General features: G+C 45.6%; 2 protein-coding genes across 3 annotated transcripts; both read left to right on the top strand.

Moving 5' to 3' along the window:
• The first annotated feature begins 16959 nt into the window (after positions 1–16959).
• On the top strand, positions 16960–31193 carry LOC103654672 (probable protein phosphatase 2C 14). The gene is made up of 5 exons (XM_008681516.4): positions 16960–17922; positions 18787–19164; positions 19302–19419; positions 30168–30391; positions 30502–31193. Exons 1-5 carry the CDS (start codon positions 17449–17451, stop codon positions 30808–30810), a joined length of 1503 nt encoding a protein of 500 aa, XP_008679738.1. The 5' UTR covers positions 16960–17448; the 3' UTR covers positions 30811–31193.
• A 56768-nt stretch (positions 31194–87961) lies between these two features.
• On the top strand, positions 87962–206223 carry LOC103654673 (uncharacterized). Of its 2 annotated transcripts, XM_020552861.2 has the most exons (65): positions 87962–88285; positions 89255–89336; positions 90974–91077; positions 91487–91582; positions 91699–91746; positions 93227–93280; positions 94125–94228; positions 94311–94428; positions 95044–95145; positions 95220–95408; positions 95501–95658; positions 101101–101259; positions 101345–101437; positions 102766–103117; positions 104898–105011; positions 125925–126020; positions 126139–126206; positions 126517–126637; positions 126707–126919; positions 129785–130012; positions 130118–130227; positions 130562–130658; positions 134600–134698; positions 134786–134926; positions 135040–135105; positions 141016–141480; positions 141639–141959; positions 148384–148515; positions 153829–153942; positions 154016–154200; positions 160916–161024; positions 161106–161249; positions 167095–167370; positions 176129–176746; positions 176884–177093; positions 181408–181511; positions 181593–181888; positions 181987–182071; positions 183031–183339; positions 183468–183854; positions 183938–184253; positions 184345–184503; positions 184627–184790; positions 184891–185071; positions 185141–185413; positions 185500–185700; positions 186133–186187; positions 190102–190232; positions 190342–190851; positions 191005–191820; positions 192633–192709; positions 193521–193986; positions 194072–194158; positions 201498–201653; positions 201745–201929; positions 202009–202542; positions 202623–202800; positions 203533–203675; positions 203751–203877; positions 203971–204192; positions 204333–204689; positions 204774–204932; positions 205012–205293; positions 205708–205847; positions 205961–206223. In XM_020552861.2, the coding sequence occupies exons 1-64, from the start codon at positions 88271–88273 to the stop codon at positions 205789–205791; spliced, it is 12645 nt and encodes a 4214-aa protein (XP_020408450.1). In that variant the 5' UTR covers positions 87962–88270; the 3' UTR covers positions 205792–205847; positions 205961–206223. The 2 variants fall into 2 exon arrangements, with proteins under 2 accessions (XP_020408450.1, XP_008679740.1); XM_008681518.3 differs by lacking the exons at positions 87962–88285; positions 89255–89336; positions 90974–91077; ... (10 more) ...; positions 102766–103117; positions 104898–105011 and adding an exon at positions 123914–125827 and having other exon boundaries at positions 205961–206174.
• Positions 206224–288358: the final 82135 nt, after the last annotated feature.

Genomic DNA, 288358 nt, shown 5'->3' on the forward strand with positions numbered 1-288358 from the left:
GTCAGAGTCATTAAGAAGAACATAGAAGCTGCTCAGGCCAGACAAAAGAGCTATTATGACAAGAGGAGGAAGCCTCTACAGTTTGAAGTGGGAGATCATGTTTATCTTAAGGTGTCACCCACCAAAGGTGTTCAGAGGTTTGGAATCAAGGGCAAGTTAGCTCCTCGCTACATTGGACCCTATGAGATCATAGAAACTTGTGGGCCTGTAGCATATCAATTGAAGTTGCCACACCACATGTCAGCAGTTCATGATGTGTTCCACGTATCTCAGCTACGGAAGTGTGTCCGCTTACCCACAGAAGTGCTACCTGAACAAGAATTGGAGATAGAACCAGACTTGTCCTATCAAGAGCACCACGTCAAGGTATTGGATCAAAAGGAGAGATCCACGCGGGCAAGGTCGATCAAAATGTATAAGGTTCAGTGGAGTCACCATTCAGTAGAAGAGGCTACGTCGGAGACTGAGGATTTTCTATGTTCTCGCTTCCCCAACTTTCTGCCCAAAGGAGTCGGTACGTAATCCAAAACCCCACCCCCACCTGCCCTTTGAATCTAAATATAAGAAAAACTTAGATGTTAAAGGTATTGTAAACTTTGAAAATGATTTTAAAAGGGCTTCCTTCTGAAGTTGCAAAGAGAATGACATTCGAAGAGCAGTTAACTAGAGAAACTTGGATAAAGGCAAATGCCACACCCGAGCACACCTTTTTGGTACCCCCTCTAAAGGACCCTACCCAAAATCTTGGGACGAGATTCCTTTAAGGGGGGAGGGCTATAACACCCCAGGTGTTACTTAGGGTTTCACTCAAGACTACACTATTGAACCCATCATCACATGTGGTTTAGTTTGAGCAAAAGACACCAAACTTAGGGATCAAGATCCTAAGTAGGTGTAACCCATCTTAGAAGTCATGCCTTGGCCTTATTATGCACTAAAGAGAAGAGAATGACTCAAACCCTAATTCAAATCCCTTATAGGCAAATGGAGCCCTAGAGGGGATTATGGCAAAAAGTCTATGTAAATCACATTGTCTTGACTTGGACTAATTATAAAAGTTGTAGTACACTTAATACCGTACAAAAAAATAGAAAGAGGGTGACCCCAAAAAGAATTCAGGAAAACCCCAAAAAGGTCACCAAAGAGAAGAGCATAAAAGAAAAATCAGGAATTGCTCAAGTTCAAAACCGACCCTCTTTCAAAGATCAACATGTTCACTTTGATCCCAACCTCAAAACCTTATGGCCCAATTGACAAAATGGCGCCTAAAGACCTCTAGAACACCCTGGAAAAGTTTGAACCCAACCCTAAGCCATTTGACACGACTTGGCATGACTTTTGTCTTGGTGTGGACAGCTCGGACAGAGCCGACTTCTCACCCCCCATATCTCTCTACCCTGACCATATCCTTGCTTGGAACTCACATCAAAAAGGTAGGATTTGGTGCAGGGAAGAGACCGTACACGGGGGTTTTGCCAAGATCTACATGCTAAGGCGATCAAATCGGCCGTTGAACCCTGGCAGAAGTAAACCCCCACGTGTTCGACGTGGGCTGACACTCGGGGGGGGGCGCTCAGAGCACGCCCGCACGCGAACCCCCACGCGCCCGCGGCCGCCCCGTGACCACGCCCGCGCCGCGGCTATAAAGCCCACCCCAGGGCCTGGCTATCTTCCCTGTTGCCTCCTCCGCACCACGCCTAACTCTCCAAAGCACGCCCGCAGCTCCGGTGACCTCCCCGCGTTCCGCCAGAGCCACCCGAGGGCAATCACTATGGCCAACCCCTTTCCTGCCCTCCTCCGCTCGATCCAAGCCCTCGGATAGCTTCATCAGGAGGCCGTGAAGCTTGCCCGAGCTTGAACCGAGGACCAACCTGTAACGCCTTGAATTTGGGGGTAGAATTTTTTTCTTCTTTTCTCTCACCAAATTCAGGCGTTACTCTTTCCTTTTTTTCCCTTTTCTTCTCGCTAAGCCTTGATCTTTTCCAAAAGTTATAGCGAGAATTAGCTCGACATCTTGTGTAAGCAAAACCTAGAACTATTTTTGGTTGTTGCATCATGCCGGATTATGCACTCTTTTGTTTGTGGTTGAGTGAAGTGGAGAATTCCGCATATAAGAAAATATGGAAATTAGAAAAAGAAAAGCCTTTTCTTTTTCTCTCCCCCCTTTCTCCCCTTTTGGCCCAGCCGCCCCCCTCCCCTTCCCGCGTGGGCCCCGCGGCGGCCCAGCCGCCCCTCCCCCGCCGTGGGCCGCCCAGCCGGCCCAGCCGCGCCTCCCTCCCCCTTTGGGCCCAGCCGGCCCAGCCCCCCCTCCCCTTTTTCTTTTTTTCCAAAAATCCCCTCCCCGCGGGCCCCGCCCATCATTCTCCCCCTCTCTCCCTCTCCCTAAACCCTAACCGCCGCCCTATCGCCGCCGCCGCCCCTTCCCCTCCCCCCCGCGCCGCCGCCGCCCGCCTCGTCCCCGGTGAGGCCCTCCCTCCCCCTCTCCTCCTCTCCCTCCCCTCCCTCCTCCTTCCCCCTCCCGCCGGCGCTCTCCCCGCGCCCGGTCACGCCCGGCCGCACCCGGCCCCGCCCTCGCCTCGAGCTCGCCCGCCCATGGCGCCCGCCCTCCCCGCGCCGCCCTCCGGCGAGCCTGCGCCCGGCCGCCCCGGCTCGGCCGCCCCGGCGTCCCCCGTCCCACGCCGGCCCCGCCCCCGCGCGAGCCCCGCCCGTCCCCGACCTCGGCCGGCCCCGCCTCGCCACGCCCCGGCTCGGCCGTCCCCGCGCCGCCTCGCCCCGACCCCGTCCGGTCCCGGCTCGGCCGCCCCCCGGCGAGCCCGTTCGCCCCGTGCCCCGGCTCGGCCGCCCCCCGGCGAGCCCGCCCGCCCCCGTGCTCGGCGCCCCCTCTAGCGAGCCGCCCCGCCCGCCCCGTGCCCCGGCTCGGCCGCCCGCCCCCGTGCTCGGCCGCCCCTCCGGCGAGCCGCCCCGCCCCGCCCCGTCCCGTGCCCGGCTCGGCCGCCCCCGCCGCGCCCGTCCCCGGCGAGCCCCGCGCCCGGCCCGGCCGCCCTCGCCGTCGCGCGTGTTCGCCCGCCCGCCCCGGCGTGCGGCCGGCGTGCCTTGCTCGTGTCGTGACGGCCCCGGCATGGCCTCGAGCTTGGCCCAGCGTGCCTTTGGCGCGCGGCCTTGAGCTCGGCTAGCGCACGGCCCCGACGTGCGCACGGCTAGTTCGTGGCGTGTGTGTGCGGTCTCGCGCGCGTGCTCGCGTAGTGCGCGTGCCTTGGCACGACTCGCCGTGCCCCCGTCTACCCCCAGACGCCCCCGTATACCCCCTCGTATCCTATACGCGCTAATCACGTGTTTATATTAATAAGATAGGAGTCTCAATTTGGAAATTAGTTACGTTAGTTAATTTGTATAGCTAATCATCTATCTCATTCAATGTTAATCTACTAAAAGTGGTCACGTTTACATTAGTGCATGTAGCTAATCCTTTTGTTAGAACCAATTGGAACTAGAGCACGTAACGTCTAGCTATTCATCAACCCGTAGTGCGTCTCGGGCATAAGCTTTAACTCTCGCGAGACCTTTCCCCGCCTCTTTCTAACCATGGTAAATTCATTATCGTATGTGATATTCTATGCATATTTACTTTATTTGTTCTCTTGTATGGTGTACTGTTTGCTTCCTAATTTGAATGGATGGATGTATGTATGCTTGCAATCGCATAGAGAACGATCCGGTTGAAGAGCCCGAGGAACCCGCAGGAGAAGCCCTTGAGCAGCAGTCGGTTGGTGGAGGCAAGTGTCCCTTGACCTATCTTTGTCCTATTCATTTTTTAATTCACCTCCCGCTTTATACATTTATACCTAAGGATTGACTAGCTTTTGATATCCATATCCTTGTTTACCTATTTGGGTTGGATTATTATTGTTTAGCTTTATGCTATTGCTCAAACTCTAATCAATGAACATGATGAGATTATCTATGATACGTTGTTTTCCCTTCTCTTATTATGATGTTGTACTTGTGGCCTTTAAGGGGGCTCGAGCGGTTTCTCGAGTGCCTCTCCGTAAGGACCTGTTCTATGGATGACCGCCCGGGAAAACAGTGCAACCATGAGGGTGGAATGGGGTGCCCTTAGCTGAATAATTAGAGGACCCGGGGTGTAGATCACTTAGCCGTCGTGCCGTCAATGGGGATCGGTGTATGCGGCTCGCTCTGCCAAGTTTGGGTTCGCCCCTTGGGGAGGAATGCGGTGCATTTAGGAAACCTAACGGGTGGCTACAGCCCCGGGGAATCTTTGTAAAGGCTACGTAGTGATGCCCTGCTAGGCCACCTAGGTAGTGCTCAATGGGGAGTAGCTCTCCCCGGACAGAAAGGGAATCACGGCTTGTGGGTAAAGTGCACAACCTCTGCAGAGTGTTTGAAAACTGATATATCTACCGTGCTCGCGGTTATGAGCGGCCAAGGGAGCTCCAGTGATTAGTGGTACTTGATCAGAGAGATTTTGGTTTACAGGTGGCGATGAGATTGATGGTTCTGGTTATGACTATGGTGCTGGTAAGTGGTATTCTTTCCGTTTGGAAAGGGTACATCGGGCTAATAACTTGGGTTAATGCTAAAACCTGGCTTTCTATTAGTAAATAATAATCTGACCAACTAAAAGCAACTGCTTGACTTATCCCCACATAAAGCTAGTCCACTACAGCCAAACAGGATACTTGCTGAGTATGTTGATGTGTACTCACCCTTGCTCTACACACCAACCCCCCCCCCATCCCCAGGTTGTCAGCATTGCAACCACTGCTCAGGAGAAGATGAAGTCATGGAAGGAGACTTCCAGGAGTTCCAAGACTACGACGAGTTCTAGGCGTGGGTTAGCGGCAACCCCCAGTCGGCTGCCTGTGAAGGCCGCGTTTATCTACGTTTCTTTTCCGCACTTTGATTTATTGTAAGGACTATGTGGATGTCTCAGACATATGATGTCATCGACTATTATTTCCCTTTTAATACTATTTGAGCATTGTGTGATGATGTCCATGTTATGTAACTGCTGTGTACGTGAATTGCTGATCCTGGCACGTACATGGTTCGCATTCGGTTTGCCTTCTAAAACCGGGTGTGACACAGCCCCACCGGAATAGCGTAATCGTGCTCGCCGGAGTTCGGAACCCCGCCGGAGCACGTGGACCGGGTAATCCTCTGCACCATTTCTCAATTCATTGCGCGCATGGCCTCTACATCACCCCATGGAGCTCCTCGTGCACTTTAATTGAACCCTACCGCCGTGGTTTGGCCGGAGCAGGAGCCGCCGACGACCTCCGCCGCCTGCGCTCGTGGCCAGGGCAGCTCCGACCACCTCTGACGCCGACCCGCACACCGACGTGACCGCCGTGACCTCCCCGACGTCACTGACCACCCCGCCGGAGCTCTACTGCCGCCGGTAAGCCACGCTGCCATAATCTTCGCCGTGGGTACTGTTTAAGCCAGCCAGGGAGCGCGGGTTAGATTTCGGCTAAGTCCAGGGGGTTTTGTGCAAGGTCAGTGACTCATGCAAATAGTAGACCGAGGACTGTTTTGTGAGAGAAAAGGGAGAGAAAACCCAGGGGCTTCAGCGCAAATCTGTATTTCTTTTCCATTTCGAATTTACTTTTATTTTAATATTGCAGAGAACTTAATAAATGCATAACTTGAAAAATAATCATCCAAAATTAGTCAAACTAATTTTGCCAGACTTTGTGAAATATAAACTATCAGGCAAAAATGATAAACCCCATAGTTTCTGTAATATTTTTCTAGAGTTTTAAATTAAATAAGAAAACTGCCCAAAACTTAATATTAGAGGGAAAAATAGAAATATTGTTTGACCAGGGTTAAGAAAAATAGTGGAGACACTAACCTAGTAGTTACACTGTTTAAAATTAATAAACACCCCAGTATACAAGGTTAAGGAAGGTTTATTCACTGAAACTTGTTTATGCTCAAACTTGGGAAAATTAAAAAGGGGTATTAAAAAGGGAAACCAGGGGACAACCATATTTTTCCTAGCATGCCTAAGTTATGTAGTTCACAAGAAAAATCCTTTGAACCATAGTCCAGTGAAAGGAAATTTCACTCACAATTATTCATGGAAAATAGAGAAAACTTTGAAAAACCATAAGAAAATAATCCTAAGAAGAAAACACCCCTACCTTAGGAATAACTATTCTTGTGCTAAAAAGAACCTAGGAAAAATACAAGTTCTGTTGTTTGATATTTTTTCAAATAGCAAGTTAGTTATAAGTGTCTTTTTGGCATTAAACTTTAGAAAATCATAACTGAATAATCACTAAGTAAATCTTTATGATTTTTGGCACAGAAGCATGTTATTACCCATGGATACCAGCAAAAATAACTCTTAGTACAGAACCCACACCTAGATCAGAGTTGTAGTGCAAAGTGACCTCTCTGTCCCAACTTTTGTTATTTTTGTCCAGAGAATGTTCTGTTTATTTTTTATCTCAAATTTATAGGACAGACTTCAGAGACCAATATTCACCCACTGTAATGTTTACAGAATTTTTGGAAATTTTGAAATCACTGTTGTAGTTCAAACCCCCCCCCCCCCTTAAGAGCATAAAAAGACAATAAAAAGAGAAATTAGTAGTGGAGATTAATGTTGCCCTAACCAAAACGACAAAACCCTAGAATACCTAATAGAACCTTTAAAGGGCAATCCAAATCTTAATCCACTATGTTTACCTCTAAGCAAAACCTCAGACCTAAATTGATAAGCATCAACCACTAAGAGCTTCTGATAACAAGGAAACCCTAAGTTATCAACTAACTTAGTTTTCTTCAATAAGCATAATGGTTACTAAATCCTGCATCTCATAGCATACATATTTCTTATTCATTGCATTCGATAGATTGCAACCTCGCTGACGGAGAGTACATCCTCGTGCCGGAGCAAGGAGTTGCTCAAGAGGTAGCCCAGGATCCAGCACCAGAGCCTGCCATCGAGGATCTGTCTGCCCCAGCTTTGGAAGGCAAGCCCCGGTTTATGCATAACCAGTTCTATATATTATTTTACTGCACTTATTGATTGTAGGCTTGAATTGTGCACTTAAGTGTAGGCGTTGTTTGGAACCCTAGTTGCATGACTCAGGATTCCTTTTGAGATGGATACTAGTATGCTAAGTCGAGTAGCTGCTTTACTAATTAGGGATCTTGGTAGAAGTCGAGTGATTTTTCTAGCACTCGCGCGAGGTCAGGAATTGGTTGTACCCACTTTCATATCATACTGATGTTGGTCTGTGGATAACAATCCATGGGGATTGGTTGTCTACGAGATGGAAATTGGAATAAGGATTAAGGTGTGGTACCGTGTGTCAAGCGTTTGAACGTACTAAGCACATGCCGAGAAATATGGTAAATCGGTAAGCCTAGTACCTGATTGAACCTGGCAGCAGACTTTGCCCCTCACGCGACCTGAGACGTGGTCTCCCATTCCGGTTATGGTGGGTACAAGTGCGGCCATTGCACGACGACAGTCGGGGTCAGTGAGGCATTGTACGCCAAGGCGGTGAGCCCTGATCTGCTGGCAGGGAATCGATGGGGACGGTTGATGTGTGTGGGGAAGGAGTGCCTCGCCACGTCGTGTGTTTAGGTTTACCTTGCAAGGATAAAAACTCGATTCGAATCGTCTGCTTCTCGCAGCTAATGAGACTGCTTGATCCATGCTGCTACATTGAGTAACAAGTGGAAATGTGATGATTTGGCAAAAGCTGTTGATTGCTAAATGTTTGATACCATGTATGATTAGATAGTACACATTCAGTCTTAAGAGAGTCACACTAAAACTTGAAAAAGCTAAAACTTGATTTGTAGACTCAGCTAGTGCTTTTGGCAAGCAAAACCCCTCAGCCAAGCAGCTGCATGTCTAGAGGTAGAGGAGTAGACTCCTCACACCGAGTAAGTCTAGCTGAGTATTAGTATACTCAGCCTTGCTTGTGGCATAATTTTACAGGTTCTCTGGAGGACATGGTTGCTGGAGTGACTTGGCCGTCCATCTTGCCATCGGGTTGGACAGTCGAGTGGGATCCTACCTCGGCTGAGGAGGAGCATGAGGAGTGATGGGACAGGCTTCCCCATCCCTCCATTTATCATTAGTTTATTTCCGCTGCATCCCAAATAATGATTACTACTTTTGCTAAAACTCCGATGATGATGTAATAAATTCAATACTCCTTTATGTATGGTTTTATGCTTTATTGTATTTGCTCTGTGCCTCACCATCGAGTGAGTACGTGGTACTTGATCCTGTTAGTGGCCTCGTCGGACTAGATCCGAGGGACTGACGTGTTATTCCCTTTTAAGTGTGGTCTAGCCTCTAAGGTTGGACTTAGGCACTTATGTTGGAATAATTCGGGCGGTTCCGCCACAAAACGCCGGGCGGGCCGAGCCGGGACCACCACACCACTATCCGATCTCGTCTGCTCTCTAATCAAAATCATTCCGTGAATCAAAAACCCAACTCAACGAATGCATGCCTAGGCACAACATCAGACAGACACAAATATGCTCCGGCATGATGCAACAATAATATCAATTTAGTGTTTTGTTTACACGCGACACGGACACTAGTCTCTACATTGCTTTGAAAATAGGAGGAAGGAGCGAAACAGGAAGATAAAAAGAGAGTAACGCCCGAATTTGTTGAATATTGTAGAAGAAAATTTATACCCCAAATTTAGGGTGTTACAAGCCATTTCAAAATTTAACAGAATTCATATAAATTGTTAATATTTATTATACTAAACAAGTAGTATTGTATTCATCGTAACATATATTTATTTAGAGTAACGAATGCTGATGATAATTTTTTCATAAATGTAGTTAAAAGATATTTGGCACAAACTAGAACTCGAATTGTACATAGTTTCCGGTGACAGATTTTTTATGGGGCGTTTAGATCCATTTAATTTGGAGGAATTGAAATCTCTACTACCCTATAAGGGTCCAAGTAGGGCATCCACCCTGACTCACCATGCCCCCGCTCCCGTCATCCCCGTCGAGATGCCAGCCCAAGGATGCTCGCGCCTCCATCCTCCCTGACATCCTTTGCGTCGTCATTCTCGCCCCCACGCCGCTCCATTCTCGCCTTGGCGCCCTGCCTCCCACCCCTTTCCCCGCGCACTGAAGCGCCCCAAACCTCTGGGACTCAAATGTGATACAATTACTAGTTCCAGGAGGCTAGTAACCACATTCCTTACTTCAAATAGTACAAAGTTCGAATAAAAGTTATTACAATACCAGGGTACAAGGTCAAGAGAGCTTGAAATATAAAACGCAGTGGAAGATAAACTAGCCCAAGCCACAGGCAGAACTGGGTGCAGACATAGCCCCTTCTAGTCGAGCATAGCAGAAAAAAAGTCTTCAGCTGCTGAAAAACATAAATAAATCTGGGTGAATACACTAGGTATTCCGCAAGCCCATCCCGCCCGTAAAGAGAAAGGGACCTATATAATACACACTTTATATGGTGGAGTTGAAGTCACTCTTCTTTTTCAGAAAAAGGCAATTCTTTGATGGTTTTTCCCAAAGAAGGAAGTAGCACATTTTCACACTCAACCACCACTGAGCTTCATGCTCCTGCGGCATTGTTTTTATTTCCAAAAACACACCCACTCACACATTTCCCTGATCGCGGGGGTTATAAAACACTAATTGTCATACCACACTAGACTCGTCCATACCAGTGGACATGGACTATTCAAATAGGTTTGAACTCTGCGCAGAGGTGTACACTTTACCCACTAGTCCGGTTTCTGCAATCTCACCGTCGTGAGATCCAAATGCCGAATCTCTCTCTTTCCTCGCACGTCCTTACCTTAACGGTTGTACCGGAAGGAGTCAGACCACCGCCATGTCCAAACCGGACAAAACATTCCCCCTTCTTATCCTCCCGGTGCTCTCCAGCCATCATAACCCTGGGGTTTGGACCGTACGAGTTCAGATTGAGTGACTGCCCATATAGTCTCGAGTGGTTGTACTTGTCATGAGTACAGGTAGTGAAGGATGACAAACCAGTCCTTATATGAGGGGACAATCCCTCTGCTCACACCTAACCCGGCTGAGCCATCACCTTAGGCCCTCCCCTAAACCAGGGAGTCCCTGATCATCCCACTCAAAAAGTGATAAGGGTGAATACCCTTCATCATACACTTTTTTAAAACATCGTTTAGTAAAAACACTGCCCTTTCTCATCCCACATTTTGTACTTAAAAGATGTTTGTTAATGCGGGCTTTCTCTCTGCTCACAATGCAAAAGACCCATCCCTTATTCCCAGCTTAGGTAGTGGTAGAGAGAGTAGGTAACTTATGCATCAAGGGAAGAATGGACTTGCCTTCGTGGAAGTTCTCCTGGCACAAAAGATCTATTTCGGAGGGGTCGGGTTCCTGCCCTTCTTCCGGAGTTACAAATTCCGGAGGATCGGATCCCTCTTCTCCTAGCAAAAATAGGTAATGAACAATACATCAACCATGGCGACTTGGTGGGGTGTGCCAATTCTTAGATATTATTATTTTGTGCCCTATAATTTATTTAGACTATTTTTAGTGCATAAAATATCAATATATTCATAAATATGTGAAAATAGGAAAAAGCAATGGAAAAAGGAAAAAGAAAAGGGTTTTCTCTCCTAGCTAGGCTAGGGGGAGATTTTGGCCCAGCCGAGAGCGGGCGCGGGGGGGGGGGCAGACGGCCCAGCCGGCCCACCAGCGGGGGACGGGGCGGGGACGACGTCGTGGGTGCAGGCCCACGTGCCAGCAAGGAGGGGAGGGGACGACGTTAGGGGGGTAACGGGGGGGACGAACCGGCCGGAGTTCGACCGTCGGTGAGGCTTCGCGGTGGTTTTGCGTTGCGGTCCTGGTTCTGCGTCGATGGAGTGGTGGCGAGGCACAGGCAGAGGTAGGGGATTACGGGAGTGGGGCCAATTTGGCCGGAGGGTGCTTGGGACGGCCGGTCCACGGCGAGGTGGCGGGCGCCCGCGGCGGTGGGATCGCCGGCGAGGTTGTCGGGCGCGATAGGTGAGGGGGATTGGTGTGTCGTGTTCGTGAGGGATCGGTGAAGCTCAAGAGCTACATTAATTGGACTAGAACTTAACAGAGAGAGGAGGGCGGGACTCACCGAAGCGGAGGAAGGGCGCGGCGGCGCGGAGCTCGATTCGACTTAGGGGAGGGGAGAGGGAGTGGCCGAAGCCGGTGTGAAGAATGAGGGAGCTTTGGCGGTCCTTTTTATAGGCGCCCGGGGCGGGGAAGGGAAGCGAGGTGGCGAGCACCGGTGAGCTTGCCACGACGGTGATGATGGCGCACAGTGGTGGCGACGGGATGGCTCGGGCAGGTGGGGTGAAGGGACAGCTCGGGCATAGTGCGCGGTGGCGCAAGGCGCCAAACCGAGCTAGTGAGCGTGTTAATGGCGAAGCGATGGAGCGCGCGGCGGCCGGCGGCGATCGCGTCGATAGCTTGGTCACGGGCGCGAGGAAAGTGCTGACAAGCGGGGCCCGCTTGCCAGAGAGAGGGCAACTGCGAGGGAGCGGGGGCGAGCGCGGCTGGTGGGTGGGGCCGGGCTGACAGCGGCGGAGGGAGGAGCGCGGGCGTGCGAGCGGAGATGGGCCGCGTGGGCCGTGAGGGGGGGAGAGCGCGGCGCGCGGGAGAGAGAAAAGAAGGTTGGGCCGGATTCGGCCCAACCGAGGGGGATTTTCCTTTTTCTTTTTTTCTATTTCTATTTCTTATTTTTATTTCTATTTCTTTCATCTCCTTTTCTTATGAACAAATATTTAGCTATATATTCTTAAGTGCTAAAAAAATATATTCTATGTGAGGTGTTACTAACAATCATGGTGTATGCATATGATGAAATGTCCTATGAGGTGGAGTCTAGGGAAAATCAAGGGGGGGGGGTTAGGAGATTAGGGTTTCTAACCTTGGGGTTAAATTTTGGGATGTTACATGCACGCACCCCGTCCCCAATCCCTCCGTGCCAGCCTCGCCCGTACGCCCCCACCTCCGTGAACCCCGCGTCCACCGGCCCTGCGCAGGTCTGTGAGCGTCCCCGCCTTCGTGAACCCCGCGTCCACCGGCCCTGCACAGGTCTGTGAGCGCCCCCGCCCCATCCCGATTCGTGACCGCTGCCCCTCCCCTTCTTCCCCCCATACCACGTCTTCCGATCTGCAACTTCTGCACCTGGATCATGTTCCATTCGTGACCGCTGCGAGGGTGGCCTCCATGAATCCCCTTCTTCCCACCATACGAGGATCACGCTTACGCCGGCGCGGGGCGAAGAAAGGAGTCCACCTGCCCCCGCGACGCTGCGATGCCTGTGCCCCTCTCCGTGACACCGCGATGCCCGCACAGCAAGGGCGTGCCCCCACCCCGACGCCCCCTGCCTCACCATGCCCCCGGCTCACCGCGCGATCCATGCCCCCAGCCCGGCTGCAGCGATCCCAGCTTCCCCTACTACCTCAAGGCCGGTATCCCCAATTCCCCATTCCTTCTCCTCCCTTTGCTCGATTGGAGGTGGTCCGCCCCACCACCCGTGCGCTTCCCGCTTCCCTGTCCCACCTCACGCTCCCCAGAGGAGACACTCCGGAAGATGGTGGGGCGGCGGCTTCGCGCTCCACAGATGTCGTCGGGTCCAAGAAGCAGAGCCTCCGCGCTCCACGGAGGTCGCCTTCCGCGTGGACAGCAGCGCGACGAGATGCTACAACTACACTCATGACAGCTTCAATAGCATATCTGCATTTTTTCCTCATCCTCAGAATCGTCTCTCTTGGTCTGTTCTTCCCCCTTTCGTTTATGGCTTACGAAGCGCTGAATTTTTAGATCCAGATCTCTCTCTCTCTGATGTTAATTTTTGAGTGAGAAAGATCGATACTATTTGGTTAGAATTTCTATTAAGTGGTAATCATGAAATTGAAATCAATCTCAAAAGTTTTACTATTTTAATCCCGACATGTTCGTACTGTGGTATGACCTTTCCTTTTCCTTTTGTTTTAGAATTATTTACAAGTTATCCATTGAGATTGATTTTACTGTTTTAATCCCGACATGTTCGAAGCGCTGAATTATTTCCTTTTGTTTTACTGTTTTAGAATTATTTACTCTGTTCATTCTTCTCAAGCACTGGCCTCTTTTTTGTTTGTTTTTTTTTGCAAAGGTGCTTCTATAGATGCCAAGAGAATTGTTGGAGAAGAATGAGCTAATGCTTGGTTGGAGAACATAGAAAAGGGAGCATAGCTGAGGAAGATACACAAGTGGGAGGTATTGATATACAACGCATGGGCATATACTTCGATTAGCAGCACTTGTGTTAGTTAGGCTAACATCACAGATTTTAGTAGTATGTTAATTGTGTGATACGTCTAGCTATTTGAATATGATTTGACATATATTGTAGTCACCCTTGTAAATCGTTTTCTGTATTCTTCCAAAGAATCAAGGCCAAAATTTGTGCTATGCGTTCATCTTGTTCTTTAGATTTTCTTGCCTGTAGCCATAAGTCATGCTTCATTTTTTGAATGTACCTAGGCCGCTCATTTTTGGTAGTTCAAATTGACGCCAACTAAAATTAGTGTTTAAGTAGTTCCATTCATGTTTCTTGTCCTTGTTGGTTCATGTGTTGTCAACTACAGATGGTAATGCAAGGTCTTCAACCTATTTTATCGGCTATGGTTGATTGCCATAGTGTGTTTTGGTACAAGTTTGCAATAGTTTAATTCCACAGAAGTATTTAGATGTTGAGTGAGTATAGCTTATGGCCTATCTTATGATCATACTCATGTGTACTTTAGTTTATGAGAAGCCGCAACGATTTTTTTAATGTCATAATGTTCTAGGCTCTTGTTTTTTGAGATACAATTAGTTCATTGCAACTAACATATTTTGTTTTTTAAGAAAGAAATCTCCATTTGATGGTTTAGATCCATGTAAAGGGAGGAGCATGCTTGTGGCTACACTTATGGGTATCATCACTTCATATTGTGATAATGCAGACTACTCATTGTTTTAGCCGTTACTGCCTGCAGATAATGAAGACTCCGCCGAGAAGTTGGCAGTGGTGTTGCCCGCACGCAATTGGAAGGCCCCGAGGCATCGTCCAGCCCACACCCATCCAATTTAGGGGCTTCTTGTTGTGCTCTCAGGCCCCAGTAAGAACTCCAATCCCTAGATCTCTTTTCGTGTGTTAAGTTGTGCTTAAGAACCACTGATGCAGACATTAGGTTAGGGCAATGATTTTGGTTAATTGGAATAAGGCAGCGCTTTAACTTAGTTCCTCAGTTTCAGCTTTAACATGTGTTGTCTCCATAGTATATGCTCTGGTTAACATGGTGGAGAGGATTTGTGAGGTGAATTACTTGTAAGATGTTATCTAAGTGGGGGGATAGGGAAAGGGAACTGTGGCTCCATTGATGATGATAGTGTTATGAATTTCTTCTCCTACTTTAGAGCTCTATTCTGTATTGTTCTTCGGTAAATCGGTTGTTGCATTACTTATAAGGTATGCCTGATTTACTGTTCTTGTTTAGGCACCATAGATCGTGTCATTGTTTGAGTGCAGTAAACCATGTAAATTCTCTCTTATAAGTTGTCCTTTTAATTATACTAATAATCGATTGTCTAAATTTGTTTAGACACCATATTATTTTGTCATTGTTTGAGTACAGAAAGAAGTAATCTCTCTTACTTATAAATGTACTAATAATTGTTTATCTAAATTCAGGCACTTGAAATATACCAACTTGCATATAAGATATAAATTATATTAACGATGCCACGCCAAATGTGTACTTCCCTAGGTCGAAAAGCAAGGTCCTGTCATCACAAACTCCTAGCAAATTTAGCGATATGTCATGAGAACAAGACATGACAACATTACAGCCTCAGAGGTAACCTTTGTTTTCTATTTGCTTCAGCCAACTTGATTTTACCAGCTTATCTTCTTCCACTTTCTGCTCATTTCCTATTGATTCAGTCCTTCTACTCAGCTTTGGAGGTTGTCTGTTTACAAATACAGAATTGTCCCCAATACTGGGTTCCAAGGTGCACCTAGCACCATGTGTTTTTATGCTTGTAGACTTGTAATGGTGCAGCCTGTGGGTTAGGACGGGCAGCCTGGCAGTGGATAGTTGCTTTACATCCTATAAGGCAATGGGAGCAAGCGGGTAAGTTTCGAAAATGATTTGACAAATGATATTGGTGGTTCTTACTTCATATCCCCTCCAAGCTGCAATCAGCCTTTCATAACATCGTAGGTCCTTGCATTTTTAGCAAGGATAATTAAGATGCGGTTCATAGGTATGAATATATTTGAAATGATTAGATGTTGGAGGCGGATTTAAGATGTTGTGTGGCTTTTGCTTCTTGATTTGCTGCTTGCTTCCTTCTTTTGCCAATCCAGCGGTTTCTTGCATTGAAAATGTGGAGCTAAAGTGTGTATGTTTTGTTACACAAACGTTGGTGTTGTTGTGCTCCTTTTGCTGAAGCACTGCCTTTTACGGTTAGCGACACTCAATGTTCGATCACTTGTACAAAACAAGATATGTATTTTCTTTTGAGCAATTCTTTTAAAATATATGGGGGCAATGAAGAGCTTCATATTGTGTTGAACCTCAGTCTGTAATATTAAGTTGCAAGTGAGAGTTTTATACTTACGACATGCTACATTTTGTTATCCTTATAGTTGGTTAGCCTATTGCAGAAGGTGGTTGAACTTGTACTTTGAGACCAAATATATATTGCATACTTGATATTATACTATTATTTGAGCTTGTCTTATTGTACTCTTATCTGTTCTTATGAAGATTAGAGGAATGTGTTTGGGGTGAGTAATTTTTTTGTGTTGTTTCCTCTGTCCATGGCCATGGAGGAGCAAAAGAGGCCACCTAGCTCGAAGATAGCGCCAGTGTCCATGAAGGCGTCCTCCGCAAATGCGACACTTCAAGGCATGAAGAACAGAAACCATTTTCGAAGGGACGGGAAAACTGCACTGCAACAAGACGTGTGTGTATTGTTCTACCTGGTGTTTAGTCGTAAGCCTATTGCATTTCTGTTGAGGACGTTCAGCGTTTTCGATTTTGTCTTACAGGTGGACAAGCTGAGGAAGAAGTTGTGGCACGAGAAGAACGTCCACTGAGCTCTAAAGCAGACGTTCGCGAGGCCGCTCTGCCTCGCCTCCCTATTGTCTCAAGTCAATGTCCTTCTTTGCTTTTCGATCAATTTCACAGGCAAGAAGCAACCTAACCAATAATTTGTTGCCCTTCCGAAGGACTCGATACACTTTCTGATTTCTGCCTCTCCTGAATTGTTCCTAGACATTGGAGCTTCTGGCCCCGTTGCAAGTGGAAAATCCTTGTACTTAAATGTTGCAATGTAGTGGTCCCGTTGCAACGCACGACACTCACCTAGTTTACTTAATAAAATAATCTATTCGGTTTGAAATTTGATATTTCATCACTTTCTAAAGTTTAGATATAAGCCTAGCTTAATTTTACGAGGTGGAGTATGGAAAATGATTTAATGTATCAGTAGAATATATTTCTACTCTACAATTTATAGGATGCTCTTCAGCCAACTTCTCTGTAGTAAAAATGTAGCATATTTGACATTTATAAATAGTAGTATATAAATATATTTTACATAAAACCGTATCAGTTTAATTGATATGTGTATAAATTATTATTATTAGAATGTAATTTAATTCCAAGTATCCAAACGGCATATTAATGATGTTACTATATGTGAAAGTGAACTTGTCGCTTTAGCAGCCTGTTTAATTCATGATGGCTTATGTTTTCTCTCTGGAAAATAGAGGAAAAACATAGAAAAATCGTTTGGTTTGGGGTCCGACACGACACGAAGTTTAGTCAACTTCGCGTCTCTTTCTCGTGCTTCTCTATTCGCCGTTTTAATGTCCCGTCCCCCTATCGGCCACCACTTCCCCCTCCCCTCCAACGGCGAGAGATCGAATATTAAGCACCGCCGCCGGCCTCGTTCTCCTCTCGTCCTCTGGGCTAGATTAGCCGGTTAATCAATCAATCGATTCGTTGTTGCTAAGAGCCTTTTTAAGTATGGGATTACGCAGGTTTCTTGTTTCCTAACCACCACTTCTGTACTAGTACTATACTATACCAATCCATGGATAGAGACAGACAGAGGGGTTGGGTTTTGGTTGCGCTGCTTGACTCGCCCCGTGCCCGTGTTCTTGCTGCCCTTTTCAGGCATATATAACATTCCTCTTTTTACACTACATCCATCCCCGCTTGATTAGCGGCAGCCACTCTCTCCCTCTCCACTCTTGGTGTCCGAGTCCCTTGGCCGTACGCTCTGCCTCACTCCTCCGTTTCTTGCTTCTCCTGCCGCCGGCGTCGGAGAGCGAGCTTCTCGGCGGGCGGCGGCGGCGCGCGGCGCCGGGTGCGGATCGGCCGCGGGTGCATGGTGGAAGCCGCCGCCGGGCGCCGGTCAGGCACCAGCCGTCGGCGGCCTAGCGGCAGCGGAGGGGAGCACCAGCGCCTGGTTGCGCTCGCCGTCGCCGCGCGCGTCGCCATGGTCAGCACCCGGTCTGCGGGTCCAGCAGTGGCGGGAGGAGATGGAGCGGGAGCTGCTGGAACAGGCGCCGGCCCCGCTGCCGGTAGAGGACGATGCATGGAGGACTTCTTCGACTGCCTCCTCGGCTTGCTCGGCGCGTTAGGCATGACATGGGCTACGGCGCGGCCCCAGCGGCAGCCGCTCCCGCCGCTGCCTCGCGGGGTTGGGGCGGGGCCTGAGCCAACCGACGCCCGGCGTTTCGCAGCGGCGCTCAGGGCCACCCCCGGCCGGATCGCTGGCAATGGCGCCTGCGCCGTCGCGTCACTGTACACGCTGCAGGGCAAGAAGGGCGTCAACCAGGATGCTATGATCTTCTGGGAGGTAAAGGAGAAAAAAGAACCATCTTTTCCCTGCTTTCTTGTCTGTACTTCTCACACATCTTGTGCTGTGAGATTCTTGATGTACTTTTCCCCACTGTTCTTGATCAGATCTCCCCAAGATCTAAGCAACCTTGTTCTTACTCCGGATTAGTTTGCCTGACATATCCTGTGTTCCAGATTTTTTATTCGACGGAGAAGTTCAGATTCAGATTTTACTCTTCTGTAATTTGATCTTAATGCAAGCCTCAGGGAATTGTTTGTTTTATCTTTGGCCACAGCTTATGCATGTTCTTATCGCAACATGAGCACACAATATGAAACTATTCAAGAATTGAACTTTTACTCAAATCCTATATATATTTGACACTGGTTGCCATTGGATGTTGATAATTCCTATTTGGTAGTCTTATTCAAACCTAATAATTGGTGTTGAGTTGGAATACTTCATGGAGGTTGGAGGGGCTCCACATGATTCTCATCCTTATCCAATACTAGTTTTTTTTCCCCTTTCTCCATCTCCTCGTTGGATGATCTTATCTGCTTGAAGCCCCATCCTCCCCTTTCCAAATGCTTGATTACCAATTTGACTGCATGCCCATTGAGTGACACATGTACGGATCCTATCTAATTTTTTTCGAACTCATATTTTCCCTACATGAGTTATGATAACTTTCACGATTTGACTACCATAGTAATCTCTAACAAATTGCATACCGGTCTCACTGAAATGATAAGCAACTCCCAATAAGAAACCATCTTCCATGTACCTGTCCAGTTTTTCAGGGCACGTGTAAAATTTGCCACTCCTGCTATATTTCTGTGCAGCATATGTTTGACTTCCACAACTATTTTTACTCGTGCACAGAACTTCTGTTCTAGAGATGATACCATCTTTTGTGGTGTATTTGATGGTCATGGACCTTATGGCCATTTGGTTGCCAAGAGAGTAAGAGATCTCCTGCCTCTAAAGTTAGGAGCAGATTTGGGGATGGAAGATGGTAGAGTAGCATCCACTGGCAACATTAAGCTCAATACAAATGATGTAGCTTCATCTGAACACATAGTCAGAGGAGGTACTGCCGTTTCCTCTGAAGCTCAGCAGAATGGAGATTATCCAGAGGTCTTCCCAGCATTGAGAACTTCATTCTTGAAGGCATTCCATGTAATGGATAGGGATCTCAAATTACATAAAAATATTGATTGCTTTTTCAGTGGGACTACAGCAGTGGCAGTGATCAAGCAGGTAACTGAGACAACTGGTATTATTGTTTTCTTTTCTTTTCTTTCAGAAATATCTTTGTTTGGTTTCATTAAATTGACATCAGATAATTGGAGATCCATGTATACTGATTGTATTCTATTTCTTTCTGTATGCTACAGGGACACAATCTTATAATTGGCAATTTGGGGGATTCAAGAGCTGTCTTAGGCACCAGAGATGAAAATAACCAGCTTGTTGCTGTTCAATTGACAGTTGATCTCAAACCTGACATTCCAAGTAAGCATGTATTTTCTTTCTTTTGTCCTTTGCTGTATTGCTAGCCACTTTGCAAATTTTAGGGCCTTTCATCATTACTGTTTTTGCGCACTCCTTGTGTGCAGTTTCAAGTTCCTTATGTTACAAACATCATTATATTTACTTATATGTGACATTATGTGGCCTTAATCTACGAAATAACTTTCATTTTTTTATTTTGCATATCTTTATTATTTATTAGTCAAAGGAATAAATAATAATCTTTATGAGATAAGATTATTTGTCTCGTGCACTTCCATAGATCATTTTGTTTGCTTGAACAGTAGGCAAGTCTTTTCTGCTTGCTGTTATTACTACGATTAAAGAATTTCCAAAGAAAAATCTAGTAATATAATTTGTTTAGCCAATCCTGAGAATAATAAATAATAATATATTAGTGGATATGTTTTTTGGTCGACCTAGGGGTCTGACCAGGTGAATAATCGTGATTAGTCGACGACTAGGTCGACTAATTGACCTCTGGTCGACCCTGGTCGTCCACCGATCTTCCTGTCCATCCAGGACATATATATTGTATATTATGAGTCCTGGGCTTCTAATGACTAGAGGAAGCCAGGTCAGACGGTGCCATCCGGTCGAGCCGAACTAGGTTCGAGCGTCTATAAAAGAAGACCCGGAGTGCTATGGTTCAATTTTTGACGCCTCACCCCGATTCATGAGCGACGACGCCCACCCAGGCGAGCGCGACGACGACGGTTGTGATGGTGGCGGCTCCCCGACCCGAACGAGCGGTGGCGGTGGTTCCTCGATCCGGAGTAGCGGCGACGGTTCCCAGATCGATGGTGCGGTGGCGGCGGCTCCCCGATCCAGAGGGCGAGCGACGAAGGGGCTCTGGTGCGGGCAAGCGGCGGCAACCCCGGGGCCCCGAGGAGGGCGAGAGGCGGCGGCACTCCCAAGGCAGGCGGGCAAGCGACGACGCACCCCCAGGCTCGAGCGGCGGCGACTCACCCTAACCCACGAACGACGGTGGCACCCCCGATGTGCGAGTAGCGACGGCGTCGCACGAGGCGCGGGTTCGAGCGGCATCACGGAAGGCGCGAGGTGCGCGCGGCGACGGTCGCGCGTGACATCCTCCAATCCGGCGCAGTTCGGGCGGCTTGAGTGACGACCACCCTTCGTTCTTGTGTCCTCGACGGCGTCCTCTAGCGACTACCTCCGATCCGTGTTATGCCTTTCGATTATTGTGTTTTATGCCTACCACATGCAGTATTTACGCTAAAAACTGTAGGATTTTATGTTTAAACACGGAGTTCGAGCATCAGTTTACTGCATGCATATTTTTTTATGCACATTGAAAAAAACAGTTCCTTGATTTATGTTGTTCGTAATTACCATAAAAAATCAAATCAAATCATTTATGTTCGTAACTGACAAATTTTTACGTTTGCCATAAAACTGTCCCTAATCCTCGTCGGCGTTTTTATTTGGACCGATATTAGGTTTTTTATCAATTATGCTACACGATGTAAGTATTTATGTGGCTTTGTATAAGAATTTATGCTCTGCGTGACTCATGTGATCCAATTTTTTGCGCGCGTGCAGTGGAAACGAAAATATCATCTAAAATTTGCGCGCATGCAATGGAAACTCTCAAGATCTGCCATAATTTTTGGATTTATATAAAAATAGAAACAATATGTATGTGACTCCCATATTTTTCGGATCTGCCATAAAAATAAAATCGTGAAAATAACCCACCAGAGCTATCAACCTCTCACATTGGCTTGATATTTACGCTATAGTTGAGGGGTTTTATGCTCAAAACTTAAGGTTTTTACGCTTGAATTTGGATTCCTATATTTATGAAGAAAATAAAGCATTTAAATAAGTTTTTTTTTGTTTCCATGCTTACCAATCCATTTCTTTTCAGCGTACATTCCTGTCATACTAAATTTGTGCGCATGCAGCAGGAAACAGATTTTTATGCCGGAAACAAATTTGTACGCAGTGTACCGAATTGCATAAATACCTACACCATTTAGCATAATTAGTATCGGTATATATTATAAACTAGTTCTAACGAGTTTAGTTGCTTGACTGTTGGATTGATCCTATATTTATGAAGGAAATAAAACATTAAATACGATTTTTTGTTTGCATGCATGCCAATCTATTTTATTTCATCGCACATTCCTGTCATCCTAAATTTGTGCTAATGCAGGAAGAAACAGAGTTTTACACAGTGTACCGAATTGCATAAATATCTACACCATGTAGTATAATTAGTATCAGTATATATCATAAACTAGTTATAACGAGTTTAACTGCATGACTGTTAAAGCGATCCTATATTTATGGAGTAAATAAAGGCTTGTTTGGTTCGCTGTCTAACTTGCCACACTTTGCCTAACTGTTCTGCTTAAGGTTAGTTCTTCAATTCGAACGACTAACCTTAGGCAAAGTGTGGCGTAGTTAGCCACGAACCAAACAAACCCTAAATAATTAAATATGTTTTTTTTTTGTTTCCATGCAAGCCAATTCATTTCTTTCATCGTACATTTTGCCATCCTAATTTTGCGCGCATGCAGCAGGTAACAGATTTTTACGCAATGTACCGAATTACATAAATATCTACACCATATAGCATAATTAGTATCAGTATATATCATAAACTGGTCCTGACAAGTCTAGCTGCATGTCTATTGCAGTGTTCCTATATTTATAGAGGAAATAAAGCATTTAAAAATAGAAACCGCCACACATTTCTTTCTAAATTTACGCGCATGTAGGGAAACATGTTTGACTCATGCATGCCTTCCAATTTTTTTGCGCGCACAGGCGTGGGGTGGGGGGCACACCCGACAGCTTGGCTTGGAGTGTGGGTGGGCGCGCCGGCCTAGACCAGGTCAACCTCCCCCACGCGCGTCAGTCAAACTCCCTGTCCAACAACCATCCTCCCGCGTGGGACGCAATCCATAAATTGCGGTTTTTTTGCGCGAATAGAGTAAATAGTCCACACAAATAGAGTAAATAGTTCAAAGAGATAACATAAAAACTCCGCCCAACCACTGGACCACGTGCACATGCGCAGTGCATACATGCAAATCCTATTTTTATGGTAGATCCGATAATTATGGCAGATCGTGTGAGTTTCCATTGCATGTACGCAAATTTTGAGTCACATTTTCGTTTCCATTGCATGCGCGCAAAAATTGGATGACTCCATAAATATAGAATCACTCTAACAGCCATGCAACTAGGATCGTTAGAACCTGTTTATAATATTTGTTGATACTAATTATGCTACATGGTGTAGATATTTATGTAATTCAGTACAATGCGTAAAAATCTGTTTTCTACTTTGATTGGCATGCATATAAACAATAAAATTTTATTTTAAATGCTGCATTTCCTGCATAAATATAGGATCGTTCTAACTTCCATGCAGTTAGACTCGTTACAACCAGTTTATAATATATATTGATACTAATTATGCTACATGGTCTTGTTATTTATGTAATACGGAATGTTGCACGTGGTACACTGGTAGACACATCTCCAGATTCGAGCGTAAAAACCTTATGTTTTGAGCGTAAAACCCTTCAGTTATGTGCGTAAATACGGAGTCATGTGAGACAAGTTGATAACTTTAGTGTGTTGTATTCACGATCCTATTTTTATGGTAGATCCAAAAATTATGGGAGTCAAATGCATGCAATTTTCATTTTTATGCAGATCCAAAAATTATGGCAGATCGTGAGAGTTTTAATTGCATGCGCGTAAATTTTGGATGATATTTTCGTTTACACTGCACGCATGCAAAAAATAGGATGACATGATTCACGTAGAGCATAAATTTTTATACAAAGTCGCATAAATACATACACCGTGTAGCATAATTGATAAAAAACCTAATATTGGTTCAACTAACAGCCCCCGCGGGAATTAGGGACAGTTTTATGGCAGCGTAAAAATTGTATTCATCGTCGTAAAAATCATCACTAGAATGCAAACATAGTGTAAATAAACGGCATAAAACATAATCATCGATGTCATATACATGTATCGGATAGTTCGTCACCGGAGGACGATCCCATGGCCGCTAGATCAAAGGACGTCGCCGAAGCCACCGGATCGGAGGAGTTGGTTATCAAAGGACGCCAGAGCCACCCATGCCTCGCGTGGCCGCCATCACGGGAGACGATCGCGCTTCGGGCGACTGTTGGAGTGACTCGTGTCTCTCGTGGCCACCATTCCCGCTGCCGAAGCCTATCGCGCAACCGTCGTCGCCACCTGGCCTAGGGTGTGCCGCCGCCGCTCGTCCGCTTCGGGAGTGCCGTCGCCGCTTGCCTGCCTGCCTCGGGAGCGTCACTCTCGCTCGCCACTGCCGCTCGCACGCCGAGGGAACCGTCGCTGAAGCTAAAACCTAATCCCTTGCGGCTTGGGGGTGTTTTTATATCCGCCCGAACCTGGTGCGACTGAACCGGATGGCACCGTTGGACCAGGGCTTCCTCTAGTTATTGGAAGCACAGGGCTTATAATATATAAACTATATATATATATAAACATGACATGAATTCTGCCATACTGATTTAAGAGAACATATTTGTTCATCCAACTAAAAACAGTAGCTCCCCAATGACCCTAAAGAAATGCAGGTGTTCAAAACAGCAAAGAAACACTTAGTAATGTCGCCTTTCAGAAAAAAGCCCATGAAAATTTGAGGCACACCGGACCCTGGTCAGACATGATCTCCTGATCGAGCGACTAATCGTAGCTGGTCAGCGACTAGTCGGACGACCAGGGCGATCAGGTGTCCTAATCGGGTCGCTTGCCCTGATCGCCCACCCAAAACCGACTAGCCTGACTAATCGCGATTAGTCGGACGACTTGAAAACACATTAGTGGTAAAACTTTTGAAAGTTGCACATCCCAGATTTCATGATGATAAATAAAAAGAACTGAGTATGAACATATTTGGACAGCCAAGATGTAGCTTTGCTTATTTTCAATATCGACATTCCAAGATTGAGACATTTGACCACATGGATTCCAAACCATGATAACGAAATGGAACTTAGGGAGTACAAGCTTAATTCTGTTTCAAGAATGTATGTTGACTGTTGAAATGGTGTGGAAGACAAACTATTATTTTTTATATGTTATCTAGCATTGTTTCTTTCCCTCAAATACGCTGGAGAGCTACTAGCGTACCTTTCATTTAAATAGAAGAAAATCGTACAACACCAGCCCCTTAGAAATAGTCCTTGTAATGTGCATGCCACAGGCAGAAATAACACCTAGGCTATCCCATGAAAGACCCTGGAGCTCCTTAGCAATTGCCATGCAACATAAAGTGCTTTTGTTCTTGACTACCCCTACAACTTTATTTGTCATCTAGGGTGGTGACATTAAAAACAACATGGTTACGATGCCTCCAAAGCTCCTAGGTAACAAAAATAATTAGCGTCTTAAGCTCTTCAGTTGCTTGTCTATTTGCTTGAGAGATTGACTCTACTAGCTAGAGAAACTCTTAGTATCAGCAGGTGAAATCCACTAAAATCCAGCAAGTTGGAGGATTGTGAGCCAAACTTGCGAGGAAACAACGCAAGATACGAGAATGCGGTGTATGCTCATTAGCTTGATAACAATGAGGATTGCAAGGAGGATGAGAGAGATCTCTCTTAGGGGTCCTATCAGCACTCTATCATCGATTAATAACAACCAATCACATGAAAAATTTGGAATGCAGAGGAGCCCATGATTTCCAAATCCATTTCCATGGTATAAACATAAACTTTTGGCATTGTGATGATAAGAGTACATGCTAATTGAGTAGCATAGATGTGATGGTGCAAATATTTTTTAGTTTTCTCATGGCAGAAAGTACTTCTTAAACGGATACGCTATGCTGTAGCATATCTATCATGTTCAACCAAGGTAATTTGTGAGTAGAGGACCATAGATCGTTATCACTAGATATGTAGCACAACGAAAGAAGAATGGGACAATGTAATGAAAATAGTTGTATGATATCGTGTACCAGCATCAACAACATGTTCACCCGTGTTCCTCACGTTCACTGCTGATTAACAGTGCATCAACAACAGTAGTGTGTCTACGGTATCCATGCGTGTGGGAATGAAATGTTGTGACACTGGCGTGCTACCACCACGTGTGCATTGAGAGGAAAGGTGTCGTCGTTTTGGGTCTGCAACATAGGGAGAGAGGCAACAACAACTAGGATGAGTCTCTTGATTCTAGCACGTCAGTCTCTTTGTATATGTAGAACTCTGTTAATTGGCTTTTACCCTAAATGCCCATTAGCGTTCTAATGGATTATGATTGACTCTTGGGCATATATTCAACAATCTCCCACTTGCATTAAAGTCAATCATCTATGCAACTATTCTAACCCCTTAGCATATGATCGTTAGGTTCATGTGTGGAGTGTGGACGTCCATGATCGAAAACCATTTTCGAGTGATTAGTTAATAGCAACACCGAGAAGCACATATTGAATCCCATATACACATAAAGATCGTATCAGTCAAACTTTGATATACATACACGTCTTGATCCTTTTGCCACATGATACCTATCGAACTCAAGGCGAGATTTCTACCAACCTTATAATAGCTAAAAACTTCACTTGATCTTGTAGTAGATTACAACTTGTGACTAACTCTTTAGTCACATCATGATTAACTCTTTAAACACATTGGAATGACCACTCGAGCACATCAAGGGGCCCAAAGATATCTCTCCCGTTATGTAGGAGGGACAATTCCATCTTGATCCGTTCACATCCTAACCTATGTTCCATGGTACATCCGAAAACTGCTTTTATAACTGCCCAGTTACGAAGTAGCGTTTGACAACCCCAAAATACATCACTACACGTAGTGAGATGTGACCTCTTAAAGTGTTTTTTATAACTCCATCCCTATCGGTAGTGCGATGTGACCTCTCTAACCTACGTAGGGGTGATACCTCGATAATTGGTTGTACAATATCTTGTACTTCCTGTGGAGGATCGGTAGGGGTTGAAACATTTTAAAGTGTTTTTTGAATTTCTATAAGTTGCACCTTGCTTCCACCAACTCCTTTTGAGAGAAGCTCTTTTTCCAAAAAGGCACTATTTCGGGCAACAAAAAGTTTGCCTTCTTCCTAGTTATAAACTTAACATCCTTTAATTTTCGTAGGATACCATATAAAGAAGCACTTATCAGATTTGGGATGGAGTTTATCAGACGTCAAACGTTTCACTTAAACCTTGTAACTCGCTATGTTAAGGAAAGTCAGTCTAGGATGTTTCTTGGTCCTTATCTATTATGGTGCCTTATCCGATTTAGATGGAACTTTTTTTAGTGTAAATGTAGTGGTTTCTAGAACATATCCCTAGAAGGACAGTGGAAAATCATCATTGACCGAACAATGTCTAACGATGTCTCGTTCTTCCGCTCAGAGACCCCATTCTATTAAGGAATACTAGGTGGAGTCAACTGTGAAACAATTCTACATTGTTTTAGATGATTGCTAAATTCGTGGCTCAAATATTTGCCTCTATGATCGTAGGAACTTTAGTTTTGCCCAACTTATTTTGTAGCTTATTGTGAAATTCTTTTAAAAGTGATTCATACTTGTGCCTCATTAAGTAGACATATCATATCTACTAAAGTCATCAATGAAAGTGATGAAGTACTGAAAACCACCTCTGGTTATTGGTTCACTTATATCAGTATACTTTATAGACCCAACAAGTTACTTGCTCTCTCACTTTGACTAGTGAAAGTTGCTTTAGTCATTTTACTAAGTAAGAACGACTCGCAAGTTTCAAATGATTCGAAGTCAAAAGATTTGAGACACCATCTTTATGGAGCATCTCTATGTGTTTCTCATTTATATGATCTAAGCGTCAATGCCAATTAAAAGTTGGCTCCAAATCATTAGGCCAAATCCTTTTTGTATTAATGTAATGAACATGCTTTCTAGTCCATACAAATATAATCGATTTGGTATCAAATACCTATGATTCATTAGAAGAAACAATAAAACCAATTTCAATAAATTATACAACTGAAGTAAAAGTGCGCTCTTTTTCTTGTTTTCCAATTTTTTTTGGTAGTTTCTAGACCGATTCCCAAGGTAGCCACTATGTACGCATTTGTGTTTTTTCTTTACAAGGGTCAGACTTGAGCTTTGATTTCATCTTTAGCCTTACCCTTGCCTTTTGTAAAACATTTCCACTTATTATCCTTATGGACCATCATCATAGGATTAGAGTTCTTTTAATGTTTTTTTGGCTATCTTAAACATCCCATGCAACTCAGTAATGGCCTTCTCCATGCTATTCGTGTGGAATTTCAAAATGAACATCTCATAACTTGGAGGGTGAGACTAGAGATTCACATCTGTAGCTAGCTCTCAATGAGAGTGAAACCAAATGTGTCAAGGCTCTCAATATACCCATCATCTTCTTTACTTCATTAACATGCCACCGAGTCCCACATAGTGTGGCCTCCATATTCTCATATTGTTTATGATCATAGAATATGGTGGCAAGCATGAGGCAACTAATATCCAGGGAGTCATTCGTGTGCTTCTTATAAGCACTTCGGTCAGCATCATTTGCATTCTCTGTTGACTCATTAGGATAAGCGTTCTCAACAACAAGCCTTAGGAACATATTCTTTTTTCTCTTGCTTAAGAACAATTCTCAAGTTACGGTACCAATCATAAAGTTCGTTCCAATGAGTTTTTCTTTGTAAATAAAAAATCGCAAACTAAAGCCGGTAGGAGCAATCTACAACAAAATAAAAGCAACATACAACACATGTTTTGCAATCCTTAGTTGGTTCATTAAATAAAGGGCGTACCCAGTGCCGTAGGCTTCCCGCACTGTGCGGGGTCTGGGGAAGGGTATCTTTAAGCGCCAAGCCTTACCCGCATAATATGAAGAGGCTGGGGCTTGAACTCGGGACCTTCCGGTTACAGAGGTAGGCTTTACCGCTGCACCAGGCTCGCCCTTCTAGTTGGTTCATTAAATAAAATATTTTTCCACCATATGTTTTGCAATCATTTTTTCTTTAACGATATATAGTGGACAAGATCCACGTTCACTAAATTCTAGTGAGCTTTGGCATCACAACTAGAAATATATTGACATAGGTAAGAAAAATATTCTAATTATATTCTATATGACTCTTGTTTGTTTGGTGGCATCTAATGCCCTAGCTCTCAACATCATGCTCAAGGCCTAAATCTGATTGGATAGCCTTGTTAAGAAGACCAACGTTATGCACGTAGATGTCCAACATCCACCCTATTAGATCAAGATAACTGATGGCACTCTATTTTGACGGACCTACCAAACGATGATTAGAATCTTTATAGTTGCAACAGTTGGAAGGGCATCAAAGTTTACTCTTAATTTTCCTAAAGGAAGCTATATTCTATTCTATGTTTTTTGGTCGAGCGACCAGCTGGTCGACCTAGGGGTCCGACCAGGCGACTAATCATGATTAGTCGACGACTAGGTCGACCCTGGTCATCCACCGCTCTTCCTGTCCATCCAGAAAACACAGATTCTATTACATTTAGTATGTGGACGAATAGTATGATAGTAAAACATCACATATGTGAGATAATATAGTTCTTTGTCATGGTGATCTCCATCGCTAAGTTCTCGTCCTTCGTGTCTTCATGCTGGAGGCCATGATAACATCAAGAACTATGTTACCACTAGATAGTAAAGAATTACATGAAAACATCAAGCGTCACTTATACATTTGGATCATACCATTTACAACATTCCCTGCAGAACCACGCCACGCGGAGAATCAGATACTACCATGTGATGTGAAGAAGGATTGTCTAAACAATCTATGCGCCATGAACCTCTTAGAATTTTATCTATTGTATCAATGAAATTGCTACGAAAATCTCATCGGGTTGATCAAATCAAGCCGATTTTGAGACATTCCAAGAGCCTCTGTTTTCACCGTCAATCATATTGACAATCGCGTCAGGTACAATGATAACAATACACTCAACTCGGATCTATTGTCCTTTCCTACCTAGAAGGTACATACTGTTAGCCCTGATGATGATACCAATCTATAGGTTTGTAGGGGCAAGCTGTCTGAGTGGTCAGTAGGCAAACTAATCTTATGTCCTGATACCATTGTCGGGAAATGGATACGCTACACACTAGCATATCTATCACGTTCAACCAAGATAACATGTAAGTAAAGGATCATGGATTGTTGCCACTAGACATATGCAACGTGGCGGAAGATATGTGCGACGATGTAGTGGAAGTAGTCGTACGTCCTCGCGTACCAGCAATAGTAATATGTATGCTATGTTCATACGTGCTCCTCACATTTGTTGTTGAACATCACCACATCAACAGCAACAATGTCTCTACGGTATCCACATGTACGAGGATGAATCATTGTGATGCCGGTGTGCTAGCACCTTGCGTGCAACACGAGGAAAGGCGGCGGCGTCTTGCACGTCTGCAACCCTAAGAGAGAAAGACGGACCGGCTAGGATGAGTCTCTCTTGATTCTAGCATGTTAGCCCTTTGTATATATAGACCTCTGCTAATGGGCTCTTACAAGCCTATTAACGTTCTCATAGATCATGGTTTCCTCTTGAGCATATATTCAATGTGAAATTCCTATACTTGATTAGTAGCGAGAGTTATTAAATTTAGTGTGTTCGTTTCCTTATTCTGTCGAGGAATGGCATGGTAATTTCAGGTGAATCACAGAGAATCAGGCAACGCAGGGGCAGAATATTTGCACTTCCTGAGGAGCCGGAGGTTGCTCGTGTTTGGCTTCCAAGGTATAACTCGCCTGGATTGGCCATGGCTAGGGCATTTGGAGACTTTTGTCTGAAGGATCATGGTGTAATTTCTGTGCCTGATGTTTCCTATCACCACATAACGGAAAAGGATGAATTTGTTGTGCTGGCTACCGATGGGGTGAGCAGACTGTCAACTTACGCGCCATTTTGTGAGTGTTGCTAGGCCGGTCTTTGGCCTCTTCTTTCTGCACTGTATGATATAACTCCATGTCTATTGTTTTTACCTAGGTTTGGGACGTGCTATCAAATGATGAAGTTGTTAATACTGTCAGCCGAGTCACATCTCGGGCCTCTGCAGCACGATTTTTAGTCGAATCAGCTCACCGTGCTTGGCGAACTCGGTTCCCCACTTCTAAAGTCGATGATTGTGCTGCTGTCTGCCTATTCCTGAACACAAATGAAGCAAGTGAATCTTCGAGTTCCTTGGCCAACAATTTGGCAGATGCTGTACAAGTTAGCACTGCTCAGTGCTCCAAAACTATCCAGGTGAGCGCACCTATAGACGGAAACGAGGTGTCTGTTGTTGAAACGAGGTGATTTGCACAATGATGGTTGAGGCGCAAAGTGAGCTTGCATGCTGTGCCTGTGACTGAGATCTGCTGAACGATAGTAGTTGAGGCAGAGAGAGCGGGGGCATGAACATGCTGTGCTGTGCCTGTGATTGGCATTTGTGGAGCCAAGATATAGCACGTCGGTGGGTTTCTGCTTGCTATTTTTTTCTGGACGCAAGTGTGGTTATTATATGCGACATTAGATTTTTATAGGAGAAACATAAATTGTAGGGTACTTGAAGTTTTGGCTTTAAACATTTATGTTAACAAGATATCTGTATCATTCTTTAGCCTCGTTGCTACTCACAGAAAAGGTTCTAGAGCTTGTTGATCACATAATTTTATTCTGATGGTCATAATTTCATTGCATGCAATGTGGATTTGTACTCGTGGCACGTGAAAATTCAAAATAAAATAAAGTACATTCATAATGGAAGTATAATTCTCGTAGATTGTCAAAATTCTGCCCGTGGAATTTTGCATCACTCAGTTAAGAATGTTGTCAAACAACAGGGCAACATCCTTATTTGGACTCGATACTCCCAACCAGTTAGTTGCATTGGGCTGTTTTTAAAAGCGTCATCTAAATTTTATCATATGTTCGTTTCAGATTAAAGCTAGTTGTTTGGACTGATGCAGCTACAATTTATAGAAACAAAATATTGTAGAAGTTAATTGTAGAAGTCGGTATAAATTAAAGCAAAGCGAACATAGTACACTTTAAAAGATTTTATCCTATATATCTTCTTTATATCTAGTAAAGTTTTCTAGATTTATTTCTTTTTCTCTACAATGTTACCATATTTTGTATTCTATATTGTTTTTTCTAATATGCAATTAAAAAATCAATTGTGGATTTCATGAAGTTAAAATACTTCTTACAGTACATTCTCAAAAAAAACTTTTTATTTTATGAAGAAATTTATTCATGTCTCCCACGCAAACAAAAAAAAATCTTTCGGGTGTTACCTATTGGAAGCCCTAGCCCTAGAATAGGGAGGGGATATGTATTAATAGACCAGAAATGGGCCTGGCCCATTACAATACACCAGGGAGACCCTCAAACCCTAATACAGTGCTAACACCCCCCGCAGTCGTAACTCTATCCTTTACAGATGTTGAGACTGGATCGAAAGTCTAGGAATACACTCGTCGGTAACCCCTTGGTGAAGATATCGGCGAACTGCAGCGTGGTGGGAACGCTGAGAACTCGAATGTCACCTGCAGCGACACGTTCGCGGGTGAAGTGCAGGTCGATCTCCAAATGCTTCGTGCGCTGATGCTGAACGAGATTGGTGGAGAGGTAGACGGAGCTGACGTTGTCGCAGTACACGAGGGTGGCGCGCTGGAGGGGGTTGTGGAGCTCGTGGAGAAGTTGGCGCATCCAAGAGGCCTCCGCCACGCCGTTGGCCATAGCGCGGTACTCGGCCTCGGCGCTGGAGCGGGAGACGATGGGCTGCCGCTTGGCGGCCTAGGAGACGAGCTTGGCACCCAGGAATACACCATAGTCGGAAGTGGATCGGTGTGTGTCGGGGCAGCCGACCCAGTCTGGGTCGGTGTAGACCACGAGCTCCGACGTCGGGGATGATCAGAGGAGTAGACCGTAGTCAAGGGTGCCGTGGAGGTAGCGCAGGATCCGCTTGAGACCGGTGAGATGGGGCTCCCGTGGGGTGTGCATGTGGAGGCACACCTGCTGGACGGCGTAGGCGATGTCGTGTCAGGAGAAGGTGAGGTACTGAAGCGCACCGGTCAGGCTCCGATAAGCCATCGCGTCAGCACCCGGGGGCACGTCGTCCTCAGAGAGTTTCGCCTGAGTGTCGACAGGCGTGGAGCAGGGCTTACAGTCGGACATGCCAGCCCGCTCTAGAATGTCGATGGCGTACCGGCGCTGGTGCAAGAAGAGACCCTGGGGCCGGCGTTCGACGGTGATGGCGAGGAAGTGATGGAGGGGCCCCAGGTCCTTCATCGCAAACTCCCTCTGGATGGCGATGATCGTGCACTGTAGTAGATCGACAGTGGATGCCATGAGCACGATGTCATCGACGTAGAGGAGGAGGTAGACGATGTCATCGCCACGTTGGTAGATGAAGAGGGACGTATCCGACTTGGCCTCGATAAAGCCAATGGAGGCCAGGTAGGTGGCGAAGCGATTGTACCAGGCCTGTGGCGCCTACTTGAGGCCATAGAGGGAGCGGTTCAGGCGGCAGACCAGATCCGGGTGAGTGTGTCACACCCGGTTTTAGAAGGTAAACCGAATGTGCACCATGTGATGAGGACATCACTTCTATATATACAATGAATGGACCGATAACACGATCTCGTGCACGACAGCTAAATCTCCAGGTACGTTCTACCCTAGTCAATTGTGTTTCAGAGCTTACGCTTGGGGCCATGGATGTTTTGATGATTAGGTACCTTAGAGAGGACCAGCAAGGACTTGGGAAAGGCCAAGATGTTGAGGAGGAGCAGCAAGGGCGTCCACAACAGGAAGGAGATCAAGTCCGAGTCGGCTGCGACTCTATCTCGGGTTCCAGGACCAGTCTGCACTAAAATGGACGCCCAAGATGCATCCGGACTCCGATTGCGACGAACTGGACATGGTTGGAAAGATAACGAGATTATCTAACCAACCCAACTGGTTCCACCCTAAAATTCATCTGTAGTCAACGGGAATCGTCGAAACAAGTCAGCGTTCAGATTCTGTTTTGGTGCTGCGACACCGTCTGTTGGACCGTTGGGCAGTGTATCGCGTCGGAGCCCATTAGGGGCGAGTCCAGGGCTACGCACGCCCTAATACTCTATTTATTCAGCAGCCGCCGCCACATTTAGGTTTTGGGTTTTTGCTTAGATCAATTCTATCATCGAACAGTGTCGCCGTCATCGGCTTGTGAGACCCCCCTCCCATAATCAATACAAGTTTGGTTGCGTTTCTTTCCTGTTCTTGCTTGTGTTCTTGATTGCGCTTGCAGGGATAAGCCTTCGTGGCGAGGTCATTCGTGTGTCACGGGTGATAACCAACGGAGCCGTGGTGTAGTGATTGCGAGGAACCGTTCGCTCGGAGCCTTGGATCATCAACGTCGAGATCTCCACTCAATCAAGTTATCGTATCTCACGGAAGATCGGGCCGCGTCTACTATCAATTGGTATCAGATTTCCAGGTTGCTCGTGAGGTATAATTCTACCTTTAGATTAGTTTTGTTTCGTCCCATAGTCCACAAAAAGCCAAAAAAAATTACGATCAGTTTATTCCGACCTAAAACCATCGCCTTAGCCTTTGCACAATTCAGTTTTAGAGTCCGCAGTTCTGAGTTCGTGTTCTAGTTGAGTTTGGTTGCTGGATTAGATTTGTTTTGGTTCAGTTTGATTGTATCCATCTGCTTCCATCCTATAAAACCGACCATATCCACAAAACAGATCTTATCTCTACAACCGATCCTATTCACAAAATAGATCTTATCTCTACAATCGATCCTATTCACAAAATAGATCTTATCTCTACAACCGACAATATCCACAAAACATATCCTATCTCTAAAACCGACCATATCCACAAAATAGATCCTATATCTAAACCAACCATATCCAGAAAACAAATCCTATCTCTAAAACTGAACCTATGCTCCATAGCCGTCGCTTCAGTTCCTGCCGAGTTGTGGCTTTGAAAACCATAACTTGAGGTACCTTCCATAAAACGGGCATAACTTTTCGCTCGGTGCTCCGTTTGAGCTCAAATTTTTACAGCAGATTCTTGACTCCATTCTGGGGTGACCCAAACTACGGCCTGTTTGGTTCGGTCAAAAAATTCAAAAAAATCGGGAAGATAATTAAAAAAATTGTTTAAGTGTTTTCACGAATTTCAGAGATCCTTTGTGAATTTCTCTAGGCCACAATACAACTCTGTTTCAAGTGAAATTTTGTGTGCTTCCATCCTTTGTGTTTTTGGATCAGTGGTAAAAAATTCAGAATATTTCGAGCTCTTTTGATGGTACTCCTTTTGAAACGCGCCTTTGATTTCTACTAGTGCTGAAAAATCTGTCATATTTACAGAACTGCCATTCCCACTAGATACTTGTACCTCCTTTCTTGTGCTTTGGTCCAACTGTTCTATTACATTTTCTAGGCCAGCAACTAGGACGAGTACTTGAAACACTTATTCAGCATTGCTATCTGTTACTGACTTGTGTGCCACATATATATTTTTAGTTAGCCTTTCCATAGCTCCAATTTTCTCTCGAGCAGAACAGGTACTCTTTTGCAATCACACCCACGCTCGTTGGATAGTCACACCGGTCACCGTTTGCCACCTGCAGTGCTGGTAAGAACGTTGTAAGAGCGGGGTAAGACGCTTCATAATTTGTATTCCACCACCTCCACCACCGCCCTGAGAGATAGTTGTAGGGTTCACATTGTTTGTTGCCTTTTTGTCTCTGCTTTGTGCTAACAATGACAGGACCAAAGAATCAAATGGACAAGGACAAGGGGCCTAAACTTAACGACGATGAGTGTGTCTCTCAAATGGAATTGAAGGAGATGATGCGCGCGATGACTGAAGCTTTTAAAAAATACCAGGACTCTGCCTCGACATCATATGAGCAGCTTGATCGACGAGTTGCTGAACTTGTTACACGCATGGACGTACTGGAGGCTGGTCCCCCACCACCAACTCCAGCCCCAGCTCACTCTCCTGTGGACGACGACGACGATGACGACGATGTTTATGCACCGCTGCGACAACGCCTCGCACGTAATCGACAAGGTATGGGAGGTAATGGTAGACGTCGTCATCATAATCCTGAACCAGACCATGATCCATTTGCTAAGATTAAGTTTTCTATTCCACCGTTCATGGGTTCTTATGATGCTGAAGCTTACTTAGACTGGGAGATGACGGTAGAACAAAAATTTAATTCCCATCTTGTTCCTGAGCAGCATAGGGTTAGACAAGCCACTAGTGAATTTAGAGATTTTGCTATCATTTGGTGGAATGAACTTGTTAACACACGTGTTGCACCACAAACATGGAATGTGTTAAAAGAGGAGATGCGAGCTCGCTTTGTTCCCCCTTCTTATAGACGTGATCTTCGAAAAAAATTGCAACGCTTAGATCAGGGAGACATATCGGTACAGGAATACTACCAAGAACTTCAGAAAGGTATGCTACGATGTGGGGTAGTTGAGGATCCGGAGGATCAAATGGTTAGGTTTTATGGGGGATTGAGGCGGGAGATTCAGGATATTGTTGATTATAAAGAATATCATTCTATATAACGCTTGTTCCATCTTTCTATGTTGGCAGAAAAAGAATTGCAGGGTCGTCAACAACGGAGGACTTTCGCTCCACGCCAGCCACCGGCGCCAGCCAAGGCGTCATCATCTTCGAGCGTACGGACGTCCACATCTTCCACTGTACCTTCGGGTGTTGCAGCAAAACCTGCTACAACCACCTCTTCCACAGGCCGCTCCTCCGACATCAAGTGCCACCGCTGCCAGGGACTTGGTCATATTCAGCGAGATTGCCCCAGCAAACGGGCATACATTGCTACTGGTGATGGTGGGTATGTTAGTGCTTCTGATGTTGAAGATGAAGATACTGTTGGAGCTAACATTGCAGAGACTTATGATGGTGATGAAGAGGTTCTTGGTACAACAGCGACCGAGACCTATAAGGCCTTGATTGTGCAACGAGCTTTGAGTACCACGACTAGTGACGACGACAACAGACAACGCCACAACCTTTTCAACATGTTCCTCATCGTCAAGGACTGCCGTGTACATACCATCATTGACGGTGGTAGCTGCAACAACTTGGTGAACGTTGAGGTGGTCAAGAAGCTTGGCTTGACCACACGAGAGCATCCCCACCCTTATCACATTCAATGGTTTAACAACAGCGGTAAGTTCAAGGTAACAAAAACAGCAAGGGTGCATTTTTCTATTGGCTCTTACCATGACTTTGCTGATTTCGATGTGGTGACTATGGATGCTTGCTCTCTTTTACTGGGACGTCCTTGGGAGTTTGATACTGATGCTATTCACCATGGTAGATCTAATAAATATACTTTTATGCACAAGGGAAAGAAAATTGTGTTGCTTCCTATGACTCCCACTGAGATTGTCCACTTTGAACATGAGAAAAAGACTAATGCTAAGCAAAAAGGTGTTTTGAACTCTGAAAATCAGCAACCTATTAAGTTAAAAACTCCTACTTTGCTAGCCACTAAATCTGATCTTGATGAGTTACATGCCTCTCTTGGACTTTGCTATGCCTTAGTGTGCAAAAATGCTTTCTATTCCATTGATGATACATCTATTGTCTTGCCACCTGCTATTGCTAACCTTTTGCAAGAGTATATGGATGTGTTTCCCTCCGAGATACCCCCTGGATTGCCACCTGTGCGAGGCATTGAGCACAAGATTGATTTAATTCCAGGGGCGAGCTTGCCCAACCGTGCTGCCTACAGGACCAACCCCGAGGAGACTAAGGAGATTCAGCGCCAGGTCCAAGACCTTCTGGACCGCGGGTACATTCGTGAGAGCCTTAGTCCTTGTTCTATTCCTGTTCTTTTGGTTCCTAAGAAAGATGGCACTTGGCGCATGTGTGTTGCTTGTAGAGCCATTAATAACATCACAATTCGGTACAGATATCCTATTCCTAGATTGGATGACATGCTTGATGAATTAAGTGGTTCTATTGTTTTCTCTAAAATTGACTTGCGTAGTGGATACCACCAGATTTGTATGTCTTTAGGTGATGAATGGAAAACTGCATTTAAAACTAAGTTCGGTCTTTATGAGTGGTTAGTCATGCCTTTTGGGTTAACTAATGCGCCTAGCACTTTCATGAGATTGATGAACGAGGTTTTACGTGCTTTCATCAGTAAATTTGTGGTGGTATATTTTGATGATATTCTTATCTATAGTAAGTCTCATGATGATCGTATTGAACATTTACGTGTTGTTTTTGATGTTTTGCGTGATGCACGTTTATTTGGTAACCTTGAGAAGTGCACCTTCAGCACCGATCGTGTGTCTTTTCTTGGATATGTTGTGACATCGCAGGGCATTGAGATGGATGAGGCAAAAATTGTTGCCATCACGAGCTAGCCACTTCCAACCACGGTCACGCAGGTTCGAAGTTTTCTTGGTCTTGTAGGATTCTACAGGCGATTTGTGCGGGATTTCAGCACCATTGCAACACCTCTCCATGAGTTGACAAAGAATGGAGTGTCGTTTCGTTGGGGACCATCACAACAGCAAGCCTTTGATGCCCTCAAGTCGAAGCTCACACAAGCACCACTGCTGCAACTTCCTGATTTTGACAAGACATTCGAGCTCGAGTGTGATGCGAGCGGCATTGGGATTGGAGGAGTGCTCATTCAAGGAGGTAAACCTGTTGCTTTCTTTAGTGAAAAATTGAATGGTCCAACTCTGAATTATTCTACATATGACAAAGAATTATATGCTTTAGTACGAGTTTTACAAACTTGGCAACATTATCTATGGTCTAAAGAATTTGTCATACATTCGGATCATGAATCTTTGAAGTATCTTAAGGGACAATCTAATCTAAACAAACGACATGCTAAATGGATTGAATTCATAGAATCATTTCCTTACATTATTAAGCATAAAAAAGGAAAGGATAATGTAATTGCTGATGCTTTATCTAGACGTTATACTATGCTGTCCCAACTTAATCATAAAATATTTGGTTTGGAGACTATAAAGGAATTATATGCTGCTGATTTGGACTTCAAAGATGCTTTTGAAAATTGCAGAGAGGGAAGAACGTGGCAAAAATTTATGTTGCGTGAAGGCCTTCTCTACCGTGCTAACAAGTTGTGTGTTCCAGCTAGCTCTGTTCGTCTTCTACTCTTGCAGGAAGCACATGGAGGTGGCTTGATGGGACATTTTGGTGTTAAGAAGACCGAGGATGTGTTGTTTACTCATTTCTATTGGCCTCGGATGCGGCGTGATGTTGAGCGCTACGTCTCTCGTTGCACCACGTGCAACAAAGCTAAGTCCCGACTTAACCCCCATGGTCTTTATTTGCCTCTTCCTGTTCCTCGTGCACCTTGGGAGGATATTTCTATGGATTTTGTTTTGGGATTGCCTAGAACAGAGAGGGGGAGTGATAGTGTTTTTGTCATTGTCGATCGTTTTTCAAAGATGGCACATTTTATACCCTGTCACAAAACTGATAATGCTTCACATATTGCTGATTTGTTCTTCACTGAGATTGTGCGTTTGCATGGTGTGCCAAATACTATTGTTTCTGATAGGGATGCTAAATTTTTAAGTCATTTTTGGAGAACTTTGTGGTTTAAATTGGGAACAAAGTTGTTGTTTTCTACTACTTGTCATCCCCAAACTGACGGGCAAACAGAGGTTGTTAATCGCACTTTATCTACCATGTTGCGGGCTATTTTGAAGGATAATTTGAGGTTGTGGGAGGAATGTTTGCCACATATTGAGTTTGCTTATAACAGATCGATTCATTCCACAACCAAGCTTAGTCCATTTATGGTAGTATATGGTTTTAATCCTCGTGCCCCAATTGATTTGCTACCTTTACCACCTTCTGAAATAGTGAACTTGGATGCTACACAACGTTCTGAATTTATTCTTAAGTTACATGAAACAACTAAGTTGCAAATTGAAAAGATGAATGAAAAGTATCGTATTGCTGCTAATAAAGGTAGGAAGGAAATGAAATTGGAACCTGGTGACTTGGTGTGGGTTCATTTGAGAAAGGATAGGTTTCCTGATTTGAGAAAGTCTAAACTTATGCCACGAGTTGCAGGTCCTTATAAAGTTCTTGCAAAAATTAATGATAATGCATATACACTTGAGTTGCCGCCAGATTTTGGGGTTAGTTCCACCTTTAACATTTCAGATTTGAAGCCATATATGGGTGACGAAGATGAGACCGAGTCAAGGACGACTCCAATTCAAGAGGAGGAGGATGATGAGGACATCACTTCTATATATACAATGAATGGACCGATAACACGATCTCGTGCACGACAGCTAAATCTCCAGGTACGTTCTACCCTAGTCAATTGTGTTTCAGAGCTTACGCTTGGGGCCATGGATGTTTTGATGATTAGGTACCTTGGAGAGGACCAGCAAGGACTTGGGAAAGGCCAAGGTGTTGAGGAGGAGCAGCAAGGGCGTCCACAACAGGAAGGAGATCAAGTCCGAGTCGGCTGCGAAATTATCTCGGGTTCCAGGACCAATCTGCACTAAAATGGACGCCCAAGATGCATCCGGACTCCGATTGCGACGGACTGGATATGGTTGGAAAGATAACGAGATTATCTAACCAACCCAACTAGTTCCACCCTAAAATTCATCCGGAGTCAACGGGAATCGTCGAAACAAGTCAGCGTTCAGATTCTGTTTTGGTGCTGCGACACCGTCTGTTGGGCCGTTGGGCCGTGTATCGCGTCGGAGCCCATTAGGGGCGAGTCCAGAGCTACGCACACCCTAATACTCTATTTATTCAGCAGCCGCCGCCACATTTAGGTTTGGGGGTTTTGCTTAGATCAATTCTGTCATCGAACAGTGTCGCCGTCATCGGCTTGTGAGACCCCCCTCCCGTAATCAATACAAGTTTGGTTGTGTTTCTTTCCTGTTCTTGCTTGTGTTCTTGATTGCGCTTGCAGGGATAAGCCTTCGTGGCGAGGTCATTCGTGTGTCACGGGTGATAACCAACGGAGCCGTGGTGTAGTGATTGCGAGGAACCGTTCGCTCGGAGCCTTGGATCATCAACGTCGAGATCTCCACTCAATCAAGTTATCGTATCTCACGGAAGATCGGGACGCGTCTACTATCACCATGTACGTGCCAGGATCAGTAATTCACGTACACAGCGATTATATAAATGACTCATCATAGCACAATGCTTCGAATAACAATAAAGATTAAGTAATAATATTACAGACTAGAGCCATTTACATAATATAAATCAAAGTACACAGAATCGAAACGTAGCCAACGTAAATTAACCCACCACAGGCAGCTGACCGGGGGAGGTCGCTAGCCTAATCCTCGAACATGTCGAAGTCCTGGAACTCCTGGAGATCCACCTCGACACCTTCTTTACCTGAGCATAGATTGCACCAAAGGCAACCTGGTGTTTTGTGAAAGCAAGGGTGAGTACACATCAACGTACTCAGCAAATGTCCCGTTTTGGCTGAGGTGGACTAGCTTTATGTGGGGTTAAGGTCAAGCGGTTGCTTTTAGTTGGTCAGGTAATTATTAGTAGTAGAGAGCCAGGTTTTAACATTAACCCGAGTTGTTAACCCAAAAGTACTCTTTCCAAACAGAAAGCATACCAGAAACCATAATCATAATAGAAACCAACATTATCATCATCATCATCATCATCTGTGAACAAAGCATCTCTTATTAATGTGTCTCTAATCAATGGAGATCCCTTGGCCGCTCATAACCGCGAGCACGGCTGGTATATCAATTTCATAACACTCTGCAGAGGTTGCGCAATTTACCCACGAGCCGTGATTCCCTCTCTAGCCCGGGCTTGCAAGACCCTTGTTCACTCCCGAGGTGAATGGCTAGGGATTCACTACGAAGCCTTTACAAAGATTCCCTGAGGCTGTAGCCACCCGTTAGGTTTCCTAAATGTACTGCACTCCTCCCCAAGATTCCCTTGGCAGAGCGAGCCACATACACTGAGCCCCATTGACGGCACGACGGCGAAGCGAACTACACCTCAGTTCCTCTAATTAATTAGCTAAGGGCATCCCATACCACCCTCATGGCTGCACTGTTTTCCCGGATGGTCATCCAACGAACCAGTCCTTACGGAGAGGCACTCGAGAAACCGCTCGAGTCCCCTTAAATGTCACAATATCATCATCATAATCAAAGGGGAAAACATCATATCATAAATAATCTCATCATGTTCATTGATTAGGGTGAAGCACTAGCATAGAGCTAAACCAAAATAATCCAACCCACATAGGTAAAACAAGGACATGATAAACAAAGCTAGTCCATCCTTAGGTATAAATTGTGTAAATGCGGGGAGTGAATTATAAAATGTATAGGACATAGATGGGTCAAGAGACACTTGCCTTCACCAAACAGATGATCAAGGTCTTCAATCTCATAGAACTCGAAGAGCTTGATCTCGGGACCAGTGGTTCACCAAGTCTTGATCGTCAATTCCTCGAAGCTCAGGAACAGATCGCAATCTAATCGCGACACACAGCGAAGACGAACAAGCACAAGCAAACAAACGTATACAGGCATAAGAACATTACACCTTACAAAGGAAACTAATATAAAAACATGTAATATAAAACAGAGAGCGCCTCTACGGTTACGCGAGAAAAAGAACCGCGATAAACAAAGCTATGGTCGAGGGGTTAGCGCGTTTACTCTAAACAACTATTAATTAGAACATCCACTTCGACATAATTATATTAATTGATATTAATCAAATGTAAATTAATACTACTACTTAGTTTTGACTAACTTACTATTTTAATAGTTGATAGTTGAGCAAGTAACTTAATTAATATGAGCGATTCTAAGCGAGACGAATTAACGACGCACGACGTGCAAAAATGATGTGCGCAACGCGCGGACACAAATGACTTAGCGCGCGGACAACGTGCGATACGCGCGAACGGCACACGACAAGGCGTGCGACACACGCGAACGGCGCGCGACAACGCGTGCGACACTCGCAAAGGACACACGACGACGCGCGCAAAATAGCATCGCGACATGCGCACGGTACACGCGGACCGACATGCGAAACTAATAAATAAACAACGTGATTAAACTAAACAATTATTAATGAGAAACATTTTAGTTAAGGTTAATCATGTTGGTGACTAATTATAAATGCGCAAATCGAATTCCTAAATTAGATGTTAAAATTAAATTATCGTTCCAGTTGAGAGCACCTAGAGGGGGGGTGAATAGGTGATCCTGTAAAACTTGAAAACTTAAGCCACAAAAACTTGGTTAAGCGTTAGCACAGTAAATGCCAAGTGGCTAGAGAGGAGTCTCAACAAAACATAATAACCACAAGAAATCAATCACAGAGATGGCACGGTGGTTATCCCGTGGTTCGGCCAAGACCAACGCTTGCCTACTCCACGTTGTGGCGTCCCAACGGACGAGGGTTGCAATCAACCCCTCTCAAGCGGTCCAAAGACCCACTTGAATACCACGGTGTTTTGCTTGCTTTTCTCAATCCCGTTTGCGAGGAATCTCCACAACTTGGAACCTCTCGCCCTTACACTTGAAGTTCTCAAAGAAACACAGAGCAAGGGAGGATTAGCAACGCACACAAGACTCAAGAATCAGAGTGTCAACACGCACACAAGTCGCAACAAGAGCTCGCAACACAACTCAATGAGTTCACAACTCCACTAGAGCTCTATATGCTATCACAATGAAACAAATGCGCGGAATCGAGGTCTTGGTGCTTAGAAATGTTGTAGGAATGTTTGGTGTCCTCCTCCATGCGCCTAGGGGTCCCTTTTATAGCCCCAAGGCAGCAAGGAGCCGTTGAGAGCATTCTAGGAAGGCTGATCTTGCCTTCTGTCGACTGGCGCACCGGACAGTCCGGTGCCTGATTTCTTTCCTTAAATGGCGAAGCCGACCGTTGCAGATTCGGGAGCCGTTGGCGCACCGGACATGTCCGGTGCACACCGGACAGTCCGGTGCCCCCTTCTAGCCGTTGGCTCGGCCACGTGTCCCACGCAGATCGCGCGGCCGACCGTTGGCCCGACCGACCGTTGGCTCACCGGACAGTCCGGTGCACACCGAACAGTCCGGTGAATTATAGTCGTACGTCGCCGGTGAATTCCCGAGAGCGGCCAGTTCGCTCGAGCCAGCCTGGCGCACCGGACACTGTCCGGTGCACCACCGGACAGTCCGGTGCTCCCAGACTGAGCAAAGTCTTGGCTGCTCGAGCCAAGACAATTCCAATTCGATTTTTCCTGTTTCCAGCACTTAGACACAATATATTAGTCTCTAAAACAATGTACTAAGTCCGAGAAACATACCTTTATCCTTGATTTGTACTTTGTCCACCAATTTACACTTAGGCACTTGTGTTGGACACTAAATCACCAAAACACTTAGAAATGGCCCAAGGGCACATTTCCCTTTCAATCTCCCCCTTTTTGGTGATTTATGCCAACACACTATAAAGTAAGTAGAACAAATACAAAATCCATTCAAATAAGAACTCAAGTTGTTTTGATTCAATTTTGACATATATGGATCATCTTTTGCCTCCACTTGGTTTGTTTTTGCAAATCAAACTCAAATTTCTATCTCTAAGTCAAACACACATGTTGAAACATAAAGAGAGTCATTACAAGAGAAATGAATTCAAGATTTCAAAAACTCCCCTTTTTCCATAATCAACATTTCTCCCCACAAGAAGCCAACTTTTGACAAGAGAGACAATAAAGAGTTTTGACAAACCAAAAGCTCTATTCTATATTTTCAAAATCTCTCAAGTGGTAGCTGATCCATTTATCGCTTTGGCCTTTATTTTCTCCGCCTTTGGCATCAAGCACCAAAACAGGATCAATCTTGGCCCCTTAATCCCATTGCCTCACCAAAATCTTCAACTAAGAGTATAAAGGCAATAAGAGTACAAAGATAAACTTGGAAAAGTTACTCTTTCATCGAAGTGCAGTGGAAGTCTTGCATGGTCCAAGTCCACCTTTTCCCTTTCAATCCTTCTTTGAGACCAAATCATCAAACTCAAGCACATGGTTAGTCTCAAAGGGTCAAGTTGTAACACAGCTCCCCCTAAATATGTGCATCATTTGCAACGGACTTTTGAGGTCCAGGAAGTGTTTGTACAACTTGAGCACCATAACTAAGCAACAAAATGCATAAGGAACATGATCAAAGGCATAAACACATGTATGCTATAATTCAATCCAAGTTCCGCGAATCTAAGACATTTAGCTCACTACGCAACCTGCAAAAGGTCTTCTCATCTAGAGGCTTGGTAAAGATATCGGCTAGCTAGTTCTCGGTGTTAACATGAAACACTTTGATATCTCCCTTTTGTTGGTGGTCTCTCAAAAAGTGATGCCGGATGTCAATGTGCTTTGTGCGGCTATGTTCAACAGGATTTTCCGCCATGCGGATAGCACTCTCATTATCACATAGGAGTGGGACTTTGCTCAGATTGTAGCCAAAGTCCCTGAGGGTTTGCCTCATCCAAAGTAGTTGTGCGCAACACTTTCCTGCGGCAACATACTCGGCCTCAGCGGTAGATAGGGCAACGGAGGTTTGTTTCTTAGAATTCCATGACACCAGGGACCTTCCTAAGAATTGGCACGTCCCCGATGTACTCTTCCTATCGACCTTACATCCAGCATAGTCGGAATCTGAATATCCCATTAGATCAAAGGTAGACCCCTTTGGATACTAGAGCCCGAAGCAAGGTGTAGCAACTAAATATCTAAGGATTCGCTTCACTGCCACTAAGTGACACTCCTTAGGATCGGATTGAAATCTAGCACACATGCATACGCTAAGCATAATATCCGGTCTACTAGCACACAAATAAAGTAAAGACCCTATCATAGACCAGTATGCTTTTTGATCAACGGACTTACCTCCTTTGTTGAGGTCGGTGTGTCCGTCAGTTCCCATCGGCGTCTTTGTGGGATTGGCGTCCTTCATCCCAAACCGCTTTAGCAAGTCTTGCGTGTACTTCGTTTGGGAGATGAAAGTGTCGTCCTTGAGTTGCTTCACTTGGAACCCAAGGAAGTAGTTCAACTCGCCCATCATCGACATCTCGAATTTCTGCGTCATTACCCTGCTAAACTCTTCACAAGACTTTTGATTAGTAGAACCAAATATTATGTCATCGACATAAATTTGGCACACAAAAAGATCACCATCGCAAGTCTTAGTAAAAAGAGTTGGATCGGCTTTCTCGACCTTGAAAGCATTAGCAATTAAAAAGTCTCTAAGGCATTCATACCATGCTCTTGGGGCTTGCTTAAGTCCATAGAGCGCCTTAGAGAGCTTACACACGTGGTCGGGGTACCGTTCATCCTCGAAGCCAGGGGGTTGCTCCACGTACACCTCCTCTTTGATCGGCCCGTTGAGGAAAGCGCTCTTCACATCCATTTGATACAACCTGAAAGAATGGTGAGCGGCATATGCTAGCAAAATACGAATTGATTCTAGCCTAGCCACAGGAGCGAACGTCTCCTCAAAGTCCAAACCTGCGACTTGGGCATAACCTTTTGCCACAAGTCGAGCCTTGTTCCTTGTCACCACCCCGTGCTCGTCCTGTTTGTTGCGGAATACCCACTTGGTTCCCACAACATTTTGCTTGGGACGAGGCACCAGCGTCCAAACTTCATTGCGCTTGAAGTTGTTGAGTTCCTCCTGCATGGCCAACACCCAGTCCGGATCTAGCAAGGCCTCTTCTACCCTGAAAGGCTCAATAGAAGAGACAAAGGAGTAATGCTCACAAAAATTAACTAATCTTGAATGAGTAGTTACTCCCTTGCTAATATCACCCAATATTTGGTCGACGGGATGATCCCTTTGAATCGTCGCTCGAACTTGGGTTGGAGGTGCCTGAGGTGCTTCTTCCTCTTCAACTTGAACATCTTGTGCTCCCCCTTGATCATGCGCCTCCACTTGAGGTACCTGTTCGTCATCTTGGGTTGGGGGAAGCACCATAGTTGAGGAAGACAGTTGATCTTGCTCCAATTGTTCCTGAGGCCGTACATCTCCAATCGCCATGGTGCGTATCGCGGCCGTTGGAACGTCTTCTTCATCTACATCATCAAGATCAACAACTTGCTCTCTTGGAGAGCCATTAGTCTCATCAAATACAACGTCGCTAGAGACTTCAACCAAACCCGATGATTTGTTGAAGACCCTATACGCCTTTGTATTTGAATCATAACCTAATAAAAACCCTTCTACATCTTTGGGAGCAAATTTAGAAGATCTACCTTTCTTCACAAGAATATAACACTTGCTCCCAAATACACGAAAATAAGACACATTGGGTTTGTTACCAGTTAGCAGCTCATATGAAGTCTTTTTGAGGAGGCGGTGAAGGTAGACCCTGTTGATGGCGTGGCAAGCCGTGTTCACGGCTTCCGACCAAAAACGCTCGGGGGTCTTGAACTCTCCAAGCATAGTCCTCGCCATATCAATGAGCGTCCTGTTCTTCCTCTCTACCACACCATTTTGCTGAGGTGTGTAGGGAGCGGAGAACTCGTGCTTGATCCCCTCCTCCTCAAGGAACTCCTCCACTTGAAGATTCTTGAATTCGGACCCGTTGTCGCTTCTTATCTTCTTCACCTTGAGCTCAAACTCATTTTGAGCTCTCCTTAGAAAGCGCTTGAGGGTCCCTTGGGTTTCAGACTTATCCTGCAAAAAGAATACCCAAGTGAAGCGGGAAAAGTCATCAACAATAACTAGACCATACTTACTTCCTCCTATGCTCAGATAGGCGACGGGTCCGAAGAGGTCCATATGCATCAGCTCCAGAGGTCTTGAAGTGGTCATCACATTCTTGCTGTGATGTGCTCCTCCCACTTGTTTACCTGCTTGACAAGCTGCACAAGGTCTATCTTTTTCGAATTGCACGTTAGTCAAACCTATCACGTGTTCTCCCTTTAGAAGCTTGTGAAGGTTCTTCATCCCCACATGTGCTAAGCGGCGATGCCACAGCCAACCCATGCTAGTCTTAGCAATTAAGCATGCATCTAGACCGGCCTCCTCTTTTGCAAAATCAACTAAATAAAGTTTGTCGTCTAGTACACCCTTAAAAGCTAGTGAACCATCACATCTTCTAAAGACAGACACATCTACATTTGTAAATAAACAATTATATCCCATATTACATAATTGACTGACAGATAGTAAATTATATCCAAGAACTCAACTAAAAACACATTAGAGATAGAGTGCTCATTTGATATTGCAATCTTGCCTAGACCTTTCACTTTGCCTTGGTTCCCATCACCGAATATGATTGAATCTTGGGAATCCTTATTCTTGACGTAGGAGGTGAACATCTTCTTTTCCCCTGTCATATGGTTCGTGCATCCGCTGTCAATAATCCAGCTTGAACCCCCGGATGCATAAACCTGCAAGGCAAATTTAGGCTTGGGTCTTAGGTACCCAAATCTTGTTGGGTCCTACAAGGTTAGTCACAATTGTCTTAGGGACCCAAATGCAAGTTTTATCACCCTTGCATTTTGCCCCTAATTTCCTAGCAACTATCTTTCTATCCTTTCTACAAATAGCAAAGGAAGCATTTAAAGCATGATAAATTGTAGAGGGTCCATTCATAACTTTCCTTGGAACATGAACAATATTCTTTCTAGGCACATGATGAATATTTTTCCTAGGCATATCTCTACCATGCATATAGGAAGAACTGGGAGCAAACATAGCATAAGAATCATAGGCATGTGAATCAAAAGCATTACAACTCCTATGAGACTGTCTTCTATCATTGTACATAAAAGCATGGTTCTTTTTAGTACTACTTGCCATAGGGGCCTTCCCTTTCTCCTTGGCGGAGATGGGAGCCTTATGGCTTGTTAAGTTCTTGGCTTCCCTCTTGAAGCCAAGCCCATCCTTAATTGAGGGGTGTCTACCAATCGTGTAGGCATCCCTAGCAAATTTTAGTTTATCAAAATCACTTTTGCTAGCCTTAAGTTGGGCATTAAGACTAGCCATTTCATCATTTAACTTTGCAATAGAAGCTATGTGTTCACTACAAGCATCAATATCAAAATCTTTACATCTATTGCAAATAACAACATTTTCTACACAAGTTGTTGATTTACTAGCTATTTCTAACTTAGCATTCAAATCATCATTAATGCTCCTTAAGCTAGAAATTGTCTCATGGCAAGAAGATAATTCACAAGAAAGCATTTCATTTCTCTTAACTTCTAAGGCATGAGATTTTTGTGCTTCTACAAATTTGTCATGTTCTTCATACAACAGGTCCTCTTGTTTTTCTAAAAGCCTATTCTTATCATTCAAGGCATCAATTAATTCATTAATTTTATCTACCTTGGTTCTATCTAGGCCCTTAAATAAACATGAATAATCTATTTCATCCTCATCACTAGATTCGTCCTCACTTGAAGAAGCATAAGTAGAGTTTCGAGTACATACCTTCTTCTCCCTTGCCATAAGGCATGTGTGACGCTCGTTGGGGAAGAGGGATGACTTGTTGAAGGCGGTGGCGGCGAGTCCTTCATTGTCGGAGTCGGACGAGGAGCAATCCGAATCCCACTCCTTGCCAAGATGTGCCTCGCCCTTTGCCTTCTTATAGTTCTTCTTCTTCTCCCTCTTGTTCCCTTGATCCTGATCACTATCATTGTCGGGACAGTTAGCAATAAAATGAGCGCTTCCCCTTGGCTTTGGTCTTGCTTGGCTGTCCCTTGCGTCCCTTAAGCGCCGTCTTGAAGCGCTTGATGATGAGGGCCATTTCTTCATCGTTTAGCCCTGCCACCTCAACTTGCGCTACCTTGCTAGGTAACGCCTCCTTGCTCCTTGTTGCCTTGAGAGCAATGGGTTGAGGCTCATGGATTGGACCGTTCAACGCGTCGTCCACGTACCTCGCCTCCTTGATCATCATTCGCCCGCTTACGAATTTTCCAAGGACTTCTTCGGGCGACATTTTGGTGTACCTGGGATTCTCACGAATATTATTCACCAAATGAGGATCAAGAACGGTAAAGGACCTTAGCATCAGTCGGACGACGTCGTGGTCCGTCCATCGTGTGCTTCCGTAGCTCCTTATTTTGTTGATAAGGGTCTTGAGCCGGTTGTATGTTTGGGTTGGCTCCTCGCCCCTTATCATCGCGAACCGTCCAAGCTCGCCCTCCACCAACTCCATCTTGGTGAGCAAGGTGACGTCGTTCCCCTCATGAGAAATCTTGAGGGTGTCCCAGATCTGCTTGGCATTGTCCAAGCCGCTCACTTTATGGTACTCGTCCCTGCACAAGGAGGCTAACAACACAGTAGTGGCTTGTGCATTTCTATGAATTTGTTCATTAATGAAAATAGGACTATCCGAGCTATCGAACTTCATTCCACTTTCCACAATCTTCCATATGCTCGGATGGAGAGAGAACAGGTGACTACGCATTTTGTGGCTCCAAAATCCGTAGTCCTCTCCATCAAAGTGAGGAGGTTTGCCAAGTGGAATGGAGAGCAAATGAGTATTTGTACTTTGCGGAATACGAGAGTAGTCAAAAGAAAAGTTCGAATTAACCGGTTTTCTTCTCTCGTAGTCGTTGTGGTCGTCGTCCTTTTGGGAAGAGGTAGACTCATCGCTGTCGTCGTAGTAGACAATTTCCTTGATGCGCCTTGTCTTCTTCTTCTTCCCATCTTTCCGTCTATGGCCCGAGCCCGAGTCGGTAGGCTTGTCATCCTTCGGCTCGTTGACGAAAGACTCCTTCTCTTTGTCGTTGATCACAATTCCCTTCCCCTTAGGATCCATCTCTTTGGGCGATTAGTCCTTTTGTGAAGAGAACGGCTCCGATACCAATTGAGAGCACCTAGAGGGGGGGTGAATAGGTGATCCTGTAAAACTTGAAAACTTAAGCCACAAAAACTTGGTTAAGCGTTAGCACAATAAATGCCAAGTGGCTAGAGAGGAGTCTCAACAAAACACAATAACCACAAGAAATCAATCACAGAGATGGCACGGTGGTTATCCCGTGGTTCGGCCAAGACCAACGCTTGCCTACTCCACGTTGTGGCGTCCCAACGGACGAGGGTTGCAATCAACCCCTCTCAAGCGGTCCAAAGACCCACTTGAATACCACGGTGTTTTGCTTGCTTTTCTCAATCTCGTTTGCGAGGAATCTCCACAACTTGGAGCCTCTCGCCCTTACACTTGAAGTTCTCAAAGAAACACAGAGCAAGGGAGGATTAGCAACGCACACAAGACTCAAGAATCAGAGTGTCAACATGCACACAAGTCGCAACAAGAGCTCGCAACACAACTCAATGAGTTCACAACTTGACTAGAGCTCTATATGCTATCACAATGAAACAAATGCGCGGAATCGAGGTCTTGGTGCTTAGAAATGTTGTAGGAATGTTTGGTGTCCTCCTCCATGCGCCTAGGGGTCCCTTTTATAGCCCCAAGGCAGCAAGGAGTCGTTGAGAGCATTCTAAGAAGGCTGATCTTGCCTTCTGTCGACTGGCGCACCGGACAGTGTCCGGTGCACACCGGACAGTGTCCGGTGCCCGATTTCTTTCCTTAAATGGCGAAGCCGACCGTTGCAGATTCGGGAGCCGTTGGCGCACCGGACATGTCCGGTGCACACCGGACAGTCCGGTGCCCCCTTCTAGCCGTTCGCTCGGCCACGTGTCCCGCGCAGATCGCGCGGCCGACCGTTGGCCCCGCCCACCGTTGGCTCACCGGACAGTCCGGTGCACACCGGACAGTCCGGTGAATTATAGTCGTACGTCGTCGGTGAATTCCCGAGAGCGGCCAGTTCGCTCGAGCCAGCCTGGCGCACCGGACACTGTCCGGTGCACCACCGGACAGTCCGGTGCTCCCAGACTGAGCAAAGTCTTGGCTGCTCGAGCCAAGACAATTCCAATTCGATTTTTCCTGTTTCCAGCACTTAGACACAATATATTAGTCTCTAAAACAATGTACTAAGTCCGAGAAACATACCTTTATCCTTGATTTGTACTTTGTCCACCATTTTACACTTAGGCACTTGTGTTGGACACTAAATCACCAAAACACTTAGAAATGGCCCAAGGGCACATTTCCCTTTCACCAGTAGTGAAAGTCGCCTAGAGGGGGGGTGAATAGGGCGAAACTGAAATTTACAAATATAAACACAACTACAAGCCGGGTTAGCGTTAGTAATAAAGAAACGAGTCCGCGAGAGAGGGCGCAAAACAAATCCCAAGCGAATAAGCAAGTAAGACACGGAGATTTGTTTTACCGAGGTTCGGTTCTTGTAAACCTACTCCCCGTTGAGGAGGCCACAAAGGCTGGGTCTCTTTCAACCCTTCCCTCTCTCAAACGATCCACGGATCGAGTGAGCTTTCTCTTCTCAATCACTTGGAACACAAAGTTCCCACAAGGACCACCACAAGTTTGGTGTCTCTTGCCTCAATTTACATGTGAGTTTGATCGCAATGAAAGAATCAAGAAGGAAGAAAACAATCCAAGCGCAAGAGCTCGAAAGAACACAAGCAAATCTCTCTCTCTAATCACTATGGCGTTGTGTGGAATTTGGAGAGGATTTGATCTCTTTGGTGTGTCTAGAATTGAATGCTAGAGCTCTTGTAGTAGTTGAGAAGTGGAAAACTTGGATGCAATGAATGGTGGGGTGGTTGGGGTATTTATAGCCCCAACCACCAAATGTGGCCGTTGGGAGGCTGTCTGCTCGATGGCGCACCGGACAGTCCGGTGCACACCGGACAGTCCGGTGCCCCTTGCCACGTCATCACTGCCGTTGGATTCTAGTCGTTGGAGCTTCTGACTTGTGGGCCCGCCAGGGTGTACGGTGCACACCGGACATGTACTGTTTGCTGTCCGGTGTGCCAGTATGGGCGCGCCTGACTTCTGCGCGCGCAGAGCGCGCATTAAATGCGCGGCAGAGAGCCGTTGGCGCGGAGATAGCCGTTGCTCCGGAGTCGCACCGGACAGTCCGGTGAATTATAGCGGACTAGCCGTTGGAGTTTCCCGAAGCTGGCGAGTTCCTGAGGCCGCTCTTCCTTGGCGCACCGGACACTGTCCGGTGTACACCGGACAGTCCGGTGAATTATAGCGCGAGTGCCTCTGGAAATTCCTGAAGGTGGCGAGTTCGAGTTAGAGTCCTCTGGTGCACCGGACACTGTCCAGTGGTGCACCGGACACTGTCCGGTGTACACCGGACAGTCCGGTGCTCCCAGTCCAGAGGGCCTTCGGTTCCCACTTTGCTCCTTTGTTGAATCCAAAACTTGGTCTTTTTATTGGCTGAGTGTGAACCTTTTACACCTGTGTAATCTATACACTTGGGCAAACTTAGTTAGTCCAAATGTTTGTGTTGGGCAATTCAACCACCAAAATTAATTAGGGACTAGGTGTTAGCCTAATTTCCTTTCAATCTCCCCCTTTTTGGTGATTGATGCCAACACAAACAAAAGCAAATATAGAAGTGCATAATTGAACTAGTTTGCATAATGTAAGTGTAAAGGTTGCTTGGAATTGAGCCAATATAAATACTTACTAGATATGCAAGGATTGTTTCTTTCTTATATAACATTTAGGACCACGCTTGCACCACATGTTTTGTTTTTGCAAAATCTTTTGTAAATCCTTTTCAAAGTTCTTTTGCAAATAGTCAAAGGTAAATGAATAAGAGTTTGATAAGCATTTTCAAGATTTGAAATTTTCTCCCCCTGTTTCAAATGCTTTTCTTTTGACTAAACAAAACTCCCCCTTAAAGGAAATTCTCCTCTTAGTGTTCAAGAGGGTTTTTGATATGCCATTTTTGAAATACTACTTTCTCTCCCTTTTGAACACAATAGGATACCAATTGAAAATATTCAACACTTAAGTTTTTGAAATTGGTGGTGGTGCGGTCCTTTTGCTTTGGGCTCATCTCTCCCCCTTTTTGGCATGAATCGCCAAAAACGGAATTATTAGAGCCCTTGAAGTGCTTTCTTCCCCTTTGGTCATAAATAAATGAGTTGAAGATTATACCAAAGACGAAGTCCGGTCCTTTTGCTTTGGGGCTCTTACTCTCTCCCCCAAAGACGAAGTTCTTTTCTTTGATGATCATGCTTTAGTTGCTTGGAGTGACGACGAAGGATGAGTTACGTAGTGGAAGCCTTTTTCTTGGCCGAAGACTCCAATTTCCTTTCAATACACCTATGACTTGGTTTGAAATAGACTTGAAAACTCATTAGTCATAGCATATGAAAGAGATATGATCAAAGGTATATAAATGAGCTATGTGTGCAATCTAGCAAAAGAAGTTGCGTGAATCAAGAATATTGAGCTCATGCCTAAGTTTGGTAAAAGTTTGTTCATCAAGAGGCTTGGTAAAGATATCGGCTAATTGATCTTTAGTGTTAATATAAGAAATCTCGATATCTCCCTTTTGTTGGTGATCCCTAAGGAAATGATACCGGATGGCTATGTGCTTAGTGCGGCTATGCTCGACGGGATTGTCGGCCATTTTGATTGCACTCTCATTATCACATAGCAAAGGGACTTTGGTTAATTTGTAACCGTAGTCCCGCAGGGTTTGCCTCATCCAAAGCAATTGCGCACAACAGTGGCCTGCGGCAATATACTCGGCTTCGGCGGTGGAAAGAGCGACCAAATTTTGCTTCTTTGAAGCCCAAGACACCAAGGATCTTCCCAAGAACTGGCAAGTCCCCGATGTGCTCTTCCTATTGATTTTGCACCCCGCCCAATCGGCATCCGAATAACCAATCAAATCAAATGTGGATCCCCGAGGGTACCAAAGCCCAAACTTAGGAGTATAAGCCAAATATCTCAAGATTCGTTTTATGGCCGTAAGGTGGGATTCCTTAGGGTCGGATTGGAATCTTGCACACATGCAAACGGAAAGCATAATATCCGGTCGAGATGCACATAAATAGAGTAAAGAACCTATCATCGACCGGTATACCTTTTGATCCACGGACTTACCTCCCGTGTCGAGGTCGAGATGCCCATTGGTTCCCATGGGTGTCTTGATGGGCTTGGCATCCTTCATCCCAAACTTGGTTAGAATATCTTGAGTGTACTTCGTTTGGCTGATGAAGGTGCCCTCTTGGAGTTGTTTGACTTGGAATCCTAGAAAATACTTCAACTCCCCCATCATAGACATCTCGAATTTCTGTGTCATAATCCTACTAAACTCTTCACATGTAGACTCGTTAGTAGACCCAAATATAATATCATCAACATAAATTTGGCATACAAACAAGTCATTTTCAAGAGTTTTAGTAAAGAGTGTAGGATCGGCCTTTCCGACTTTGAAGCCATTAGCAATAAGAAAATCTCTAAGGCATTCATACCATGCTCTTGGGGCTTGCTTGAGCCCATAAAGCGCCTTAGAGAGCTTATAGACATGGTTAGGATACTCACTGTCTTCAAAGCCGGGAGGTTGCTCAACATAGACCTCTTCCTTGATTGGTCCGTTGAGGAAGGCACTTTTCACGTCCATTTGATAAAGCTTAAAGCCATGGTAAGTAGCATAGGCTAATAATATGCGAATTGACTCAAGCCTAGCTACGGGTGCATAGGTTTCACCAAAATCCAAACCTTCGACTTGTGAATACCCCTTGGCCACGAGTCGAGCTTTGTTCCTTGTCACCACACCATGCTCGTATTGCTTGTTGCGAAGACCCATTTGGTTCCTACAACATTTTGGTTAGGACGTGGAACTAAATGCCATACCTCATTCCTAGTGAAATTGTTGAGCTCCTCTTGCATCGCCACCACCCAATCCGAATCTTGTAGTGCTTCCTCTACCCTGTGTGGCTCAATAGAGGAAACAAACGAGTAATGTTCACAAAAATGAGCAACACGAGATCTAGTGGTTACCCCCTTATGAATATCGCCGAGGATGGTGTCGACGGGGTGATCTCGTTGGATTGCTTGATGGACTCTTGGGTGTGGCGGCCTTTGTTCCTCTTCCTCCTTGTCTTCCTCATTTGCATCTCCCCTTGATCATTGCCATCATCTTGAGGTGGCTCATTTGATTGATCTTCTTCTTCATCAACTTGAGCCTCTTCCTCATTTTGAGTTGGTGGAGATGCTTGCATGGAGGAGGATGGTTGATCTTGTGCACTTGGAGGCTCTTCGGATTCCTTAGGACACACATTCCCAATGGACATGTTCCTTAGCGCGATGCATGGAGCCTCTTCTTCACCTATCTCATCAAGATCAACTTGCTCTACTTGAGAGCCGTTAGTTTCATCAAACACAACGTCACATGAGACTTCAACTAGTCCGGTGGACTTGTTAAAGACCCTATATGCCCTTGTGTTTGAGTCATAACCAAGTAAAAACCTTCTACAGTCTTAGGAGCAAATTTAGATTTTCTACCTCTTTTAACAAGAATAAAGCATTTGCTACCAAAAACTCTAAAATATGAAATGTTGGGCTTTTTACCGGTTAGGAGTTCATATGATGTCTTCTTGAGGATTCGGTGTAGATACAACTGGTTGATGGCGTAGCAAGCGGTGTTGACCGCCTCCGCCCAAAACCGATCCGAAGTTTTGTACTCATCAAGCATGGTCCTTGCCATGTCCAATAGAGTTCGATTCTTCCTCTCCACTACACCATTTTGTTGTGGCGTGTAGGGAGAAGAGAACTCATGCTTGATACCCTCTTCCTCAAGAAAGCCTTCTATTTGAGAGTTCTTGAACTCCGTCCCGTTGTCGCTTCTTATTTTCTTGATCCTTAAACCGAACTCATTTTGAGCCCGTCTCAAGAATCCCTTTAAGGTCTCTTGGGTTTGTGATTTTTCCTATAAAAAGAATACCCAAGTGAAGCGAGAATAATCATCCACAATAACAAGACAGTACTTACTCCCGCCGATGCTTATGTAAGCGATTGGGCCGAATAGATCCATGTGCAGGAGCTCTAGTGGCCTGTCGGTCGTCATTATGTTCTTATGCGGATGATGAGTGCCAACTTGCTTTCCTGCTTGGCATGCGCTACAGATCCTGTCTTTCTCAAAATGAACATTTGTTAGTCCTAAAATGTGTTCTCCCTTTAGGAGCTTATGAAGATTCTTCATTCCAACATGGGCTAGTCGACGGTGCCAGAGCCAACCCATGTTAGTCTTAACAATTAAGCATGTGTCGAGTTCAGCTCTATCAAAATCTACTAAGTATAGCTGACCCTCTAACACACCCTTAAATGCTATCGAATCATCACTTCTTCTAAAGACAGTGACACCTATATTAGTGAAAAGACAGTTGTAGCCCATTTGACATAATTGAGATACAGAAAGCAAGTTGTAATCTAAAGAATCAACAAGAAAAACATTGGAAATGGAATGGTCAGGAGATATAGCAATTTTACCCAAACCTTTGACCAAACCTTGATTTCCATCCCTGAATGTGATCGCTTTTTGGGGATCTTGGTTTTTCTCATATGAGGAGAACATCCTTTTCTCCCCTGTCATGTGGTTTGTGCATCCGCTGTCGAGTATCCAACTTGAGCCCCCGGATGCATAAACCTACAACACAAGTTTAGTTCTTGACTTTAGGTACCCAAATGGTTTTGGGTCCTTTGGCATTAGACACAAGAACTTTGGGTACCCAAACACAAGTCTTTGAACCCTTGTGCTTGCCTCCAACATATTTGGCAACTATTTTGCCGGATTTGTTAGTCAACACATAAGATGCATCAAAAGTTTTGAATGAAATGTCATGATCATTTGATGCACTAGGAGTTTTCTTTCTAGGCAACTTAGCACGGGTTGGTTGCCTAGAGCTAGATGTCTCACCCTTATACATGAAAGCATGATTAGGGCCAGAGTGAGACTTCCTAGAATGAATTCTCCTAATTTTACTCTCAGGATAACCGGCAGGGTATAAAATGTAACCCTCGTTATCTTGAGGCATGGGAGCCTTGCCCTTAACAAAATTTGACAATCTTTTAGGAGGGGCACTAAGTTTGACATTGTCTCCCCTTTGGAAGCCAATGCCATCCTTGATGCCAGGGTGTCTCCCATTATAGAGCATACTTCTAGCAAATTTAAATTTTTCATTCTCTAAGTTATGCTTGGCAATTTTAGCATCTAGTTTTGCTATATGATCATTTTGTTGTTTAATTAAGGCCATGTGATCATGTATAGCATCAATGTTAACATCTCTACATCTAGTGCAAATAGAAGTGTGCTCAACAGTAGATGTAGAGGGTTTGCAAGAATTAAGTTCAACAATCTTAGCATGAAGAATATCATTTTTATCCCTAAGATCGGAAATTGTAGTTTTGCAAACATCAAAATCTTTAGCCTTAGCAATTAAATTTTCATTTTCTATTCTAAGGCTAGCAAGAGAAATGTTCAATTCTTCAATCCTAGCAAGCAAATCATCATTATTATCTCTAGGATTAGGAATTGAAACATTACAAACATGTGAATCAACCTTAGCATTTAGACTAGCATTTTCATTCCTAAGGTTGTCAATCATCTCACGGCAAGTGCTTAGCTCACTAGATAATTTTTCACATTTCTCAATTTCTAGAGCATAAGCATTTTTAACCTTAACATGTTTCTTGTTTTCTTTAATTAGACAATCCTCTTGTGAATCCAAAAGGTCATCCTTTTCATGAATAGCACTAATTAATTCATTTAATTTTTCTTTTTGTTCCATGTTAAGGTTGGCAAAAAGGGTACGCAAATTATCTTCCTCATCACTAGCATTATCATCACTAGAGGTTTCATATTTAGTGGAGGATCTTGATTTTACCTTCTTCTTGCCGTCCTTTGCCATGAGGCACTTGTGGCCGACGTTGGGGAAGAGAAGTCCCTTGGTGACGGCGATGTTGGCGGCGTCCTCGTCGTCGGAGGAGTCGCTAGAGCTTTCATCGGAGTCCCACTCCCGACAAACATGGGCATCGCCGCCCTTCTTCTTGTAGTATTTCTTCTTCTCCTTTCTTCTCCCCTTCTTGTCGTCGCCTCGGTCACTGTCACTTGATATAGGACATTTAGCAATAAAATGACCGGGCTTACCACACTTGTAGCAAACCTTCTTGGAGTGGGACTTGTAGTTTTTCCCTCTCCTTTGCTTGAGGATTTGGCGGAAGCTCTTGATGACGAGCGCCATTTCCTCATTGTCGAGCTTGGAGGCGTCGATTGGTTGCCGACTTGGTGTGGACTCCTCCTTCTTTTCTTCCATCGCCTTGAATGCGACGGGTTGAGCTTCGGATGTGGTGGGTTCGTCAAGCTCGTTGATCTTCCTCGAGCCTTCGATCATGCACTCAAAACTTACAAAATGCCCGATAACTTCCTCGGGGGTCATTTTAGTATATCTAGGATTACCACGAATTAATTGAACTTGAGTAGGGTTAAGGAAAATAAGAGATCTTAGAATAACCTTAACCACCTCATGGTCATCCCACTTTACGCTCCCGAGGTTGCGCACTTGGTTCACCAGGGTCTTGAGCCGGTTGTACATGTGTTGTGGCTCTTCCCCTTTGCGAAGCCGAAACCGACCGAGCTCCCCCTCGATCGTTTCCCGCTTGGTGATCTTGGTGAGCTCATCTCCCTCGTGTGCGGTTTTGAGCACATCCCAAACTTCCTTGGCGCTCTTCAACCCTTGCACTTTGTTATACTCCTCTCTACTTAAAGAGGCGAGGAGTATCGTTGTTGCTTGAGAATTGAAGTGCTCGATTTGGGCCACCTCATCCTCATCATAGTCCTTATCCCCTACCGACGGTACCTGTGCACCAAACTCAACAACATCCCATATACTTTTGTGGAGTGAGGTTAGATGAAATCGCATTAAATCACTCCACCTAGCATAATCTTCACCATCAAAAGTTGGTGGTTTGCCTAATGGGACGGAAAGTAAAGGTGTATGTTTAGAAACGCGAGGGTAGTGTAGGGGGATCTTACTAAACTTCTTACGCTCTTGGCGTTTAGAAGTTATGGAGGGCGCGTCGGAGCCGGAGGTCGATGTTGATGAAGTGTCGGTCTCGTAGTAGACCACTTTCCTCATCCTCTTTTGCTTGCCCCCACTCCGATGCGGCTTGTGGGAAGAAGATTTTTCCTTCTTCTCTTTGTGGTGAGAAGAAGATTTCTTCTCCTTCCCTTTGTTGGAGGAGATCTTTTTCTTCTCCCTCCTCTTGGTGCGGGACTCTTCCGATGAAGTGCTCCCTTGGCTCGTAGTGGGCTTTTCACCGGTCTCCATCTCCTTCTTGGCGTGATCTCCCGACATCACTTCGAGCGGTTAGGCTCTAATGAAGCACCGGGCTCTGATACCAATTGAAAGTTGCCTAGAGGGGGGGTGAATAGGGCGAAACTGAAATTTACAAATATAAACACAACTACAAGCCGGGTTAGCGTTAGTAATAAAGAAACGAGTCCGCGAGAGAGGGCGCAAAACAAATCCCAAGCGAATAAGCAAGTAAGACACGGAGATTTGTTTTACCGAGGTTCGGTTCTTGTAAACCTACTCCCCGTTGAGGAGGCCACAAAGGCCGGGTCTCTTTCAACCCTTCCCTCTCTCAAACAATCCACAGATCGAGTGAGCTTTCTCTTCTCAATCACTTGGAACACAAAGTTCCCACAAGGACCACCACAAGTTTGGTGTCTCTTGCCTCAATTTACAAGTGAGTTTGATCGCAATAAAAGAATCAAGAAGGAAGAAAACAATCCAAGCGCAAGAGCTCGAAAGAACACAAGCAAATCTCTCTCTCTAATCACTATGGCGTTGTGTGGAATTTGGAGAGGATTTGATCTCTTTGGTGTGTCTAGAATTGAATGCTAGAGCTCTTGTAGTAGTTGAGAAGTGGAAAACTTGGATGCAATGAATGGTGGGGTGGTTGGGGTATTTATAGCCCCAACCACCAAATGTGGCCGTTGGGAGGCTGTCTGCTCGATGGCGCACCGGACAGTCCGGTGCACACCGGACAGTCCGGTGCCCCCTGCCACGTCATCACTGCCGTTGGATTCTAGCCGTTAGAGCTTCTGACTTGTGGGCCCGCCAGGGTGTCCGGTGCACACCGGACATGTACTGTTTGCTGTCCGGTGTGCCAGTATGGGCGCGCCTGACTTCTGCGCGCGCAGAGCGCACATTAAATGCGCGGCAGAGAGCCGTTGGCGCGGAGATAGCCGTTGCTCCGGAGTCGCACCGGACAGTCCGGTGCACACCGGACAGTCCGGTGAATTATAGCGGACTAGCCGTTGGAGTTTCCCGAAGCTGGCGAGTTCCTGAGGCCGCTCTTCCTTGGCGCACCGGACACTGTCCGGTGTACACCGGACAGTCCGGTGAATTATAGCGCGAGTGCCTCTGGAAATTCCCGAAGGTGGCGAGTTCGAGTTGGAGTCCTCTGGTGCACCGGACACTGTCCGGTGGTGCACCGGACACTGTCCGGTGTACACCGGACAGTCCGATGCTCCCAGTCCAGAGGGCCTTCGGTTCCCACTTTGCTCCTTTGTTGAATCCAAAACTTGGTCTTTTTATTGGCTGAGTGTGAACCTTTTACACCTGTGTAATCTATACACTTGGGCAAACTTAGTTAGTCCAAATGTTTGTGTTGGGCAATTCAACCACCAAAATTAATTAGGGACTAGGTGTTAGCCTAATTTCCTTTCAAGTAGCCATTGGTTAAACAAACATTTAAATAAATTAAATAAAATGTGCAACTGTGGGGATAAATATTTTTAAATTAAAATATTTTTAATATGAATCTAACGCAACTTGAATGGATCTAATCGGGTTTAAAACGCAAAAGTTATGATTGTTTTAAACCATACTGTAATTCGCGCGTACTCATTTACGAGATTGCCATCTTCTTCTTCATCTCCTCACCTTCTTACTTCCATCCATGGAAGAGAGAGTGGAGGGGAAGGGGAGGGGCTGCGTATGGGGAGGCCGAGCCGGGCTGGCCGGGCGCAGGCGCGGGAGCGCGGCCGCCGCCGCCGGGGAGGGGGAAGGGGCGCCGCTGAGGAGGGGAAACGGAGGGAGGAGGGGCGCCGCCACCGGGAAGGTGAGGGGAGAGTGAGGGAGGCCCTGCACGGACGGGAAAACGAAAAACACGAAGAAACCCTAGGTACAACAATGGAGGTTCTCACCGGGGAAGAAGACCCTCGCCGGAGCTGAGAGGAAATCCATAGATTGCCGGAGATTCGAGGGTCCAATCGACGAACCGAATGCGCTCCGATGAAGCCCTCGACGAGACGAACGCAGCGGTACCCTCGGATTCGGTAGACGATGCGCGGATTGGGAGTAATTGCTTGCCGGAGTTGGAACCGCTCCGAACTTCGGCGAGCAATACCGGGAGCTAGGGATCGAATTTGGAGAAACTGTTTCGTGTTCTGGAACGGGCTCGATGAGATGAAGCCAGACATGTATATATATCTAGGGTTCGGACCAGATGGAAATTCGGTTAAAATTCGGATTTTACCTTTTTTAAAATTCGGAAAAAGCCTAGAATTCCATATTTTATGCTCAAAATATTATAGATACTTTCAAAAATTCCAAAAAAACTCCTATAAATGTTTTGGCACCTAATAAACTCAAAAAACATAATTAGAGTTTCTAAAAACATTTTAAGTCCCTCAAATAAATATATTTTAGTTTTCGGAAAATAGAAAAATATTCCGAAAAATATGAAAATTTGTCGAGCACTTCTATAAGATATGTTAACATGTTTCAAACATATTTTTCACTTAGAAACGTCATGCAACGACATGAATGCAACAACCAAAGTGCCTCTAGGGCTCATTCCACTAGGTTTACGCTTATATAAAACAAAATAATTCTCCATTTTTAGGATAAAGAAAAAGGAAAGCAAAGAACTGAGAGAGTAACACCTGAATTTGGTGGATATTAGAAAAGAAATTTTATACCCCCAAATTCAGGGTGTTACAAATCTAACCCCCTTAACAGAATCTCGTCCTCGAGATTCAAGAAGAGGCTAGCAAGAAAATGAGATTGATTTATTGATTGTTTACAACTTCTTCGGCTCAACTTTGACTCTGGCAACTTTAACTTGCGGACTGGTTGCTTCGACCCTCAGATGCTTGAGACCGATTGATGCAATTCTTGAGGATCTCTTGGACCTGTGGGTTAGGACCCACACACGCTTTCGTTGCGCCACTTTGATCTTGTTGGGTGATGTTGATCGCATTGTCTTTATTGGGGTTTGCGGCTAACCCCCTTAATAGGAGCGTTGATACCCACTTGGTGAAGACACTACCGACTCTAATCTTGACTGATTTGGAGGAGTTGGAGGTTGCCAAATGGACAGGTGCAAGAGGAAAGAATAGCAAGAAAAGGTAAGTATAGACAGATTAGAGAGAGCAGGGGGAGAACCCAACCACTTAACTCTATGGCACTCACCTAGTAAACAGATGCCATTGCAGACCAAGGGCCACAACACATCAACACTCATTCCAAAGAAGCAAATCAGTCATAGGAGAAGGACAAACATCATGAGCACATAGCAACAAACTTTTCGTTGCTACATGTTCCTTTTAATTAAATGGTGGTCTTTTCTTACAATGTGGAAACTACTCTAAGGCCATCGAAAGGCAAGGGGAATGATAAGACATGCATGATACAGGCATGAGCATAATAAAGGATGAAGCTAAAGCAAGGATTGTAACCGACAAGGGAGAGAATGCAACCAAGGTCGGGATAGGAAAAACACCATTCTCAAATCGAGATGGCAAAGATGATATTTCAAAAGGTAGGCATAGGATAAGCATCATGGAAAGATCTAGATATTAGGAAGGTAAGGGTGATATCGAGTAAAAGCTAAGACTTGCAACGCGACAGAGGAAAGGGGAATGAACAAGAGCGGGATGGGCAAGACATCACTCTTGAAATGAAATGGGAGAGGAGGCTTTAAAATGAAGGTGCAAGATAAGCATCATGGTAAAGATCAAGGGATGACAAGGGTTAAGGTGATAATAGACAAACACAACCAAGGATGTATTTTTGACAAAACTTGCGAGGCATCAAAGAAGGGGAAGCAATCAATGGTGAAGTAGGTGAGGCATTATCCTCAAACAGCGATGAAAAAGAGGAGGCTTTAAAGGGTAGGTTCAAAGTAAGCATGTGGGCAAGGGCATAGGTATCACGAGGGTTTAAAGGTGATAACAGACAAGGATGTAGGAGAGGAGGTAAATGTGCATAAGAACCAAGAATATAAATACCACAAAGGATGGAGTTAAGACAAGACCTGCAAATGGAAAAGGAGAGGGTACGTCCAAGGGCCAGATAGGTAAACTGCCACTCTCAAATTGAGGTGGAAGAGAGGAGATTTTTTAAAGAGAAAGAATAAAGATAAGTATCAAGGCAAGACCGATGGATGACAAGGTAATGGCAATAGCAAATAAAACAAACAGCAAAGGATGGAATTAAGACAAAACTTGTAAGGCGACAAGGAGTGAAAAGAAATCCAGGGAGAGATAGGTAACTCAGAGCTCTCAAACTGGGTTGAAAGAAAGGGGAGACTTTTAAAGGATAAGTTCAAAGTACACATTTAGGTAGAAGGCCTCAATATCGCAAGGGTCAAAGGCGATAATAGACAAGGGCATAAGGGAAAAGACGAAGGCACAGAAGAGCCAGTGGTATAAGTACAACAAAGAATGGAGGTATGTCAAGGCTTACACGCGGTAAAGAAGAGAATATTGCCAAGGATAAGATAAGTAAAACACCATTCTCAAATTGGGATAGGAGATTGGAGATTTTAGATAACAGAAATAATGTCATCACCAAGGTATGGTCGAGAGATGGGAAAGGTCAAGGCAACGCTAAATAGAGGCACACCAAAGGATAGAGTAAAAGATTCACAAGCGATGAGGAAGAGGATACGACCAAGGGAAAAGTAGGTAAAGTAAAATGCTCAGATTGAGATGGAAAAGAGGAGATTTTAAAGGGCCAGTATAAGATAAACATCAAGGTAAGATATAGAGGTGATAAGGGTAAAAGTGATAATGATGAAAAACATAATCCATGGACAGAGTTAAGGCAAGACTCGCAAAGTGACGAAGTGGAAAAAACAATCAAGGATAAGATAAGTAAGGTTCCATCAGGATGATCGAAGTAAAGAAGTTCATTACCGAGGGATGTGTAAGTGCAATCAACCCTAACTGAGGGTTTTGGTGATTAAATGACAAAATAAACCGAGATTCTAACAAGTTCGCTCCTAGCATGTATACAGTTATTCTACAGACAGGAGAAGCACATATCACATATGTACGCAAATGTAAAAGCACAGCGGATTAAAATTCTACATCATATAGCATGCTCCAAGTGCTTGGGAACAACGACAATTTACATTTTACAATTCTTGAGTCATAGGAATCGCCGTTCAATTAAGAGGGATCTGCAATAGTTAAGTAAGTAAATGCGATGAGCTCAGTCCAGACCTTTTCAAATCCTCTAAGATAACATTTTACTAGATCATGAATGCTCTTGGAAAAACCATTTTCACTCCCCACTAAGATTTCCCCTTGGTTCACCTCAGATATCTCAAAATCTGTTCAACAGTTTCAAAAATCGGTTCAACCGGACTTAAAACCAGCTCAATCGGTTTTTTCACTGTTCCCTCTGTCACTTTCTGACCTGCCAGTCTGCCAGTCAATCCTGTCAGAAAAAGTCGTGTGCAGATTTTTTGAAAACCGGTTCAACCAGCTTTTGGCCCGACTCAACCGGATTTGGGGCCGGTCGAGTCTCCGGCTGAGTCCCCCAGTGAACCGAAAACTCCGTGGTGGAAACCGGTTCAACCGGTTTAAGAACCAGTTCAACCGGTTTTCAGTCAACATTATCCCAACGGTTGCCAGCTTTTGGGGGATCCTTTATATACCCCTCACACTCTCTCTCTTCATTCACTTCTGCCCTCTCCACGAATTCTTGACTGGCCAACCCTCAAACAAGAGCATTCAATTCACCTCTCGCACCCGAAATCACATCTCCTTCAATTGTTTGGAGGACCCTTGGTGTGAGGTGAAGTCGATCTAACTCGCTGTTGATTTCATCTTGATTCTCCCATTCTCTTCATCTCTTGAGCTCATCGCAAACTTGAATCTTGTGCGGATTTGTTACTCTTGGAACCTTGGGTTCCTTGACGGATAGAGGTTGCTTGGGAGTCTCCAAACTTGTGGATGACCCCAAGAAGTTTGTATCACCCGCTCGTTGAGCTAATTTGAGAAGAGATTGCCTTGACCTTGGTGGTCGGCTTGTGGAGGATTAGGGTTGGAAAAGACCCGGCCCTTTGTGGGCTCCTCAACGAGGAGTAGGACACCTTTGTGGTGATTGCCGAACCTCGGGTTAAATCATGTGTTCTTGGTGTGCTCTTGGAAAGTGATTTTATTATTGGTTAGTTCATATTCGATTATATTGTGTGCAAATTGTGTGAAACCAATTCACACCGATTTGTCACCTACTTGAGTGGTTTTTCACTAGGGCAAGTCTTAAGCAAAAATCTATCATTACTTTGTCACACTTGTTTAATTATTTATCTAATCTAAGTTGAGCAGGTTCAAATTTGTTCAACTGTAAACAAAATCAGCTGAACTAGTTTGCACCAGTGCAACTTGAATTTAACACTATCTCGAAGTTTTTAGTGAAAATTTCAGGTGTAGCCTATTCACCCCCCTCTAGGCTACTTTCAATTGGTATCAGAGCCTCGTGCCTCATTTTACGCTTAACCGCGTGAGGTTGTGATCATGTCGACGCAAAGGGACCATGTGGATCCTCTTCTCGAGGAGATCCCTATCACCTCCACCGGTGAGGAAGTGGACCCTAAGGTCCTCGACCTTACCATGAAGATTGCGGAGAAAATGTTCCTCAAAATGAAAGAGGAAGATGCAAAGAAAAAGGCTGAAGAAGAAGAAACTAGAAGAAAGGCCGAAGAAGACAGAGGAAAAGGGAAAATCTAATACAATGATGATTTGGTAGAACTTTTGGTGTCAAGGGTGATGAGCAAGGTAAGTCTCACCACCGAAGGATCATCCACCAAAAGTAAAGGTAACGAGTTCAATAAAGTTCAATTTGATTATTCTAGAAATTTTATTCCCAACTTCTCTTCCGCCCCACTTGGAAAGTTACCAACTCTTAGTGAGTTGAACTATGACGAGTGGGCCGATAAGATGAAGTCGCATTTAATCAGTGTACATCCTAGTCTTTGGGAGATTGTCAATATAGGTATGTATAAGCCTGCCCAAGGAGAAGAGATGACTCTGGAAATGATGCAAGAAGTGCACCGCAATGCTCAAGCGGTGAGCATAATAAAAGGAAGCCTTTGTCCGGAAGAGTACCGGAAAGTCCAAGGAAGAGAGGATGCTCGTGACATTTGGAACATTCTCAAAATGTCACATGAAGGAGACCCCAAAGCTAAGAGACATAGAATTGAAGCTTTGGAGAGTGAGCTTGCATGATATGATTGGACTAAGGGTGAGTCACTTCAATCACTCTTTGATCGGCTAATGGTGTTGGTCAACAAAATAAGAGTGCTTGGAAGTGAAGATTAGAGTGACTCCAAGGTCACTAGACTATTTATGAGAGCATACAAAGAAAAGGATAAGAGTCTAGCAAGAATGATAAGGGATCGTGATGACTATGAGGAAATGACACCTCACCAACTATTTGCAAAGATTCAACAACATGAGTCTGAAGAAGCACCAATCAAGACAAGAGACACTCATGCCTTGATCTCAAATGAACAAGATTCCTCCAAGAAGAACAAAGATCACAAGACAAAGAAAGTAGTCGAAACATCAAGTGATGAAGATAGTTCAAGTGATGAAGACACAACTATGTTCATCAAAACCTTCAACAAGTTTGTGAGGAAAAATGATAAGTATCAAAGAAAAGGGAAGAAGAGGGCATGTTATGAATATGGCCAAACTGGTCATTTCATAGCGGATTGTCCAAACAAAAAGTAACAAGAAACCAATAAGGAATACAAAAAGGATAAGTTCAAAAAGGGGGGCAAGAACAAGGGATACTTCAAGAAGAAGAAATATGGCCAAGCCCACATTGGTGAAGAATGGAATTCCGATGAAGAAAGTTCTAGCTCCGAAGAAGAGGAAGAGGTGGCAAACATCGCAATCCAATTTACTTCAAGCTCGCAACTCTTCACCAACCTTCACGACGACTCCTACACTCCAACTTGCCTCATGGCAAAAGGAGATAAGGTAAGTTTATTTAGTGATGACTTCACAAATGATGATGATGAACAAATTGCCATGAAAAATAAAATGATTAAAGAATTTGGTTTAAATGGATATAATGTTATTACTAAATTGATGGAGAAGCTAGATAAAAGAAAAGCAACTCTTGATGCTCAAGAAGACTTGCTCATCCTTGAAAAGGAGAGAAACCTATAGCTTCAAGAATTGCTATTCAATAAAGATGAAATGCTAGAAGCCTTGACTAAGGAAGTATCTTTAGTCAAAATAACTATAGAGGATAAAGAGAAAGAAATGACAAATATGAAAACCTCTATAGTTAATCTTACAAATGAAAAGGATGCACTTGAATCAAGCTTGTCATGCTTAACGGTTCAAAATCAAGAACTTCAAGTGCAACTTGAAAACTGCAAGAACTTCAACACTTCATCTTTAGTGGAAAAGTCTAAAGCTAGCTCCTCAAATAATAATATTTGTAAACATTGTACAAAATATCATGCTTCTTGTTGTTTGACTAACCATGCAAGGAAGAAAAGCTCACAGGTTAAGGTCAAAGAAATATTGAAGAAATGTTCTAGCAATGATGGGTTAAAGAAAGTTGAACCCAAGTACAAGTCCTTGAAACCCAACAATGGGAGAAAGGGGCTTGGGTACAACTCATATAAGGTAAACCCTAGCATAGAGCATAAGGGGTGGAAATTTCCCAAGTTCATAGAGGGAACCACCCTATATGATGCCTTGGGGAGGATTCACTCCTCAAATGACAAGTCAACTAAAGTGAAGGCAAACTTGAGTTCCACAAAGGATAAGATGAAGGAAGCGGTTTCCACAAATGGAGAAAAATTTAAAGCTCCTATTTCTCATTCGTACCTTTGTGATTATATGTTGACTTGGGATTCAGGAAAATTAGTTGTAAAATATGTGGGTGCCTACACTAAGAGAAAGGTCATGAAAAGGAGTGTGTGGGTACCCAAGGCTATAACTAACACTGTAGAACCCAATTCAATTTGGGTACCTAAAATCATAGCCTAAATTTGTTTTGCAGGTCTACTCCTTTGGTGGGTCAAGCTGGGTGCTTGACAGTGGATGTACAAATCACATGACCGGGGAGAAAGACATGTTTCACTCCTTGCAACTAACTCAAGAAGCACAAGAAATTGTGTTTGGAGATAGTGTCAAGAGTAAAGTGATTGGTATTGGCAAAATTCCTATCGCTGACCAACAATCACTTTCAAATGTTTTGCTAGTAGATTCTCTAAGCTACAATTTGATGTCTATTTCACAACTTTGTGGAATGGGATATAACTATCTATTTTCTGATGTGGATGTGAAGATCCTTAGAAGGGAGGATTCCTCAGTTGCTTTTACGGGTCGCTTGAAGGGCAAACTTTATCTTGTTGATTTCACAACAAATAAGGTGACGCCTGAGACTTGTTTAGTGCCAAAATCCAACAAGGGTTGGCTATGGCATCGCCGGCTAGCTCATGTCGGCATGAGGAATTTGGCCAAACTTCAAAAGGATAGTCACATCATTGGACTAACAAATGTTGTGTTTGAGAAAGATAGGGTTTGTGGCGCATGCCAAGCAGGAAAGCAACATGGAGTCCCACATTAATCAAAGAATGTGGTCACAACTAAGAGGCCTTTGGAGCTTCTTCATATGGACCTATTCGGTCCCGTGGCCTACATAAGTATTGGAGGGAGTAAGTATGGTTTAATTATTGTTGATGATTTTTCTCGCTTCACCTGGGTTTTCTTTTTGAGTGACAAAGGTGAAACCCAAGAGAACTTGAAGAAATTCATGAGAAGATCTCAAAATGAGTTTGAGCTTAAAATCAAGAAAGTGATAAGTGACAATGGGACAGAGTTCAAGAATACAGGTGTTGAAGAATTCTTAAGCGAAGAAGGAATCAAACATGAGTTCTCGGTCCCCTACACTCCACAACAAAATGGTGTAGTGGAAAGGAAAAATAGAACACTAATTGAAGCCACAAGAACCATGTTAGATGAATACAAGACACCTAACAACTTCTGGCTGAGGCGGTCAACACCGCCTGTCATGCAATCAACCAGCTATATCTTCATAAGGTCTATAAGAAGACTGCTTACGAGCTTCTCACTGGTAACAAACCTAAGGTTGATTACTTTAGAGTCTTTGGATGTAAATGCTTTATTCTTAACAAGAAAGTCCAGAGCTCGAAGTTTGCTCCTAGAGTGGACGAGGGTTTCTTGCTTGGTTATGCATCAAATGCGCATGGATATCATGTTTTCAACAATACCACCGGTCTTGTTGAAATAGCGATAGACGTGACATTTGATGAATCTAATGGCTCACAAGGGCATGTTTCTAATGATATTGTAGGAAATGAAAAACCACCTTGTGAGGCCATAAAGAAGATTGCAATAGGTGAAGTGAGACCACAAGAAAAGGATGTTGAAGAAGGAACCTTGTGGATGACAAATGAGGTCTTTGATGTGGGCGCAAAGGTGGTGGGTGATAAATCCTCCACTCAAGCAAATCCATCAACCTCAAGTCATCCAATTCTTGAAGAAGTTCATCAACCCCAAGAGATGCCAACCATGGTGGAAGATGAACCTAAAGTTGTTGTTGATGAAGTGCCTCTTGATCAAGTGGATGATGATGAATAGCAAATTCAAAGACAACCATCAGTGCCTCATCCTAGAATCCACCATACCATCCAAAGAGATCATCCAGTGGACAACATTCTTGGTAGTATCAAAAGAGGGGTAACAACTAGATCTCGTTTAGCAAATTTTTGTGAATTTTACTCGTTTGTTTCCTCTCTTGAGCCACTTAAGGTTGAAGAAGCGCCGGGTGATCCGGATTGGATAATCGCAATGCAAGAGGAGTCAAACAACTTCACACGGAATGAAGTCTAGTCCTTAGTTCAAAGGCCTAAGCAAAATGTGATTGGAACAAAATGGGTCTTTAGAAATAAACAAGATGAGCATGGTGTTGTTACAAGAAACAAAGCACGGTTGGTTGCCCAAGGGTTCACTCAAGTGGAGGGACTTGACTTTGGTGAAACATATGCGCCAGTAGCAACGTTAGAATCAATAAGAATATTAACTGCCTATGCTACTAATCATGATTTCAAGTTGTACCAAATGGATGTCAAGAGCGCATTTCTAAATGGACCACTACAAGAGCGGGTCTATGTGGAGCAACCGCTGAGATTTGAAGATCCAAGAAAGCCAAACCATGTTTATTACTAGTAGAGAGCCATATTTTAACATTAACCCAAGTTGTTAACCCAAAAGTACTCTTTCCAAATGGAAAGAATACCAGAAACCATAATCATAATCATAAGAGAAACCAACATTATCCTCATCATCATCTGTGAACAAAGCATCTCTGATCAATGTGTCTCTAATCAATGGAGCTCCCTTGGCCGTTCATAACCGTGAGCACGACTAATATATCAGTTTTATAACACTCTGCAGATGTTGCGCACTTTACCCACGAGCCGTGATTCCCTCTCTAGCCCGGGCTTGCAAGACCCTTGTTCACTCTCGAGGTGAATGGCTAGGGATTCACTACGAAGCCTTTACAAAGATTCCCTGAGGCTGTAGCCACCCGTTAGGTTTCCTAAATGTACCGCACTCCTCCCCAAGGGGTAATCCACCCTTGGCAGAGCGAGCCGCATACACTGAGCCCCATTGACGGCACGACGGTGAAGCGAACTACACCTCAGTTCCTCTAATTAATTAGCTAAGGGCGTCCCATACTACCCTCATGGCTGCACTGTTTTCTCGGGTGGTCATCCAACGAACCAGTCCTTACGGAGAGGCACTCGAGAAACCGCTCGATTCCCCTTAAATGTCACAATATCATCATCATCATAATCAAAGAGGAAAACATCGTATCATAAATAATCTCATCATGTTCATTGATTAGGGTGAAGCACTAGCATAGAGCTAAACCAAAATAATCCAACCCACATAGGTAAACAAGGACATGATAAACAAAGCTAGTCAATCCTTATGTATAAATTGTGTAAATGCGGGGAGTGAATTATAAAATGTATAGGACATAGATGGGTCAAGAGATACTTGCCTTCACCAAACAGATGCTCAAGGTCTTCAATATTGTAGAACTCGAAGAGCTTGATCTCGGGACCAGTGGTTCACCAAGTCTTGATCGTCGATTCATCGAAGCTTAGGAACAGATCGCAATCTAATCGCGACACACAGCGAAGACGAACAAGCACAAGCAAACAAACGTATACAGGCATAAGAACATTACACCTTACAAAGGAAACTAATATAAAAACATGCAATATAAAATAGAAAGCGCCTCTACGGTTACACGAGAAAAAGAACCGCGATAGACGAAGCTATGGTCGAGGGGTTAGCACGTTTACGCTAAACAAGTATTAATTAGAACATCTAATTCGACATAAATATATTAATTGATAATAATCAAATGTAAATTAATACTACTGCTTAGTTTTGACTAACTTACTATTTTAATAGTTGACAGTTGAGCAAGTAATTTAATTAATATGAGCGATTCTAAGCGAGACGAATTAACGACACAAACGACTTAGCGCGTGGACAACACGCGATACGCGCGAACGGCACGCGGCAAGGCGTGCGACACACGCGAACGGCGCGCGACAACGCGTGCGAACAACACGCGCGACACTCGCGAACGACACGCGACGACGCGCGCGAAACAGCACCGCGACACGCGGTCGGTACGCGCGGACCGACATTCGAAACTCATAAATAAACAACGTGATTAAACTAAACAATTATTAATGAGAAATATTTTAGTTAAGGTTAATCATGTTGGTGACTAATTATAATGCGCAAATCAAATTCCTAAATTAGATTTTAAAATGGAATTGTCGTTTCAGTAGCCATTGGTTAAACAAACGTTTAAATAAATTAAATAAAATATGCAACAGTGGGGATAAATATTTCTAAATTAAGATAATTTTATTACGTATCTAACGCAACTCGAATGGATCGAATCGGGTTTAAACACAAAAGTTATGACTGTTTTAAACCATACTGTAATTCGCGCGTACTAATTTACGAGATTGCCATCTTCTTTTTCCTCTCCTTATCTTCTTCCTCCCATCCATGGAAGAGAGAGGAAAGGGGAGGGGGAAAAGGGCGCCGCCTGGGAGGGGAAACAGAGGGGGGAGGGGCGCTGCCGCCGGGGAAGGTGAGGTGAGAGTGAGGGAGGCCCTGCACGGACGGAAAACGAAGAACACGAATAAACCCTAGGTACAACAATGGAGGTTCTCACCGGGGAAGAAGACCCTCGCCGGAGCCGAGAGGAAATCCGTCGATTGACGGAGATTCGACAAACCGAATGCGCCCCGACGAAGCCCTCGACGAGGCAAATGCAGCGGTACCCTCAGATTCGGCAGACGATGCGCGGATTGGGAGTAATTGCTCGTTGGAGTTGTCGCCGGAGTTGGAACTGCTCCGAACTTCGGCGAGCAATACCGAGAGCTAGGGATCGAATTTGGAGAAAATGTTTCGTGTTCTGAAACGGGTTCGACGAGATGAAGCCGTACATGTATATATATCTAGGATTCAGACGAGATAGAAATTCGGTTAAAATTCGGATTTTACCATTTTAAAATTCGGAAAAAGCCTAGAAATCGGAATTTTGTGCTCAAAATATTATAGATACTTTCAAAAATTTCAGAAAAATTCCTATAAATGTTTTGCCACCTAATGAACTCAAAAAACATAATTAGAGTTTCTAAATTTTTTAAGTCCCTCAAATAAATATATTTTAGTTTTCGGAAAATAGAAAAATATTCCAAAAAATATAAAAATTTGTCGAGCGCTTCTTTAAGATATGTTAACATGTTTCAAACATATTTTGCACTTAGAAACCCCATGCAACGGCATGAATGCGACAACCAAAGTGCCTCTAGGGCTCATTCCACTAGGTTTACGCTGATATAAAACAAAATAATTCTCCATTCTTAGGAAAAAGAAAAAGGAAAGCGAAGAACTGAGAGAGTAACACATGAATTTGGTGGATATTAAAAAATAAATTTTATACCCCCAAATTCAGGGTGTTACAGAGTGGCATCGACGAAGCCGATGGGCTGGCTACAGTAGATAGTCTCCGTCAGAGTGCCATGAAGGAAGGCGTTCTTGACGTCGAGCTGATGGATCGCGCAGTTCCGGGAGAGGGCGAGGGAGAGGACGGCGCGAACGGTGGTGAACTTGATGACGGGGCTAAAAGTCTCGTCGTAGTCCATACCAGGGCGCTGGGTGAAGCCCCAAAGGACCCAACGGGTCTTGTAGCAGTCAAGGGAACCGTCTGAGGTCAGCTTGTGGCGAAAGAGCCACTTGCCGGTGACCACATTGGTGTCAGGAGGACACGACACCAAGTCCTAGGTGTGGTTGGCCAGTAGGGCCGCGTACTCCTCCTCCTTGGCCTGACGCCAGTGGGGGTCAGCGAGGGTGGTGCGAACGGAGGAGGGGACCAGTGTCACACCCGGTTCTGGGGGCAAAACCGAATACATAGCATATGTGGGTCAGGATCCATTTCCCACACATATGTTGACGTCACAAGTGTAATATATCAAAAGACAATGCAATAAAGGCGTAAAGAGAGTAGAGTACTTTATTACATCATCTGAATCATTGTATCTTTAACAAGTATCAAAATCAAAGTATGGCGGAATTAAATATGGGCACTCTTCCACAGGAAGGTGACTGACACATCATTAGACTTAAAACTCATCATCATCGTCAACGAAGTCTTCAGCATCACCCTCTGATCAAAATATTAGCAAGGGTGAGCTCACTTATGGTCAGAGCTCAGCAAGTGGGGGGAAATTAATGCAAGTTAACAAGGTAGGCTATGAATAAGCGGTAAGCATTTTAGTTTGTCAATATTTTATTAGCAACATGTCTTACAAATAAGTGTGTATCCCAAGTATCCCAAATAATCAAAGGTATAAGATTATATCAAAAACACTTAAGTGAAACCACTTAAGCAAACCATTGGTAGATCATCAGATCTCAATTTATTGTCCATCTTTAAGTTCAATTATCATGTGAGGGTTCAGGTTGCTCTTAACCGTGAACACGACTGACATATCGGTTTTACACTCTGCAGAGGTGGTACAACTTTACCCACAAGCCATGTATCCCATCTAGCCTGGGTTGATCGGACCCGTAAACACTGTCGAGGTGAATGGCTAGGGATCCATTATGATGTTTTCACAAAATATCCTTAGTACAAAGCCACCCGCTAAGGTTTCCACGTCAGTATTGATGGCACTCTGGGTGAGGTAACTTAGCCAAGAATACCACCCCATGTTAACATGAGCTACCACCAAACCACTGTCGCCCCCTCTTGTCCATCTTTCAGGTAGGGTTGCTAAGCACTAAGTCTATAGAGCTAATTACCAAAGCCAGAGCTATGATAGCACTCGTGGTTGCACTGTTATCCTGGGTGGTCACTCCATGTTCCATTTAACACAAAGTGTTCTTGTTTAACAATCAGTTAACAACATAAATAAACTTCATTTCTGGAACATAGTATCATTAAAAGAGTGACATCATATTCATCAAGTTGAGCAATAGCAAAAATTGCTAAGCATAGCATTTATCCTAGGGTAATTCAAGGAATAGGGTTGGTAATTCTAGGAAATCCTTAATTAGACAATCCCATCAAATTATGCAATATATCCAAAAAGTAAGCATTATTATATGCATTACTTGGGAACAAATAGAATATGCAGAGGGAGAATCCACTTGCCTTGCTCGAAAGTGTCCTGTGGGTCGTCCTCGAACGAGTTCGGTTCGTCTACCTCAGTCAACTTCTAGCATCAATTTGCGTATCATACATACAAAAGAATACGTACGCCAAATAAATAAACATACACCATTACAGGGGTAATCATTCACCATTACATACACATTCATACATCACACAATTATAATCATAAATACGTCTTAAAGCGTAAATACTTATTAATTCATTATGACTATTACTGCGAGTCATTATTAGTGAAAATATGAGTAAGTGAAAGTCTCCTAGAGGGGGGTGAATAGGCGAAACCTAAAATTTATAACTTTAAACACGCACTAAGGTCGGGGGTCAGCGTTAGAATTAAATTCAAGTCGGAAAGAGAGGGAAAACAAACCAACCAAGAAATATGGCGAGTGAACACAATGATTTGTTTTACCGAGGTTCGGTTCCAAAGAACCTAGTACCCGTTGAGGTGGTCACAAAGATCGGGTCTATTTCAACCATTTCCCTCTCTCAAACGGTCACTTAGACTGAGTGAGCCTTCTTCCTTAATCTCACGGGTCACTAAGACCCCGCAAGGACCACCACACACTTGGTGTCTCTTGCCTCGCTTAGAAAGCACTTGAGAATAAGAGTAAGAAAAAGGAAAAGGCCAAGCCAAGCAACAAGAGCAACAAAAGAACACAAGAAAACCCTCTCTCAAGTCCCTAAAGGAATTGAGTTGATTTGGAGGCTTTGGAGAGGATCCAATCTATTTGATGTGTCTTGGAGTGGAGTCTTTTGCTCTTGTATTGAATGCAATGTTTGGAATGCTTGGATGGTTATGAATGAGGTGGTTGGGGGGTATTTATAGCCCAACCACTTCCATAGACGTTGGGGAGGCTGTTGGCGATGGGCGCACCGGATAGTCCGGTGCACCACCGGACAGGTACTGTGCGCTGTTTGGTGCGCCGCCACGTCACCCAACCGTTAGGGTTTGGAGCGAAGTCGATCGTTGGAGCTTTGTATTCTTGCGGCACCGGACAATCTGGTGCCACACCGGACAGTTCGGTGCCCTCTGACTTCGCGGCTCTGATTTCTACCGCGGCACTGTTCACGTGGCAGGTACTTTTGCAGTCGACCGTTGGCGCTGGATAGCCATTGCCCACTGGCTCACCGGACAGTCTGGTGCCACACTGGACAGTCTGGTGAATTATAGCGGAGCGCACCTTATTTTTCCCGAGAGTGGTTGTTTGACACTTGTACAGCCCTAGTGCACCAGACACTGTCCTATGGCACACCGGACAGTCCGGTGCGCCATTCTTCAGCACACTCAAGTCTTTTTGCTCCATTTCAATTGAGTCCCTAACTTGAATATTTTATTGGTTTGTGTTGAACCTTATGCACCTATAATACATGAATTCTAGACAAACTAGTTAGTCCATGTGTTTGTGTTGACGATCAACCACCAAAATTATTTATAGGAAAAGGTTAACCCTATTTTCCTTTTAATCTCCCCCTTTTTGGTGATTGATGCCAACACAAACCAAAGCAAATAATAAGTGCAAAAACGTAACTAGTTTGCATTTAGAATGTGCATATGTTACTTTGGAGTTAAACAAATTGAATATCTCACTAAATTTGAATGGCCTGCTTTTCTTGTATTTAACATTTTGGACCACATCATTTTCACCACTTTTTTTGTTTTTGCAAATCCTTTTGGAAAATCTTTTCAAAGTCTTTTGCAAATAGTCAGAGGTATATGAATAAGATTGCAAGAAGCATTTTCAAGATTTTGAAATTTCTCCCCCTGTTTCAAAGGCTTTTCCTTTGACTAAATAAAACTCTCCCTCAATGAAATTCTCCTTAGCTTTCAAGAGGGTTTTGAAATAGACACCAATTGAAAGATTGAATTTTAAAGATACCAATTGAAGGGTTAATTGTAAATTAGATACCAATTTGAAACATACCAATTAAAACTTCATTTCGAATTTTTTTGAAATTTGGTGGTGGTGCGGTCCTTTTGCTTTGGGCTTAATATTTTCTCCCCCTTTGGCATTAATCACAAAAAATGAAGATGTTGAGAGCCCTTTTGCATCTTTCTCCCAAATGGTAATATAAATATGAGTGAAGGGTTATACCAATTGAGAGTGGAGGAACAATGACAAAGGGTAGATGATACCGTCAGAGTTGTGGAGTGGAAGCCTTGTTCTTTGCCGAAGACTCCATTTCCCTTTCAATCTACGACTTAGTATAGAAATACACTTGAAAACTCATTAGTCGTAGTCGTGGCACGAAAAGAATAAGAAATATGCATTTGTACCAAATGAAAGAGACATGATCAAGGGTATATAAATGAGCTATGTGCACAATGTTTCAATCAAAATTCCGAGAATCAAGTATATTTAGCTCATTCCTAAGTTTGCTAAAGGTTTTCTCATCTAGTGGCTTGGTAAAGATATCGGCTAATTGGTTTTGGGTATTAATATAAGCAATTTCGATATCTCCCTTTTGTTGGTGATCCCTCAGAAAGTGATACCGAATGTCTATGTGCTTAGTGCGGCTGTGTTCAACGGGATTATCCGCCATGAGGATTGCACTCTCATTATCACATAGAAGAGGGACTTTGCTCAATTTGTAGCCATAGTCCCTAAGGGTTTGCCTCATCCAAAGTAATTGTGCACAACAATGGCCTGCGGCAATGTACTCGGCTTCGGCGGTGGAAAGAGCTACTGAGTTTTGTTTCTTTGAAGCCCATGACACCAGGGATCTCCCCAGAAACTGACAAGTCCCTGATGTGCTCTTCCTATCAATTTTACACCCTCCCCAGTCAGCATCGGAATATCCTATTAAATCAAAAGTGGATCCCTAGGGGTACCAAAGCCCAAACTTTGGAGTGTAAACTAAATACCTCATGATTCTCTTCACGGCCCTAAGGTGAACTTCCTTAGGATCTGCCTGGAACCTTGCATACATGCATACAGAAAGCATGATATCCGGTCGAGATGCACATAAATAGAGTAAAGATCCTATCATCGACCAGTATACCTTTTGATATACGGATTTACCTCCCGTGTCGAGGTCGAGATGCCCATTGGTTCCCATGGGTGTCTTGATGGGTTTTCCATCCTTCATTCCAAACTTCTTATGTATGTCTTGAATATACTTTGTTTGGCTGATGAAGGTACCATCTTGGAGTTACTTGATTTGAGATCCAAGGAAATACTTCAACTCTCCCATCATAGACATCTCAATTTTTTGTATCATGATCCTACTAAACTCTTCACAAGTTGACTTGTTAGTAGATCCAAATATAATATCATCAACATAAATTTGGCATACAAACAAGTCTTTTGCAACAGTTTTAGTAAAGAGAGTAGGATCGGCTTTGCCGACTTTGAAGCCATTAGTGATAAGGAAATCTCGTAGGCATTCATACCATGCTCTTGGGGCTTGCTTGAGCCCATAAAGCGCCTTTGAGAGTTTATACACATGGTTAGGGTACTCACTATCTTCAAAGCCAGGAGGTTGCTCAACATAGACCTCTTCCTTGATGGGTCCATTGAGGAAGACACTCTTCACGTCCATTTGATAAAGCTTGAAGCCATGGTAAGTAGCATAGGCAAGTAATATATGAATTGACTCAAGCCTAGCTACGGGTGCATAAGTTTCATCAAAATCCAAACCTTCGACTTGTGAATAACCTTTGGCCACAAGTCGGGCTTTGTTTCTTGTCACCACACCATGCTCATCTTGCTTGTTGCGAAATACCCACTTGGTACCTACAACATTTTGATTAGGACGTGGAACCAAACGCCATACCTCATTCCTTGTGAAGTTGTTGAGCTCCTCTTGCATTGCCAGCACCCAATCCGGATCTCTTAGTGCACCCTCCACCCTGTATGGCTCAATAGAGGACACAAAGAGTAATGTTCACAGAAATGAGCAACTCGAGATCTAGTGGTTGCCCCCTTATGAATATCACCAAGTATGGAGTTGATGGGGTGATCTCGTTGAATTGCTTGGTGGACTCTTGGGTGCGGCGGTCTTTGACCCTGAATTTCTTAATCATCTTCCTTGTCTTCATTATCCTTATCTCCCCCTTGATCATTGTCCTCCCCTTGAGGTGGCTCATCCTCTTAATTTTCATTTTCATCATCTTCAGCCTGATCCTCATGTTGAGTTGGTGGAGATGCTTGCATGGAAGATGATGGTTGATCTTATGCTTGTGGAGGCTTTTCGGATTCCTTAGGACACACACCCCCAATGGACATGTTCCTTAATGTGACGCATGGAGCCTCTTCATCATCTAGCTCATCAAGATCAACTTGTTCCACTTGGGAGCCATTAGTCTCATCAAACACAATGTCACAAGAAACCTCAACTAATCCAGTGGATTTGTTGAAGACTCTATATGCCCTTGTGTTTGAGTCATATCCAAGTAAAAAGCCTTCTACAGCCTTAGGAGCAAATTTAGATTTTCTACCTCTTTTAATAAGAATAAAGCATTTACTCCCGAAGACTCTAAAATATGAAACATTGGGCTTTTTACCAGTGAGGACTTCATATGATGTCTTCTTGAGGATTCGGTGGAGGTAGAGCCGGTTGATGGAGTAGCAAGCAGTGTTGATTGCTTCTGCCCAAAACCGGTCCGGTGTCTTGTACTCATCAAGCATGGTCCTTGTCATATCCAGTAGAGTTCTATTCTTCCTCTCCACTACACCATTTTGTTGAGGTGTGTAGGGAGAGGAGAACTCATGCTTGATGCCGCGCCACCGGACAGTGTCCGGTGCGCCAGCCACGTCACCCGGCCGTTAGGGTTCGACCGTTGGAGCTCTGACTGGTGGGGTCGCCTGGCTGTCCGGTGGTGCACCGGACAGGTACTGTAGACTGTCCAGTGTGCCTCCCGCGCGTGCTCTGACTCTGGCGCGCACTGTAGCACATTAAATGCCTCTACAGGTGACCGTTGGCGCCGTAGTAGCTGTTGCTTCCGCTGGCACACTGGACATTCCGGTGTGCACCAGACATTGTCCGGTGACTCACCAGACAGTCTGGTGAATTATAGCGGAGCGCCCTTGGAAATTCCCGAAGGTAGCGAGTTTGGCTACGACCGCCCTTTCACCTAGGAATTGGCACGTCCCTGATGTACTCTTCCTATCAACCTTGCACCCGGCATAATCGGAGTCTGAATATCCAATCAAGTCAAAGGTAGACCCCTTTGGATACCAGATCCCAAAGCAACGCGTAGCAACTAAATATCTAAGAATCCGCTTAACGGACACAAGGTGACACTCCCTTGGATCGGATTGAAATCTAGCACACATGCATACGCTAAGCATAATATCCGGTCTACTAGCACATAGATAAAGCAAGGATCCTATCATAGATCGGTATGCCTTTTGATCAACAGACTTACCTCCTTTGTTGAGGTCGACATGTCCGTTGGTGCCCATTGGTGTCTTCGCGGGCTTGGCGTCCTTCATCCCGAACCGCTTGAGCAAGTCTTGCGTGTACTTCATTTTGGGAGATGAAGGTGCCATCCTTGAGTTGCACTTGGAACCCAAGGAAGTAGTTCAACTCGCCCATCATCGACATCTCAAATTTCTGTGTCATCACCCTGCTAAACTCCTCACAATACTTTTGGTTAGTAGAACCAAATATTATGTCATCGACATAAATTTGGCACACAAATAGGTCACCATCACACGTCTTAGTGAAAAAAGTTGGATCGGCTTTCCCAACCTTGAAAGCATTAGCAATTAGGAAATCTCTAAGGCATTCATACCATGCTCTTGGGGCTTGCTTAAGTCCATAGAGCGCCTTAGAGAGCTTACACACATGGTCGGGGTATTGTTCATCCTCAAAGCTAGGGGGTTGCTCCACGTACACCTCCTCCTTGATTGGCCCGTTGAGGAAAGTGCTCTTTACATCCATTTGGAACAACCTGAAAGAGTGGTGAGCGGCATAGGCTAATAGAATTCGAATAGACTCTAGCCTAGCCATAGGAGCAAAAGTCTCCTCGAAATCCAAACCTGCGACTTGAGCATAACCTTTTGCCACAAGTCGAGCCTTGTTCCTTGTCACCACTCCGTGCTCGTCTTGCTTGTTGCGGAACACCCACTTGGTTCCCACAACGTTTTGCTTGGGACGTGGCACCAGGCTCCAAACTTCATTCCTCTTGAAATTATTGAGCTCTTCCTGCATGGCCAACACCCAGTCCGGATCTTGCAAGGCCTCTTCTACCCTGAAAGGCTCAATAGAAGAGACAAACAAGTAATGCTCACAAAAATTAGCTAATCGTGAGTGGTTACTCCCTTGCTTATATCACCCAGAATCTGATCGACGGGGTGATTCCTTTGAATTTTCGTTCGGACTTGAGTTGGAGGGGCCAGTGGTACTTCTTCCTCTATCACTTGTTCTTCTTGTGCTCCCCCTTGATCACATGCCTCTTCTTGATGAACCTGTTCATCATCTTGAGTTGGCGGTGCACCATCGTTGAGGAAGAAGGTTGATCTTGCCCTTGTTGTTCCTGTGGTCGCACATCTCCAGTTGCCATGGTGCGTATTGCAGCCGTCGGAACATCATCTTCATCTATATCATCAAGATCAACTTGCTCTCTTGGAGAGCCATTAGTCTCATCAAATACAATGTCGCTAGAGACTTCAACCAAACCCGATGATTTGTTGAAGACTCTATACGCCTTTGTATTTGAGTCATATCCTAGTAAAAACCCTTCTACAGCTTTGGGAGCAAACTTAGAATTCCTACCTTTCTTCACTAGAATGTAGCATTTGCTCCCAAATACACGAAAGTATGATACGTTGGGTTTGTTAACAATCAGAAGTTCATACGAGGTCTTCTTGAGGAGGCGATGAAGGTAGACCCGGTTTATGGCGTGGCAAGATGTGTTCACAGCTTCTGACCAAAACCGCTCGGGCGTCTTGAATTCTCCAAGCATCGTCCTCGCCATGTCTATAAGTGTCCTGTTCTTCCTCTCTACCACACCGTTTTGCTGTGGTGTGTAGGGAGCGGAGAACTCGTGCTTGATTCATTCCTCCTCAAGGTACTCCTCCACTTGTAAGTTCTTGAACTCGGATCCGTTGTTGCTTCTTATCTTTTTCACCTTGAGCTCAAATTCGTTTTGAGCTCTCCTTAGAAAGTGCTTTAAGGTCCCTTGGGTTTCTGATTTATCCTGCAAAAAGAATACCCAAGTGAAGCGGGAAAAATCATCAACAATAACAAAACCATACTTACTTCCCCCAATGCTGAGGTAGGCGACGAGTCCAAAGAGGTCCATATGAAGTAGCTCCAGAGGTCTTGATGTGGTCATCACATTCTTGCTGTGATGAGTACTTCCCACCTGTTTACCTGCTTGACAAGCTGCACAAGGTCTATCTTTTTCGAAAAATACATTGGTTAGACCTAACACATGTTCTCCCTTTAAAAGTTTATGAAGGTTCTTCATCCCAACATGTGCTAGACGGTGATGCCACAACCAGCCCATGCTAGTCTTAGCAATTAAGCATGCATCTAGAGCGGCCTCCTCTTTCGAAAAATCAACTACGTAGAGTTTGCCGTCTAGTACACCCTTAAAAGCTAATGAACCATCACTCCTTCTAAAGACATACACATCTACATTGGTAAATAGACAATTATATCCCATATTACATAGTTGACTGACAGATAATAAATTGTACCCGAGCGATTCAACTAAAAATACATTTGATATGGAATGCTCAGATGAAATGGCTATCTTTCCTAGTCCTTTAACCTTGCCTTGATTCCCATCTCCAAAGATGATCGAATCTTGGGAATCTTTGTTCTTGACATAGAAAGTGAACATCTTCTTCTCCCCCGTCATGTGGTTTGTGCATCCGCTGTCAATAATCCAGCTTGAGCCCCCGGATGCATAAACCTGCAAGGCAAATTAGGCTTGGGTTTTAGGTACCCAACTCTTGTTGGGTCTTACAAGGTTAGTTACAATAGTCTTTGGGACCCAAATGCAAGTCTTGTCTCCTTTGCATTTGGACCCCATCTTTCTAGCAACCACTTTTCCATTTTTACATGAAAGAACATACGTAGTGTTGCAAGCATGAAAGACAAACGAAGTGCACCCCGGACTCATCAGCGAGGTAGTACCCCTGGCCGTTGCACCACCAGATGCGCTACTCCACTACATACATCATGTTCGAGGACACTCACACAACGTCAGTAACGTCCATCGTCCCAGCACACAAGAATTCATGTCCGGTCGGTAGCGACTTACGTGGCAGGTTGGGCTTCAGGTGGACGATGAGCTGGACGACGTGATGGCGTCGTCGTCGGATGCGGTGTCCAGAACAACCCGAGAGTCGTTGACGTTGGCGACAACCATGAGGCCCCCCTGCTTAACGATGGACAACGCGGTGCAGCTGCTCCGGACCGCGTCCAAGCGGCGGCTTCGCGGGAGCTTGTCGTACATAGCGGCGCATGTGACCACGTAGGACTGCTTCTAGAGGTCGAACTAACAGTCGCCAAGCTTCTTCTCGTCATCGATGAGCGATGCCAACGCGAGTGCCTCCTGCTCATGGTGTTTGTTCGGGGTTTCAAGTAAGAAACATAGATTCATGCTTGGCGTTGGTTTATGAAAATGACTCACAAGTCTGATCCATGCAAAAAATATTACGAAGAAAAAATGTCACACGTGTAAAAAGGGAATTTAAGTATAAAACATTATTCAAACAAAAGAAATTGCATGTAAAGCTCTTCTTTAAATAATATTACCTCCATCCAAAAATATAATTCAAGAATCTCGGTGATACTTATCTACTACTACGCATTGTGCAAGGGTAGCAAGTGAGCCTGGTGAGAGATGTAGTAGATGTTTTTCCTGTCATAGATGCAGACATAAACACACATATGATGTAGCCGTAGCTACTCTTGGCCTTTGCTTGAGAGGTCACGGGTTCAAATCCCCTTGAGGACATATATGTTTTTTTAATTTTAGCTAGATGTGGGCTGTATGGGGGAATGAGAATGGGAATGTGCTTTGCGGGGAGGGGGGAATGAGAATGACAAAACAAAGAATGAGAATGAGAGAACATAGAATGATGATAGAACATGGAAATGACAGAACATGGGAATGAGAAACGCAGAACAAGGAATGGGAATGGTGGCAGAACGGGAATGGCAGAACAGGAATGGTGGCAGAACACGGAATGGCAGACTACTATTGCAACCTTAATAAGTAGTAGAGATATCAATTAGTTTTCTAGACATGATTAGTATTATCCATCAAATTAGTCCATATTATTTATATATATATATATATCACTTAGTTTTTCCTAAAGGATAAAATAACTAAATTAGCGTTCATGTTCTTTTTATAATTAAAATGTTAGTTTACATATTATTTTGTATATAGCTTTCTTAATAAAGAATATAGACCATGTACCTTCTAATAAAAATAAAAGAAGGTTATTCGTTCATTATCTTTTATATAAAAATCCACTTAAGGCCTATAACCTAGCTTTTCATAAAATAGGTGTTTAATAATAATGATATTTTCACATAAAACCTATTTAGACTTATATCTTAGTTTATAATAAGTAAATGTTAACAATGATTTAGATTATGTTCCACAATGCTTCAAAAATTAATAACGTGTTTCGTAGCCCATTAACCTTAGATATATAACATATATCTTTTCTAAAAGGTTAAAAAGGTTTAATATTGTTATAATGTAGTTTATCATCTTATAAACCCTTAATCTTAGACATATCACATATGACGTTTTATAAAATATTAAATCGGCGAACCTAATATTTGTATATTTCAATCAAGATATTTTTAAGCTCATGCCTTGTTTTATAAAGTATAGATCACACATTTTTGAAAAGAATACCTTCTTAGTATAACCATTACTTGCGATTTTTTAAAAAACGAATGCTCTTTTCATTAAGCTTTCTTCTAGCTTTGCGTATGGTGAATGTTATATGTTATTGAGTGGTGTTTGCTTCTTCTTGTTTGTTTGTGTGATATTCGGTGGTTGATCTAGTAGTTAAGAATCAAGATCTATTCCTATCCGTGGAAGAACCTCAAGTTTTCAATAAGCAAGGCAAGTGGACTTCTACCTCTGCATACTCTATTTGATCCAAACAATACATTTAATAAAGTTTATTCTTGTATATATATATATGCATAATTTGATGGGTTACCTATTCGGATACACATAACCTTTTCTACTGTATTCCTTTATCAAACTTGGGTATTATACTTTACCTTCGTAGCTATGCTATTGCTACAACTTAACTTTATGCAATCACTCCTGTTTATGATATTAATGTTCCAAATGGTAAGTTTACATTATTGTTGTTAATCCGATGATTAAACAAGATCATATGATTTAATTGGAACATGGAGTGACCACCCGGAAAAAACAGTGCTACCATGAGGGTGGTATGGGACGCCCTTGGCTAAATAACTAGGGAAGCCTTATGTTGGGCGCTGGTCGTGGTCGACCGGAATAGGGGCATCTGCCAAGCGCTTATAGTTTCGGCTCAGATAGATTGGATACAGACATAGTTCCCAAAGCTTTACCCTTCAGACTGGTCTATAAGTTGGTTACGTTAGGTGTGCTTTATGCAGTTTGACCATTTCTAGCATTTGCATAATGAGGACTCTAGGGAAAAGCCTCGTAGTGAGACCCTAGCCATTCACCTCGGAATTGAATACAGGTCTAGCTAACCCGGACTAGAAGGGAATCATGACTCATGGGTAAAGATGCGCCACCTCTGCAGAGTGTAAAACCGATATATCAGCCGTGCTCACGGTTATGAACAACCTGGACCCTCACATGATAATTGAACTTGAAGATGAAAATAAATTATGGTCCTTTTTGGTTCAAGTGGTTCTGAGCTGATGCTGGTGATTATTTATGTTGATAACATATATGCTGATGAATATTTCATATGCTTAATATGGGTTTGGTATATACTTATACCTAGTAATCAGGTGTTGATAATAAAATGTTGACCAACTAAAATGCCAATCACAGTAAACTTTAGCCTTACCTTGTTACCTTGCATTTCCCCCCACTTGCTGAGCCCCGACCATAAGTGAGCTCACCCTTGCTTAATTTTGATCAGAAGTTTGCAGATGATGTTATGATGCTGAGCTCCATGGATGCCAGTCTAGTGATACCCCCGGTCATCTTCCTGTGGATGGATGTCCATGTTTTGCTGTACTTTGATGAATAAAAGTTAAGACATTATGTCTGCTCGAAGTGTAATATGTTAATATAATCTTTATTTACGTTCTTATGCATTGTTCTTTTGATATATTACACTTGTGACATCAACATATGTGTGAAAATAGATCCTGGCACACATATGCTATGCATCCGGCTCTACCACCAGAAATGGGTGTGACATGTTGTTGGCCAACTATTTTAATTTATGAAAAGAACCGAGATAAGGCAACACAATTAGAATAACATGGTACTCTCTCCTTTAATAAAGAGAGAATAGATTAAAGTGAGAAGGTTACGATAATTTATAAGTTTATAATGATAGACTGAATTTTTACATCATTACACGAAAAGTTTGCTTCATTATTTGTCTTTTACTTGATTACAAACAAATAATTACAAGAGTACCTTCGAAGAGTACAAAAAATGACGAAGTGCCCAAATATTCTAAAGCTTCGAATGCTATGTAGTTCGAAGTGGCACAAGCGAGTTCTCTGAATCTCTCCGGCACGCCACTTTATATGAGCATTGTACATCTATTTATAGGGATATTCTGACGTACAACTTTATACGAAGTTATAACCCTGACCTCTAAACTTATATAAACAACTATAGAATCTATTAAGGCCATTATTGTCCTTTTCTACCGAAAGAGTGGCGCACACGTCGACAAGTCATTTATTCGTTTTCTTGCCATTCGCTTCGAGCTCGACAACATGCTTCGTCTGCACGTTTAAATCAAAGCTTCTTCTATTCTTCTTTTAACCTGACTTCGATAGACATGAATTGGTTGCTCCTAAAACAAATCATAAAGTGGTTAAAATTAATTGGTTTTGAGGACCTTTGATAAATGCTTACCACCAACATATGTTCTGTTGGTTAGGTCGATATGAATATAGAATTAATAACCAAGATTCAAATCAAATCTTCACTTAAACACAATTTTAATGAAAAGAATAAACACGATCGAGATAAGGAGGAGACACTATGCTGGAACGCGTGGCTGAAAGCTGAATAGCCGAAAGAGGGAAGTAGGAGACGTTCCAAACTCGTGCTAGTGATTTCAGAAAAAACTTATTTTACAATTTTTTTATTTGTAAAATAAGTTTTTTCCTGAATTTTCACGCGAATATGCCCCTAAGACCCTGTCCACTTGCCCTTGCCTTCTCTTGCACAGCTCCCCGCCTGGCGCCTGCCGCCTGTTGACCGGACGCGTGCGTCCGTAGCGTGGCGCACGTACGGAGTACTCGCAGCGACCCCACCCGAAACGAGCCAAAAAGAACCACACCGCACAAGTGCCAAGTGCCAACACCGCCGGAAACCACCTCGTGCTGGCCCATCCCGACATCCCGTCCCGTGCTCCCCTCCCCTCCTCTCGACCACCTCCTCGTCGTCTTCCTCGCCCCCTCCGCCACCTCCGCCCCGGCCTCTCCGCTCCCACCCCCGCGGAAACCCTAACTCCCTCTTGGCACAGGAGGCCTATGACGGAGATTCGCCGCGCGCAAGGAGGGAGTGGATTCGCGACTGCGCAGCCGCTGCCGTCGTCCTAGGGCGCGTCGAGCACTGCCACCCCATTGACGGGCCCATCCCCACGACATCCGCCATGTTCGAGGGCCACGTATGATCTCTTACCCTTCCTCCATGTTTTCCCATTCCTTCAGCACCTTTGATCGTGACCATTTTTGATGCGCGATATGGAGGAAGGCCGCGTGATTGCCTAGTGGACCGATGTGTTGGTTTAGTCGTGGCGTTGTTCTGTCCGGGTTACCAAATCTCTGTGCAGATCATGTTCGTATTTGGGGATAGTTTGGAGGGTTAGAATTCGGTGCGTTGATGATTGACCCTTGGTCGTTTGCGTTATGATCTTCCCTTGAGGAAGAATTGCATGTTGATTTATGGAGGAGCCTCTAAACGGGCAAGTTGTGGACTTTTGGTGCTTATGTATACGTTTGTTCACAATTTTATAGTTCGACTGAATTCCAACTATTGAGGAATCTGTTTACTTTGGTTGAGCAAAATGCCTTATTTCATTTGGCCTACGATCATTTAAGTAGCTCATGACACATTGTCTGTGATGGTTGCATATGGTGATCTGGCAGCAATGTGAAAGTTCATAGCTGCGGCATTTCTTTCTTTTTAAATTGAAATCTCCTAGCCCCTGTTACCTCCCGACAATATGCACTTGTTGCCCTTTAAATTTGGATATTCTTCTTTCGTGATTGCATCTTATTCTCACCAGTGAATGCAGTTTTGAGCATCCACACTATTATGGTGAGAGCTATGTTTTGTGCCATCCTACTGCACTGCTTGGGATTTCATTGTGTCTTTTCTTTTGCGTCATTATGTAAGAAACAATCATGCTGGTAAATAGTGGAGTCGTGAGTAATTCATGAGGTTTTACAGCAACTTTGCTCATTCATGGCAATAGACACGTACCACTTAAATGGTGAATCATGTTATGCACTCTTTCGCTATCTATAATTTCATATCGAATTTCTATTTTTTGTTTTCCTTTTTTTGACTCTTTCATCATTCATCATTTGTGTTAAGTTCTGAGCCATGACATAGTTGTAACTTTTTTCTACAGGTGCTGTATCTGCTACGCAAATATTTGGGTGAATATGTTGAAGGGCTTTCTGTTGAAGCTCTCAGAATAAGTGTATGGAAAGGTATATTTCTTTCATAATAATGTTCTTTTCTATTGCTTAACCTTCATCTCCTGCAATCCGATTCCAATTATTTCATGTTGTTATATATGCTTTCTATTCTGCTGTTGTTTGACCAAGCACACTCTTTCCTTATTTAGACAAAAAAATATCAAATCTCAACTTTATTGTATTGTTTATTTGATACTACCCTGAAGTTAGATGAAGTGAACAAGTTGTAACTTCTTTGTTGTATGAAGTGGGAATGTGGGATAGGTGTTATAAAGCTTGCCGATTACGTGCATACAGAGAAACAGTCTTATTCAGGAACTCGAGGATTGCCTCCCACATTTTACTCATGTACATCCCTTGCTTGGCTCTAAGTTGAGTCATATAATGGATTACTGCTCTCCTGCGCTTTCGAAAAAAAAATAATGGATTACTGGATTCTCAGGCCTGATTTGGCCATGCAGTGTCTCTGTCACTCTTGCATGTATGCTCATGGATCCTGTTTCTAGAGATGAAATACCCAATGGTGTTCTATCTCCATCTTGCTTTTTTAACCGTAATTTTGAGAAATCACCAAAATGTTTTCCCTCTAACAGTAATTGTAGAGCTTAGTAAGATTTACAACTTTGTAGCTTTAAAGTTTTTTGATTTGAAATTATTTAGAGTGCCAAAAATTATTTTTAAATCCTTGATTTCAAAATTCAAAATTTAGAATTTTGAAACGACCATGGATGATGATATGGTCTATGCAAAAGTTGCAGTTATCAATGATGTATAACTTCGTAGTCGATAATTTTTTTATCTGTAATCATTTCATTTAGAGTCCTAAATATTTGTTTTGTTTTCTTAGATTTGGAAATTCAATTTTTAGAAATTTTAAATGGCTTCAGTTTAGCCATAGAATAGTATAGATCGTGTCAACATCTGAAGCTGTTTAAAAATTCTAAATTTTGAAATCTAAGAAAAGAAAACGAAGATTTAGAATCAATTTAAGAAAACAAAAATGTATATTTAGAATTCCAAATGACTTAAGGTAAAAAATTTATGAACTGCAAAATTATACTACCACTTTTGTATGGACCACATCTAAGGCTGTTTGAAAATTCTAAATTTTGATTTCCAAAATCTGAAAATTTTAAAAGATTTTTTGCATTATAAATAATTTCAAATAAAAACTTGTCAACTAAGAAGTTGTACATCTCATTGAGCTCTAGCATTTTTGATATATAATTCCATCTTTATTCGACTTCATTCAAAAGTTATGAATCTTTTTAGATAATAACAATTAAGGGTTGCTTGCGCGTTCGAGAAAAAAAAGGGTTGTGGTATAATAGTCATGCACATAACGGTCAACTATATTTTCTCACTCTCATCCACTTCTTAAAATTATCATTTTAGCAGTCAAAGTGTCGAAGAGTCAATTGCTATGGTTGAAGAGCGTCCTCTAGCAAAGACAACATTGAGTAATGTTCATAAGCGAACACTAACATTGAACGATATCGTATATCAAATTTAGCCTAATATTTACCACTTGAAAGTTTCAGCAGTAACAGTACTGCTCATGTAGATTTTACATTTTGTAATTTGTGTACTAAATTACCTGGCCTTCAGCTTCAAAAAATATTACCTGGCTTTCATTTTCTTCTGTTAAGGTGACGTTGTTCTAAAAGACTTAAAACTTAAGGCTGAAGCCCTGAATTCTCTCGGGTTTCCAGTGACAGTGAAAGCTGGGTTTGTTGGCACCATAACATTAAAGGTACATTTCTTATTGCACCATATATGATTGTTTCTGTTTTCAGTTTTGTGGTTGCATTCTTACATCACAATATCTAACATTGTGTAAACAGTTGCTTACTAAAGCTGTTATCATGTAGCTTGTTTCTGAGTGAGTTGTATTTTGAAAGGGTAGTTTACTTCTTTCAGCATGGCAATATATTATCATGAGGAATACTACTATCATATTATTCGTTACATGTATGCACAAGATCCATCTGGATAAGAATCACTTAAATATGCATTCCTCTAATACGCATACCGCCGCCAGCAGTCACCATTTATCTTATTTTATCCCATTGTGAGCAGTTCAGCACTTCTTGTTGCCTGTTGGCCTTTGTTGTCTAGTTTTGTTTGTGGATTTGAAATGCTAATATTTGATGCTCTGATAGGTCCCATGGAAGTGCCTTGGTAAAGAACCAGTTATTGTCCTCATTGATCGTCTATTTGTTCTTGCTCATCCTGCTCCTGATGGACAGACTCTCAAGGTATTTATTTATTAATAGTATTTTAGATCGAAGTGGGAACAATGTTTCTATGAATGACACTATTTCTTCTGGTTTCTGATTATATTTTTGTATCTCACCGTTCTTTTCAATTTCAGGAAGAAGATAGACAAAAACTTTTTGAAGCCAAGCTTCAGCAGATTGAGGTTTGCTTTCCTGCTATCTTACCATTGCTTGTACATTTGTTCAATGACTTTAGGACCAGTCTTGGTGTCCGCACGACTCCCCCTGTGACTGCGGGCGGGTATTTTTTTTCTCGAACGCGCAGGAGAACTGCACATCATTATATTGAAAGAGAGAAAGGTCCAAAGTGGACCAAAGTACAATGCCATAACAGGCAAAAAAAAAAACAAAAACAAAATGAAAAGCAGTACAGCATCATGCACTAGGAATAGCCCTGACCCTAGCAAATGCAGCCAGAAGGCCAAGACTCTCGAGCTGCTTCGCACCAGCCATACACCAGCACTCCACCTCATCCAAGAAAAGCCTCTGAATGATGCTCAAGGAAGGGTTGACACCATCAAATACCGCCTTATTGCCATGTAGCCATAAACACCAGGCCCCCAGGATAATGAGACTATGAATACCTTTTCTGATTTGTTTGGGAACTCTCCTTTGCACCTTGTCCCACCAATCCACAAAAGAGCCCGCCTCTCTAGTAGGCGTAAGATGGCCCATCCTCAAAGCTGAAAATATAATATGCCAAAATTGTCTAGCTCTAGCAAAACTGCACGAGCACAAAAGGTGCAAGATAGTTTCCTGCTCTTGATCACATAATGGACAAACCACCGGATGCGGTAGTCCTTTCCTCTGAAGTCTATCAGGACTGCGGGCGGGTATTAGACTATGTATAGTTGTATATGCTCGTCCAAGCCTATCCGGCTACCTGTACTTCATGCCTATCCGGCTATATATATGAAATGTCACACTCTATCTCGTGTGTGAGGTGTTTTCCCTATCTCTCTAGTCTCTACACTTGTTCTCTTCTTTGACAGCCATGAGTCAATATTTTGATACTATTATGACGTGAACAAATCTATTCAAAATGACTTCACATTTGGGCTTGTATTACTCTGAGTTGTTTTATGTGTAAATAGGCATCTGTACTGAAAATTTCCATATTCTGTGGTATTCCCTTTTAGCAGTGTGCATTCTATTAAGATTGCTTTGAGTTAGCATAGGGTTGAGATACTCTTAATAAAATAACCTTTTTTTTGAGGGATACCTTGGCACTATGTGATCTAATACCATGTACTTGATCGTTCTATCTACTCCATTTGCTTCGACTTATCTTCTGTTCCATCTGAACTCGTTGATTCCCAGTTTGCCACCAAACTAACTTCAGGTCCACTTTTATGACTGCCATTGAACTACCTTTCTCTTTTTGTTATGACGTGCTGGAAGCTGGATATAATCAGTGATGCAGTGATTCTTTTTCCCAGCAGTTCTGTAGTGTTCTGTTGAGTTACGGTTTAATGGCGTGAAGTGGTGGGGGCAGCTGCACTTCTGTCTGCTGTTATTTTTTAGCTTTTTCTCAGTTCTGGTTGACCTGTTGTCAGAATATCTGTCTTTTTTCTGACAAATTGTATGCACACAACTTTAAGGCCTCTTTTCTTTGTTCTGCAGGCTGCGGAGGCAGCTACTCTTGAAGCAACAAATAGGAACTCAAGAGGAGGGCCTGTATGGTGTTCTTATCCTATTCTCATTGCTTTGTGTTTTTGCACTTCTTTGTTACTCCCTTTGTTACATCTATAAGTCGTTTTAGTTTTGTCCTTAGTCAAATTTATCTAACTCTGGCCAAGTTCATGCAAAAAAATATATTAACTATAAAATTAAATAAATGCGGCATCAAGACATATTTCATGGTGGATTTAATTAAACTAATTTAATTTTGTTGATGTTCTTGCTTTTTTTTCTATAAATTTGGCCAAAGTTATGGATTTGTGACTTAAGAAAATCCTAAAATGACTTACATTGGATTGAAGGCAGTTTTTGTCTTAACTTTCTTTTTTGATCTGGACAGCATGTGAGCCCCCCCACTTGTCCTAATTTTCTTAGTGTGCCATATTCAATCAATGAGTTCCTATATAACATAAAGGGAACTTATCAAAGAACATTCTCTTATGAATTTTAGATAGTTGATGAGCGACTATGCTGGAGCCTGTAGCTCCTTAAGCAGAGAGATACATCAGCATGAATAGATAAACATTTGACACCAATAGCCATTTGTAAATTTATATGGCTATGAAGGCTTGGATTCTCTTGAAGCATATTGATCATTGATGGGACATGTAATTGTTTGTAAAGTGCTGGGCTTCATAATTGTTTCTAATTAGAAAGTGATGGTGGTAAACCTCCATACTAAAGTATAGTTTCATTTCTAACCACACAACATTAGTGTTGGTAAATTGTGAATTTTAAATCTCAACTGGGTATATTAGCTTATCATAGATTCTCTTAATCTCTTCCCTATCAACTGTGTTTACCTATATAATCTGTTCCTATTATTCCCGGCATGTTTTAGGCACCAGGTGGAAATTCATGGTTATACAATTTAATATCTACAATTATTGGTAATCTTAAAGTCACCATCAGTAATGTACACATAAGATATGAAGATTCTGTCAGGTTTGTTAGAGCACTTGCATATCTGTTTTAAATTCTCTTTTCCTCTGTTCATTCTATAACATTTTCTTGATTTTTTTCCTAGCAATTCTGGGCACCCATTTGCGTCTGGTTTCACGTTATCAAAACTTGCAGCCGTTACAGTGGATGAGGATGGTAATGAAACATTTGATGCAGGTGTAGCCCTAGATAAGCTACGAAAGGTTAGAACATATTCATGTTTTGTGACTATTAACCTTTGATGTCAGAAGCATTACTTATTTTTGGGCATTGTCGTATTGATGGGATTTGACATTGAATTCCATGCCTGAACCCTAGCTACATAGCATAGTGGTAGTAGTAGTTATGGAACTAGTAATCAGCATCTTATCTGCTTGACATTGGTATATTTTATAGTATCTACTCCCTACGTTTTATACTGAACATAATGACATGTGACATTATAAGAAGTGTGGGTTGGTCTCTATGATGACTGAAATTCTTCTATACATCCTTGTATACTGTTATTCAAATTATTTATCACTCTGGTGAACGTTGGAACAAAATCTAGTTGGTTTTCACTATCATTTGCTTTTATGTATGCTTCTGATCCATTTGCCTTTTTTTCTTGGGTGGTTTGTTACTGCAATACTTGAGGCTAGCAAGTGGTACTATTATTTTTCTTTGATTCTTTTTACATACTGTATCAAACATTGAGTAATTTTGATTATCAATAGTAACATTCCTCTTTGATGATCTGCTTTTGTTTTATTATTGTTATAATCCAGATGATTATTCTGTTATGTTGACTATTTTTCATTGTTGTTGTCATTGTTTAGTCTGTTGAACTGCATAGGCTGGGCATCTACCATGACTCAGACAGTAATCCTTGGAAGCTTAATAAAAATTGGGAAGCTCTAAATCGTACCGAATGGAGTGAGGTTGTTATCATGTCAGTCACAGTACCTTTGCTTTTGTACCTGTTTGCTACTTATTCTTGGATGATCTGTAACAGATATTTCAAGATGGCATTGAAGATGGCTCTCAAAGTTCCATCTGGGCAGTAAATCGGAACTACTTGGTCTCGCCTATAAATGGAACCCTTAAATATAAACGACTTGGGAAGAATGAAAGAGGGGATCCAGATACCCCATTGGAGAAAGCCTCACTTGTCCTCAGTGATGTTTCTTTAACTGTAACTGAGGTACCCCATTGCTCTGCTTCTTTAGTATGTTCAGTTATTGTGTTCATGCTTGCAGTGCCTTGCTTACTTCTCTTTGCAATTACATATGCCAGGCACAGTATTATGATGGCATTAAACTGTTGGAAGCATTTTCGAGGTTTAGAACACGTGTTGATGTGTCTCATTTACGGCCTGTTGTGCCTGTAAAGGAGGATCGTCGTGCTTGGTGGCGTTATGCTGTGCTGGCTGGTCTGCGACAAAGGAAACTATGGTAATACTTATCTTATTAATTCTCTTGTTTTTCCGTCTCAAATTTTCAAATAGAGCAGTCTCAGATTTAGGAAACTAGATCAGGCGGCGCCCCTTCGGGCGCCCTATCCAAGTTGGGAAAAACATAAATAAGCAACTATACATGCTATATTCAAATTAATTAGAGGATGATTGAATCTTCAACAAAACAGTTTAGTCTAGAGAGGAAGAAAGCAAAAAGCGTGTATACCTCATCATACTTAGGTATAATAAAGTTCCTATCTATGCCATCTATCTTTAGGATCTTCTGAACTGATTCAATAAATAGCAGGGGTTCAACGAATACAAATGAAGCTAAGCATCGTCCCTGCCAAATCTGCAATAAAATGCTAATAGAAACAATTAAGAGCTAACATGCACCACGCTATCCAGAAGCATTGTGAGCACTTTGAATAGACTGAACTACATAGGCTTAGTGTGGCATCGACAGAACCATCCTCATTAGGCTTAGATGCGGCATCAATAGAACCACCCTCATCAGCCTTAGATGCAACATCAACAGAAACACCCATATGTAGTACACAAAAGGTTAATCATAAATTAAAGGGTAAAATAAAAATTAATTTGCAAGTATGGCAACACTTTGAAGCAGCATATTTCAGTTCAGCTAGGATTAAAAAGCAAACCATACACAAAATGATTAGGAAGCAAATGTTCTACTCTACACCAAATTACTAACCGAAACCATGTAACACTTAGACTGTAAGTGGAACATCGCCATATCGGGTTCCAAAGATCGGCCAGATCTTTATTACTTTTCTATCTGTTGTTTCATCATATCTTATCTGGGTATCATTCTTTACCTCCTAGGCCACATATCATTTATCATCAGCTCTCTCTTTTTTCCTGTGAGGTTCTCTGCCTTTAAAAGTTAACATCTGTGTGGGGTCATGTTTATTCATTCAGACCAGGCACTGCAATGAGACTCTATTTGCAACATGAGCTACAAAATAAAGATAATCCAATCTAACTAATGCCCCCAACCTTCCAATGCTAGTGGAGAATATGAATAAACTGTAAATGTAATGGAGGAAATCATGAATTTCAGACAAGTAGGAGTAAGTGTCACAATTATATTCGCATAAAATGTATTCCATTAGGCTCTCCTTATCCATGCAAACCTGAAAACCAATAAATCGTTTAGCCTTGTGTAAGCACACAGAATTGAAGAATCTAACTGCACACGATATGGAAGCATTCATTTGGTGGACATCATAGTTCGTATTCAATGCCATTGGAACCTGTAAAAGTGGGTTGGACCAGCGCGATTCTACCTGACATGTGACCTAGATCCAGACAAACCTATACGCAGTACAGGTGCCAAGAAACACACATTTCTCGACGAACACAACCCTAAATGGCGTGGCTAACAAACCCACGCCCAGCGAAGCATTCTACCCCGCGAGCCATTCAAGACGAAGAGAGCAAATATGCTGCACAGTCTAATCCCTATCCGAACCAAAGGACGTAGAAGGCCCGAATTGGGACGACGAAGGATGGATACCTAGAGCAGGAGATTGAGCTGGGAGAGGAGGTCGAGGGAGAGGTCGGGGAGGAGGGAGAGCAGTGCGTTGAGCGCCGTCTCCACTCTCCATGGTGGCATCCGCCGGCCGCCGCATCAGATCCATCGTCGCCTCCATGTGAACGGCTCTCTGCTCGCCTTATTTTTTCTCCCTGTCCACCACACTCCTCTTCTAGATCTCTCATTTCTTCCCTTCTCCTGCTGCTGCTGCTACGACACGCCGGTCCCCGAGAGCGGGCACACGGAGGCAAGCGAGGAGCGCCTGCAGTGTCCTCATGAGCACATCCTCCTCGGCGGCGGGCATAGCCCTAGCCTCGAAGCGGTAGCTGGCGACGACATCGATGACCTCGTAGCCGAGCGCGGCATCCGGGGGCGTGGGGCCCGGGAGGGACACGACCTCATGGAGCGCGGCAAGCGAGCCAGAGGAGACGGTGGCGCCGGCGTCCTCAGAGCGGATGTCGTTGAGGAAGGGCTGTAGTGAGGCGGTTGCCGAGGGGAGGGGGAGAAGACGAGGCGGCGGAGCGCACAAAAGGAGGTGGATGGGCCAGCCAGCCAGCTAGGTGCGTGACGAGAGAGAGATGATGTTTGGAGGGGACGGACTCAGCGGGAATTGATAAAAAGTTCGGGTCCGTGGCCCATACACGCGTCAAACGTGTGATGGCTGGAGGCCCGTGAAGCGCGGAGGAGAGCCGAAACCCGAGCGTCTTTTAAGACCTTAGATCACAGAAGGCACTAAGGTTTTCAATTGAGGCTTGCATCAAGTTTCGTCTTCCTTATTTATTTTGTTCTCATCCACAACATCAAGCCATGGATCATCTAAACCAAAAGGTACCTTGCAATTCAGGCTCATCAAGAGAGATGTTAGTCGCACATTTGGAGATGCCATCTACTGCATACAAGCAAAGCATGAACAACAATAACCAGGAAGGGGAAGTGGGGAACAAAGAAAAGCGAGCAACAAGAACTGCAGAAATATAGTAGATAGAGAATGGGAAAGGCCGGAAGGGGATGAACTCACGGGAGGTCGCTAGGTTCAAGATGAATCACCAACAAAGTTGTTGAATCGTCCTCTCTGACTCATTCCTCTCTCCTGTGCATTGGGTGCTGGCTGTGACCATGGTGGACTGTCAGCTCCCTGATGCGGCGGATTGACAGCATGACAAGGGAGGCAGCGTGCAGTGTGGTCGTGCGGTGGTAGGAGGCGACACACAATGTGGGCTTGTGGGGTCGGGGTCTGAGTATTGGGAGAAAAGGGGCATGCTCAGGTGTTGCTGCGCTGGGCTGTATCCAGTAGGCGCGGTATGTATCTGCCCACATACTGAATATTGTAGAAATTGAGCAAAAAACGTATACTTGAAGGATATGTATCGGTGGCGTATCGACGACATATCTGTATCGTGTCGATACGTGACACCCCCCTCCTTGATGTATATCCATGCATCATAATCCTTGAGGAAGATGTTATCATGATCTAGTTCTAATTTCTGTGCATTTGCTATCACACTCAGAGTCAGCCATTCCTCGTTGGTCATCACATCAGCAAGTGTCTCCTCTGTCATCACAAATCCGACATCGAGTTCTCTGTTGCCACCAAAATCTCAGTATCAAGGTTCATGCCCAGTGCCTTCGGATCTGATTGGTCAATGTTTGCACCATGGTTTTTAAAACAGTATGGCGAGGCAAGGCGTTGGACTGCCGCCTGGATGCCTAGGCGAGCAAGGCGCCTAGGCTTTGGACCATTGCCTGCACGCCTAGGCGACACCTTTAAAACAGTGGTTTGCGCTGCTTTTCTATCGATAACTTGCTGTGAACTGCAAGAATGCTTCTCGGCTTCTCGCTATTTCCTCTGAGCAAAAACACCACAAAGCTTGGCACTGCAAGCAGCCTTAATCCCTTGAGAGCCTCCAAATAGGTGCCTGGTTGAGGGGCCATTGTCAAAAGGTGCTCCTTCCAGAGCCACCCCTATCACTTTGATTCTTATCTTTGGTTCATTTGTATGCTGCTACTGTGCCTTCACCTCTGTTTGTCCATGAGGCACCTGGTTGTTTACATGAGGTGGAATTTCCATTTCACGTCCATGAAAATGGTGGTGTGTAAGGATGCTCTATCACAGGGTTTGGTTGACATCATTGCTGGTTCTTAGTTTTTACCAAGGTTTTAAATTCGTCCGACTAATCGCGATTAGTCATGATTAGTTGGCCTTATCTCTAGTCCGAGCTCGATTAGGGTCTCCGACTCGACTAGAGCGACTAGATAGCGATTAGTCGTCCTAGTCGCCGACTAATCGCGATTAGTCGTCCGACTAGGGGTTATGGTCGACTAGTTATGCATGTTTTGGGCCACTAATCCGACCTCTATTATGTGGGTTGGCCCACCATCTGTACACAACACAAATGCTGTTTTGCCCTATGCCCTTGCTTGTACCAATACGGTACGCACTGTTGCGCGTGCGCTCTTCCCCAGCTCAGCCACCCCTTCTCTAGAGTCGCGGCCCCTTACCCATCGTTGCCGCTCTCCTCTCCTGCTGCCCTGTTGTGCTTTGGTGGCCCTCTACTCGAGCAGCAGCTACGCTCCCTCCATCTCGTGGCGGCTCTAGTCTGCAGAGTCCCCCCTCCAGCGCGCTCCCGTCCTCTTCTGTTGTCTGTTCAGCGGCTGAACAGGCGAGTAGGCGACCACTCCTCTGTTTAGAATTCAGAGATTGAGAAGAGGACCTCTTCAGACGGTAATTGTTCTGATATTTTGGTTGTTCAGTGTTCTTCGTTCACTAACTGAGCAGTATTGTGCCCGCCTTGGCCTCCTCTTGAGTTGTGCTTCACTTGATTGTTATGCCACTACATATGAGAATAGGAGGCGACGTAATAATGTTGAAGTCATCTTCCTAGAATCTGTGTTGCCCCAGCCCTAGAACAATGGCAGTAGTCAATGGTTGAGTTTCACATGGTAAATGTTTGGGATCTGAAAGCATCTACGTGTACCGCCTTTGTTGGTAGCCAATGGTCGTAGCTGTAATGCCACATTTGTTGGGGTCTGGATCCGGGCATGGTTTGTGGCTGGCTGTAGTCATTTGTTTCTCTGTGTCATGTTGGTTGCATAAGGGTTGTTTTTAGACATCTTTTAGTGCTAGCTTTGGTCATGCAAGGAGGTTTTGGTCATAAGGTCGTGTAAGGTTGGTCATGGGCCTGTTTGTTTCAGTTTTTTTTCTGACGAGCTTCTCTGAGAATCTAGTTGTGGGGAGAATCTGATTATCGTGGAGATTACATGTGGAGGAAGATGAAGGGGTCCATAGGGTTTAGAATATAGAAAGTGACAAATTCCTACTATCACGATGACTCGATCCATTCTATGTTCACGCTGATTTTGGACGGTTTTTGTGATATCCTGACCCCGGTGGATGGTGATATCCTAGCCCAAGGCTTAATAGAATTAATAGTATACTCATTCCAACAAGGTGCATCTTCTTTTTCGGAAGCCTATCTCAAAAGAACCTCTGGGTTACGCGTGCTTGGCTTAGAGCAATTTTGGGATGGGTGACCGACCGAGGAGTTTTCTCGGGTGCACCTGAGTTAGGACAAAGTGCGCACAAAAGACTCGTGTTGGTCTGTGGGAATGGCCTATTGATTCTAGAGGGCTGCCAGGAGTAAGTACCGCCTGTCCGTGTGTGGACGGGGTGTTACAGTTTTCACCAAAGTGATTCTCACAAAAATGGTCTGAAAAGGTGGGCATTTGGTAGTCGGTCACCAAAGTGATTGGATCGATATATCTTGAATATTATGCAACTAGTTACTCAAACTATGCTTTGATGTTTACTATTTATATATTTCTTAGTTTTTTTTATCATTTCAAATGCTTGCTAGTGATGTTTATTTGCCATTTCGTTTTCAGCTATTGGTTTTCATGGGAGAGAACTAGACGCCTCTGCCAGCTTCGACGCCGTTATGTTCAATTGTATGCCACCCTTTTGCAACAAGCAGCAAAAGTTGACATTTCTGAAATTCGAGAGATAGAGAAAATTCTAGACATGAAGGTCATAATACTTTGGAGGTGTGTTACTGCAATGTGTCCTAGGGTTGTTTTTGTCTTCATCTGGGTTGCTCTTCATCTTTTATTGCATTATCCATACTTCCAGGTTGCTGGGTCATGCTAAGGTTGAAACAGTGAAATCAAAGGGGACACTATATAGAAAAGGGGCCTCAAAGAAAAGATGGTGGCCTTTTGCATGGTTTGTAAACCTACTGATCACAAATGGTGCTAATTTTTTTATGAAGTGCTTCTTGTTTCTTATTTCTAGATACTGGATATTATTAAAAACTAGACCTTTTCATCTCTGTATGTATCTTATTTATGGGATGAGTTTAGAATTCTTTCTGTGCTAGTTGCTCTTCTCAATCTCTTTCACATGTTGAATTTTTTTATCGAACGCGCAGGAGAACTGCGCATCTTATATATTAAGAAAAGGAGAAAAAGGTCTAAAATAGACCCAGAACAAGTTGCCAATAAAAAGGCCTAGACAGAAAAAGAAGAAGAAAAAAAAACAAGCTGCACAAACTGCAAAACAGCACAGAGGGGTACCAAACAACCCCCAGCCCCACCAAGGACCTAAGGCCACAACCTTTTCACATGTTGAATTGATTTGATCATTTTAACCTACCTTATGATCCTTGTTTGTAGAGATTCGTACCCTGATTTTTTCATTAGTTGCATATGGTAACACTAACGATACATAAATATTCACTTAATTTTGCAAACCCAGCTGTTCTTGGGGCTTCCTGGCACCAGAATACTGTGGTGCTGGATTAGTAATCCTTGTGTTGATGATTCCTTGTGTCTGGGTTTTCAAAAGCATACTCTGAAACATACATGTTCCTAAAATATTTGTTTTGCTCAAGAGTTCTACTCATTTCTTTTCTAGTACTTTGGCAGTTACTAACCTTATGTAGGTACATATGATTAGTGTCAAGTACTTTGAAAATTAGATATACTGTCTATAATACTAGGATAATTGAGTGGAATCAGCTTATCGGTATACTGATTATAGCAGTGTGCTCGGTTTTCCTTTGCTGGTTCGCATTTGAATCGTTGTACAGCTTTATTGCAATGCTTAGGGGTGTCTTCACCCTGTTCTTGAGGCTGTTTTGGGTTTCCATGGTCATGAGTATAGCTGTTCATACTATCGTTGTATTTCTAGCTATCCTTTAGTGTGTGTGGGTTCGTGTGGCATTGTATGAGGTTTTTATCCTCACCTTTCCTTCTTAATATAATGATACGTAGCTCTTCTGCGTTTTCGAAAAAAAACTGTGAAATTATACTGGCAAATAGAAACCCTTGGTAGGAATGGCATTGGATGGCTGTATACCTGCAAAACTGTACACAATCAATATTGCATTTGTTAATTGGTTGGATGATAATTTCACAAGCCAAAAGTTTGTTGATTGGGGGATAAATACATGTTTCAAATTGAATTTACTTTTATTAGATGAATGAACTTTTCAGTTCCAATTATGCTTCTTTCTATCCTAGCTCAAGTCCCTTTCTTCTCTTCGGTTGAAGGAACACGACTGGTTTACCTTCTGAGGAAGCTACACACCCAGAATCACAGTTAGATGAAGAGGAACAACTGACTAAAGAAGAGTGGCAGGCTATTAATAAGCTGTTGAGTTACCAACCAGATGAAGATATGTCTTTTCCCCTTGAGAAGGTTTCCCCAAATGTGATTCAATTTATGATGGATGTATCCATTGGCCAGGCTGGTGCAAGGATCATCAATATTGATGGAACTGAGGTTTTATGTGGTAGATTTCATCAGCTTCAGGTTGTCACTAAGTTGTATCCGAAGAGCACATGTTGTGATGTGACATTGAAATATTGTGGTCTATCATCTCCAGAAGGTTCTCTTGCTCAGGTTAGTGAATATGAATGAATTTATTAATTTATGGATTTGAAGTTGTATGTCAATCTGGTTTGATCTGAAATATGTTGGTCCATCTGAGCTAGCCTTTTCTGTACTACAATCAAGGTTTTCAAGTCGATAAGTCGAGTCGAGTCGACAAGGTACCGACTTGGTGACTAGTCGATAAGTCAGTTGACTAGTCGTCGACTTGCCAATATAGTGGTTGTTTTGCCTATATAATGGCTTCATATAGACAATATAGCATTTATATATGAAGAAAGAGCATGTTTTACCTCATTTGAAGCCTGAAATTGAACGAAACTGAAATAAACAGCAAGTCTTACCTCATTTGAAGCCTCAAACTGAACCAAATCAGCCACATAAGTGATAAGTCATAAACTCATAAGTCATAACAGCCATATAGTTCAAATTGGAAAACAAATAACAAGAAAATATAGTTTAAACTTGAAAGGAAATAAGCTCCATTAGATAGCTAAGCTGCTGCTGCAGCTAGATAGTAGATACCCTAAATATCTCCCAATTCAAGATCATCCATTGCATTTTCCCCCAAATCAAGAAAATATGTTGTGTAATGGGTCTTTGGGCTGAACTGGGGCACAAGTCGGCTGACTTGCCAGACCAAGTCGACGAGTAGTCGACTGAGAATTTCCAGTCGTTGACAAGTCGCCCGACTTGCCAGAAAAGTCGAGCCGGCTCCCCAAGTCGAGCTCCCAGGACCGACTGGACGACTAGTCGACGACTTGAAAACAGGGACTACAATATGAAATCACAAGTTAATATGCTCAGGCGAACCTTATCCATGTGATAAGATGCATTTAATAGACCATCATGGTCTTGTTTCTGCCTTCCTCATTCCTTGAACAATTAATAACACTAATAGTCTAATACCACCAATGTTTTGTAATTGCAATCATCTCACCTAACAAAAAATCTGCATTGCCTGTGCACAGTTGTAATTTTGAAACTGACTATCAGTTTGTTTGATGGGAATAGCCAGAACCGGTAATACTGTTTTACAACTGCAGCATTGAGTAAGCAGACCATTCTAATAGGAAACTGTAGTTGAACCAGTTAGTTTCTTTTTTTTCCTCGAACACACAAGAGAGCTGCGTACTTTATATTAAGAAGGAAAAAAGGACCAAATTAGGCCATTACAAGCTGCCTAAGCGGTCTAGCTAAGCTAGGTTACATGACAGAAAAACAAGGAACTTGACTACACAGCCAAGGTGCCCTACAGCCAAATATCCTTTAGACCAGCAGCCCCAGCCAAGCACCACAGCCTGACATCCTCTTTTATATCTTCAATGATGTTAGGAACACTTGGTCGAGCCCCATCAAGCACAAAAGCATTTCTATGCTTCCAAATCCACCAAGCAGTGAGTGCCACCAAGGAGTTGAAATCCTTCTACCAGTTAGTTTCTAATAAACGATTTGAACAGAGCCAGCGCCTGAAACCATTAAAACATTTTTTTTAATGTTTTTATGAAAATAAGTTACATGCTCCCATATTGAGGTTCAAGGGCCCAAACCAATCCATGTTACCATTCTACTGGTGGTGGCTGTGTTAGATGCAAGGGATCGTTTGATTCATGCCACCTTTACCACGATTAACCTTAAACACATGCAGCTTACTAGACCATTTGTGGCAGCCAAAATGATTGCCATGACTATGTCATTGTATTTTGCATGGAAAATGTTAATTTGCATGCCATTCTATATTTTTCTTGTTGCTTTCATTTTTTTAATAGCTGCTTTTGTCCCTTATTTGCAGAGTGTCGTTAGCGAGGGAAAGAGTCATGCTCTTGATGTTAGTTTTGTACGAGCACCAATTGGTATGGACCTTGATTGGCAGCTCATTGCGAAGATATCACCATGCCATGTTACGGTACTTATCTAAGCCTGCATGTTTCTAGTACTTGCACGGTTCTTATTTTTCGTTCTTTGAGTAGGTTTATTCTTTTAATCTCTCCACCAACAATTTCCGTTGACAAAATCGATTATTTTGTATTCTTCATTGTAGATTAGTGCCAGTAGTTGCCCCAGCAAATATCGATTGAGAAAAATGAAGTGTTTTTATTTAAGTTTTATGGATGCGAGAACAGAAAGATATCTCCGAAAGCATTAGGGCGTGTTTGAATGCACTAGAGCTATAATACAACTGATCACCTTTTAAACCACAAATGACGTTTCTCTGATTTCAAGGGCATTGTATACAGACGAGAGGGTATTAGAGTACAACTAGTGGATGAAGACGCCATTGGGCTAGCTAATGACGTCCACTCAAGTAAAACATCGCACATCATTATGCCACATCGTATCTCAAAATAAAATAAAGACCATGGGAAATTTAGCCAAATTGCACGAGAGAACTGTCCAAACATAGGTTAAGGCTGTAAGGCACCTTTTTTTCTACCAAACAGTTGCTAACAAGTAGGAATATAAAGAATTCAAAACAATAGATCAACTTTTAAACTAAAAATGACGTTTCCCTGATGTCAAGGGCATTGTATTCGCACGAGAGGGTATTAGAGTACAACTAGTGGATGAAGACGTTATTGGGCTAGCTAATCACATTTTGTGATACCAGGTTTCCTATAATCCTCTCTACTCAAGGCATACCTAGACGGTGTTTATAGTTAGTGGCTAAAATTAGTTGGAGACATCCAAACACTCTAGCTAATAGTTCAACTATTAGCTATTTTTAGTAAATTAGTTAATAATTAGCTAGCTATTTGTAGCTTGCTAATTCTACTTGCAAATTTTTAGCCAACTAACCATTAGCTCTAGTGCATTCAAACACACCCTTAGTAATGGCCCTGCACTATTCCATTCAGTCACACATAAGTATCAATCTGGACAGCAATGCAGACACCATGACACTGTTTTGTCAGTTAATTAATAGTATAATACATATGCAAAATATAGCGAAGTTATAATATTTTGGAACTGTTTTTGAACATCATGAATCTAGTGAAGCTATTCTCATTTCTTTTGGAATATTCAAAGAGATAAGAATTATCAACGTTTAAACTTGTTGACTGAATACGTCCTATAACAACACTTATTTGTTACTAGAGATCACTTTGCAAACGAATTAAACTTTGGTGGATTTATGCCTGAAACTGGGAACACGGTTCAAAATGCTCACTTCTAATGTTTACTGGGTTGGATTGCAACTAGAGGAAGAGATAGGAGCTGGAGAGGGAATTCTTAAATCTGGTCCAGCTCTGAAGCAAGTAGCTCACCTGTCACTGCATATAGTCATACATATTTGTAGTAAATATGTTGTTTTTGTAGAACTGACCTTGCTACTGCTGTTCCAGCTACTAGCAAAATTCAACTTGATGACTACCTGCCAGGTTCAGACAGCTGCCTTGACTTACCAAGGAAATAAGACAGCTGATGTTGCCTACTTACTAGAAAGGGAAACTGACCTATATGTCACCCATTAGCTTACTAGAAAGGGAATAGAATTCTTGGCTGATTCTGGTAAAAAAAGTGGACTGAGGAGTGAGGACACCACGCCTCCATGGTTTTTCTCCACTAGTATCGGCATAATAGATGCTAAGCTTATCATTCCCATGTTTATGAAATCTAGTTGTGGTAGAAAGCCAACTTTGATTCAAAGTGAGGTTGAGATGCCTTCGTTAGAATATCTGAGATTAGTGCTGACGTTGGTCCCCTGATCCTTGTTTTTTAGGCTGATCTTGAACATTACAATCCTCACAGTAAGCCCATGGAAACAAATTCGCCCTAATGCCTTCGTTATAATGTCTGCGATAGGTGCTTACAAAATCAATAAAGATGCTACCATTCTCTGAGTACTCATGGATGAATTAGTACCGAATGTCGATATGTTTGCTTCGCCCATGCTATATCCATCTTCAGCTTCACAGTGGCGTAGATCACCCATTAACTATACCTGCCATATGACTTAGCTTGCCACCATGGTTGCCGTGACATACCCTGCTTTGACAGGAAGACATTTCTTCATGGGGGTGTAGTAGCAACCGTGTCAACTAGATGGCTTGGCTTGGTTGCTTCACAGGAAGACAATGACAATGCCTTGCCTTGATTAGACTAGAGCCGAGGAAGAACGGAGCCCCTGATGTGCTATTCTTCATGCCGATGTCACCGACGAGGTGATCTGAGTAGTTGACCATGATGTACTAAAGTAATAGGTTTTGACGTAGTGGGCACTAAACTAGAAAAAGGCAAATGCATGTGTTTGCTAAGCTGACAGACATGACACAAGGACCACACTGCTTTATTACGTGTTACTGACATGTTTTGAAGAGAAGCCATGGAGGGGCTCGGATGACCCATATGATGATGCCATAAGGTGGACGAGACAAGGATGCTGCAACTAGCGACAACGGATGGCAAAGCTGGTGAGATGGTGTAGTAGTCTCTGATGCTATTGCAGCGAAGGATCACATGTTCCGTCGATGGGTCCTTGACAGAAAAGCTGAAAGTGTCAAATTCAATGGAACAATTATTATCACATGTAAATTGACGAACAAGTAGAATAAAAGGAAGTGCCGGCTGTGGGAAGAATGGATGTTCCACAAATGATAATAGGAATGGAGTGACCATTGCTCACAATGATAGATGAATAAGGAGGGAGGCAAGTGAGTACTGTATTGTGGGAGGATGAGATATGGGATGTAGCACTAGTGTAGAGCACTCCATGGGTTACTGTGAAGGGCCACTTGGTTCTAGGTAGCGATGAGACAAGCTCCGGCCACCAACTTGAGGAGCTCCAGGTGGGTGGGGGGGGGGGGGGTGCAACCAAGACGATTTTCATGCTCGTGGTATTGTCGGCGCAAAAAATGGCCCAATTATGTATGAAGGTTAACACTGTCTCGAAACGAGATTCAATGTGATCCACGACATCGAGGAGGACTATCGAGTGCGAGCAAAATTATTTTTGAGTTTGTTGTCTGGTATGCACAAACTGCAGCTATGAGGCAAACTAGGTGGATGCAAAGGCACTATGAGGCTCCACCCGTGGAGCCAGCCCAAAGGATACCTTGGCTTGGCTAGGACAGTTGCTGTTGCTGCTGGCTGGGCAGAGGACCAACATAGACCCTTGTGAGGTGTGGGCACACACTGCCTCCCCTGGTGTCTTGCTGGCCACCAGTGCTGCCTGTAAGTAGAGGGACTCTAACTCTCATCAAGAGGATGACACTATGAGTTGGGACAATTTTCTGTTTATTTCCTCAAACACTACACAATGCCATACCCTTAGAGGGGTTGGGGACACATATTTATAGCCCTAGGGGCTGCACTACCACACCTTCTCACACACACTACACAACAGGATTGTCCTCTAGATGCTAAAGAGACTACAGAGGACAGTCAAAAGCGACTGTTGTCCTCTAGATGCTAAAGCGACTACAGAGGACAGTCAAAAAGCGACTGCTGTCCTCTAGATGCTAAAGAGACTACAGAGGACAGTCAAGCTGTCCTCTAGATGCTAAAGGACTACAGAGGACAGTCAAAAGCAGGCTGTCCTCTAGATGCTCAAGACTCAAGACTTATTCCATCATTCTCCCCCTAAGTCTTGGGTGTCGTCTTGTGAGAAAGTTGGGTCATCCCGGACCTGCAGCAAAGCTCAACAAACTTGATCTTCCCAAGGGGCTTGGTGAGCAGGTCTGCAAGCTGATCCTTGGTGTTGATGTAGCGCGCCTTGATGCTCCCTTTTGCCAAGCAGTCTCGGATGAAGTGGTATCTCAGCCGGATGTGCTTGCTCCGTTCATGAAACACGGGGTTCTTGGCCAATGCCAGAGCGGACTGGCTGTCCACCCTGAGTTCCACCGCTCCAGTGTCTCTCCCGAGGAGATCACCGAGCAGTCGAGCCAACCAGAGCGCCTTGGTCGAAGCAGTGGACGCCGCTATGTACTCGGCCTCGCAGCTGGACATGGCCACCACCTGCTGCTTGACCGACTGCCAGCTAATGAGGCACTTGCCGAGGAAGAAGAGGATCCCGCTTGTGCTCTTGCTAGTGTCGATGTCGCCGGCGTGGTCGCTGTCGCTGTACCCGACAAGGTGTGCCTCCCCAGGGCACCTCGGGTAGTAGAGACCGTGGTCGAGAGTCCCCGCAACATAGCGGATGATCCTCTTCACAGCCTGCTCATGCTCCGTCGTCGGTCGCTGCAAGAACCGACTAACGTAGCCGACGGAGTATGCCAAGTCAGGCCGTGTGTGGACGAGGTAGCGAAGGCTCCCCACAAGACGCCGGTACTGAGTAGCATCCACCTCCTCCGTCGTGCTATCGCGACTTAGCTTCAACCTCTCCTCCATCGGAGTGAGAGCTGGGTTGCAGTCGGTGAGCCCAGCCAGCTCAACAATGCGCCTAGCATAGGCGGTCTGGCGAAGTGTGATCCCGGAGTCTCCCTGGTGCACCTCAATCCCCAGGTAGAAGGAGAGATGCCCCAGGTCACTCATTTGGAAGGTGGCCTTCATCTCTTCCTTGAACGCTGCCACCTCTGCATCCTTGGTGCCGGTGATCACCAAGTCGTCGACGTAGACACCCACCAGCAGGGCATTTTCTCCATTGCCCCGCCGATAGATGGCCGCCTCGTGCGGGCTTGGCGTGAAACCCATTCCTTTGAGCGTGGAATCCAGCTTGGCATTCCACGCCCTCGGTGCCTGTCGCAGGCCATAGAGAGCCTTGCGCAGGCGCAACACCTTGCCCTCCTTGCCAGGGATCGCAAAACCTGGCGGCTGGTGTACGTAGACCTCCTCCTTTAAGTCGCCGTTAAGAAACGCCGACTTGACATCCATGTGATGAACGTGCCAGCCCTGCTGGGCTGACAGCGCAAGGAGGAGTCGCACGGATTCCATCCGTGCCACGGGGGCGAAGGCATCGTCGAAGTCGATCCCCTCCTGCTGTAGGAAACCGCGTGCCACCAAGCGAGCCTTGTGCTTGACGATGGCGCCGGCTTCATCCCTCTTCAGTTTGAACACCCATTTAAGGGTGATCGCGCGATGACCATGAGGGAGATCAGCGAGCTCCCAAGTGCGGTTTGTCTCAACCGCGTCCATCTCCGACTGCATCGCGGCACGCCAAGCCGCATGTTTCTCGGCCTCCGCGAAAGACCGAGGCTCACCATCGTCGCATGCAAGATGCAACTCTCCTGCCAGAATGCGAGATGCAGGGCCTGGCACCGACGGGTCGATGAGAAGGCCCTCCACCCTTCGATACCGCAACGGCTCGCCGTCGTAGCACGCGTCGACGCGCTCCTCGTCGCGGGACAGAGGGGTCACGAGCTCCACTGGGTCGTGCTCGACACGAGCTGGTGTCGGAGAGGACGTTCCCGGAGAGGGTACCGTCGGTGCTGGAGTACGTGGTGGCGAAGAGCTCGCTGTAGCCGGAGTCGTGGCTGGAGTGCGTGGTGGTGAAGAGCTCGTTGTAGCAGGAGCTGGAGAGTGTGGCGCTGGAGTCGGTGGAGACTTGGGGGCTGGGGTAGACCTGCTCGGAGAAGAGTTGCCTACTCCCCCAGCTCCCTCAAAGTGGACATACTCGATGGTGAAGTCGTACGTCGGAGTCGTGCCGTCGTCCACCGCCTTGTCCCACGCCCATCCTCGCCCTTCGTCGAACACTACGTCGCGCGCCGTGCGCACACGCTGTGTTCTTGGGTCAAGGATGCGGTAGGCCTTCGAGCCCTCCGCGTAGCCAATGAACACCCCCGGGGTGCTCTTATCGTCGAGCTTGCTGATGTGGCCAAGCTCCTTGGTGAACGCGAGGCAGCCGAAGACCCGTAGGTGAGAGACCGCCGGCTTGCGCCCATGCCAAGCCTCGTACGGTGTCATCCCGTTGAGAGCCTTGGTGGGCGAGCGGTTGAGGATGTAAACCGCTGTCACCACCGCCTCTCCCCAGAAGACAGCTGGCATTCCTCTCTGCTTGAGGAGAGCCCGAGCCATCCCCACAACCGTCTGGTTGCGCCGCTCGACGACGCCGTTCTGCTGCGGGCTGTATGGCGCGGAGTAGTGGCGCTGAACGCCCTCATCCGCGCAGTACGACGCGAACTCAGCCGCCGTGAATTCGCCGCCGTTGTCGGTGCGCAGCACGCGCAGCTTGCGGCCGCACTCCGCCTCCGCAGCGACCTGCACACGCCTGATGGCGTTCGCAGCCTCTCCCTTGCTGCCAAGGATCATCACCCACATGTAGCGGGAGAGATCGTCGACGAGCAGCAAGAAGTAGCGTCGTCCTCCTGGTGTGGCTGGTGTCACCGGGCCACACAAGTCCCCATGCACGAGCTCGAGCCTCTCCTTGGCTCGGAAGCTCGACTGCTGGGGAAAGGGGAGTCGTCTCTGCTTTGTCAACACGCAGACATCGCAGAATTGCTCCACATGGTCAAGGCACGGCAGGCCTCGTACCATCTCCTTGGCACTGAGCCGCTTCAGGGCCTCGAAGTTAAGGTGCCCGAAGCGCTCGTGCCACTGCCATGCCCCGTCGTCTCGACGAGCAGCAAGGCAGCAAGGTTGTGCCACCTTCACATTGAGGATGTATAGCCGATTTGGACTCCTGTGTACCTTGGCAAGAAGGCGACGAGAGGGATCCCAGATCCTCATGACTCCGTGCTCGACCTCCACGCGCGAACCGTTCTCATCCAGCTGTCCCAAGCTGATGATAGAGTTCCTCAACGCGGGGATGTAGTAGACTCCGGTGAGCAGCCTGTGCTCACCAGACGCGGCGGTGAAGACGACTGAGCCGGCACCCTTGATCTCTACGCCGGAGGCATCCCCAAACTTGACGGAGCCTCGGACGCTAGAGTCAAGCTCGGTGAAGAACTCCCGTCGGCCGGTCATGTGATGAGTGGCGCCGGTGTCGAGGCACCATCCTTCGATCATGTCCTTGTTGGAGCCGTCGCCGAGGAAAGCGCGTGCTTTCGACTCATCAAGGTGGAGGAGTGCCGCTGCGGCCGGTGCCGCTGGAGATGGCTCGATGCTTGCATGTGCCAGGAGCAGGGCCTCCTCCTCCGCCTGTGCGACGTTGGCCTGGCCACGTCGTGGCTGCCGACAATCCCTGGCCCAGTGGCCAAGCTTGCCGCAGTTGTGGCAGCCATCGTCTCGTGCCGGCTTCTTGTTGCCGATGGCGCCGCCTTGGGCACCTCCACGTGCTCCACCCTCAGCATGTCCTCGCGCCCCGGCCTGGGCGCCTCCACGCGCCTTGCGCGGCTTGCCGCGTTTGCGGCCTCGTGTCGAGGAGGACTCCCCCTTCTTCTTGTCACCCTGGCAGGCCTCCCACTGCTCCCGAGTGAGATGTAGCTTCCCGCCGATAGTGATAGGCCCAGAGAGAGCCTGTGGTTCGTCGCCGTCGACCACCTTGAGGCGACCAATCGCCTCTTCGATCGTCATCGTGGAGAGGTCTAGCAGAGACTCGATCGAGCGAGCAATCTGCCTGTACTTCTCGGGGATGCAACGGAAGAGCTTCTCAACAGCTCTCTCCTCATCGTAGGTGTCGTCGCCGAACTGCACCATCTTCTGCAACAGAGTGTTGAGGCGGAGAGCAAAATCATCAACATCCTCACCTGGCTTGAAGGCCAGGTTCTCCCACTCCTTGCGAAGTGCCTGCAGTGTGGTCTTGCGGGCACGATCGCTGCCGATGCGGGTCGCAGCGATGGCGTCCCAGGCCTCCTTGGCAGTCCGCTTCTGGGAAAGCGAAAACTGCATCTCGGGCGGGACTGCAGCAATGAGGGCATCCAGCGCCCGCCGATCCTCGTGGTAGTCGACGTCGTCGTAACGAACTGCTTCCCACATGTGGCGAACCTGGAGCCGTACCCTCATCACCGCGGCCCACTCGACGTAGTTGGTCTTGGTGAGGGTAGGCCATCCACCGCCGGGACCGATGTCCCTGACAATGGCTTGGGCCATGCGGCGACCATGGTACCGATCCGGGGAGGGAGAACCGCGCCGCCTGTAGAGGCCGCGATCTCCGTCGACTCGGTCGCCGCCGCCGGGAGCACCGCCGGCGCGTTTACGCCCGTCTGGGCTGCCGCCGCGTGCGCCCCCGCCTGGAGCGCCGTCAGCGTGTCGGCGCCTATCCGGGCTGCCGCCACGCGCGCCCCCATGGGGATGCGCGGCTGCCCACTGTGCCGCCTGCTCTCGCGCTGCTTCCCTCGCCAGCCTGAGCTCTTCGTCGGTGTTGTCGTCGACAGAAGCAGAGCTGCCAGCTCTACTGCCGCGCAGAACCTCGAGCTCTGTTGCCGCCGCACGTGCAGCATCCGCCGCCTCCGCTGCTTCTACTTCCGCTCTCGCCGCTGCCAGTTCCGCCGCCGCCAACCGTGCTGCCCTCGCCGCTGTCGCTGCAGCCGCTGCTGCTGCTCGCTCGCGTTCTTGTGCCGCGGTGACCTCGGCCTCCTGCTGGCGCCGCGCACTCGAAGTGGCCGAGCGTAGGGACATGGTGGGCTAGTGAGGGGTTGCTGCGTGTGGAAGAGGCTGTCTCAGACGAAAGGTTGCTCGTCTGAACAGGAGAGGAAGGAACAGTTGGAGCTCTTGCTGCCGACTGAGTGCGGGGAGAGGCGCGGGAAGGAGATGAGCAAGAGATGTTTAGGCTGCAGGATAGTTTGGCTCTGATACCAATTGTAAGTAGAGGGACTCTAACTCTCATCAAGAGGATGACACTATGAGTTGGGACAATTTTCTGTTTATTTCCTCAAACACTACACAATGCCATACCCTTAGAGGGGTTGGGGACACATATTTATAGCCCTAGGGGCTGCACTACCACACCTTCTCACACACACTACACAACAGGATTGTCCTCTAGATGCTAAAGAGACTACAGAGGACAGTCAAAAGCGACTGTTGTCCTCTAGATGCTAAAGCGACTACAGAGGACAGTCAAAAAGCGACTGCTGTCCTCTAGATGCTAAAGAGACTACAGAGGACAGTCAAGCTGTCCTCTAGATGCTAAAGGACTACAGAGGACAGTCAAAAGCAGGCTGTCCTCTAGATGCTCAAGACTCAAGACTTATTCCATCACTGCCGCTGTCACTACCCTTGTTGCTGCGGTTGTAGGTCTTTAGACCATCCTGAGCTTGTGGCACGCTGAAGCATGATGAGGTAGAGTGACAAGACGTGTCACAAATAGAGGAGCGGGCGGTGAGGAGCACAATCTTGGAGGATACTTTACCTTCATTGGCAAGGTGAAGTTCCGTGGATACGAGCTTGAAGTTGGAAGAAGCGTGGTGTTGGTGATGTTGTCTACCATGCTTGAGAACTGCACTTCAGGTTGAGGATGCGGAGGAGGTCGAGGACCAGCTATGACGTTGATTCAACATGGCTGACATTATATAGGCCATCGACGACGGTCTTCATGCACTAGCAATAGTCTTTGATGGAGAGGTCCCCTTGCCTCATACAGGAGAATTCTTCGTGCGGGATAATGGCATGGTGCTTCTTGTTGGCCCGAAAGGGGCTCCTTGTCAGCCCGAAAGATGCCCGTGATGACGACTCAAAGCTAGCGCGCCGATTGATTGTTCGCCATGATGAGGTCTTGGACGTCGGCGGTGATGGATCTAAGAATCTAATTGTGGACGCAAGGATCATTGTGGTTCATTGGGGTTGGCCGATACCGTCCTGTTGATATGATAGCGAAGTCTGAACTTCCCTAGCATGGACTTGAAGAAAGATGCACACTTCAAGAAGTCGGGGTGTTTTAGCTCGATGATGACAGGAACATGAGAGGAGACACCGATTGTCGCGTAGGGTGGGCGGTGATTGTCTTGGTGGTGAGATTGCCAGCGCCAGTGATTGCAAGTCGTCCATCTAATCGCGATTAGTCGGGCTAGTCGCCAGTTTATACTCGATTAGCCGGACAACTCAATTAACTTGTCTAGTCGTCCTGATCGTCTGACTAGTCACCGATTACGACGATTAGTTGTCCGACTTGTAGTTCCTGGTCGCCAACGTCTAGGGTTTTTGCTGATATTACTTCGGCCAATGTGGATGAAGTTGTTGGTGCAGCAGAGGGTCTAAGGGGCCATAACTTGCGTCGTGCTGCTGCAGTTTCTAGCCATATTATTTCTTATTCTTGGTCTAGAAAGCGACAAAGGGACACAATCCAACAGTCTGAAGGTGATGTAACGGATGAAATGAATGAGGACAATGATGATGAATCTGGATCTGCTGAAGTTGCTGATGCAGGCTTCCATTTAGATGATGATTTAGTTTAGATTATTGTAGGCTTCAAGCAAGCTGATTGCTGCATTTTTGTTCCTGCTCAATGCTCATATCTTTTGTGCTATTTATATATATACCTATATAAGTATAACCACTAGTCTAAAAGGTCTAGGACGACCAAGGACCAACTAGGGGTCGACTAGTCACCTTGGTCGTCGCCTAATCGCGATTAGTCGCCTGGTCGGTCCCATGGATCGACCAGGCGACCTGCAATCATTGGCCAGTGTTGTTAGGCGGAGAGGCTGTGGAGGTGGTCGACATTGTGGTGAGGAGGAAGATTGTCCATGAGAGAAGAGGTAGGCCGATTGGTTGGAGAAAAGCCATGAGACGTGGAGCAGAGGAGTCTCCAAGCGGCATGCGGAGCGGGGAAGAACGTGCTGATGGAGGCGGACAACGTGGAGAGACCATGCGGAAGGCAACCGTGCGCGCACGTGAAGGAAGGATACGTGGAATAAGATGGACCTACAACAGAGGAAGTAGGCGCACATGCGAGATGGTTGGCCCCATGGTCATGGATTTGGTAGCACGGGAGAGAAGATAGGGTAGTGGAAGGAGCCGGAAGGGGACCTAGATTCTTGATACCATAGTTTTCAGATCGCCTGATCGATCCCACTGGGCGATCAGGCGATTAGTCGCGATTAGGCGTCGATCAGGGCGATTATTCGCCCCTGATCGATCCTAATCGCCCCCTGGCCGTCCTGTGTATTCCAGGACATATATATATAGATATATAGTCATATATAACACTATATATAGATATATACTTATATACTATAGAGATTTGCAGCAGTATAAATACTTAAATAGTCCATAACAGCACAGCAATATCAATATTCAATTTCAATACTTGGAAGTCCAAAACAGCAGTACATCCAGATCCAGCTTACTACACCAGCACAGCAGCAACAAGTTTATTCAATACTTGAATAGTCCATACTCCATAACAGCACAACAGCAACAAGTTTATATAAGACTATGAAACTGCAAGTTTACAACTTACTAGACCAGTAGAGTAGAGAACAAAGAGGAGTGAAGAACAGACAAAAGCAGCACGACGTCCATACCTTCAGAAGAGCTGCTCATCTCTGGAGTGCTGCTGTTGTTGACAGATAGGCGACGGGAGAAGAGTGAAGAACAGGAGAAGAGAATGGAGGACTGGAGGTAGAAGATAGGCTACTCAGCTGCTGTTAATGACAGATAAGCTGTCGTCCTTTGGACTGGGCGACTTTTGGTCTACCCAGGCCGCATCTGAAGGGACTGGCTGACTGGGCATCCTTTGGACTCCCCAGACAGCATTTAAGCCTAAAATGGCTTTTGGACTGCCAGTCTGCTGCGCTTATCGGCTGATTGCCCAACACGGCGATTAATCGCTATATATCGCGATTAGGCGGACGATAAGGACGTTCAGTTACCCTGTTCGAATCGCTACCTCTTATCGAGCACTAACAACCGATCAGGCCGACTAATCGTGACTAATCGCGATTAGTCGGACGATATGTAATCACTGCTTGATACCATGTAGGGAATTATGGGAATACCTCATACCCATTATGTGTGTGTGTGTGTGTGGATGCCATACATAGTTTTTTTTTTCGAAAGCGCAGGAGAGCTGCGCATCATTATAGTAAGTAGAAGGAAAAGAGGGTCCAAAATAGACCAAAGTACAAAAGACCTCCCTAGAGGGGATAAAGAAACCAAAGAAAAGAAGAGAAAAAACAAAAACAAACAGCTCCTGATAAACAAAACCAGCCCATCAGCGATAAACCAGGCAGCTAGGTGCCCCTGATGGTTGCGGCAAGAAAGGAGAGACCCTTAGCTCCTGCCATTTCCCACAACTGCTGTTCCTCCCTTGCCTGACAAAGAGCTGCAGAAACACTAGGAGAGATTCCATCAAAGACAATTCGATTCCGATGATTCCAAATAATCCAGGCTCCCAAGGCAATAAGGGAGTTGACACCCTTCATAATCATATCTCCAGAGCCATTGTCAATCATCTCCCACCAACCCGTAAAAGACACCGTACTAGGTGTAGGAGCCAGATTTTGTAGTCTGAAAATGCACATCAGCCGGAACCAGAATTCTCTCGCAAAAACACAAGAAACCAAAATGTGATCCAAAGTTTCAGACTCTTGGTCACAAAGTGGACATTTCTCCGGATGATCAAGTCCTCTCTTTGCCAACCTATCTGCTGTCCAGCATCTATTTAGCACTGATAGCCAGAGGAAGAAGTGGCATTTAGAGGGGGCCCAAGTTTTCCAAACTCTTTCATAGTGACCGAAATGCACAGACCCGATGAACAACCTGTCATATGCAGCCTTAGCAGAATAAGTCCCATTTGCAGCAATACTAAAAGTATGTTTATCATCTATGTCTGGCAGCAGCTCAAAATCTGAAATTAAATTCCAAAGATGAAGATAATCCAATAATACTCCCACCGAGAGTGATCCTGTGATATCAGCAATCCATCTTCTATCTGTCAATGCTTCCTGAACTGTCCTTGTGTTAGTGATTTTTTTCGGAATGGTATCAAATAATCTAGGAACCAAATCTGCAATTTTCTGCCCACAAATCCATTTATCAGTCCAGAACAAAGTATTAGCCCCATTACCAACCTTTGAAGTCAACACCATCGAGAAGAAAACCCTTGCTTTATCTGGAACCTGGATAGGAAGGCTGCACCAAGGTCGGTCAGGCTCAGTCTTTTGGAGCCAAAGCCATCTCATGCGCAGGGCCCAGATAAGTTCTTTAAGACTAGAAATGCCAAGACCGCCCAGCTGTAGGGGTCTACAGACTCTGCCCCAGGCCACCAGGCAGTGACCACCTCTGGCCTTCTTGTGCCCTCTCCAAAGGAAACCTCTTCTAATTTTATCAATGGCCTTGATAGCCCAAGGGGGAATATTTACCGCCATAGCAAGATAGATAAGCATTCCGGTAAGCACATGCTGAACTTGCACTTTACGGCCTGCTCTTGTCATCAAATCTGCTTTCCAGCCCGGTAGTTGATCAACAATTCTATCCACAATAGGCTGCACCTGATCCTTAGTGAGATTTTTCAGGGACAGAGGCAGCCCCAGGTATTTACACGGAAAGGTTGAGATGCCACAAGGGAGAAGATCCTGAACCATTTCCAACTCCACACCCCCACACTGAATGGGATGAACATTATACTTTTGTTCGTTGTTGCGGAGACCTGAAGCTTCCCCAAATAGATGTAAGATATCTAGAGTTATAGCAATATCCGCTGCCGAAGGGTGTAAGAAAAGTGCCACATCATCTGCACACATAGATACCCGATGCAGAGGTTTTCTGGGGGAAAGATCCAAGAGCAGACCAGCGTGTTCAGCATTAGAAAACAGTAGACCAAGAACATCCATAACTAGAATAAAGAGCATGGGGGAGAGAGGATCCCCTTGTCGGAGTCCTCTTCTATGTTCAATATGTCCTCCTGGAATGCCATTCAGAAGCACCTGAGTGCTAGAGGAAGAAAGAAGCCCACAAATGATGTCCCTCCAAATTTGTCCAAAGCGAAGATACTTCATAACTTCGATGAGGAAAGGCCAAAAAACCGAATCAAAAGCTTTAGTAATATCAAGCTTGAGGAGAAGACGTGGCCTTTTCTGTTGATGGAAAAGTCTAGCCGTTTGTTGGACCAACATAAAATTATCCTGAATGAAACGTCCCTTAATGAAGGCACTCTGGATCGGAGACACCATATAATTCAGCTTTTGACTTAACCGATTGGCCAATAATTTTGTGATCAACTTTGCAGCACTATGCACCAAACTGATTGGCCTAAAGTCTTTGACATGCACAGCCCCATCATGCTTTGGGATTAAAGTAATGAAGGCCGAGTTCAGCAAGCAAAAATTGTCAAACTTCCTGTTCCAAACCGCAGCAACTACAGCCATAAGATCCATCTTGATAATGTTCCAACAGGATTTATAGAAGCGCCCAGTGAAACCATCGGGACCTGGGGCCTTGTCATTAGGTAAACTCTTAATTGTATTCCAAAGTTCAAGCTCTGTAACAGGCTCATCGAGGTGTGCAAGATTGAAAGTTGGCATGTGCAACGCCTCCAGATTAATAGTCTGCTCCCTATCCCCACATTCACCAATTAGTCTGGCGTATAAATTGTCCACCAAAACTGCTTTATCATCATGACTAGTGAGAATCTGGTCTCCATTCACCAGCTGTGCAACAAAATTCCTCCTTTTTCGATGTCGAGAGTGCATATGAAAGAGTTTGGTATTAGCATCCCCCTCTTTAAGCCAAGAGATCCTCGATCTCGATCTAGCAATGGTCCGTTGAAGTGAAGATAAAAACAGGGAATGCTTTTTCAGCAAATTACTTAACCAGATTTCAGCCAAGGACAAAGATCTGCAGTCCTGCGCTATTTCTAGTCTATGCAGAATTTCCTTTGCCAAAGCCAACTGAGTCCTCACATGTCCCACATGCTTCCCACTCCAAGATTGCAGCTTCCTAGCTGTGGCTTTTAGTCTCAAATTCAGAGTCATGAAAGGGCAGTTTACAGCTGTCACAGAATCCCAAACCTCCTGGACGACATCCTGGAATCCTTCCAATTTGGACCAAAAAGCTTCAAAACAGAAACGTCTTTTACCCATCTTATTATCTCTAATGCCAAGCAGCAGGGGGCAATGGTCGGAGCCTTCAGAGGCAGCACTTTGAAGAAGGACATTTGGAAATATGTCTTCCCACTCCACTGAACAGAGGACCCTGTCAAGCTTGACAAGAACAGGACTGTCTTGCTGATTTGACCACGTGTATTTACGCCCAAAAAGTGGAACCTCATTGAGACTCAAGTCCTCAACCAACTTTCTAAATCTCCCCATCATAGCTCTGTTAATATTTGAATTATTTTTATCTGAAGCCCTGTAGATGAGATTGAAGTCACCAGCAATCAACCAGGGTCCAGTGCAAGCAGCCCTGACGTCTCTCAGTTCTTGAAGAAACAACATCTTATCACTGTTACTTTGAGGACCATAAACACAAGTTAACCACCAGCAGCGATTATGCGCATTGCAGAATTGGATTGAAATGCTGTATCTGTCAATCCTAGACAACCCAGTCACTCCCAGATGTCGCTTCCAAGCAACCAGCACACCACCACTAGCACCACAAGATGGTAGAAAGGAGAACTGGCAGAAATCCGAACCCAAGGCTGCAAGAATGGTTCTTGTAGAAATGACAGTCATTTTAGTTTCCTGGAGACAGACCACATCAGCTTTAGAGGACAGAACTAGATTCCGGACTGAGTTTTGACGATCAGCTGAATTTAAACCCCTCACATTCCAACATATAATTTTGCTAGGATCCATTACAACAATTATAGATTACAACCCAGAAAGAAAAACAGACACACTACGGGAAGAGATTCCCCGGAGTCCCCATCCAAAGAGAGCCGCTAACGCTTCAACATGACTTTGAGTTAAGGAATGCTGAAAAAGATTCTCATAATCCTTAACAGCTTGCTGGTTGATGCATGCATTCTCTGTGATGACTTTCAGAGTCCGCATTACTTGTTTTGTGGCTCTGTTCTCCAGATCCTGCATGTTAAATTCCACCCCTGCCCCTGCAACCCGTTGGCTCCGTCGTAGCGCAGTACCATATTTTGTGGCACCTCTTGACCGCTTGGGGAGGACAGGAGCAGCAAGGAGCTGTGAAGGTGCCATTGTTATCTTAGCCATGAATGATCTTCTTCTAGATTCCATAGAAGATGACAGATCCAATGAGGACTCACATGAATCCCCAAAATTCTGCCTGGAACTGTCATCAGAGGCTACCACCTCAGGCCTGAGTGGAACAGTTGAGTCTGCATCAGCCCTCCTCGCTGTTCCATTGTACTCTAATAATAATGGCCCGTGAAATCTAGAGATGGTCTCAGACGGAGTATCAGCAACTCCTTCCACGTCCGAGGGGGGGTCAGACAGAGTAACCGCTGTCACATCAACATCCAAGTCCAATCTCAAAGCATGAGCCTCCACATTATCATCATCATTAATTGTAGCAATTTTATTTCCAGCAGTGGTTTTTCGACGCCGTTGATAGAAGATTTTGACTGTTGTTGCACCACCATAGACCATCCCAGATGGCAAAGAAAACCCACTTAGATTTACTCTTAGATACCCAAGGTCCCTACATGGAGTCAGAAATGGCTTCAAATAATTTATAGGTGGGCATAATTGCAGCCCAATCCAATCCCGACTGGCTGTAGAAATCCCTAACCAATTCGAAGATTGTGGCCCAAAACCTCCTAGGTCCACCGTCATATCCAAACAGCAGGGATCAATGAAAATCCTGGACGATTGATGAAACATGGACGAATGACGAGTCTCCCAATCAGCAAGAAGACAATCCAGAAGTGGGTCAGCAATTTTATGTAATTCAGAAGTGTCAACAATGCACGATATCTGGCAAGCTGTCCCCTGGTTGGTAACTGGTGGCTGGCTAGTCCCTGAACGGTCTCTGGCTGCGCGTCCCAAGGATGAATTACGCCCATCCCTCAGGAATGGGCTAGATCTCCCACCCCAAATGCACCAAGCCCCTGAGACAATCCCTGATTGGCATGTCCATAGTGGCCATTACTTTGATCACCATCATTCACAGAATCCATAGGAAGAGCAGACTGTGAATTGGAATCGTTCGGTCGGAAGGCAACGGAAAAACTAATAGTGATTGGGTAGCTCAGAGCCATAGTTTCTCCAACATTGCCCTCAACAACCTGAACAGACTCAACAATCCACAAGTCACGTGAAGCAGGAATAGTAGACGGATCAGTACACCAAGCAGAGCATCGAAAGCAGGACAAATCTTGCAGTGCCAAGGTCTCCTGATGCACCTGATGAATCCAAGCATAGGGGCTAAGAATATGTTCCACCGTATTAGTTTCCCAGGCATGAACAGGGATGCCTCCAATCTCCAGATCAACCAAGAATGGCAAGGCGACTCCCGAGGCGCCAAGAAACCTTGCCCAACGCTTACAGATAACAGAAAAAGAAGCAGTTCTGATGAGAGGCCAACGACTGACTAGGAGGTCTGCCTTGGCCATATTAGGAAGAATCAGTAGCAGACTACTTGCAGAGATCCTGCGGATGACCAGTGAAGTTTCATTGATATTCAATCTTGGAGCCAGAAGCGCAGCAATCTCCACCGGAGGAATCACAAGGTCGCTGATAATGGTTAACACCACCGCAGTCCTGAGATCATCTTCAGAAGCCGATAGCTTGTTGCTTGGAGTACATCTTTTTCTGCAGGCATCCCTCACTTCCATTTCTCCTCTAACCCATCCATCTGTGTTTAGTATTGTTAGTCAACATAGCAATACAACAACACTTGCTATTGGTCCTTACGTTTTTGGCGCTTCTGTGCTGAAATGGTTGAGCTGCAATTTCCCCCCTCATAATCTTGCACTTTTGCACTTTGTATGGCTTTTGCTGGTTCTCACATGATGTCGCTGTTTGTTTCTGCGTGAGCACCTGTCATGTACGGCCGCTCGTACGCCAGGCAGCGTCGCGCCCGTGACAGGCGTCGCGCACAGGAGCGTGCAGGGCGCGCAGATCTGGGAGATCAGCAGGAGCATATGGAAAGCAGTGGCTAGGAAGGAAAATAGAAGAATGGAAAGTAGAGGGAAGGAAAGGAGAGATTGATGGGTGATTGATTAGTAGAAGAATGTAAAGTAGAGGGAAGGAAAGGAGTGATTGATTAGTGTTACCATGTTTAGGCTTGCCTAAAATAACAGCATGCCGATGGCTATATATGCGGCACAGGGAGACAGGAATAAAGGCAGCAAACAAGTTATCTCTTCTCCACCTCTCTCTCTACCAACTAAGCCTACGGCTGTGGGGGATAACCACGCCGGAGAAGACGACGAACCGCGGCTACGACCTTCGTAGCCGAGGGCCCCCTGCTCTAGACGCCCAGGCCCTTGACAGCACCACTGCAGAGCTAATAGGCACTGCCTATTACTCCTTTGAATGCTTGGACTTTAGTAACAGACATTTGCTTAATTGTGGTCACAATTAGTGTTAATGGCTTGATGACATTTTTATTGGTTATTAACTTTGTTTGGTAGGATACGTAGAGTGTTGCACGAACCTGGTTACTTATGACTAGGATAAATATGCATAGCTGAACAAAAGGCTGATCTGATGTGGAAAGCATTTATGTGTTCCGGAGCCAGGGCTGGCCATTACATCAAGCATGAGGTGGCATTTATATGTTCTAGGGGAGCTCATATCACACTAGGAGTTAGATTCTGAAATGCTTAGGAATCGCATGGATTCTAATCAAATCCTTCCTTGCATATTGCATCTTAATCAGATACTGATATGCTGGAGAAAGACTAAAGAGGTTCTTTGTGTGTGACACTGCTATGCATGCAGTATAAGAACGAGCCATAGCATCTCAAGTTTTCTCATTTTTTTATGCGCATGAAGTCTTTTTTTCTCGAATACGCAGGAGAACTGCGCATCATTATATTAAGTAGAGAGAAGGTCTAAAGAAGACCAAGAACAACAGCTATACAAAAGAAAATAAAGGAGAAAAAGGAAGAAAAAGAAAGAACAAACAAACAAACAAAAAAAAGGGGGGGGGGGAAGTGAACCAAGCCCCCAAAATTAAGGCCACAGCCTTCTCAGAGCCTTAGCACCTGCCATCTCCCAAAGCCTGGCATCCTCCTGGATCTGTTGCAGAACTGCATTCGAATTTGGGGAGACACCATCAAAAACACAAGCATTTCTGTGCTTCCAGATACACCAAGCCACGAGAATAACCAATGTGTTGAACCCTTTCCTGTGCAAAGATGGCACAAGATCTTCAGCCATACTCCACCAATCCTGGAAAATTGACGTCTCCAGCCCTGGTGCCACAAGCTGCAGCCCCACTTTGCATAAGATCTGCCACCATAAATTCCTGGAGAAGACACAAGAGACCAAAATGTGCTGGATTGTCTCCTCCTGCTGATCACATAGAACGCATCTCACCGGGTGGTCAAGACCTCTACGAGCTAGACGGTCCGCTGTCCAGCATCTATTAAGGGAAGCAAGCCAAATGAAGAATTTGCACTTAGGGGGCGCCCAATTCTTCCATATCCTTTTACCTGGCTCAAATTCCATAGAACCAGCCAAGAAACGTTGGTAGGCTGTTTTAGCAGAGTACTCACCTGAAGCACCTGGAAGCCAACGAAAAGCATCAGGTACTCCAGGTTGCAAATGAATATCCTGAGTTAAATCCCAAATTATTAAGAAATCAACAATCACTTCTGCCGGTAAGCTGCCAGAGATGTCGCCAACCCAACTGTTGTCCCTGAGAGCTTGCTGAACTGTTTTCCTTTTTCTCACTCGAATTGGAACTCTATTTAACAGGGAAGGGGCAATTTCTGAGATACATTGGCCATGCAACCAGCGGTCAGTCCAAAACAGTGTACCAACCCCCTCCCCTACTATGGAGCAAACTGAGGCTGAGAACATGGCAGTAACATTAGGATGGACTTGCACATCAAACTCAGCCCAAGGCCTGTCTGGTTGAGTTTTCTTGAGCCACAGCCACCTCAGATTCAAAGCCCAACCAAGAATTTCAAGATTGTGAATTCCCAAACCCCCCATACTTAGGGGTTTACAGACCTTATTCCACCCCACAAGGCAATGCCCACCTCTAACATCTTTTCTGCCCTTCCACAAAAAGCCCCTTCTGATTTTGTCGATAGCCTTGATCACCCATTTAGGGCAGGGAATCGCAATAAGGTGATAAATAGGGATGGCAGTGAGGACAGATCTGACAAGTGTTAATCTTCCAGCTTGGTTCATTAAAGGAGCCTTCCAGCCTGGCAGCTTATTAGCAACTTTATCAATAACTTCCAAAAACGCACTTCTAGGCATTTTCTTAACAGAAAGAGGAAGCCCCAAATATTTGCAAGGAAATCCAACAATGTTGCAAGGGAATAAGGATTGTGCCTCATCAACACATAGATCATTACATTGGATAGGAGTCATGCTGCATTTACTGACATTGGTTTTAAGACCAGAGGCCTCCCCAAAAATCCTTAGAACCTCCTTGATCAGTGTGATCTCTTTTCTGCTAGGCTGTAGGAAAAGTACAACATCATCAGCATACAGGGAAATCCGTTGACCCTTTCCATGTCTTAATACAGGCAGCAACAGACCCCTTTCCTGTGCCTTTAAAATAAGTGAATCCAAGGTATCCATCACTAGGATGAAAAGCATAGGGGACAAGGGGTCCCCCTGTCTAAGCCCTCTATGATGCTTGATAATCTTCCCAGGTTCCCCATTCACAAGTACTCTTGTTGAAGAAGAGTACAACAATTTGGAAATGATGCTGCACCAAACAGGACCAAAACCCAAATGCCTGAAAATTTCAAACAAGAAGGACCAAGAAACCGAATCAAAAGCTTTTCCAATATCCAATTTCAGCAGGATACGGGGCACCTTTTGCCTATGAATAGCCCTTGCAGTCTGCTGAGAAGAAATCAAGAAAGTAACCAAACAGCTATGTACCTATTTTTTGTGCACAATATGGAAAGTTTCTTTGTTGTAGCATTAGTAAAGCTCACTAGTTTTGTACTCATCATTAGGTTCTGAAGGAGAGTTATGAACGATTTATGGAGTTCATTAAGCGAAGCAACGCTGTTAGTCCAACAGTAACTATGGAAACAGCAACTGCTCTACAGGTACATTGACCATATTACTCAAGCATGTGGTATATAGTTTGAATGTATTCTCATTCTATTTGTTTTGTCCATACTGAGCTGGAGCTTTCAATAATTTATCCGATCTTCTGAACTGCAGCTGAAGCTGGAGAAGGTCACACGTAGGGCTCAGGAGCAGCTTCAGCTGGTGTTAGAAGAACAAAGCAGGTATATGTGCTTCTGGGTTTGAGTACTTCTATGATCCATGACCTTTTGTTAAGGCTGGAAGTATGGAGAATAACATTTGCATTTCATTCTTTATCATAAGTGTCAGTGTGGGTTTTGTCCTCCAATGCCTGAATCTTTTTTTTTTTCATGTCTAGGTTCCTCATATTATTTTTTTCTTGAAAGGTTCCTCATATTATTCAAGACTATTTTTCTCACATATGATGTTTTCGTGCTAACGTTTCCTATTGTATGATTCAATCCATTGCCATTATGTGTTTGTTTTGGCTCTCACAGTTTGTTCTTTTCCTAGATTTGGACTTGATATTGATCTGGATGCACCAAAAGTTAGGATTCCTTTGAATGCTAATCAACCTTTGCTGGGCAATGAGTACTTTGTTCTTGATTTTGGCCATTTTACATTGCATACAAGAGTAAGTTTTTGGTCCCAAAATATGTCATAATGTTGAGCTAGCTGTTACTAACTGTTCTTTCAACTACAGGATGGTAAGCATGATGAAGAAAGACAGAGTCTGTATTCAGGCTTTTATATTACTGGGAGGGATATGGCTGCTTTCCTTATTTGTGATTTAGCTCAGAACATATACTCAATACCTGAAAATTTAGATCAAGATACCCTCCTAGGTCATACCTTTGATGATAATCAGTTCTGTTCTCTTCTTGATCGCTGTGGAATGTCAGTGATAATTGAGCAGGTAATTAAGGTGGCCTTTTTACATTACATATTTCAACTGTTGAAATATCAAATCTATAATAAAGTTAGTTGTCTTACCAAATTACGTGTTTTGGTTTGGTGAAGTACGTTGGACTCATTAAGAACATGTACAACAATGTTGTGGTTGTGGCTAGTGTTTGAAGACACAAATGACTCCCCAATTAAAATAGAACTACATCAAGGGTGAGCTTTGAGCCCTTAACCTTTTGCCTTGGTGATGGATGAGGTCACAAGGAACATGCAAGGGGATATCCCTTGGTGTATGCTTTTCGCGAATAATGCAGTGCTATTTGACGAAAACTGAGCAGGAGTAAATAGGAAACTAGAGGTGTGATTTGAGACTCTAGAGTCTAAAGATTTTAAACGTAGGGGGTGTTTGAGTCCCTGTTACATCGGATGTTGGGATGCTAGTTAAAGTATTAAATATATTGTAATTACACAGATGGTACTAGATGTCGAGACAAATTTATTAAACCTAATTAGTCTATGATTTACCCATGTGATGCTACAGTAAACATTTGCTAATTGTGGATTAATTAGTCTTAATAAATCAGTTTAGTTGTTTAATCTTCATTTGTGTAATTAGTTTTGTAAATAGACTATATTTAATACTCGTAATTTGCATTAAGACATCCGATGTGACATGGACTAAACTTTAGTCATGAAAACCAAACACCCTCCTTAGTAGAACTAATGTATGCGATGTGACATCAGCACTGCCATACATAAGGACATATTAGTTGGAAGGTCAAGTAGTGTCTAGGAAAGATACCTTTTGGTATTTAAGATCAATGCTATATAGAGATGGAGATATTGATGAAGATGTTAGCCATAGAATGATAGAATCAAAGTAGGGTGGATGAAGTGGCATCGACCCTGTTTTATGTGACTATGGTCCGATGCTGTCAACAGTTAGAGTCCTACACCCTCTGTTTGTCTCATATCTTGCCACCTTCTCATATGTGCTAAGTCCAACTTGCATATCTTGCCATTGCCACCTTCTCATATAGTCATATGTGCTAAGTACAACTTGTTCCAAACACTATGGATCATGAGTTAACCTAAGTTAGTGATTTCTAAGGTGGTTTCTCACAACTTCATTAGGTCCTAATGCACATGCATGAGTTCGTCTCACCTAATGGCATATAAGCAACTGACTTGAACCATGAGTTTTCCCTTTATAGTACGACTACTTATCCTTAATCCGATCGTGCACTCTATTGCGTCATCGGTAAAAACAAAATGCCCTACCTTATATCTTTGCCTTGCATCTTGCTTTTACGTCTTCTCACAAGTCTTGACCTCCCTAGATCGAACAATGTAAAGCACGTTGCCCCGCCAATACTTTAATCTGAACATGATAAGCAAGAGCTAGTCTTCCATTGTATGTAAAAACTCCTGGTGATTCAACTATTCAGAGGTCTCTAGACAGAGGGACTGAAGTCAGGTCATAACACCAGCCATAACAATGGAAAACAACTAAAATTTTGAGCTCTAAAGTCTCATCATGGACCTTATGCACCTAGGCAGAAGTGTTCAATAGATGTTGGACAGTGGTCAATTTTCAAGCATGTAAAGGAATGCCACTTAATTCAAATTCCACAGGAATAGGCAATCTTGCTCCTGGTGACCCAAAAAATTTGGACAAAATTTAAACGGTATCAGACAAAAGAATTCGTTACCGATGATATCTGTGTCTGACTAGTTCCATATTCGACACACGGTTATCCGTATTTGCATCAAGAACATCCGTATTTGTGTTTGTATCCGAAGTTATCCGCGTTCGAATAAAAATATGAAAACAAACATGGTTTCGGTGATATCCGTCCGTATTCGATCCGATTACATCCCTAAGGCCAAGTATTGTATTGTTCAACAACGCTGAACTGCTGTTTAGAACTGCTTGCTGCCTGATTCTACTGTTTTACTGGAATATGTCAGCCTCTTATATTGTTTAGATGAGCCCCATCCGACAAATGAAGATTTAAAGCAGTGTTAATTTGTCGCAAATAACTGAAACTGAGGTGCATACACTATATTGTATTTTTTATTGTTAGACTATTATGGCAATGTTCCTAGGCTCCCTTTTGTGTGAGGTTTGATTGTCTATTTGTTTCCTCCCGCGTGAGGACTAGTATAGCAACTAGATGCTCTCTCATATGGTAGATAGGATCTGCTATCTCTATATAGGAAGTAGGATCCTATTCATGGTAGGCAAGCTCTGATTGCATCCAGGCTGCTGCACTCCTTCCTAGTGCGTCACCCTGTGGCTGCTATATATTGTAATGCCTATCTCAGTCAATACTATCAACTCCTATTCCCCATTACTCCTCTAATATTTTTTACGCATCAACACTCTCCTTTTATTTGTCTAAAAATATCTCGAAAAATACGTCTTTATAGGTGCCCTATTTACTTTTGATTGATGGTTGACCTTATAGGAGATACATAGGGAATGTGCCAGTTTCACATTTGGTGCAAAATTTGCATGTACAATTGACCACTACTATTGAGCTTATATGATATAAGTTTGAGCATATTATGCGTTGTTATCTTGAAATGCTCTTTTATTTTTACATGCCCTATCATTGTGGTCTGTTCCCAGACCTTTAGTCTTCTTCTTAAAATACTAATATGCAGCTCTCATGCGTGTTCGCGAATTTTTTTACATGCTCTATCTGTTTTTTATTTGTTCGAATTTGTTAAAAATCTTTGGTTGTTCATACTGATGGGTACATAGGGGAGAAAATCTGTACATTATAATGAATACAATTTACTCTACACTACTGTTTTTGCATTGAAATATATGTAATGTTTTGCTTTTTTTTCATGGGATGGCATGAAGATCAAAGTTCCACATCCGAATTATCCATCAACTCGTGTTGCTTTTCAAGTACCCAATCTGGACATTCACTTTTCACCAAAAAGGTACTGCAAGATAGTTGAACTGCTTGGTGTGCTTCTCCATATGAAGGGAAACAATAATGAATATTCAAATAACCATGAAAGTGGTAGCTTGGCGCCTTGGTATCCTGCTGATCTAGCTGGCGATGCTAGAACATTGGTTTGGAGGGTATGAAGTTACACTTTTGTTCTGATTATTCAATCACATTGTACCATGTGATGCATCTATTCAATTTGCTGATACCATATTTGTATGTGTTGTTTTCGGTTCAAGGGCATTGGTTATTCGCAAGCTGAATGGCATACTTGCTATGTTGTATTATCTGGGATGTATCTATATATTTTGGAGTCAGAATTCTCCGCGAATTACCAAAGGTGTTGTAGGTATGTACTACAGTGTCCTAATTCTCCTCAGAATAAAGAAAATATATTTAATCTGGCTAAAAAACTAAATTTCGTTCTTTAGTTTAACATCTCTGAATTTACTAAAGCAACTCAATTTTCATGAAGAGATAGTGTAGCAGTCTGTATGTGAGTTTCATTGGCTTGAAATAAATTTTGTATTCTCGAATGACACTTATGTATTAGTGTTAGTTTACTAGTTGAGTAGAGATTTTAAGGAAATTGTTCTGTTAAAAAAATAGATGGAAATCAGGATTATATATACTTTTGGTAAGTATTTTTATGTCATTTATGCTTATGATATTTGGTTTTGCAGCATGGCTAGTCGCCAAGTATTTGAAGTGCCACCAACTAGTGTTGGTGGATCTCCTTACAGTATTGGTGTGTGTTCTAGAGGTGGAGACACGCATAAGGTAAGTGATTGGGTCCTATTTGCACTTTATGGTGATATTTAAGGTCACTGCTGGAAATTCTGAAATCGAAAGTTCATAAGTTGATTCTTTATTTATTTGTGGAGCAATGTTTCCAATCTAAAGCCCACTTGGAGAGCTGATTAGGCATGGAAACTAGATGTGTGTATAATATACCTAAATAAGCAGCGGACAAAATGTTCACATATTCTTGCCTTCTTGGCATGATATTCTAGTCCCTCTGATTCCAAATTCGATGATTGTCTTCAACACTGTTGCACTGAGTGTTTCCTTGGTGGCGAAGACAGTAAAAGTGGAGGGAGCCCTTTGGTGTTTGGCTGGGGCTTAGGGCATCCGGGGTGTTTTATTGTTTATTTTTCTTTTCGTCGTGGTTGTTTTGTTTGTTTGAAATTGGCACACTTGCTTGTAATCAGTGCAAAGTTGGGTTTGGTATGTGTTTTGTTTTGTGTCTTGGTTGCACATATTTTCTCTTCTTTAGGCTATCTCCAACAGCTTACTCATCCCATCTCCTATTTCAAACTCTACTCTATAAAAAATGCAGTCTACAGTACAAAACAATGTTTTGCATGGCCATATGCACGATCTGCTGGCCATAGCCCTATGATGAAATGACATGAAGCTTTCCTGTGTAATTGGAGGAAAAATTAAGTTATGTTACGCAGGATATTGATAGTCTACAATTCCAATATGCTAGGACAATTTGACATGTATACTATTACTAGTCAGATGATCGTGCATCGCTACAGTTTCTATATGTCATATGATTTTGTTTTAATAAAACATAAAAATATGTGTTCTGTTGGTTAGGTGGCTAGGTGGATGTGAATGGGGAGCCAACATCCAAAGTTCGAACTCCCACTTCTGCACAATTTTACCTTATTTTTGCATAACCATGGAAACTGGGCGTGGGCGTTGAAGTTGATGTTTTTTTTCTCGAAAGCGCAGGAGAACTGCGCATCATTTTAATTAGAGAAGAAAAAAGGTCCAAAATGGACCAAGGTACAAAGCCCTAAGCAGGCTTAATCAAAACAAAAAACTCACACCACTCCCTAGACCCTGTGAAGGTTACGCGCAAGCTCTAAGCCAAAACTCTGAAGATGCTTGGCTCCAGCCGTAATCCAACACCCAATCTCATCAAGAAGTTGATGTTTGGACCGCAAGTTAGATTAGAAAGAAGTATAGGGACTTTTTTTGCAAAAGGGATGACAGTGGAAACTAGGAAAATTGGTGCTTTAAGTAGTAGAGATAAATAGATAAAATTTATATTATGAAATTATTTTTCCATGATGGATCTAGAAACATCAACCATATATGCATGCCGCTGACATAGTTGATCTATGTAACTTTTCGCCACCATTCAATCAAATCATGTCTTTCGTGTTAATCTTAGAGCCTGATGCTTGTTTGCAGGCAGATTAGCGTTTTTGGCATGGTCTAATGTTATATATAGTTCATTCATGACCGCGTCTGTCTTATAGACATTAGAAGTGAATAGAAAATGAACATTTTCTTGAATAGAATGGAATCAGGAGGGTCATGCTAACTGAAGTCTTTGCTATGTATCATGTAAAATTATAAAAAATCAAATGGCTTTGTCAGTTTGTTTTTTGCTTTTTTTTCGAAAGCGTAGGAGAGCTGCGCATCATTTAATTAGAGAAGAAAGGGTTCAAAATGGACCAAGGAATAGAGCCAAGAACAAAACACCCACTATCCTTCAACCCCGGCCCCACCATACACACACTATCCTTCAACCAACACTACAGCTTCCACAGAGGCCAAGGCAGGATTACAGTGGTACTCCATACCCACACCAAGTTAGGCCATGTGCATATTAAGCGCGACCTCAAGGCCTAAATTCTCAAGATGTTTAGTTCCAGCCTTAATTCAACACACCATCCCATCGACAAAACACATTTGATAATGCCCAACGAAGGGTTCTCTCCATCGAAGACTGCCTTGTTGCGGTGAATCCATAAATACCAGGCCCCCAAAATGATGACGCTGTTCATACCCTTTCTTTTGCTTTTATGAATCCTCTTACATACCTTCCGCCACCAATCGGCAAAGGAGATCTCATCTCCAGACAGAGAGAGATTACCAAATCCCAAGGGCAAAACAATGGTATGCCAAAACTGTCTTGCAAAGACGCACGTACACAATATATGCTGGATGGTTTCTTGCGATTGATCACATAAAAGACAAGACTCCGGGTGGTCCAAACCTCTCCTTTCCAGTCTATCTGATGTCCGACATTTATTCCGTATAGCCAGCCATAGGAAAAATTTGCACTTTGGAGGAGCCCAAGACTTCCACAGCCTCTTCCAAGGTTCAAAATTAATGGATCCTATGAAAAAGGCCTTGTAGCATGACTTGGTGGAGAACTGGCCAGATGAAGTATGCAGCCATATATGTTTATCAACCTCCTGTGCTAAAACCACTCTTCTTACAGCATCCCATAAAAGCAAGAACTGTTGTATCCCAACCCAAGAAAGGGGTGTCAAGATGTCACTGTTCCAATGACAATTTTCAATAGCTTGGGCCACAGTTCTAGTGGAGACAATATTTTTACCAAATTTAGAAACAACAGCAGGAGCAAAGTCCTTGATGCAGCCGCCATCTAACCATCTGTCTGACCAGAATAAAGTCCTGTTCCCATTTCCAACCACAGTAACAACCGAAGATTGAAAGAACTTCCTCACTTGCACTGGCACAGGCAGCTTTAATCCATGCCAAGGTTTGTTAGTGTCTGTTTTCTCCAGCCACAACCACATAGCTTGCAGTGCCCAGCTTTGGAAATACAGATTAGGGACCCCAAAACCACCAAGAATGAGTGGCCTTGTAACGATATCCCATGAGACTAAACAAAGCATGCACTATTAAATTTCTACTCCTATAAAGCATCAGTTCCGACATTCGTATTGCGTCGTCATTTTTACAAAAAAACTCCATGCATTTCTCTACTCCTTTAAAGCGTGAGTTTGCATCGTCGTGCGTCACGTGCGAAGCGCGTAGATCTGTTTTTCTGCCCCATATCTCGCCTAACAACTACATAAGTCTTATCTCTTGCATGCCCAACCAATCATGCAACCATCACCATCATAAGCGCTTCATCCTCTCTACTCTTATGAAACATCAGTTTTGACTGTCATCCTGTCTACAAAAAACCCTTGCATTTCTCTACTTTAAAGAACAAGATTGCACCGTCGTGTTTCACACACGAAGCTTGTAGATCTATTTTTCTCCCCCACATCTTGCCTAACAACTCAGATAAGATAATTCTTATCTGTTTTTCGCCCTCACATCTCGTCTAACAACAGAATAAAATAAGTCTAATCTCTGACATGCACAACCAACCATGCAACCATCACTACCATGAGCGCTTTCTCCTCTCTGTTGCCATCGTATATTATCCCCCAACTTCCCATCTCTTTCCCCGTCACTACCTCCCCCACCCAGATTCTTCTGCACCGTCAGAGAGGACATCTGACCTAGAGCGGTTCCTCCTCGCTGTCACCGTCTTATATTAACCCTCAACTTTCCATCTATTTTCCTATCGCTGCCTCCCTCACTCTGATTCTTGAGGTTGATGATAATATAAGTATTGCTCATTTTCATGTAATCGTTGTGCGCTAATGTTTTATCGAATATTTATGTGCCGTCGCAACACATGGACATGTACTAGTGTCTTAAACATGTGTGAGATATTAAGGCATCTTCGTGTACTCCTCACTTTTTATTACTCCAGATCAACACTTCGTTTTGCCTTTTTAGTCTATTTAATATTAATCTATTATACAATATTTTTACATAGTATGTTAAATATGAGTTTCTGCTTTGGAATGCCATTCTTTGTTGGAGAATAACCATTTACATGATTTTCCCCATCCGCCTTTCGTTTTGTCTAAGCATTATTCCATATGCAGGCACTAGAACTGACCAGCACACTGGTAATTGAATTTCGTAATGAAATCGAGAAGGCTATGTGGATGAAAGCACTTGTCCAGGCAACATACCGAGCTTCTGTATGCCTTTTTTAACTTAAAAGTACTCGACATATGACCTAAAGCTTGTAATGGTTTGTTTTATATTTCGTATCTTGTTTCTTGTAGGCTCCTCCTGACGTGAACATATTAGGAGATCCTGTTAGCCCTCCCCCAGAATCAAGTACACCACGGCTTAATAGCTTGGGATTAGTGGATCTTGTTGTGAATGGCTCTGTTATTGAAACTAAACTTTCACTGTATGGGAAGGTAAAACATTACATAAATTTCGGTAATTTTTCTCAAATGAGACCTATTATACTCAAGAAGCATCTGACTTTCATATTGATTACTGTGTTTCCCCATTTATCTCACTATCGTAGCTGGACAGAAAGAGCAGTGATTCGCAAGAGCTTCTAATGCTAGAGCTCCTTGGGAATGGAGGGAAGGTAATTGTTCCATTCTTACTTGAAGTACCTATTTCACTCTGGGCCCTTAAAACTTTTCATGGATTCTCGTCCAATGTTATCAGATTGTATATTTAAGGCTAGTCGTAAGGCCACCAATCATACACCTAATTGCAATTAGTCATCAATTTGGGTCGGTTAGTTGAACCTTTTAATGCTTGAAAGGAGAGGTTGGTGCATGTTTGTAGGCATAGCCAGAGGCCCACAACAGGGGAGGTGGGTGGAGTTGCTAGGGTCCAGGAGCAGGGATTCAGGGAAGATGCGGGTGGAGCAGAGGAAGGAAATGCGGACGCTAGCGAGGTATAGGTAGCTGGCCAGGCATGGATGGAGGTGGTGTTGTGGACAGAGGTAGGACCATCAGAGTGAGTTGCAGCCTTGCAGGTGACGACGAGGAAGAGATGGAGAGGCATAGGCAGAGGTGGAGGTGTACGTGTACGTGCAGGAGACATGTGCTGAGGCACAAGATGCGTTAGCGAGGGATAGCGGAGAGGTGACTGAAGCGGGAGAAATGGAGAACGAAAAAAGACGCGCGCTTGATGAAAATGGCGAAGACTGCTCATCCGCTCCTCTTCACTGCTTACATATATACTAGAAACCTAATGGACCAGCTAAAGGTTGGCCAAAATGTTCCAGATCCTCCCATACAGATTTTTGAGCTGGCCCAACAAGTCATCAAGATGCTCTACTTATCAAGATTAGCCATCTATTTGTCGATTGAATATGTTTCGAATCGAGGAACCTTATCGAGTCCCATGTTACGATTAAGACGACTAATCATGATTAGTCGTCCGATCTGATAACACTGTTCTCATCTGGGACCTCCAACTAATAAAGTGACCAGTTGGGTCTTGGATCTTATGCCGCGCTCGAGTAGAGGTCCAAAGCCTGCCATGTCACATCTAAATGTCTACATGTCCGTGCCATTGCAAGAAGACCCATATGATAATCCATTAACCCATACAAAGTTTAAGGACCCATATTGCAATTTAGCCAATAATAAAATATAATAAAAGAATTACAAGTAACTAAAATGACACAAACATTTAGATGGATAATTTTGCCCCATAGTGCAGATGGATCTTTTTCTGTATTTTCGGTTTTGGCCTCCATGAAGGGGCGGTTTTCATTATGTATTGGCCTTTTTTGGCCTCTCTTTTCTTAATATAATGACGTGTAGTTCTCCTGTGCGCTCAAGATTTTTTTTGCACTTACTATATCATTTTTTTTTTCCATTTTTGTTGGTCATTCATGTTTTTATCTTTTCATTGCTGTCAAAACTAATATGTCAAATGTATGCATGTCTCTTTCCTTCTAAAGATACTGTTATTGCAATGAGAGTTATGGCCTATGATGGCTACAATTGGCAACAAGTCTGAATTGATTATTATTCTTAGGCCTTATCCTTCTTTAGTTGAGGTGGTTAGAGCTAATATATGCAAAATCCAGGTATATTGTTGAAATCAATAAAGAAGTTTGGGCACACCCCTCACATTGTCTAAGACAAGATCCCACTTTCTCTCATCCATAATTGTCTTTGCTAGTTACCATCTTCCCAATGTTTTCAAGTCGGACGACTTGCTGGTCGTTCTGGCTAACCGACTTGGGCGATTAATCACGATTAGTTGGACAACTTGGTTATTAATCGCGATTGGTCCAAACTGACTTAGACTAAGGAGGATATTGTGGTAACACAAAGTGTGCTGCCTTGTGAGCTTTCGGTTTTCCCTTGCCACTATCTTGGTCTTCCTCTCTCTCTAGTTAAGCTCACTAAAGATCAGGTCCAACCTTTTGTGGATAAAATTGCAAGGCAACTCTAGCTGGAAGTCTGACTTAATGACAAAAGCAGGTAGAAGGATTCAGATTCAAGTCTTCAACATGTATTGACAGGCATGATGGTTTATTTAGCAATGGCTTTTGATTTTCCTTCCTAGGCCTGGGAAGCCATTGACAAAATCCGAAAAGGCTTTCTTTGGAGAGGACACAAAGAGGCTAAGGGAGGCCATTGCCTTGTGGCCTGGGGTAGAGTCTGCCGGCCTCTCCGGCTGGGAGGCTTGGGATCTCTAGTCTGCCCGAGATGTGTTGGGCTCTTCGGATGAGATGGTTACGGCTGCATAAAACTGATTCAACACGGCCTTGGGCGTAGCTCCCCTTTCATGATCCTAATAAATTTCGGGCTTTCTTCTCCACTGTTCTTCTTTCAGAAGTTGGAAATGGATCCAACACCCTCCCTGTCTTGGACTGAGAAATGGATCTCAGGGCAGAGAATATGTGACATTGCTCCCAGGCTTTTTCAGTGTATACCCAGAAGGATTTCAAAAAGAACTGTTTAGGAGGCTCTTCTAAATAGGAGATGGATCTCTGATATCAAAGGTGCCCTCTCTGTGGGAGTTTTGGTGGATTATCTTCAGCTTTGGAACCTTCTTTCTGAGATAGTGTTGCAGCCTACTATTGAAGACAGACATGTTTTCAGTATTGCCTCAGATGGTAACTATTCAGCTAAAGTGGCTTATGAAGGGCTCTTCATGGGATCAGTCTCTATTTCAGCCACTATCCCAGGGTGTGGAAAACCCGGGCCCCACCTAAATGCAGATTTTTTGTTTGGCTCGCTGCGCATAACAGGTGCTGGACAGCTAACAGGTTGGCCAAAAGAGGATTTGATCACCCTCCAAAATGCCCCTTGTGTGATCAAGAGGATGAAACCTTAGGTCATCTCCTCATCTCCTGTGCTTTCTCAACGGATTTCTCATTTCTGGTTTCAGCTGCTGTGGACTTTCGACCTTCAAGTGCTAGCCCCTCAGCCTGGTTTGTCATCCTTCATGAGTTGGTGGGAAGAAGCCTCTTCTTCGGTTACAGGTCTTGTTAGAAAGAGGTTCAATTCTCTTATTGCTTTGGGGGCCTGGATTATTTGGAATCATCGCAACAAATGCGTCTTTGATAAATGGAGCCCTAATGTGTTTTTAGCCATTAGGAAATGGCTGGGGATAAAGGACTTTCCTACCTGTCTGCCCATCTTCTTGAGGTTTAGTCTCCGAGGGGGAGTTAGGCCAGTAGTTGGGTGCTATTCTCTGATGGATTCTTTTGGTTTTCTGGTTTTTAGACCTCCGTAAGGAAGTCGGTCTTGTTGTACCTTGTCTTCTTAAACCTTTTTATCTCCTTAATATAATGTGGCGTAGTTCTCCTGCGCTTTTCGAGGAAAAAAACTATTCATCGCGACTAATCACGATTATTTGGACGACTTGATTACATTGCATCTTCCAAAGGAGCACATAAAAGAGACAGTGTGTTTCTAGTTATTAATTTTCACATCATAGAAGAGCCAATGAGTCTGTCATCTGTTTCTGAAAGTTCACAGATGTAAACAGAAATCTAATAATTTAGGATCCTTGCATCTTTTACTTCATAAATTCCTTCTATCCAAATTAATTGTTATTATGCATATTCAAGCAATGTTTTCAAGTCGGATGACTTGCTGGCTGTTCTGACTGACCGACTTGGGCGATTAATCGCGATTAACCACAATTAGTATGATGGGTCTGAATGAGGGATTTTAGGAATTTTCGCTTCCTCAATACAGCCTATATTACGCTTTTGCCAAAGAAGGACTATTATGGCCAAGGATTTCAGGCCTATCAGCTTGATACACAGCTTCGCGAAGGTTCTCACTAAGGTTTTGGCTAATCGCTTGAGAAACCACATGGATGAGATTGTTTCCAAGAACCAAAGTGCGTTTATTAAGGGTCGCTTTATACAAGACAATTTTATGTTGGTTCAGCAAACTGCAAGGTTTCTTCATGCCCAAAAGCAGTCTAGAATCGTACTCAAGCTAGATATTTCAAAGGCCTTCGACTCTGTCTCCTGGCCCTTCCTTTTAGAAGTGTTGCAAGGGCTGGGTTTTGGTCCTGTTTGGAGAGATATTGTCAGTGGGCTCCTCATGACATCCTCTACCCAAATCCTCCTTAATGGGATTCCAGGATATTTTATTGCTCATAAGAGGGGGCTGAGGCAAGGAGATCCCTTGCCCCCCTTGCTGTTTATATTTGTGATGGATATCCTTAATCACTTGGTGTCAGCTGCTGCCCTTGAAGGACTTCTCCAGCCCCTCTCTTCGAGGTCTGTCCAGCATCGTATTTCTCTATACGCTGATGACATGTTGTTGTTTTTAAGACCAGTTGCTGCAGAACTGAACATGGTTATTCGGATTTTGGACTTATTTGGTGAGGCTACAGGGCTGAAAGCTAATGTGCAGAAAAGCACTGTGGCCCCCATCCACTGCACTCAACTGGAAATCCAAGAAGTAATGGACTATTTCCCTTGTAAGATTTAAGAGTTTCCTATCAAATACTTGGGCTTACCACTCTCTATTAAAAAACTGTCAAAGAATCAACTTCAGCCCCTCATAGATCAGCTAACTGACCTCTTGCCTGGCTTGAAGGCCGATCTAATGACGTGGGGTGGGCGAGCCACTACAGTCCAGTTTGTGCTCACAGCAACAATTATCTATCACGCATTGGTGCTTGACTTGCCTAAATGGGCTCTCAGAGCCATTGATAAGATTAGGTGAGGTTTTCTTTGGAGAGGTCGTAAAGAAGCCAATGGAGGTCACTGTTTGGTTGCTTGGCACAAAGTCACTAGGCCTAAGGAGCTAGAGGTGGCCTCAGCATCTCAGATATTCGTTGTCTGAATTGGGCTTTGAGGGTTAGATGGCTTTGGCTTGCTAAGACTGACCAAGCAAGCCTTGGGCTGATCTGCCCTTTAAATCAAATGTGATGGTTCAGGCTCTGTTTAATCACGCCATGGATTCAGTCTTGGGTGATGGTCACACTATTTTGCTTTGGAAAGACAGATTCACAGATGGCTTCTGGGGCAACACATAGCTGACTTAGTGCCTCACATTTTTGCTGCTGTCCCTACCATTTTGGTGAATAGAAGAACAATGGCGGAAGCTATGGAAGGAATGAGTTGGGTCAGAGACTTGAGAGGTTTAGTTTCTCAGGAGATTATTTCTGATGTCCTACAACTTTGTGATGCCATCTCCGGTGTGATCCTGCGTCTGGAACATCTGACAAATTCTTTTGGCGTTTCTCCAGCTCAAGGCAATATTCTGCAAAGTCGGCTTATGATATTACCTTCTGTGGCTCCACTATTTTTAGGCCCTTTGAGAGGGTGTGGAAGTCCTGGGCGCCAGACAAGTGCAAATTCTTCACGTGGCTGGTTTTGCAAGATCTTTGTTGGACTGCTGATCGCCTGAGGAGGGGACTCTCCCATCCTACAGCTTGCCCGCTTTGTGACTAGGAGGATGAAAACATTAACCATCTTTTGGTCTTGTGTTTTTTTTGAGACAGTTATGGTTCCACCTTCTGCAGCGGTTGGGGTTGGCTGCCCTCTCTCCAAGCCGTTCGGAGGACAGCCTGGATGAATGGTGGAGCAGCTCTGTCAATCTAGTTGATGATCCTCGCAAGATTGGTTTCAATTCGCTGGTGATCCTTGGAGCTTGGGCTATTTGGGACACCGCAACGACTGCATCTTCAAGGGGATCGCTCCTAATTTGTCTAGCGTGTTAGGTTTGGCCGAGGACGACCTCAGTCTTTGGTGTATGGCTGGGGCCAAGGGCCTTTCCATGATGTTTCGGCTTTCACTCCAGCAGGGCATTGAGTGTGGGTGTGACGGTGTGTATGGGGTTTTGTATGTGCGTGTAGTGTGGGTGCTGTTTGTGGGTGAGTTTTGTGGTGGCGTGAGTTAGAGTGTGTGGGCTGTTATCCTGTCTTTTTCTTCTATTTATTAAATGATACGCAGCTCTCCTGCGTGTTCGAGAAAAAATGTTCAGCAACTGTAGATTATGGTTTATTATATTCTGTTTCATTTTCGGCTGACTCCTCGCTATGTATATTTTAGGTTAATGTTGTTCAATCTTCTCGTGGTCTTAGTGTGAAAACAAAATTGCATTCATTGAAAATAATGGATGAGCTACAAGGTCGTCTTTCAATGACTTCAAAGTATTTAGTGTGCTCTGTCATCAATGAAAGTGTTGGAGCTACCTCTTCCGATACACTTGATAAGGGCGGCGACCTAAGCATCTTTCCTGTGGATGAGGATCCTTTCATGGATGCATTAACAGATTTTACTCCAGATCAAAATTCTAATCCAGATGACTGTCAAATTCCCAACTTCATTTCTGATGCAAATGAGTACAATGAAATAGGTTCAAAAGATGGTTCATGCTTTGATGGGGATGAACAGAACGCAAAACCTACTGAAATATTTTATGAGGCACAAGATAGTAATGTGGCAGATTTTGTTGTTCTGACATTCTTGAGCAGGAGTCCTGATTCTTGTCTTTATGATGGTATAGATTCACAGGTAATTGACATTGAAAATTAGTATCCTTTTAGTTTTGTTCATTTTAATGATACATTTGAATAAAGCATCAGAAATCTGTTTGTCTTGCATTAATATCTCTTGCGCAGTTGAGCTGTACACCTCTCCCTGTATATTCATTGTTTAGCTGCTTTTTTCAGATGAGTATTCGTATGTCCGCACTGGAATTCTACTGTAACAGACCCACACTTGTTGCTCTAATTGAGTTTGGATTTGATCTTAGCACGGTTAATTCTGTGCCGAAATGTAGTCTTGATGTGGCACCTGCAATTGAAACTGTGAAACCCACAGGGAAGGAAGAAGGTGCTCCTACTATTGTAAAAGGATTGTTAGGTTATGGGAAACGTCGAACAATTTTCAACATCAAAATGGATGTGGATAGGGTATCAATGTTTCTCAATAAGGAAGATGGTTCTCAGCTTGCAATGTTTGTGCAAGAGAAATTTCTGTTTGATTTGAAGGTGAGATATTTGCAATGAATAAAAAAATTATGAAATATAATATACAAAACATAGTTATAATTATAATTTGACTCAATGTTGGTTAAGTATACAATGTTGGCTCTTTCTTATTAAAATGTGCCTTGTATTTTTTAATGAAGAGATTACAAAATTAAAGTATCCACTATGAAATGCTAGAGTACTCGTTTAGGGTTTGTGGTTTACCCCGTGTAATTAACTTCTCACCCCTGTGTAATGGGCTAGGCCCAACTAACTCAGTCTATTAATACAACACCCAACCCTTTGTTAGGGTTAGGGTTTCCCACATGGTATAGAGCTAGGTTCCAACTTTTCTCTCTCCCTACCCTCCCTACCCAGCAGCAGGGCACCCCTACAGCCCTAGCTGCCGCTGTCGGCCACCTCTCCTGCTAGCGCCCCTTCTCTTCTCCCCGCCGACGCCCTCCTGTCCATTCCCATGGAGCTGCCGCCACTCCCACCGATAAGCGCGGGCGCGGCCGGCCATGCCACTGCCGCCGCCACCTCGTGCGGCACTGTTGCAGCCGCCGCCGCCACTACCAGTACGGACGCGAGCCCGCACCCAACCCTCACCGCTCTCATTGCAGGCGCTGATTGGGCGGTCGACATGCACAACACCGTCATTGTCGCCCCACTCCTCATCGCCGGGCTCTTCACCAGCATCTCCGCCGCCAGTGCCGGCCTCCTCCCTGGCCTCCTCCCCGCTGCAGGCAGCTCGTCACCACCGCGCTCACCGAGGATGGGGCCCCGTTCATCGCTGGCCTTGGGCCCCTCCCTGGAGCCTCTGCTACTACGTACGTGCCATAACACCCCACTACCCTCGTGGCGCAGCAGCAGTACCCCCGTCGTACCCCGCCATATCCGACACCACGTGGGCCAACATCGCCTCGTCGTCGACAACTCCTCCACCCGCATCCTCGCTCGTCGCGGCCATCGCCACCATCCAGGCAGCCGTCGCCGCCTCCCACGAGCGCCAACGTGCCACGTCCTTGGCCCTGGAGCAGGAGCGTGCCATCAGCGCCGCCCTGACCGCTCAGATGGCCATTGCGCACGCCTCCTTCTCGGCCGCTTGTCGGTCGCCCGTGAGGACCCCCTGTTGACCCTCGCGGTTCCCCACGCCTCTAGGCTCGACGCTGACATCGTCGCCGCCCTCCATGCTCAGGCCGCCGGGGTCCACAACATTCGGTCTCGTGTTTGTTGTGCTGGACCTGGCGTCCTCCCACTACCCTCGGTGGGGTACTCAGGTCATCCTCACACTTCGACGATTCGCCCTCGCCAACCATGTCCTCGACGACGCCATCGCCCGCTGTCTCCATCGTGGACCCAGATGGACAACGTCGTCCTCTTGTGGCTTAACGGTACCGTCACCGTTGAGCAGCAGGACATCGTCCGTGACCAGGCAGACACTGCGCACCAGGCATGGCTCGCTCTCACAGACCAGTTCCTCGGGAACCGGGAGGCTCGGGCGTTCCACCTCGACGCCTAGTTCCACTTGTTCTCTCAGGGGCATCTCTCAGAGGGAGAGTACTGCCGCCAGATGAAGGGCATGGCAGACTCTCTCTGTGACCTCGGCGAGCTTGTCGCTGACCATACCTTGGTGCTAAACCTTCTGTGTGGCCTCAGCCCCGGCTACAACCACATGAAGGCTCTCATTAAGTGGACCGTGTCCTTCCCTACATTCCATGCTGTGCGGAACGAGCTTCTCCTCGAGGACCTCACCATGGAGACTAAGGCGCCTACTTTGGCCCCGACACTCTACGCTCCTCCTGGTGGCCAGGCACCTTCGGGGGGCCAGGCCCCTCGTCCTCCGTCGACCGGGGCTCTTACCCGCCCTCCACCCGTCGTCCCCTGCGGCTCCTTGTTCAGCTTCCACCGCTGATGGAGGTCGTCGCTCTCACAAGGGCAGCCGCGGGGATGGCGGCTCCACCTGAGGTGGTCCCGTCGGTAGAGGTGGCGGTGGCTGGGCCAGGCCCCGAGTGCCCCCTGTCCTACGACGCTAGCCCTCCTGACAGCGCCTCCCTACGGCGTGCCTTCAACGCCCCCTACGGCGTGCCGACGACTCTGGCCCCGCCCCAGCTCACGCCCCCGGGGACCACCACCTCGATGCCTTGGTCTTCGTTGGCTAGAGGATAGGACTTTGCCTTGCTCGCCGTCGCCTTCAGCACCATGGCGATGACCCCACCCCTTCGACTAGGTGGTCGACTCCGGTGCTTCTTACCACACCACTCCCACTACGGGCACGCTCTCTCGGTCCCATCCCATCCATTCCTCCCACCCCTCCTCGATCGTTGTTGGAAACGACACCACTCCGGCGGTCACCTTAGTAGGTGCCTTGGTTCTCCCTGGGCCGTTCTATCTCAACTACGTTCTCGTTGTTCCTCACATCACTCATAATCTTCTTTCTGTTCGTCGGTTCACCATCGACAACTCTTGTTTCATTGAGTTTGACCCCTCTAGTTTTTCTGTGAAGGATCTGGCCATCAGGACCCCTATCGCCCGCTGTGACAGCTTGGGGCCCCTCTACACGCTCCGGCCTTCCTCCACTTGCGTGTCAACACCTCCCGTTCTGGTCTCCACCACCTCCTCCACCACTTGACATCGTCGTCTCGGCCATCCAAGTCCAGATGTCATCAACAAGCTCACAAGTAGTCTAGATCTTTTTGTAGCAGGGGACATTTTGAGGGTCTCTGCCATGCTTGTCAGCTGGGCCAACGAACTCGTCTCCCATTCACTCCTTCTAGGGCTGAGCAGGCTTTTGATCTGGTTCATTGTGATCTCTGGACCTCCCCTGTACTCAGTTTGTCTAGATATAAATACTATCTGGTGATTTTAGATGATTTTTCCCATTTTGTTTGGACTTTTCCTCTTCGGTTGAAGTCCGACACGTTCACCACCCTCACACATTTCTTCGCTTGGGTATCCACCCAGTTTCGTTTCCCGGTCCGTGCCCTGCAGTGTGATAATGGCCGCAAGTTCGACAAACACAGCTTCCACTTTTTCTTCCCCACTCATGGCGTCTAGTTGCGTCTCTCGTGCCCCTACACCTCTCCCTAGAATGGCCGGGCCGAATGCATGATTCGCACCACTACCTATATGATCTGCTGCCTTCTCTTCCAGGAGTCTCTCCCTACCTGTTACTGGGCAGAGGCCCTGCACACTGCCACACACCTCGTCAACCGCCTTCCATCGAAGGCGGTGAGGCACCCTATTCCCCACTTCGCCCTGTACGACACAACCCCCTCTTACGACCACTTTCTTGTGTTCGGCTGTGCCTGCTATCCCAACACTTCTGCCACTTCTCCCCATAAGCTATCTCCTCGCTCCACTCACCATAAGGGGTATCGTTGTCTTGACCTCGTCTCACACCGCATCCTCATCTCTCATCACGTTGTTTTCGACGAAGATGTGTTTTCCCTTGCTGGCTCCTCGCCACCCACCGATCTCGATTCCCTCCTCGAGTTTGATCCGGTTCCCCCTCCACCCCGGTCACTTCCAACTGCTCTTCCCTAGGTTCAGACGCCACCGCTTGCGTCTGTAACCGCACCACATGCGACCCAGACGTCCCGCCGTGCGCCATTGCCCGCGCCACGCGCGGCTCGGACGCCTCCGCTCGTGTTTCTTCCCACGCCACGCGCGGCCACATCGACCTCTTGCGCCACGCGCGACCCTGTCGACCCCGCTCGCGCCACGCGTGGCCCCGTTGACCACATCTGCGCCACTGGCGGCCCCGTCGACCACGCTTGCGCCACACGCGGCCCCGATGACGAGCGTGGTCCACTTTGCCAACCCCGCCCTAGTCTACCACCGCCGCGGGCGTGCCAATCTCTTGGCTCCCGCTGACCCGGGCCTGTCGACGAGCGCTGCTCGATTCGTCGACTTTGCCGTCGTCTATCACCGTCGCAAGAAGGCCATGCCCGCGGCTCCCGACGCCCCGGCGGCTCGCACCGAGGTTCCCGTGTACCACTCGGTCGCCATCCACCGCGACCTCGGGCATGTCGACCTGATTGTGACTTGGCGTGCAGCCGATGTTCTCCGCTCCATCGATCGGCTGATCCTGGCAGCTGATACGACTGCCACTCCTCCGGACGCCTACCTGGTACTCTCCTTCGTTCGCACCGCCCTCGCCGACCCCCACTAGCACCGCGCTATGGAGGAGTACACGGCCTTGCTGGCCAACCACACCTGTGACCTGATACCGTGTCCACCAGGCACCAACGTGGTCATCGGCAAGTGGCTTTTTCGCCACAAGCTGACCTTGGACGGCTCCCTTGACCGCTACAAGGCCCGTTGGATCCTTCGGGGCTTCACCTAGCGCCCGAGAGTGGACTACGACGAGACCTTCAGCCCCGTCAAGTTCGCCACCGTTCGCGCCGTCCTCTCCCTCGCCCTCTCTCGGGACTAGGCGATCCATCAGCTCGACGTCAAGAATGCCTTCCTCTATGGCACTCTGACGGAGATTGTATACTGCAGCCAACCCACCGGCTTCGTCGATGCCTCTCGTCTGGATATAGTCTGCTGGCTGAACCGCTCCTTATACGGCCTCAAGCAGGCGCCGCGGGCATGTTACAGTCGCTTTGCCTCTTACTTGGCTTCCACCGGCTTCGTCGAGGCCAAGTCGGACACGTCCCTCTTCATCTACTGGCGCGACGACGACACCGTCTACCTCCTGCTGTACGTCGACGACATTGTGCTCAGGACATCCACCAACGACCTACAGCGCACGATCGTTGCCCTTCAGCGGGAGTTTGCGATGAAGGACTTGGGGCCCCTCCGCCACTTCCTCGGCATCACCGCCGAGCGCCGGCCCTAGGGTCTCTTCCTCCACCAACGCCAGTATGCCATCGACATCCTGGAGCGGGCTGGCATGTCCGACTGCAAGCCCTGCTCCACGCCTATCGACACTTAGGCAAAGCTCTCTATGGACGACGGGCCCCCGGTGGCCTACGCGACGTCCTACCAGAGCCTGACCGACGTGCTCCAGTACATCACCTTCTCTAGGCCTAACATTGCCTACGCCGTCCAGCAGCTGTGCCTGCATATGCACACCCCGCGGGATCACCATCTCACCGCTCTCAAGCGGATCCTGCGCTACCTCCGCGGCTCCCTCGACTAAGGCCTCCTTCTCCGACCATCCTTGACGTCGGAACTCGTGGTCTACACCGACGCTGACTGGGCTGGCTGTCCCGACACGCGCTGGTCCACTTCCGGTTATGCCGTGTTCCTGGGCACCAACCTCGTCTCCTGGGCCACGAAGTGGCAGCCCGTCGTCTCCCGCTCCAGCGCAGAGGCCGAGTACCGCGTTGTGGCCAACGACGTGATAGAGGCCTCTTGGATGCGCTAGCTACTGCACGAGCTCCACAACCCCTCCAGCGCGCAACCCTCATCTTCTGCGACAACGTCAGCGCGGTCTACCTCTCCACTAATCCCGTGCAACATCAGCGCACGAAGCACATGAAGATCGACCTGCACTTCGTCAACGAGCGTGTCGCTGCCGGTGACGTTCCGGTTCTCAGCGTTCCCACCACGCTGCAGTTCGCCGACATCTTCACCAAGGGGTTACCGTCAAGTGTATTTTTAGACTTTCGATTCAGTCTCAACATCTGTACAGGATAGAGTTGCAACTGCGGGGGTGCTAGAGTACCTGTTTAGGGTTTACCCCGTGTAATTACCTTCTCACCCCTGTGTAATGGGCCAGGCCAAACTAACTCAGTCTATTAATACAACACCTAAACCCGTGTTAGGGTTAGAGTTTCCCACATGAAATAGCATTTTTTGGAGCTCCAAAAGTACTAGTGGATGCTAATTCTGTTTATTACGTTAGTGTTCCCAGTTATTGTAATACTGAAAAATGTAGCATATTAATTTTTAATTTCAACACTTTGCTTTTCATGGTGCCCTAGATTTTTCGCATGAGGATACTGTGGTCCAAAGGTCAATTAAAAAGGATGTAATATAGTGCCATTTACATTTCCTGAGCACTTTTGGTGGTGCATGCATCATTGCTTGTGATTGGATGATTTGGGTGGTAAATGTGCTGTACTCGATTGCTTGCATTATAGATTAGCTGTCTTGAGAGTGTTTTCCATTGGTTTAAAATTCTTTTGTTTAAACTTTATGGTCTAGTGCTGAACGCTGTACATTTTTTCTCTAATATCATATTTTAAATTATATGCTTATATTGTTACTGCATGCATTTGAAATACCACTAGTATTATGCCAGGGAGTTGTCTAATGATCACAACTTATTAATTTTCCTAGACACAATCATGCATTAGCACAGGATAAGGAATGTGCCTGATACTGTTTTTATTTGCAATTTTTTTGTCATATTGCCTCTGTGTGTTTGTGCATCTTCATCAGCTATACGTTAAAATTTTCCGTTTCTCTTAACTTTCTTAATATTTATCAGGTTCATCCAAGTTCTTTTTCAATTGATGGTATGCTGGGGAATATGAGATTTTGTGACATGTCCCTTGGTCCAGAACATCGTTGGGGTTGGCTTTGCGATATACGGAAGCCTGGTGTCGAGTCACTCATAAAGGTATTCTCAGACTGCGGTGTCACTTATATGCTAATGATATATATTTGTTTTTACCGTGTCTATAGTCTTAGGTGTTATATGTTCATTTGCATGCAAGTATATTTGCTGTGCTAGCTATGGATTATAGGCATTGTTATACAAGACCAAGGTTCCTTTTTTGTTTAACAAAAAGATATATGGATCTGAACTAGCTGTAGTAGATTGTACTCCCTTTGTTCTTTTTTATTTGTTGCGGTTTAGTTCAAAAAATAAACTAGCGGGCGACAAATATTCGAAAACGGAGGTAGTATCATATTATCAAAGCAACTAAGGTCCTATTTGGAAAGCGAAATCTTGTTTCGGCATGTTGCAGCCATTATGTCATCATTGAAAACCTGATCTGTGTTACTAATAAGCGAAACTGAATCGGATACTAATATTGAGGCCTAAAGGGACTAGATATAGGGTGTGTTTGGTTTGTGTTTATGACCCGGCCTGGCTAGCCATCTAAGTCAGGGCATCACTAGCCTGTCTCCCGCAATGCAAGATGATTGTGTTTGATTTTTTTTCTTCGAATAACGATGAGAGCTGAAAGAAAAACACCACGTACAAAGGACTCACAACAGCACTTACAATACACCTCTAGAAAACGGCCCTGCCCAGCTACCTAGCGGCTACGGGACAGGAACATTCCATGAGAGGAAATGATGCAGCCCAGAGGCCCTGGCTAGACACCACCAGTGACTCTCTACAGCCACCTGGGCAAGAACACATTGTGCCTGAGGCTGGAGACCGTCAAACACACAGGCATTCCTGTGCTTCCACAATTCCCAGGAGAATAGGATGACCAAGGAATTGAATCCTTTCTGCAGACCTTTTTCAACAGAAACGGTTGCCTTTCTCCACCAAGAACAAAAGCGGCTTGAGGAGCTGGGCAACACAACATTCATCCCGAGTTCCCTAAATAAACACACCCATACCTCCCTGGAGAGCACACATGCCAAAAGAATGTGGTTGATGGATTTCTGCGCCTGGTCGCAGAAGGGACATGCTGGCTGGTGGGGTAAGCCTCGCTTCGCCAAGCGATCAGAAGTCCAACACCTGTTGTTGACGCCCAACCAAATAAAGGAACTGCATTTAGGGGGCGCCCAACTTCTCCAGATCCGCTTCCAGGGGATAAACAGATGGTCCCTGTAAACATGGAACTATACGACGATTTGCAGCTATAAGAACCTGAGCAGGAGAGCTTCCAACGATGTTGGTCTGGGATATCAGGCTGCAGCACTAGTCTATCTACCAAATCCCAGATAAGCAAATAGTCTGAAATGACCTGAACCGTTAGCACTCCTTTGATATCATCCACCCATCTCCTGTTATTGAGAGCCTGACTCACTTAATGCCGCTTTACTATCTTTGTGGGGATCGCCCTGAAGAGAGCAGGAGCCCATTCAGCTATAGTCCTGCCATGGAGCCAGCGGTCAGCCCAAAATTTCGTGGAGGTCTCATCCCCCACAATTGTGACAACTGGAGCATCGAACAGAGCACAAGCCTTTCGCATAGCGCCCAGTCCAACCGTTCTAGATCATGAACACCAAGGCTTCCATACTGAAGTGGTCTCTGAACTTTTGCCCAGGATACTAGGCAGCTTCCACCTTGCGCCTGCTCTTTCCCTTTCTGCAGGAAACCTCTCAGCTTATCTACAGCTCTGAACACCCACTTGGGCAGGTCCAATGCAGTCATCATATGAATAAGAGTCCATTGGTGCTAGCTGGGGCCTGGCTAGGAGGCCTGTCCAGTCTACCAAACAGGCCCAAGTTGGCTTCATGGAGCCTGGACAGAGGGATCCAGGGAACTAAACATACCCATAGAGTACATGAGAGACACAGGAGGGAAACCCTGGAGGTCTTGACTAGGAGATTACAGTAGTAGCCCTGACTAGTGACTATTATACGCTAACACCCCCTCCTGATTGCAACATGAATGTTACTAATAAGTGAAACTGAATTGGATAATAGTATTGACTATTGAGGCCCAAACGGACTATATAGAGTACATGACAGACACAGGATGAAAACCCTAAACTAGGAGATTACACTAATAGCCCTGACTATTCTGCATTGTTATACAAAATTTCCATAGTCTCTCACCACCACCTGGTTGACATAGCCCATGGTGTTTGTTTTCTCAGCCAGTTTTTCCGAGTATGCACTTCAATTGGTTGGTAACTTGCTTCAGACACTAGAATGTCTGGGAGGAAGTGCATCTCATTGCTTCTAGTATTTGAAACTTTGGGTACTGGGATTACGTGCTCATCTCAATGTTTGCCCATGGTGTTTGTTTTCTCAGCCAGTTTTTCTGAGTATGCACTTCAATTGGTTGGTAACTTGCTTCAGACACTAGAATGTTTGGGAGTAAGTGCATCTAATTGCTTCTAGTATTTGAAACTTTGGGTACTGGGATTACGTGCTCATCTCAATGCTTGTCCAATGCTTATTCGAGTTCTAAGTTTAAGTTTACTTGGGCTACTTATGTGTCTTGGCTCAAGGACGGCGATGCCAGCACCAAGTTATTTCATGCTTGCTCAAGATTTTGTAAGAGGAAGAACTTTATTGCTTCAATAAGGGATGGGGACCAGCTGATCACCTCCCATGATGGGAAGGCCGAGGTTTTCTGGGATTTTTATATGAATCTAATTGGAAGTGAGGTGCAGAGAAACCAAAGTATCAACCTGGATGCCTTAGGTGTGCAGCAACATGACCTTCAGGCTCTTGAGCTTTTAATTACTGAGGAGATCTTGAATACTATCAAGCGGCTCCCCTTGGACAAGGCACCTGGCCCTGATGGGTTCACCGGGCATTTTTATAAATGTTGCTGGCCTATTATAAAAGTTGTCATTTTGGCGGTTGTTTCAACAGTTTGGGGGAGAGACTTCAGGAATTTCAGATTTCTTAACACAGACTTCATTACGTTGCTGCCAAAACATAATGATGCTATAGCTGCCAAGGATTTCAGACCCATTAGTTTGATCCACAATTTCGCCAAGTTGGTTACTAAGGTTCTTGCAAATAGGTGAGGTGCCACATGGAGGGGCTGGTCTCTAAAGCTCAAAGCGCCTTCATCAAAGGTCGCTTCATACAAGACAATTTTATGCTTGTCCAGCAGATGGCAAGATTTCTACATGCTAAAAATCAGCCCAGAATTCTCTTGAAGCTAGACATTTCGAAGGCCTTCGACTCGGCCTCTTGGCCTTTCCTTCTTGAAGTTCTGGAGAAATTGGGCTTTGGTCCCGTGTGGAGGGATGTGATAAGTGGTATTCTTATGACCTCTTCCACCCAGATCCTACTCAATGGGGTGCCTGGGAGGTTCATTTCTCATAGAAGGGGCTTGCGGCAAGGCGACCCCTTGTCTCCGCTACTTTTTATACTTATTATGGATGTCCTCAATGTGCTTTTTTGTCAAGGCTGAGGAGCATGGGTTGCTGTGGCCCATTTCTTCTAATTCCTCTCAACACCGGATCTTGCTCTATGCAGACGATGTGGCTCTCTTCCTAAAACCAGAGCCCAGTGACCTAAATACTGCTGTGATAATTTTGGATCTGTTTGGGTAAGCTTCAGGGTTGAGGACTAATATAACGAAGAGCAGTATCGCGCCCATTCGTTGCACACATGCTGATTTGAATTTGGTCCAGTAGCTCCTTCCCTGCAGATTTGAAACTTTTCCAATTAAATACTTGGGCCTCCCTCTCTCCCTGAAGTTGTCTAAGGCTCAACTTCAGCCTCTCATTGACAAGGTGGCTGGCCTCTTACCGGCTTGGAAAGCTAATCTGATGACCCGTGCTGGCAGAGCTACCCAGGTGCAATTTGTGCTCATTGCTACTGTCATCTATCATATGATGGTAGTGGATCTGTCTAAGTGGGTTATTAAAGTCATTGATAAAATCCGCCGCGGGTTCCTGTGGAGAGAGCGTAAAAAGGCTAATGGTGGCCATTGTATGGTGGCCTGGGGCAAGGTAACACGTCCCAAAGAGTTAGTTGGGGGGCCTTGGTATCTCTGATATTCAATGTTTAAATAGGGCCCTACGTGTTAGATGGATCTGGCTCCAAAAAACTGATTCTTCCAAACCTTGGACTGATTTGCCTTTCCAATCAAATCGGTTTTTGGATAGCTTGTGCTCTTTGGCAATGGCCTCCATGGTGTGTGATGGGTAGTCCACTCTTTTTTGGTATGACAGATGGCTCTTGGGTCAGAGGATTGCAGACTTGGCCCCTCATGTTTTTAGTTTGGTTCCTAAAAGGCTGGTGAAGAGAAGGACAGTGGCTGACACTTTGTGTAGCTCTTCATAAATTGGGGATTTAAGTGGAGTGGTAACGTGGGAGGTCATTGTTGACTTCATTAATCTGGCAGATGCTGTGGCTGATGTTGATCTTCAATAGGGAGTTCCAGATAAACATTATTGGAGGTTCTCTTCAAATGGTTTCTATTCGGCCAAATCTGCTTATGAGATAATGTTCTGCGGCTCTACCTCCCTAGCGGGCTTTGAAAGAGTGTGGAGCACCTGGGCGCCGCCTAAGTGTCAGTTTTTCCTCTGGTTGGTCTTACATAACAAATGTTGGACGGCTGACCGGCTCGCTAGGAAGGGTCTTCCCCATCCTAGTACTTGCCCCTTATGTGACCAGGAAGGGGAGTCTATTCATCACTTGCTTGTTTCCTGTGTTCTCGCGAGGCAATTTTGGTTTCTCCTTCTCCATTGTGTCAGCCTGGCCGCCCTTTCCCCAGAGATGGAAGATATAAATTTGAAGCTTGGTGGGGTAGATCGGCTGAGGTTGTTCCTAAGGATCTCAGAGATGGCTTTAACTCCTTGGTGGTCCTGGGGGCTTGGAGTATCTGGAGACACCAAAATGATTGTGTTTTTAATGGTGCTCAACCTTCTATAGCTAGATTGCTTACCTCAGCCGGTGATGAGTTCAATATGTGGTGTTTTGCGGGGGCCAAAGGCTTGACCCGTCTTTCGGACCTAGCTTTTGTGTTCAATCCCGCTAGGAGGCGGTTATACCTCTTGTTGTTTTGTGTGCGTGTGTGAGTGGTGTGTTAGGTCCTTGTATATACTGTTTTTTCTTCTTCTAGTGAAATGATACGCAGCTCTCCTGCGTGTTCGAGAAAAAAATGTTTAACTTTTTCGAATATTGGAGAGCAGAATCATCTCAAATATGCAATTGTGCAAGACATTTTTTATCTTCTAATTCTTATTAATATAACATGCAATCCTCTTGCGGTCGAGAAAAAAATTGCTCGGTTGAAGCACTACACTGATGATGGTTTCCTTCACTACTGCAGTTCACATTCCAGTCGTACAGTATCGATGATGAAGATTTTGAAGGTCATAATTACAGCTTGACTGGTCAGCTTTCTGCTGTTCGTATTGTCTTTCTCTACCGTTTTATCCAAGAGGTGTGTATTGACTTTGCAAATTGTTATATCAGATTTCCAATGGTATGTTTTTTACGTGCCTTCTGTTCTGCAGTTTACTTCTTACTTTATGGAGCTTGGCACCCCTCATACTGAAGAGGCAATTAAGTTTATTGATAAAGTTGGAGGTTTTGAGTGGTTAATTCAGAAATATGAAATGGATGGAGCTTCTGCTATAAAGCTGGATCTTTCCCTTGAGACACCCATAATCATTGTTCCTAAGAATTCTCAGAGCGAAGAGTATGTCTATGTTTCCAGCTATTAGCTGACTCAATTGCTTGTCAAAAACCTGTTTATTAATTTAATTTAGTTCCTTAGTATCTTGTTATGAATATACTTTACATTGTATAACTACAGCATGTATTACCAGTGACCAGATCCAAATCATGAAGTTCAGATAGGATATGTTGTTAGAATCCCATTAGGGTTTTGAGCCAGTCCTTGTGTAATTACTTGTATACCCCTCTGTTTAATGAGCTTGGTCCAACTACTTAGCTTATATATATGCATTCCCAACCCTGATTAGGGTTAGGGTTTCCCACATGGTATTGTCATGTGGGGCCACCACTATCAGCATAGGCCACGCGGCCAACAACAGATCACGTTGGCGTAGGAGTAGCAGGCAGTTAAGCGTGACTAGAAAGTAGTAGATTTGTTTACATAAGAGGATAAGTAGCATGAGTTTGTTAGGGAGATAAGTATTAGAGGATAAATAGGAGTTTGTTAGGGGGCCTGGCTATATAAGGCGGGTGGCTGATTCAATGAAGCAAGCAAGAATTACTTATCTCATTCTTTCTACTTCTCTCCAATCTCACCCCGTTCACCATCGGGTTACTGGGCAAAAACCTCGGCACCCTTACTCGTTGCGACTATGAGCTGCGTAGTCAGGGCCCTGCTGTCTTGGGCGCCGACGCCCTTGACAACCTAGTATCGCGATCGAACCGATCCTTTGTAACAACTACGCCAAGACCACACGCTGCGCCAACGACCATGACCGTGCCATCGGCAACTGATCTCGCGGCCCTCATCACCAAGCCGACCGCAACTTTCGAGACGCTCAGGTCAAGTTCGACACACTGGAACAACGCTCCACCAACGTCCACGTCAGGTTTTCGCAACACGCACAGTGGCGAGCACCATAGCGTCCGACCACCGCGTTTCCAGAAGATGGACTTTCCAAAGTTTGACGGGAAGTTCGACCCCTTGACGTTCATCAACCGATGTGAATCCTACTTCCAACAACGTATCACGACCGAAGAGTAGGTATGGATGGCATCCTACAATCTGGAGGATGGCACCAACCAACTGGGCGAACTCGTGGCGTGCAAACGCACGAGTTTTGCCGCAGGCAACCAGGAGTGGTTCGAGGCCCTTCTTCCCCATGCCGGCGCACTCACGGAGGCCCAGAAGGTGCATCTTTTCACCGCCGGTCTACAACTCCACCTCAACCACGACATTGAAATCCACAACCCACAATCTCTAAACGTCGCCATGGGCATCGCCCGCAAGCTGGAACTCCATGATCAATGCGCGGCGGCCCTCACTTCACAGCCTTGACACCCACAACAACGGGGTCTCCTACTCGCGCCTCGCGCTGCCAGCACCCCACCCACCGGATGTAGGCCAGCAGACTCCGGCGATGGTGGAGGGGCGCCAGGTCAGGCGTCTGTCCCAGGCAGAGATGGATGAACGTCGCTGTTTTGGGTTGTGCTTCAACTGCAACGAAAAGTTCGGGCACGGTCACAACCATGTTCGCCAACGAATCTTCCTAATCGACCTGGCGTCCGAGGACGACGACGCCGACACCCGTGTGGAGGAGACGACCAGCGATGAACCGCAGATCTCGGTGCACGCGATCACCGACATCCGCACCAGCAAAACGATGCAAATGGCATCAATTTGGGCGACGTCTCCCTTCTCGCCCTCCTCGACTCTGGCTCAACCCACAATTTCATTGCCGAAGAGGCCACCAACCGCACTTCGTTCCTTCACCACGGCAGCAAGCTCCACATCAAGGTGGCCAACGGCGACCGGGTGCCATGCCCGGTCGTGTACCGTGGAGCCCCGTTCTCCATCAACGGCGAGGTGTTCTCCGCAGACTTCATCCTACCCCTCCCCGGCTATGATGTGTTCCTCGGCACCAGTGGCTCGCCTCGTTGGGGCCCATCCTATGGGTCTTTGGCGCCTTGACCATGTCCTTCTAGCGCGACGACTGTTAGGTGTGCTGGCGGGACCGTCCAGCCCAGCACTGCATGCATGCAGGAGCAACGATCTGAGAGCACCTAGAGGGGGGAGTGAATAGGTGATCCTGTAAAAGTCAACACTAAATGGCACAAACTTGGTTTATGAAATGTTAGTGGAATCAAAACCAAGGTGCTATGACTAGAGAGAAAGAGATGACTTCTTCACTTAATTGCTCTTCACAAGGTGAGTATTAAACTTAGATCAATTATCAAGTGAGTAGAGGCAGAGATAATCACACACGAATAACAACAGGTGACAGCGATTTTTATCCCGTGGTTCGGCCAAGTAGAACACTTGCCTACTTCCACGTTGTGGCGTCCCAATGGACGAGGGTTGCACTCAACCCTTTTCAAGTGATCCAATGATCCACTTGAATACCACTGTTTTCTTCCTTATAGCAGATGTTTCCCTTTGTGAGGAATCTCCACAAGTTGGAGCCTCTCACCCTTACAATATTGATGACAATGAAAACCACAAGAGTAAGGGAGGGAATAGAAACACACGCAAGAGCTAGAGTTGCAGCAACGACACACACACAAGTCAAGAAACGAGCACACAAACACAGCGCAACGAGTTCACAACTCAAAAAGTGCTCAAATCTCAAAGACAGTGATCCGGATGCGTGCTTGCGGAGTCTAGGCGTCTTAGGATGTTCAATGGAGGCTTGGTGTACTGCTCCATGCGCCTAGGGGTCCCTTTTATAGCCCCAAGGCAAGCTAGGAGACGTTGGAGCTCCATTTGGTAGGCAATTCTTTCCTTCTGTCCGTTGGCGCACCGGACAGTTCGATGCACCACCGGACATGAACAGTGCACGATTTCTTTCCTTCTTTGGCGAAGCCAACCGTTGAACCCTCGGTCCACTTGGCACACTGGACAGTCCGGTGCGGCCTCGTGACCCTTGGCTCTGGCCACGCGTCACCTGTTGATTGCGCGTCGACCGCGCGGACGCTGTTGGCTCACCGGATAGTCCAGTGCACACCGGGCAGTCCGGTGATTTTTAGCCGCAGCGTCCTTGGTGATTTCGTTGCTTAGCAAGCCTGGGCACCGGATAGTGTCCGGTGCACCCGCAGCTGGTGCTCCACTGGCTGTTTCAGCTGAACTCATTTTGCTCGTTTTGGACTTGAATTAGTTGAGTTCCTTTGCTTAACATTTGTTAGTTCTCACCAAGTGTGTTGTGCATCTAATCACCAAAACAATATGGAAATGGCCCAAGGCCACATTTCCCTTTCACGATCTCATGTAGGCACTCCTCGATACATTTGCGGCGGTCTTCACCGAGCCTAAGGGCATGCCCTTGCCCCACTATCGCGATCACGCCATCACCCTACTTCCTGGATTGGCGCCGGTGGCCGTTTGACCCTACCGCTACCCTGTGGCGCACACGGACGAGCTGGAACGTTAGTGCGCCACCATGCTCGAGCAGGGCATTATTCGACGGAGCTCCTCAGCGTTCTTATCTCCGATACTGCTCGTGCGAAAGGCTAATGGCACATGACGTTTCTGAGTATACTATCGCACCCTGAACGCGATCACGGTGATGGACGCATACCTGATCTCGGTGGTCGACGAGCTACTCGTCGAGCTTCGCAACGCCCGCTTCTTCTCCAAACTGGACCTCTGCTCTGGCTACCACCAAGCTCGGATGCGCGCCGAAGACATCGCTAAGAAAACATTCCGGACGCATGACAACCTCTATGAGTGCCTGGTCATGCCGTTTGGGCTCTGCAATGCCCCAACAACATTCCAGGGACTCATGAATGACATCTTGCGATCGTTTCTGCATCGGTCCGTCCTCGTCTTCTTCGACTACATCCTCATCTACAACAAGACGTGGACCAATCATCCGCGACACGTGCGCGCCGTCCTCGACGTCCTCCAACACCACCACCTCTTCGTTAAGCGCTCAAAGTGTGAGTTCGGAGCCACATCCATCTCCTACCTCGGACATGTCATCTTCACTGCAGGCGTCACCATGGATTCGACAAAAGTTCAAGCCGTCGCAGAATGGCCGATCCCTCGCTGCGCACGAGCGTTGCACGACTTTCTAAGCCTAGCCGGCTACTACCGCAAGTTCGTCTAGACATTCAGGGCCATCGCCGTGCCCCTCACCGCTCTTCTTCGCAAGGAGGGGTTCACCTGGTCACCAGAGGCTGAGGCGGCTTTCACGACACTCAAAACCGCCATCACCACAACACCGGTGCTCGCGCTGCCCGACTTTTGCCAGCCATTCGTTGTTGAGTGCGACGCCTCGACACATGGCTTCAGCGTCATGCTCCTCCAAGACCAGCACCGGCTGGCATTCTTCAGTCGGCTCGTTGCACCTCGACATCGCTTCCTGGCGGCTTATGAGCGCGAGCTTATTGGCCTTGTCCTCGCTGTGCGCCACTAGAGACCATATCTTTGGGGCCGCCGCTTCATGGTACACACTTACCACTTCAGTCTCAAATTTTTGCTCGACCAACAACTCGCTGACCACATCCTCGACAACGTCGTCGTCCCGCTGTCTCCATCCTGGTACCAGATGGACAGCTTGGCCTCTCGTGGCTCAACGACACCATCACCGTCGAGCTCCAGGACATTGTCTGCGACCAGGAGTGCATCAATCGCTTGGCCTGGATCGCCCTCGAGGAGTAGTTCTTCTGGAACCGGGAGGATCGAGTGCTCCACCTCAACGCGTCGTTTCACCAGTCCTCTCAGGATGACCTATCCGTGAGCGAGTACTGCCGCTACATGAAGGGCATGACAGATTCTCTTCGCGACCTCGGCGAACCCGTCATCGACTGTACCCTGTTGCTAAACCTTACGCATGGCCTCGGCCCCCGCTACGACCACTCGAAGGCTCTCATCAAGTGGACCGTGCCCTTCCCCACCTTTAATGCTGCCCTCAATGAGCTTCTCCTCGAGGAGCTCACCCGGGAGACTGAGACACCCGCTGCTGCCCTGGCCCTCCACAGCGCGCCATCAGGGGGCCAGGCCCTCGCCCCTCGTGGACTGGTGCTCCTGCCCGCCTTCCTCCCGCCGCCTTTGCGGCTCCTCGTCTGGCTCCCACCGTCGACGGAGGTCGTCATCCTCGCAAGGGCGGACACGTGAGTGGTGGCTCCAACCGTCGACGGAGGTCGTCATCCTCATAATGGCGGCCGCGGGAGTGGTGGCTCCAACCGAGGTGGTGCCTTCGATCGGGATGGTGGCCCGGCGTGGCCGTCGTTCTACAACCCCTGGACCGGTACCATCTCCATGTGTCCGGATCTGGCCACGGGTGCCTCCTTGCCGTGTCCTCCTCCGCCAGCCCTCCTATATGCACCATCCTACAGTTCGCCCTCGATGACCCCAGCTTCGCCCCTGCTCCTGCCTCCGGTGACACCTACTCCGACACCTTGGTCTCCGCTGGCTGGAGGGTGGGACTCAGCCTCCCTCGCCGCCGCCTTCAGCACCATGGCGATGACACCACCTTCCTTTTGATTGGGTGGTTGACTCCGGTGCGTCCTACTACACCACCTCCACTGCTGGCACACTATCTCGCTCCCATCCCTCCCATCCCTCTGTCATCGTTGGGAACGGTTTCAATCTCTCGATCACCTCGATGGGTGCCTCGGTTCTCCCCGGACCGTTCTATCTCAACGACATTCTCATCACTGTTCTTAAGGCGTCGCCTAGGCGACGCCTAGGCGTCCGGGCGGTGGTCTAACGCCTAGGCGCCTTGCCCGCCTACCTCGCCTAGGCGTCACCTAAGCGCCGCCTAGGCGTCGTCTAAGCGCCGCCTAGGCGTCCAGGCGGTGGTCCAACGCCTTGGACCGCCTTAACGCTTTAAAAACCATGATTCTCGTAGCTCCCCATATTACCCATGACCTTCTTTCCGTTCGTCGGTTCATATCCGATAATTCCTGTTCCATTGAGTTTGATCCGTTTAGTTTCTCTGTGAAGGATCTGCAACCAGGACCCCTCTCGCCTGCTATGACAGCTCAGGGCCCCTCCACACGCTCCAACATCTTCCTCCACCGGCGCGTCCTCCCCCCTGTCCTGGTCTTCACCACCTCCTCCACCACTTGGCATCGTCGTCTCGGCCATCCAGGACCCGACGTCATGACCAAGCTCACCAGTAGTTCAAACATTTGTTGTAGTAGGGGACATTTTGAGGGTCTGTGTCATGCTTGTTAGCTAGGTCACCATACTCGTCTCCCTTTTACTACCTCTTCTTAGGCTGAACATGTTTTTGATCTTGTTCATTGTGATCTCTAGACATCTTCGCACCAAGTCTTTCTGGATATAAATACTACTTGGTGATTTTGGATGATTTCTCTCATTTTCTTTGGACTTTTCCGCTTCGGTTGAAGTTCGACACGTTCGCCACCCTCACCCACTTCTTTGCCTAGATCTCCACCTAGCTACGTCGCCCGTTTCGTGCTCTTCAGTGTGACAATGGCCGCGAGTTCACAACTCTGCCTCTCACTCCTTTCTCTCTCACGGCATTCAGTTGCGTCTTTCGTGCCCTTACACATCTAGAAAGGCTGGGCCGAACGCATCATTCGCACCACTACCAACATGATCCGGGTTAGGGTTTCCCACATATATCAAATATCTTGGTTGTTAGATAGACTAATGTGTTTGTACTGAGTTTGAGTTTTCTAGTCTTGCTGTCGTTAATAATTTGAAATTAAGTGTCACAGAATGATGTTGTGGAAAAAATGACATTGATGCTGATATCTTCCTGCAGTTATATACAGTTTGATCTTGGTCAATTGAAAGTAAGGAATGAGTTTAGTTGGCATGGAGGTAAAGAGACTGACCCTTCTGCTGTAAGGCTTGATGTTCTCCATGCAGAAGTAAGCAATGGGATGCGATATCAATCTTCTGATTATATCCATTGCATTTCGCTTACATGACATTTTCATTCACGCAAATAGATAAATGGAATCAACATGGCGGTTGGGGTAAATGGAACTCTGGGAAAGTGTATGATTCGTGATGGTCGCGGCATCAATATAGAGGTGCGACGTAGCCTACGGGATGTCTTCAAAAAGGTCCCGATACTGTCTATGAAATTTCAGGTGATCTATTTTGTTTTCCTTATCTCTGTATAACAATATAATACGGTCTCATTTGTATGTGCTATCTGATTGTCACTTCCTTTTTGGTCACCATCACTTCAATTTTATGGCCAACATCTTTGTTTTGTGTAGTTTCAAATTCAAATATGTTTGATCTGCAACTAACTTGTCAACTTGTTTCTACTGCACTTAAAAGTTGTACATGAAAAATCTGTTACTACAATTCAAGAATATTTTCAATTAGTTCTTTAAAAGAGTGGGTTAATGGTGATGGTGGTGGTTGTGCCGGGTTCCACACCTTTGAATTTTCTGTGCGCTGATTTTGTATGCCTGTATGCGTATACTCAGCAGAGTAGGAGTTTGAAAATAATGTTAGTAATGCATTAGCTATAGGATGAGTAGAGTAGCTGGAGTCTGATACAGGTTCTGTTTTTGAAGCAACCTGACTTTACTTTCATCGGATATAGTCGTACATGTTTATAGATATATGAAGTCTGTTTGTATAATCCACCAGTTTAAACTTTACAAAACCCAGCCAACCAAATCACCCCCACCCATAACCTCCACTAATTCCATGAAACAAATTGCACACAGACTTAACACACCATTAAAACCAACGGTTCAGATCGTTGGATGACTCCCTCTCCCTTACTCAAATCCAATGGACATTATTATTTGTATCATCCCTCTCCCTCCCTCGCCGCCTCCTCCCCCTCACTCGCGCCGCCGCCAACCCCTCCCTCTGCACCGCCGCCGTCGCTGTCGACCCATCCCCTCCGCGGGATCATAGTATTAGCACATGCTATATGTTAGTTTTATAAAAAATGCAAATGCTCCCAAGGACCAAAGAAAATGAACATATAATTATTATGAATTTATAGTTAAAATGTGGCTATTAAAGTATTTGATTTTGGGATATTGACTTTTTTTTTGCTACCAGAGCTATTGGAGAACAATGCCTGGATACATCATCCTATCTGAATTTTAGAAAATTGCTGTTTGCTTAAAACTCTACTAATGTGTATTTACTGAACTTGATGCTTTAGTGTAGGATGAGTTGTGGATTATATGGTAAACTGATAGATGAAGATTCCTTTTACCCTGTTGTTTTTTTTAAAAAGAAATACTGTAGAGGAGTTACCTACAGTAATTTATTAATTTAAAAAGATAGAATAACGATGCAAATAAAAGAGGGGGTGGGGGGGGGAGCGGAGGATCAGTCATTTAGAGTTTAGCCATAGGGATACAAGAAGCTTAAGAGTAGGGCTAAATCTAAACATCTGCAGCTTTAACGTGTTGTTGAAACAAATCCTCCAAGAAGGGAATGAAGGGATGAAGTTTCTGAAGATGCAGTCATTGCGTTGTTTCCAAATGGTCCAAGCCACCACCACAACAATTTCCATGAAAAAAACGCCTGCCAAAAGCATTCTTCGCATCTTCAAACATACCGAAGAAGTCAAGCTCAAAGTTCCAGTGGATGCCCACGTGACCAGCAATTTGAGCTGAAGGGGCACTCGAACAGAAGGTGGAAGGTCGTCTCTTCACATTTGGAGTCACAGAGGACATAGTGCAGATTGCTAGCCGTATTCAGAAGGCCTTTTCTTTTTTTTCCTTGAAAACACAGGAGAACTGCACGTCATTATATTAAGAAGAAAAGAAACAAAGGTCAAAGAGACCTGATACAAAGGTCTCCTCAAGGAGGCCAAAAACACAGAAAACTGAAAAAATCTATCAAAACACACCCAAGGAACAACCTCTAGTCTTCAGGAAGGAGGGCAACAAGGTTTGAAAGACCTTTAGCCCCAGACACTTCCCAAAATTGTCTCCTCCCTTGCTAACCTAAGGGACAAAGCCAACCTAGGAGTACAAACATAAAAAACACAACTGTTTCGGAGTTTCCAAATTGTATAAGCCCCCAAGGCAACAAGGGAGTTGAGACCCTTTCCAGGTCACTGGCCAGTGACCGAACCTGAGATTTGCTCCCACCAAATCATGAAGGATGAAAGCCCTGGCTGAGGAGTCAGTCTTTCAAAACCAAAAGGTTTTAGGAGGTTAAACCAGAACACTCTTGTGAACACACAAGAGACAAGGAGATGGTCAAGAGTTTCAGCTTCCTAATCACTTAAGAGACAGCTAGCTGGGTGATCCAAACCTCGCATAGCTAACCTGTCATCAGTCCAGCATCTCTTGTTTGCAGCCAGCCAAAGGAAAACCTGACACTTAGGAGGTGCCCAGGTTTTCCAAACCAGATGGTAATGACTAATGACCAAAAAATGTTGGACCAGCAAAAAGACCTTCATAAGCTGACTTAGCCGAATATTTGCCATCTGCAGCAATATTGTACATGTTTATCTTCCACTTCAGGCTGCAACACTATTTCTGATAGAATCTCCCAAAGGTTCAGGTAGTCCACTAAGGCCCCAAACGACAAAACACCTTTTATATCAGATATCCATTTTCTGTTGGTTAGGGCTTTGAGGACAGTTCTCTTATTAGCAATCCTTTTAGGAATCATGGCAAATAACCTAGGAGCTAGATTGCTCACTTTCTGACCCAAGAGCCTTTTGTCCGTCCAGAATAGAGTGTGTGCTCCATTTGCAACTTCTGAAACCAAAACAGTGGAGAAGAAAGACCTTGCCTTTTTAGGAACCTGAATAGGAAGGTTTGCCCAAGGCCTGCCTGGATCAGTTTTATGTAGCCACAACTATCTCATACGAAGTTCCCAACATAATTCCTTCAAGCTAGAAATTCCCAAACCTCCCAATTGGAGGGTTCTGCACACCCTCCCCCAGACAATCAAACAGTGTCCTCCCTTGACATCTTTACGACCTTTCCAAAGACAGGAGGCCTTTTCTCTTGAGCAGATTCTTTGAATTAATTCTGTCTCTGTAGACAAGCCAGATAAAGATTTTGATCTTTTTGAAGACTATGGACTGCCAACTCCACAGAAACGTTGGGGGAGGGTTGATGGAAGCAGAGCTGAGATTTTAGAACTTCGAGGAACTGAACTTGCTATTTCCCCAAGGGTAAATCCATCTATCCATCTTTTCCCTGGATGCCAACATTTGATTAATGATCTCTGAAAGGTATTGTATTCCTGTTCAGCCTTCAAGGACAGAGGAGTATGAAAAGTATCTTCCATGGACATTGCTGAGGAAGGACTGCATTGAGGATTACTTATTTTTTTGCGAAGGAGTAGAGACAAGGGAATGCCGTCATGGGGGAATGGTTGTTCCAAACATCGTGGCGTAGAAGAATAGTGCTTCCATCTCCCACACGAGGCATAGCACCTCTGAAGTAGGTGAATAATTTGGTAACATCTTTCCCCCGGAAGGACCCTTTTTCGAGGGAGCAGTGAGGGATCCGACCCGAAGAATAGTAGGAATCCCACACCAAATTGACCCAGGGGATGTCCAATCTGTTATTGAACTCGTGAACAAACTTCATCAGATGGGCCGAGTTCTGAATTCTCAAATTGAGCATACATAGGCCTCCTTTGTTTTTTGGACAAGTGACCTTGTTCCAAGAGATGAGAGGATTGCTATGAGCAACATCATTGTTCCCTTTCCAAAGACATCTCCTTCTAATTCGATCAGTGGTCTTAATAACAACAACCAACAACTTGAGAGTGCACATAGCAAAGTTTGGCATAGCCTAGAAGGTGGAATTTATCCGAGTTAGTCCTCCTGCTAGGGAGAGCCAAAGGCTTGTTGAATTCAGTCTTCTTTCGATTTTGTTGATGAGAGGGAGGTAATCTTTAACCCTTGGCTTAGTGATTCCTAGCGGGAGACCTAGATAGGTGAAAGGAAAGGTTTCAATCTGGTAACCAGAAACTGCTGCCAAGTGAACTGCTTTTTGATTATCCAAGTTGATGGGCAGGAGCTAGGATTTATCAAAGTTTATCTTAAGCCCAATGGAAGCTGAAAAGGAATGAAGAATTCTTTTAGGCAAAACAAATCCCTTTGGGAAGCCTTCATGATAATTAAGGTGTCGTCTGCATATTGAATGATTGGGAAATCTGCTGGCGGAAATAGGGCCGAGAACACGCGAAGAGAAGCTGCTCTATTGATGATGCACTGAAGAAGGTCAGCCCCTATGACAAATAAAAGGGGGGACCGGGGGATAGAGGATCACCCTGCCGAACCCCTCTCTTGCATTTAAAACTCTTTCCGGGGACAACATTCAAGAGAATACCTCAGGAACCTGCATACAACAGAGACTCGATCCAACAAATCCATTTCTCAGGGAAGCCAAGAGATCTGTGCATTGCAATAAGGACATTATGCTCAATAGTGTCAAAGGCTTTAGCAAAATCAAGCTTTAGGACAACTACTTCTTTCTTCGAATGATGGCATTGATGGATGTATTCGTAGGTTTATGTCAAACAATTCTGAATAGACCTACTCTTGATGAACCTATACTGATTTTTATGAATGGGCTTTTGAATTAGGGGCTGGAGTCTGTTGGCAAGTAGTTTGGAGATCATCTTTATGACTATATTGAGCTAGGAGATCGGTCTAAAGTCAGTAACCCTGACCGGGTTGTTAACTTTGGGACTCTGAGTGATGTAGGAGCTGTTGAGGCCTTCCAAATTCAAATCAATGTCTAAGAAATCCTTGCAAAGATTGTAGAATCACTCTTGACAAGATGCCAACAAGATTTTATATATTTCCCATTGAAGCCATCAGGGTCGGGAGCTTTATCAGCCACATATTCCAAACGATGCTATCAATTTCAGAGGAAGAGAAGGGCATGACCAAGGAATCAATGCCCTCCACACGCTGAACCAATGAATCAAGGTTGAAAAGCATAGACGGGGTGGCATAGATTCCCATTATTTCCTTGATATCTTTCCAGAGACAGGCAACTTTCTCATTATGCCCAGAGATGGTGACTCCCTCATTGGTGAGGGCAGCAATTAGGTTGTGTCTGAATCTATTTGTTGCAGCTGCGTGGAAGAATTTCGTGCATTCATCTCCTAGCTTAGCCCATCTTTCCGTGTATCTTTGTTTCCAATAAACATTATGAAATTTCAGGAGCTTGGCCAACTGATTTTTTATAAGGATCCTCATATTGTTTTCTTGAAGAAAGAGAGCTCTTTGTTCCTCTAATTTGTCCAGCAAAAGAATGACTTCATTGCAATTATTTATGATGTTTTTGAGGCTGGAGATAGATTTGCTCCATTTCTTAAGATTATATCTGAGATTTTTAAACTTCGCCACCATACGCGCAGCACTAGAGGTTGCAGGCACATGCTTGTTCCAAGCATTTGAAACCACATCCAAGAAACCCGGGTGATACACCCAATAGTTCTCAAACCAAAAATCCTGGCTTTTGGAATGGAGGTACCAATTTTTGCCACACAGGGGATATGGTCTGATGTAGTCTTAACCAAGGGTATAAGCAGGGTATTAGGGAAATTGGTGGTCCAATTTGCAGAAGTAAAGCACCAATCCAACTGGACCAAAAGAGGATCAGACTGCATATTACTCCAAATGAAATTTCTGCCTTTCAAGGGGATCTCTAAAATTCCCAGATTGCTTACCCTGATGTTTGTTTCGAAGGACCAATGAAAATGAACATATAACTATTATGAATTTATAGGTAAAAAGTGGCTATTAAAGTATTTGATTTTGGGATAGTGACTTTTTTTTTGCTGCCAGAGCTATTGTAGAACAATGCCTAAATACATCATCCTATTTGAATTTAGAAAATTGCTGTTTGCTTAAAACTCTACTAATGTGTATTTACTAACGTGATGCTTTAGTGTAGGATGAGTTGTGGATTATATGGTAAACTGATAAATGAAGATCCCTTTTACCCTGATGTTTGTTTCCTTCTGCAGATAGGATTGCTTCATGGTGTCATGTCAGATAAAGAATACAATGTCGCGATAAGCTGTATTTCGACAAATCTGTCCGATACACCTAACCTTCCCCCAAGTTTTCGTGAAAATATGAACAGGACAAAGGAGTCAATTCGTTTACTTGCAGATAAAGTCAACCTTAGCAACCATTTGTTGCTTTCACGTACCGTTGTTGTCATGACCGTGGAAATTCAGTATGCGTTGCTTGAACTTCGCAATGGCCCAGATGCAGAGTCACCTCTGGCAGAGCTTGCTGTGAGTATTCCAAATCAGTGCACCTGTTCTTATAGGAAATATGTCATTCTTTAATATTGTTATGGAAAATATAGCAAAATATGTCATCTCACATCTATCATCATCGTTATGTATTACCGCTTGTTTTTATTGCATCTATCCACTTTTTTGTAATTTGTTCTTCTTTTTATTATAATAATATGGGGCAGCTCCTGCCAGTTTGAGGAAAAAAGTTGTACTGCTTCACGGTAGAATGTATTTTATTTTACACCTTTTAGTACTTTGTGCTGGAATGTATAAAAACGCTAGCCCTAGAGTGGGCTGAGTTTTCCATATATATCAGGTACATGGGCTGGGCTCTAGGCCCATTACATTTTGGCAAGAAAAAAGATACAGTCTAACAACCTCGCGGGCGAAACTCTAGCCACGACAAGCGTTAAGATTGGACCGAGATTTCGAGTGTTAAGGCCCATAAGGCCCATGTATTATTGACTGCCTATATATATGCTACAGTATCCCGAGGGGATTATTATCTCACCTAATCCAGGTTAGTCACATGGTAACAGAGCAGGTTAGGGTTAGGGTTTACATCTAAACCCAACCCTGATCCAATTTTTTTCGGCGCCGTCGCGCCGTCGCTGTGCTGCCCTCGCAGCCAGCTTCTTCCCCTTCTCTGGTTGCTGTCGCGGCCCTCCCTCTCCCGCCCGTCGTCGCGGCCGCGGGCCTCCTTTTCCCGGCCGCCGTCGCGGCCTGCCGTCTGCCATCCGCCGCCCGCCGTCTGCCGTCCGCCGGATCCAGCCTGCGCATCCACCGTCCGCCGGATCCGCCGTCTCGGTCTGCGCCCCATCTGCTGCTTCATCGTGGATCGAGCTCCCCCTCTTCCTGTGCCCGCCAGGACCGGATCTTGGTCGCCCCGCGCGGATCTGTCACGTCCGCCGCCAGGGGCCGTCCGCCGCCCTCTTCCTGTGCCTGCCAGGAGCCCGCCATCTTCTTCCTGGTGGTCCGCCGGCTCGGCGGCTGGCCAGCTGCCTGCCGAGTCGAACTGCAGTCTGCAGGGCGCCTTCACCGGATCTGCGCTGTCAGCAATTCTGCGCTGTCTGTCTGATCCGCCTGATCCGGATCTGCGCCCTCGCCACTTCTGTGCCGAGCAGGACTGCAACTCTACACCGTTGCTGCTGTCGCTGCTTCTGCGCAGGTGGCTTCCAGTGATCTCGATTCTCTGCAGCAGGGCGACAACTGCTGTCCATCTCAGCTTCTGCTGCCCAGGATCTTCGCCAACTTGTCCAAGTCGGACTGCTGTCAGCTGCGGCTCTTCTGGTTTGTTTGGTTTCACTTATCTCCATTGAATTCAATATGGCAACAAATGTTATTGTGGTCAATATCACTCTAGATGGTCAAAACTATCCGGAGTGGGCTTTCTGTGTTGAGACTGCACTCCGGGGACATGGATTACTCTTCCATTTGACTGATGCGGCACCTGTTCTTGCTGATGATCGTCGCAATGCTGCTGATATCAAAACGTGGCAACTTAATGATGGTAAAGTGATGGCTGCTATGGTGAACAGCGTCAAACCGTCTATGATTATGAGTTTGTCTAAATTCAAAACTGCTAAATCCATCTGGTCTCATTTGAAGGAGCGTTTTGTTCAGGATAGTGGTGCTCTATTACACACCCTCATGCAGCAGACACATGTTATTGAGCAAAATGATATGAGCATTGATGAGTATTACTCAGCCTTTGATCGCCTGATGAGTGCTTTGACATCAATGGTGCCTGCTTGTACTGCTGATCCATGTCCGGCTCATAAGTTTATTGAGAAGTTCTTCACTTACAGATTTGTTATGGGTGTTCGGGCCGAGTTTGATTCTCTTCGTGCTCGTTTACTTCAGGGCTCTGACACTCTCACAATGGCTAAGGCATTGTCTGATTTACTTGCTGAAGAGACTCGTCTTCACTCACTTTCCTCTACTGGTGGTAATCCTCACAGTGTGTTGGCTGCTGCCCAGAAACCTAAGAATGTTTTTAAGCCTTGTGATCATTGTGGCAAGACCAATCATCGATCTGAGCTTTGCTTTGTCAAGTTTCCTGAGAAGTTGACTGATTTTCGTGCACGACGTGCTGCTCGTGGTCGTGGTCCAGGACCGTCTACTAGAGGTTCCGTTGCTGTTGCTGCCACTTCGTCCGCTTCTACTTCAGAGTCGGCTTGGGTACTTGATTCAGGAGCCTCCTTTCATGTCACGTCTGATCAGTCAAAGTTGGCTTCTACTACACCTGTCACAGATGGTGCTTCAGTGCAGACAGCTGATGGTACTGTATGCCACATTACTCATAAGGGTTCTCTTTCTGATCCTCACTTTACAGTACCTAATATTTTCTTTGTCCCTGACCTATCTATGGATCTCCTTTCGGTAGGTCAAATTACGGATCATAATTGCTTTGTCGGATTTGATGACTCATCTTGTTTTGTACAGGACCTTCGCACAGGGGAAGTGATTGGGACTGGCCGTCGCCGTAGAGCAGCTCCTCGCCTCTACATCTTGGACTCTTTGCGGCTTCCTTCCTTGGCTACATCTCCAGCGCATGTCCTTTCAGCTACCCTTGCTTCTGTTGCGTCTTTTGCCCAGTGGCATCATCGTCTAGGTCATTTGTGTGGCTCTAGATTGTCTACTCTAATAAAGTCAGGTTGCTTAGGTCATACTTCGGTTGAGTCTAATTTTCATTGTAAGGGTTGTCATCTTGGAAAACAAATACAACTTCCATATTTTACTAGTACTTCTCATTCTGTTGAACCGTTTGATTTGGTTCACTCTGATATTTGGGGTCCTGCACCTTTTGTGTCAAAAGGTGGATATAAATACTATGTCATTTTTATTGATGATCATTCTCGCTACACTTGGATTTATTTCATGAAACGCCGTTCTGAGCTGATTTCTATTTATAAAACCTTTGCTCGCATGATTCACACTCAAATTTCCACTCATATTAAAACCTTCCGTTCTGATTCTGGTGGTGAATATTTATCTGATAATTTTCGCCAGTTTTTGACTTCAGAGGGCACTCTTGCTCAGCTTTCTTGTCCTGGTGCTCATGCACAGAACGGTGTGGCTGAACGCAAACACCGTCACATTATAGAAACTGCTCGCACTTTGTTGATATCTTCTTTTGTTCCTTCACATTTTTGGGGTGAAGCAGTTTCTACTGCGGTTTACCTCATCAATAGACAACCGTCATCCAAACTCTCTGGCAAAACACCTGGTGAAGTCCTTTTTGGAACTCCTCCACGTTATGACCACCTTCGAGTTTTTGGATGTACGTGTTATGTACTATTATCACCTCGTGAACGTACTAAGTTGACTGCTCAATCTGTTGAGTGTGTTTTTCTTGGATACAGCCCTGAACATAAAGGCTATCGGTGTTATGATTCATCTTCTCGTCGCATGCGTATTTCTCGAGATGTGAGCTTTAATGAAAACCGACCCTTCTTTTACAACTCTTCCACTCATTCTTCTTTTCATTCCACAGAGTCTACCGCCTTCATGAGCCTTCCTCCCATTTCTGAAACTTCATCAGCATTACCACCTACTGTTTCTACACCCGATGTTCTTATTCCCATCACACCACCTTCCACTTCCACATCATCTCAGTCTTACTCTTCCAAACCACCTGTTACTCAGACTTACATTCGTCGTCCTCGCTCTAATCCCACGGCCAGTCCTGCTGATGATCCTGTTGCCGATACTTGTACTAACAATGATGACTCTCATGTTGTTTTTAATCAGGGGTATCATCTTCGTGACCGTGGCACTATTGCAGCTCCAGAACGTTATGGGTTTTCCCGTGCCGGTGCAGTCATTGCTGAACCATCATCTTATAAAGAGGCTTCTGTTATACCTGAGTGGCAGCGTGCTATGACTGATGAATTAAATGCCCTTCATCGCACATGTACATGGGATGTTGTTCCGTTACCTGCTGGTGTTGTACCTATCACGTGCAAATGGGTCTTCAAAGTTAAAACCAAATCTGATGGGTCTATTGAGCGATATAAAGCTCGTCTTGTGGCCAGAGGTTTTCAACAGACTCAGGGTATTGACTATGATGAGACTTTTGCACCTGTGGCCCATCTGACTACTGTCCGAGCCTTACTTGCTGTTGCAGCCTCATCTTCTTGGAGTATCTCTCAGATGGATGTCAAAAATGTGTTTCTTCACGGTGACCTACATGAGGAAGTCTATATGCATCCACCTTCTGGGATAGAGGTTCCCTCAGGGCATGTCTGTCGTCTTCGTCGAGCCTTGTATGGTCTCAAACAAGCTCCTCGTGCTTGGTTTGAGAGATTTGTTTCTGTCATCAAGGCTTGTGGTTTCTATTCTAGTGATCATGATCCTGCATTGTTCATTCATGTGTCTTCACGAGGCCGCACGTTGCTATTACTATATGTTGATGACATGTTGATTACAGGCGATGATCCAGACCATATTGCTCATGTGAAGACGTACCTGAGTAAGGAATTTCAAATGTCTGACTTGGGGGCACTCAGTTATTTTTTGGGCATTGAGGTTTTGCAGATTCAAAATGGTATTTATCTTTCTCAGGCCAAGTACATACAAGACCTTCTTGATCGTTCTGGTCTTAGTGACACTCGCACTGTTGCCACGCCTATGGATCTTCACTTATCTCTTTGTCCGACTGATGGGACACCTTTGGAGGATCCATCTCGATATAGACATCTTGTTGGCAGCTTAGTTTACCTTACTGTCACCAGGCCAGATATTGCTCATGCAGTTCAGATCTTGAGTCAGTTTGTCTCTGCTCCTACATCAGTTCATTATGGGCACCTACTTCGTGTGCTTAGATATTTACGGGGGACAAAAGCACAATGTTTATTTTATGACTCAAATTCCCCACTTCAGCTTCATGCTTACTCTGATGCTACATGGGCCAGTGATCCTACAGATCGTCGCTCCATCACTGGTTATTGTATTCTTCTTGGATCATCCCCTGTTGCTTGGAAATCCAAGAAGCAAGCTGCTGTATCTAGATCTAGTACTGAAGCAGAACTTCGAGCCCTGGCTACTACTACTGCTGAGATTATCTGGATTCGTTGGCTCTTGGCTGATCTAGGTGTTTCTTGTGACTCGCCTACTCTTCTTCGCTGTGACAACACTGGAGCTATACAAATCTGTCATGATCCAGTGAAGCGTGAACTCACAAAACACATTGGTGTTGATGTCTCATTCACTAGATCTCATTGTCATCAGAAGACCATTGATCTTCAATATGTGCCCTCAGAATTACAGCTTGCAGATTTCTTCACAAAAGCACAAACTAGGGCACAACATCAGTTTCATCTACTCAAACTCAATGCTTCAAATCCTCCACTTCCGCCTTGAGTTTGACAGGGGGTGTTAAGGCCCATAAGGCCCATGTATTATTGACTGCCTATATATATGCTACAGTATCCCGAGGGGATTATTATCTCACCTAATCCAGGTTAGTCACATCGAGAACAACGAAGAAGACCCTTAGGGTCCGTTTGGTTGGAGAGCCACAGGAGAAGAGCGAGTTCCATTCCAGATTTTGAGGGTGGAGCGGCTCCATTCCAAATTCTTAGAGCGAAGTCGAATCATTCCATTTTCTATTTGGGTCCACCACAAAGAGTGGGAGAAGTGGAACACTGATATTCCACTGATTTTTTGGAGCGAGATCGTCCCTAATTTGATGGAAATATTTGTTGGGGTGAAGGTTGACTGCCCCCTCACTCGGTTCATTTATAACGTGAACAAGATAAATCACTACGGAGGGAAAGGGAAGTTTACTTCAACCAAGCGAAGGCCTTGGGACGGAGGGACCGATCAGGACAGGCGAAGGCCTTGCCGGTTCCCGGATCGGCCAGGACAAGCGAAGGCCTTGCCGTTTCCCGAAGACCCGACGCCCTAAGACGAAGGCTGTTGTCACTACCCGCGCATGTTATTAAAGCGGGCCCATGCGGAACCGTCCTGGATCGCCTGACCCCACTTGTAAGCCACATCATAGGGTAGGGTTGATGGTGTGTCCGTCCAGGTTGTACTTAACCCCACCGTAATTACCTGTAATAACCCTTGAGGGGGGAATATTCCGGGGATAACGTAGGTAACTAGGGGCATAACTGTATTTACAAGGGTGAGACTCCCCTGGTTACTTATAAATACTCCTGCACTGTACTCTGATGGGACAGGCTGAAAAACACTTTTGCTCTAATCCATCGTGTTGTTAAGCATCAAAGTACTCCCGTTTTCCCACTGCTTGGACCCACTCGACCACATGTCAGTGAGTTCCAACAATATTCCCGATTTAGAATCGCTCCGCTCCAACGGGTCCCCAACCAAACGGACCCTTAGTGAAGATGTCAGCAAATTGCGAGCTCGTTGGGACGTGATGAACGCGGATGTCCCTGACATCAACATGCTCCTGGATGAAGTGAACATGGATCTCAACATGCTTCGGACGACTTGGGCGATTAATCGTGATTGGTCCAAACCGACTTGGACGATTAATCAGACGACTTGAAAACATTGGCAGTAATAATCTAGTGTAGTAGGAATCTGGTCAATGGAGTTGCCGCTCAAGGATTGAACTCTCTGATCATATTAGGAGCATGGACCATTTGATAGCACCGAAACCATTGTGTCTTTGACATGAACAAGCCTAATATGGAGGAAGCTCTTTTCAAGACTAAGCAAGAAGGGGAACTCTGGAAGATGGCAGGGGCCAGGATCTTTCTTCTTACTGCTTCTGCGCCAGGGTTGGTTGCTGGCTTGCCTGTGTTGTCGTAGTGGGATGGGTGGTTTAGGCTTAATGGATTCTTTTATGTTTTTGTGTTTTTGGTCGCCGTAAGACGACTTTCTTGTATTGGTCCATTTGCGGCCTAACTCTTTTCCTGAATATAATGATGTGCAACTCTTCTGCGTGTTCGAGAAAAAAATGCCCAAGAGGCAGTGAGCACAATGTCATCAACATATAAGAGAAGGTATATAGTGTCACCACCGAGCATGAGTGGCTTGCTTCAGTGCATAGAGGGATTTGTTGAGCTTGTAGACCATGTCAGGGTGAGCCTATATCGACAAAATTGATAGGCTAGTTGTAATAGTCTGTCTCGATGAGAGTCCCATGAAGGATGACATTTTTGACATCTAACTAATGAACCGACAAAGAACGAGAGATAACCAATGAGAGAACAACAAGAACATTAGCATGCTTTATCACGGGACTAAACGTCTCATCATAGTCAACCCTAGGCATAGTCACAAGAAACAGGTACAGTGGTAGCGACGTTCGACAAGGGAACGTCGTCCCCGACCCAGGTATGCGGGGTCTTTGATTATCACCATGTAAAAATCTCCTACATGTAGCGTACCACGTTCCTCAACCTTATCGATCTGGGAACTTTGTGACTATGACCCTAGGACGTTGAGTGAAACTCCGGAGAACCCAAAATGCCTTGTACCTATCCAGAAATCCATCAACCTTTAGCTTAGAATCACTTGCAGTCACTACATGCTGCTTGGGGGATGGAGCACCAAATCCAAGTTGTGATTGGCAAGGAGGGTTTGGTACTCGTCCTCAATAGTGTGACGTCGGTGAGGATCGGTAAGGGCATTGTGGACAGAAGACGGTATTGGGGAGATCGGCGTGGAGGTCACACAACGAACAAGACGATCAACATGTTGAATAACCTAGCGGCCCGGTGAGTCACCACTTGGTGGACATGGCGAGGGTCGTGGTGAAGGAGATGGGGGTGATACACTGTTGGCTCGGTCCGGATGTGGGGCAGTGCACTCACCTACGCATGTCGCTGATAGACATGCACAAAGTTGGCGTAGCGAGGAGGGGTCAGTGCCAATGAGGGCGCTTGAGATACCCTCGATGGCACGGGCGAGGTCGGAGAAGACGATGGCACGAGCGCCTAAGAAGACGAGGGCGAAGGTGGGGCCACTGGAGTTGCCGGCGGGACTAAAGTTGACAACTGTCCAGTGGGGGCCGACGGTGGGGCACACGGACCAACTGGGGCTGGTACGGCAACCTGAAGAGTCCATGGGTACAAGAGCCAAGAGAGGCACTGGTGCCACAAGCGGGAGCAACATGGGGGACCTGCAGGAGGAAATATAGGAACATGGTCAAGATCAGGAATGCCATTGATGGTCCCACAACATAGATGGGGAGGGGGTGGCTGGGGAGGCGACGACAATCGCACAACTATGAGAGGGGTGGGGAAGGGAGGGGATACGAGAAGGAGGGGAAGGGAAGCCGTCCATGGCCTCCAGCGCGTCAGCGTCTGAAGGGAAGGCTGAGCGGCTGGCGGCTAGTAGGCGCGGCGGCGCCTCGCACGGAGCAGAGCGGGCCATACGGAGCAGAGGAACGATGGTGGAGAGTGCGCAACTGTTAGCGGAAACGCGGAGCGGAGAGCGGCAGCGGATGTCGTGGCCGCGTGGGCCGGTGGAGGTCTTCTGCTCTGTTTTGATGCCGCAGCAAGGTATGGTGTGGGCCATACCTCGCCATACCGGGCCCTCCGTCCCTGGTGGCTAGGGGATGGTAGGAGAGAACGGGACATTGCTAGATACCATGCTGAAATGTGTAAAAACCCTAGCCCTAGAGTGCCTGAGTTTATGGGTTGTGCTCTAGGCCCATTACATAGGAAAGGAAAGATACAGTCTAACACTTTGGTATGTGATGGTAATGGTATGCAATATGTATTATATTATTCCTGAAGCATATTTACACTTTGTACTGTTTCTGCTGTAGGTGGAAGGTCTATGGGTATCCTATAGAACAACTTCAATGCTTGAAATGGATCTATATTTGTCAATATTGAAATTTTCAATACATGATATCCGTCCAGATACGAAGTCTGAGATGCGTCTGATGCTTGGATCTTGTTCAGAGACTGCTAATCTGTGCGTTGATGACTCTTCAACTGATGCAGGGGTTTCGAACCTCACAATGCTGATACTGGATTATCGTTCGCGTTCTTCTTTTCAATCATTTGTTATAAGAATACAGCAGCCTCGTATACTTGTTGTCCTGGATTTTCTGCTTCCTGTTGTTGAGTATTTTGTGCCTTCTTTAGGCTCGATAACTGGCAGAGAGGAAAGCTTAGACCCGAAGAATGATCCTCTTATGAGGGCTGATGATATTATACTTACTGAGCATGTTTTCTTGCAAAAAGAGGATTTTATTCAACTATCTCCTGTAAGGCAGCTAATAGTTGATGGTTGTGATATTGACGAGTTCATTTATGATGGCTGTGGGGGCACTGTATCCTTATGTGAGGAATTTGATAAGAAAGGACAGGTATACTCTGGGATTATAATCATAATTGGTTGTGGCAAAAGACTTCGATTCAAAAATGTCAAAATTGAGGTATTAAACATGTAATTTACTTCTATGCTTTATCTGAACTACTTCTACTATAAAGTTGGTAATGTTTTCTTCTATAGTGCACCATTATATTGATGCTGGACTTACACCTTTATTGTTCTTTATACTGTGCATACTAGAATGGTGCACTGCTTAGAAGATGTGTATACTTGAACATGGGAAGCAGTTACTCAATTTCTTCTGAAGATGATGTAGAGGTTTCTGTGTTAGAAAGTTCTTTCACGAATGATGAAGACTGTTTAAACCTTGAAGAACATAAAAAGAGAAATCTGCAGAATGCCATTGATGGTCCCACAAACCAAATACTGAACTTTACATTTGAGGCTCAGGTACAACTAGATCTCAGTTGTGTAATTCCTGTAGTTGATTTTCTTTTCAAATCTATATGAGCAGCTTTTATGTGACAGAAGAATTGAACCGGTATGAGGTGGGTTTTGGTTGTGTAACCAGTGGCATGGTGGGTATTGAAACCCAATTCCAGGAGGATTTCTGAAACCTTGTTCTTTGGAGCAACCCTTGAGGAGTGCCATGAAAACTATGGGGTTGGACCCTTGGTCCACATTTTTCGTGGAGGTGGAGTTTTTTTTTTCTCGAACACGCAGGAGAGCTGCGTATCATTATATTAATAAGAAGAAGAAAGTACAGGCCTTACATAGACCGAGATGGTTTCAAATCTATACACGCAGGAGGTGGAGTTCATGGAGCTGAGGCGTTTAGTTAGGAGCTTTGAGAGTGGAGTGGATGTCGCCAAACGCCCCCATATGGTACATAGATGAGTCAGATTGTGAACCAACCATAAATTTTTTTCGAACGGGGATCACACATTTCTATTACCAGAGTAACAGAATTATAGAAGTTCAGAGAACAACATTCAGAGCATGGGGACGAGGAGAAATGGAGCAAGAGGAGAAAGGGAGCAAGCGCCCAGTCTGGAACCAGCACACAATACACATAGCATGATCTGATTCAGATCAGAAAGTCTACGAGGCTGGGAAAACACCTTAATGAGCCCACAGTTTAGGCACATCTAAAACATAAAAAAAGATAGACAAAGGAAAGGTCCAAAATCCTCCAGCGAACTTCAGGGAAAAAAAATAGAATGTAAAGAACCAACCATATTACTGCTTGCTTATAGCTAGATGAGTCTGCTTGAGTACTACTTTCCAGCTACAGGTAAAAAATAGAATGGAATACTCCTGAATAACTGCTAGAAAGCAAACATGCATACCCTACTAATGCTGCTGTTTTACTATAGCGAAGTCAAAATTGACTGCTTCTTACAGGTCTTAGACAGCTAGACCTGTTCAAACGCCGGGTCTCAGACAGCTAATCCTTGTGTTTTTGCTTACACTATTAGAATATGTTGGTCCTGAGACAATTGTTTAAATTGCTTGGACAAGAAGTATAGCTACTGTTCTGCTGTCTGAGCACCGGATATGTTCGGTGCACTGCCAATGTCTGCGTCGGACATATCTGGTGCAATCCAAACAGCTATAAAACTGATGTTACCATCTATCTGGTATCCGATTCACACATCGGACATAGCACTGGGCATGTTCGATGCATGTTAGATTTGAAGTACTCATTTATATGCTCTCTGAGTTTCCTATTCGGTGCCACATCAAACATGTCTGGTGAGTGTTAGAGTGAGTTCTAATTTACATGCTCTCTGAGTCCCATGTCTGATTCGCCATCTAGTGAGACATATCCAGTGCACATCTGACTCCACTATGGTCGGCTGAAAACTGTGGAGCGTGTCTGAGCCTGCCTTGTGTTTGTTGCGCACGTCCGGTGCACCATTAAACACTTCTGGTGTTTGCAGAAAAACTGCACAAAGAGCACTTTCTCATCTCTTATCAAGTGTTATATTGCAAGTTACAATCAATACGAGGCTAGTTGAGCAGATGCCATAAAACGAGTAAATGAATGTAATTGCAAGAGTAAGTATAGTGAGCAAGTCACATGGAGCATGAGATGACATAAGATATATACTTGAGGTTTGGTTGCTAGCTGATAATCTTCATCTTTCTTGTGGAGAGCTCAAGCTAGATGATTCATGCGGAAATTGATATCACATGCCAAGCTCATAATATTTTTGACCAATAAACTGTAGGGGAAACCCCAACAGCAGGATTTTTTAATTAATTAAAAGGAATATACAAAATACAAAACTGTACAATCACTACCACAAAAACTTAAAAGACCCAACCAAGCCTTCCAGGAAAGGAGGCAAAGCTTAAAGGTTAGAAAGCCAAGAACTAACAGTCATATTAGTATCATCACTCATTCTAAGCAGATCCTTGTAATCGGGTTCTTTTTGACCCTTTTCTTCCTTCCTACTTAATATAATGAGGCGCAGTCCTCCTGCGTTTTCTAGAAAAAAAGGCCACCCAAACACATCTTTTGCTTTTATGACTGGTGCCAAGGCCTTGTCCTTCCTCCAAGTCGATGAGTTGCTGGCTTAAAACAGCGGTGTGGGTCGTGTTTCTTCCATGTTTTAGTCGGTGATCCGTAGTTAGTCTCTAGTGGTGTGTGTGCTGTATTGGGGTTCTCTCCCCCCTTTCTTTTCTTCTATTAATACAAAGATGCGCAGCTCTCCTGTGTATTCCAGAAAAATGATAGTCTAGAAAAATTGAGAGTGATCCCAATGGATGTTCAGAAAGTTCCAGCAATCCATACTGAATTGACACTCAAAGAAAAGGTGGTATGTGGACTCCTCACAGTTCAACTGGCATAAAACACATCAATAATCGTCCTCTGCCACTTTAGTATGCCTTCTTAGCAGATTCCTGGTGTTTAATCTGTCTCTGAATAACAACCAGATAAAAATTTTGATCTTTTTGCAAACTTTGGGTCCCCAGATCCATTTGAAAGGCAAAGGTGGCCTGATCGACTGAAAATGTGATCTTTAAACCGTACTGGATTGGAAATTATTGTTCCCCTAACGATACACCCATACATCCTTTCCTTGCATACCATTGAGTATGGTGCCAATCCTGTTCTCAAAGATATTGTACTCTTCCAATCCCTCCATGGAAAGGGGTGTGGAAGTTGAGATGGTATCTCTATTTTGCACAAACAGCATCAGGGTGCAGTTTGCCTTTTTGGCAAAAGAGTAAAGCCTAGGAAATTCAGTAGCTAGATGAGCATTATTCCAAACATCTTGCCAAATAAGAAAAGTGCACCTATCACCTGCCAAAGGCATAACTATCCCTCTATATCCATCAACGCATCTAGCAACATCTCACCACCAAAAGGAACCCTTATCAGAAGATGTATGTGGAATCTGCCCCATGCTGTAATGAGTGTTCCAAATTGAACCGAAGGAGTATCATGTGTATTATAAATTTTTTGCAAGTGTTTCATTAGCAGAGCTTGATTTTGCAATTTGAGGTTTACAACTCCCAAATCTCCATTCTCCTTTGGAGCTGTAACTTTGTCCCAGGCTATATCATAGGGCGGAGAGCCGGCGAGGGACGGGGAGGGGGCAACGGGGTCGCGCCGAGGATGGCGTACGCAACGACGGCGGCGCTGGTGGATAGGGGGGCCAGGGCGAGGGCGGCGGTGGTGCTGGGGGGTAGGGGCGCCGCGTCGGGGGGTGGGGGGTGGGATGTCGGCAGCGGACCCTACGGGCCAGGGCGCCGCTCCGGGGAGAGCTGCGCCGGCACCGGCCACGCCAAGCCGGGGGCCCGTGCAGGGGAGGGCCGGCGGCTGAGGAGTGGGGTGGGGGCAGCGGCTGGGTGGGAGGAGGGAAGAGTAAGAAAACCCTAACTCTATACCATGTGGAAAACCCTAACCTTAATGAGGGGTTGGGTCTTGTATTAATAGACTGTGCTCGGTGGACGTGACCCATTACATGGGTGAGATGGTAAATACACGAGGTGAAACCTCAAACCCTAAACGGGTACACTAACAACAGACACAGTAGCGAGCACCTGTTAGACAAAGAGAAAACACGACCAGACACACCACTCTAGCCTGGCCAGATGGCCGCAAGTCTCTTGGCACCAGCCCTGCACCAAATTTCAGCCTCATCCTTTATGTTCTGAACAGCAACAGGAAGACTAGGAGAGGCATCATCAAAGATGCACTAGGCCTATATGCAATGTAAATAATTTGAACACCTTGTGGCACTAGATGACTGAATTATCTATTTAAGTTCCCTTCTTAATAGTACAATTGTCTATTCTAAATCTGGTCACACACTCTATTGCATCCTAATGGGCAAAACAAAATGCCCTAGAATCCTAGATATTTGCCTTGAGCCCTTGCATTTTTCTTTTCTAGTTTCTTTTTTTTCATGTTGAGCACTTAATTATCCTTTGTGGCCATCACTATTCTTTCCATGGTTCTCATTCTTACTCGATCTTCGTTGTGGATCTAACTTAGCTCGTTCAAAATATTAGAGTAGAGGTTAGTTCACTAGTTGTCTCCATTAGTAAAACCACTCATGGAGCTTTCAACTGCCATTGGAGTCTTGGTAATGAAGTGTAAATTCAGTGACATGCAATGCAACCATACATTTTATGCACTTTGTCTTTTTAACTTTGTAGCTTCATTGTTACATTCTTTTGAATATATATGTTCCTGTCCACCTATATTTTGCTGGTGAATTTTACACATTCTCTTTTGAAAATGTTCAGGTTGTATCTCCAGAATTTACATTCTATGACAGTTCAAAGTTATCAATGGATGATTCGTTGCACATTGAGAAGCTTCTTCGGGCCAAGATGGATTTCAGTTTCATGTTTGTCTTCCTCACTTTGTTTACCCATTGGTTTTTTTGGATTTCCTTTGTTTAATGATATGCCTTTTTATATTAAAACAGGTATGCTTCAAAAGAAAAAGATATATGGGCTCGATCTGTCATTAAAGACCTTACAATTGAAGCTGGTTCTGGTCTTCTTGTTCTTGAACCTGTAGATGTTTCATGGAAATATACTTCAGTCAATGAAAAGACAAACATAGTGTTGGTGTCGACAGATGTTTGCATCCATCTTTCTCTGAGTGTTGCTTCTCTTATGCTTAAACTGCAAAACCAAACTCTTGCAGCATTGCAGTTTGGTAATATTAGCCCACTAATTTCTTGCACAAACTTTAAGCGAATTTGGAGCTCACCAAAAGGTATGTGCATGTGACATACTACACTTTTTTTGTTCCTTATTCTGGTTCTTGTAGTAGGGCATCATATGCTAGTCTATTATACTGATTCAATACTGCAGGTGACCTACCTGGTTACAACCTAACGTTCTGGCGGCCACAAGCTCCCTCCAATTATGTCATATTGGGTGATTGTGTGTCCTCAAGGTGATTTGCCCCCTTCATATCTATCATTTTGATGAAGTTATAGTTGGAGAATGGAAACCCTAACCCTAATCAGGGTTGGGAGTGCAATTATATAATCCAAGTAGTTGGGCCAAGCCCATTACACAGAGGGGTAAACATGTAATTACACAGGGACTGACAAAAACCTAACGGGATTCTAACAGTTTTTACTTTCATCAAGTGTCTGTTGAGTTTTGGTCTAGTAATTGTTCTGTCTAAGCCATCGTCATCTTTGGAGATGCATGCTAAATACTATAGCAGGCATGTGACTGAAAACCTGAAACTTTGCGCTGGTATAAATACCACGAGTATTAAGCAAAAAGTTTTAAACATTGTCTTGCTGATGGCATGCCTTTTTTCCTTTTTGTCTACATTGATCACTATGGATGCACTTTGCAAATAGCCAATGAGCACAATTTTTTCATATGGGTCTCTAATTGTGATATTACAAAATAACAGTTATGTGTAAAGCTCATAAGAAGTCTACGTGGTGTTGTTAACTGCCTCAAAACTACAGATTTAATGTGTCATTGTATCACAAAACTATATATTTATGTAACTGTGACAATGTACCAGGGAAGTACACATTTGATGCGTCTATGGCAAAAGTACAGATTTTGTTTGGTCAACCATATGGTTGTAGTTTTCAGAGTTTCTGCAGCTTTGTGATGCAACACATTTAATATGCATTTTACTATAGAAATTCTTTTTTTGAAACAATGTATAGAAATTATTATATCTGTTATTTTGTGATCGATCTAATGTAGTATTTTGGAACCTCCTCCTCTGTTATGCATGAAAAGATGCAAACTTCAATGGACTTGTCCACGAAAGAAGTGATATAACTTTTATTCTTTTTACCTTTATTAGCACCAGATTGTTTGAATATTTGGACCTTTTTATATTGCTTCAGCAGGAGCTGATGTCTTGCACCTTCTCAGGTCTGTGCCACCTTCTCAGGTTGTGGTTGCTATAAGTAATACTTATGGTCGTGTACGAAAACCTCTTGGATTTAGGCTAATTCATGTATTACCTGGTTCTCTGGATCTCATTGATTCCTGTCAATCAACTGAAGAAAACGAATGTTCTATCTGGATTCCTGTACCACCACCTGGATATTTAGCTCTAGGATGTGTGGTAAATATTGGAAGGTTACCACCTTCAAACCATGTAGTGTATTGCCTTCGTTCTGATCTTGCGACTTCTGCGACATTTTCAGATTGTATACACACTCTCTCACCTGCTGCTGGGTATGATATCATTTACTTTTATTTGTCTGATATACCATTTTGTACAGTGGTTCTTTTTTATGCATGAAGTTTACAATGAAATACCAACACCATGTGAATGGTTGTTCTTGTTTTAATTTTGTTCACAGAATAATCTCTGAATTTAGCATCTGGCGTGTGGACAATGTGATTGCTTCATTCTGTGCACATAATTCTATAGAGCAACCCACTAAAACAGAAGCTCTTAATTTGCACCATGTTCTCCTCCGGAATCCAAATTGCTATATTGTTAAAGATCTAAGTGCAGATTCATCTATCCAGAATGACCAATCTTCTGATCAATTAAATCACCGCAAGAGTCTTTCTGGATGGGATGTACTTCGCACTTTGTCAAGACCAAGTAACTATTGTATGTCTACTCCCCATTTTGAAAGGATATGGTGGGATAAAGGAAACGATACCAAGAAGCCATTTTCTATATGGAGACCGTTACCTCGTTTTGGTTTTGCTTCGGTTGGTGACTGTATAACTGAAGGGTAACAATTTCATTATGTACACATACAAATGCTAAATACTGTTCTTTGTGATATGTTTTTACTTGGCCCTTTGCATATTTCAGGTTTGAACCACCCACTCTTGGCATTCTTTTCAAGTGTGACACAGTTGTTTCTGAGAAGCCTGTACAGTTTACTAAAGTGACACAAATTGACAGAAAAGGCCTTGAGGAAATATTCTTCTGGTATCCAGTGCCACCTCCCGGTTACGCTTCTCTTGGATGTATCGTAACAAAAACAGATGAAATGCCAAGCAAGGATTCCATTTGCTGCCCTAAACTGAGTCTAGTGAGCCAAGCGAATATGTCAGAGGATCCTATCTCCATGTCTTCTAGCTCAAAAGGTCCTTGCTGCTGGAGCATCTGGAAAGTTGAAAATCAGGTAGGCCATGATGCTTAGACAATTTCTAGTAAATATTATTTCACCTCACCGCACTGACTGAATATAATGATAAAAATATTCTGTGTTATAGGGCTGTACTTTCCTGGCCAGACCAGATGTCAAGAAGCCCTCAGCTCAACTGGCATACCGTATTGCTGACCATGCGAAGCCGAAGGCACGTGAAAACATTACTGCTGAGCTGAAGCTGGGTTGTTTGTCGGTTGGCATTCTTGACAGCTCTTGTGGAATGGTGTGTAGGCTTGCTAAATTATGTATCTCTTTTTAAAATCTAAAAGTTTTAACATTGTTTTTTCTCTCGTAAACACAGTATTTATAGAATTATTACAAATCAACCAATATTACCTTTTTTCAGGTCACACCACTTTTTGACACAACAATCGCTAATATAAATCTTGCAACACATGGAAGATTTGAGACATTGAATGCTGTATTGATCTGTTCAATTGCTGCATCCACATTCAATAGACACTTGGAGGCATGGGAACCCTTTGTTGAGCCATTTGATGGAATATTCAAGTGAGCCCTGTTTAGTCATTTGTATCTGTTTGTCAATGAGTACTGTTCTCTTCTAGAATTTTTGTTCTGCAACCTTATCATTATTCTGCCATCATTGAAGGTTTGAAACATATGATACCAGTGAACACCCTCCTTCCAAAGTTGGTAAGAGGATTCGTGTTGCTGCAACAAGTCCTCTAAATGCTAACCTGAGCTCTGCAAATCTTGAGCTGCTTATAGAAACGTTAGTTTCATGGAGAAGACAGATTGATCTTGAAAATAAATCGTCAACAAAAAGCGAGGTATAAACTTATCCTTCCTCGCCCTTGATGTTTCATTATTTTGCTTATGTTTTTATATCCATGTGACAGGGTACCATTGAAAACATGAAAAAAGCTGATGATTCTTCGTACTCTGCATTGAATGAAGATGATTTCCAGAGAGTGGTTTTTGAGAATAAATTAGGATGTGATGTTTATCTTAAAAAAAAAATGGAAGATAGTGAAATCACTATTGAGCTTTTACAGCATGAGAGCAAAGTTTCGTTGTTGCTTCCGCCTCCCAGGTTTTCAGATAAACTAAATGTGTTATCCAATTCAACAGAATCAAGATACTATGTTGTTGTACAGATCTTTGAGTCTAAGGTTGTACTTGAACTTCTTGCATTCTGCAAATGCATACTTTTTTTTTCTTTATGAAGATTACAGCTTCTTTTTTTTCTCCATGATAGGGCTTGCCTATCATAGATGACGGCAATGGTCACAGCTACTTCTGTGCTTTACGCTTACTTATTGGAAGCCATGCTTCTGATCAGCACAAAGTGTTCCCACAGAGTGCCAGGACGAGATGTGTAAAACCTGTGGAAACTACTGAGTTACTGACCCACTGTGCCAAGTGGAATGAACATTTTATATTTGAAGTTCCAGAACAGGTAGCGGTTCTATTTGTTTCTTTTCTTTCCCATCTTCAATGTTCTAGTGCGTCATTTCATTCATAAAAAAAAAACTATTTCTAGCATGTGGGCACTGCTGTATGTTTTAACCTTCTTCTCTAGTGATATAACATGCACCTCTCCTATGTATTCAATGAAAAATGCGCAGTTAGCCTTTCTGTTATTTTGCATCATATTTTTTATTATCATGATAAGTCTCAATGTCTCACAATAAATAAGTTGCTGAAACCTATACCGGTGTTATTTTTGTTCAACTGGTTCTTATTAGTACAGCTGAGGTTTAGGGTGACTTATTTCTTTTGCTTTCCCTTTTGCAGTCATAGGATACCTAATTTGTGATGTATTCCCCTACCTATTTTGTCACCTTGAATGCTAATTAGATCGCTCTAATCCTAATGGTATACTTTGCAGGCATCAGCTAATTTAGAGATTGAAGTAACAAATCTTGCATCAAAAGCTGGGAAAGGTAGCTTCTGGAACCATAAGTAAAATTAGTATTTCACTGTTTTTTTTCTTGACAGGCATGAGAACTGCATATGTATATTAAGAAGAAAAGTATACTAGGCCCCTAAAGGCCTTACAAAACTGAAAAGGCTAGCTAGCTCATGGTGGCCAAATCCTATTGTTAGACAATGTGTGTTCTCTGTATGTGTAGTTAGGCTGGCACCACGGTTGGGCTCCCGACCCATTAGGGTTAGGGTTCTGAGTATATATATGTACCCCATCTTCTATGCAATACAACAAGCACTTTACATTCCAATATGGTATCAGAGCCCTAGGGTTTCCTTCCTTCGCTCCACAGCCGCCGCCCACCCTTGCCTAGGAAGAGCGGCCAGCCCCGGGAGCATTTACCTTCACTTCCGGGGTCGGCCCCCAGCCCAGCCGTCCCCAACAGCTCACCCACAGGCTGCCGGTGAACACACCTCACCTCAAGCACCAGGCGTCCCCAGCAGCTCACCCACGGGTTGCCGGTGAAGACACCGCCGTCTCCACCTCGCCTTGGACGCCAACACCTCGGTCGTCGAGCTCCTCCAGCGTCGACCATCGTCCCAGCGCCTCTGCTTGGACCTCTTCCTCGCCGGCCGACGAACGCCATGCCCAGCACGCTGGTAGCGTGCTCCCTCCCCCTCTTTGGCGTCCGTCCCTATCCCGGCGTGGCCGACGTGGCGGACCCTCCTCTGGCTCCTACCCCCGCGACTCCCTCCCCTATCACCATCGTCGGCCGCTTCCCCACGGCTAGGGCTGGAAACAAGTCGTGTGGCTCGGTGGTTGTTCGAGCTCGGCTCGGCTCGCCCATTGCACGAGCTCAAGAATGAGGCTCGACTTGGCTCGAAGTTGGCTTGCGAGCTGCACGCTGATAAATATTATTGCATTATAAAATAATTAAAAATATATAAATGTGGAATATAAAATCATCATTCACTACTATGAGTAATCTAAATTATGAAATGTCATAAATTCATCATCAAAAGCTAAGATACGACCCTATTATCCATAGAATTATCCAATATCCATTGTTATTTTGTAAATTAATTAATTTGGCACAGCTCACAAGCCTGAACGGCTCAGCTGGCTCCTTCGACGAACTCAAAAAACAGGCTCGGCTCGGCTCGCTCGAGTCTCATGAGCCTTGCGAGCCTCGAGCTTTTTTTCCAGCCCTACCCACGGTGGCTAACTCCCCTGTGATCGCCGCCGGCCGCTTCTCCAAGCGGCCATCTTCCCCGGCGCAGGCGCTCAAGTTGCCAGGGCCCCGCTCGCGCTCGCTCTGAGCGGAGCCGCCATCTCCCTAGCCGTGGGGGCCTCCTTTCCCTTGGCCATGCTCGCCCCTGCTCGTCGTCCTCACCAGCATTGGCCACCTCTTCCCCGCGCGTGTCTCCCCTGCGCTGGCATTACTGCCCGTGCAACCCCTTATCATCATGTTGGCAACCTCCTAACTGCCCGCGTTGACACCCAGCAGTGCCTCCTTCGACCTTCTCCTGTCGTCTGCGTCAAACCCCCCATGCCAGGCCCGGCACAGGCCCCTACTCGGTTGTACCCGCCCTGTCGCCCTCCCCTTCATCGCCTTCTTTGGATACATCGCTGCCGCGGCGTTCCCGGCCGGATTCACCGTTGTTGCGATCTTCTCGGCTAGATCCGATGTCCCTCTGGCCGGATCGCCGTCTTCCTGGCTAAATCCTTCTCTGTCGTGGCCTTCCTGGCCGGATCTGCCATTACCCCTTCTATTCTGTCGCGGACGCGACCACCATGACTGGCGCAGAAACGTGCGCTGCTGTCAGCCTCCCTGGTGGGGCTCCTCGACGTCCAGACAATCGAAGAAGCAAGAAGGTCGAACTGCTGGTGCTCTTTTGTTGTGTCGCCTTCCGATCGTTGATGCTTGAACATTGACCCCTCCCGTAGAACAGGCTATTGCTGCGTGTATCTCGACCACGTCTCGTCGTGTACGGTGCCCCCGTTGCGACTGCGGGGGGATGTTTGACAATGTGTGTTCTCTGTATGTGTAGTTGGGCTGGCACCACTGTTGGGGTGCCGACCCATTATTGTCAGGGTTCTGAGTCTATATATATGTACCCTATCTCCTATGCAATACAACAAGCACTTTATATTCCAATACCTATGATACAAGAAAGGATTATCCGTAGGCATAGATGATACTAGGCCAACTACCACTACCAGCGGTTGCTGAAAGGAACACCAACCCTTTAACGCCAGCCATCATCCATAAATCCATTTCTTCGACAAAACGGGCAAAAGCTGAAATCATGGATGGGCAGAAGCTTTCAAAGACACATCCATTTTGTATCTTTCACAAAGTCCAAGCTCCCAGGATAACAGGAGAGTTGAAACCTTTTTGTCAACCCCTCAGTTCTCTCTTCAGCCTGCGTCCACCAGAGAAAGAAACTCCTATCTTTAGATTGTGGTGCAAGGGTCTGTAGGCCATAAGGTCTTAGGATTCTGAACCAGAATTCTCGCGCAAACATATAAGAAAGGAGCAGATGGCTGACTGTTTCTTCTTCGTGGTCAAACAGCAGGCATCAGTCATGGTGGGGAAGACCTCTGCAGGCCAGCCTGTCCGCCATTCACCATCTGTTGTGGCCACCAACCACAGGAAAAATTTACATTTAGGAGGGGTCCAAGAACGTCAAATCTTATCATATGGTTCAAAATAAACTGAGCGAACAAAAAATCCTCATAGGCCATTTTGGCTGAATATTTTCAAATAGGCAAGAGCCGAAAAATGTGAGAATCAGCCACCCCTGTTGTAACTCCACCTGATTGGGACAGTCTCAAATTTGGATACAATCCACAATTACTTGAACTGTTAAAGCACCTTGAATATCTGAAATCCAACGATGATTAGTGAGTTCTTCAAGAACAGTTCTTCTTGTAATTCTCATGGGAACACTAGCAAACATCCTTGGTGCCACTTCCATGATATTTTGCCCCATCAACCAACAATCAGTTCAGATCCTTGGCCATAGAATTGGGCTGGATCACCCCGAAAGTTGCCCGCTTTGTGGTCAAGAGCCTGAAACTATTGATCATCTTCTGGCCGGATCGCCGTCTTCCCGGCTAAATCCTTCGCTGTCGTGGCCTTCCTTGCCGGATCCGCTGCCCAATATTAACAAAAAGACTTAGCCTAACGGGAAACAGACCAGACAATATAGACGATCAAGTCTACGATCGTCTAGTCGATCAAAAACCCTAAAGGCCATGGCGAGGACTTCACGTAAACAGTGAGGCGAGGGAAGTTCTTAACAGGCAGACTCTGCTATCCGTGTCGAGCGCTTGGGGCCACCGTGGGCAAGCAATTGAGGACCTCACCGATCCGAGAGTTACCTAGGAGGCGCTAAGGACTATCGCTCTGTCACTTGGACGGTAAGGAATAGCGTCGAGGCCGTAACATGGGCATGTGACCCTTGAAGCTAAAGGGAAGCCAAGTTAGTTAGGAATGGGCACGCACTAATGCTGGTGCGGATATGTAATTGGGTGCCTATAATATAAGGTTTGTAATCGCCCGAAAGACACTGTTGTACAGGATATTCCTAGGATGTGAAGTGTAACCAAGGCAAACATGTACTTAGGGGCTTTCCCTTGGTTACACTATAAATGCCCTTGCTCGGACAGGGTGAGAGGATGGCTGATAAGACATTTGAGAATCGTTGTTCCACATCTGTCACGATGTTACATTCTTGTCACCTCCCTTGTTTGGGTCTCCATTGTCATGTCCCGACAACTATAATTTTGAATGGGATGATTTACAAATGGTGGAACTCTTTATAAAATGATATGTAACTCTTTTGTTTGTTTAAGAGAAAAAGAATGGTGGCAACTGTTTGAATGCTTATGATTTGTAAACATTCTCTCTATTTGTTTTGAAAGGTGAAGTAATTGGTTCTCTGTCTATGCCTATTGGACGAGGAGCAACCATGTTGAAACGAGCTCCTTCTATGAGGATGATTCAGCATGTTTCTGATGTCAAACGGGTGCTAACATGTCCTCTTACAAAGAAGGTAACAAGCTCTTGCTCGTCAGTTTGGAAGATATTTGGAATTCATGTTGCATTCTTTGTTGACTGATGTTCAGCCCATACTGATCAAAAAGCACATTTTCATCTTGTAGGGTCAGATACCTAATTTTGAGGACAGGAAAAAAGGTGGTGTTTTAGTACTCTCAAGCTGTTATGTGGAACGTTCTACTCATTCATATTTCCAGAGGTTGAAAGACAGTATAAACAATGTGGAGAGCGACTTCTGTATAGGACTTAGCCCAGATGGTCCATGGGAAAGTTTTACTGCAGCTTTGCCAGTGACCGTCCTTCCAAAATCGCTTAATAATAACCGTTTTGCATTTGAGGTCACTATGAGGAATGGAAAGAAACATGCAACCTTGAGAGGTCTTGCAGTTATTGCCAATGATGCTGACATAAAACTTGAAGTGTCTATATGTCCTGTAAACATGCTTGATAACTCTATGTTAAATACTAGATTGGCAAGCTCCACCAGTGTTATTGATGAAGTATTTGAAAATCAGTGGTACCGACCAATTGCAGGGTGGGGACATAACCCTTCAATTGGTCACAGAAAAGACTTAAAGCAGTGGAGCACAAAGGACTGCTCATACTCATCTAAGGTATTTTTTAGATATGTTACTAATGGAAGCTGTTTTTCGCTATAACTAAGAAAATCAATATCGTTGTTCTCTTTTTTGGTTTATATCATGCAAACATGTTCTTAATAAATCATAAACTGTAACCTAACAGAATTTATGCATCCTTTTGTGAAGGCATTTTTTGAGCCTGGCCTTCCATCTGGTTGGAGGTGGACCTCACCGTGGAAAATTGAAAGGTTGAATTTTGTAGATAATGATGGATGGGCATATGCTGCAGATTTTCAAAACTTGAATTGGCCATCATCATCCTGGAGATCTTCTAAATCACCACACGACTTCGTGAGAAGAAGGCGTTGGGTACGTTCTAGACAGCAGTCGCAAGAACAAAGTGCAGAAATTCCTAGAAAAGTACTTGCTACTGTCAGTCCTCATTCATCTACTGCGTTGCCTTGGACATCGATGATTAGGGATATGGATTTATGCTTGCAAGTTCGCCCATATTCTGAAAAATCAGAGGAATCATATAGCTGGAGCCAGATTTGTTCACTAGGTTCTGAGAGTATACCTAAACAGCAGCACTCTTCACTTTCTAGGCAAAGCACCGTAAAGCAGTCAGTGGTATCATCAAGGAATTCTGTTCTTAAGCTTGCTGAACTCGAGAAAAAAGATGTGCTCTCATATTGCCATCCTCCTGTTAGCACTGAAAGATATTTCTGGTTTAGTGTTGGAATTGATGCTTCTGTTGTTCATACAGATTTGAATGTACCTGTCTATGACTGGAGAATTTCTTTCAATTCAATTCTTAGACTTGAAAATAAACTTCCCTATGAAGCTGAGTATGCTATATGGGAGATTTCCACTAAAAGTAATATGGTTGAAAAGCAGCATGGTATTGTCCCTTCGGGTGGAAGTGTATTTATCTATTCAGCAGATATACGGAAACCAATTTATCTTACATTGTTTCTCCAAAACGGTTGGATTCTAGAAAAGGTATTGTGTTTATCCTTTTATGGAGCAGATTTTAAATTCATGGATTATAGTTTATTTAGACTCCTGTCCTGTATGAATCTGAGGAATCTGCAAAACTTTTTTTTTCTCGGACACAGAGGAGAGCTGTGTATCTTTTCATTAAAAGAAGAGAGAAATGGTTACAGAGACACCCCACACACGAACTCACGCTGCACCAAAGAAACATAAGCGCCTGGATTTAATAAAGACAACCTTACTAACATGCAAAGGATCAACCCTCTGTGACGACTCCGAAGGCCTGATGTCTTGGTGAAACATTTAGAGAAGAGGAAAGGCACGGGAGCAGCTGTGTTGGATGACTAACTACTTTTAGGCCATATGGTGGGCCATAGCTATTAGCTGTCATTATCTGTCATAGTGGGGAATCCAGGGTTGGCAGTGGCTTATAAGCCAAGTCTGTAACAGAATCAAGCAAGTTGAGAAATAACAGAATCAAAACAGAACCATACCTTGCGTCGGTCTCTACTTCCCCACCGATTCTGCTTTTGATTTCCACTACCGTCTCACGTCTCGGCGTTTGGGGTGCGCCAGTGGCCAAGGGTCGGTACACCCTCCACACCCTGCACCACTGCTGCAAGGGCAGAGATGCCTCTTGCACCAGCCATATCCCACTTCCAGAACTCATCACCGGCCAAAATCAGCGCTGCGGACAGATTAGGAATCTGCAGAACAGCCACAAGTGACATGGGACCAAAGGGTTTACTTACATACTGTCTTGTCTTGGCATGCTTACATTGAAGTACTATAATATTTTGTTTCCTGTTTTCTTTCAGGATGCTGTATTGATAATGGACTTGTTGTCCTTGGAACATGTTTCTTCGTTCTGGATGGTTCAGAAGCAGAGCCAGAGGTTTGGAAGCTTTTGCAATGATCCAGTGTTTTGCATGAGTAATAGTATTAGTTCTAAGTTTCATGGACCCTGATGTTATTATTTTCATTATTTCACTATTTTTACAACAATAACGCAAGTGTACAGTTTGTACTGTGATTCAGCACTTTCATATCAATCTTCTGGATGTTTCCCTTTTTGAACTGTCGATTCTCATTTTGAGCTGTGTGGTCATGGCCTAGCATTTCCTCATTGTGGTGTCATCTTTTTAGAGAACCTGCATTGCTTGTAACTGCTGTATCTAACAATATGCAACTCAGATTTGAGCTGTTTATAGATGATACAATAAGTTAATGCAATTATGTCATCCCATCCTTCTTAAGACTACTACAAAAATGAGGAACAGTGTTATATCACCTCAGTTCCTGATATTATTCCATGATTGTCTGACTTATCATCAAATTAAATACACCATAATGTGAATTAAACTTCTAAGATTTTCTAGAACATCAGTATCGTCTCTTTAATGGATATCACTATGTGCTCACGCTAAAGTACACTAGCTCGCTAACAAGATACCTGAACCACCCAACAACAAAAATTTACAAACCATGAATATAAACCAATTATGTGCAATAATCATGCATAAAGGATGCCATGTAGATGTACTGTGATTGTCGGCAATTGCCCACAGGGTCGTAGGTTAATTTGCTACGCAAACTTAAGACAGGGTCCTATGTTAATTGAGCTTGTATTTAAATTTTCTTTTGGTGCATTAGCTTTTATTATTTTGTTATTTTTGATAGTTGCACTTTTTTTTGGTTAATTTTAGGAGACTACGAGTTAGTGTTGAGCATGACCTAGGTGCTAGTGATGCTGCACCAAAGACACTGAGATTGTTTGTCCCTTACTGGATAAAAAACCACTCGTCAATTCCATTATGTTATCGCATAGTAGAAGGGGAATCCACAGAAAGCACAGAAGCAGACTCACTTAGCAGACCAGACTCGCTAAGTAGAGTGTCTAAGTCTTCAAAATTTTCCCTTAAATATTCTTCAAAGTCTCTTGTCAGAAGAGGAACAATGTCGCACAGAAATATGCAAGTACTGGAAGATATTGAAGATTGTAGCACAGACTATGTGATGCTATCACCACAAGATTACTTGAACCGATCTGCTGGTATGCGCTCTGAGTCAAGGGATAACAATTTCAGTCCAGCTCGAGTTGCAATATCTATGGCTGTTGGTGGTTGCACACAGTACAGCGTAGGAGTATCGCTTTTTGAGCTTGAGAACAAGGTATGCAATGTGTTGTGCTTGCATTTGATCTATTGCTAATCTTCTTGAAGCATTGTAAAATATATAAGATGCCATTCATCTTCAGGAGCATGTTGATATCAAAACATTTGCTTCTGATGGGTCATATTACTGGTTCTCAGTTCAATTGAAGATGGCTTCAGATAGGACAAAGGTTTGAGTCTTTATGTTACAAGATTCTGAGTGTTTACAGTTTACAAGTACATATTAACTGGATATAAAATGATTATAGTCACAACTTACAACAAATGTTCTGTGCTCCAGTTGCATATTGTCTGAGTTTTTTCAGATGTCAATACATTATTAGTATGTTATTTTGTGTAGTTAGGCTATATGTGGAAAGTGGAAAATAATAAGAATCATGGTTATTAAGGTGTCGCTAAAGTGGTAAGGCGAGCCTCACCACGTAAGGTGTCCTATCGCCTTGCCGCGGGAGTAAGGCGAGGGCAGAGGGCGCTGCGGCAGCGCGCGCAGTGGCGGTGGCGGCGCGCATGGAGCTGCGACGAGGATGTGCGGCCCCAGCCAGCCAGTCAGAGGAGGAAGGGGACCTCGCATGGAGCTGCGACGAGGATGTGCGGCCCCAGCCAGCCAGTCAGAGGAGGAAGGGGACCTGCGGGGAGTGAGAGAGAAGGAGCTGTGGGGAGGGAGAGAGATGGAGGTGCGGGAGAGAGATTGCTGCGGCCGGCGGCTGCACGTGAGGGGACCAGCGGCTGCACATGCACTGCACGGGTGGGGAGGGAGCTGTTTGAACCTAAAACTGTTGCTGTTGGGCTGGGCTAGCTAGCTGGGCCTTTGGGTTTGTAGACTTTTTTTTCTTTTTCTTTTTTTTTCTATTTCTCTCTTCTACTAGACTGAAATAGACCTACTAGGCCTTATAGTTGTGCTAGCTTACTTATTAATTTTGAATTATTGTTATATAAATCATATTTGGTCTAATGTTTTATATTACTATATAATTAAGGCACCGCCTCGCCTTACGCTTTACCGCCTAAAAGATAAAACGGGCGAAAGGGCCTCTAGCCTAGTGGTTAAGGACTTCCGAGTAGCACCTCCAAGTCCTGGGTTCGATTCCCCCCGGGAGCGAATTTTCAGGCTTGGTTAAAAAAATCCCCTCGCTGTGCCCCATCCGCTCTCGGGTTACGATGTCCTGTGCGCCACCCTCCGGTTGGGCCGTTGCAGAGTGGACAGTTGACGCCGGCCCGTTAGTGATAAGGGGCCAGGGTTCGGGGATTTTCTCGGCCGGGACCATTGTTTCGGTCTCTTCTTAATATATTACCGGGAGGGCGGTCTTTCCCTCCCGACCGAGTTTTTTTTAAAAGATAAAACGGGGGTCGGTCGCCTTACACCGCCTTACCACCTTAATAACTATGATAAAAAATACATAAAGTTGTTCTGCTCTGTATTTTGACCCATTTGGTAATTTAGCCCAAGTGTTAGATTCTGTTGTTCCCTATTGGGTCTAGGGCTTGTATACAACCCATTATGGGTGCTACTATATTTATCCTCCCATATTCTGGTGATTACTATTCTATTCTCCTCCAATATGGTATCAGCAGCCTTCTCCTAACCCTAGCTGCCAGCTGCTCCTCCAATATGGTATCAACTCTGTTTATTTTAGGAGCTTGGTGTATTTGGCGACATGGCAACGAGTGTGTTTTTGAAGGTGTTCCGCCTAGTGTCGCTAGGGCCTTGTCTTTAGCTGAGGATGAATGTAGTTTGTTGTGTCTTGTTGGTGCTAAGGGTTTGTCCTTGGCTCCTTGCTCTTAGTTTATGGTCATGACCCACATTGAGGCACGTTGTTGCTTCTCTGGATTAGATGTTTTAGTGTCGTGTTTCTTCTTTTTTTCTTTTTCCTTTTTTTTTGTTTCTGTAGGCCTTTGGCCCTTGTATTGTTCTACTTCTATCTTATAATGTAATGATGATACATAGCTCTCCTGCGTGTTCGAGAAAAAAACTGCTCTTCCGAGCAATTAGCCGCCGCATCATCCTAGCGTGGTCTTCCCCCACCCCTGTGCTGCCTACCCCCTTTCTCCTCATCTCGGCCCATTGTTGTCTACCCGGTCGACACCGAGCCCTAGGCACTCGCCCTTGATGTTGTTGGCTCGGTCGGCCCTTGCGTGGGTCTGCCTGCCACCGGGATGGACGTCGGCGCCTCCCCCCCAGCCTTGTATGCCACCAGGCTGTGGGCGACTGTGCTAGATCCCGTCTTCGTCGCCGGTGGCTCGGCGTGTTTTTCGGCCGCTGGCATGAACGTTGCCGCCGCCACTCACTCTCCCCCCATGACTACCCCCCGTCGGGTGCCATGGCTATCGCCCCGCCTCTCCCAAGCGTCGCTATCGCTAGCCCTGTTTCTATTGGCGCTCTCGCGCCATCCTATATGGTATCACAACGGCCTCTTCCTTGGTTGTTACTGCCACCTCGGTTATTTTTCTCGACTCGGCCGGCTTGGCCGTCGATGGGCCGACTGACCTTCCCTTGTTGGGCCTCTTTGTTGGTTGCGCCCCTCATGATGAGGTGGTTGTGGTTCACTTCACCCTTGTTGCTCTTGCCACATCCAAGTCCGTTGTCGCCACCACGCGTATGCGTCAGTGGACCGTCACCCTCATCTGGGAGCAGGAGCGCGCCTTTGTGGATGCCTCTAACTGTCAGCTTGCGGAAGCCGAGTGTCAGCTTGAGGTGGTCGTTGCAGACTGCACGCCCTTTGCTTCTGGCGATGTTGAAGCCCTCTGCACTAACGAGGCCTCCATCGTCGCCATCCTTCACGCTCAGACGACTGGTGTCTAGAACATTCAGCGGTTGGCACGACCTTGTCCTCGCTTTGCAGCGCTATGTCCTTGACGATCGTATCCTCATTGATGACCGCATGTTTATGCCCTCCTGGTGTCGTATGGACAGTGTGTGTCTTGGATCCTCGACAGTCGGCATTGTCATTGTCGAGCTGAAGGACGTCATTCATGAGCATGGTGGCTCGTGCCTTCCTGTTGGACGTGTTGGGTTAGGTTTTTATCGGGTTGGATCGGGTTTTTTAGTTTTGGGCCATGTTTTTTCAGGTTGGGTCGGGTTTTTGGTAAAAATCATGGCTTGTGGATTGTTGCGGGTCAAAAAAAACTAAGCCTCGTACCCGCATGTTGCATTGGTCGGGCAGGGTCGGGTTTTTTCGGGCGGGTTGGCTGGTCCACGCTTAGGTCTACTCGACGTCAACACTTGTCGCCGACATTGACATTGACTGGGCGGGTTGCCCGGACACGTGTTGGCCTACCTTTGGTTACATCAGCTTTCTAGGCGGCAACCTCATCTCTTGGTCGTTGAGCGACAACTTGTGATCTCCTGATCGATTGCTGAGGTCGAGTACCATGTTGTGGCTAACGGTGTGGCTGAGACGTCATGGCGTTGGTAGCTCCTTTTGGAGCATCATAGTCCTATTTTCAACAGCACTCTCGTCTACTGTGACAACGTCGGCGCCATTTATCTCCACCAACCCAACCATCACTAGTGCATAAAGCATATTGAGATCGACCACCACTTCGTCCACGAGCGTGTTGCCATTGGTGATGTTTGCGTCCTTTATGTTCCAACGCCTACTTAGTTCACTGCAATGATTTCAAGTCGTTCGATTAGTCACGATTAATCGGCCTGGTCGGTCTTTAGGCTCGATTAGGGGTAGCAAGGCGACTAGGAGGTCTCGTCGTCCAATCGTCCGATTAATCGTCACCTAATCGCGACTAATCGCCCGACTAGGCGCTATGAGCGACCAGGAGCGGGATCTCGCGGCTGGGGCAGGGTGCTAATGGGCTGGCTACCAATGGCCCATTAGGTTTTCTACCGTTGCATACAGGTGCCGCCCGCGCCCGTCCGCTTGTTTTACCGCCTTTTCCCGCCGTCTCTGTGCTCGTAACGTCGCCACCTCCTTGGCCGGCAGCCGGCCTTCCACACTCTAGAGCCCGATGCCCTCTACACGACCTCGACAGTGCTTATCTGCCTCGAGCCGCCCATCCTCTGCTTCTTCTCTGCTGCTTGCTTCCCCTCCTCCTCTGCTGCCAACTGGCCATCTTCAGCAGGCTGCAGGCAGCAGAAGCCACATAATGAGTTCCTCCGAGTTTGCCCCTCCTCTGCCCTTTCTCTGCTACCGGCTGCCCCTTCTCTTCTGCTGCTGGATGCCCCTTCTCCTCTGCTGCTGGCTGCCCCTCCTCTACCGCCAGCTGGCCATCTTCAGCAGGCTGCAGGCAGCAGAAGCCACATAATGAGTTCCTCTGAGTATTATCTCTCGTGTTGACTTTCAAAACATTGATAGTGATATGGCTTTGCATTAGCATATCTACACTTTCTGAAAGTTCACACTCCAGGTTCTCTCAGTAGGTTTTAACTTCTGAGAGGTTTAATCATTTTGGAGCTCAGACATGTGTTTCCTGATCGATCCCATACTTAAGCACGCCCATTGTTTTTTGTAAAACTAATGCAAACAGTTTTGACTGATCATTCTTTTTTTTTCTAAAACGCGCAGGAGAACCGCGCATTAGATATATTAAGATAGAAGAAATACCAATGGTCTAAAGAAGACCAGAGTACAGAAAAACAACAAAAAAGTAAAAAAATAAAATAAAATAAAATAAAAATAAAAATAAACATCCATCTAGAAGACAGCCAAAGCTGCCCCTAAACTAAGGCCAGATGGTGCCCAGATCATTGGCACCCGCGAGACACCACCTCTGAGCGTCGTCTTTGATATTCTGAATAATCTGGTTGCCACTAGGAGCATCCCCCTCAAACACACATTTATTCCGCTGCTTCCAAAGCCACCATGCCACCAACATCACAAGGGAGTTAATCCCTTTGCGCAGCGCATAAGGGACCTTGGCCTCCAAATTAGCCCACCAATCTTGGAAAACCAAATCATCCCTTGCGGGGGAGAACTGCCGCAGATTAACCAGGGAGAAAATCCTAAACCACACTTCCCTAGAGAAGACACAAGAAATTAAAAGATGATGCACCGTTTCATCCTCTTGATCACAAAGGGGGCATTGAACAGGATGGTCCAAACCCCTCTTCGCCAAGCGATCTGCAGTCCAGCACCTATCTCGAGTCGCGAGCCAAAGAAAGAACTTGCATCTTGGAGGGGCCCAGTTTCTCCAAATAAGCTCAGCAGGCGCAAAACCCACCCTTCCCATCATAAAACGATCATACGCCGATTTGGACGAGTAAGAGCCTGAGGGGGAAGGTGTCCATATGTGCTGATCTGGAACATCTGATAACAGTTGAACCTCCCGAACAAGATCCCAGATCTGGAAGAATTTGGAGAAAGCCATAGAGGAGAAATTGCCCCTAATGTCAAGAACCCAGCTGCTACCATTAATTGCTTCCTGGACTGTTCTTGACCTCACAGCCTTCTTGTTAACAGCAGCAAACAGCGAAGGAGCCCAATCTGCAAATCTTTTACCGTGCAGCCAGCGATCAGTCCAAAATTTGGTGTCAGTTCCACTGCCCACAACTGACTGAACCGATGCAGCAAAAAATGCAGCAGCATTGGGATGAACTTGGACATCCAAGAAAGCCCACGGCCGCTCAGGTTGTGTTTTCTTCAACCATAACCATCTCAAATTGAGGGACCAGCCCATAACTTCAAGATTTGGAACACCTAAACCACCCAAAGTCAATGGTAAACACACCTTCTGCCAACCCACTAAACAGTGCCCACCTTTGATATTTTTGCGGCCTTTCCAGAGGAAACCTCTCCTAATCTTGTCAATGGCTTTGATGACCCATTTGGGGCATTGAAGTGCAATAAGGTGGTAAACTGGAATAGCTGAGAGGACAGATTTGACAAGAGTAGCCCTACCCGCCGGGTGAATAAGAGCAGCTTTCCAACCAGGCAATCTATCTGCAACCTTCTCAACTAGAGGGAGAAGGTCCCTCCTGGAGAGCTTTCTAATAGACAAAGGCAGGCCCAAGTACTTGCAAGGAAAATTCACCAAATTACAAGATAGCGTCTCTTGGATTGCCATAACCTCCTGGTCATTGCAGCAAATCGGAGTAAACGAGCTCTTTGCTAAATTAGTAACAAGTCCTGAGGCTTCACCGAACACCTTCAAAACTTGTTTGACTGTCTCCAAGTCACTCCTCACCGGATGCATAAACAGAACCACATCATCGGCGTATAAGGAAATTCTCTGTCCAATTCCCCGACGAAGCAGCGGCTGTAACAAACCATAGCTCTCAGCCTTCAAGATTATTGAATTTAGAACGTCCATAACACACACAAAGAGCATAGGAGATAAAGGGTCTCCCTGACGGAGCCCCCTTTGATGATAAATCAACTCTCCCGGTTCACCGTTAACCAAAACTCTAGTAGAAAAAGAGCGTAGCAACTTTGCCAACATATCACACCATCGAGCACCAAAACCAAGATGTTGTAAGACCTCCAAAAGGAAAGGCCATGAAACTGAATCAAAGGCCTTGGTGATGTCAAGCTTTAGGAGCACTCTCGGTTCCTTTTGCCTGTGCAAAACTCGGGCCATCTGTTGCACAAGAACAATGTTATCCAAAATGTATCTACCTTTCACGAACGCACTTTGATTAGGTGACACAAGCTGTGATAGTTTCCCTGATAACCGATTAGCCAGCAGCTTAGTGATGATCTTGGCGAAACTATGGATCAGACTTATAGGGCGAAAATCTTTTACCTCCTCCACATCAACTTTCTTGGGCAGCAGGGTAATATAAGCAGAATTGAGGAGAAAAACTCTACTATCATCACCCTGAAACAGTATATTCACAGCAGCCATAAAATCTACTTTGATAATTTGCCACGCCATCTTGTAGAATCTACCTGTAAAGCCATCTGGCCCGGGAGCTTTATCTGAAGGCATGGATTTGATGGTGTTCCAAATTTCTTCCTCGTCAATAATCCGGTCTAACTCGGTAAGATCAACAGCTGATCGATGAAAGGATTGAAGATCAAGAGTGAAGTTACGCTGTCCCGCAGATCCCAACAAATTGCTGTAAAAATCCCAGACCACCTCAATCTTATCCTTCTGATCAGTGAACACCCTGTCCTCTGTCTTCTTGTCCTTTTGTTATCATAGTCCACTTAATATCGATTACTCGAGCTCAATTTTAATACACTCTTATTTGGAAATCATAGGTTTGGTTTTTGGTAATTTGAATCTTGATCAACTTCTGAGAGGTTTAATCATTTTTTTGAGCTCAGACGTGTTTCATGATAGATTCTGTGCTTAAGCATGCCTATTGTTTGTAGTAAAACTATTGCGAACAGTTTTTGACTGATGATTCTGGTCCTTTTGTTCACATGGTCCACTTAATATCCATAACACGAGCTAAGTTTTAATACTCTTATTTGCAAATCAAAGGTTTGCTTTTTGGTAATTTGAATCTTGATCGATATGTTTTGTTAATTTTCTGTTTGCATAAGGTTTATGATGAAGTGTTGTTATATTTAACTATATACTTGAACTTTTCTGAAATTGCTAACAATGCAGGTGGTAAATTTACTGCCGAGAGCACTTCTTATCAATAGAATTGGAAGAACTATTTTTCTATCTGAATATCATGATGAGACTGAAGAGCCCTTACAACCATATGAACCTCCAAAAGTATTTCAATGGCGATCAGAATTTGGAAGTGAACTTTTAAAGGTTATTAGTTTGAACTGGCCGTTCGCTGTTCTTTGTGTACTTCTTAATGTTACTGCGCCACATTTTTCTTAACCTTTTTTTGTACTTGCAGTTGAGGTTGGAGGGATACCAATGGAGTACACCTTTTAGTATCAATGCTAATGGAGTTATGTGTGTGCTCATGAACAGCACAACAGGAAATGATCAGGCTTTTGTCAGGGTAAATGTGAGAAGTGGAACAAAAAGTTCACGGCATGAAGTTGTATTTCAGCTTGATTGCTGGTCCAGCCCATACAGGTACTGCTCGGTTGTTCTTGTCTATACAGTCTACTTAAAAACTGAACATTTAATTCAGTAAAATCAAAACTATTCTCAGGGTGGAGAATCGCTCCATGTTCTTGCCTATACGGTTTCGGCAGTTTGGTGGTGATGATCATTCATGGCGTAATCTGCTTCCGAATTCATCAGCTTCCTTCTTTTTGGAGGACCTGAGCAGAAGGCATCTATTGGAAGTTTTGGTTGATGGAACTGACCCTATGAACTCCATGACATATGACATCAATGTCGTAATGGATCATCAGCCCCTTACTAATTCAGATGCCCTTAAGAAGGCCTTACGTGTCACTGTCTTGAAGGAGGGGAAATTGAATGTTATTCAAATTATTGATTGGCTGCCAGATAATAGAAATCGAGGACAGATAACTGAAAGGATGTTATCACCAATCTTTCAGCCATCAGAGGTCGACTATGGGCAGTCATCTCCTGATCTGGATAGTGAATTTCATGTTACTTTGGAACTAACGGAGCTTGGCATTTCTGTAATTGACCATATGCCTGAGGAAGTTCTTTACCTCTCAGTGCAGCAACTGTTACTTGCATACTCATCTGGAATTGGCTCTGGAGTAAATCGGTAACAACAATACTCTTGCTTGTTTATTAGGCTACTTTTTTCTCACTGCTTGTATTCTCAAATATCTTCTTTTCATGCAGGCTCAAAATGCGGATGCATTGGATTCAAGTTGATAATCAATTACCATTTGTTCCTATGCCTGTACTTTTCTGTCCTCAAAAGATTGAAAATCAGTCAGACTATATTTTCAAGTTCTCTATGACAGTTCAGACCAACAATTCTCTTGATTTTTGTGTCTATCCTTATGTCGGTGTCCAGGTGGGATAATACATCAATGTTGGTTATACATAGACCATACTCATTTTCTCTAGAACAGAAGCGGAAGCAGCTACTGGATATAGATATTAAATATTGTTAGAGTGTTCATGGGCCTGGCCCATTAGGGTCCCTATTTACCTGTACTGTAGCTAGGCTTTACTGTTCACTGTACCAGTCACTCCCATGGCGCGGGGGCGAGCGGCGGCGCGGGCCCCGGAGGTGGTGGGGTGGGCGCAGCAGGGGGGTAGGCGCTGGGCCCGAAGGAGCGGCGGCGGCGGCAACCAGGGCGCGCCCTGGCGGCACGGCCGCTAGGGGCGCGGCCAGTGCAGCGCGATATGAGAGAGGGAGAGGGGGAAAGACGTCGGCGGCGGCGGGGAAGCAGAGGAGGGATGGCGGCTCACCGGTGGCGGGGGAGGGAAGCGCGGCCGGCCGGCCATGGGGCTGCGGCGGCGGCGGGCTGGGGAGAGGGGAAGACCTAGGCAGCTGATACCATGAGAGAGAGGGAGTGACTGGCACAGTGAACAGTAATCCCTAGCTACAGTACAGGTAAATAGGGACCCTAATAGGCGGCCAGGCCCATGAACACTCTAACAAATATAGTCAATAAAACTGTACACGACAAACACAAAATCTGTAAAAATGGTCATCTGAATCATGTGAACGAACCTGTATATCAGTTTTGTGACACCATTCACCTCGCTATTTCATTTTATCTTCTTTTGTCTTTTGTAGGTTCCTGAGAATTGTGTGTTCTTTGTTAACATCCATGAACCAATCATTTGGCGCCTCCATGAGATGATTCAACACCTAAAATTCGATAGGATATATAGCAATCAACCTTCAGCTGTTTCAGTGGACCCCATACTGAAAATTGGGTAGGTACCTGACCATATGGTGATGCTTGTTCTTTTTTTATTACCCTATTTATTTTACTGAACCTTTTCTTTCAGGCTTCTGAACATCTCCGAGATCCGATTTAGAGTGTCAATGGCAATGTCCCCAAGCCAAAGGCCAAGGGGAGTATTTGGGTTCTGGTCGTCGTTGATGACTGCATTGGGAAACATGGAGCATATGCCGGTAGGGCTGTTATGAAATTTCATGTATCAGCATCATCCATACAAGTATATAGTTTCCATCTGTATACTGATATGTATTTATTTTTGCATCAAGGTCCGTATAGCTCAAAGATACCGGGAGGAATTGTGCATGCGGCAAAGTGCACTTATGAACTCTGCTATATCTAACATTCAAAAGGATCTTCTTAGCCAACCTCTTCAGCTACTTTCCGGTGTTGATATTCTTGGTAATGCGAGTAGCGCTCTGAGTAACATGAGCAAGGGGATAGCTGCATTGTCTATGGACAAGAAATTCATTCAGGGCCGGATGAGACAGGTTCAATCCTGTTTTCTGTTTTCTTTCTTTTACTATGCTTATGCATGTATTTGGCTTACCAAATGCCGGATATGTAAAAATAAAAGTCACCATGTTTTGATTTGTTCTCTTTCTGAAAACTTTTGATTTGTATTCTCCAGGATAGCAAAGGTGTGGAAGACTTTGGGGATGTCATAAGAGATGGAGGTGGTGCTCTTGCAAAAGGCATCTTCAGAGGTGTCACAGGCATATTGACAAAGCCCATCGAGGGTGCAAAATCTTCTGGTGTTGAAGGTTTTGTGCAAGGAGTTGGAAAGGGTATAATTGGCGCAGCTGCACAACCAGTTAGCGGAGTTCTTGATCTTTTATCAAAAACTACTGAAGGTGCCAATGCGGTAAAAATGAAAATATCATCAGCGATAATGGCTGAGGAGCAGTTGCTGCGTAGGCGTCTTCCTCGAGCTATTGGTGGGAATAGTTTGCTCTATCCTTATGACGGACACAAAGCTACTGGCCAGGTAATTAGTGATCTTTCTAGGCCAGAGCCTTAATTTGTGAATACCTCTCTGATTTGATGTTCTTCTGCAACTTTGGATGTGAAGGCTATCTTGCATCTAGCTGAATGTGCTACATTCCTTGGTCAAATTGATATTTTTAAAATCCGAGGAAAGTTTGCTTCTACCGATGCTTATGAGGATCATTTTTTACTTCCTAAGGGGAAGATTTTTTTAATCACTCACAGAAGAGTACTATTGCTTCAGGTAAGACAGTTGCTTTTTTATACCTTTCTTTGCACTTGTCAATCAAATTTTTGTCACATGCTTGTATGTTTGGTTTCAGTTACCAATGATGACCCAGCGTAAGTTCAATCCTACGAAGGATCCTTGTTCAGTAATATGGGATGTATTATGGGATGATTTGGTAACAGTGGAGATGACCCATGGGAAAAAAGATCCTCCAGATTCCTGGCCTTCTAAGCTTATTTTATACTTGAAAGCTAAACCTTCAAATTCGAAGGAAATTGTTCGTTTGGTCAAGTGTAATCGAGGTTCAGATCAAGCATCTATCATTTACTCGGCAATTGACAAAGCTTATAAAGCTTACGGTCCAAACTCGTTGAAGGTATGTGAAGAACCTTGGGCACAGTAAGGGCACACGCATCCATATGATGAAATAGCATGAATGGCTGAACTTTGTGTGTGAGATCAAACTTATAATATTAAGGGCTAGTTTAGAAACCTTAAATTGGGATTGGAAGGGATTGAGGAAAAATGAACTAATTTTCACCTCAATCCCCTTCAATCCTGAAGGAGATTTGAGTTTCCAAACTAGTCATAAGGGCTTGTTTGGTTAGAAGTTGATTAAAGGAGAACGAGGGGGTTGAGGGGAAAATTAGTTTATTTTCCCTTCAGTTCCCTCCAATCCTTATGTAACTAGACAAGCCCTAAGCAGTTTAAACAATCCTGGATAATGCTATGATTGAACGTGTACGGTAACACTGCTTGATTAATCTCACACATGATCTCAACATTTCAGGAATTCTTGAGATGGAAGGTACCAAGGCCATATGCCCCTCGCAATAGTAGTGGCCGAAGTATCCAAGACTTATCATTTGGTTAAAAGGTCAACACAAATGCACACTTTAGTGTTAAACACAGTAGAATCTTAGGATGAAGGTAAGCGCACTTAAGTACAGCACTTAAGTACTGTGTAATTTTGTTTCACAAAAGAAAAAAATAATAGCATTTTACATGGCTGCGCTGAATTGCAGTTTATATTTGTTTTGCAGGTATTTTAGGTTGACACTTTTGGTTACCAGGCAAATGATATATTCTACATATACACTATAGGTATCAGAGGATAGGTACTTTGCCTTCATGTAAATAGATATATTTTAGGAGGCGCCGGTATTCATGTAAATGTGAACATCTCTGTTATAAAGAAAAAAAATAATAATGCAAATTATGCAAGATTCATTGCTGCTGTCTTGTTGCAATGTTTAATGTGTTCTCTTGCGATTGTCTAAAGACCCAAACCGTTAACGTGTCTTTACTACTATGGTTTCATTTCACAGATCTCTATGATCATACCTTGCTCATTAAAAGCATTTACTATTCTTGTGATGGGGAGATCCATGTCCGAGTTTTGGCCAAACCACTACAGATCTGGTTTCCTTCGGCATATACAATCACATTCAATATGGATTTTTTGACGGACCGGTTCTTCGCGAAGAGTTTATCACTTCACTACTACACCGTGTCTCTTATAGATGTATTTATGATCGGTTTCAGGATTATGTCATGCAGTTTATTAATTGTTTTTCATTTTTAGAAAACTAAACTAGTGTCTCAGGGTTGTACATGGCTTAAGTCCCTTTGAATATAATAATAGTATGCGACAATGCAAAGTTGGTAAGATGGGAGTTCAATTCATTTGGTGATGCAACCACTACTGTTAGACGCACTAACGACATCTGGTCACCCATCGGTGATGATCCCTCTAATGTCGCTATTTTCACCCTTGGGGTCTAGACATGAAGGCTAGGGTGATTGAAAATCTATTTTTGTTGTGATTGTGTGTATCAAGTATTCCACTTCCACATTGGCTCAGTATTCACGACAACCACCTGGATTCACGTGTGATATCGATCTGACCATTGTAACAATGTTTATTCTATATCTATAACTATTTACGCTCAAAACCTAATGAATTATGATCAAATTATAAATAGATGAACAGTAATACCGTACTGTTCACGTTGACTTATAATCAATCGCACGTCACTCTTGGATTCTTACCTTCTGTCAAGCCGAAGCTACAAATATAATCCAATAGTATTAATGTTTGTTCATGATCATATAATGAAAAGATAGATAATCTAATGATTTAATATTATCATTCATATTCTTTATATGTTCCCCATGTTCCTGCTTTTATTATTACATGTTGAGATGATGAAGGCTTGTTCTTCGTACCCTTCGTCTGAAGATCATTATATCCTAAGTGAGATAATGCTTCGAAGGACGAAAGTATTTTAACCATTAACATATGTGTTGCCTTGTTCTTAACTCATACCATTTGAGAACAAGTGACCAACATTGGCGCCACCTCCGGTGAACTCATTTGACCACCTTCGGCAAGCTGTGACCTTCGTCATGCCGCTGAAGAAGTCTTCAGGGCTAGGGGCTGCACTGCAGCCACTGGACGTCAACCAAGAAACATTACGCGAAGCTATGAGCCAAAAAGGAAGGCTACTAGTCCGACACCTCAGGAGGAGTTGGACCAAGAAATCAGGGACCTCGAAGCCATTCATCAACAGGTCCAGAGGAAAAAGGAAAAGATGCTTCGTCTCGCCGATCTTCAGAAGAAGATTGATGAGGCCGCTGAATCTCACCCAATATGACCAAGACCGAAGACCTCAACACAGAGCTTTGTCAAGACAACTCCTACAACAATGACGAATGGTATGATGATTTCCATCATGACAATTTTGCTTTTGATGATGCTTCTCCTCTAGCAGCAGAATTACAGGCTACCCCATGGCCCCCATCATACAAGCCACACCAGCTCCCTATGTATGATGGGTACTCAGACATGAAGCAGTTTCTAATGAGTTACGAGGTAACCATATCTTCATATGGGGGCAACACTACAGTCATGGCGAAATCCTTCGTTAGGCAGTCAAAAGTGTTGCACAGACTTGGTACTCTTCTCTCCGGCCAGGGACAATCACGACATGGCAGAAGCTTAAGGATATGCTGATCACCAGTTTCCAAGGGTTTCAGATGAAGCCAGTCACTGCTCAGGCTTCGTTCTAGTGCACGCAAGACCACGAGGAATACCTTCAGGCATATGTTCGAAGGTTCCTGCGTCTGAGAGCACAAGCACCCACAGTGCCCAATGAAATTGTCATTGAGGCCATGATCAAAGGGCTTCGGCCAGGACCTACAGCTCAGTATTTTGCCAGAAAACCCCCACAAACCCTGGAGAAGCTTCTTCAGAAGATGGATGAATATATCCGGGCTGATAATGATTTCCGTCAGAGAAGGAAAGAAGCCTACAGGTTTTCTGAGATGACCAGGGGCTTCGGAGGAAGAATCCACCCCAGGCATGTCAGATCGATTCATAATTCTAGCCTAAGTGATGACAGAGAAAGCCAGCCTCAAAGGCCACAACACAGCTCCCAATCTTCAGGGCAACAACAAAGCTCTTTTAGGCCACCAGCCCTAAGGGGCAGAGGCGGCAGGGGCTTCGGAGGAAGGTACGGGGATCAACCCAGAAGGCTATATTGCTTATTCTGTGAAGAAGATAAGGGCCACACCACAAGAACATGCCAAGTCACAATACAGAAGCAAAAGGAGATTGTCGAAGCTGAAGCGCGGCAGAATCAGCCGAAGCAGGTTTTACATACTCCTTCATGCTACTCTCCCTATGTACCAGAGTACATAGTCAACCAACAACCTTCGGCTTCTGTCGCTTCGACAAGTCACTCTCAAGCTTTCTGGGCCCAGCTCCCATTACCGCCACCATTACCACCCACTCAGACCCGAAGCTAGCATCCAGAAGGGCACCCGCACGCACAGCATCAGCGTGATTTTCGGGAGGAATCCGAAGCTCGCATAGTCAATAGCACTGTGCCAGAATCCAAGCATATCTATTGAAGAATATCCTATTATTGATGTATCTTTATCTTTTATGCCACTTTAGTTTTTGTATGAGAAACAAGTCATGTAGGACTAAAATTCGATTTCATGTAATAATTGAGCTTGTGTCAACGAGTAAAATACGTCTTAAACATATTTCTGAAACTACATAACTCGTTCCTAAGGGAGCGGAGTAAGTTCTGAAGCTACAAAAGTCGTTCCTAAGGGAGCGCAAAGTAAGTTTTCTAAGCTCAGAAGTCGTTCATAAGGGGATGCAGAGCTAAAAATTCCACCGAAATAGAAGGTGAAGAAGCTCCAAGTCGTTCCTAAGAGGATGCAGAGCTTAAATTCCACCAAAATAGAAGGTGAAGAAGCTCCAAAGTCGTTCATAAGGGGATGCAGAGCTTAAATACCACCGAATTAGAAGGTAAAGAAGCTCCAAAGTCGTTTCTAAGGGGATGTAGAGCTTAAAAACTCAAAGACGTCCCTAAGGGGATGCAGAGTCTTGTGTGTTCCAGTGTGGGCGCATGCGTGTGTGTCTTCGGCATCACCACCATATTGTATCATAACATCGCATCTTTCCGCATAACATTACATCATACATCATATCACATCAACGACAAAAAGTTTGGATACGAAGTAAATCTTCGACAATACTTTGTTGAATGAAAATGTGCTGAGGCACGAAGCAAACTTCGGGAAATACAGTTTTATCAAACTTGCCATAGAAAGGGCTTCTTTCTTTACGAAGAATGAAAAGAAGGGAAGGTGTTTTTTCGCCGAAGGCTCAAAAACGGTATGTGCGTAAATTTCATGCATCACAAAGAAATATATTACAACAATTCACATGTCTGATTAATTGTTCCATACACCAAATGTTACAGAGTATCATTACAATAAAGTCTAATCTTCCTTAAGTATTTTTTCTGCGGCTTCGTTCAGCATCTTGTTGACGACTTCGTCGACGATGGAGTTAGCAATGCTCATTATATCCAGTGCTTCTTTCATGACCGGATCAACTAGGGGGTTATATGGATCCGGCAGTGGTGACAGTTCGGCTGTAATAAGAAAACTATTAGTTCGAAACCAGAAAATAAACGCTGAAGCTAAAATTCAAAAAACAATACTGATAGTCGCCTAGAGGGGGGGTGAATAGGTGAAAGGGAATTAGGCTTACACCTAGTTCTTATATAATTTTGGTGGTTGAATTGCCCAACACAAACGACTGGACTAACTAGTTTGCTCGAGTGTATAAGTTATACAGGTGCTAAAGGTTCACACTTAGCCAATAAAAAGACCAAAAGTTGGGTTCAACAAAAGAGCAAAGGGCCAACCGAAGGCACCTCTGGTCTGGCGCACCGGACTGTCCGGTATGCCACCGGACAGTGTCCGGTGCACCACCGGACATGTCCGGTGCACCAGAGGACTCCAACGCGAACCTGCTACCTTCGGGAATTTCTAGAGGCACTCGCGCTATAATTCACCGGACTGTCCGGTGTACACCGGACAGTGTCCGGTGCGCCAAGGAGGAGCGGCCTCAGGAACTCGCCGGCTTCGGGAATCTCCAACGGCTCGTCCGCTATAATTCACCGGACATGTCCGGTGTGCACCGGACTGTCCGGTGCAACTCCGGAGCAACGGCTATTCGGCGCCAACGGCTACCTGCAGCGCAATTAATGCGCGCTCTGCGCGCGCAGAAGTCAGGCGCGCCCATACTGGCGCACCGGACAAGGAACAGTAGATGTCCGGTGTGCACCGGACATCCAGGCGGGCCCACAAGTCAGAAGCTCCAACGGTCAGAATCCAACGGCAGTGATGACGTGGCGGAGGCACCGGACATGTCCGGTGTGCACCGGACTGTCCGGTGCGCCATCGAACAGACAGCCTCCCAACGGCCACGTTTGGTGGTTGGGGCTATAAATACCCCAACCACCCCACCATTCATTGCATCCAAGTTTTCCACTTCTCAACCACTTACAAGAGCTAGGCATTCAATTCTAGACACACCAAAGAGATCAAATCCTCTCCAATTCCACAAAAGGCTTTAGTGATTAGCGAGAGAGATTTGTCGTGTTCTTTTGAGCTCTTGCGCTTGGATTGCTTCTTTTCTTTCTCACTTGTTCTTGTGATCAACACTCAATTGTAATCAAGGCAAGAGGCACCAATTGTGTGGTGGCCCTTGCGGGGAAGTTTTGTTCCCAGCTTTGATTTGAGAAGAGAAGCTCACTCGGTCCGAGGGACCGTTTGAGAGAGGGAAGGGTTGAAAGAGACCCGGCCTTTGTGGCCTCCTCAACGGGGAGTAGGTTTGTAAGAACCGAACCTCGGTAAAACAAATCAGTGTGTCACACTCTTTATTTGCTTGCGATTTGTTTTGCGCCTTCTCTCGTGGACTCGTTTCCTTGTTCCTAACGCTAACCCGGCTTGTAGTTGTGTTTATATTTGTAAATTTCAGTTTCGCCCTATTCACCCCCCCTCTAGGCGACTATCAATTGGTATCAGAGCCCGGTGCTTCATTAGAGCCTAACCGCTCGAAGTGATGTCGGGAGATCACGCCAAGAAGGAGATGGAGACCGGCGAAAAGCCCACTACAAGCCACGGGAGCACTTCATCGGAAGAGTCCCGCACCAAGAGGAGGGAGAAGAAGAAGAGCTCCTCCAACAAAGGGAAGGAGAATAAATCTTCTTCTCACCACAAAGAGAAGAAGGAAAAATCTTCTTCCCACAGGCCGCATCGGAGTGGGGACAAGCAAAAGAGGATGAGGAAAGTGGTCTACTACGAGACCGACACTTCATCAACATCGACCTCCGGCTCCGATGCGCCCTCCGTAACTTCTAAACGCCAAGAGCGTAAGAAGTTTAGTAAGATCCCCCTACACTATTCTCGCATTTCTAAACATACACCTTTACTTTCCATCCCATTAGGCAAACCACCAACTTTTGATGGTGAAGATTATGCTAGGTGGAGTGATTTAATGCGATTTCATCTAACCTCACTCCACAAAAGTATATGGGATGTTGTTGAGTTTGGTGCACAGGTACCATCCGTAGGGGATAAGGATTATGATGAGGATGAGGTGGCCCAAATCGAGCACTTCAACTCACAAGCAACAACGATACTCCTCGCCTTTTTAAGTAGAGAGGAGTATAACAAAGTTCAAGGGTTGAAGAGTGCCAAGGAGGTTTGGGATGTGCTCAAAACCGCGCACGAGGGAGATGAGCTTACAAAGATCACCAAGCGGGAAACGATCGAGGGGGAGCTCGGTCGGTTCCGGCTTCGCAAAGGGGAGGAGCCACAACACATGTACAACCGGCTCAAGACCTTGGTGAACCAAGTGCGCAACCTCGGGAGCGTAAAGTGGGATGACCATGAAGTGGTTAAGGTTATTCTAAGATCTCTTATTTTCCTTAACCCTACTCAAGTTCAATTAATTCGTGGTAATCCTAGATATACTAAAATGACCCCCGAGGAAGTAATCGGGCATTTTGTAAGTTTTGAGTGCATGATCGAAGGCTCGAGGAAGATCAACGAGCTTGACGAACCCACCACATCTGAAGCTCAACCCGTCGCATTCAAGGCGACGGAAGAAAAGAAGGAGGAGTCCACACCAAGTCGGCAACCAATCGACGCCTCCAAGCTCGACAATGAGGAAATGGCACTCGTCATCAAGAGCTTCCGCCAAATCCTCAAGCAAAGGAGAGGGAAATATTACAAGTCCCGCTCCAAGAAGGTTTGCTACAAGTGTGGTAAGCCCGGTCACTTTATAGCTAAATGTCCATTATCAAGTGATAGTGACAGGGGCGACGACAAGAAGGGCAAGAGGAGAGAAAAGAAGAGGTACTACAAGAAGAAGGGCGGCAATGCCCATGTTTGTCGGGAGTGGGACTCCGACGAAAGCTCTAGCGACTCCTCCGACGACGAGGACGCCGCCAACATCGCCGTCACCAAGGGACTTCTCTTCCCCAACATCGGCCACAAGTGCCTCATGGCAAAGGACGGCAAAAAGAAGGTTAAATCTAAATCCTCCACTAAATATGAATCCTCTAGTGATGATAATGCTAGTGATGAGGAAGATAATTTGCGTACTCTTTTTGCCAACCTCAACATGCAACAAAAAGAAAAACTTAATGAATTGATTAGTGCCATCCATGAAAAGGATGATCTCTTGGACACCCAAGAGGACTTCCTTATTAAAGAAAATAAGAAGCATGTTAAGGTTAAAAATGCTTACGCTCTAGAAGTAGAAAAATGTCAAAAACTATCTAGTGAGCTAAGCACTTGCCATGAGATGATTGACAACCTTAGACATGAAAATGCTAGTTTAAATGCTAAGGTTGATTCACATGTTTGTAATGTTGCAATTTCCAATCCTAGAGATAATAATGATGATTTGCTTGCTAGGATTGAAGAATTGAACATTTCTCTTGCTAGCCTTAGAGTAGAAAATGAAAATTTAATTGCTAAGGCTAAAGAACTAGATGTTTGCAATGTTACAATTTCCGATCTTAGAGATAACAATGATATCTTGCGTGCTAAGATCGTTGAACTTAATTCATGCAAACCCTCTACATCTAGTGTTGAGCATGTTTCTATTTGTACTAGATGTAGAGATGTTGATATTAATGCTATTCATGATCACATGGCTTTAATTAAATAACAAAATGATCATATAGCAATATTAGATGCTAAAATTGCCGAGCATAACTTAGAGAATGAAAAATTTAAATTTGCTAGAAGTATGCTCTATAATGGGAGACGCCCTGGCATCAAGGATGGCATTGGCTTCCAAAGGGGAGACAATGTCAAACTTAATGCCTCTCCTAAGAAATTGTCTAACTTTGTTAAGGGCAAGGCTCCCATGCCTCAGGATAACGAGGGTTACATTTTGTACCCTGCCGGTTATCCTGAGAACAAAATTAGGAGAATTCATTCTAGGAAGTCTCACTCTGGCCCTAATCATGCTTTCATGTATAAGGGTGAGACATCTAGCTCTAGGCAACCAACACGTGCTAAGTTGCCTAGAAAGAAAACTCCTAGTGCATCAAATGATCATAACATTTCATTTAAAACTTTTGATGCATCTTATGTTTTGACTAACAAATCCGGCAAAGTAGTTGCCAAATATGTTGGGGGCAAGCACAAGGGGTCAAAGACTTGTGTTTGGGTACCCAAAGTTCTTGTGTCTAATGCCAAAGGACCCAAAACCATTTGGGTACCTAAAGTCAAGAACTAAACTTGTTTTGTAGGTTTATGCATCCGGGGGCTCAAGTTGGATCATCGACAGCGGGTGCACAAACCACATGACAGGGGAGAAGAAAATGTTCTCCTCCTATGAGAAAAACCAAGATCCCCAACGAGCTATCACATTCGGGGATGGAAATCAAGGTTTGGTCAAAGGTCTTGGTAAAATTGCTATATCTTCTGACCATTCTATTTCCAATGTTTTTCTTGTAGATTCATTAGATTACAATTTGCTTTCTGTATCTCAATTATGCAAAATGGGTTACAACTGTCTTTTCACTGATATAGGTGTCACTGTCTTTAGAAGAAGTGATGATTCAATAGCATTTAAGGGTGTGTTAGAGGGTCAGCTATACTTAGTAAATTTTGATAGAGCTGAACTCGACACATGCTTAATTGCTAAGACTAACATGGGTTGGCTCTGGCACCGCCGACTAGCCCATGTTGGGATGAAGAATCTTCACAAACTTCTAAAGGGAGAACACATTTTGGGACTAACAAATGTTCATTTTGAGAAAGACAGGATTTGTAGCGCATGCCAGGCAGGAAAGCAAGTTGGAGCCCATCATCCACACAAGAACATCATGACGACCGACAGGCCGCTTGAGCTACTCCACATGGATCTATTCGGCCCGATTGCTTATATAAGCATCGGCGGGAGTAAGTATTGTCTTGTAATAGTGGATGATTATTCTCGCTTCACTTGGGTGTTCTTTTTGCAGGAAAAATCTCAAACCCAAGAGACCTTAAAGGGATTCTTGAGACGAGCTCAAAACGAGTTCGGATTAAGGATCAAGAAAATAAGAAGCGACAACGGAACGGAGTTCAAGAACTCACAAATTGAAGGCTTCCTTGAGGAGGAGGGCATCAAGCATGAGTTCTCTTCTCCCTACACGCCACAACAAAATGGTGTAGTGAAGAGGAAGAATCGAACTCTACTGGACATGGCAAGAACCATGCTTGATGAGTACAAGACTTCGGATCGGTTTTGGGCCGAGGCGGTCAACACCGCTTGCTACGCCATCAACCGGTTATATCTTCACCGAATCCTCAAAAAGACATCATATGAACTCCTAACCGGTAAAAAGCCCAACATTTCATATTTTAGAGTCTTTGGTAGCAAATGCTTTATTCTTGTTAAAAGAGGTAGAAAATCTAAATTTGCTCCTAAGACTGTAGAAGGCTTTTTACTAGGATATGACTCAAACACAAGGGCATATAGGGTCTTTAACAAGTCTACTGGACTAGTTGAAGTCTCATGTGACGTTGTGTTTGATGAAACTAACGGCTCTCAAGTAGAGCAAGTTGATCTTGATGAGATAGGTATTGAAGAGGCTCCGTGCATCGCGCTAAGGAACATGTCCATTGGGGATGTGTGTCCGAAGGAATCCGAAGAGCCTCCAAGAACACAAGATCAACCATCCTCCTCCACGCAAGCATCTCCACCAACTCAAAATGAGGAAGAAGCTCAAGTTGATGAAGAAGAAGATCAATCAAATGAGCCACCTCAAGATGACGGCATAGATCAAGGGAGAGATGCAAATGATCAAGACAAGGAGGATGAAGAACCAAGGCCGCCACACCCAAGAGTCCACCAAGCAATCCAACGAGATCACCCCGTCGACACCATCCTCGGTGACATTCATAAGGGGGTAACTACTCGATCTCGTGTTGCACATTTTTGTGAACATTACTCGTTTGTTTCCTCTATTGAACCACACAGGGTAGAGGAAGCACTCCAAGATTCGGATTGGGTGGTGGCAATGCAAGAGGAGCTCAACAACTTCACTAGGAATAAGGTATGGCATTTAGTTCCACGTCCTAATCAAAATGTTGTAGGAACCAAATGGGTCTTCCGCAACAAGCAAGATGAGCATGGTGTGGTGACAAGGAACAAAGCTCGACTTGTGGCCAAGGGATACTCTCAAGTCGAAGGTTTGGATTTCGGTGAAACCTATGCACCCGTAGCTAGGCTTGAGTCAATTCGAATATTATTGGCCTATGCTACTTACCATGGCTTTAAGCTTTATCAAATGGACGTGAAAAGTGCCTTCCTCAATGGACCAATCAAGGAAGAGGTCTATGTTGAGCAACCTCCCGGCTTTGAAGACAGTGAGTACCCTAACCATGTCTATAAGCTCTCTAAGGCGCTTTATGGGCTCAAGCAAGCCCCAAGAGCATGGTATGAATGCCTTAGGGATTTCCTTATTGCTAATGGCTTCAAAGTCGGAAAGGCCGATCCTACGCTCTTTACTAAAACTCTTGAAAATGACTTGTTTGTATGCCAAATTTATGTTGATGATATTATATTTGGGTCTACTAACGAGTCTACATGTGAAGAGTTTAGTAGGATCATGACTCAGAAATTCGAGATGTCTATGATGGGGGAGTTGAAATATTTCTTAGGATTCCAAGTGAAGCAACTCCAAGAGGGCACCTTCATCAGCCAAACGAAGTACACTCAAGACATTCTAATCAAGTTTGGGATGAAGGATGCTAAACCCATCAAGACACCCATGGGAACTAATGGGCATCTCGACCTTGACACGGGAGGTAAGTCCGTGGATCAAAAGGTATACCGGTCGATGATAGGTTCATTACTCTATTTATGTGCATCTCGACCGGACATTATGCTTTCCGTTTGCATGTGTGCAAGATTCCAATCTGACCCTAAGGAATCCCACCTTACGGCCGTAAAACGAATCTTGAGATATTTGGCTTATACTCCTAAGTTTGGGCTTTGGTATCCTAAGGGATCCACATTTGATTTGATTGGTTATTCGGATGCCGATTGGGCGGGGTGCAAAATCAATAGGAAGAGCACATCGGGGACTTGCCAGTTCTTGGGAAGATCCTTGGTGTCTTGGGCTTCAAAGAAGCAAAATTCGGTCGCTCTTTCCACCGCCGAAGCCGAGTATATTGCCGCAGGCCACTGTTGCGCGCAATTGCTTTGGATGAGGCAAACCCTGCGGGACTACGGTTACAAATTAACCAAAGTCCCTTTGCTATGTGATAATGAGAGTGCAATCAAAATGGCCGACAATCCCGTCGAGCATAGCCGCACTAAACACATAGCCATCCGGTATCATTTTCTTAGGGATCACCAACAAAAGGGAGATATCGAGATTTCTTACATTAACACTAAAGATCAATTAGCCGATATCTTTACCAAGCCTCTTGATGAACAAACTTTTACCAAACTTAGGCATGAGCTCAATATTCTTGATTCACGCAATTTCTTTTGCTAGATTGCGCACATAGCTCATTCCTATACCTTTGATCATATCTCTTTTATATGCTATGACTAATGTGTTTTCAAGTCTATCTCAAACCAAGTCATAGGTATATTGAAAGGGAATTGGAGTCTTCGACGAAGACAAAGGCTTCCACTCCGTAACTCATCCTTCGCCGACGCTCCAAGTCACTCTCCATCTTTGGGGGAGAGCGCAAAAGGACTTCGTCTTTGGTATAATCTTAACTCATTTATTTATGACCAAAGGGGAAGATCGCACTTCGAGGGCTCTAATGATTCCGTTTTTGGCGATTCATGCCAAAGGGGGAGAGAGAAAGAGCCCAAAGCAAAAGGACCGCACCACCACCAATTTCAAAACTTCGTGTTTTCAAAGAATTTTATCAATTGGTATCCTATTGTGTTCAAAAGGGGGAGAAAGTAGTATTTCAAAAATGATATATCAAAACCCTCTTGAACACTAAGAGGAGGATCTCATTTAGGGGGGAATTTTGTTTAGTCAAGAAAAAGCATTTGAAACAGGGGGAGAAAATTTCAAATCTTAAAAATGCTTTGCAAAATCTTATTCATTTACCTTTGACTATTTGCAAAAGAACTTTGAAAAGGATTTACAAAAGAGTTTGCAAAAACAACGTGGTTGAGAGCACCTAGAGGGGGGGGGGTGAATAGGTGATCCTGTAAAAACTTCAGACTTAAGCCACAAAAACTTGTTAAGTGTTAGCACGATTATTGCCAAGTGGCTAAGGTGAAGTCTCAACAATCTCAACAAAACACAGTACCACAAGAGAATCAAGCACAGAGTGACACAGTGGTTTTATCCCGTGGTTCGGCCAAGACCAACACTTGCCTACTCCACGTTGTGGCGTCCCAACGGACGAGGGTTGCAATCAACCCCTCTCAAGCGGTCCAAAGACCCACTTGAATACCACGGTGTTTTGTTTTCCTTTCACTATCCCGTTTGCAAGGAATCTCCACAAATTGGAGTCTCTTGCCCTTACAAGTATATGATCACAAATGAAACACAGAGTAAGGGAGGGAAGCAACACACACAAATCCACAGCAAAAGCGCACACACACGGCCAAGAATCGAGCTCACAAGACTATCTCAGAGTTCTCACTTAGAACAGAGCTCGAATCACTTAGAAACACAAACAAATGCGCAGAGACTTAGTGTGGATGATCAAGAATGCTCAAAGGTTGCTTGTGTATCTCCTCCATGCGCCTAGGGGCTCCTTTTATAGCCCCAAGGCAGCTAGGAGCCGTTGAGAGCAAATCCGGAAGGCCATCCTTGCCTTCTGTCGTCGGGGGCACCGGACAGTCCGGTGCACACCGGACACTGTCCGGTGCCCGATTTGTTTCCTTAAACGGCGAAGACGACCGTTGCAGACCGTTGGCAGATCTGGCGCTGTTGGCGCACCGGACATGTCCGGTGCACACCGGACAGTCCGGTGCCGTCTTCCGACCGTTGGCTCGGCCACGTGTCCCGCGCGGATTGCGCGGCCGACCGTTGGCCCTGGCCGACCGTTGGCTCACCGGACAGTCCGGTGCACACCGGACAGTCCGGTGAATTTTAGCCGTACGCCGCCGGCCAATTTCCCGAGAGCGGCCAGTTCGAGTCGCGCCAGCCTGGCGCACCGGACACTGTCCGGTGCACACCGGACAGTCCGGTGCTCCAGACCGAGCTGGGTCTTGGCAGCACACAGCCAAGTCCCTTCTCCTTTTCTCTATTCTTCTTCTTTCTGTTTCTAACACTTAGACAAATATATTAGTACTTAAAACCAATGTACTAAGGCTTAGAAACATACCTTTACTTCATGATTTTCACCTTGTTCATCCATGTACATAAATTCACATTTAGGCCCTTGTGTTTGCACTCAATCACCAAAATACTTAGAAATGGCCCAAGGGCACATTTCCCTTTCAATCTCCCCCTTTTTGGTGATTTATGCCAACACAACATAAAGCAAGTGGAACAAGTGCAAAATCACTTCAAATAAAAACTCAAATTGGTTTTGATTCAATTTTGGCATATATGGATCATCCTTTGCCACCACTTGGTTTGTTTTTGCAAATCAAACTCAAATCTCTATCTATAAGTCAAACACACATATTGAAGCATAAAGAGAGTCATTTCAAAAGAATTTGACCACGGATTTCAAAAACTCCCCCTTTTTCCCATAATCAACACTTCTCCCCACAAGAAGCCAACTTTTGAAAATAGAGACAATAAGAGACAATAAAAGCTTTTGACAAAACAAAAACTCTATCCTACTATTTTCAAAATCTCTCAAGTGGTAGCTGATCCATTTATCGCTTTGGCCTTTATTTTCTCCCCCTTTGGCATCAAGCACCAAAACGGGATCAATCTTGGCCTTTTGACCTCATTGCCTCACCAAAGTCTTCAATTAAGAGCAAATGGCAATAAGATTTCATGAGATGAACTTGGAATTAGTTACCCTCTCATCGGAGTGCAGTGGAAGTCTTTCATGGTCCAAGTCCACCTTTTCCCTTTCAATCCTCCTTCGAGACTAAATTATCAAACTCAAGCACATGGTTAGTCTCAAAGGGTCAAGTTGTAACACATCTCCCCCTACACATGTGCATCACTTTGCAACGGACTTGTGAGGTCCAGGGAGTGTTTGTACAACTTGAGCACCACAATAAGCAACAAAATGCAGAATGAACCTGATCAAATGCATAAACACATGTATGCTACAATTCAATCCAAGTTCCGCGAATCTAAGACATTTAGCTCACTACGCAGCCTGCAAAAGGTCTTCTCATCTAGAGGCTTGGTAAAGATATCGGCTAGCTGGTTCTCGGTGCTAACATAAAACACTTCGATATCTCCCTTTTGCTGGTGGTCTCTCAAAAAGTGATGCCGGATGTCTATGTGCTTTGTGCGGCTGTGCTCAACAGGATTCTCCGCCATGCGGATAGCACTCTCATTGTCACATAGGAGTGGGACTTTGCTCAGATTGTAGCCAAAGTCCCTGAGGGTTTGCCTCATCCAAAGTAGTTGCGCGCAACACTGTCCTGCGGCAACATACTCGGCCTCAGCGGTGGATAGGGCAACGGATGTTTGTTTCTTAGAGTTCCATGACACCAGGGACCTTCCTAAGAATTGGCACGTCCCCGATGTACTCTTCCTATCGACCTTACATCCAGCATAGTCGGAGTCTGAGTATCCAACTAAGTCAAAGGTAGACCCCTTTGGATACCAGAGCCCGAAGCAAGGCGTAGCAACCAAATATCTAAGAATTCGCTTCACCGCCACTAAGTGACACTCCTTAGGATCGGATTGAAATCTAGCACACATGCATACGCTAAGCATAATATCCGGTCTACTAGCACATAAGTAAAGCAAAGAACCTATCATTGACCGGTATGCTTTTTGATCAACGGACTTACCTCCTTTGTTGAGGTCGGTGTGTCCGTCGGTCCCCATCGGAGTCTTTGCGGGCTTGGCGTCCTTCATCCCAAACCGCTTTAGCAGATCTTGCGTGTACTTCGTTTGGGAGATGAAGGTGCCGTCCTTGAGTTGCTTCACTTGGAACCCAAGGAAGTAGTTCAACTCGCCCATCATCGACATCTCGAATTTCTGCGTCATCACCCTGCTAAACTCTTCACAAGACTTTTGGTTAGTAGAACCAAATATTATGTCATCGACATAAATTTGGCACACAAACAGATCACCATTACAAGTCTTAGTAAAAAGAGTTGGATCGACTTTCCCAACCTTGAAAGCATTAGCAATTAAGAAATCTCTAAGGCATTCATACCATGCTCTTGGGGCTTGCTTAAGTCCATAGAGCGCCTTAGAGAGCTTACACACATGGTCGGGGTACCGTTCATCCTCGAAGCCAGGGGGTTGCTCCACGTACACCTCCTCCTTGATTGGCCCGTTGAGGAAAGCGCTCTTCACATCCATTTGGTACAACCTGAAAGAATGGTGAGCGGCATATGCTAGCAAGATTCGAATTGACTCTAGCCTAGCCACAGGAGCAAAGGTCTCCTCGAAATCCAAACCTGCGACTTGGGCATAACCTTTTGCCACAAGTCGAGCCTTGTTCCTCGTCACCACCCCGTGCTCGTCCTGTTTGTTGCGGAACACCCACTTGGTTCCCACAACATTTTGCTTTGGACGAGGCACCAGTGTCCAAACTTCATTGCGCTTGAAATTGTTTAACTCCTCTTGCATGGCCAACACCCAGTCCGGATCTAGCAAGGCCTCTTCTACCCTGAAAGGCTCAATAGAAGAGACAAAGGAGTAATGCTCACAAAAATTAACTAATCGAGATCGAGTAGTTACTCCCTTGCTAATGTCACCCAGAATTTGGTCGACGGGATGATCCCTTTGAATCATCGCTCGAACTTGGGTTGGAGGTGCCGGTTGCACTTCTTCCTCCATCACTTGATTATCTTGTGCTCCCCCTTGATCAAGCGCCTCCACTTGAGGTACCTGTTCGTCATCTTTGGTTGGGGGATGCACCATAGTTGAGGAAGAAGGTTGATCTCGTTCATCTTGTTCCTGTGGCCGTACTTCTCCAATCGCCATGGTCCGTATAGCAGCCGTCGGAACATCTTCTTCATCTACATCATCACAATCAACAACTTGCTCTCTTGGAGAGCCATTAGTCTCATCAAATACAACGTCGCTAGAGACTTCAACCAAACCCGATGATTTGTTGAAGACTCTATACGCCTTTGTATTTGAGTCATAACCTAATAAAAACCCTTCTACAGCTTTGGGAGCAAACTTAGAATTTCTACCCTTCTTCACTAGAATGTAACATTTACTCCCAAATACACGAAAGTACGATACATTGGGTTTGTTACCGGTTAGTAGCTCATACGACGTCTTCTTGAGGAGGCGATGAAGGTAGACCCTGTTGATGGCGTGGCACGCCGTGTTCACGGCTTCCGTCCAAAAGCACTCGGGGGTCTTGAACTCTCCTAGCATCGTCCTCGCCATGTCGATGAGCGTCCTGTTCTTCCTCTCTACCACACCATTTTGCTGTGGTGTGTAGGGAGCGGAGAACTCGTGCTTGATCCCTTCCTCTTCAAGGAACTCCTCCACTTGAAGGTTCTTGAACTCGGACCCGTTGTCGCTTCTTATCTTTTTCACTTTGAGCTCAAACTCATTTTGAGCTCTCCTGAGGAAGCGTTTGAGGGTCCCTTGGGTTTCAGACTTATCCTGCAAAAAGAACACCCAAGTGAAGCGGGAAAAGTCATCAACAATAACTAGACCATACTTACTTCCCCCTATGCTTAGATAGGCGACGGGTCCGAAGAGATCCATATGCAGCAGCTCCAGGGGTCTTGAAGTGGTCATCACATTCTTGCTGTGATGCGCTCCTCCCACCTGTTTCCCTGCTTGACAAGCTGCACAAGGTCTATCTTTTTCGAAATGAACATTGGTTAGACCTATCACATGTTCTCCCTTTAGAAGCTTGTGGAGGTTCTTCATCCCCACATGTGCTAAGCGGCGATGCCACAGCCAGCCCATGCAAGTCTTAGCCATTAAGCATGCATCTAGACTGGCCTCTTCTTTTGCAAAATCAACTAAATAAAGTTTGCCGTCTAATACACCCTTAAAAGCTAGTGAACCATCACTTCTTCTAAAGACAGACACATCTACATTTGTAAATAAACAATTATATCCCATTTGACATAATTGACTGACAGATAGCAAATTATATCCAAGACTCTCCACTAAGAATACATTTGATATAGAATGCTCATTAGAAATTGCAATTTTACCTAGCCCTTTTACCTTGCCTTGATTCCCATCACCGAATATGATTGAATCTTGGGAATCCTTATTCTTGATGTAGGAGGTGAACATCTTCTTCTCCCCCGTCATATGGTTTGTGCATCCGCTGTCGATAATCCAGCTTGAACCCCCGGATGCATAAACCTGCAAGGCAAATTTAGGCTTGGGTCTTAGGTACCCAACTCATGTTGGGTCCTGCAAGGTTAGCACAAATGTCCTTAGGGACCCAAATGCAAGTCCTGTCTCCCTTGCATTTTTCCCCTAACTTCCTAGCAACTATTTTCCTATCCTTTCTACAAATAGCAAAGGAAGTGTTTAAAGCACAATAAATTATAGAAGGTTCATTCACTACTTTCCTAGGAGCATGAATAACATTCTTTCTAGGCACATGAGCAATATTTCTCCTAGGCATATCCCTATCATGCTTATAAGAAGAACTAGAGGCAAACATGGCATGAGAATCATAAACATGTGAATCAAAATCATTATAAGCATTTCTAGCATTTCTCCTATCATAATACATAAAAGCATGGTTCTTTTTAGCATTACTAGCCATAGGGGCCTTCCCTTTCTCCTTGACGAAGATGGGAGCCTTATGGCTTGTTAAGTTCTTGGCCTCTCTCTTGAAGCCAAGACCATCCTTAATTGAGGGGTGTCTACCAACCGTATAGGCATCCCTTGCAAATTTTATTTTATCAACTTCATTCTTGCTAGTCTTAAGTTGAGCATTAAGACTAGCCAGTTCATCATTAAGCTTGGAAATTGAAACTAGGTGTTCACTACAAGCATTAATGTCAAAATCTTTACACCTAGTACAAATTTCAACATGATCTACACAAGAATTGGATTTATTTGCTATTTCTAATTTAGCATTTAAATCATTGTTGACTCCTTTCAAAGTAGAAATGGTTTCATGACAAGTGGATAGTTCAAAAGAGAGCATTTCATTTCTCTTAACTTCTAAAGCATAGGATTTTTGTGCCTCAACAAATTTATCATGCTCTTCATACAACAAATCCTCTTGCTTTTCTAAAAGTATATTCTTTTCATTCAAGGCATCAATTAATTCATTAATTTTGTCTATCTTAGATCTATCTAAGCCCTTGAACAAACATGAATAATCTACTTCATCCTCACTTGAAGAAGCATAGGTAGAGTTGTGAGTACATACCTTCTTCTCTCTTGCCATAAGGCATGTGTGACGCTCGTTGGGGAAGAGGGTTGATTTGTTGAAGGCGGTGGCGGCGAGTCCTTCATTGTCGGAGTCGGACGAGGAGCAATCCGAGTCCCACTCCTTGCCTAGATGCGCCTCGCCCTTTGCCTTCTTGTAATGCTTCTTCTTTTCCCTCTTGTTCCCCTTTTCCTGATCACTATCATTATCAGGACAGTTAGCAATAAAATGACCAAGCTTACCGCATTTGAAGCATGATCGCTTCCCCTTGGTCTTAGTCTTGCTCGGTTGTCCATTGCGACCCTTTAGCACCGTCTTGAATCTCTTGATAATGAGGGCCATTTCTTCATCGTTGAGTCCAGCCGCCTCAATTTGTGCCACCTTGCTAGGTAGCGCCTCCTTGCTTCGTGTTGCCTTGAGAGCGAGAGGTTGCGGCTCGTTGATCGGACCATTCAAGGCGTCGTCCACATATCTCGCCTCCTTGATCATCATTCGCCCGCTAACAAATTTCCCAAGAACTTCTTCGGGCGACATCTTGGTGTACCTGGGATTTTCACGTATATTGTTCACCAAGTGAGGATCAAGAACGGTAAATGACCTTAGCATTAGGCGGACGACGTCGTGGTCCGTCCATCGCGTGCTCCCGTAGCTTCTTATCTTGTTGATAAGGGTCTTGAGCCGATTGTATGTTTGCGTTGGCTCCTCGCCCCTTATCATTGCGAACCGTCCAAGCTCGCCCTCCACCAACTCCATCTTGGTGAGTAAGGTGACGTCGTTCCCCTCATGAGAAATCTTGAGGGTGTCCCAGATTTGCTTGGCGTTATCCAAGCCGCTCACCTTATGGTATTCATTCCTGCACAAGGAAGCTAGAAGAACAGTAGTAGCTTGTGCATTCTTATGAATTTGTTCATTAATGAACATGGGACTATCCGAACTATCAAAATGCATTCCACTCTCTACAATCTCCCATATACTAGGGTGGAGAGAGAATAGGTGACTATGCATTTTGTGGCTCCAAAATCCGTAGTCCTTTCCATCAAAGTGTGGGGGCTTGCCGAGTGGAATGGAGAGCAAATGAGAATGTGAACTTTGCGGAATACGAGAGTAATCAAAAGAAAAGTTCGAATTAACCGGTTTTCTTTTCTCGTAGTCGTTGTGGTCCTCGTCCTTTTGGGAAGAAGTAGACTCGTCGCTGTCGTAGTAGACGATCTCCTTGATGCGCCTGGTCTTCTTCTTCTTCCCTTCCCTCCGTCTTTGGCCCGAGCCGGAGTCGGTAGGCTTATCGTCCTTCGGCTCGTTGACGAAGGATTCCTTCTCTTTGTCGTTGATCACTATACCCTTCCCCTTAGGATCCATCTCTTCGGGCGGTTAGTCCCTTTGTGAAGAGAATGGCTCTGATACCAATTGAGAGCACCTAGAGGGGGGGGGGTGAATAGGTGATCCTGTAAAAACTTCAGACTTAAGCCACAAAAACTTGTTAAGTGTTAGCACGATTATTGCCAAGTGGCTAAGGTGAAGTCTCAACAATCTCAACAAAACACAGTACCACAAGAGAATCAAGCACAGAGTGACACAGTGGTTTTATCCCGTGGTTCGGCCAAGACCAACACTTGCCTACTCCACGTTGTGGCGTCCCAACGGACGAGGGTTGCAATCAACCCCTCTCAAGCGGTCCAAAGACCCACTTGAATACCACGGTGTTTTGTTTTCCTTTCACTATCCCGTTTGCAAGGAATCTCCACAAATTGGAGTCTCTTGCCCTTACAAGTATATGATCACAAATGAAACACAGAGTAAGGGAGGGAAGCAACACACACAAATCCACAGCAAAAGCGCACACACACGGCCAAGAATCGAGCTCACAAGACTATCTCAGAGTTCTCACTTAGAACAGAGCTCGAATCACTTAGAAACACAAACAAATGCGCAGAGACTTAGTGTGGATGATCAAGAATGCTCAAAGGTTGCTTGTGTATCTCCTCCATGCGCCTAGGGGCTCCTTTTATAGCCCCAAGGCAGCTAGGAGCCGTTGAGAGCAAATCCGGAAGGCCATCCTTGCCTTCTGTCGTCGGGGGCACCGGACAGTCCGGTGCACACCGGACACTATCCGGTGCCCGATTTGTTTCCTTAAACGGCGAAGACGACCGTTGCAGACCGTTGGCAGATCTGGCGCTGTTGGCGCACCGGACATGTCCGGTGCACACCGGACAGTCCGGTGCCGTCTTCCGACCGTTGGCTCGGCCACGTGTCCCGCGCGGATTGCGCGGCCGACCGTTGGCCCTGGCCGACCGTTGGCTCACCGGACAGTCCGGTGCACACCGGACAGTCCGGTGAATTTTAGCCGTACGCCGCCGGCCAATTTCCCGAGAGCGGCCAGTTCGAGTCGCGCCAGCCTGGCGCACCGGACACTGTCCGGTGCACACCGGACAGTCCGGTGCTCCAGACCGAGCTGGGTCTTGGCAGCACACAGCCAAGTCCCTTCTCCTTTTCTCTATTCTTCTTCTTTCTGTTTCTAACACTTAGACAAATATATTAGTACTTAAAACCAATGTACTAAGGCTTAGAAACATACCTTTACTTCATGATTTTCACCTTGTTCATCCATGTACATAAATTCACATTTAGGCCCTTGTGTTTGCACTCAATCACCAAAATACTTAGAAATGGCCCAAGGGCACATTTCCCTTTCAGTGGTCCAAAATATTATAAGTAAGAAACAATCCATGCATATCTTGTAAGTAGTTATATTGGCTCAAATCCAAGCAACCTTTACACTTACTTTATGCAAACCAGTGTAATTATGCACTTCTATATTTGCTTTGGTTTGTGTTGGCATCAATCACCAAAAAGGGGGAGATTGAAAGGGAATTAGGCTTACACCTAGTTCCTATATAATTTTGGTGGTTGAATTGCCCAACACAAACGACTGGACTAACTAGTTTGCTCGAGTGTATAAGTTATACAGGTGCTAAAGGTTCACACTTAGCCAATAAAAAGACCAAAAGTTGGGTTCAACAAAAGAGCAAAGGGCCAACCGAAGGCACCTCTGGTCTGGCGCACCGGACTGTCCGGTGTGCCACCGGACAGTGTCCGGTGCACCACCGGACATGTCCGGTGCACCAGAGGACTCCAACGCGAACCTGCTACCTTCGGGAATTTCCAGAGGCACTCGCGCTATAATTCACCGGGCTGTCCGGTGTACACCGGACAGTGTCCGGTGCGCCAAGGAGGAGCGGCCTCAGGAACTCGCCGGCTTCGGGAATCTCCAACGGCTCGTCCGCTATAATTCACCGGACATGTCCGGTGTGCACCGGACTGTCCGGTGCAACTCCGGAGCAACGGCTATTCGGCGCCAACGGCTACCTGCAGCGCAATTAATGCGCGCTCTGCGCGCGCAGAAGTCAGGCGCGCCCATACTGGCGCACCGGACAAGGAACAGTAGATGTCCGGTGTGCACCGGACATCCAGGCGGGCCCACAAGTCAGAAGCTCCAACGGTCAGAATCCAACGGCAGTGATGACGTGGCGGAGGCACCGGACATGTCCGGTGTGCACCGGACTGTCCGGTGCGCCATCGAACAGACAGCCTCCCAACAGCCACGTTTGGTGGTTGGGGCTATAAATACCCCAACTACCCCACCATTCATTGCATCCAAGTTTTCCACTTCTCAACCACTTACAAGAGCTAGGCATTCAATTCTAGACACACCAAAGAGATCAAATCCTCTCCAATTCCACAAAAGGCTTTAGTGATTAGCGAGAGAGATTTGCCGTGTTCTTTTGAGCTCTTGCGCTTGGATTGCTTCTTTTCTTTCTCACTTGTTCTTGTGATCAACACTCAATTGTAATCAAGGCAATAGGCACCAATTGTGTGGTGGCCCTTGCGGGGAAGTTTTGTTCCCAGCTTTGATTTGAGAAGAGAAGCTCACTCGGTCCGAGGGACCGTTTGAGAGAGGGAAGGGTTGAAAGAGACCCGGCCTTTGTGGCCTCCTCAACGGGGAGTAGGTTTGCAAGAACCGAACCTCGGTAAAACAAATCAGTGTGTCACACTCTTTATTTGCTTGCGATTTGTTTTGCGCCTTCTCTCGCGGACTCGTTTCCTTGTTCCTAACGCTAACCCGGCTTGTAGTTGTGTTTATATTTGTAAATTTCAGTTTCGCCCTATTCACCCCCCTCTAGGCGTCTATCAATAGGGCGAAACTGAAATTTACAAATATAAACACAACTACAAGCCGGGTTAGCGTTAGAAATATAAACGAGTCCGCGAGAGAGGGCGCAAAACAAATCGCAAGCAAATAAAGATTGTGACACGCGGATTTGTTTTACCGAGGTTCGGTTCTCGCAAACCTACTCCCCGTTGAGGAGGCCACAAAGCCCGGGTCTCTTTCAACCCTTCCCTCTCTCAAACGGTCCCTCGGACCGAGTGAGCTTCTCTTCTCAAATCAAAGCCGGGAACAAAACTTCCCCGCAAGGGCCACCACACAGTTGGTGCCTCTTGCCTTGATTACAATTGAGCGTTGATCACAAGAGCAAGTGAGAAAGAAAAGAAGCAATCCAAGCGCAAGAGCTCAAAAGAACACGACAAATCTCTCTCGCTAATCACTAAAGCCTTATGTGGAATTGGAGAGGATTTGATCTCTTTGGTGTGTCTAGAATTGAATGCCTAGCTCTTGTAAGTGGTTGAGAAGTGGAAAACTTGGATGCAATGAATGGTGGGGTGGTTGGGGTATTTATAGCCCCAACCACCAAGAGTGGCCGTTGGGAGGATGTCTGTTCGATGGCGCACCGGACATGTCCGGTGCCCCCGCCACGTCAACACTGCCGTTGGATTCTGACCGTTGAAGCTTCTGACTTGTGGGCCCGCCTGGATGTCCGGTGCACACCGGACATGCACTGTTCCTTGTCCGGTGCGCCAGTATGGGCGCGCCTGACTTCTGTGCGTGCTGCGCGCGCATTAATTCTGTCGCAGGTAGCCGTTGGCGCCGAATAGTCGTTGCTCCGGAGTTGCACCGGACAGTCCGGTGCACACCAGACATGTCCGGTGAATTATAGCGGACTAGCCGTTGGAGATTCCCGAAGCTAGCGAGTTCCTGAGGCCGCTCCTCCTTGGCGCACCGGACACTGTCCGGTGCACACCGGACAGTCCGGTGAATTATAGCGCGAGTGCCTCTGAAAATTCCCGAAGGTGGCGAGTTTGCGTTGGAGTCCTCTGGTGCACCGGACATGTCCGGTGGTGCACCGGACACTGTCCGGTGGCACACCGGACTGTCCGGTGCACCAGACCAGAGGTGCCTTCAGTTGGCCCTTTGCTCTTTTGTTGAATCCAAAATTGGTCTTTTGATTGGCTTGTTATGAACCTTTGACACCTGTATAACTTATACACTAGAGCAAACTAGTTAGTCCATTTGTTTGTGTTGGGCAATTCAACCACCAAAATTAATTAGGGACTAGGTGTAAGCCTAATTCCCTTTTAATCTCCCCCTTTTTGGTGATTGATGCCAACACAAACCAAAGCAAATATAGAAGTGCATAATTGAACTAGTTTGCATAATGTAAGTGCAAAGGTTGCTTGGAATTGGGCCAATCTAAATACTTACAAGATAGGCATGGATTGTTTCTTTCTTATTTAACATTTTGGACCACGCTTGCACCACATGTTTTGTTTTTGCAAACTATTTTGTAAATCCTTTTCAAAGTTCTTTTGCAAATAGTCAAAGGCAAATGAATAATATTTTGCAAAGCATTTTCAAGATTTGAAATTTTCTCCCCCTGTTTCAAATGCTTCTCCTTTGACTAAACAAAACTCCCCCTAAATGATATTCTCCTCTTAGTGTTCAAGAGGGTTTTGATAATTTTTGAAATACTACTTTTCTCCCCCTTTTTAACATAATAGGAGAGCCAATTGATAATATCCTTGGAAACACAAAGTTTTTGAAATTGGTGGTGGTGCGGTCCTTTTGCTTTGGGCTCTTTCTTTCTCCCCCTTTGGCATGAATCGCCAAAAACGGAATCATTAGAGCCCATGAAGTAATTTCTTCTCCTTTGGTCATAAACAAATGAGTTAAGATTATACCAAAGATGAAGTCCTTTTGCTCTTTCCCCTAAAGATGGAGAGTCTCTTGACGGCGAAGGATGAGTTACGGAGTGGAAGCCTTTGTCTTCGCCGAAGACTCCAATTCCCTTTCACACCTATGACTTAATTTGAAATAGACTTGAAAAACACATTAGTCATAGCATATGAAAAAAGACATGATCAAAGGTATATAAGTGAGCTATGTGTGCAATCTAGCAAAAGAAGTTGCGTGAATCAAGAATATTGAGCTCATGCCTAAGTTTGGTAAAAGTTTGTTCATCAAGAGGCTTGGTAAAGATATCGGCTAATTGATCTTTAGTGTTAATGTAAGAAATCTCGATATCCCCCTTTTGTTGGTGATCCCTAAGAAAATGATACCGGATGGCTATGTGTTTAGTGTGGCTATGCTCGACGGGATTGTCGGCCATTTTGATTGCACTCTCATTATCACATAGCAAAGGGACTTTGGTTAATTTGTAACCGTAGTCCCGCAGGGTTTGCCTCATCCAAAGTAGTTGCGCGCAACAATGACCTGCGGCAATGTACTCGGCTTCGGCGGTGGAAAGAGCGACCGAATTTTGCTTCTTTGAAGCCCAAGACACCAAGGATCTTCCCAAGAACTGGCAAGTCCCCGATGTGCTCTTCCTATTGATTTTGCACCCCGCCCAATCGGCATCCGAATAACCAATCAAATCGAATGTGGATCCCCGAGGGTACCAAAGGCCAAACTTAGGAGTATAAGCCAAATATCTCAAGATTCGCTTTACGGCCGTAAGGTGGGATTCCTTAGGGTCGGATTTGAATCTTGCACACATGCAAACGGAAAGCATAATATCCGGTCGAGATGCACATAAATAGAGTAAAGAACCTATCATCGACCGGTATACCTTTTGATCCACGGACTTACCTCCCGTGTCGAGATCGAGATGCCCATTAGTTCCCATGGGTGTCTTGATGGGCTTGGCATCCTTCATCCCAAACTTGCTTAGTATATCTTGAGTGTACTTCGTTTGGCTTAGGAAGGTGCCTTCTTGGAGTTGCTTCACTTGAAATCCTAAGAAGTACTTCAATTCCCCCATCATAGACATCTCGAACTTTTGTGTCATGATCCTACTAAATTCTTCACATGTGGACTCGTTAGTAGACCCAAATATAATATCATCGACATAAATTTGGCATACAAACAAGTCATTTTCAAGAGTTTTAGTGAATAGAGTAGGATCGGCCTTTCCGACTTTGAAGCCATTAGCAATAAGAAAATCTCTAAGGCATTCATACCATGCTCTTGGGGCTTGCTTGAGCCCATAAAGCGCCTTAGAGAGCTTATAGACATGGTTAGGATACTCACTGTCTTCAAAGCCGGGAGGTTGCTCAACATAGACCTCTTCCTTGATTGGTCCATTCAGGAAGGCACTTTTCACGTCCATTTGATAAAGCTTAAAGCCATGGTAAGTAGCATAGGCTAATAATATACGAATTGACTCAAGCCTAGCTACGGGTGCATAGGTTTCACCGAAATCCAAACCTTTGACTTGGGAGTATCCCTTGGCCACAAGTCGAGCTTTGTTCCTTGTCACCACACCATGCTCATCTTGCTTGTTGCGGAAGACCCATTTGGTTCCTACAACATTTTGATTAGGACGTGGAACTAAATGTCATACCTCATTCCTAGTGAAGTTGTTGAGCTCCTCTTGCATCGCCATCACCCAATCCGAATCTTGGAGTGCTTCCTCTACCCTGTGTGGCTCAATAGAGGAAACAAAAGAGTAATGTTCACAAAAATGTCCAACACGAGATCGAGTAGTTACCCCCTTATGAATGTCACCGAGGATGGTGTCGACGGGGTGATCTCGTTGGATTGCTTGGTGGACTCTTGGGTGTGGCGGCCTTGGTTCTTCATCCTCCTTGTCTTGATCATCTGCATCTCCCCCTTGATCTATGCCGTCATCTTGAGGTGGCTCATTTGATTGATCTTTTTCTTCATCAACTTGAGCTTCATCCTCATTTTGAGTTGGTGGAGATGCTTGCGTGGAGGAGGACGGTTGATCTTGTGCATTTGGAGGCTCTTCGGATTCCTTAGGACACACATCCCCAATGGACATGTTCCTTAGCGCGATGCACGGAGCCTCTTCAATACCTATCTCATCAAGATCAACTTGCTCTACTTGAGAGCCGTTAGTCTCATCAAACACAACGTCACAAGAGACTTCAACTTGTCCAGTGGACTTGTTAAAGACTCTATATGTCCTTGTGTTTGAGTCATATCCTAGTAAAAAGCCTTCTACAGTCTTAGGAGCAAATTTAGATTTTCTACCTCTTTTAACAAGAATAAAGCATTTGCTACCAAAGACTCTAAAATATGAAACGTTGGGCTTTTTACCAATTAGGAGTTCATAGGATGTCTTCTTGAGGATTCAGTGTAGATATAACCGGTTGATGGCGTAGCAGGCGGTGTTGACCGCCTCGGCCCAAAACCGATCCGAAGTCTTGTACTCATCAAGCATGGTCCTTGCCATGTCCAATAGAGTTCGATTCTTCCTCTCCACTACACCATTTTGTTGTGGCGTGTAGGGAGAAGAGAACTCATGCTTGATGCCCTCCTCCTCAAGGAAGCCTTCAATTTGAGAGTTCTTGAACTCCGTTCCGTTGTCGCTTCTTATTTTCTTGATCCTTAAGCCAAACTCATTTTGAGCCCGTCTCAAGAATCCCTTTAAGGTCTCTTGGTTTTGAGATTTTTCCTGCAAAAAGAATACCCAAGTGAAGCGAGAATAATCATCCACTATTACAAGACAATACTTACTCCCGCCGATGCTTATGTAAGCAATCGGGCCGAATAGATCCATGTGGAGTTGCTCAAGCGGCCTGTCGGTCGTCATGATGTTCTTGTGTGGATGATGAGTTCCAACTTGCTTTCCTGCCTGGCATGCGCTACAAATCCTGTCTTTCTCAAAATGAACATTTGTTAATCCTAAAATGTGTTCTCCCTTTAGAAGCTTGTGAAGATTCTTCATCCCAACATGGGCTAGTCGGCGGTGCCAGAGCCAACCCATGTTAGTCTTAGCAATTAAGCATGTGTCGAGTTCAGCTCTATCAAAATCTACCAAGTATAGCTGACCCTCTAACACACCCTTAAATGCTATTGAATCATCACTTCTTCTAAAGACAGTGACACCTATATCAGTAAAGAGACAGTTGTAGCCCATTTTGCATAATTGAGATACAGAAAGCAAGTTGTAATCTAATGAATCTACAAGAAAAACATTGGAAATAGAATGGTCAGGAGATATAGCTATTTTACCAAGACCTTTGACCAAACCTTGATTTCCATCCCCGAATGTGATAGCTCGTTGGGGATCTTGGTTTTTCTCGTAGGAGGAGAACATCTTCTTCTCCCCTGTCATGTGGTTTGTGCACCCGCTGTCGATGATCCAACTTGAGCCCCCGGATGCATAAACCTACAAAACAAGTTTAGTTCTTGACTTTAGGTACCCAAATGGTTTTGGGTCCTTTGGCATTAGACACAAGAACTTTGGGTACCCAAACACAAGTCTTTGACCCCTTGTGCTTGCCCCCAACATATTTGGCAACTACCTTGCCAGATTTGTTAGTTAAAACATAAGATGCATCAAAAGTTTTAAATGAAATGTTATGATCATTTGATGCACTAGGAATTTTCTTCTTAGGCAACTTAGCACGGGTTGGTTGCCTAGAGCTAGATGTCTCACCCTTATACATAAAAGCATGATTAGGGCCAGAGTGAGACTTCCTAGAGTGAGTTCTCCTAATTTTGTCCTTGGGATAACCGGCAGGGTATAAAATGTAACCCTCGTTATCCTGAGGCATGGGAGCCTTGCCCTTAACAAAGTTGGACAATCTTTTAGGAGGGGCACTAAGTTTGACATTGTTTTCCTTTTGGAAGCCAATGCCATCCTTGATGCCCGGGCGTCTCCCATTATAGAGCATACTTCTAGCAAATTTAAATTTTTCATTTTCTAAGTTATGCTCGGCAATTTTAGCATCTAATATTGCTATATGATCATTTTGTTGTTTAATTAAAGCCATATGATCATGAATAGCATTGATATCAACATCTCTACATCTAGTACAAATAGTGACATGCTCAATGGTAGATGTAGTTGGTTTGCAAGAATTAAGTTCAACAATCTTAGCATGTAGAACATCATTTTTATCTCTAAGATCGGAAATTGTAACTTTGCAAACATCAAAATATTTAGCCTTAGCCATCAAATTTTCATTTTCTAATCTAAGACTAGCAAGAGAAATGTTCAATTCTTCAATCCTAGCAAGCAAATCGTCATTATTATCTCTAGGGTTGGGAATTGAAATATTGCAAACATGAGAATCAACCTTAGCTAACAAATTAGCATTTTCATTTCTAAGGTTGTCTATTGTTTCATGGCAAGTGCTTAGCTCACTAGATAATTTTTGACATTTCTCAATTTCTAGAGCATAAGCATTTTTAACCTTAACATGCTTCTTATTTTCTTTAATAAGGAAGTCCTCTTGGGTGTCCAAGAGATCATCCTTTTCATGGATGGCACTAATCAATTCATTAAGTTTCTCTTTTTGTTGCATGTTGAGGTTGGCAAAAAGGTTACGCAAATTACCCTCCTCATCACTAGCATTATCATCACTAGAGGATTCATATCTAGTGGAGGATTTAGATTTAACCTTCTTTTTGCCGTCCTTTGCCATGAAGCACTTGTGGCTGACGTTGGGGAAGAGGAGTCCCTTGGTGACGGCGATGTTGGCGGCGTCCTCGTCGTCGGAGGAGTCGCTTGAGCTTTCGTCGGAGTCCCACTCCCGACAAACATGGGCATCGCCGCCCTTCTTCTTGTAGTACCTCTTCTTCTCCTTTCTTCTCCCCTTCTTGTCGTCGCCCCTGTCACTATCACTTGATAATGGACATTTAGCTATAAAGTGACCGGGCTTACCACACTTGTAGCAAACCTTTTTGGAGCGGGACTTGTAGTCTTTCCCTCTCCTTTGCTTGAGGATTTGGCGGAAGCTCTTGATGACTAGCGCCATTTCCTCGTTGTCGAGCTTGGAGGCGTCTATTGGTTGTCGACTTGGTGTAGAATCCTCCTTCTTTTCCTCCGTCGCCTTGAATGCGACGGGTTGAGCTTCGGATGTGGAGGGATCATCAAGCTCGTTGATCTTCCTCGAGCCTTCGATCATGCACTCAAAACTTACAAAATTCTCGATAACTTCCTCGGGGGTCATTTTAGTATATCTAGGATTACCACGAATTAATTGAACTTGAGTGGGGTTAAGGAAAATAAGAGATCTTAGAATAACCTTAACCACCTCGTGGTCATCCCACTTTTTGCTCCCGAGGTTGCGCACTTGGTTCACCAAGGTCTTGAGCCGGTTGTACATGTGTTGTGGCTCCTCCCCTTTGCGAAGCCGGAACCGACCGAGCTCCCCCTCGATCGTTTCCCGCTTGGTGATCTTTGTGAGCTCATCTCCCTCGTGCGCGGTTTTGAGCACATCCCAAACCTCCTTGGCGCTCTTCAACCCTTGAACTTTGTTATACTCCTCTCTACTTAAAGAGGCGAAGAGTATTGTTGTTGCTTGAGAGTTGAAGTGCTCGATTTGGGCCACCTCATCCTCATCATAGTCTTTATCCCCTACGGATGGTACCTGTGCACCAAACTCAACAACATCCCATATACTTTTGTGGAGTGAGGTTAGATGAAATCGCATTAAATCACTCCACCTAGCATAATCTTCACCATCAAAAGTTGGTGGTTTGCCTAATGGGACGGAAAGTAAAGGTGCATGTTTAGAAATGCGAGGGTAGTGTAGGGGGATCTTACTAAACTTCTTACGCCCTTGGCGTTTAGAAGTTATGGAGGGCGCATCGGAGCCGGAGGTCGATGTTGATGAAGTGTCGGTCTCGTAGTAGACCACTTTCCTCATCCTCTTTGGCTTGTCCTCACTCCGATGCGGCTTGTGGGAAGAAGATTTTTCCTTCTTCTCTTTGTGGTGAGAAGAAGATTTCTTCTCCTTCCCTTTGTTGGAGGAGCTCTTCTTTTTCTCCCTCCTCTTGGTGCGGGACTCTTCCGATGAAGTGCTCCCGTGGCTTGTAGTGGGCTTTTCGCCGGTCTCCATCTCCTTCTTGGCGTGATCTCCCGACATTACTTCGAGCGGTTAGGCTCTAATGAAGCACCGTACTCTGATACCAATTGATAGTCGCCTAGAGGGGGGGTGAATAGGGCGAAACTGAAATTTACAAATATAAACACAACTACAAGCCGGGTTAGCGTTAGAAATATAAACGAGTCCGCGAGAGAGGGCGCAAAACAAATCGCAAGCAAATAAAGATTGTGACACGCGGATTTGTTTTACCGAGGTTCGGTTCTCGCAAACCTACTCCCCGTTGAGGAGGCCACAAAGGCCGGGTCTCTTTCAACCCTTCCCTCTCTCAAACGGTCCCTCGGACCGAGTGAGCTTCTCTTCTCAAATCAAAGCCGGGAACAAAACTTCCCCGCAAGGGCCACCACACAATTGGTGCCTCTTGCCTTGATTACAATTGAGCGTTGATCACAAGAGCAAGTGAGAAAGAAAAGAAGCAATCCAAGCGCAAGAGCTCAAAAGAACACGGCAAATCTCTCTCGCTAATCACTAAAGCCTTATGTGGAATTGGAGAGGATTTGATCTCTTTGGTGTGTCTAGAATTGAATGCCTAGCTCTTGTAAGTGGTTGAGAAGTGGAAAACTTGGATGCAATGAATGGTGGGGTGGTTGGGGTATTTATAGCCCCAACCACCAAGAGTGGACGTTGGGAGGCTGTTTGTTCGATGGCGCACCGGACAGTCCGGTGCACACCGGACATGTCCGGTGCCCCCGCCACGTCAACACTGCCGTTGGATTCTGACCGTTGAAGCTTCTGACTTGTGGGCCCGCCTGGATGTCCGGTGCACACCGGACATGCACTGTTCGTTGTCCGGTGCGCCAGTATGGGCGCGCCTGACTTCTGTGCGCGCTGCGCGCGCATTAATTGCGTCGCAGGTAGCCGTTGGCGCCGAATAGCCGTTGCTCCGGAGTTGCACCGGACAGTCCGGTGCACACCGGACATGTCCGGTGAATTATAGCGGACTAGCCGTTGGAGATTCCCGAAGCTAGCGAGTTCCTGAGGCCGCTCCTCCTTGGCGCACCGGACACTGTCCGGTGCACACCGGACAGTCCGGTGAATTATAGCGCGAGTGCCTCTGAAAATTCCTGAAGGTGGCGAGTTTGCGTTGGAGTCCTCTGGTGCACCGGACATGTCCGGTGGTGCACCGGACATGTCCGGTGGTGCACCGGACACTGTCCGGTGGCACACCGGACTGTCCGGTGCGCCAGACCAGAGGTGCCTTCGGTTGGCCCTTTGCTCTTTTGTTGAATCCAAAATTGGTCTTTTGATTGGCTTGTTATGAACCTTTGACACCTGTATAACTTATACACTAGAGCAAACTAGTTAGTCCATTTGTTTGTGTTGGGCAATTCAACCACCAAAATTAATTAGGGACTAGGTGTAAGCCTAATTCCCTTTCAAATACCTATACGCCTTTCGCGCTCAGCAGCTTCTTCGGCTCGCCTAGCTTCTTCCCGGGCTTCATGGGTGTTTTTTTTCATTTTTCTTTATAATTTCTTTGGCCAATTTCCAGCCACCGTTCACCCAGACATCGAAATAAAATTTTCCGCATACCAAAGTAGCTTCGGCCGAAGGGTCTTTCGTGTCATCTGTGAAGAAGGCGGCTTCAGCCTGGGCTGCAGCTTTAACGTGGTCGCAACCAGACTTCTCCAGAATTGCCGCAATTCCTTGAGCTAGTAAAAGCACAAATATCCCCGCGATCGCTTAGGATTTCTTCAAAGGCTTCGGCTTCCCCTCTTATCCAATCAATGACGCCTTCGGGGTCGCCTTGAATGAAGTTCTCCTCGGAAGAATAAGCACCTACTTTTGCAAAGCTGCTTTTCAATTTTTTCACGCAATCCAAGGACTTCTCGAAGCACCTTTCCTTGGATTTGTGAAACTCCTCAACATTTTTCTCTAGCCTAGTTTTTGACCATTCACTAATTTCTTCACTAGCTTTTGCAAGTGCAAGATTCTCATTAGTTTCGGCGAGCTTTTTTCGAAGGTCTTCAACTTCGGCTTTATGAGCTTTGGCTTGAGCGTTGGATTTTGTTTCATCTTCCTTCACTTTACTCACCAATGAAAGTAGAATTTTGTCCTTCTCCAAGGCTTCGTTTCTCAACTTAATGACTTCTGATCGAAGGTTGCCGAGAGCTATAGTGCAGCTTTCGTCTTCTGCATTCTTTTGCACGCTCAGGGCGTTGCTAAGGATTAAGCCCTGCAAGAAAAAAGAAAGGATTAGCATGAGAATGAAAGACTTCATTTCCAAGTCCATAAACTTTAAAGTTCACAGCTTTTGTACCTTCATACTGTTGTATGCGAGGCTGTCCGCAAGGTCATCTGTCGACATGGCGGAGAGGCCAGCTTCGAGCTACGGAAATGCCATACTTTTGGCCATCTCCCGGCAGACGGATATCTCTTTGTTGTCCGGGAGACAGTACAAGAAATCATCTTCGTCTGTGACGTTGAACACTAAGGCCCCCTTCGGGTATTTTAGTTCCCGGGCATAGTGTTTGGCTTCTATTCTTTGGATAATCTTTTTCTCGAAGCATGTCGAATAATATAGTCAAGATCTTCGGATGGTGCTTCGGGAGCAGGAGATTTAGCTTCTTCGGCCACTTCGTTCTCCATAGCTATGCCAATATCTGGAGATTCTCGCTCAGCACTTTCCTCAGTTACGACAGGCTTCGTCTCAACAGGCATTGAAGGCCCAGCTTCGGTTTCAGTATGAGCTGTAGCAATTTCGGCAACCTTTTTTACAGGAGCAGGAGTCAATGCTCTTGTTGTCTCCATGACAGTGTGTAGTACGCTAGCCATTCTTCTCCTCTTGGGAGTTGTGGCGGGAGTTTTTGTAACCTTCGGTAATTTTGCTTCTACTAGTGGGCTCAGAATTTCTAGCAGCACTATTGTTTTTTCAAACTTTGGCTTCTTGGCCGCCCCATCTTCGGCTTCGACTGGCTCAACTATAGGCACTTTCAGCACTATAGTCGATTCCTCAGCGCTCCGAGCAACGGGAGCAGCTTGTTCCGCTTCGGCAGCGAAAGATGTCTCTTCACCAAATTTTGGCACTATGGTCGTCTCAATATATCTTGGCCGGTGGGTCAAAACCTTGATTTTCTTGCCCTTCGGCGTAGCAGAGATGGCCGAAGTGACAGTTTTCCTCTTTTTTCCCTGCTTTCACGAGGGATAGCAATAATCAGGATATATAAAACCAATTGCATCGAAAACCCTGTTCAACCTTTTCTTGCCCCGACCCCCGAAGCTGAGGACAAAGCATCATCTTCGGCTCTGGTATATGCCCCAAGTAACTCGTCGCTAGTAGCCTCAATACATTTCAGCCAGTCGTCATTTGGTTCGTCAAACCGGTCTCTGTATCTGAAGGTATATTTCAAATGAATTAATCCATCTTGACTGGACCCGGCAACAGTCTCCTTCGGCATCTCCCAGTTATCCACAAGTGGCCATACCCTGTAGGCTATGTGCTCTTGGATCAGGTCTTTTGTACCAATGAAAGCACAGACATTGCTGAAAGCCTTTTGGCATGCTTCGGCATCATTTTCAATCGCCACGATCGGCCTTTGAAGGCCGAAGTGAGACCACATGGGGCGTTGGATGATCCCCTTTATGTCCTCCCTTTCAATCAAATTATTCTTAACATAAAACCATTCCTCCATCCAGGACCCAGGCCACCTTTTCCAAAATGTTGGAACCGGGTAGCTTGCATTAGAACGAGCAATGAATCCATAACAACCGAAGTTGTTGTGATACTGCTCTTTGCCAGTGGCCTTCGTTTCGTATAACAGTTCGTGCATATTGCAAAAACTCTTCGCGCTCGGTTCTAGCCCTTGGCTTCTCACAGCCCAAACAAACAAACCCATTCTGATTATAGCTTCGGGAGTAAGTTGATGAAGAAAGATCTGAAATATCTTCAACACTTCAACCAAAAATCTGCTTAATGGGAACCGAAGACCCGCCTTCATAAAGCTTCTGTAGACAACAACCTCATTTTCTTCAGGAGCAGGTGCGGTGTTGTCTCCTCCAACCCTCACAATAGACATGTCACGAAACTATCTTCCCTTCATGGCGTCAATTTGACTTTGCTTAATGGTCGACTTTCCGAAGATGGTATGGCTTGGCCGCTAGGGCCGGTCCTCAGAATCTTCATCCCCACTTTCCACATCATAGTCTTCGCTATTGTCAGAATCTTCAAACAAATCCGCTATTATTTCCTTTGTGATCTTCTCTGTATTTGTTTTTGCCATAGATTCATAAAACCCAGCAAGAAAAGGGTCCACAACTTTCTTCTCCTCAGTCATCTTCTTCTCTTCAGACATCTTCTTCTCTTCAGACATGCAACAAGCACTTGTGAATATCGCGAAGCTCGAAAATCAAGCGAGAGATGATAGCAAGAGTTAAAATTTTGATAAAATAACGCAAGCAACAGAAATGGCGTAGCAAATGCTGCCGCTGTGAGTTTCTATTTATATGCCTAGTGCATTGCAACTTGGTGGGCCCCATTTGTCATTGACTTTCGCAATTCTAGCGAAGGGAAGGTGTTTTTTTAGACCTTCGGCTAAAGGCCTTCGTTCACGTCGCAGTCTGAATTTGTTAGATACAAGAACAAATTAATACGGTGAGGGGCTACTGTTGGGGGCCTTCGTCTTCCGAAGGTCCTCAAAAACACGACTAACATGTTTTCCAACTATAATATACTGTTACAGGAACCTTTGGCTTTGAGATGAAGGTGCGCACGGTATGAAAGGAGCGGTATGGAAGAAGGATGAATTAGTTCCGAAGCTATGGATGAAGAAGCTTCGGCTTAACGCAAAGACGGTGATGGAGAATGAAACCGACCTAAAGGGGAAAAGACTGCTTAGTCCTCGATAGATTACTCCTTAGTCAATAGGAAATGTCAAGGACTTGGATGTAATTTTACCCAGGCTGCGTCCTGTGCCTATAAATAGATGATCAGTAACACCGTACTGTTCACGTTGACTTGTAATCACTCGCATGTCACTCTTGGATTCTTACCTTCTGTCAAGCCGAAGGTACAAATGTAATCCAATATTAGTAATGTTTGTTCATGATCATATAATGAGAAGATAGATAATCTAATCATTTAATATTATCATTCATGTTCTTTATATGTTCCCCATGTTCCTGCTTTTTATTATTACATGTTGAGATGATGAAGGTTTCTTCTTCATACCCTTCGTCTGAAGATCATTATATCCTAAGGGAGATAATGCTTCGAAGGACGAAGGTCTTTAACCATTAACATTTGTGTTGCCTTGTTCTTAACTCATAGCATTTGATAACAAGTGACCAACAGTCACCTAGGGTGACGCTTCACCCAGACCGAACCGCGCGCCCAAAAAAAGGTGGCAAAAAAACACCACGTGGCGCGCCCCACCCACCCCGACCAATTAAAAACGGACGGGCTCCGATCCCGATGTAACCCTAAAGTCAAAAAACATTGTTGTTACCACCACCGCCTGCCACGGATTTGAATCGCATCGAGCGCTCGCACCGACATCCAGTAAGACCGATCGCGAGCCGCCGACTTTTTCTATTGTGTGATCGTCATCTGGTGTTGGCTTTGGAGGTACGATCTGTCAATTAGATCCTCGATGCTACATTTATCAGTAAGTTCCATCAACGCTACGATCTTGCAGTTGTTTCGTTTTTTTGGCGTATGTCGCCTTGACTGAACCACTACTTTGGCTTTCTGATTGTGAATTTAACACTATTACGATAGTTGGCAATGTTACTGAGGATTGTGGGTTTCTACTGAGGGGTTACTTGATCATGTACTCGTGTGGTCCATGCCATATACTGTGACTGTGTATTGTTGTTCTTATAACTCAATATTACTGAGAAAATAAATAATGTTTATGAGCCGATATTGGGTGTTATTACTACTGTTATATGGAATCTTGTGAAATACGAATTGACTAGATTATTCCGTAATGAGTATGACGAATTATTACCAAGGGATTGCTAGGTTATTAATGGGCCATATTAATGTTATTACTGCTTTGGACAGTGATGGATAATGATTGGTTATTATCGAGGTGTGTTTTGGTACTGAGTGATACACATTGTTATTACATATTTATTTCTGAGTTAGTGATTCAGACTGATGGGTCATTACTGGGCAATAATAATATTACTGCCGAAGTATGTTTGGTACTGAGTGACACTTTGTTTTACTGCTGTTTTCTGAGTGTAAATTTATCAATATTACTTAGAGTTCTGGTAATGTTTCTAAGGATCATGTGTTATTACTGAGTGATTACTGGGTCGGCCATATATTGCTGCTGCTTTAACTGAGTATTACTGAGGTATTATTGGGTTATTAATGAAAGGATAAACTAGTAAATCCAGAGAGTTACTTGGTGAGAAAAAGACAATGTCGATTGTTGGATCGAGTCCAATGTATGTAACAAGCGCAAGATCATTGTTTTTGCAACTGGTTCCATCAACTCCTGTGCCACACCAAGAGCCAGTGGTAAATGAGAGATTCGGTATAAGTCCATCCGACTAGCAGACAACACCGCCACAACAGTTGCTCAGACCCAGTGATCTGGTGGTTGTCAGTCCATTGCATTGGTCAGGAGATCCAAATGGGCACCATGCAACAATGAATCCTTCATCCGGAATGCCACCGCAAGAAATGTATATACACGTAAGTAACTTTTCTTGTGGTGATATCTGATCCTTTTCTGATGTATCACACAATTACTAGCATTGGAACAATGAGAATATGAAAACTGCAGGACCCAAGGATCTCCAACAAATTTGTCTCAATTCTTGATATGCACTTCGACAACATGGTTGCAACGTATGATTTGTGAAACATACGCTATGTGAGGAAAAACAGGAAGAGAAATGGTGGCCGAGCACAAGACTTTGAATGCTCGTTTGCTGGTAAGTTCACTGATAACATAGGTGCAGACCGTGACCGTGCCAAAACAAGCAAGAAGGACTACAAAGCAATGGTGTGCACAATGATGGCAAAAGATTGATGGAGTGTTTTTTTTAAAAGGTAGCCTTGGAGCACAACCATATTCTGACTAGATCACCAACAATGACAAAACTAATGAGGGCACACAAGCTGCGAGAAACTGGGGTCTCTGAAATGCAGAATGGCATGCACCGTGCATAAGTGCCACACGTGCAATCATACGCATTGGTGGTCATGACCGAGCGACGTCCCTCGCTTCCCTACATGACTGCTGGTTCAAATTAATTCCAGAGGTGGTCAATGACACATGTCTTGTTTACAAAAAGTTTCACACTAATATTCGAAGCTTTGCTATTTATTTCCTATTTTCTAAAGAATACGCAACTTAGCTTTTTAGTTCATAAAAATAAATTTATCAGCAGAACATGCCCCAAAATAATTATCAAATATAGACAGTATCTAGAGAAATCTAATAAAAAATTGGATCATATTTTTCTGGCCTTGGATTTATTTATTTTATTACTCATAAGGATACTCGGTTTTCATATTTAAATTCAAACCATGCACAAAAACATTCAAACTTTGACAAGCGGTATTTTAAAATTATAGATCTACCATAGAGGAGTCCTACAAAATTTATTTCAACATTTTTCAAGTTCAAAAACTCGAGCTATGGATTTCCCATGGTTCTCTGCGTTTTAAACCGAAAAGGAAAAAGGAAAAAGGAAAACAAGAAAAACCACTTTGCATGTTATCCCCTCGGGTTTTAGTGAACTATGATTCCTACTTCTAGGTCCTCGGTTACTATTCCACTGAGTCTATGACAGTTGTCGAAAACCCCTCGGGTTTTGGCCTATCCTCGCACGAGATTCATCTTCTTCCTCAAACACAAAGAGAGAGAGAAGGATGTGTGGCTCGGTCGACGGCTTACCGGTGGTGGAGATGGCTAGGAGAGGTGGTGGACAGGCGTGGTACGAAGGCGAACTCGACGGTGCTCTTGTCTCGGCGGATCGCAGATGGAGACGCTCGGTCCACGCGCGCCGGTGGGAACCGAGGAACAACGGTGTCGATAGTGGTGCTCGGGCCTTATCCGTGCTCGAGCAAGGGCTCCAGGTTCTTGGCTTGATGGTGAAGCGAGGGATGGCGGTCGGTTTGGATGGTGGGGAAATGAGGGACAGCATGGCCATGAGCTCATCTCGCGTCGGCCATGGCAGTTTGGCACGGTGCTGGCGAGAGGAGGAAGAAGACAGCAAGGCCGAGGAAGGGCGAGTGAGCGCGGAGCAGAGGAAAGGTGCAGGTGGCTGAGCGCTCGGCGAAATGGAGCGGGTGCTGCTGCCGGCTTACCCACGCGCGTGGACAAAGCGCGGCGTGGCGTCCACGCGTCCGGGCGTGCGCCACCTAGTGGCTTCGTACTGCCCGTGCTGCAGGCGCGGTAGGGATAGAACGGGAGCACGAAGTGTCACCTGCTTCAGCGAAAATGCTCCCCTCTCTACCAGCTACAACTTTGCTATAGGGGTTAGGGTGGTTTAGTTGCTAGATTTTGAATTACAAGCCTCCAAACTTTGGTTTGTCAGCACTGCGCAAAACAATGGAAACTGGTTGTCTAGCTGTGTCAAAACATGCCAAACGAATTCAAAACCTCGCCAACTTTTTAAAGGGTGTTCCCTAAGTAATTATCTACAACTTTTGTTATTGGAGCAATTTGATTTGAAAATTATTTCTGTATGAACATGCTAGCGTTTGAAAATAGGTACAAGAGTGGACTTAGAAAAATCAGGGTTGTTCCCATTTCTTTAACCCATTTCCAAAACTTTCATTCTTGGTTGAGATTCATTTCTTTTGGAATTTGAGTTCTTATAATTAGTAGTTTTAGAAGTCAAATGCTTGATTCCTAAGTTTTGGTTCTTAATAATATTTCACTCATTAAGCACAACATTCACTACGCCACACCATCACATATAGTTTAAAAACTATCACCACATGAAATCATGAGTCAAAAGATAAACCATGACCGACCTAGATTATGTAAGTGGATTTACTCATGCACACAAGCGCTCAATGATAATGTATTGTCATGGAACATAGGTATCCTATTGGTTCAAACATGAGTTCACTTCACAACAAATAGTGACATCTCTAGATAGTAATGTAAGCAGTGAATGATTGATGGTGCTCATAATAATGCTTTCATGATGCATATGCAATGTATGAGTATGCTAAACACTAGGGGTGTTACAGTAATAATTCATTATACTCAGTAATTACCTGTTTTGAATGTCCCTTTCTGATATGGACATGTTAGACGAACCACCGACACGGTTTATAAGCCCTTTTCCCCACCGTCCAAATCGAGCATCGTCCCTCGCTTCACCATCAAGCCGAGAACCCGGAGCACTTGCTCGAGCATGAATAAGCTCCAAGCACCACCATCGACGCCGCCATTCCTCAGTTCCCGCTGGCGCGCGTGGACCAAGCGTCTCCATCCGCGACCCACCGAGCCAAGAGCACCGTCGAGTTCGCCTTCGTCGACCGCGCCTGTCTGCCACCTCGCATAGCCATCTTCCACCGCCGGTAAGCCATCGACCGAGCCGCGCATCCTTCTCTCTCTCTCTCTCTGTTTTGAGGAAGAAGATGGATCTCGCGCGCGAATAGGCCAAAACCCGAGGGGTTTTCAGCAAACTATCATTGAAAGTTCCCTATGCCCGGGAACAAGATCTTGATGTTGCCTAGAGGGGGTGACTAGGTGAATAATAATTATCACTATAAAACTTAAAACCTTACTCTACTCAAAGGCTAGATCACAACGAAATGAAGATTGCTTCGAGTAGGTGGCAGCGGAAATGAAGTTCCTATCTCAAAAAGTCCTGCACTTCACATGTAATTCCACAGATAAGAGTATATGAAGTGCACACAATAATAAGGCAAGAGACAAAGAATATAAACTAAGACAAGCCAAGATTCATAGCACATAGCACGTAGGACACAAGGATTTATACCGAGGTTCGATCAAGCCTGAAATGCTTGCCTAGTCCTTGTTGGAGTTGGCCACACCTTGGCTTGGAGTATCTTACTCCGTCCTCCGATGTGCTCAAATCTATCAATGTGACAGATAGAGCCTTCCAATATGTTGATGGTTGCTACAACGTTGCCGTGACTCCTTACAACCTTCTTGACAGCACTTCGGCAGAGTAATAGTGCTCAAGATCTTGATCTTGCTCTCAGCAGCACTTCCCCTCTCTCTAAAGGCTTATAATTGTGCCTCTACACAACTTAGAGAGAAATACACAAAAGAGGGAGAGCAAAATGATTTGCAATGAGTCTATAAAGTGTTGCTGCACTTGGGAGTCTTCCACACATGTAGATGGACGCCTAGGGGGTCCTTTTATAGCCCCAAGGGAGCCCCTAGCTGTTGGTTCTTCAAATGGGAAGCAATCAGCCTTCCCTGTCTGCATGTGCACCGGACTGCCCGGTGCACATCGGACGAACAGTAGCTGATTCCCTTCCTTTCCTGGCGAAGCCAACCGTTGCCACCCTTCGGCCACTTGGCACACCGGACAGTCCGGTGGCGCACTGGATAGTCCGGTATGACTTGATGACCGTTGGCTTATCTAACGTGGCCGCCGTTGATTGCGCAGCCGACCGTTGGTCAGGCGCGCGGATGGTGCACCGGACAGTCTAGTGATTTATAGCCGCACCGCCTCCAGCTGCTTCCCAAGAGCGGCCTATTCACCGAGGGCTAGTCTGGGCACCGGACACTATCCGGTGCTCACCGGACAGTCCGGTGCTCACAGACTGGTGCAACTTCTTTACTCCAATTTGTCTTCTTTTGGGATGATCCTTAGCACTTAGACTTACACAGTTAGCCACTAAAACAATTGACTAAGTCTTGGGATCATACCTCTTTACTCTAGGATTTCTGATCTACTTTAGATAGAGCTTCAAAACCATCAAGTCAACTTGACTTGATCTAGATTAATACACATAAGCTCCAACACCTTACAAAGGTCACATAGAACATATCCAAACACAGGAACAACCCAAACTAAAGGTCAAAGTAAACTTAGCTCTTTTGGAATGCTTCCAGTTCTGGTTTTGACACTGCTCCTCCTTCAAGTGACCTTGTCACACCCGGTTTTGGAAGGTAAACCGAATGTGAACCATGTACGTGCCAGGATCAGAACTCACGTACACAGCGATTACATAATTGGACGTCATCACACAATGCTCAAATTAAATAGTGGAAAGGTACTTTAATTACATCAAGATGTCCGAGACATCCATAGAGTCTAATACATATCCATAGTGTTCAACATTAATATCAAAGTGCGGAGAAACGAAACATAGAAGATAAGCCTACATAAGCAGCTGACTAGGGGTTGCCACTAAAATAAACTAGAACTCATCGTAGTCCTGGAACTCCTCAAAGTCCTCCACGTTGTCAACATCTCCTCCTGAGCACTGGGTACAGTGGGGACAACCTGGGGTGGGGTGGTTTGTAAAGCAAGGTGAGTACACATCAACGTACTCAGCAAATGTTCCGTTTGGCTAAAGTGGACTAGCTGTATGTGGAGTTAAGGTTAAGCAGTTGGTTTTAGTTGGTCAAGTTTTATTACTATAAGTAGAGCAAAATTTTAGTAATAAACCCAGTTATTACCTAGAAGTACTCCCTCTAAGAGGAAATACTAGAGATCAAAACTATAACCATCATTGCTAATCATCATCATAAAAGTAACCAAAGTTCTTCTAATCAAAGAGGATCCCAAGGCCGCTCATAACCGTGAGCATGGCTGATATACCAGTTTCTAACACTCTGCAGAGGTCGCACACTTTACCCACAAGTCGTGATTCCCTTTCTGCCTGGGGTTCTAGCCTCCCCATTGATCACTACCAAGGTGACCTAGCAGGGTCTCACTACGTAGCCTTTACAAAGATTTCCCAGAGGTCATAGTCGCTTGTTAGGTTTCTCCAGTTTGATAAACATAGTACATCTCCCCAAAGAAAGGGTGACTAACAAAACCAAATCGAGAACCTCTACAACCAACCTCGGTAGAGCAAGTACTGTGCCTGGACCCCATTGACGGCCCTACGGCGAAGCCAACTACTCCTCTGGTTCCACTAATTAATCAGCTAAGGGCGTCCCATTCCACCCTCATAGTTGCAATGTTATCCCGGGCTGTCACTCCCCAAACAGGTCCTTATGGAGAGGCACTCAGGAAACAACCTGAGTCCCCTAAAGTAATCACAAGAACCCCATCGGGATAACATCATCGTATCATAAATAATCACATCATGTTCATTGATTAAGTTAAAGCAATAGCATAATGCTAATCATGATAACCCAAAAAGGTAAACAAGGGTAATGTAGATACAGACTAGTCAATCCTTAAGTTTCAATAATGTAATGCGGGACAGTGAATTATAAAGTAAAGTAGGACATGATAGGTCTGAGGACACTTGCCTTCACCAGGTTGTTGCTCAGAGGGATCTTCGGCAACACACTCAGGAACCACGAGCTGCTCATTGTCTAAATAAAGCGATCATACATTCAATACATTTGGAAAGTACAAATGAACATCACTTCAAACATGTACAAACATTGGAACACATCTCAAAAGATATAGTATTAAATAAAGAAGAATGAGATCAAACCATAAAACGAACTAATCTTAATTAGGAGTTGATTACTCTCTAAGTGTTTGGAACACATCTCAAAAAGGTAAAGTAGTAATTAAACAAATAAAGAGATTAAATTATAAGATGAACTAATCTCATTTAGGAATTGATTATTCTTTAAGTGTTGTCTATGATTACATAACCTAATTCTATTCATTTTATTGAGACCTAAAAGTTAAACTAGAGATGAATTCATGTAATACATGTTATTAATCTCACAAGATTAAATATACTTTAACTTCTAGGGCTTTCCTTTTATCTATTTCATTAAATGAGTAAATCAACGTATACATTAATCTTATATTCTAGGTGTAAAATTAAAGTGTACAGACTATGGATGAACATAATTTATTTGTCAGAGAATAATTTCATGAACATTTTGCAATTTGAACCACTAAATTTGGAGTTCATATGAAAAAGATATGAAATAAACAAGTTTTGAAGTTTAAAATATGAAATTAGGGCTAATTCTGTGATTAAATAGAAGCACATGGGGCTATTTAAAAGAAACTAGGGGTCTGCGCGCTAAAACTCAGGACCGCGGGTTGATTTCCTAAAACCCGAGGGTCTCTTAAGTTAAACCTACACGCGAAGGGGTACGGGGTGATATCGACCATCGGATCAGAGATCAACGGACATGATTAGAACTCGCGGGCTGACCAGCCGGGCCCTGTGGCAGGGGCGCGGGTGAGGGGGAGAGAGAAGAGCGGTCAGATCTAGATCGGAGGGCTGAGATTAGATCCGCTCAGCTAAAGTCTAAACCGCCCGATCTCGGACGGACGTCCGAGATCCAACGACCGGGGGCTGGACATAAGGGCGGCGGTGCCGCTCGGTCCCCTGGCGAGGGCTCGCCGGAGATGAGGGGGGCGGCCACGACGAGGCTCTAGGGGCTTAGGGAAAGGGTCAGGCACGTTCAGGGCGACACGGCGAACACAACCGTGGGCGCAGAACCGGCACAGGGGCACCAGAGAACGCAGACCGCGGTGGGAAAAGTCCCGCGACGGCGCAACTAACTTCGATGAGCAATTGCTTAGGCTTTGGGGCGATACTTGGCGAAATAAAAGCATGGGAAGGGTGCTCACCTCGAGTGCGAACTCCGGGACGCTTGGAGAACGGCGGGGGTGCGATGGAGCCTCGGGTCGACGGCGGCGGGGCTCCGGCTGCGCAAGAAACGCTCCGGTGAGCGCGGACCGGGCAAACCAGACAGGAGAAGGGCAAACCAGAGGGTGTCCCGAGTAGCTGACGACAAGGCGGAACTCACCGAGGCAACAAACGGGGCATGGGCTCGACGACGGTCGACGGTGGGCGGTGACGGAGCTCTCTGGTCGCGCGCGCAGAGCGAGAGAGAGGGCGAGAGGGTTCAACTGAGGGCGCAAGTGAGAGGGGGAAGGTGGGCGAGCGGGGCGTGGGGCTCAAAAGGGGCGAGGACGTGTGGAGGTGGCCGGAGATCGCGCGGTCGTGGGCGTGTCCACAGTGGGCGATCGTGGGCGGGAGGTTAGGGACGAGCTGACTGGTGGGGTTGGCAGGACAGAGAGAGAGCGGGCGCGCGTGCGAAAGGACAGCGCCGAGAAGCCTGGCCCACGGGGCAGCGAGAGATAGAGAGGGAGAGAGGGCGAGCGGGTTGGCGCCGACAGGCGGGGCCCGCCTATCAGGCACCGAGGGCGCGCGGGCGGGGGGCTGCGCTTATTGGGCCGACTTGGGCTGAATTGGGTTTTCTATTTTCCAGGGAATTTCTAATTGCTTTTCTATTTATTTTCTCTAGGGTTTTCAATCCAAATTCAAATCAAGTTTCAAATTCAAACCAAATCAAACATGTCCAACCATTCAAAGAATATTTGGAACTCAACATGATGCAACATTTCATGACTTATCTATTTTGTCAAAAATAAAATAAATAATCCCTCACAAATTAAGCTAACCCTAACCAAAAGAGAAAGAGAGAGAGAAACTTGAGAGAGATAGAAACTAGAGTGAGAGAGGGAAGAGTAACACCTGAATTTGGATGATCATAAGAAAGAAATTTTATACCCCCAAATTCAGGGTGTTACAGACCTATCCCCCTTAAAAGAATCTCGCCCTCGAGATTCAGGGCTAACTAGCAAAGAGTTTAGGGTACTTGGCTCTCGGATCATCTTCTCTTTCCCAGGTTGCTTCTTCCTCTGAGTGATGGCCCCATTTGACTTTGCACATCCGGATAGTGCTCCTCCGAGTGACCCGATCTGCTGTCTCAAGAACTTGAGTTGGCTTCTCAATGTACGTCAGATCTTCTTGAACTTCAAGGTCTTACGTTGGCAACTGCTCTTCTGGTACTCGCAAGCATTTCTTTAACTGAGACACGTGGAACACATCGTGCACGGCAAATAGATTCTCTGGTAAGATGAGTTGATATGCCACTTCTCCACGTCTTGCTTGAATCTGATATGGCCCGATATATCGAGGTGCTAGCTTGCCTTTGACTCCAAACCTTTTGGTTCCTCTGATGGGTGACACTTTGAAGTAGACATAGTCTCCCACTTCAAAACTAAGTTCCCTTCTTCTGGTGTCAGCATAGCTTCGCTGTCTGGACTGCGCTACCTTTAGATTTTCCTGGACCATTCTAATATTCTCTTCAGCTTCAAGCAAAATATCTGGACCGAAGACCTGCCTTTCGCCAGGTTGGTCCCAATGCAACGAGGTTCTGCAATTCCTCCCATAAAGCGCTTCGAATGGTGACATCTTAAAACTGGCTTGATAACTGTTGTTGTAGGAGAATTCTACATACGGTATCCTCTTGTCCCAACCTAACTTGTCTTGCAAAGCACAAGCTCTCAACATGTGTTCGAGAATCTAAATGGTTCTTTCAGTCTGACCATATGTCTGCGGGTGATAAGCTGAACTGAATTTCAAGTGTGTACCCAAAGCTTCATGTAGCTGCTGCCAGAAATGATAGGTAAACTGGGTGCCTCTGTCCGATACTATCTTCTTTGGAATGCCATGTAAGCACACAATCCGAGACATGTATAATTCTGCCAACACCGCACAGTTATAGGTGGTCTTGACTGGTATAAAATGGGCCTTTGTTAAACGGTCCACTACTATCCCAGATGGAGTCATAACCAGCTCAAGTGCGGGGCAGACCGACTAAACTGTCCGGTGCACACCAGATATTGTCCGGTGCGCCACAGTTCAGCCCACTCTTGTCTTTTTGCTCCATTTTTTATTGTGTCCCTAATCAGATCTCTTTCTTGGTTTGCGTTGAACCTTATGCACCTGAGATAAATGACATCTAGACAAACTAGTTAGTCCACGTGGTTTGTGTTGTGCGTCAACCACCAAAATTGATTATAGGAAATGGTTAACCCAATTTCCCTTTCAACTAGTCAGGGATGAAGTTGTGGACGACATACCAAAGCTCCAGTGTTTTTTTGATGAATGCAAACGAAACAACCCCAAATTCTACTACTCATTCCATCTTGACGATAAAAATGTCGTTCGAAATGTGTTCTGGAGCCACACAAGCCAACAAGGTTACTATAAAGGTGTGTAGAAAAAACATTGCGAACAACATAACACATTTTTTATTATTCTTTACAACACTGATCTGTGTGTTCTGATTAGCTATAATTTGTATCAAATTTATAGATTTTGGCGATGTAGTTACTTTTGATACCACGTAAAGAACAAATAGGTACAACATGCCCTCACCAGTATGTTGTGTTTGCTCAAGCATTGCTAGGATATGAAAGAACATACACATTCAAATGGGTTCTGTGTCAATTCAAGCAATGCATGGATTTTAAAGATCTAGTGACGATATTTAATGGTATTGAGTCCTGGAACGTATTACTGGACATTATTCTTTACACATTACCCCTGACGAGTTATTTATGTTGTTACCGAACAATGTACACCATGGATACTACCTCGTGGAACACAGAAAAGTGCCAACCGATTTTCCCATGGATTGAGCATGCCTTTAGTGTGAATGTGATCTACAATAGAAAAAATGCAGAAGATTTCATCTTCAACTGCAAGTGCATGACATTGGAACATACATGTACGTGGAGAAAAAAATGCAAAGTCCTATTTGATATTGATGCATTAGTTTCTTGTATAATTACTGAAGTCATATAAATGTATGAAAAACTATCAGGCCTATTCTGCCCCCATTTAGTTCGCGCAATGACACATCTGTCTGTCGACTAAATACCATCTAAGTATATACTGCAATGATACACAAGATACGCAACTGTGCCGACAGGATTCGATAGACATGATAAAGTCTCCTGTGGTGCTAATGGTGACACACTTTCCTGAAGAACAAGATCAATCCTTCCATATGTTTTCAATCAACAAAGATGTGCGATAATGTATGAACAGGTATGTCCCTTAAAAAACGTACTACTGATTATTACTGATTGTTATTGAGTGTTACCGAGCACTTACGAATGATATGTTCTTATTATATGATTCTGTTTAGTAGAATCTATGGTTTTAAGGTTGTAGTAGTTTTATGATCACATACTTGGAATTCCGGTCAAATTTAGGATCACGATTTAACAACCTTGTGTGGTTAATTTGCAGGATTTTAAGCCACACGAAGGCGCATTGGACATATCTCCACGGTTCTCCTACTGCAAGCCTGTGAGTAAATAAATTGGACCCATCTTGTTGTTTATATATTTTCTGGATAGACATTTCTCCAGTTCACTTATTGTAATGACATTTCATCATACAGGCTGCCGACAGAGATAAGATGTTCAACAGAAGACACTCCCTAAATTTACCAGAGCAATCACTACTTTGCCAGGTCATTACTTCAAAAAAGCAACATACAAACCGAAAGGGTCATCCAGAAAAGCAACATAACAAACTAAAAAGGTCATACAAAACCTAAATATTACCTTTTCAGTTTCTCAACATAACAATTTTCTAGGACTTGGTAGAAATGTTTACGACACTTTTTGTTGTGTTTTACGTTTTCATTAAAAAGCAAAGTCTTACTGCGTTTTACGTCAAATTTATGACATTTTTATGTGTTTTACAACAACCTCATGCGAAGCGAGATACATTGTAACTACCCCAATTCGTGTGCGTCTTTTACGCGCGGCTAGTGGACCCCTTGTATTACTGATTATTATTGAGTATTACTATGCATTTCCCAATTGTATTGCTGATTATTACTAAGCACTTCCCCATTGTATTTACTGATTGGTACGGGTTGTATTACTGAATATTACTGATTACTTCAGATTTTATTACTTCAAAACACAGGCCATGCAGATCGCTAGGAAGATGATACAAGAAGCACTGGAAGTGCTTCAAGCCGTACCACACGATGTTGTTCTGCCAGATGGCATACCAAGCATAGTGCGTCAAACTAATCCTGTACCATCAGGAACAGAAGCTGATGTTGTCTCAGCGTCTGCACTACCAATATCGACAACGAAAGGCAACAGGAAGAAACTGTTACCAGTTGACGAAAATTTTCCACCCCACACTTCCAACGAGACAAATGGACAAAAAGAAGAAAATGTGGGAAGTGTGACTTATATGACACAGTACACAACGCATCGACGTGCAAACGGTCACAAAAACCAGTGGTCCAAAGACCAAGAGGACGACTGAAAGGAACATGGCTTGTGAATATATCTGCAGCTTCAGATGATGACGGAAACGAGTCATTTACAGAAGATGATGTGGTGTAATGTAACAAATTATGTGTATTTGTTGTTACCTATGGTTTAAAATTTAATACTGAAGTTTCCTAATATGGTGTCATCAGAACTGGTAGATCTATTTTGTAGTTATTGTAATATATTTACTGAAAACAAAAAACACCACCAAGGCTAATAAAAACTTGAACACACAGCAAAAAATAGTGTATGCCAAAAATAAACATCACATTAAAAAGTAGATATCATCATTTCGTTTTTTGTGCCATACACCACATAAGAAACATTGTATGACAACACAAGAACAAATATTGTTTTACACATCACATCATAATGTTGACAACACCATGTTTTTTGTCACCAAAAGACGACATGGGACATTGCCTCACAATAGCAAAAAAAGGAACCCCCTCCACACTTATGGGACCCTGGTAGGAAAATTATGCTCCCTCCATTGCCTGTAAAAAATGTATACACCAAAATTTACCGTGATGTTCCAAAAAAAGAAACAAAATACTAACTAATAAAATGCTACAAGGTTTAGTTACTGAACAGGAAAAATGTATGAATGTTATTGTGGGTAAAAAGATACGAGGTTATCAACTATACAAAACACTGAATTAGTACTAAACCAACTTTTCTAATTATTACTGACCAAAAAATGTATATTTGTTGCTGAAACAAAAATGTTATTACTAACCAACAAAAAATATATAGTTATTACTGATAACATAAATCTCTAAACTATATGGATGTTACTGGACAGATATATATCGCTATGAGCAGGCTATGAAAAATGTTATTGAACAAAAGAGATACATTTTTATTACTGAACATGTAACTATAGTTGTTACTAAACAAAATTGCATTAAGTACCATACATTCTATGATAGTTACTGAGAAAAAAGGAACTACTGTCGTTATTGACCAAATATTGTTTACTAGACAAAAGCTAATATTGTTACTGGTTCAAAAGGATTATATTTTTGTCACTTACATGGTCAACCCCACCTAGCTTTATTCGTCACTACTGGATTGCTCAGTAACTGGAGTGGGTATCTTGCACCTGTTTGCCGGTACCTTCCGACAATGTCTTACGGGAATGACTATGGGGGTGCTTGGCTATGGGGGTGCTGGACTGTTCATAATCATCAAAAGTGGCGGCAGATACCAACTTCTTGCCACGGTTTGCAGCAACCTTAATGTCGCACCGACATATCTCTAGCAGTCCTTTTTATGCCCATGAACGAATATATTGTATGCTCAGGATCCATTAACTGCAAAACAAGTATCGTTATGTATAATTAGTGTGGCATACTATAAAATTACTCACTACTAATTATGTGTCGGGTACCGTAACTAGGGGTACCCCCAACACTCCTAAACACGGCTGGTAACCACCATCAGCGCAAGCGGCAGAGACTGATGGGCACGATTCAGGTCAAGGCTTCGTCTACTCAAGGGTCGCGATCTCGCCTCGCCCGAGCCCAGTCTCGGGCGGGAACAGTAGTCCCAGACGACTTCTCGCCTCGCCCGAGGGCCTCCTCAAGCAATGGGCACACCCTCGACTCGCCCGAAGCCCAGCTCGGGTAGGCTTCGCAGTGAAGCAACCTTGGCCAGATTGCCTCACCAATCGACCGTATCACAGGCGCATTCAATGCAAGGATCGCCTGACACCTTATCCTGACACACGTGCCTCAGTCGGCAAGGTCGAAGTGACCGCAGTCACTTCGCCCTTCCACTGACCGACCTGACAGGAAAACAGCGCCGCTCGCCCCTCTCCGACTATTGTGCTACCCGCCAGGGTGAGGCTGACAACAGCTAAGCACAGCCTCAGGCGCAACAGGAAACTCCGCCTCGCCCGACCTTAGGCCTCGACCTCAGGAGGAGGTCTCCACCTTGCCCGACCCCAGGGCTCGGCCCCTGCCTCGGCCTCGGAAGGTGGTCTCCGCCTCGCCCGACCCCAGGGCCCCGCCTCAACCTCGGCCTCAGAAGGTGGTCTCCACCTCGCCCGACCCAGGGCTCGGCCTCTACCTCGACCTCGGGAAGAATCGCGTCCTTGCTCGACCCCAGCCTCGGCCTCAAGAGGATTCTCCGCCTCGCCCGATCTTGGGCTCAGATCGACCGCACCATGGGGGATGCATCATTACCCTACCCCTAGCTAGATCAGGCTACGGGGAACAAGACCGGCGTCCCATCTGGCTCGCCCCGGTAAACGAGTAATGATAGCTCCCCGCGTGCGTCCATGACGACAGCGATTCTCAGCCCCCTACGGAAGCAAGGCGACGTCAGCAAGGTCCCAGCAGCCCCGACAGCTGTGCTTCTACAGGACTCGAGCGCTCCTCCGACGGCCACGTTACCGCATACACAGGGCTCTAGCACCCCTCCGACAGCCACGTTGGCATGTACACAGGGCTCAGGCACCTCTCTACCAGGCACGTTAGCACATAGCTACACCCCCATTATACACCTGGACCCTCTCCTTGCATCTATAAAAGGAAGGTCCAGGGCCTCCATGCGGGAGGGTCGCGCGGGAGAACGAGCCAACGAACAGGCTCACCCTCTCTCTCTCTCTCTCGCGAACACTTGTAACCCCTACTGCAAGCGCATCCCCCTGGCGCAGGATAACACGAGCCGCGTTTTCCCCCCTTGTGTTCCGTCTCGCGCCAACCCATCTGGGTTGGGACACACAGCGACAATTTTACTCGTCGGTCCATGGACCCCCTGGGGTCGAAACACCGACAGTTGGCGCGCCAGGTAGGTGCCTGCTGCGTGTTGACGAACAACTTCCCGTTGAGTTCCAGATGGGTAGTCTCCAGCAACCTCTTCAGCCCGGGACGCTACTCCGCTTCGGGAGCCTCGAGTTCATATCCCTCGACGGCAGCTACGACATGGTGCTCCTTCCCTCGCAGCGCGAAAGCGACAACGACGGCCGTCAGCTCGCCCGGCGGCGGCGGACTCGACGACGTCTTCCCCCCGTGGCGGAAATACAGCATTCGGGTTTGTCTCGTTGCCTTCCACGCCGCAGGAGGCGGAGACGGGGCAATCGTGGCCAGGCAGGAGGCGGCACCTCGTCAGCTGTCGAGCGAGTCGACGACGCTGGCACCCCAGCGGGGGACATGTCGGGCGTTGTCCTCGTGCCTGAGACAACGACGGGTGTCGTTTCCCCGCAACATGCCAGCCCCAAGCGGACAGATAACGCCAGCACACTCGCAAATGGCTTGCTGGGCGTTAGCCTTGTACCTGAGATAACGGTGCAGTCCGTCCCCGATGCGACTTCGTCATCGTCCATCGATCGAGAGGTACCACCCGTTTTCCACCCTATGCCTTTTAGATTCAGCTTCGATCCACCAAGCGACCCCGCTTCGGTAAGCGCTTTCATAAAGGCATATCCTAACCTTCCGAGGTACCATATGTGGTCAACTTGGGACTGACTGACGGCCGTCTCGACCTACGGGCCCCCAGGTTCCGAGGAAGAAGACGAGCCCGACTCTGGTTGGGATTTCTCCAGGCTCGGTAATCCTTGTGCCATGCGAGACTTCATGACCGCATGTGACTATTGCCTCTCCGATTGCTCCGATGATGGCCACAGCCTTGACGACGAAGGTTGTGGCCCAAGTCACGAATGTTTCCACGTCGATCTAGGTGGTCACGACGAAGGCAACCACCTTGGTATGCCGGAGGATGACGATCCCCCTAGGCCTACGCCTCGCGTTGACATCCTGCGGGAGCTAGCTGTGGTCCCAGTCCCTGCGGGGGTCAGGACACACAGCTCGAGCAAATCCACGAGATGCAGGCCAAGCTCGATGAGGAAGCAAGACAACTTGTGCAGCTCCGGCAAAACATCGAGCAGGAGTGGGCAGGCTAAGCACTCGCTGGAGAAGCGTGTCATCAGGCCTGGGACGTCTAGCGCCGTATCGCTGACGATGCCAGGGCAAGGCTGCCCCCGGCCTCCAGTGGGGTCGGCCAGAATCTGACTGCAGCGGCAATACTACTCCGAGCGATGCCGGAGCCATCCACCACCGAGGGGCGGCGTATCCAGGGAGAACTCAAGAATCTCCTGGAGGACACCGCGGTCCGACGGGCCGAGAGCTCTACCTCCCGAAGGCAAGGGTGCCCCCCGGAGCATCGCGCAGCGACTTCCCGATTTATGCGGGAAGTCTCGGTCCACACCGGGCGCGCGGGGGACACGACGCCTGCGGCCCTGGGTTGCCTCGGCCACGAGCACCGCCATCGCGACCGTCGAGCCCGCCTCGACGAAAAGGTGCGCCGAGGCTACCACCCCAGGCGTGGGGGACGCTACGACAGTGAGGAGGATCGGAGCCCCTCGCCCGAGCCACTAGGTTCGCAAGCCTTCAGCTGGGCCATACGACGGGCGCCGTTCCCGACCCGGTTCCGAGCCCCGACTACTATCACCAAGTACTCGGGGGAAACGAGGCCGAAACTGTGGCTTGCGGACTACCGGCTGGCCTGCCAGCTGGGTGGAACGGACGATGATAACTTCATCATCCACAACCTCCCCCTGTTCCTCTCCGACGCCGCCCAAGCCTGGCTGGAGCATCTGCCTCCTGCGCAGATCTCCAACTAGGATGACCTGGTCAAAGCCTTCGCTAGAAACTTCCAGGGCACGTACGTGCGCCCTGGGAACTCTTGGGATCTCCGAAGCTGCCGCCAGCAGCCAGGGGAATCCCTGCGAGACTACATCCGGCGGTTTTCGAAGCAGCGCACCGAGCTGCCCAACATCACCGACTCGGATGTCATCGGGGTGTTCCTCGCCGGCACCACTTGCCACGACCTGGTGAGCAAACTGGGTCGCAAGACTCCCACCAAGGCGAGCGAGTTGATGGACATCGCCACCAAGTTCGCCTCTGGTCAGGAGGCGGTAGAAGCCATCTTCCAGAAGGACAAGCAGCCTCAGGGATGCCAGCAGGAAGACGTCCCCGAGGCGTCCGCCCAGTGCAGCACGAAGAAGAAGGCCAAGAAGAAGGCGCAAGCAAAGCGCGATGCCGCTGATGCGGATCTAGTCACCGCTGTCGATCACAGAAACCCTCGGAAGCCTCCCGGAGGGGTCAACCTGTTCGACAAGATGCTCAAGGAGTCGTGCCCCTATCACCAGGGCCCCGTCAAGCACACCCTTGAGGAATGTGTCATGCTTCGGCGCTACTTCCATAAGGCCGGGCCCCCGGCGGAAGGTGGCAAAGGCCAAGACAACGACAAGAAGGAGGGCGACAAGGCAGAGGAGTTCCCCAAGGTTCACGGCTATTTCATGATCTATGGTGGGCGAGTGGCGAACGCCTCGGCTCGGTACCGCAAGCAGGAGCGCCGGGAGGTCTGCTCGGTAAAGGTGGCGGCGCCAGTCTACCTAGACTGGTCCAACAAGCCCATCACCTTCGACCAAGGCGACCATCCCGACTGCGTGCCGAGCCCAGGAAAGTACCCACTCGTCGTCGACCCCATCATCGGCAACACCAGGCTCACCAAGGTCCTCATGGACGGAGGCAGCAGCCTCAACATCATCTACGCCGAGACCCTCGGGCTCATGGAGATCGATCTATCCACGATCCGGGCCGGTGCAGCGCCCTTTCACGGGATCATCCCCGGGAAACGCGTCCTGCCCCTCGAACAACTCGATCTGTCCGTCTGCTTCGGAACTCCCTCCAACTTCTGAAAGGAAACCCTCACGTTCAAGGTGGTCGGGTTCCGAGGAACCTACCATGGTCGTCCCCAACTACACCTACGTCAAGCTCAAGATGTCAGGCCCCAACGGGGTCATCACTATCGGATCCACGTACCGACATGCGTACGAATGCTACGTGGAGTGCGTGGAGTACGCTGAGGCCCTCGCCGAGTCCAAGGCCCTCATCGCCGACCTGGAGTGCCTCTCCAAGGAGGTGCCCGATGCGAAGCGTCACGCCGGCAACTTCGAACCAGCTGAGGCGGTTAAGTCCGTCCCTCTCGACCCCAGCAACGACGCCTGCAGGCAAGTCTGGATCGGCTCCGAGCTCGACCCCAAATAGGAAACAGTGCTCGTCGACTTTCTCCGCGCAAACGCCAAAGTTTTTGCGTGGAGTCCCTCGGACATGCCTGTCATACCGAGGGAAGTCGTCGAGCACTCACTGGATATCCGAGCTGGGGCCCGACCCGTGAAGCAGCCCCTGCGCCGCTTCGACGAAGAGAAGCGCGGGGCCATAGGTGAGGAGATCCACAAGCTGATGGCTGCAGGGTTCATCAAAGAGGTATTCCATCCCGAATGGCTAGCTAACCTTGTGCTTGTGAAAAAGAAAGGTGGGAAATGGAGGATGTGCGTAGACTACACTGGTCTAAACAAAGCATGTCCGAAGGTTCCCTACCCTCGACCTCGCATCGATCAAATTGTGGATTCCACTGCTGGGTGCGAAACCCTGTCATTCCTCGACGCCTACTCAGTGTATCACCAAATCAAGATGAAAGAGTCCGACCAGCTCGCGACTTCTTTCATCACACCTTTTGGCATGTACTACTATACTACTATGTCATTTGGCTTGAGGAATGCAGGTGCGACATACCAAAGGTGCATGAACCACATGTTCGGAGAGCACATCGGCCGAACGGTCGAGGCTTACGTCGATGACATCGTAGTCAAGACAAGGAAAGCCTCCGACCTCCTCTCCGACCTTGAAACGACATTCAAGTGTCTGAGAGCGAAGGGCGTGAAGCTCAATCCAGAGAAGTGTGTCTTCGGAGTCCCCCGAGGCATGCTCCTGGGGTTCATCGTCTCCGAGCGGGGCATCGAGGCCAACCCGAAAAAAATCGCGGCCATCACCAACATGGGACCTATCAAAGATTTGAAAGGAGTACAAAGGGTCATGGGATGCCTCGCGGCTCTGAGCCGCTTCATCTCGTGCCTCGGCGAAAAAGGCCTACCCTTGTACCGCCTCTTAAGGAAGACCGAGTGCTTTACTTGGACCCCCGAGGCCGAGGAAGCCCTCGGAAACTTAAAGGCGCTCCTTACAAACGCGCCCATCTTGGTGCCCCCCGCTGAGGGAGAAGCCCTCTTGATCTACGTAGCCGCAACCACTCAGGTGGTCAGTGCCACGATCATAGTCGAGAGACGAGAAGAAGGGCATGCACTGCTCGTCCAGAGGTCGGTCTACTTCATCAGTGAAGTGCTATCCGAGACCATGATCCGCTACCCGCAAATTCAGAAGCTACTGTACGCAGTAATTCTGATGCGGCAAAAGTTGCGACACTACTTCGAGTCTCATTCGGTGACTGTGGTGTCATCCTTCCCCCTGGGGGAGATCATCCAGTGCCGAGAGGCCTCGGGTAGGATAGCAAAGTGGGCGATGGAGCTCATGGGCGAAACAATCCCGTTCGCTCCTCGGAAGGCCATCAAGTCCCAAGTCTTGGCGGATTTTCTGGCTGAATGAGTCGACACCCAATTGCCAATAGCTCCGATCCAACCGGAACTCTAGACCATGTACTTCGATGGGTCGCTGATGAAAACAGGAGCAGGTGCGGGCCTGCTCTTCATCTCACCCCTCGGGAAACATCTCTGCTACGTGTTGCGCCTCCATTTCCCGGTGTCGAACAATGTGGCCGAGTACGAGGCTCTGGTTAATGGGCTGCGCATCGCCATCGAGCTAGGGGTTCGGCGCCTCGACGCTCGTGGTGACTCGCAGCTTGTCATTGACCAAGTCATGAAGAACTCCCACTGCCGCGACCAGAAGATGGAGGCCTACTGCGACGAAGTTCGACGCTTGGAAGACAAGTTCTACGGGCTCAAGCTCAACCATATCGCTCGACGGTACAACGAGACTGCGGATGAGCTGGCTAAAATAGCCTCGGGGCGGACAACGGTTCCCCCGGACGTCTTCTCCAGAGACGTACATCAACCCTCCGTCAAGACCGACGACACGCCCGAGCCCGAGGAGGCCTCGGCCTAGCCCGAGGTATCCTCGCCCGCCGAGGGTGGGGCACTGCGCGTCGAGGGAGAGCAGAATGGGGTCACGCCTAATCGAGACTGGCAGACCCCGTACCTGCAATATCTCCTCCGACGAGAGTTACCCCTCGACAAAGCCGAAGCTCGGCGACTGGCGCGGCGCGCCAAGTCGTTCGTCTTACTGGGTGATGAAAAGGAGCTCTACCACCGCAGCCCCTCAGGCATTCTCCAACGATGCATATCCGTCGCCGAAGGACAAGAGCTATTGCAAGAGATACACTCGGGGGCTTGCGGTCACCATGCAGCACCTCGAGCCCTCGTTGGGAATGCCTTCCGACAAGGCTTCTACTGGCCGACCGCGGTGGCCGACACCACTAGGATTGTACGCTCCTGCCAAGGGTGTCAATTCTACGCAAGACAGACACACCTGCCCGCTCAGGCCCTGCAGACAATACCCATCACCTAGCCGTTTGCTGTGTGGGGTCTGGACCTCGTCGGTCCCTCGCAGAAGGCACCCGGGGGCTTCTCGCACCTGCTGGTCGCCATCGACAAATTCTCCAAGTGGATCGAAGTCCGACCCCTAACCAGCATCAGGTCCGAGCAGGCGGTGGCGTTCTTCACCAACATCATCCATCGCTTTGGGGTCCTGAACTCCATCATCACCGATAATGGCACCCAGTTCACTAGGAAGAAGTTCCTGGACTTCTGCGAGGACCACCACATCCGTGTGGACTGGGCCGCCGTAGCTCACCCCATGACGAATGGGCAGGTGGAGCGTGCCAACGGTATGCTTCTGCAGGGACTTAAACCGAGGATCTACAACGACCTCAACAAGTTCGGCAAGCGGTGGATGAAGGAACTACCCTCAGTGGTCTGGAGTCTGAGGACGACGCTGAGCCGTGTCACGGGTTTCTCGCCGTTCTTTCTAGTCTATGGGGCCGAGGCTATCTTGCCCACAAACTTAGAATACGGTTCCCCAACGACAAAGGCGTACGACGACCGAAGAAACCAGACCAGCCGAGAAGACTCACTGGACCAGCTCGAAGAAGCTCGGGACGTGGCCTTGCTACACTCGGCGCGGTATCAGCAGTCTCTGTGACGCTACCACGCCCGAGGGGTTCGGCCCCGAGGCTTCCAGGTGGGAGACTTGGTACTTTGGCTGCGCCAAGACGCCCGAGGGCGCCACAAGCTTACTCCTCCCTAGGAAGGGTCGTTCATCATCGCCAAGATTTTGAAGCCCGGGATATACAAGCTGGCCAACGAAGAAGGCGAGGTCTACAGCAACGCTTGGAACATCCAACAGCTACGTCGCTTCTACCCTTAAGATGTTTCAAGTCGTTCATATACCTCGTTCTCTTTACATACACAAATAGAGTCTAACCGTCAAGGAAGGGTCAGCCTTGCCTCGGCGAAGCCCGACCCTCCCTCGGGGGCTAGAAGGGGGGAACCCCCTCTACGTCAAAATTTTCCTCGAAAAAGTTTTCTACCAAAACGACTTTCGTGCTTTCCGACTATATGGATAGCAGAATCCTACAAAACGAGTAAGAGCGCACGTAAGCGGCAAGGCCGACCGAGCCGAGGGACTCCTACGCCTCTGGGATACGGATACCTCACTCGTCACCTTCCGCGAAAAGTAACTATTGCTCGGATAAGTGATCCTGCTACTGACGAACAAGTCCGGATACTCGAAACAAGAGGAAAAGAAACGCAGCTTTATAACACGACAATAAGTGTTTAGGCCTCGGCGGTCGCGAAAAACACATGCATGCTCCAAACAGACTGCTCCGGCAGAATCAGACATCGCCCAGGGGAGGAGCGGCACCATCGGCATTGTCTCCACCCTCAGCGCCGTCTCCACCCTTGGCGAGATCTGGCCCGACCCTAGACGGCGACGCGAGCGGAAGGATCTCCACCTCGAAGGAGGACGCCAGCACCGCGCTGGGGCCCACGACGGCCGTGTCGAGCCTCTGAACCTCGGCTAAGGCAGCCTCATCTTCGTCGGGTAGACAGTACCCCTCGCTGACCCGCTCTAGATCCACGTCATAGTGGGAAGAGAGCACGGCGAAGGCCCGCCTAACGCCGTGATGCAGCGCCCCGCGGAGTCTGCTGCGCACATGGCCGCCCAAGGCCCGCAGGCGACTCTGGGGGGAGCTACCCGAGGGGACGTCATCGAGTCCAAAGACCTGGCAGAAGGCCGAGATAGCCTCGGACATGGCCACGCAGTCGGCCTCCTTCTGCTCAGCTGCCTAGGCGAGTGCCTTGACGGACTCGTTAAGAGCTGTCTCGAACTCTGCAGAACAGCCGAACAAAATTCTTCAGACACGAGGTGAAGAATGAAGTTGAATCCAAGTCACAAAGCGGCCGAAACGTACCTTCAGCCCGGGCACGCTGCTACGAGGCTACGGCTTGGGCGGACTGAGCGGACCCGACGGCCACAGCCGGGTCCTCCGCAAGGGCTCCGGCCCGAGCAGACACCTCGGCCAGCTGACCCCCAAGGGCTTCAGCCTAGCCTACAGCCTCGGCAGCCTGGCTCCGAGATTGGTCTCGCTTGCTAATGACCTGGCCAAGCTCCAGCCGCCGCTGTTGCGCCTCCGTCCGTGCCGACGCCGCCTCTGCCTGCGCCGCCGCTGCCTCCACCTCCAGCTCATCACAGAGCAGCCAAAGGTCCGCCACCTCGGTGCTCCATTGGGCGAGGCGTTCATTAGCCTCGGCAAGCGCGGCCCTCAGGAACCACAGCGAACCCCAGACGTCGGTCTCGCAGCGGATGAACAGCGACTTGGCGGTGCTCACATCCGTCAGTTCCTGAGAAAGGGAAGCAGGGTGTTACAAAGAATGCCCTGGTCACGCAAAAGGTATGCCTAAAATCCTTACCTGGAGGACCCTGGGAACGTCCTTGGAAAGGATCTCCATGGTCGACCGAAGCGACCCCATCGCCGCCTCGGCATACTCACGGAGCTCATCTCAAGACTGCCCCTCCCGCTCATCGTCAGGGACGAAGAGGGGTTTCGAGGCGCCACGGGTCCAGAACCGGAGCGCCTGCCCACACCACTCATTGGGGTCGCACCGTGCGGGGATAAGGTCGCCGCTCCCCAAGACGGGCCGCGGTTCTGTGCGCCCCTCCTCCAAGGCATCGGGACCCCCTGCAGTCGACGCATCGGGTACCATCGCTGATGATGTACTGGGCCCCTCCTCGACTAAGGAGGCGGGCTTTCGATCACCGACCTCGACAACGGCGGCAGCCCTCTCCTTATGACCGAGACTGGGGAGGTCGGAGACGACCTCAAGCAGCGGCACCTCAGCCACCCCAGCATCAGCGGCGATGAGTGGCTCCACGGGCAAAATAGCGACGGCCTCGGCAGGAGCTGGTGCCGGCGCCGGCAACACGTCAGGTGGGCTCGGAGCCGCAGCCACACCAACAGCCTCCCCTGGCACGATGGCTGCCCCGATGGAGGGGTCAGCCTGGGAGGCTTGCCCCATGGCAACTCGTGCCGCCGGAGCCCCCCGCTCGAGGGCGTCTTGTGCGGAGGCCAGCCAACCGGCGTGGCGTGCTGCGGCATTGGCTACAGAAGCCGGCGCTGTCTTAAGGGCCTTCCGGGGGGCCAGACCGGCCGAGCCTTGCCTCCGTTTGCTAAAGGGAAGAGATAAAGCAGGATTAGGGCACACGGAGAAAGAGCCAAAACAGAGGTATCCTCAGATACTTACCCGCTTCGTACCAAGGCCAATCGTTCCTGCGGGGAGACCCCTCGGGCCTCGGTCCCCGCAGGCGCTGCCGAGAATTGCCTCGCTGCCGGCTTCGGCGCCGTTCCCGCCTCGGGCGCCCGAGGTGCCGAAGGGACGGCTTGCCCAGGCGCCGTCACGACGGCCCGAGGATCCACCTCCTGTACAACCGGCACGGGCAGCTGCTCCTGGGGGACAGGCGGATTGGCCTGACTCCCTGGAGTCACCTCAACTACCTCGGCCAAGGGGTCGGGTACCCCCTTGGCCTGTCCCCGCTCCTCGGACCGAGACCTTGACGTCCCGGCCCCAGATATCGACGGCGCCAGCCCACTTGGAGGCTGGCTCGAGGACCCCTGGCCCAGCCTCAGATCCGGGACAAGGCCAAGACGGGCCGCCATGTTGTCGTCCTCGTCATCATCATCATCATCATCGTCGTCGTAAGGCGTCTCCAGCGACGGCTCCCTTGGGAGCCCGTCCCTCTCCTGCCTCCGACGGCGCCTCTCCAAGGCGTCCCGAGCCCGCATCCGCTCGCGGGCCCGGGCCTTTTCCGCGTCCTTCTTCTCCTTCTTCTTCTCCACGGCGACCCTCCGCGTGGCTCAGTCCACCGCGTCCTCCGGGACCGGCGGCAGGGAGGGCTTGTAAAACCCCAACCCCTGGAGACAAACGGAAATCTTGACAGTAAGAATCGAAGGCAACTCGACGCAAAATAGGAGAAGGAGCGGACACTCACCAGGGACACGTACCCACGCTCGGGACGCATCACGGGCTGGGTAAGGGCGCTGGCATCCAGCCTCCCTACCGTGCCCGCTACCCGCCTGCGGAGGTCGTCGGTGGAGAGGGGGCCCGAGGACGTCTGCGAACCCTCCAAGTCAACCCCCGCTTCATCTCCGAAAGCGGCAACCGCCGCTCTGCCAAAGGAAGCACCCTCCGGCGATGGATGGCGGCAACCACCCCCGCGGCGGTGAGCCCCCCATCTCGTAACTTCTGCAAGGCCTCCAGAAGGGGCTAGAGTTTCTCCTGTTTCTCGCGTGTGGCCCCCAGCGCCAGTTGCTGTCGGCGGCAGTCACCACTCGTTGAGAAAACGATGGGAGCCTTCCGTCGTCGTTCTGGAGGTAAAACCACCGGCGCAGCCACCCCTTGTTCGAAGACACAAGGATGGCGGGGATGTACTGCTGCGCGCGCCCTGCCTCAACTGGAGGGTGCTGCCACCGGCCCGCACCGCCATGCGGACCTTCTTCTCCCCCGTCATCAAGGCAAAAGCTCTGCGGAGAAGAGATGGGTCCACAGATCCCAGTGGGGGCCAATCCCCAAAAAACCCTCGCAAACCGCCGTGAAGATGGCCGCTTGCGCAATGGAGTTGGGGTTGAAGTTGTGCAGCTCCACCCCGTAGTAGTGCAGGAGCGCCCGCATGAAACGGCTCGCTGGCACTCCGAACCCCCGCTCGTGGAAGGAGACGAAACTAACCACATACCCTGTCGGCGGAGTCGGGTCGGCCTCGCTCGCAGGGACCATCCACTCTGGCTGCGGGTCACTGGAGAGGGGACGGAGCAAACCATCGGCGATGAGGGCCTCCAGATAGTCCACCGTGACGGTGGAGAAAGGCCTTAGATCGCGCGGCGGAACGACGGTCACCCTGTCGGCCATCGCCAAACGAAGGGGGTGAAGGCAGAGGGGACAAGGTGCGCGGTTTTCTTTTCTCTGGCTATTCTCTTGGGTTGCGGAAACCAAAGCAGAAGGCGAGTAGCAGAGTAAAGAACCACCGCCGCCCCCTCTTCCGGGTATATAAAGGCCCGGGCGAGATCCGTTCAACTCTTCGCCCGAACCTGCTGCGAAATTCAAACTCGAAGGCGAAACGCCCATTCCTCGAACAACTCGCACACGCGCAACGGCCGCCCGGCGAATCGCCCGTCCCGTCGCATTAACTCCTCGGCAGGGCAAGCGACGCCTTTGGCAGGCTAAGCGGGCGTTATTTCACCTCCGCCATGATGACCGTGTTAAAAAAGGTGTGCCACACCATTTAAATTCATATCCTTTTCCTCCTCCCCTTTCTCTCTCTTGCTACAGGGACCGTGAAAGGGGATATTTTGAAAGGGATCCTTCTCCGTGAAGGAAGCAGGCCCCGAGCCCTCCTACTGATCAGGGGTTTGAAGGCTGGCCCTTCGGAAGGGTTCGAGGGTCGCCCCAGAGCACGCGAGCTTCAAGCTCATTACTGATCAGGGTTCGAAGGCTGGCCCCTCGAAAGGGTTCGATAGTCGCCCCAGAGCACTCGGGCTTCGCGCCCACTACTGATCAGGGGTTCAAAGGTTGGCCCCTCGGAAGGGTTCGACAGCCGCCCTAGAGCACGCAGAGCGAGGGATGACACTGGGTACATCCGATACATGGCCGAGGCTCGGGCTACGCTCCTGAGGTACCCTAGGACATTTCCAAGACCAGCAGGAGCGATTTTGTAACGGAATCCCATCAGAGGGAGGCATCGAGCCCTCGGACCCTATCGAACGGGTCCGGGTCCGGCAAATCACCTGCATGTACTTTTGGAGCGCGCCTCTGGGCCACTAGCCGACCCTTATCGAACGGGGCACGTGCGTCCACTCGGATCACCCGTTAGAAACTCACTGGAGACACCATGTTCGACGCCCTCCGAGGGCAACATGGCGCTTTCCCCCCTTCCTCCTTGCGGAAAGGCGACGAAGGGGCGTATGATAAAAGTCGAGACAGTCCTTGATCGTCCTCTCGCTCCGTGCAGAGGCTCGGGGGCTGCTCTCGCAAACCCGGCTACGGCCAAACCGTTGACAGCGTCAATATACCAGCCTGAAAACTCGGAACCTGACCACGCACCCGGGGTACAATCAAGGTCGCATGAGGGAACAACCAGACCGGCCGAGGCATCACGAAAGGCATTAAGACCTCAGAGAAGTCAAACCACTCCTCTGAGGCCTCGGGGGCTACACCTGGCGGGTGCACTCGCGCGCACCTGCCGGAACAAAGTGTAACCGAGAAAGGCCGGTCCCCTCGCCAAAAAATGCGACAAAGCCTCCAAGCGAGTACCAACACTCCCTTCGAGGCTCGGGGGCTACTGTCGGGTATCGTAATTAGGGGTACCCCCAACACTCCTAAACACGGCTAGTAACCACCATCAGCGCAAGCGGCAGAGACTGATGGGCATGATTCAGGTCAAGGCTTCGTCTACTCAAGGGACGCGATCTCGCCTCGCCCGAGCCCAGCCTCGGGCGGGAACAGTAGTCCCAGACGACTTCTCGCCTTGCCTGAGGGCCTCCTCAAGAAACGGGCGCACCCTCGACTCGCCCGAGGCCTAGCTCGGGCAGGCTTCGCATTGAAGCAACCTTGGCCAGATTGCCTCACCAACCGACCGTATCGCAGGCGCATTCAATGCAAGGATCGCCTGACACACGTGCCTCAGTCGGCAAGGTCGAAGTGACCGCAGTCACTTCGCCCTTCCACTGACCGACCTGATAGGAAAACAGCGCCGCTCGCCCCTCTCCAACTACTGTGCCACCCGCCAGGGTGAGGCTAACAACAGCTAAGCACAGCCTCAGGCGCAACAGGAAACTCTGCCTCGCCCGACCTTAGGCCTCGACCTCAGGAGGAGGTCTCCACCTCGCCCGACCCCAGGGCTCGGCCCCTGCCTTGGCCTCGGAAGGTGGTCTCCGCCTCGCCCAACCCCAGGGCCCCGCCTCAACCTCGGCCTCAGAAGGTGGTCTCCACCTCGCCCAACCCAGGGCTCGGCCTCTACCTCGACCTCGGGAAGAATCGCGTCCTTGCTCGACCCCAGCCTCGGCCTCAAGAGGAGTCTCCGCCTCGCCCGATCTTGGGCTCGGACCGACCGCACCATGGGGGATGCATCATTACCCTACCCCTAGCTAGCTCAGGCTACGGGGAACAAGACCGGCATCCCATCTGGCTCGCCCCGGTAAACGAGTAATGATAGCTCCCCGCGTGCGTCCATGACGACGGCGGTTCTCAGCCCCCTACGGAAACAAGGCGACGTCAGCAAGGTCCCAGCAGCCCCGACAGCTGTGCTTCTACAGGACTCGAGCGCTCCTCCGACGGCCACGTTACCGCGTACACAGGGCTCTAGCACCCCTCCGACAGCCACGTTGGCATGTACACAGGGCTTAGGCACCTCTCTGTCGGGCACGTTAGCGCATAGCTACACCCCCATTGTACACCTGGACCCTCTCCTTGCATCTATAAAAGGAAGGTCCAGGGCCTCCATGCGGGAGGGTCACGCGGGAGAACGAGCCAACGAACAGGCTCACCCTCTCTCTCTCGCGAACGCTTGTAGCCCCTACTGCAAGCGCATCCCCCTGGCGCAGGATAACACGAGTCGCGTTCCTCCCCCCCTTTGTGTTCCGTCTCGCGCCAACCCATCTGGGCTGGGACACACAGCGACAATTTTACTCGTCGGTCCAGGGACCCTCCGGGGTCGAAACACCGACATTATGATTATGTATAATTAGTGTTATCAAATCTGAACAATAAAAACTTAAATTGATAATTACTGACGATGTAATAATGATTAGTGAGTAGTTTAAAAAATAGTATAAAATATGTAATTGCTTGATAGCACACTTATTAATGTAATTATTACTGAATGAAAAAATTGTTACTGACTGGTCAATGTCTATCATATGTATATTATTATTGATTATAATTGTTAACTTACGGGAAGGTTGCCATAATTCTTTCCATCACTGTCAGATTTTTTATCGAGATCCACAATGCATTTTATTATGTTCCTACTGAATACACTCCACCGAGGTGACGCCCCAGACAGCAACGCCACTCTACAGGTTGTCGAAGTAGTAAAGCTACAGAAAAAGGTAAGAAAGTATAAAAACAAAATTCCTTGCAAAAAACAAAGCATATATATTACTGACCGAAAAAATAAAAAACTGACGATAAGAAAAAGTGCACATTCCTGGATGGTGGGTGTGGCTGATTTCTTGCAACGATTACTCCTCAATTTCTCTACTTTCAACTTAAGATCATCACAAATAGTCTGTCACCAATCATACCGCTACGATGTCTCCAAAACTTGCATAGGGGCAAAATCACTACCAGCTATATTAAAGTTGGTCGTAGAAAACAAAAGGGAATTGCTTGCAAGTACAAACAAACATTGTAAAATCCAGTCGTACCCATGTTTTGCGTGGTCATTGTTCATTCCTTCAACAACCCAACAAGTGACCTCCATCAAGTTAAGCTTGTTATACACATTTATTTCCTTTTGCATGATCATCTGTGAATATCTTAATCATTCCATTTTCCTCGCATAATTTTATATACATAACAAAATAATAAAAAAATTATTGAACATGTGGCTACTAAAAATGGAAAATAACAAAAATAATGGGTGTTATTGTTACTGACCTAAAACTAGTTCTAGCAGAAGTCGTGGACTAGTAGTCCAGCTGAGGAAACTTGTCTTCTCCCCTTGGTAATATAGTAGCAATTTGAATAGCCTCTATTGTTATTGGCAAGGGTCGTCCACCAAATTTGATCCGTAGAAGAGAGTCGTACACACTAGACAACAGGAGACCGACGAACATCCCATCCTTAATTGATTCAATGTTCATTTGTAGTAATGAACCGAAGCCTAGCTTCTTTATCATTTCTTTTAGCCTATGAGACATCAACAATGTTGCGTTCTTCAATGCATATGGAGCACATCTCATTGTAACGTAGTACCCATGCTTCTGCTCAGTGGATGTAGACATTGTCTGCGACAGTGAAACGTAAAAAATTTCAGATACAAAGGAAAAAAATATGTACCCCCTATATTACTAACTCTGCTAACTTCAAGAAAAAGGCTACTATCTGTCCATAATATACTACTATATATTAGAATGTTACCAATTAAACTATATTATTGCTAACACTTAGACGTTCTACATATGCATATATTACTGATGTCCGACGTTATTAATGAATATTCGGAGTTATTGCTGACTCCAAACGTGAGTGAATTCAAAAGGAATTGAAAAAAATTGATTGTTTGACGTTACTGAGACTACACTCAACAAATCCAGTCGAACAAAGAAAATCATATTACTTATGTTCAACGTTTGTTACTAAATGTTTGGAGTTATTACTGACTCCAAACGTAAGTGAATTAAAAAGGAATTAAAGAAAAATATACTATCTGGTTGTTGACTGTTGGATCTTATTACTGAGTATTCGACGTTGTTACTAACTATACTAATAAAACAAATTCAGACAACAAAGAATATATATAAACATATTATTGCTGGTCGACATATGAAAGTAATTTCAAAAAGTAAAAAAACTATATTATCTGTTTGTTGCATGTTTGAGGTTACTATTGAATGTTACACGTATTACTGATCGGTAATAACTGAAAATGCATGTATATTACATTACTTAAAGAGTATACTATGTACATGATAATATGCCTACAAAAATCGTTTGCTCACAAAAGTATATTGCGAATAAACAAAAATCATAGTATCGTCACCTCGCCGCAACATGTTGTTTTCTGAAAACAAATAAAAAAACCTGCAGATAAATGTTTTCATCTAGAAATGTACGGTATGCATAATCCAGTAATAATTGCACCTCAAACCCTGTATACAAAAACAAAAAAATCTGGAGAAACTACATTGAAAAATCAAAACCTGGACAGCGGTACCAAAATAGGAATGGATTTCCAAATTGGAAATCGGCGAAACCCTCGACTGGAAAAAACATTGTGCCCCCTCAGATTTGTTGGGTCCGTACTATAATAGTGACAGCGGGGCAGTTTGGGCCCACACGCGCGAGGCGATACGGCCGGCGCGACCGTGCGCGGTCGGACTAGAGATGGCAATGGGGACTCGATCCCCGATTCCCCGCGGGGAATTTCTCCACTAGGGGATGGGGATGGGGAAGAAACTTCCCCCGCGGGATGGGGACGGGTAAACGGGGATGGGGACGGGGAAGCATTCCCCATCCCCGTTCCCCGCGGGGACCCGTTAAACTTGCACGTGACTATGTTTTTGTGTACTAATTAACGACAAAAATAAATAATTACCTTATCAAGAGACCACTAATTGTACAAATGTGTTCATTTTGATGTATGCATAATGATTTTTTATATCTGACAATGTGTATAAGTGACAATATTTAACATTAATAGCAAAGTACGTATGTATTAATTGTAATTTAAACGGGGATGGGGATCTCCGTTGGGGATTTATCCCCGTGGAGAACGGGGATGGGGAAGAAATGCTCCCCGCAAGCGTTCGTGGGGATCCCCGCGGGGAAGTTTTTTCGTCGCGGGGACGGGGATAGGGAGCTATTCCCCGGTGGGAAATTCCCCGTTGCCATCTCTAGGTCGGACAGTCAGGTCTGGTAAAGCTTCACCTTAGGTGATATATATATATTAGAGATTTGCATGCTCAGTTCAGTTGGTTCATTCGGTAGTAGGAATGTCTTATCGTATTTTAGCAGTGAGTGGGATCAACTATAGGTCTTCTCCTTTTGGCTAGAAAAAAAATAGATCCACTAAATTTGTATTCCGAACAAACTAACTCACTGTGTTGATAAGTTTCCCTTGTCAAATTATTCACCTTAAAATCTTTATCCTTTGCAAGCTTGCAATGCCCATGGAATTAGGGTTGAAAACGGACGAAAAAAATCTCGTCTCGACCCGTACCGATTTCTACATTTGACCCGACCGTTTCCGTATTTACGGAAAAATATGGAAACGGGAGAGGGTTTATTCCGTCCGTTTTTGCGGAATCTCGTTTCTTCCAGATTGAACCCGTATTTATTCCGTATTTGACAAATATGGGATGAGCCTAATATGCATTAATATATAAACTAAATTCTCATGTATTTAGGTGACAAATTATAGCACAATTGGCCATTGTAATCACCGACTCTTTTTAAATGACAAGTGATCTAAAGTCTCAAACAACATCAGATATAGTTAAATGTACACATTTAGCAACAAACAACAATAGAATGTTGCCTCTCTATATCTATTTGTTTTATGTTATTGTTCTGCCAATCAATCAATTGTCAAACATCAATAACATTTCTATTTGTATTAAATTATGAGTTTCCGTTAGTATTTCAGTTTTCGTTCGTTTTCGCAATTCCGTTTATCCCGCTCCCGTTTCCGTTTCCGACTATTCCGGATCCGATCCCGTTTCCAATGATAAAATGCGGATATGGAAACGGGAAAGGGGTTTTTCCGTCCGTTTCCGTCCGTTTTCATCCCTGCATGGAATCTACGGTGTTCCATTTGCCAAGACACCGGTGGCCAACACATGCCCGACCTCCCAGAACCAGGACCACATCTTGGCCGAGCGGAAGCTCCGCGAGAAGCTCAACCAGCGGTTCATCGCCCTCTCCAAGATCGTCCCTGGCCTCAAGAAGATGGACAAGGCATCTGGATGAACGAGTTCAATCTCTGTTGCCTCTTCTCTTTTCGCTAAGTTTAGGTTTTTGCTCCACTTTGTTCTTATGCTTTTCTTTTGTAGACTTGAATTTTCACAAAAATCACGTGGTCAATGGGTTGCCATTGACCTCTTACGTAAAAATATTGTTCTATAGTAATTAAGATGTTATTTGCCATTTTGTAGAAGCTGTTACGCAATGTGTGTAGGCTGCTTGGTTATGAAGGCCTTGAAGTTATTAACCCCGATGGAGGCATAGATGATGCTGAAGAAGAAGCTTTTAAGGGGACGATGGAAGCAGGGGGTAAGGAAATGTGAATCATCATCGAATAGCGTTTTGCTAGAAAGTCATGAAAATACATTTTATTTGAACAGTACCTGCAAATTGGGAGAACATGGATATTCAGTGTAATGTAAAATTGATTGGTTTTATGGTTTTTTAAATCCAGTCGAGCAAAGTTGGATAGCATCAACAAATGTAAATATCATGTAAACTTTTGTGTTCAAATGAGCTTACTGAACTAAAAAGATACCTCAAAGCTGAAGAAAATACACATTTTTGCCAAGTTAGTTCCTTAAGTTTCACTTACCTTTTGTTTCAAAAATTTTACATTTATATTCTAGTTGTACATATTGCATGTCACAAAAAAACTTAAACATGCCACATGCTTGGCCACTTTGTGTCATTAAATTGGCTAACCATTAGTTTGTAGACGAAAAAATTCCACAACCACATGTTCGTAGTACACTACAAGAAAAAAAGCAAAAAGTGTCGGCCAAAAACCCACACTCTTACTGAAATAAGTCAACACTCTTAGTATAAGAGTGTCGGTCAACCGACACTCTTAGCCGACACTCTAAAATGGACGCTCTTATTCTTGTAGGCTTTCTTGTAGGTCCTGAAGTAGAGAGTAACTTGGTTTAAATATTGAACCTTTTCACAAACATAATTTGCCATGAACATGGTATTGAAGGCTATACTATAAGTTGCAGTCCCACTGCATAATTGGCTCATGAAAATTCTGTATTCTTATTATATGATTCTCTTTAGTAGAATCTATGGTTTTAAGGTTGTAGTAGTTTTATGATCATATACTTGGAATTCCGGTCTGATTTAGGATCACGATTTAACAACCTTGTGTGGTTAATTTGCAGGATTTTAAGCCACATGAAGGCGCATTGGACATATCTCCACGGTTCTCCTACTGCAAGCATGTGAGTAAATAAATTGGACCCATCTTGTTGTTTATATATTTTTCTAGATATACATTTCTCCAGTTCACTTATTGTAATCACCTTTCATCATACAGGCTGCCGACAGAGATAAGATGTTCAATAGAAGACACTCCCTAAATTTACCAGAGCAATCGCTACTTCGCCAGGTCATTACTCCAGAAAAGCAACAAAACAAACCGAAAAGGTCATCCAGAAAAGCAACATAACAAACCGAAAAGGTCATACAAAACCTAAATATTACCTTTTTGGTTTCTCAACATAACAATTTTCTAGGACTTGCTACAAATTTTTACGACACATTTTGTTGTATTTTACGTTTCCATTAAAAAAGCAAAGTCTTGCTGCGTTTTACGTCAAATTTATGACAATTTATGACATTTTTATGTGTTTTACAACAACCTCGTGCGAAGCGAGATACATGATAACTAACCCAATTCGTGCGCGTCTTTTACGCGCGGCTAGTGGACCCCTTGCCTGTTATAACGTCAGCACAGTTTTATGCTTCTTTTGTGTCAGTTTTACGCTAAAACAAAGGACATGTGCGAGCGAGATACATGGTAACTACCCCCAAAACATGTGTGTGTTTTTATGGCCCAAATAGTAGATTCCATGCCCTCTAAAGCCAGCGGTAGTTTATGCTAAAATATACACAGTTTTACACTTCTTTTGTATCAGTTTTATGCCAAAATAGACGAAGCGTGATTGTTGCCTCGCTCGCGGACCGTACCCCTGGTTAAGGCTTCCTGTAACTAAACGAAGCCCTGGGCTTCCATTACCTCGTTCCTTTCTCTCTCTCTCTCTCTCTCTCTATATATATATATATATATATATATATATATATATATATATATATATATAGTTTATATATTAGGAGCCCTGGGCTTCCAATAACTAGAGGAAGCCCAGGTCGGATGGTGCAATCCGGTCGAGTCGGACCACATCCGGACGTCTATAAAATAGGATCCGGAGTGCTAGGGTTCAGTTTTTTACGCTCCACCCCGATTCATTAGCAACGCCGCGTGCGACGAAGGCGGTTGCCCCAGAGCGTGCGCGACGGTGGACCCCCAGCCGGTAGCGGAGGTTCCTCGATCCGGAGTAGTGGCGGCGGTTCCTAGGTCGGTGGCGGCGGCTCCCCGATCCAGAGGGCGAGAGATAGTGGGGCCCTTGTGCGGGCAAGCGGCGGCGTCCCCGAGGTCCCGAGGAGGCGGCACTTCCAAGGCCGGCGAGCAAGCAACGCCCGTCGACGTGCGAGTAGCGACGGCGACGCATGAGGCGCGATCTTCGAGCGAGCGGCATCACAGAAGGCCCGAGATGCGCGCAACGATGATCGCGCGTGACATCCTCCGATCCAGCGCAGTTTTCTTTTCGATTATTGTGTTTTATGCCTACCACATGTATTATTTACGCCAAAAACTGTATGATTTTATGCTTAAACACGGAGTTCGTATATCAGTTTACTGCATGCACATTGTGTCGGCGTTTCGACCCCGGGGGGGTCCCTGGACCGACGAGTAAATTATCGCCGCGTGCCCCAGCCCAGATGGGTCGGTGCGAGACGGAGCACGAAGGGGTGAAAAAGAGACAGGCAAAAGGGGAAACCCGCGGCCTTCTTGTTGTCCTGCGCCTAGGTCGGGTGCACTTGCAGTAGGGGGTTATAAGCGTCCGCGTGGGAGGGGGCGAGCGACTCACGCGTCGGCCCGTTCTCCCGCGCGGCCAACCTTCTCGTACGAGAGCCCTGGACCTTCCTTTTATAAGCGTAAGGAGAGGGCCCAGGTGTACAATGGGGGATGTAGCAGTGTGCTAACGTGTCTAGCAGAGAGGAGCTAGAGCCCTTAGTACATGCCGTCGTGGCAGCCGGAGAGGTTTTGGCACCCTGTTCATGTGATGTCGTGGTCGTCGGAGGAGCGCTAGAGCCTTGCGGAAGGACAACTGTCGGGGCTGTCGAGTCCTTGCTGACGTCTCCTTGCTTCCGTAAGGGGCTAAGAGCCGCCGTCATCATGGAGCACGCGGGGCGCCATCATTATTTGTTTACCGGGGCGAGCCAGATGGGACGCCGGTCTTGTTCCCCGTAGCCTGAGCTAGCTAAGGGTAGGGTAATGATGGCCCCCCTGTGACGTGGTCGGTCCGAGCCCTGGGTCGGGCGAGGCGGAGGCTCCTTCGAGGTCGAGGTCGAGTCTGAGCCCCGGGTCGGGCGAGGCGGAGACCGTCGTCCGAGGCCAAGGCTGAGTCCGAGCCCTGGGCTCGGGCGAGGCAGAGTTCGTCGTCTTCCGGAGCCGAGGCTGAGTCCGAGCCCTGGGTCGGGCGAGGCGGAGTTCGTCGTCCGAGGCCGAAACGGGGGCCGAGCCCTGGGGTCGGGCAAGGCGGAGCTTCCTATGGCGCCCGAGGCCGGACTTGGCTGCTGTCAGCCTCACTCTGTCGAGTGGCACAGTAGTCGGAGCAACGCAGGCAGCGCTGTCTTCTTGTCAGGTCGGTCAGTGGAGTGGCGAAGTGACTGCGATCACTTCGGCTTTGTCGACTGAAGAGCGCGCGTCAGGATAAGGTGTCAGGCCATCCTTGCATTAAATGCTCCTACGATATGGTCGGTCGGCGTGGCGATCTGGCCAAGGTTGCTTCTCGGCGAAGACTGGGCCTCGGGCGAGCCAGAGGTGTGTCCGTTGCTTGAGGGGGCCCTTGGGCGAGACGTGAATCCTTCGGGGTCGGCTGCCCTTGCCCGAGACTGGGCTTGGGTGAGGCGAGATCGTGTCCCTTGAGCGGACTGAGCCTTGACCCTAATCGCGCCCATCAGGCCTTTGTAGCTTTGTGCTGATGGGGGTTACCAGCTGAGATTAGGAGTCTTGGGGGTACCCCTAATTATGGTCCCCAACAGTAGCCCCCGAGCCTCGAAGGGAGTGTTGATACTCTCTTGGAGGCTTTTGTCGCACTTTTTTGCAAGGGGACCGGCCTTTCTCGGTTGCGTTTCGTTCCGGTGGGTGCACGCGAGCGCACCCACCGGGTGTAGCCCCCGAGGCCTCGGAGGAGTGGTTTGACTCCTTCGAGGTCTTAGCGTGTTTCGTGATGCTTCGGCCGGTCTGGTTGTTCCCTCATGCGAACTGGTCGTAGCCCGGGTGCATAGTCGAGTCCCAAGTTCTCGGGCTGGTATGTTGACGCTGTCAACGGTTTGGCCGGAGCCGGGTTTGCGAGAGCAGCCCCCGAGCCTCCGCACAGAGCGAGAGGACGGTCAGGGACAGACTCGGCTTTTTACATACGCCCCTGCGTCGCCTTTCCGCAAGGAGGAGGGGGGAAAGCGCCATGTTGCCCTCGGAGGGCGCCGAACATGGTGTCTCCAGTGAGTTGCTAATGGGTAATCCGAGTGGACGTCCGTGCCCCATTCGTTAGGGGTCGGCTAGTGGCCCGGAGGCGCGCTCCAAAAGTACCTGCGGGTGATTTGCCGGACCCGGTCTCCTTTTGACGGGGTCCGAGGGCTCGATGCCTCCCTCTGGTGGGATTCCGTTACAAAATCGTTCCCGTCGGTCTCGGAAATGTCCTAGGGTACCTCGGGAGCGTAGCCCGAGCCATGGTTATGTATCGAACGTACTTAGGGTCATCCCTCGCTCTGCGTGCTCTGAGGCGGCTGTCAGAACCTGAAAGGGAATTAGGCTTACACCTAGTTCCTAAATAATTTTGGTGGTTGAATTGCCCAACACAAATAATTGGACTAACTAGTTTGCTCTAGTGTATAAGTTATACAGGTGTAAAAGGTTCACACTTAGCCAATAAAAAGATCAAATATTGGATTCAACAAAGGAGCAAAGGGACAACCGAAGGCACCTCTGGTCTGGGGCACCGGACTGTCCGGTGTACACCGGACAGTGTCCGGTGCACCAGAGGACTCCAACTCAAACTTGCCACCTTCGGGAATTTCCAGAGGCACTCCGCTATAATTCACCGGACTGTCCGGTGTACACCGGACAGTGTTCGGTGCTCCAAGGAAGAGCGGCCTCCGGAACTCGCCAGCCTCGGGAAAACGCAGCGGCTGCTCCGCTATAATTCACCGGACATGTCCAGTGTACACCGGACTGTCCGGTGAACCAGCAGAGCAACGGCTACTTCGCGCCAACGGTCACCTGCAGGCGCATTCAATGCGCGCCAGAAGCGCGCAGAAGTCAGGCACGCCCATACTGGCGCACCGGACATTGAACAGTACATGTCCGGTGTGCATCGGACATCCAGGCGGGCCCAGAAGACAGAAGCTCCAACGGTCGGAATCCAACGACATTGGTGACGTGGCTGGCGCACCGGACATGTCCGGTGTGCACCGGACTGTCCGGTGCACCATACGACAGACAACCTCCACCAACGGTCATGTTTGGTGGTTGGGGCTATAAATACCCCAACCACCCCACCATTCATTGCATCCAAGTTTTCCAGCTTCCAACCACTATACAAGAGCTAGCATTCATTGCAAAGCACACCAAAAGAGATCAAATCCTCTCCCAACTCCACACAAAGCCTTAGTGACTAGAGAGAGTGATTTGTAGTGTTCATTTGAGCTCTTGCGCTTGGATCGCTTCTTTTCTTTGGCATTCTTTCTTGTGATCAAACACTCACTTGTAATTGTGGCAAGAGACACCAACTGTGTGGTGGTCCTTGCGGGAAGTTTGATTCCCAAGTGATTTGAGAAGAGAAGCTCACTCGGTCCGAGGGACCGTTTGAGAGAGGGAAAGGGTTGAAAAAGACCCGACCTTTGTGGCCTCCTCAACGGGGAGTAGGTTTGCGAGAACCGAACCTCGGTAAAACAAATCCGCGTGTCACACTCTTCATTTGCTTGCGATTTGTTTTGCACCCTCTCTCGCGGACTCGTTTTTATTTCTAACGCTAACCCGGCTTGTAGTTGTGTTTATATTTGTAAATTTCAGTTTCGCCCTATTCACCCCCCCTCTAGGCGACTATCAATTGGTATCAAAGCCCGATGCTTCATTAGAGCCTAACCGCTCGAAGTGATGTCGGGAGATCACGCCAAGAAGGAGATGGAGACCGGCGAAAAGCCCACTACAAGCCACGGGAGCACTTCATCGGGAGAGTCCCGCACCAAGAGGAAGGAGAAGAAAGACTCCTCAAAAGGGAAGGAGAAGAAGAAGGACTCCTCCAAAGGGAAGGAGAAGAAATCTTCTTCACACAAAGAGAAGAAGGAGAAGTCTTCCTCCCACAAGCCGCAACGGAGTGGGGACAAGAAAAAGAGGATGAGGAAAGTGGTCTACTACGAGACCGATTCTTCATCGACATCCACCTCCGGCTCCGACGCGGCGTCCGTCACTTCTAAACGCCAAGAGCGTAAGAAGTATAGTAAGATTCCCCTACGCTATCCTCGCATTTCTAGACATACACCTTTACTTTCCGTCCCATTAGGCAAACCACCAACATTTGATGGTGAAGATTATGCTAGGTGGAGTGATTTAATGCGATTTCATCTAACCTCACTCCACAAAAGTATATGGGATGTTGTTGAGTTTGGTGCACAGGTACCATCCGTAGGGGATAAAGATTATGATTAGGACGAGGTTGCCCAAATCGAGCACTTCAATTCTCAAGCAACAACAATACTCCTCGCCTCTCTAAGTAGAGAAGAGTATAACAAAGTGCAAGGGTTGAAGAGCGCCAAGGAGGTTTGGGATGTGCTCAAAACCGCACACGAAGGAGATGAGATCACAAAAATCACCAAGCGGGAGATGATCGAAGGGGAGCTCGGTCGGTTCCGGCTTCGCAAAGGGGAGGAGCCACAAAACATGTACAACCGGCTCAAGACCTTGGTGAATCAAGTGCGCAACCTCGGGAGCAAGAAATGGGATGACCACGAAATGGTTAAGGTTATTCTAAGATCTCTTATTTTTCTTAACCCTACTCAAGTACAATTAATTCGTGGCAACCCAAGATATACACTAATGACCCCCGAGGAAGTAATCGGGAATTTTGTGAGTTTTGAGTGCATGATCGAAGGCTCGAGGAAGATCAACGAGCTTGATGATCCCTCCACATCCGAAGCTCAACCCGTCGCATTCAAGGCGACGGAGGAAAAGAAGGAGGAGTCTACACCAAGTAGACAACCAATCGACGCCTCCAAGCTCGACAATGAGGAAATGGCGCTCGTCATCAAGAGCTTCCGCCAAATCCTCAAACAAAGGAGGGGGAAAGACTACAAGTCCCGCTCCAAGAAGGTTTGCTACAAGTGTGGTAAGCCCGGTCACTTTATTGCTAAATGTCCATTATCAAGTGACAGTGACAGGGATAACGACAAGAAGGGCAAGAGGAGAGAAAAGAAGAGGTACCACAAGAAGAGGGGCGGCGATGCCCACGTATGCCGCGAGTGGGACTCCGACGAGAGCTCCACCGACTCCTCCGACGACGAGGACGCCGCCAACATCGCCGTCACAAAGGGACTCCTCTTCCCCAACGTCGGCCACAAGTGCCTCATGGCAAAGGACGGCAAAAAGAAGAAGGTTAAATCTAAATCCTCCACTAGATATGAGTCTTCTAGTGATGATAATGCTAGTGATGAGGAAAATAATTTGTGTACCCTTTTTGCCAACCTTAACATGGAACAAAAGGAAAAATTAAATAAATTAATTAGTGCTATTCATGAAAAGGATGACCTTTTGGATTCTCAAGAGGACTTCCTAATTAAGGAAAATAAGAAACATGTTAAGGTTAAAAATGCTTATGCTCTAGAAATTGAGAAATGTGAAAAATTATCTAGTGAGCTAAGCACTTGCCATGAGACAATAGACAACCTTAGAAATGAAAATGCTAATTTGTTAGCTAAGGTTGAGTCTCATGTTTGTAATGTTTCAATTACCAATTCTAGAAATAATGATGATGATTTACTTGCTAGGATTGAAGAATTGAACATTTCTCTTGCTAGCCTTAGAATTGAGAATGAAAAATTGCTTGCTAAGGCTAAAGATTTTGATGTTTGCAATATTACTATTTCTAACCTTAGAAGTGAAAACAATATACTACATGCTAAGGTTGTAGAATTAAAATCTTGCAAACCCTCTACATCTATTGTTGAGCATGTATCTATTTGTACTAGATGTAGAGATGTTGATATTAATGCTATTCATTATCACATGTCTTTAATTAAACAACAAAATGATCATATAGCAAAATTAGATGCTAAAATTGCCGAGCATAACTTAGAAAATGAAAAATTTAAATTTGCTAGAAGTATGCTCTATAATGGGAGACGCCCTGGCATCAAAGATGGCATTGGCTTCCAAAGGGGAGACAATGTCAAACTTAGTGCCCCTCCTAAAAGATTGTCTAATTTTGTAAAGGGCAAGGCTCCCATGCCTCAGGATAACGAGGGTTACATTTTGTACCCTGTCGGTTATCCCAAGAGCAAGATTAGGGGAATTCACTCTAGGAAGTCTCACTCTGGCCCAAATCATGCTTTTATGTATAAGGGTGAGACATCTAGTTCTAGGCAACCAACCCGTGCTAAATTGCCTAAGAAGAGAACTCCTAATGCATCAAACGATCATGACATTTCATTTAAGACTTTTGATGCATCATATGTTTTGACTAACAAATCCGGCAAAGTAGTTGCCAAGTTTGTTGGGGGCAAACACAAGGGATCAAAGACTTGTGTTTGGGTACCCAAAGTTCTTGTTTCTAATGCCAAAGGACCCAAAACCGTTTGGGTACCTAAAGTCAAGAACTAAAATTGTTTTGTAGGTTTATGCATCCGGGGGCTCAAGTTGGATACTCGACAGCGGGTGCACAAACCACATGACAGGGGAGAAGAAGATGTTCTCCTCCTACGAGAAAAACCAAGATCCCCAACGAGCTATCACATTCGGGGATGGAAATCAAGGTTTGGTCAAAGGTCTTGGAAAAATAGCGATATCTCCTGACCATTCTATTTCCAATGTTTTTCTTGTAGATTCATTAGATTACAATTTGCTTTCTGTATCTCAATTATGCAAAATGGGCTACAACTGTCTTTTCACTGATGTAGGTGTCACTGTCTTTAGGAGAAGTGATGATTCAATAGCATTTAAGGGAGTGTTAGAGGGTCAGCTATACTTGGTAGATTTTGATAGAGCTGAACTCGACACTTGCTTAATTGCTAAGACTAACATGGGCTGGCTCTGGCATCGCCGACTAGCACATGTTGGGATGAAGAATCTTCACAAACTTCTAAAGGGAGAACACATTTTAGGACTAACAAATGTTCATTTTGAGAAAGACAGGGTTTGTAGCGCATGCCAAGCAGGAAAGCAAGTTGGTGTTCATCATCCACACAAGAACATCATGACGACCGACAGGCCGCTTGAGCTAATCCACATGGATCTATTCGGCCCGATTGCTTACATAAGCATCGGCGGGAGTAAGTATTGTCTTGTAATAGTGGATGATTATTCTCGCTTCACTTGGGTGTTCTTTTTGCAGGAAAAATCTCAAACCCAAGAAACCTTAAAGGGATTCTTAAGACGAGCTCAAAACGAGTTCGGCTTAAGGATCAAGAAAATTAGAAGCGACAACGGGACGGAGTTCAAGAACTCTCAAATCGAAGGCTTCCTTGAGGAGGAGGGCATCAAGCATGAGTTCTCCTCTCCCTACACGCCACAACAAAATGGTGTAGTGGAGAGGAAGAATCGAACTCTATTGGACATGGCAAGGACCATGCTTGATGAGTACAAGACTTTCGATCGGTTTTGGGCCGAGGCGGTCAACACCGCTTGCTACGCCATCAACCGGTTATATCTACACCGAATCCTCAAGAAGACATCCTATGAACTCCTAACCGGTAAAAAGCCCAACATTTCATATTTTAGAGTCTTTGGTAGCAAATGCTTTATTCTTGTTAAAAGAGGTAGAAAATCTAAATTTGCTCCTAAGACTGTAGAAGGCTTTTTACTAGGATATGATTCAAACACAAGGGCATATAGAGTCTTTAACAAGTCCACTAGACAAGTTGAAGTTTCTTGTGACGTTGTGTTTGATGAGACTAACGGCTCTCAAGTAGAGCAAGTTGATCTTGATGAGATAGGTAATGAAGAGGCTCCATGCATCGCGCTAAGGAACATGTCCATTGGGGATGTGTGTCCTAAGGAATCCGAAGAGCCTCCAAATACACAAGATCAACCATCCTCCTCCACGCAAGCATCTCCACCAACTCAAAATGAGGATGAAGCTCAAGTTGATGAAGTAGAAGATCAAACAAATGAGCCACCTCAAGATGATGGCAATGATCAAGGGGGAGATGCAAAAGATCAAGACAAGGAGGATGAAGAACCAAGACCGCCACACCCAAGAGTCCACCAAGCAATCCAACAAGATCACCCCGTCGACACCATCCTCGGCGACATTCATAAGGGGGTAACTACTAGATCTCGTATTGCACATTTCTGTGAGCATTACTCTTTTGTTTCCTCTATTGAGCCACACAGGGTAGAGGAAGCACTCCAAGATTCGGATTGGGTGGTGGCAATGCAAGAGGAGCTCAACAACTTCACTAGGAATGAGGTATGGCATTTAGTTCCACGTCCTAACCAAAATGTTGTAGGAACCAAATGGGTCTTCCGCAACAAGCAAGATGAGCATGGTGTGGTGACAAGGAACAAAGCTCGACTTGTGGCCAAGGGATACTCCCAAGTCGAAGGTTTGGATTTCGGTGAAACCTATGCACCCGTAGCTAGGCTTGAGTCAATTCGCATATTATTGGCCTATGCTACTTACCATGGCTTTAAGCTTTATCAAATGGACGTGAAAAGTGCCTTCCTCAATGGACCAATCAAGGAAGAGGTCTATGTTGAGCAACCTCCCGGCTTTGAAGATAGTGAGTACCCTAACCATGTCTATAAACTCTCTAAGGCGCTTTATGGGTTCAAACAAGCCCCAAGAGCATGGTATGAATGCCTTAGAGATTTTCTCATCACTAATGGCTTCAAAGTCGGAAAGGCCGATCCTACTCTATTCACTAAAACTCTTGAAAATGACTTGTTTGTATGCCAAATTTATGTTGATGATATTATATTTGGGTCTACTAACGAGTCTACATGTGAAGAATTTAGTAGGATCATGACACAAAAGTTCGAGATGTCTATGATGGGGGAGTTGAAGTACTTCTTAGGATTTCAAGTGAAGCAACTCCAAGAGGGCACCTTCATTAGCCAAACGAAGTATACTCAAGACATTCTAAACAAGTTTGGGATGAAGGATGCCAAGCCCATCAAGACACCCATGGGAACTAATGGGCATCTCGATCTCGACACGGGAGGTAAGTCCGTGGATCAAAAGGTATATCGGTCGATGATAGGTTCTTTACTTTATCTATGTGCATCTCGACCGGATATTATGCTTTCCGTATGCATGTGTGCAAGATTCCAAGCCGACCCTAAGGAAGCTCACCTTACGGCCGTAAAACGAATCTTGAGATATTTGGCTTATACTCCTAAGTTTGGGCTTTGGTATCCTAGGGGATCCACATTTGATTTAATTGGTTATTCGGATGCCGATTGGGCGGGGTGCAAAATCAATAGGAAGAGCACATTGGGGACTTGCCAGTTCTTGGGAAGATCCTTGGTGTCTTGGGCTTCAAAGAAGCAAAATTTGGTCGCTCTTTCCACCGCCGAAGTCGAGTACATTGCCACAGGCCATTGTTGCGCGCAATTGCTTTGGATGAGGCAAACCCTGCGGGACTATGGTTACAAATTAACCAAAGTTCCTTTGCTATGTGATAATGAGAGTGCAATCAAGATGGCAGATAATCCCGTCGAGCATAGCCGCACTAAACACATAGCCATTCGGTATCATTTTCTTAGGGATCACCAACAAAAGGGAGATATCGAGATTTCTTACATTAACACTAAAGATCAATTAGCCGATATCTTTACCAAGCCTCTTGATGAACAAACTTTTAACAAACTTAGGTATGAGCTAAATATCCTTGATTCTAGGAACTTCTTTTGTTGACTTGCACATATAGCTCATTTATATACCTTTGATCATGTCTCTTTCATATGCTATGACTAATGTGTTTTTCAAGTCTATTTCAAACCAAGTCATAGGTGTATTGAAAGGGAATTGGAGTCTTCGGCGAAGACAAAGGCTTCCACTCCGTAACTCATCCTTCGCCGTCGCTCCAAGCCACTCTCCATCTTTGGGGGAGAGAGCAAAAGGACTTCATCTTTGGTATAATCTTAACTCATTTATTTATGTCCAAAGGGGAAGAAAGAACTTCAAGGGCTCTAATGATTCCGTTTTTGGCGATTCATGCCAAAAGGGGAGAAAGTAGTATTTCAAAAATGATATATCAAAACCCTCTTGAACACTAAGAGGAGGATCTCATTTAGGGGGAGTTTTGTTTAGTCAAAGGAAAAGCATTTGAAACAGGGGGAGAAAATTTCAAATCTTGAAAATTCAAATCTTGAAAATGCTTTGCAAAATCTTATTCATTTACCTTTGACTATTTGGAAAAGAACTTTGAAAAGGATTTACAAAATAGTTTGCAAAAACAAAACATGTGGTACAAGTGTGGTCCAAAATGTTAACAAGAGAAGAAACAATCCATGCATATCTTGTAAGTATTTACATTGGCTCAATTCCAAGCAACCTTTGCACTTACATTATGCAAACTAGTTCAATTATGCACTTCTATATTTGCTTTGGTTTGTGTTGGCATCAATCACCAAAAAGGGGGAGATTGAAAGGGAATTAGGCTTACACCTAGTTCCTAAATAATTTTGGTGGTTGAATTGCCCAACACAAATAATTGGACTAACTAGTTTGCTCTAGTGTATAAGTTATACAGGTGTAAAAGGTTCACACTTAGCCAATAAAAAGATCAAATATTGGATTCAACAAAGGAGCAAAGGGACAACCGAAGGCACCTCTGGTCTGGGGCACCGGACTGTCCGGTGCACCATCGGACAGTGTCCGGTGCACTAGAGGACTCCAACTCAAACTTGCCACCTTCGGGAATTTCCAGAGGCACTCCGCTATAATTCACCGGACTGTCCGGTGTACACCGGACAGTGTCCGGTGCTCCAAGGAAGAGCGGCCTCCGGAACTTGCCAGCCTCGGGAAAACGCAGCGGCTGCTCCGCTGTAATTCACCGGACATGTCCAGTGTACACCGGACTATCCGGTGAACCAGCAGAGCAACGACTACTTCGCGCCAACGGTCACCTGCAGGCGCATTCAATGCGCTAGAAGCGCGCAGAAGTCAGGCACGCCCATACTGGCGCACCGGACATTGAACAGTACATGTCCGGTGTGCACCGGACATCCAGGCGGGCCCAGAAGACAGAAGCTCCAACGGTCGGAATC

This window comes from Zea mays, chromosome 4, assembly GCF_902167145.1.
Source record: "Zea mays cultivar B73 chromosome 4, Zm-B73-REFERENCE-NAM-5.0, whole genome shotgun sequence".
NCBI classification, from domain to species: Eukaryota; Viridiplantae; Streptophyta; class Magnoliopsida; order Poales; family Poaceae; genus Zea; species Zea mays.

What these genes read in the sequence shown, in the direction of transcription:
- LOC103654673 (XM_020552861.2), top strand. An exon ending in AGATATGAAGATTCTGTCAG is followed by an intron (nt 94,229 to 94,310) that starts GTTTGTTAGAGC and finishes TTTTTTTCCTAG; the next exon opens with CAATTCTGGGCACCCATTTG. An exon ending in GTGTTAGAAGAACAAAGCAG is followed by an intron (nt 126,207 to 126,516) that starts GTATATGTGCTT and finishes TTCTTTTCCTAG; the next exon opens with ATTTGGACTTGATATTGATC.
- LOC103654672 (XM_008681516.4), top strand. Translation starts at nt 17,449, where the DNA reads ATGGTGGAAGCCGCCGCCGGGCGCCGGTCAGGCACCAGCCGTCGGCGG. An exon ending in ATGCTATGATCTTCTGGGAG is followed by an intron (nt 17,923 to 18,786) that starts GTAAAGGAGAAA and finishes ACTCGTGCACAG; the next exon opens with AACTTCTGTTCTAGAGATGA. An exon ending in TTGTGCTGGCTACCGATGGG is followed by an intron (nt 30,392 to 30,501) that starts GTGAGCAGACTG and finishes GTTTTTACCTAG; the next exon opens with GTTTGGGACGTGCTATCAAA.